The sequence below is a fragment of the Emydura macquarii genome, unplaced genomic scaffold (assembly GCF_026122565.2).
Source record: "Emydura macquarii macquarii isolate MOO-44397 ecotype Brisbane River unplaced genomic scaffold, CSIRO-AGI_Emac_v2 contig_1644, whole genome shotgun sequence".
NCBI classification, from domain to species: Eukaryota; Metazoa; Chordata; order Testudines; family Chelidae; genus Emydura; species Emydura macquarii.
Genome location: NW_027131781.1, coordinates 19,105,257 through 19,393,614, shown reverse-complemented (window position 1 = coordinate 19,393,614; position 288,358 = coordinate 19,105,257). Strand labels below are relative to the sequence as shown.

Here is a 288,358-nt window from a genome sequence, read left to right as displayed (position 1 = left end):
GTACTGATTTAATTGTTGTTTAGCACTTCTTTAATATGCGTGTGCCATTGGTTAAGTGAGTGACTGAGGCATACAATACAACTAGTGGCAAGGGAAGCTGAATCTGTGTATAATCAATCTATTTCTCCAGATAGGATAAGTAGTTTGTATTACCATCCATACTAGACTGGAATCAGGTAAATTAGCATCTGTTCAACCCATATGTAACAGGAGAAGATAGAGCTGTACTGGAAAACAAAAAGGGAATTTAGTATAAAAGGGAGACAGTACTTTCATCTTCTATCATAATAGACTGTTTAAAGAAATACCATTTAAAATAATAACTTGTGCTTCCAGACAATGGACTATTTTTGCTGGGGCAAATTATGCCCTTTTACACAGTGGGAATCAGGGGTAACTACGTTAATGTCAACTGAATCACTCCATTTATGCCAATGTAAGTGACAGCAGTATTTGTCCATATCTTCAAATCAGGTAAGCCAGAAGGCTGCATTTCCATTAGTCCCTCCCTACTTGTTGAACCCTATCTGCTCTGGGTTAGTGCTAACGCTGTATCTGGAAAAGGGTTTCGAACCAGAATAGAACCATCCACAGTTAGACCTACCAATAAAACAATTAGATAAAGAATAGACTAAAGCTTTCCTTCTATCTCTGGATTCTGATTCATTTTAAGCTTTTTGGGCCAGTGACTGTCATTCTATGCTGGCTGCTGTACATACATAACACGGTCTGGACCTCATTAATATCTAGCTACTACTGCAATATAAATGTTAAATAATTATTATTATTATGCCCATTAAGCTGAGTGGAGGAGGGGTTGTATCATTAGAGCCTATGGTTGAAAAGGATTTGTTTCACTGGCAATAAGTAATGCAGCAGGCAGGCAGAGTTGTAGGAAAAAGATCTTTATTGAGCATAAAGGACTGTGTTTGTCCGGTATCAGCCTGCATTCACTAGCCCCCGGTGGCATTGCAAACTAGATCCTACCTGATCCTCCTCCAGTTCCACTCGCACTATAGGAATGTGACTAGCTGTTTTGGCAGGGGATGGAGGACAAGTCCTACCTTCTATACCTAGTTGTTGCTGTCTTGCTTCTCAGCCTTGGGAAAGTCACTCACTATCTCTGTGCCCTCTCATCTCCATCTGTAAAGTAGTCACAATAATCCTTTTACTACTCGGATGTTGTGGGGCTGAATTCACTGTTTATAAAATGCCTTGAGAATCTTCAGTGAAAGCTGTAAAGAAAAGCAGAGCCTTATAATCATCACAGATTGTATTGCTTCCATACTTGGTTATCTTTATATTATGAAACAGCTTTAGAGAGGAGCATTTGTGTTGTCTGGAAGTGACGTTCTACCAACCTCAGTAGTGTCCAGCTAATGCACCAACTATTTTCCTTATTTGTATTATATCTGCAAAATTCTATTTCATGATGTAATAAAACATTCCTAGCCATACATTTCTAGGGAATTATTGCATCTCTCAGGTGTTAAAGTAATTTGGCTTCAGCTTCATATCTGCTGACAACATCCGAGGAGTACAATAATCTCTCCTTCACCACTGCCTGTTATGTCTTATTGCTTAAATACAGTGTGTGGATTTCGAAGAATTGAGAAAACAAGAACAGAATATGGTTTGGTCCAAACATGTAATGCAGTTTACTAGCTGATATCGATTCAGTGCACTCAGCTGATGGCACTTGAGAGGTAGCAGGAAGGAACTTGTATTGTTTTGACAGATTGTTGCATTTATTTGCTTTCCTATCAACTAACTCATGCTCTTATCTAAGCAAGCACTGACACGCACCAAGGTGTGTGGCTCAGGAGCAGTGAGGGGCCTAGTGGATTGAATCACCTGAGTTAAGTGCAGATATTCTTGTACCTGCACTAATACTTGAAGCATTTTATTGCATTTAAAGGGGATGTGGGGGGGAGTTTTTTAGGTGTTTCTTTAAGTGGCATTACATGCACTTTGAGTCACGAGTCCCGTTTTGAAAATAGTTCTCTATCTTTTGGGCTTTGTTAATATTTTTGGATGTGTACAAGGCAATGGGCTTCAGAGGCTTTGGGATTTGAAAATACATACTAGCTTCTGCAGGGCAAGCGCCTTGTACAAAAGCAGCTCTCTTTGGCAGCAGTGCCCAAGTCAAGAGTGGTTTGAGGTCATTAGGCCACCTGAGAACATCAAAACAGGGAACCTCACACCTACGGCTGTGTAGGAAATCTGAAGCTCCGGGCAGTTGCCAAGGTTCACAAATCTCTCTCCAAACCTGGGCTAAGCTTCAAGTGAACTTAAGCTCATTTAGGTTTCAGGTGGAACTAGAAACACTGCCAAGATCTGTGGTTAGGATTGAAACCTGGCTGACCTTGGCAGTTTCAAATGTGGTTTTGCAAAGTGTTTTTCTGTATCTGTTCAAAATTCAAAGCAAAGTCCATGGGTGCAGACTTACCCAGGCCAAAACCTACAAAATGGTTCTCATGCAACCCTGTGAATAGAAAGCACTGACTTTTCCACAGCTCTGACCATATGATCCTAAAGACTTTATCTACTTCAATGCCTGCTTCTTTGAGGGGACTTTGACAACTGGATGCAGAGATGGGGGTGGGCCAGTGATGATGTAGCGTCCACTGGATTACCATGTTTCAGGTGCCTGAAAAACGGATACTGTCAGGGAGGAGGGAGCTGGAAGGAAAAGATATAGGTGGAGAGGGGAAGGGGAGACCTGGGAGGTGCTGGACAGGTGGTATGTACTGAGACGGTACCTGGCAGAGTTGGGGGGGATAGCTGGGGTCTCACGTTTGAGGTGGGGAAGCAGTGTCACTCCCTGTCACTCCCGTCATGGTGGCAGGGCAGCTGGTGCAGACCCAGGACGCAGTGACAGCTGTCAGTCAGTGCCTCCCTGTGGGGTTCTCAGTTTGGGAGCTGGGGCCTGGGTGGGTGGGATCCAGCAGCTGCAAGGGACCAATCAAATGCCGATGCATGGAAGGGAGCAATCAGGAAGCGGACCAATCAGGGCTGTCTGAGTTATAATATCTGCTTTGCAAAAAATCCAGACATTGCCTCTTATTTGAAAAATCTGCCCGGACAGAGGGCAAAGGATCAAAAAAGAGGTAATGTCCAGGAAAACCTGGACCTATAGTAACCCTACTAGATGACAATAAGTGTAATGGCAGACTATCTTTCCTTCCTTTCCCTCCCCGCCCTCAACTGTCCCACAGTGTGTCTGTCCCTCCTGTGCAAATATGCAAAGAATCCATATCAGACTCGGGGAGGGAGACCAGCTGCTTTGCAATTTCAGCAATACAGACCCACAGTATCCATTTTGTGTTGACATTAGAAACAATGAGATGCAAAGGTGTGTAGACAGCCCAGTCTGGAACTGGAACTCAGGAGCTTGTTCCCTAAAGAGGAAGAAAGCCCTCAACGCAGCAAGATGGTTACCTAGGTATCACTCTCAACATCCTCCGGATGGTCAGGAGTAGAATTGAACGAGCTTTGCAAGTGGCTCGGTTCTGGCAAAGCCTTGCTCTAAGCAGTTCGTTAAGATATCACACAGAGGAAAAATACAGACTTGGTGTATCTTGGTGAACACGGAATGTTCTTCTTTTCACACCACAAGGTGTAAGAGTTTCAAATTAAAGGAACAAAAATGCCTGGGATGTGAAGGGATTAAACATTTTGGTGCTCTAAACATATTGATCAGTGAGGAGTTGTACATGTTTGAAGGTTGTTTTATTTTAACTGCAGTGGGATAAGAGTTTTAACAAACTGTGTATCTGTGTGAAATTTCTCTGATTTGGCATAATGCCCCAGAGCGTCTCTGCACCATGTGCTATAACACAAAAATGCATGTGAGCAGTAACTGGAAACATGTTGAGCTGCCTGCATCCCAAAAGTGAAGCATCCCAATTCACTTCTAAGTTACTAGTTCAAATCCAGCCCACCTTGATAGTAAGCAAACAGAGTTACCTTCTGATGGCTGTTCAGTGCCTACGTGAAATGAGTGGATGGTCTCAGGTCAGTTCCCAGGGGGCAGGGCCCCATTTTAGGGAAGAAAACACCACCACAGTTGGCACTGTTTGCCATCCTCAGCAGAGTGGTGAAATACCGAATTACCGATTGCAACTGAGCTCCCCACCCCTCCTGAGCTCGGAGTTAGGACACATTGGCAGTGTCACCCTGTACCTGTTGTGTAGGCCGTAGAATCACAGAAATGTGGGGCTGGAAATGTCCTGGTCTGGTCCGCTCATCTATCACCTTGTGCTGAATCAAGACCAAATATACCATATACCTAGACCATCTTTGATAGGTGTTCATCTAACCTGGTCTTTAAAACTTTCAGTGATGGGGATTCCACAGCTGCCCTCGATAACATAATTATCCTTTTGGTTAGAACCCCAAATCTCCCTTTCTGCAGACCAAGCCAATTTACTCCTTGTCCTACCTTCAGTGGGCATGGAGAACAACTGATCATTGTCCTCTTTAGAACATCTCTTAGCACATTTGAAGACTGTTATCAGGTCCCTCCTCAGTTGTCTGTTCTCAAAACGAAGCAAACAGAGCTATTTTAATCTTTCCTCGGAAGCCAGGTTTGCTCAATCTTTTATAACTTTTGTTGCTCTCCTCTCAGCTCTCTTCAGTGACTCCCCATCTTTCCTGGAGTGGCACCCAAAACTGGGCACAATACTCCTGCTTTATTTGGGACTGATGGAGGCCTCAGCTGAATAATTACTTCCCATCTCTACTTATGATGTTCCTGTTAATATATCCCAGAATGAAATTTGCCTTTTTTTACAGCTACATCACATTGTTGACTGATATTCAATTTGTGATTCATTATAAACCCCAGATCCTTTTCAGCAGTGCTATCACCTAGCGAGTTATTTCTCATTTTGTATTTGTGCATTTGATTTTTTTTTTCCTTCCTAAGTGTAAAATACTTCACTTATCTTTACTGAGTTTCATCTTGTTGATTTCAGAACAGTTCTCCGGTTTCTCAAGGTCCTTTTGAATTCTAATACTGTTTTCCAAAATGCTTGGAACCCCTCCCACCTTTGTGCCATTGCAAATTTTATAAGCATACTCTCCATTCCATTAGCCATGCTATTAATGAAAATATTGAATAGCACCAAACCCAGGACTGACCCCTGTGAGACCCCTACTAGGTATGACCTCCCAATTTAACAGTGAGCCATTGATCGCTACGGTATGAGTACAATCTTTCAACCAGTTGTGCGCCCACCTTATAGTAATTTCATTTAGACCACATTTCCTTAGTTTGCTTATGAGAATGTCATGTGAGATTGTGTCAAAAGCTGTACTAAGATCAAGATACATCATATATACTGTTTCCCTATCATATATACTGTTGATTTGGCATGATTTGTTCATGATAAATCCATGTTCGGTATTACTTATCACTCTTATTCTTTAGGTACTTACAAATTGATTGTTTAATAATTTGTTCCAGTATCTTTCCAAGTATCAAAATTAGACTGACTGGTCTATAATTTCCCGCATACTCTGTTCCCCTTTTTAAAGGTAAGTACTATGTTTGGTCATCTTCTTTTGTACTCATCTTTAGCAATTTGTCCATGTTTTCATCTTTTGGTGGGATTCCTTTTTGCTTTACAGGTATTAAAGAGCTCCTGGTGCAGCCATATGGGCCTCTTATTATTCTTCCTATTTATCCTTTGCATCAGGATAGTTTGCAGTTGTGCCATCAATATTGGGTCTTTGAGAAACTGCCTGCACATTGTTTCCTCAGAACAATGAAATCATCATTTCATGATCACTTTCACCTACCTTCAGATCCACGGTCAATTTCTCCCTGTTCAGAATCAAGTCTGAAAATGGCTGCACCCCTGGTTTCCGCTTCACCTTCCAAAACAAGTTGTTGTCCCCAATACATTGAAACAACTTACTGGACATTTTGTATGTTGCTGTATTTCTTTTCTAACAGATGTCTGGGTAGTTAAAGTCCCCTGTTACTACCAGGTCTTGTGATAGATATTTCTGTTGTTTGTTCTAGAAATGTTTCATCTACCACCTCCTCCTGATTTGGTGGACTTTAGTAAGCCCCTACCATGACCTTGCCCCTCTTTTATCTTCACACAGAGGCTTTCAACTGGTTTGCCCCTCACCTCCTTCTGGACCTCAGGACAAGTACATACATTCTTGATGTACAGTGCAACACCTCCCTTTTTACCCCGCTTGCCCTTCAAGAACAAGCTGTCTCTCTCTCTATCAATATTCCACTCACTGAGATTTATCCCACCAAGTCAGAATGATGCCAGTTACATCATAATTATGCTTTTATACCAAGGTTTCCAGCCCTCTGAATCTGCCAGTTAATTCCCCATACTCCTTATATATGTGTATAGACACAGAAGATGTTGAGCAGATTGCCCCACTTTTTTCCCTAGAGGAGTTCAGTCTCCAGAGCTTCCAGTCTGGTACTGTTTGCAAGCAGTACATTTGTACACAGGGTTCTATGCTCCTCTGCAGCGGAGCATCTTTCATGACAAAGGGGTTGGCTAGTAGTAATTCTGTGCCAGCTCAGTTTGGGTGTGAATTAGAGCAGCCTAAGGGCTGCTGTCACTTGCACTACTGAGGTAAGGTCCCTAAAGATCAGCATAGTGATGTTGGACCCTAATCCCACTGTCTCCCTTTCCTAGCAGACTCTGTGCACTGGAGGTGGGGAGATGATTGACTCAGGTGTCTACAGGCTTTACACCAGTGGAGAGTTCCATGGGCACTTCACTTGTGATCAAAATCCAGTCAGCACAAGGTCCATGCACCACAAAGATCCCACATACTCCCTCAAGAGATTGAGTGGGATTTGTGTGACGCATAGGGCTATGTTGGCCCTCAGCACAGGGTGAATTTCACCTTTCCCAAATACAACTCTTGCTCTTTTAGATTTACTTTTACTAGACTGTACATGCTACCTGATTGTAAAAGCAACTCTGTGTGTAATGACTGTTTGTTTGTTTTTCCTGAAACAAAGCATATGGCCCCAATAACCTGGTAGTATTAGCTTAAAAAGCAACAAGGAGTAAAATTTTGGTATATGAATAAATAATCTTTACAGAACCAAATATGGCCTGAAACAGAGACGTGTTACTGAACTGTTACATGTATTCTTTGAGAACGGTTATTTTGCTAATCTATACTGTACTTACTTAATCAAATTCAGCAGGCTGGGCAAAAGGTCAAGCACTGATCACACATTACTGATCACGACATCTGCTGATGTTTCCTGAGAATTTAATTCTGCGTACTAATAAAGCCCACTTGCTATTAACATGCTTGAGAGGATGTGAAAAAAGGTTCAGTGCAATCATGTTTGGAAAGCATAATAAAATGTCTTTTTTTGTCAGAAAGGCGCCCACTGTATAGCAGGCATTGGAGATTGCTACATTTGCTATTCTGTGTATATAATAAATAGCTGGTTAGGTATGTTACAGCTGAAATGTGAAATGTCAGTTTTTATTAATGAGAGTGCAGAAGGCTTGATTAAAACTGACTTGCTGTGTGTTCTGAACAGCTGGATGTGGCTAGGTATAGCACGTAAGGCTGGCTTGAAATTCTTCTCAGAGCAAGTATGATCCAATCTTGGGATGTGCACTGGTCCCATAATTCGTGCTTTGAGGAAAATTCAAGTTTAGGCTTTGTGTTAAGGGAAAAGGAAGAACATAAAAAAGCTACTGCAATGGCAACGAAGGGCCTGATTCAAGAAGTATGAGAGGTGGGGCACCCAAAACTAGAAGGCTTTGGAGTGAGCCAAAGTTCAGGAGGGACCCCAAGATCTGAGGCTGAGTCGCCAATTCTTCTCACTCTCAAGGTTATCATAAGTTGCAAAGAGTTAAACAAAAAAATGACAGGCTTGCATCAGCTCTGTGTGTGTGTGTGTGCGTGCGTGCGTGCGTACCAATAGTGCAACATGCAACATCACTCTTTCCTATAGACAAGCTCTAGATGAAAGCACACTAGCCCCACTTATGACTGCACATCTTGATGACACACCATTTGCTCATGAAATGGTTTGCTATGGAAACCTAGAGGCAATGTTTCCTTGTACTGCAGTGTTGCTTTTAAAATGCACATTTGGAATTTTTTAAAATGAAAAAGGTGTTATGATGGAAAACATGCAGCATTTCAAGTTCAAGTTCAGAGATGATAGCCATTGTTGATTTTATTTCTGTACTGGAAGTACTAATAGATTCCATGTCCCACAGTGTCATTACCAGGGTGTCATCCATATTGAAGTGTTTTGCCTCAAGTGATAGATGCTGTTGATCCTAAAGTCTCTCAAATGTCAAAGCTCAGGAAACTAAAACTCTGTGAGAAATGGCCTGTGCTGCAATTTTGTTTGTTACAAGCTAGATTGTTTCCCTTTTCCTGCTCCAGATAACTTTCTGTGGGCTGTCGGGTGTCTCTTACAGTTGCTGAACACACTAACATGTACATAAGTCTGGTAACAAGCAAGAAATTATGACCTCTGTTAGTAGCAATAAAATACATAATTTTGTCTAGACCTAAAATGGAGTGTGTGGGCCAAAACGCTTGGGAAAAATTCCACTGAAGACAAACAGGGCTTTATTAGTAAGGTGGCTACAGTAATACCTGCTGCCTTTGCAATTAGCAATTCAGAGCTCTTGAACCACACCCTAAAGTTCTCCTTTTGAAAGTTGTACTTCTGACAATGATCCTGCAATGGGAGAGAAATAGTGGTTTGCTGATCTAGAGGCAATGTTCCCACAAGACCCACTTTCCAGAGGCAGTAATCTGAGGAATGATATGATGGCATCCCAATATATCCATAGGTTTGCATACATCTGGTAGGTGAACAGCCAGGAGCAATGGAATACACCAGTTCTAATTAGGGATCCATAAAGCAACACAACACATTTAGATGACCTACAAAAAGTACTACACTTAAAAGTGTGACAGGCCATAGTGTGAGCCATGACTGTTGTACAGTATTTTGAATATTTTTGGTATAGTAAATAGAGGATAAATGATGTACATATATTTACTCATAGGGCAAATGGAGATTTTCTTCCAAATCAAATGAACAATAAAAGGACAAAAGCCAGTATTTCCTGTGGGGGTAAGGATCATGGGATTTCAATTCACTACTTCACTTTCAAAGACAAGGGGAAAATGAGTGAAACTGAAATCTTTTAAATTCTTTTGTGCAAATGCACCGTTGTTTAAAGGCCACGCTCTCGCCGAGTGTCCAACCCTGACAATACAGCTAATGAGGCTAAACAAAAGCAGCCCACCCATCCGAGCACCAAAAAGAGTTCAGTGATCACTTAATATAAAGTAAATAGCAAAGAAATTGAGTGTAGTGGCTTTCTTTTTTTGCGGTACAGTAGGCACAGAAATCCCATTATTTGCTAATCGGGTTTTGCACATACCACCCCCTCATCACTTTGAAATTGATTTGGACTGCCCACACAAGGTCCTCCTGGATTGTCATTGGTGGAGCATCCATCTGCCTTACTTCACACTTCAAAGTTAGTCAAGAGAACCAGGAAAAATCTCTCTTGGTATTTTCAGTAGGTAATGTGTTTTGTTCCTCCACCTGAAACGATATTTCTTCAAGGACAGAGTTCACAAATGAGGTTTTAGGTCCAAAAGTCTGAAGTGCAGCCACAGAGTTAAGAACAACATGGGTGCTCTGATGTATCTTAATACAGTACCCTCATATAATGCTATCATTGAAAGGTACATAGAAATGTGTGTTTTTTATACAGAGGGAGTCATATATATGTTAATTATTTGGACAGGTTCAGGTGAGATTTACTGTAGCTAAATGCAGTTTTCTTTATGTACGCTGTTTTCACCTCATAGCACATTGCCATGTGCTTCAAAGGGGCATTTAGGTATATCTACAAAACCAAGGATAAATCTATATGAATAGGCAAAATGATGAATACTTCTGACATTTTTCAACTCAGCTGACAGTATTCTATCCATAAGAATTTTTACAAATAGAGTCAGACACAAGAAGTTCCTGTTGGAAGTCTCACAGTATTTTTAGACCTTGGAAATCCCCGGTTTGCATCTCAGATTTCCCTTCAATTGACAAAACTAGTACAAATGCTTCCTGCTGCCCTCTCTGAAGACATATTCCTGTTCTGTAACCCTCATTTCCCTGGCAGACCCAGACAAGATGGCTCTGCTGCAAAGCTGTCAGGACATACTTTCTGACTTTTCTGAACCAAAATGCACCTACAATGCAACGTGTCTCTCCATTTTGTGGAGAAGGCTATTGTCAAATAAATAACTGGTGAGTGAGAAAGTCCTAGAATTTTTATTCCTATTTTTTTTTTATTTATTACTTTATCTAGTTGAACTACTTCTGGTTTTGAGTGCAAATCACAGCCCTTGTCCGTATGATGAATTTAGCTTCTCTTAGTTCTTTGGTACATTGGTGGCCACTCTTCTTTTTCCTTCTGCTTGCGATTGGATTGTTTTAATTCAGACCTGATATATTTGTGTGCTCCAATGCAGGGGCCCAATATAAGCTGATCAGGTCCCTTTCTAAAGTATCCTTGGTATCACCAAGGATCATTATGCTTCATTATAGATGACTTTTCCAGATCAGCGGTTGCCAGTACAAATATGAGATTGTCCCAAGTGGTTGTGGGTGCCACTCATCATGCTGGAAAAACTATGGACTTGAGATTTGGGTTGAGTGTGGTGTTTGGGAAGGTGACTATTACACAGTTGTCATGGATTGGTCATTGTCTCTCTTGGTTTGAGACAAGGTACACCTATCTTGGTTGGCCAAGGGATGTGTTTTGATGGGCTCCCTTCAAAGACTGATAAAAAGCATTAAGCTTCCAGGCAGCCTTGAAGTAAAATATTGTTAGACTGTTCTTTTGATGGTCTGGTAGAATTTTAAAATGATCTTTTGTCTTCTATTATTGTATATGGGGTCCTAGTCACCCTCAAAGTCCACTCTCTGTCACAGATGATCTATGACAGATGCAGTTAAAGGGAAGGCAGGTTGAGTCTGAGTGTAGTACACAGATATTTTAAAATTGTATTCCATGGTATTCCAGAGATGGGGGAGAGGTTTCTTTGGGTGAACTGATGGGAATTCTCCTAGTGATTTCAGTATTGCCATTAATTTCATCTTTTTGTTTTCATCACGGTGTTTGCAAAATCTTTCAGAGCAGCGCTGTTCTGGGAGGTCAATAGCATGAGTAATTCCAGCTCCTTCCCCTCAGTCAAATTTTCCTCACTGTTGGTAATTGCCATAGTTCTTTGCAGGTAAAATCACTCAGATGTGGACTAAATTGTCTACTCCTGTGAACCCTGAAAAAGTGCCTTGAAGGAACAAATGTATGGTCCTAAGTTTCTACCATTGCCTGCAAGGTTGGCTCTAGGGCTGCTACAGCCCATGGGAGTTGGACCAAAGTCCTTCCTGGCTGGTGAAGGCCAGTGGGGAGAAAATGGCTCCACTGTTCATGGAGATTGTCTTCTCTCTTTGCTGAAGAGCAGAGTGCCATCCACTCTTGAGCTGTCATCGTAAATCCTCTGCACCAAAACCTACTCTTCATGCTGTTGATTATCAACCCGTTTCTAATCCCGCTCTTTTGGAAAGACAGATTAAGGAGAATCTAATGAGGTGACTCCAGTATTTTATGGAGTCCTGTTGTAGGCTGGCCTCCTCCAAGGTGTCCTCTCTTGGCCTGAGGTCACTCCACTCTACTTATGCTCTCCCTCAGTTTCCCTCCTCAATATTTTTGCATGGGCCTGCAGCACTGGTGCACCTTGGTCCCTTCTATTCTCAGTCTGTGGCACAAAATAGTCTAGTCTCTTTTGGGTTTCATTTGCTTTGGTCTCATTTCCATTGTTCGGTTTATTGTGTGGATGCTGGGCAGCATTGGGGGCCTGTGATAGATATAGATATACACATACAGGTGGTCAGACTAGGAGATCTAGTGGTCCCTTCTGGCCTGAAACTCCATGACTCTGACTGTAATCTAGATTCTAGGTCAATCTGAGATTTCAGGTAGGCTTCCTTGCCAGGTTACAACTCTATCAGCCTCTTTCTCCTGGCAGCAGGAGTCCATAGTGCCCTCCCAGCACCAGGTTAAGATAAAAGCTCTTTCCTTCCTTGGATCAGGAATCCACAGCACTCCTCCTGGACAGGGTTAGAGTACAATCAATCTCTCTTACTTTCTCCTTGAATCAGGAATTTACAGCCCTCCTTTAGGGGCTGGGTCAAAGTATAAGCAGTCTCTGCTTCTCTGTGGCTCAGGAGTTTACAGCCTCCGCACAGGGCTGGGATGCAATTCCTGCCAGCTGCATGGCTCAGCCAGCTTCTGTCCAGCCAACCCCTATTTCATACTCAGCTGCTTTACCTAGGAACAGTCAGCACATAGGCTTCCTCCTCCTGCTAACCTCTGTTAGGAGGGAGAAGATAGCGTATATACTGCCCTCCTTCCCCGGGCTTGTCCTGGTTAGCCAGGAGAGAGGGCAGCCCTGTCCCACCCACACTACAGGACTCCTGGTCCTGAGACCTTAAAGAGACAGCAACCTAGATTTTCCACTAATCACTAAGCCCCAGGGATTGTTTCCTCTGCTCTGGTTTTGGGCATTTTCTAGGCCTTCATTCATTCCAGTATTCCTGGACTGGGGTCTTTTGACCCTCTCAGGGCTTAAAGGGCCAGTATACCCCATTACAAGGGGAGGGCTAGAAATGGAACTGTTTTTGATCATATGTCTGTGATTCTTATAAGTGTGCTGCAAATGCTTTATTTTTCCCCAGTCACTTGGGGGAGAAAGTGAATTGAAAGGATGGATGGATTGATTCATTGATTGGTGGCCACAGGAGGAGAAGTAGTTTTTTAAAATTGTTTGTCTTATTTGTATTTTGCAGCCTTTTATCATTTATATTATGAAAATGAAACTACGTACAAGCGCCCAGAGCATGAGAGAGATGCTTGTGTGTGCTTTATAAATCTAAATAATGAACAGTAAATACATTTACTTTGGTACTTGATCATGTTGTTTGGTAATATGCGAACTCTGATTCTGTAAAGGACTTTTTTCCCAGTTAAAGCAACTGGCAGAGAGAGAAGTATGGTAATCTGCCACCTTTTTTTATAAATGAGGAAACTGAGGCCGACAAATTAAATAATTACAGTAAATACAGTAGACATATTCAAATCTAGAAAAGAGAAGCCCACCTGTTTTTGCACAATCATTAGTTAGCTGACTTAATTCTGAGCTTTCATTTCCCCCAAATGTTTTTAACTGCTTTTTAAAAAATTATGCATGAACATTATCCTATTATCAATGTTTTATTTGTTGTGATAAATGCATCCTAAGCAATACCAAATAAAAGATATGTGATGTTGGGAAATACAAAGACCTTTCCCTCTAGCTTGCTAGTGACTTTTCTTAAACCCTCAATTATGCTGGGAAATTTTTTGAGCTTTTAGAAAACTCTCATTGTCAGAGGTTCAAAGGTTTGAAGCTTAAAGAAGAATCTAAATTCTCCCAGTTTCTTGGCAGCCAGTGTTCCCTAGCAGCAGTGATACAGTTCCCACACTACAATGTCACTAGCAAGGTGTCCTGTACTAGACTCTTTTACGAAAAGTAATGAGTTACTACACTTCTGAATGCCTCTTGGATGATTGGAAATAGGACACTGTATTTCCAGTGTTAGGTTTGTTACATTTCCTCTTGATAGCATCTTGTCATTTTTTCCAGCGCTGCATTCAAAATGTACCTGAGCAATGAATGAAATACTTGGGTCCAAAAATAAGGTTTTAGTTACTGATGGGCAGGATGCTGTAACTGTAAATTTAACACAATCAGTTGAATCATTTTGGGGATATTTTATTCAGAGATAGTATGTAATAGTGGGGAGATAATCCACTGTTTTATTGCAGTTAACAGGCATATATCCAGATCTTGTGGTCCCCATAGCTTTCTTTTAATACTCCTTTAAGGCCAGATACTCCAATGATGTAAATCAGCATACTCTTCATCAGCTTCATATGATCTATCGAGTGAATTTAGTGCACGGAATGATTTCTAATGGGAGCATTCCCCACCTGTCATTCCTCCATCAGAGTTTGTTGTCAGAGTGCTCACGCTCCCAGGCGGAGCCACACCTCTTCATTTAGATAATGTCATCATGAAAAGGTAGGTCAGATTCAAACCCAAACTCATCTCTTTTAGCAGTTTAATCCATATCCACTCTTCCTTTGGTTTTAACCCCTGTGATATGGAAATTGTCTTCTGTCAGCCAAAATGTTCCACATGAATACCTTCTGGGGAAAGGACAGGAGAATTCCCTGAGATGACTGTATTTAGTGTGTTGTAGGTGACCTGGATCTTGCATTGAATTTGGAAATGGATAGGCAGCCAATGTAGAACATGAAGCACTGCTGTGATGTGCTCTTGATGCTTTGTAATTCTTAGAAGGAAGACCACAGCATGTCTAAGTAAGAAATGAAGAGGCCTGGGTCACCATAGCTATTAAGCTTTCATCTATCAAAAAGTACAAAATTTCCTGGCCAGCCATAAATAGAAAAAGATCTTTTTTTCCCACTGCAGCTATCTCTAATTCAGGAGCAGAAACAAGTCCACCAGGTTTCTAAGGTTGCACATCCCTTTTGCATCAAGGGGCAGATATACTCAGTGTAGAATAGGGTCATAGACTCTGCCAGTCCATAGTGGACACCTTTAAGAAAGGCTTTCTCTGTCAGTTTCTTAATAATTGCCAGTGATCAAAATTTGGGCATAGACTGTCCAAGGATTAATTGTATTGTCAGATTATACCAACTAGAGCAAACACATTCTCACTTCCCTAAGAGATTTGCTCTGATTTACGTGCCTTATTAATTTTGTGATTTCTCTGACTTTACTCCATCTTTGTTCCATCTCCATAGTTCATACTATCTTTTGAATTAATTTGGGTAAAATCATGGCCCTACTGTAGTCAATGGGAGGTTTGCCATTGACTTCAACAGGGTCAGATTTCCACTCTTTGTATCCTTCCCTTTGTATCTGTGTCACACTCTCATATCTATGCTTCCCCCTCCAGATCTCCTTTCATGTTCAAACTCCCTATCATTCAACTTCATTTCCTCAAATCTCTCCTCTAAACACCCATCTTTGGTGAAGCCAATTATAGTATATCCACTATTCAAAAGAACTTGTACTTGTGTGGTGCCATCCACTTCAGGCAACCTGGTGCTTTGAGTCTGTATTGTTTGTCTGTGGGCCAAATCCTGGTCTGATTGAAGCTAATGGGATGTTTGCCAATGATTTAAATGGACTGCAAGCTCCTTGGAGCTGAGACCATGTTATTCCTCTTTTCTACATACAACAGTGGAGCCTTAATATTCCAATTATTCTTGAAGGAATTCGCTGCCTGGCAGGGTGAATTCCATTGAATAACACTGAGTTCTTGTATAAAGAGCCTCCCACTATGCAGAACAGGAGACAGTTGAAGGTGTCAGAGATGGGATGCTAAGCACACAGTCCACATACTACAAGTATTGTTTTTTGTGTCAGTGCTATAGGTTATGACTGAAGCACTATCTTCTGCAGTTGTTTCACCAAGTGCCTTTACTTGGCAATAAACCAATAAACATTTAAAAAATAAAAGCGAGATAGATGTTTTGGAATCTGTCAGAAAAAAAGATCTGCCTAGTAAAAGCCCACCTTTCTAAATAGATAAATGGCAGAACCAGGTCTAGTTTGCAAGTATATTTTATGGGAATGAAGAGAGTGTGGACAGGTTATATTGGAAAAGCAATAAAGGCCAAGTTTGCTATACATGACATCTAATTTTTGGATCAATTGATTCACTTGCTATTGATATACCCTGTACCCAAAAATGAAACCTTAGATACAGCAAACCATTCCTCATAGCTACACTGGAATTCAGCAATTGTCTCCACTGTCTTCTGATTATCTTGCTAAAAGGATAGTCCACAATGCATTTTTCCATATCTGGAAATTATTATTTGGAATATAATATTAGGATCATCTGACCCTAGCCACAGATCCTGAAAGCACAAGTTAGTAGCTTTATTTGGAGAAGTTATGAGCTGCTTGTACTGTAAGGTGAATGTTTCTATTTATCTATGCATTTTAAGTAGGATTTTCAAAAGCACTCAGTGTTTGGTCTAAATCAGCGCCCACTGAGGTCAATGGAAGTTGCTATTGACTTCAATGGGAGTAATTAGGCCAGCTCTAAGTACTTTTGAAAAATTCCATTCCTCACTTCTTACCTTTTGGGAAGGAAATTGGATGGCTTTAGGAGACACTGGTAGTTTTTCACTCCTACATCACTGTGATTCCTATGCTTAGAGCCCCAATGGGCCAGCTGTCAGAAGAGATCATGGTTTCGATCCAGAATCTAGTGGACAGTAAAAATGTAAAAGAAACCCTGACAGGTACTGCTTGATTGGCTCTCTCCTTGGCAGTCTCAGCAAAGAAGCCAAGGGCTACAAAGGTGCTAATGAACATGAAGCCAGAATAATTTTCTGATTACTAGGTTATCCCTCAAGGTCAAGCTGAGGGGCTTTGGTGGGCAGCATGGGGGAATCTTGGATTGCTGCTGTACCGACTCTGTAGGTAAATGGAGGATCTCCAGCTCCAAGGCTGTGAAACTGAAACCATTCGTGAGCACAAAGATCACTTACTACTTTTGGAAAACCTGGAAGATATTAATTATTTACCTGTCCTCAGTTCAAATCGTACTGGAAGTAATAAATATCCCTCAGTTAAACAGTTGCATGCCCCTGGGCACAGAATGAGCGGAGGTAATGGCATTACTCTACCCAGGCTCTGTTCACAATTCCAGGGGAGTTGGATGCTTATGCTACATAATGGTCAGGAGTGAAATAGTTTAAAACATCGAAATTAAATGTCACACTGTTCCTTTGAAAATGTATGGGGGCATACTTCTTTGCTAACGTGGAAAACGTTTGTGAACCCAGTTCTATGGCTTACACCGGAAAATGAGGAATTTGGCTTGAAAGGCAAACAAGTGAAACAACAAGGAGACCAGTGGACAGACAGACTCCTGCTAGCTCAGCTCAAGCTAGTGCACTAAAAATGGTAGCATGGCTGTACAGCACTGGCAGCAGCTTGGACTAGCCACCAGAGTCCAAATCCGCCTGACCCAAGGGGGCCGAGCTCTGGCAGCATGCCTGAGCCACCATCCGCATTGCAACATCCAGGCTGCTATTTTTAGCCTGCTAGCTCGAGCTAAGCTAGCGCAAGTCTGTCTACCTGCGCTAGGGAGTGCACCTCCCAGCTGCAGTGTAGATGTCCTTTCTGCGCACAAAACATGGCCCCAAATACAACTAAGATGGCTGGCATAAAGCCCTGTTAGCAGTTGTGACAAAGAAAATATTTTTTATGCTTGCCTTCCTTTGCATTTACTAGGCAAAATGCCTTGTACTAAATGAACGGGACTATTTTCTACCAAAAAAAACAGCGAACAGAATTTATTGGTTGGGGCCAGAATAAATGAATGAATGAGTATAAGGTCAATCAAGGTCAAGTGAAGGGAGTGGTTAGAGAGAAGGACAGGGTTCCATGACTGAAGAAAAGAGCAAAAAATTTAAAAAGGCAAGAAGACAGGTTTTTTTAGGCTCTTGACAAGTCCAGTTCCACTGGAACCATTTGAACCCACCCTTCACACAGCTCTATTTGCATGCGCCCTCCATAGTGGGGTGAATTTCAACCCTAATGACTAATTTAAATATTTCTCCAAAAGTTGTTCCTTTCTTAAAAATGTAAATACTTTCAAAATCAATTTTGACAGTTTTAAAATAAAATTTGTTTCAAATTGCGGTGAAAGAAATGCCGTTCTTTCTTGCAATACCTGGGTTTACACACTGTTTTTGTACTGTTATAACAACTTTGATTAGGGGTGTGATTTATTTATTTTTTTTAACCAATATAGTGATACCAGTACAATCTCTAGTTTCTTACCGTTCATGCTCAGGAATAAGATATAACAGTATAAGCACCTTTTATACTGAAATACTTGAGTCCACACTGGGAGTTTATATAGCTTTAAAGCTATATAATCTTTAACTATGCCAGTATATGAAAGCAATATAGCTTTTGTGTGTAGACAAGATGTTAGTCTCTGTAATCTGTAGAATCAGCATCTGAGTGACACTCTTAATTGCCACAGCTGAAGGAACAAGGGGTTTTCATGTTGGTTTCAGAAAATGGTTAAAAAGGCAGTTTACATATTCTCTGGCTATCAACCTGCACACTCGCTTTGTGCTCTGCAGCATCTCATCAAATACTTTAGTTAATTACTTTCTAATTATGACATTGTTGAATGGCTATACTGTGGCAACCATATAATTATGGAGCATAAAGTACTGAGCAGTTATAAGCCTGAGCATATTGACTGGTTACAATAAATCCCTTGCTCATTATTATTTGTCACCTGGTTAACATTCCTAATCTGTTTGCATATCATAACCTCAAACTAAGAGCAACATATGAAGTGCTATTAGTGTTGTACAGTCATTTCAATTAAAAGTAGAGAATACTGGGAAGCGGTTTTGTGCTTGTGTTTTGAAGTTATGGTATCTTATATGAATGTACTTCGTACATCAAAATAAAAAAACCTGGAAGCGATCCCAAGCCCGCCCTCAACCCACCCAGAAAAGCCCTTTTCAATTGTCAGTGCATGGTTGTCTTCTAGCTAACACCAGTATAATATCATAGACTTCACTGGCATTAATCCCAGTTTACGCTGATGTAAGTAAAAGAAGAATCAGGCCCATTGTGTTACTGTGAGCTAAATCCCTAGTGCAGCTGGCAAAGGGTAGGGAAGGTATCTGTCTTTCTGAGCTCTGGGACCATCACAGGAATTGAAATGGCCTCTGTAACAATTCAGAGCAGCCTAAGAGCTGTTCTAAATTGTGCCATCTGAGAAAGTCTCATAGGAATGGTTCTGCCAGCCAAGGATTGGCTGGAGCACTGTGTTCTGGCCCTACCTCCAACAAGTTTCCTATATGTGCAAGAAAGGACAGCAGATGGTGTAGAGATGTCTATGCCACCTTTGCACCTCCAAAGCATTCCCCTGCATCAGTGGAATCCTCAGCTGCTGCTTTAGGGCAGCTTCCTGGCTGATTTTGTGTGCAGTAGCACAAAGTGAGGGGAACTGGGGCTAAGAATCTGGATCTGTGTGTTTTGTCCTGCTAAATAAGTAAGATGTGCCACCTTTGAACAAAATATTCTCTCCCTATCACCTCCAAAAAGCCCAGTCCTCACCACCTCAAATGTATTCATGTTCTGGAGCTGGGAAAACTTTGTACTTAGTTGTCATTCATATTATATGCGTTATCACCAAGATATTAGGATTCCTACAGCTGTTGAACAAACAAGATAATTCATTAAAACTCAGTGTAAATTTTGTACTCCTCTCTCGTTCTCACTATGAATAGTTCTCACTTTGTTCTCAAAATGGAATGTTAAAGCAGGAAATGTCTGATCAAAGGGTTTTCAAGATTCATTTTAGAAAAATGAGTCACTCCACATTTGTACTGTCTGGGTTCTCTATTCAGTAACAATGCCATCTGCAGCATAAATATGCACTTAGAGGAAAGCTTAATGACAGTCGTGTACAGAATATCTAAGCACCACATAGCTAACTTCTGATTTCCCAATACACTTAAAGATGTTCCCATAAAGACAGACCTTTGTTATAATGTACTAAAAGTTCCTTTCTGGTGAACTTTGTCTGACTGGCTACACTCTTTCTCTACAGCTGTCAAGAGCTTGGAGGTTGACAGGGAGCCTACCCTATCTGTGCGTGCTATTGTTACTATACAAGAACTGAAAATACAGTTCGAAGCTGCTGCCGTTATTATTGCTGTTCTATTGAAAGGGGGGGGGGGAGAATGTTTTACTAAGCTGTTTTAAAAATTAATGTCACATGACATGGCACAACTTGGTGGGTCTGGATTTGAAGTAACCTAAGTACCAGATAACGACTGGCACAACCATGCCCAGCCCCAGCCAGTGATGGATTTGACCTTTGGTCATTTTTGTGGCTGTACCCAGCAAATCCAGTAACAGAGTATTATCCCATCACAACTATCATCTACAGCCCAGGCCTGCTTTACTGACAGTAATGCTGCTGCCAACTGTACTTTTTTACTAATTGGCTTGTTCTGAAAATACCCATTTCCTCAGGCACCATATAACCCTCAGTATAACAATAGCGAGGGTCCAGAAAAGTGTCAGACTGCCACAGGAAGGCAAGAACCATTCTGCAATGCCTCTTCTGAGGCTCCCCAGGGGTACTGAGGTTATGATGCACTTCACCACCACTTGTCCTTAGTGTGAAGGAGTTTTGTCTGTGCTTGCTGTGGATCAGCTCCCTAAAACCTGGCAGCCTCTGGCAGCACAAGCACTACCTTCCTTCCGGGCCTCTGCAGGCCTCACTCTCTCTGCACAGGTAGTGACAGGCGCACACAAACCTCTGAATACTTGGAGTGCTCTTTCCAGTGTCCTGCCTCTTTTCCACTGAACACTCACAGAATTACCAGGCCTCCTATTCCCAAAGGAACAGTACACACCAGCTTGTAAGACTCAGCTCAGGACCAGCACTTTGCTTAACACCACAGCACTGAGATTTGCTTATAGTGAAAACAGGAATAAGTTTACTGCCAATGCCTAGAGATTTAGGAGATAGTGAGTAAGGATATTAGAAACAAATGATTACATGTAAAACAAAATCACAACATGCTTTCTAGAAACTAAACTTCTCTAGCAGGTTGGCCTCCTGTCTAAAGAAATGTATCTCACCCAAAGTCCTCTTCAGCCTTTTCAACCAAATCTGCTTGAGACCCCACTTTCATGTATGCAAATGTGCTGTCAATTTATTTCCTAGGTGTGGGATGATAGGATGTTGTCTTTGCCATCTAGAAATACCCCGAAAGTTCATTTACTGATAGACAGGATAAGCCCCTTCTCCCTGTAGTTTTATTCCTGTGTGTTCCTTTCCTGTTGATTTCACATCAGACTTCCTGTGTAAATAGGTATCCACTGTATTAGCATCCAATGCTTAATTTGCATCCTGACAGAGAGACCCATTTCTTACTGCCTGTCTGGAGGAACCAGGCTAAGGCCTATCACCTTTTGGTGACTTGTTTTTCACTGACAGGCTTAAGAACTTAATTTTGTGGTACAGATACGTAGCTCCATGCATAGTATTGCATATACATTTCACAATGATATTGATGACCAATGGGAGGTCTCAGCTAAAAGCCAGTGCCACATGTCATTCTTTGGAGAACCAGAATGTTCATATCAGAATCAGGAGATAGCTGTATCTCCCTGCATCTCCTTATCAGTTGACTTTAAAAGGTTCTCAGGCCACACCTTTTGGGAATAATGCAATAGACAAATTCTTCTATTGATGATGTATATTAAGTCTGTGGATATTTCCCAGTATATTCTGTACCCTTGCTGAAAATGAAATAATATAAAAGCTGACAGGAATGAGAGTGGAAAATATTTCCTTAAATTCTCCATTCTCTATCATTCCCTTGACCTCTTTGGTCTGCATTCTATAATGCATTTTGGATTGTAGTAAGTGGGCCAGATTCTGGTGTCCACAGCCAGGCCTCTTGCAGGCAAAATTCCCTGAGAGATTTGGCTGAGTAAGGATCCCAAGATTGGGCCCTGTATGCAGTCTGCTATAGAAAATAAGTATCCATTATACTGACTTGTGGTTTTTTATTTTTTCCTTATTACAGCCTACGTTTCTCACGTATTCCATGTCAATTCATCCTTGGTGTAAATCCTCTGAAGCCACTGGAGTTACCCAGGGATGAATTTGCTCCAGTCCATTTGCCTCTTCCCTGTCAATTAACACTACTGCTAGAAAACTATGGTCTGTTCCCTTGAAAACTCCATTTTCATTTGTGTGAAGATATGATGCCCCTTAATGCTTCCAAAGTGAGGGAAACTCACCAATAGAAATGAGTAAGAGTTCCATAGATTTAACTGGCCCATCCATGTTTTTGTAGATTCCAAACCTATTAGAGAAGACAAATATGAAACATAGCGCTCATTTTTTCCTTCCTCCATTCTTTTGGCATTTACAAAATCTCTCCTGTATGGGACTTGGCCTGCTTCCAAGATGTAGGCCACACAATCAGTATTATGGGCTCAGTCTTGTATCACTGTAGTAAATGGGAGCTTTGCAATTAATTCCACTGGATCAAACCAAGCATGAGAAGGAAGAAGAACAGACCTAATACAATTTCCAATTTTTGCTCCATGAAACTTTGATATAAAAAAATCATGAATTTTGGGAACTGTAAGTGTGACATTTACATATCCACAATTCAAAGAAGAAAAGTTGTGTTTGTAAAATAATGGGCCAGATTCTCAGCTTGTGGAAACTGGCATAGCTCCATTGACTTCAGCGGAGCCATGCAGGCTTACATCAGCTGAGGATCTGGCCTAATAATTGGAATGTGTATTGGTGTTCCTGAAGTAACACTGGGAAATAAGAGATTTAAAATGATTTTTCCTTAAAAAGCCTAAAACTACATGCATGCATAAATCCTGATTGTGTGTATGCAAGTCAGATACATAGCCGTATGTATCTGTGGTACAACGGGGACACTCATTTCCAAGTAGATTTGAAATTGGAAAGATATAAATTCCTAAATACTAAACTTAATGTCACCTGAACCCCCAAAATGTGCTATTCCAGAGAATGAGTGGAGAGTCAGTAGAGGAGCATGGCTCTCCATAGCCCACAAAGTAATTTCTGTCATTTGTAGAGACGCTTCCCTTATATCAATACCAAGAAACATTTGCTGATTTAAAACAGTATTTCTCTTTTTTGGAAGGCAGTAATGCGACACCTTCCACCTCCCCTATGCTGTGGCTATGGGGGCAAGTTCATCTACACTATCTGTAGCACTAGAGCAATGATGAATTGGACCCAATATATGAATTCAAATGTTGAGTTGATCTGTTGTGTGGCATGTACTGTATGCATGCCAGCCACGGGACTGCCTTAAATTGTGGCCCTTCGTTAATGGCATTTATGGGCCAGTGCTGGGGTGTAAAATGGCTGTGGTCTAAAGCAACATTGGCCACATCCTTCCATACCCAGTAATACCCCTCCCTCTTCCTTACTGCACCCACTCAAACCTTGCATTAGCCCACAACCATAGGTGTAGTTTGATTTCTATACGGGGGGAGGGCAGCTCCAGTAAGGCCAATGGTGCCATGTGTGGGGGGGATGGGGGGAGCACCAGGAGGGTGGGCAAATTCTCTGCCTGCCTGAAACCTGCAGTTTAGGTAAGCAATGCCCTTCATAGCCCCTCCCCAAACTATGCCTATGCCCACACTATGCACCCAGAACTGACACAGAGCAGGCAGAGCTAGTTCTTTGCCTGCATGAGGGACATTCTGTGCCAAAGGTATTCTCTAGTGAGACTTATGCTTGCCCCATGACGTTTCTGTGTGCTAGCTTATGATGAATTTGGCCCAGTATGTTAATTCAAGTCCTGAATTAATCCCCACTGTGTGCATTCCAGTTAAAAATACCAGCTTTATTGTATCCATCTACTCCTCTTTCAAATCCTTAGGCAAGGAGGGGTGGGAGAAATGTTTTCCCCAAAAGCTTTTTCAGTTTGGTACCCAGCAAAGATTGTTTGCTACTTTTATGATAAATACTTTGGATTTGCCTCTATCAGAGGGATTTAGGCTGCCAAAAGACTAAGTGAGACATGGAAGGAACCACCACTTTTCTATGCATTGTTTCCTTTTATTTTAGAAAATTGCGAGGTCTTGGAAGAGTATTTTTCACGTTTTTACCAGCAAAAACAATCTTAAACTTGTCAAGACGCAACATGTAAAGAGCAGACCCTTCTACCATAGGAACAAGGGGAAAAAACATAATAGATGACTGGTCTGTCTACTTTCATTGTTTGACCTTTAATTGAAAGATTGAAGATAAGTAGTTCCTGGGAGAAAGCAAAAGGCTGATTCACTTACCCTGTAGCTTCAAGTGAAAAAGCTTCCTGGAAACCTTACTATATATTATGAATCATCCTTTTGTCATTCCAAGAAGTTCATAGCCAAGTAAAATGCTAGAAATGGATTGATAGTACAGCCATGGGCAGTAGGGCCTAAGTGAGAGGTGAAAGGCCTCAAGATAATACATTCAAGCACCCTTAAGACATTTTGGTAAAGCTGATGTTTCTGATCTCAGGAATGGCTGTCTCTCTGTATCAAGATTTACTGCTCTCTTAAAATAATGCCATTTTGGAAAGTTCACTACTTTACATGAAGTTTTTACAATGTAGATACTCTGTTCCTGGTTCCTTTCAAGGAAAGCATATCAGGATCATAACAGCTTTATCTTTGTGGGATGTTAAAGCATGCCAGCTGCAGTGATGTTATCTGTGTTGAGCTCCAAACTGCACATTTCATCAGACTAAAGAAAAGCAGCTGCAGAACAGGTGTGTTTATAGCTAGTTGTGAAATGTCCAGTTAACAAATCCACGATATTGGGTGTCCACACCTCACAGGGGTGAATTTATTGTCTTGAACAGGAGTTTCAAAGTGAGGTTGTGTTGCCTTTCCAAGGAACTGGGATACAAGGGTAAAGGTGCTTACAACTGCAGAAGGTTTCAGAGGGCTTGTATACATCAGCACTTCGGTATAACTTGTGTGTCTATGGGGTGTGAATAAGCCACCCTCTGAGTGATGTAAGTTATACCGACCTAAGTGCCGGTATGGACAGTGCTATGTCGGCAGGAAAAGCTCTCCCACTGACATAGCTACTGCCTCTCGGAGAGTTAGAGTAATTATGCCGACGGGAGAGCTCTCTCCCCTCAGTACAGAGCATCTGCACCAGCAGCAGCACAGCTATATTGGTACTGCTTTGCCACTGCAGTGATTCTAGTGTAGACTAGCCCTCCATCGGTTTTCATTTACTTGGGGAACACAACCCCTTTTTCACTTTGTGATGTGAAATCAGTCTAGTTGCACAATTAGTGGCTGTTCCTGATTCTAGCTCATAGGGCCACCACAAAATTCTGGCTGGCACATGCTCTCACAATGTTATCGGTGGAGGAACTCCTGTAAGAACACCTCACTGATTCTGGCTCCTCCAGGAAACATTCTACTCTGCATCAGGAGCTGACTTCTTCCGTGGCTCCCCTAACAGGCACTCGTATGACAGGGGGGTTGACAGACAGGGGTTTATAGTATCTTTTCTTAAATATAACTAATGGCTGCACCTATTAAAATTAGTAGATTTCCTACTAATCCTACTAAGGATTCAATGAAGACTGTTAGAGCTGAGATCCCTGGCTCCCTGAGCAAGTTCTTGACTTAGCAAAACAAACAAACTCCCATACATTGAAGAGACTCCCTTACACTTACCAGATGCCATATATAGCGTGAGAAATGTCATGTTCACTAAGAGAATTCATTTTTAATGAATGTGGGGGGGAGTGAGCAATTTTATTGCTCTGCCATCATCTTCCCCAGCATTATACACACCTGATCACTTTGTCTGTTATATAAATATTTGATATTTTCCATATTGCCAACACCACCCTCCCTAAATCTCCCTTTTCTGGGGAGGGTGGTTGGCTGAGGAAGATTGTATGGCAGTGGAATTGTCTGCTTACACCAGTGCTGAATTTGGCCCAATGTTTTCTAAATACATTGGGCTTGATTCTCATCTTTGTTACCCTGGTACAACCAGTGATCTCATTCTTCATGTAACAAGAGCAGAATCAGAGCTTGTTTCCAGCTGAGAGTTCTTAGATTGTCTGAGCAGTATTACTAGGGGGTGACATTTAAATTATCACAGCTAGGACTTGAAGTGAACAATTCTCAGAGGCTAATAAGGTGCTGGGGAGTAAAGGCCTATTCCTTTTTTCTGATTCTATTGTTTAGCTGGAGACAGCTTTCTGCAAGACTGCATTACCAGGGCAAAAGTGCATTGATTTACATTCTGAAAGTTATCTTTCCAATGGAAGAAGGTAGAATGGGAGGGGGGTTAATTATTTTGTATGTTACTTTATTTTGTTTTTGAGGAAAGATTCTCTAGAAATGCTATTAAAATAACTGGTGTTGAGTAGCAATAACAGTGAGGGTTTCTCTAAGCAGTGGAATTTGATACTGGATGGGATACATTTTATATTTTGGTTGATTTCTCTTTTGTTTCCCCTTGTACACTGGCAAGCGCATTATCACCCTTGCTTTTTGCTTTATAGATAGACTCTTTGGCTCATGTTGTGTTGATAATGGATAGTCGACTGGAAGGTGTCCATCAGGAGATGACTAAGTATTTAACTTCTATTGACCCCAGCTCACAAGCCCTGCATATGTGGAAATTCAATTGATATGATTCATACAGTAAAAACCTAATACTATGCTACCCAAAGTGCTCCTATCTTAAAATAATTGGGGGGAGGGGAGGCGGGAGTATTGTTAATCCCTTTAAAGACTTACTTCTCCTCTCCTTACCCACAACAGTAATGAAATTAACTTTAGTAGAATTACTTGTGTAAGTGAAGAGAGCCGGGTTTGTCCCTTTATAAACAGGCACTCATATGACAGGGGGTCATAGCTACAGTACACAAGCATTTAGATATTGTTATTGGGCAGAGCAACTTCAATGTCTTATCCCTTGACTACATGGACATTGCTCGCTCTTGTTCACCTTGTGTCAACACCCCTCAGAATTTCAATTGAAGATGGAGGTAAAAGGCAACAGAGAAGGTACCTGTGATGGGGTGTTTACCCCACACTTGCCTGAAAAGAGTTAATGCAGAGTTAGAAGGGGGCTAATTAACCCAACAAGCCACAGCTGAGGGGAATCAGGTGATCAAGTAATCCTCTGAGTGAGGAAGCCCAGCTGAGGAGAAATGAGCTGGGCTGGGACTATAAAGGGTATGTCTACATTGCCAGCGGCACCATCAGCAGTGCTGGATCGATTTTGTGGATTCGAAAACTCACTCAGTTGAACCCGGAAGTCAACTCTGTTGTTCCACCCTGGCAAGAAGCATAGCACTAGGTCGACGGGAGGACATTTCCTGTTGGTGCAGCACAGTGGAGACACCGTGGTAAGTAGATGTTAGGAAGTCGACGGGAGATATGCAAGTTACTGTACATAGCTTGCGTATCTCCCGTTGACTGCCACTGAAATCCACGGCCAGTGTAGACCAGGCCAAAGACAGAAAATTGGAAGCAGAAGGGGTGGCTGGGAAAGTTTGCAGTCACTCCCTGGGAGAAGGGCTTGGAGGCTACAGGGTAAGGAGCCCACAGTTACTCCTTGAGGGGTGTGAGTTAGGAGGCTGGCAAACCCCAGAGAGGGGGGAGTGCCAGATGATGGTACAGGACTCCGGGAAAGACAGTAAGATCTAAAAGGGAAGAGACCTTGACTTTTGACTCGAGGGTCCCTGAGTCGGAATCTGGAGTAGACTGTGGGCCCAGGTTCCCCTGCCAGCCACTGAGGCAGTGAATGGGAAGACTGCCTTGGATTGCTGAAGGAAGACTTTGGTATCCCAGAAGGGGAAAACACATAGGGTGACCTGGCTGGACAGCCATGTCACAAAGAGGAGGCTGCAGCTCATGGAGCAAGAGAGGGGCCACAGACCCAGAGAGAAAAGCAGAGAGATGGTATGCAACTGTGGGAAGAATCATTGACCTCACAAACTATTCCCCAGAGTGACCAGGAGGAGGCACTATCCTAGCAGTGAGTGTAGCACCCCATCATAATACCAGACAGACTTACAATCGAAAGGGTGCTCACAAAACAAAATGGAGTTTGTGGTTTGCTATAGATACATACAGGCAAATATCAAATAGCAACCTATGGAAATTAGGCACTCACCTGCTAGCTATGCCTTTGAAAATCACTCCCATAATCTAACACTTTATGTAAATTAATGTGGTAAAAGAAACTGTGCTCTTGCTTTTATTCAATAATTTTTGCCAATGTTTACTACATGATATTAACTGATTCCTTGTATCTGTAATGAGCTCAAAGGACTGGAATTAACATTTTAGTAAATTAGATGTTATCTCCTTCCATTCATCATCATTTTGTTTTAAATTCCAATATGTGTAATGTTTTACTATTGAATCATGCAGGGGTTTCCATAAAGTGCAGAGATAAATGGAATGAGGATTTAGACTTGGATTATTCCAAGGAAGATTAGAATTCAATTTGTGAACAGGTTGGGTTGATTTTTATGAATCAAAACAAAACCAACAAAAAACCCACCCAACGCCTCTGTTAAATTTTCAACATGGAACTTGCTTATCACCTGCTAAGTGGCAGATATTTTTTTCTACTAGATCAAAAATATGCCATAAATGGAAGTAGGGGATTTCCTTCATAAGGTTTTGAACTGTTAGGGAATTAATGTGTTTTGGTTTAAAATAACTGTACTGGTTACAAGAGTTGCTAGAATTGCCAGGTTCATTTATTCCTTCTTTTAGTTTATTATGGTGAAAATCCTGCACTTCCCCAGAAAGTCCCCAAATGCAGAAGAACCAGGTGCAGTTCTACTACATAGGATTTGGGAAGACCACATCACCCCTGTGTACCACAGAGCAAAGCTTCATGGGGGCTTCCTGAACTGCAGTGTGGATGGGGCATTGGCAGGGCAAAAGAAAGGCAAGCCAGAGCTTGTGGATCCCCAATTGTGAATCCAGGCCATGGAGTGGCAGGCACAGCATAAAAGTAGATGCTGCTTCAGCCTTGAGACTGCCATAGGAGCCATTCAGAGGCTCTCCTGATGTTCCACAGAATTGGAAAGAGGAACTTTTTCTTGGAACTCACTAGTACAGAGCCTGTGTATGCAGTACCTGCTAACCTGATAAATATATTTTGTGTAGGAAATTATTCTAGGGCTGGGTGAGAGAATCCACCTCCAATCCATGGACAGAGTGTTGGGGTGACTCTACAGCTGCATTAAGGATAAGTATAATATTACCAATTTTGGAATGGCTGTGCTAATACTGGTTATGTCTCTGAGCATCCCCATTGTGAACAACAAAATTTTCAGAAACTTGACTAGTCTGTCTGAGCTGACTGATCATTTGGTTAATGCAAATGCATGCCTTCTCTCTACGTATCTGACTCCTGAGTGCTTACTAGACATTGTGGTCATTAGTCAAGCCCATGTGTTGGAATAGGTCCCATGTTTCAAACCCAATGGATCTGTGCCAGACCTACTGTCCATATTTTCTGTCCTCTGGCTCAACTCAATGTTCCCGACTCTCACTATACTGGGTTGCAGAGAGCCCAGTTCCACAAAATACAAAGGTTGCAGAGTTTCTCTGTGTGCCTGCTTCACTCACACATGCACTACAACCATGGGCTTTCATGACCTCTGTTATAATGGATGAAATTTTAGCTTGGAGAGCATTGGATATTGGTGGAGTTTCTGTATGCATCACACCTACTGATTATGTGATGGCCTCATTAGACATGCATAGGCAGAGTTCATGCAGCAGATATTTCCATTCCAATTTATTGAATACTAATTAGGGTGCTTTGTTCAATTTTACAACTGATTGAGGAAAAAAATATTAGTTAATTTATTCAGTTATTGAAGAAAAATATATTTAATCAGAGTTTTTAATGTTCACACTATTACTCTGTAATGCTATGTTTTACATTTTACTCCAGCTGTACATTTGCTCTGATACTTGTTTAAACAGGACATTTTAAAAAAATAGCTTTCACAGAAGAAGCAAATATCCAAGCAAATATTTGATTCATACAGAGTAACCACCAGGCAGAGTATTTCTCTACTGTAAACAGATGCAACTCCATTGACTTCAGTGGAGATATGCCAGTTTATACTGGGGCTGAATAAGCTTATAAGTATTTTTCATTGTAATATGAATTATTGTATATGTGCAGCAGCTACAAATCTGTTGTCACTAATACTCCATGAAATATAAAGTGTCCCAAGAGTTATATATGGTTCCATGGTTAATCATAACAATGGAAATTAAACCAGCAGAGGCTAGGAAAGAGTGATTGGGTATCTGACATCAGTTTACAAAACAAAGGTAATAAACTCCACTGTTAAGCCAATGTGTAAGGTGTCAGCCTAGCATAGTTCTCCAGAAAATAGATGAGCTGAAATGTTAAGCTCAACAAGATGTGCTTATGTACTGCTGCATATGTCCTCATGCCCAGATGCAGAAGTAAGGAGGGTACAAGGTGTCTCCACCATGTTGCAAAGCATAATCTCCATTTGTAAACTCTATAATTATAGACCAGTCAGCCTAACCTCAATACCTGGAAAGATCATTTAATAATTTATTTCAGTATCAGTTCAAAGCACCTAGCGAATAATAGGGTTAGAAGGAATAGTGAGCATGGATATGTGGAGAACAAATCAAAATAATTTCCTTCTGTGACAGTGTTTCTGGTCTAGTGGATGAGGGAGGAGGGGTGAAGCAGTAGATGTGATATATCTCAATTTTAATAAGACTTTTGCATAGTCTTATGTGACAGTCTCATAAGCAAACTCGGAAAACGTGATATAGATGAAATTATTATAAGTTGTGCTACATTGGGTGCACAACTGGTTGAAAAAACAAATTCAGAGAATTATCTCAGGTTCACTGTCAAACTGGGAGGACATATCTAGTGGTGTCCAACGCAGTTCAGTCCTGGATCCGTTACTAGTTTTTATTTTCATTAATGACTTAGATAATGAAGTGGAGAAAATGTTTATAAAATCTGCAGATGACCTCAGGCTGAGTGGGGTTGTAAGCACTTGGGAGGGAAGGATCAGAATTCAAATCAATCTTGACAATTTGTCAGAGCTCAAGATGAAATTCAATAAAGGAAAGTTAAAAAGTATTCACTTCGGAAGGAAAAATCAAATGCACAACTATACCATGGGAAATAATTGGCTAGGTGGTGATAGTGCTGAGAAGGATCTGGGGATTGTAGTGGGTCACAAATTGAATATGAGTTGTCAGTGTGATCCAGGTGCGAGAAGGGCTAATATAATTGTTGGGTGTATTAACCAGAGAGATGTATGTAAGACATGGGAGGTAATTGTCCCACTACTTGGATCTGGTCAGCTGGAGCACTGTCTGATTCTGGGCATCACACTGTAGGAAAGATTTGGACAAACTGGAGAGAGTTCAGAGGAGAGCAACAAAAATGATAAAGGGTTTAGAAAAGAAGACTGAGACGGAGCCTAGCCTTACATTTCTATTATTCCATATGCTGGAGAGTGACTTGGTAGCAAAAAGGCAGCATCGATCAGTAAGGGTAGTCTTTAGCAGGAGCAAATCTTTGCAACCAACAAATAAGAGGGAAGTAAAGTCAGAATTAACCCTCTTACTCACTAGGGGGCTGATACTGCATTCTGTGATACAGCTCTCGTGTTCTGGGTGCTCATGTCTTCACCCCAGCCTGTGGAGTGACTACACACAGGGTATGTCTACACCAGAGCCGGAAGGTGTAATTCCACGCTGGAGGAGAAATACTTGCTCTAGCTCTGATCAAGCTATTGCACTAAAAATAGAAGTGTAGCCATGGTGGCACAAACACCAGGAGGGGCCAGGCATCCAAATACGCACTTAGAGTTTTGTATGAGATTGTACCTGAGGCAGCTAGCTCCTCACACTGTCACAGTTACATTCTATTTGCCACACTAACTCTGATCCAGCTAACATGATGTGTGCTGTAAATTACACCTCTAGCTTCTCTGTAGATATCTCCACAGAGTGAAGCACTTGCTACACAACTAGGTTTTTATGATCCCTTGCATATAACACTGAGCAATATCAATGGGGCCAACTTAACCCTGGGAAAAATGTGCTCCCTAAAGTAGAAGGGCGGAGCAAATACTGGGGCAGAGGAACAAGCTATAAATATGCCAGTGCTGGAGGACACTTGGGAGATATTGGTAGTTACAGGAGAAGAGTGCTTCACTGAGGCTGATTTAATACTGGGAATATGTTGCCTCTCAGACACAGAAGGGGGATTGAGGCAACTTTATAAATGTTATGCAGACAGATAAATAACAAAGTGACTATGATTTCTATTATATTTAATATGCCATAACAGCATGCCTATCTGGATACATCTTTGCACAGGCAGACACATGTGCACACAGAGTCTTTTACAAGTTACGAACCTGGCACATCAGCTGTGCAGGGTATTAATAAAAGTCTGTAAGTTTCAGCATCATACTGTGTGGAATCCAATACGTTTCAAGATGTTAAGGCTTAGCAGTAATACATCTGTTAAAAATGTGAGGTGTCGGAAGGTGCAGCACCAGTGACTAATTAAAATAAATTGGAACTAATTTAAACATTTTTTTTCAGGGGCAACACTAAACTTTACAAAGAACTAATATGTCGTGGTAAACCAATTAGAAATATTTTTTTCTATAATGCTATTTTTATCTACCATGTTTGTCTAGTTATCTGACTAATGTTTATCAGACTATACTATGACTGGATGTTTGCTTTTTGGTTTGACTATAGTCTGAATCTGCATTTTGGAATCCGGAATTTCAGAGAAACACAAAAGCTTGTGTTTGAGATCTCTAGCATTGACTAATATCTGTAAATTCCTCTTGGTTCTCCAGGGTTAGATAAATTCATAAATCTGTCATATTTTACACACATGAGTAGCCCCAACAAAGTTGCCTGGGGTGGGATGGCTTACGTGGGAAAAGATTGTAGCCAATGGCTACAAATGTTGTAAAATACCATTGACCAAATAGCTGTTAAAAGTTAGATATTAGTACTGGGATTTTCAAAGGAGCCTTAGGGAGTTATATGCCTAAACCTCATTAAGTTCAATAGGTGAGCCTAACTCAGGTTCTATTGAAAATCCCAGCCTTTATCTCTCTGACAGCCTGATTTCTGAAGTGGGTTTACAAAGCATAGTCCTAATCATACAGACATGGTTATGAAGATGTGAGGATGATGTAAATGCTTCTATGAGGTGTCTTTATTTCAAAATAATGGTTTAAAGGGTTTTAGATGAAAATTAGTAAAGTGAAGCAATTTCCTCCTGAATGCCTAGCAACACAGCCTTCAGTCTGTATCAGGATTGTAAACATATGCATTAAACTTTGTAATGGAATTTATGAAATTTAATGAGCAAATTTTTATTGTGTTGCAATGCTACTGTGAAGCTTTTCTTCCTTCTTCTCTTTTCTTTGCCTGCAGCTACAAATTAAATTTGACACTCTGTATTATGTTATCCAAGTTCACTACAAATTTATCTTGTTACCTGAAACCAGAGCCTGTATTTGAAATTACTGGCGAAAGTGGTTACACAACATATCTTTCATTCAAATGAAAGAGGAATATCCAAAATATGCCTGATCACTTGTAAAATGACTTTATGGCAAATATGTTGTGTCCTATTTAACTATAATGTTGTTGTTACTGTGAGCCTTCAGCTGACTGGTGTAGCTGGCGGAATCTTCCCACTTCAAGGGTTTGCTGTGGTATTGTGAATAAATATAAATAGACTGCACTAGTTGTAACTATCACGTGTCTGCCATTTTTCAAAACTGTCTCTATAGGAACTATATGTAATGTGCAAAAATGTGTCCTCGATTACGCCTTTGCAACCCTACTGAAATTAATGATTGCATGAGTGTAACAGGCAGTAGAATTTGCTTTCTGATTGAAAAAACTGTGAACATAGATGGATAATAAGTCTGCTTTATTTACAAGGTGGCCAAATGTGGGTTGCACAGCTGTAATGGATGGTTTCATAGCTAAGGGTGCAGCACTCATCACATTCTAAACCCGAATTCAACCCTCTTAGTTTTGTGCCTCTTTACAAAACCCAAACTCAGGCCAGAGTTACCAAACACTTTACTGAGGGCTGGAGGAGCCTAGGCTGAGTTTTGATTGATCCATAGCAACCATGAAAACTATGTAAAATTCAGTCAAAATTCATCCAAGTTTCACTGTTTGTTTTTTTTTAAAGTTCATTTGAGCCTGAAACTTGAAGTGAAATTGAGGGTACAAACCCATTGTGACACAAACCAAAAGAGAGATTTCTACAAACCCCATGTGAACCCAAGCTGCCAAGTTTCACATGGTTTGAATTGTAACAAGCCTTTAAATTTGTAATTAACAGGGAATATCTTAGCAGTTTTAAAATGTAAAATTTCTGGGGTGGGAATAAGTCATTAATTCAGTGTCTGTTTCAGTTAATTTCCTTCCCAAAAATGAAATAACCCATGAAGTCCAAATCTTCCTGACCAATTGGAAGTTCTGACAATTTCTTAACTTTCCAGTTAAAAAATTGATTGAATTTTCTTAATGTTACTAATGAACTTAATTGGTAAGTATGGTGCCACTATACTTTAGTCTTATTGCCTGCCTCACATCATTGCTATTGTGAGTACTAAAATTAAACTATAAGTCAAATATGAGCATTTTCCTATGGAGATTCACCACAAAAGCTAGACCGATTTCTAACCAATGAACTGTGATGGTTAATAAACCATGCTCTGTTCTAACATTGGAATAGAACAGCTAATATTTCCAAAACAATGGTCCTTTTAGCTCAGATATTTCTTTAACCTTCAGAGTTATAACAAAGCTAATAACATGTGTAAAAGTTATAACATGTACAATGGCTAATAAAATATTTTTATTCTTGATAGAAATGGTAATGTAAGGTCAAAAGATGTAGACTGTAAGCTCTTTGGGGAGGGACCGGGTTTTTGTTCTGTGTTTGTACAGCACCTAGCACAATGGGAGTGCTAGGCTCTAGTGCAATACAGATAATAAATACTGCTAATAATCACAATACTCAGCAATGTTCTGCTTCACTGTTCTGTGCTGGGGTAGCTGGAGGATGATTCATCACTCACTAACTTAAAGAGAACATTGGGAAGAGATCTTTTAAAAACTAATCTTGTTTTATGTTTGGATGGTGAAATTCTGTTCTCTTCTATACCAATTTTATTCCAGAGTAATTCCATTGAAGTCAGTAGATTTACTCCAGATTTAGATTGGTGTAACTAAGAGAAGAATTTGACCCAGAAATTTCAAACATTCCCACTTGAGATTCCGTTTTGATGAAAGAATGATGTGTTCTGCCACTCAGAAGCTGTCACAAGGCCACAGAAGTCAATATTTTCCCTTCAGACTAAGGGTTCAGCTTGTTAACACTTAATACTGAGTAGCAAAGCTGGATGAAATTCTTTCTTTTTCCAAAATTTAGAGGAAAAAAAATTTAAAACATTTTTGTTTTTCTCCTGCATAGTTCTACCAATTTCAGAGCCGGTGTTGACATTTTTTAATTTCAAAACTTGAAAGAAGAAAGTAGGAGAACAATTTTCCATTATTTTACAAATCCCCCATTCCCTGTCTGTGTGGGGTTTTTTTTTTTTTTTAATCCTCCCCGAACTCTAAAATTTGAATTTGTGCTTGCTACCATTATTTAGTCTCATTGGCTTGGGCACAAGAATGCAAGGCTCAGTAGTAAGTGTTTGCAGACTACAATATAGGTTCTCCTGGTCTCAACAGCCACTTGCAGCTCTTTACTAAAGCAAATCTTTGGAATTCATTAAACATATTGAAATATACAGTGTGAAATCCTGTTTCCAATGAAGTCAACAGCAAAACTCCTATTGACAGGATTTCACCCCACTGTGTTTTTAGCATAGATATGCCCTACCATTATGTCTTTGTGGCTTTATTTTTTAATTGGGTTCTAATTTAATCTATCCATCCTCATGGTGTCTGTGTTAAAGAAACTATTGACAACGTTGTCAACCCTACTAATGTCGATGTGATGAACACTAGAAGTGGCAGAATCAGCTGATGACAGGAGGAGGAAAGCACTGGTTTTCAGAAGTAATTCTATCCACAAAAATGTAGAACAGTCTCCTCGTTCTTGCTTTTCAAGTGCAACAAAACCTTTTCTCTTAAAAACATGTAAAATGTCACTTGCAGAGACATCTTGCTGTGCCTTGTCATGCCCATTTATATGAGACTGATTGTGCAGTATTAATCCACAGTCTTTGAAACTGCTTCACTTTCTAAATCTTGTTGAAGGTTGAAAAGTGCTTGATAAATTCCTTGAGTGTCTTGTCTCAGAAGAATTCTTCTACAACTGCAACCAAGACAAACAGGCCTATGATGCAAGGCCTCCCACAAGGAAACTCTGCATGCTTTTGGCTCTGGCACTGCACCCTTGAATTTTTCCTACCATTGGCACCTGTTGCTTGGAAAAGTAAAGAGCTCAAAGTGTTTATAGCAGCATATCTTTAGCTCTCCCCTAATGAAGAACCTGTCCAAGTTTATAAAACCTTGCGCTTCACCGTTTTCTAACTTAGCAGAACAACTTGTTCTAGGCAACAACTTCTCAGATGGACTCTGATCCAAAGCCTCTTGAAGTCAATGAAAGTCTTTTTAATGAAATCTATAGTCTCTGAATTAGGCCCATAAAGTTATATCCCAGAATCCTATTTTGCTGTTTAAAATCCAGCACCTCCAAATAGAGGTTACTATTAAAGAGGTTATAGATGAGCAAAACCTCAGATGGCCAGTAGAAGTGATGGTTCTATGGACATTTGGGCTCCTTTCATATACATTTTTAAATGGGTGCTTTCAAAATGAAACTTCATAGGACATCTAGGGTCCCTACCCCTGGCACAAATAAATGGAGCTGAGCCTGCAAAGAGGTGTTACCCCTCACTCCTCATGCAAAGGGCAGTTACAGTCACAAGTCATTGTATTCAGGGTAGCATGGGGATTTCTTCATCTGGTAGCTGAGAGGTGTGTGGTACGGAGGGATAAGTGGACCATGTTCCTGCCACTCCCTCCGAACCAGCAAGCAGATGTGGCACAATGTGCTGTGGTAGTGTGCTGCACCATTTTGGGTGCTCCCCACTGCACAATGGTGAGCTCAGGGAGGGATTTTTCTCCCTGGGCCGCAATCCGTCCCAAGCTACCATAGTTCAGGCACAATGTCTAGCTCGGTGCTGTGTCTAACCATTCAGCTTTTTCCATTTTTTGAAATCTGCTAACTAAACAGTAAAAAGTCAATATATATTTTAAAAAATTAAAAATGACAAAAATCCTATCAGAGCTCTTGGGGAACCAGCAAGATGTCTCCTATGCTAAGTGACCTTGTAGGGCAAGAATCTCTCCACCGACCCACCACAGCCACCTGTGGACTATACATTGTCTGTTTGGATTGTAAACTTTCCAGGGCAGGACCTTATTGTGTGCAAAATACGTAGCCCAATGATGGGACTTTATGAACGACAAATACTTTGGCATGGTAACTTTTTACAGAACATGTTTAGCATACAGGAAAAGAATTGTTGACAGCTCTTCATGGTGAATTTTCATGATACAATAGAATGTAACGGCCCCTAAATTGCTATTAGTTTAATAGGTAAATAGCATAGAGTTTAAAAAACTGCCTGCATAGATAGATATTTGACAGGCTTTAAGAGGTACTGATAAGCCACTCAGATCTCTCAAGTGTAAATAATACACATGCTAAAAAACTGTAATTTGTGGCTGAATGATTTCTTTTTTTAATGGGGAGACACTGCAAATGTGTATCTTTATTTCTTCTGACACTTCATAGAAAAGACAACAGAAAATGCAGAAGTGCTTCTCTCTGGCAGATTTCCCAAATGTACTTAAAGTTACCAACCCCATATAACAGCTTCTCTGTACAGAATATGCAATGACTTTGTCACAATTATGAGCATCAAACAGAGGGTTTTCAGCCACAATCCTTCATCCTGCAGATGTTTCAGCTCAGTGTGCTGATCAGCACATCACCCCAGGGAATTGCCATGCTGATCAGAAAGGAACTGTGCACTCCTCTGGCACATACCTAGTGCACTCCTTTCATGACAATTGTTAGCTTACATTTTTTTTCGTATGGCTTGGATAGGTAGCAAGGGTTACAAATTGATATATAGGTTTGATAACTAGCACATTGCCACAGCAGTGAGCTGGCGAATGTCCTTCAGGCCCCAGGCAAAAGAACAAAGGGGACACTCATCTACAATGTGCTCCATCCTTTGTGATTGGTGACCACAATGGCATACCGATGTTTGCCTCATTTTCCATTTAAAGAGGGTTTGTTCACATCTCCCACGAGAAGTCCTGATGTCATTTAATCTGCACCAGTCTTTCCAACATAAATCAAAACCCGAAGGTTCCTTGGCAGGGTCCATGATGAGCTATTTGTTTTGAGTGGTCGAAACGTTCTGTGGCTCTCCATTGAGCCTCAGCTTCAAAGTTGGAACTGTATCAAGACCGTTACACTCATACAGGGTTGCAGGATTTTAATCTTGTCTTTGGCGGGTTCCGCAGGCCATTGTGCAATGGGATCCTTGTGTTTGCATTGACATGGTTAAGAAAGCGAGATGTCTGAGCAGTTCTTCTAATCTGTGGAGGCTGGGTGTGCAAAAGGACTGGGAGCCAGTCCGGCTTGAATGTATTGTCACTAATAAAAGCCAATAGATGGAATAGAAGAGCGGTTTCAAAATACAAGTGGTACACCTTTTCTCAAAAAAGAGACCATAATTATTCTATGTGGAGACCTCTTAATTACAGGTAAAGTTATACATTGAGGATGTCTCTAAGGATGCACCCCAGCTCCTCAGTATAACATCATCCCTGAATAAATATATGCATTTGGAAAATCAGGCATTTGGATGTTGGTGGTGTGTTTTGAATAGATCTCATTTAAAATATTGCCATATATAAATCCTGAGTATGGGGGCAACTTTATTGGTGCTGTGGGCTCAGGACAAAATTATTTGCTGGCATAGCTCCATTGACCTCAATGGGTGTAAGCCAGCAGAGAATTTAACCTGCAGTCTTTTCTCCATATTGTCTCCTTCACTAAAACAAAATGTGAGCATTAGTTTATGCATGTTTAGCTGTTTGTTTTTAAGCAGCAAGACCAACATTTTCCAAAACATTTGATGATATTGAGTGTCTTCATTTTTGGGTTCCCAACCTGAGCCGCCTTGCACCTGATCTTTAAAATGACTGAGTAGTGAGCACCAGCAGCTCCTGGTGATTTGGAATAGAGGTGGGAGTATTCAACACTTCTGAATATAGGGCCCACATTTGGCACACAAAAACGAAGGTACCAAAAATCAGTGGCCAACAGAATTTGTGCTTTAACATGTCCTTGAGGTGGTCAAACTGGTGGCCAGCCTCTGGTGTCCTGTATTATTCTAGTGGTATGGGGATTATATAATTGAGCAGTCAGTGCCAAACTCTGGCATAGAAAATTCATTCATGATAAAACAATTATGAGTGCAACATGCCCACCCAGGGGAATACACAAGCATAAGGCAACCCTTTGATCTTCTGGGCTTCCAGATCACAGGTTGGGGTGAGGAGAGCAGACATGGGTAGTGCCTTTATTCTCTTCTCTCCACCCAATATGGCTCCATCAAAACTAAGCAAGTGCAGAAGGGAAGTACTCAATCTAGGGGAATGAAGTAGCAGAGTATTTCTTCCCTTGAGCAAAAGGGGAAAACAGAGAACAGAATGGAACTCTGAAAGTCACAGATTGTGTCCTACTCTGTCCCTGTGTGGCCCCCTCATAATGTTACAATCCAGCCCTCATTCATTAGCTGAAGGGAGCATTTGCCATTTTCTTCAGCAGCTGGATGTGGTAAATCTTGCATGTTCTATAATGGAACAGAAGTGAACTTTATCTGAGAATATGCAAGGATAGTCTCCCCTACCCCCAATAAACCTTTAGGCTTTGTTAGTCAGTACGTCCTTCATTTACCATGATGCTAAACATTTGACAAGTAATCATCTCTGGAAGGAAAATAATTTACTGCTGCAATCTAGGATTGTCCTTTTAACAATAATAATGCTTGGCACTGATATATCCAGACAAAGCAGAATTTAGTTAATTGCCATCCAAGACAGAATTCCAAAAATCTAGCTGGTTGAGTATGGTCTTCCATGTGCTGCTGAGAAGGATTTTCCAGGAACCAAGCCTGCTGGGATCAAAAGGATATGGAAAAACATGAACAGAAACTTCATGCAAGCTTGTCATTAATTTTGAGCCATGTAACATAGTTATGAAAGGGTTTAATTTTTGAGGTAGGAGAAGGAGCAATATGATTCCCTGGGAGGCTAATATGAGGGGGAAAGGAACCCAAGAGAGCTGGCTGTATTTTAAGGAGACCTTATTGAGGGCACAAGAGCAAACCATCCCGATGTGCAGAAAGAATAGCAAATATGGTAGGCGTCCAGCTTGGCTTAACAAAGAAGTCTTTGGCGAACTTAAACGCAAAAAAGAAGCTTACAAGAAGTGGAAGCTTGGTCAGATGACTAGGGAGGATTATATAAACACTGCTCGAACGTGCAGGAATGAAATGAGGAAGGCCAAAGCACAATTGGAGTTGCAGCTAGCAAGGGACGTGAAGGGGAACAAAAAGGGTTTCTACAGGCATGTTGCCAACAAGAGGAAGATTCGGGAAAGTGTAGGCCCCTTAAAGAAAGAGGGAGGCGACCTAGTGACGGAGGATGTGGAGAAAGCTGAGGTACTCAATGCCTTTTTTGCCTCTGTCTTCACAGACAAGATCAGCTCCCAGACTGCTGTACTGGGTGGCACAGAATGGGAAGGAGGCAAACATCCCGCAGTGCTGAAGGAACAGGTTCAAGACTATTTAGAAGGATTGGACATTCACAAGTCCATGGGGCCGGATGCAATGCACCCGAGGGTGCTGAGGGAGTTGGCTGAGGTGATTTCAGAGCCATTGGCTATTATCTTTGAAAGCTCGTGGCAACAGGGGGAGGTCCCTGAGGACTGGAAAAAAGCAAATATAGTGCCCATCTTCAAAAAAGGGAGGAAAGAGGATCCGGGGAACTACAGACCGGTCAGCCTCACCTCAATCCCTGGAAAGATCATGGAGCAGGTCCTTAAGGAATCCATTTTAAGGCACTTGGAAGAGAGGAAGGTGATCAGGAACAGTCAACACGGATTCACCAAGGGAAAGTCATGCCTGACCAACCTGATTGCTTTCTATGATGAGGTGACTGGCTCTGTGGATGTGGGCAAGGCGGTGGATGTGATATACCTTGACTTTAGCAAAGCTTTTGATACGGTTTCTCACAGTATTCTTATCAGCAAGTTAAAGAAGTATGGGTTGGATGAATGGACTATAAAATGGATAGTGAACTGGCTAGAGCATAGGGCTCAACGAGTAGTGATCAATGGCTCCATGTCTAGCTGGCAACCGGTCACAAGCGGAGTTCCCCAGGGGTCGGTCCTGGGGCCGGTTTTGTTCAACATCTTTATTAATGATCTGGAGGATGGGGTAGATTGCACCCTCAGCAAGTTTGCGGATGACACTAAGCTGGGGGGAGTGGTAGATACCCTGCAAGGTAGGGATAGGATACAGAGTGACCTAAACAAACTGGAGGATTGGGCCAAAAGAAATCTAATGAGGTTCAACAAAGAAAAGTGCAGAGTCCTCCACTTAGGAAGAAAGAATCCCATGCACAGCTATAGACTGGGGACCGACGAGCTGGGCAGCAGCTCTGCAGAAAAGGACCTGGGGGTAACAGTGGATAAAAAGCTGGATATGAGTCAGCAGTGTGCCCTGGTTGGCAAGAAGGCCAATGGCATATTGGGCTGCATTAGGAGGGGCATTGCTAGCAGGTCACGGGAAGTGATTATTCCCCTCTATTCGGCATTGGTGAGGCCGCATTTAGAATATTGTGTCCAGTTTTGGGCCCCCCAATACAAAAAGGATGTGGACAAGTTGGAGAGAGTCCAGCGGAGGGCAACAAAAATGATTAGGGGGCTGGAGCACAGGACTTATGAGGAGAGGCTGAGGGAACTGGGCTTGTTTAGTCTGCAAAAGAGAAGAGTGAGGGGGATTTGATAGCGGCCTTTAACTACCTGAAAGAGGGTTCTAGGGAGGATGGGGCTAGGCTGTTCTCGGTGGTGGCAGATGACAGAACAAGGAGCAACGGTCTCAAGTTGCAGGGAGGGAGGTCTAGGTTGGACATTAGGAAAAAGTTTTTTACTAGGAGGGTGGTGAAGCACTGGAATGGGTTACCTAGGGAGGTGGTGGAATCTCCATCCTTAGAGGTTTTTAAGCTGCGGCTTGACAAAGCCCTGGTTGGGATGATATAGCAGAGGTTAGTCCTGCTTTGAGCAGGGGGTTGGACTAGATGACCTCCTGAGGTCCCTTCCAACTCTAATATTCTATGATTCTATGAGCATGATTCTTTCTAGGGCTGATGGAAAGTTTTTCCCATGGAAACTTTTTTCCAGTGAAACAAACATTTTCACAAAGTATTGACTTCTGTCAAAATAAATTTAAAAAAAAAAACAAAAAAAACCCAAAAACTGGAGAAAAAAATCAGTTTTTGTCTGAATGTTTTGGGTTTTGGTTCTCAAAAAAATTTCAGTTTGTAGTTTTCAGTTTTTCAATTAAAAACTGAAATTTTCTGAGGAGTAAAAAAAAAAAAGAAAACTTTCCATCCAGGTTTAGTTTTGTCATTACAAGTAATCCTTACTGTTTCTGTACCTAGTATAATGAGAATCAGTGGGGCTTCCTCTGTAACCCAGATACAAGAGTTTTGGATGCTGGTATGAACTGTCTGACTAGTAGCCCATATGCTTTACCATGGGAAAAGTGCAGCAAATCTTGAAGAGGAGAGCTACTCATTGAATGTGAATTGGTGCAGTGGTTTTGGTTTCTGTTTTGGGGGTGGTTGAGGTTTTTTTGAGTGATTGCTTAAATAGTGCAGCTGAGACTTGTGTGGTCTGGTGGGGGAACGTGATAGGTCTCACTGGTACAGCAACAGCCATGTGCCATTTGGATTACTTCATTCTGAAAGTGATCTCTAGCTGAAGTGTTCAAACTGCAGCCTAGTCCCCTCTGAAATCTGTGTTGTCAATCACACAATGGCCTCCAACAATTTATCTCCAACTTTTGATTAATTTCCTTACTCCTTTTTTGTCGTTCTTCCAGGTATGCCTAATCGGAATGGAAATACGATTTTTTTTTTGGTAATGCACTCGAATGGTTTTCATTTAGTGTATATACTGTATCTGAGCTTCCTTCTTTTCTTTTCTGTTGTAAACTTTGTTGTGTTTGATAGAATTTATTATATACACTCTCCCTGGTTTCACACCATTTACTTCATTAGTCATAAAAAAATCAGGCTGTCCCATCAGTCAATCTACTTTATTACCCTTTATTTTATTTTTTCACAATGAGTTCCTGAAAAATACACTTGCCTAAAATTAAAGAACCTCTAATGTCAGTAAAATCACTACATTCAGTGATAGCCACCTTGAGTGTAGAAAATCTTTGCACATGAGAATACAAAGAGATTTTTGCTGACCACATGGGTCTAGAAACAAAACCTTGCTCACTGAGAGCTGTCAGTATTATTATCTTGCCCTTTAAAAAAAATTTTTTTAAATCTTTTCTTTGAGAAAAATCTCAATGGGCACAGCCATAATGGTTTACTAGTATGCCACAGGCTGATTCAGGATGCTTATTCAATCAATCTGCTTCTAATGACACTATAAATACTGTAATGGATGGAACATTCCTGGCCTGACCTAAATTGGATTAGATGGTTTACTAATGTGATGTAGGCAAGCCAAATCAGTCTGTGATGCCATGAGGATTAATCTATGGGGAATATTTGATCTCTAATGTCTGTGTGTGTGCTGAAGTGCAGTCATACCTTTTGATTTAATAAACCATATTTTAGATTTCTCAGCAGTATGCACATTTGAGCAGAATGAGCTAATTAGTGGACTTACCCTTTTAAAAGGAAGTTTTATAACTTGTTGCTAAATTGAACACTAAGTACTTAAATCTTAGCAGATTTGGCTGTTGTTCACACAAATTCTCTTTGATAGTTTAAATGCTGAGGATGACACAAGAATTTGGTGCTCTTTAAGAGACCAAACTTAATTATGCCAGTGTCTCTCATTAAAAGCTTGTTGTTGTTGAACTGAGGAGCCATAAAAGGCATATACCCTTATAAGTCCTCATATATTACATTCATCAGAGTTTATTCCATTCATAACAGAACTTCATTAAAAATTAACCCTTATAACATGAGGCATTTGCAGCCAAATAAATGCTTGGGAAGGTGTGGGTATATGTAAGAGAGAGAAAGAGAGAGGTTGCACGATAGAGTGCTTTTTGTTGTTGTTTTGGGCTCTATAAAATAATTCTAATGTGTGCCAGGCACTTCACAGAAGACATAGAAAGACAAGTTGTCTGTCCCAAGGATATAAAATTATAGCTGAGAGACACAGTAAGTGAGAGTGGCAAAGAGATGGGAAGGTAAGAGATGAGGAAGGATGAGGGTTACAGAAATATAATATGAAATTACTTGGTTTAGGCATGTGCACATCTGGATACATCTCATAGTATAAATGTTTTATTGACATGCATATTGACTGGCATAGTCACTAAAGGATGGTGTTGCACGCACTGACGTCAGTGGCAGTTTTTTCATTGACTTGAATAGCAGCAGGAGAAGTCTCTTTATGAAGTTAGGATATCCATAATATAATTTTCCTTTTTTCTACAGCCATGATATGGAATAAACTGTGGTCTCATGGAGTAAACGGTTTATTCTGCACCTTTCGCCCTCTGAGCTGCACTATGCTTTCTAATCGCAGCTGGAACTACTGCAAATATTCCAAACTTCTGAACTGGTGAAATAGTTAGGAAACACAGCCTACCAAAACTTTTGTTTTCTTCCTTCCACAAGTATGGAATTTTCCCACCAAATTATACTGGTCTCAAATCCAAGATTGACACATTTTTTCAGTCCCAGAATTGTGACCATTTTTAGATCTAATATCCTGACTAACACCAGCAAAACAATGTGATTCTAACCTTAGCCATTCATAAAATATCATTATTTTATGATCTAATATTCTGATACATTGAAAAGCTGTTTTAGATCTTTTTCAGGGTTTTTTAAAATGTATTAACACTATGTCAATCACTCCAAAGCCTGTTCATATAACCAAGTATAGCTAGCTTTAGAGAAGAAAGGATATGAAAAACAGTAACAATAAAAAAGGCAAAACTCTTTAAAATGTACCCAATATCTTCTCTAAACTCTGGCATAACCAAAAAATCATTAAGGTGTTTGGTGATTTAGAGATGTTAATGACAATTATTTGAGATGATCTGTGGAACCGACTCATGGCTTTGCCAGCTTGATCATCCAAAATGTAATGTGAGTAAAACCATTATACCACCAAGCAGCATCATGTATTTAGGGCCTAATTTTTCTCCCACTAAATTCAATCAGTCTTTCCATTGATTTACTGGTAATTGGAGTAGGCTTTTAGGGTAGTTAGCTTCAAATTGCAACCTGTCAAACATATCAATCAAAACATAATTGCACATGTGTTTAGCTTCCTGCCTTTCTCAGGTGGTAAAATGTGTGATTCCCTGGCCACAAGACTGACATTTACCCTCCCCACCAAAGCCCCAAATATCCCTATAGTGGAAATTATATGGTGTTCTGTGTTACATCCAAAGAGTTGCATTTGCTGTAGTGTTGTTTTACACTTCAGTGGAATTCTCATCTTCAGCTGAGATTTTCAAAGGAGCTAAAGGAATATGGGCTCCAACTCCCATTGAAATGGAAGTTGGGTGCCTAACTCCCTGGATACTTTTGAAAGTCTTGTGTCATAATGTTATGTCTGTCTGTTTCTTGTTCTAGCTAGGCATTCATACCTTACACTTCACCATAATATTTGGCGGTTTGAGTCTATTGAGGAGACATTGTTTTAAGAAAATATACCCAGAATGTTTCATGGCTGAACAACTGTCTGAAGGACATTTTTCCCACTGGGAAAATGTTGATATTTGATAGACTGTAGCATCCTTCAAGTTAGGCCACTGGCTTTAGATCTTTCCCAGTAATGATAACTGACTTGTGATGTCTAAATCAGATCTGGAGGTCTCTGGAAGTCTAGCGCACATTGTTTCTTGCATTTCTGAATGTTGCTGTCGCTGAGGGTCAGCTTTTCAAATACATGTGCTTGAATTATACACACAAGTACACCAATGCATCTTCATAAATTGAGTATTGCATTTATGCAAAGCAATTGCATGTGTTTGTGTCTGTGAATGTATAAATGCCAACTTGTTTTTGTACCTTGTAATTATACGTTTGAGTTGCCTACATGTCTGGAAATTTGACTGAATAATACAAATCCTAGCATTTGGTTCTGCACATGAACTATTGCTTAAATCTGTAAATTTGACCTGTCATGTCACTAGTGAATTCAAAAGTTGGATGCAGATGGTAATAAGCCTCACAGGAGTCCACTCCTTTAATGTGAAATTCCTAACACTCGTACAAAGTTGGAGTAAGACATCTTGGAGTTAGGGGAATGGATTTACCACCCCAATTTTGGGACTGGGCAAACAGTAACATAACCCATGGGCTGTGTAGTGGCTACAGTCTACTGTCCCTATTGTAAATGGGGTTTGAGGCCAGTGGACTCAATCAATTAATGAATCCATTGGTATGTCCCCATCACTCTGCCAACTCATCCTGGACCACCTTGCCTGCCATGGAAGTAGTCCTCGGTGATATACAGAGAGTTTCAGAGCTTCCTGTTCTGTTGTCAGGGACAGACACTGCTGCAGCTGGAGAGTTTTTGGGGGAGGAGGGATAATTATTCTCATCCATAGGGAGAACAACTTTGCATATTAATTCTGCTCTGACTGTGAGTTTCTCCAAACTAAGAAGCTTGTTTGAGGCAGGGAATGGAGGATGTGCTTTTTTGTAACTTACCTGAATTTGATGTCAAATGGTAGGTGTCTGATTATTTTTCTGTATTTAAGAACTGCTGGATGAATATGTTGAGATTTATAGGTGATATCCATGTGGTAAATCCCTTTTTGCCACTATATAATAATAATAAATAATTAATACCTACGTGAGCTGTATTTACTTTGAACTTGTGACTTGATCCTTTGCATTCTGCCCACTAAGACTCCAAACCTCTCAGCTGCTTGGAAACAGTTTTAAAGAAGGTGCAACCAACATCTCCCTTTCTTTCCCTATACATGTGAGAGGTCGTGATAAATCAGACTTTGAAATCATGACTCACTGGTATAGGGAGATGCTATTTTAAATAATCTAGTATAACTTTCCTCTCTGTCCAAGACTTTTACCTGGTTTTGCAGAGGTAGGGGTATGATAAATAGTCCCAACAAAAATATTTCTTATAAATGGAATCTATCTGAGCAACATGAAATTCGTGTCAGTGAAGTATCATTGGTGTATTGTTAGTACACTGTTCTAATATCATCAGCAAACTATATGCAGTATTTCTCAGAATAGTACAATATATAGTATGAAGACCAGTTCTCATGCAGAGCATTGGAATAACTGTAGGGTGATGACCTGGAACAGCACAAGAATAATACTCTGATTTTGTATTCCACCTCTTTTGTACTCCTTGACTTTCAGAAGCAACTATTTCATAAAAGTCGTATTTGCTTTCCTTTGATTTACAATTATTGAAATTTTAATAAGGATTGTGCAGCGACTCCAGACATCACATACTGTCAGTGAGAAATTATAACTTTATTGCAGCACACACTGACAGCCAACTCATAAAAATGAATGACATTCTATATCATAACATCTCGTAGGCTGTTCAGCATGTTAATAGCTCACTTCGTCTTTCTTTAGCATAATGAGGCAGACAGTGTACCAATATTCAACGTGAAAATGAAGATTAAGAAAATTTGAACTGAAGCAAGAAAGTAACATTTAACAGAGGATCAGACAACATTCAGATAAAAAGTTTCAATTAAAGTTCTGTTAGCAAGCCTTTTATCACTGGAGCAAAGCTTTGTTACCAAAGACCAACAGTTATTACAAAAAATGCCTGTTTCCAGCTGCACTTGGCTTTTGAAACTACTTCTGATAGGGTCTGTAGTCTTTCTCTTACTGCTTCTGCTAAAATTTCCCTTCTAGGTTCAATTGGAGAACATAGTTAGATCATGCTGTAAAAATCAAATTAAAAAATGATGAAATGTTGAAATGAGAGGAATTAGTGTTTCAGCCACCATTCCAGTGTGCTCTTCACCAGTCTATTCAATGAACAGATGAAAATATTTTCTTGCTAATCTATAAAATGTTGTCATCTAGACCACTGATTAGAGTATTTGAAAATATCTGAAGGTATTGTATCAATGTATTTGAACCCCAAAACATGCAATTACAATGAGAACGGCATTGTATAGAAGCATTAACTTAGATATACTTGAATAAATGTAAACAACTGTTAAGTGATCTGTACTGCAGAATCCAAGTTTTCTACATCTTCCATTGGCAAACCACAAAATGCTGTCCTAGACATAACTGTTCATTATACCCAAAGTCTTATAATCCCGTTCAACAAATCTATCATTGTACAGAGCCCTTGTTAATAGAGAGAGAGCCTCATGAATTCACCATAGTAAGACATAGGCTTCTCCTGACTAAGGCCCTGATCCTGAAGTCCATCCCATTCAATTAAATGGAATTACTCACATAAGTAAAGTTATGCACCTGCATAAATCTTTGCAGGATCAGGACTGTAAATTGCAACTGGATTTACTTATGATATCCTGTTTTTGCTCCCACCACCTTTGCTAAGTGCTTTGAGATGAACAAATGAAAAGCAGTAACAATGTGCAAAGCATATTATTAGCCATAATTTAGATGTGGTAACTAATCAACCTGGGCTGAGAAGCCCTGTGGTTTATGAGAGTGTATTATCTGCTATGGAACCCAGCAATATGGGTTCTAGTTTTGGGTTCAACACTTCACCAAGAATTTCTAGCACAATTTTTCCAACATTTGGCATGAAGTTAGATGGTGCTGCGTATGGCTAACCTAGCAACGTAGAGAATAAGCATAACTTTTCTGGTGCTCTTGGAGTAGGCGGGCTTCTGCAGGAATCATTGCCAGGTTGGCCAGCATCCCTTAGCACTCTGTGACTCAACCTTTACCTACAGTGGTGCTACCACCCCACTGTAATAAACGGGTGATATGCCCCATCCTGTTTGGTTTTTTTTTTGTTTTTTTTAAATGCTGTCTTCATTTAGTTATGAAAAAGGGAAGGGGGCGGGGGGGAGAGTACAAAGAAAACCCTCTGGGGACTGCCAGAAACAAAAGGCCCATTCTTGCTAATCTGCAACTAATGAGTTTTTCAAACAGAGGGGTTTGGATTTGGAATAACTAACCAAAATAATTGAGAATTGCATTGCAATTAAATAAAGTAGCTGTCACAGTTCTCAGGCCAGATTAGCCTCTACTGATACAGGGAGGTGCACTGTGCCTGGGTTAAAAGGGTGTTCATCATCTAATCCCACTAAGACAGTAGGTGGGCTGTTTCCGCTGATTCCCTCCCCAGTGGGTTCCTCCAGAAGGATGACCACTTAGATCCCCCAGGAGGATAAGTAGGGGAAGATTTCATCTGTCCTAGTGATTGCCCAGAAATCACAGCTCCCTTTTGGGTCCACACTGAGTCAGTGGGTCTCTCAGTATAGGGGAAGTTATATGTGCTATGCAGTACTGCAGTCCCTCACAGTCACTAGACAGGACCCTCTGTCATGAGAAGATGGCACTAGAGCTGGTTGAAACTTGGAATTTCCATTGCATGAGAAATTCCAACATTTTGAAATTTGTTTTTGTTATGAATCAGAACAAAACCGGGTATTTTTTAAATTTCCTGAAAAATGTAATTCCAAAAAATGAAATAGGAAATTTCATTGAAATGTGATGCATTTTCATGGAAAAAAATCAGTTTCTGTCAACACCGCATTGATGATAATTTTCTGACCAGCTTTAACTGGCACAAACCCTGGATGAATCACTTGACTTTAAAATAAGGCCAAACCCAATGTAAGCAGAAACTATTTTGTCCATAGGCCTCTTTTTGACTATCACCTTTTACCCAGAAGACTATCACCTGAAAGTTTCCATCTTACCTAACATCTGTACAGTTGTCAGCGGGGGGAGGTGGGGAAGGGACACAAGACTAAATGGTCTAATAAGATAATGTCCAAACTTCAGTCAGCTCGCCCTTCTCCAAATATTAAATATGTTGCTAAATGTGTTCTAATTAAAGAATCACTATTAGTGATCTGTGCCATTTGTGGAAACTTATGTGTAAGTATTTAGTTCTTTTTCTTTTATCTGATCTACCTGCTTCTGGCCGGTGCTTTTCATATAATATGTCTTTAAATGATCATTAGCTTTGCTTATTGTTTACTTGGTACAATTTTGGGTCTCTATCACCAACCAAACATTCTTTCTGATCTAACTAATTGTGTAAGCTTGCTCCTGGTTTGATTCTTCACTCACTTGGGCTTTTTATTATGGGTGATTCTGAAATTTATGCTGATGCTTCAGAATATCCACTTTTGACAAATCATTAAATCCTTTGTAAATCTCCTTAGTTTATCACATTATATTAATTTTCTTTCTTGTAAAATGGTCTATATATTAGATTTGGGTATGTTACTTAATCTTCATCCCAGCAATATACCACTCTTTAGCCTTCTCATTCATTTTCCTATTATGGACTGACTAAAGGTTTCTCTCCCTTTCCTTTCTTATCCTGTGATATTTGCTAGCCATTCTGGGCTCAATCCTGCTCAGGGACCAGCTGAGTGATTCCTTATGCCCATTCAGAGTCTTGTTGAAGTCACATAGGCAGAGCTCTTTACAGGGCCAGAGCCTACAATGTTTTCACCCCTTGCATTTTATGGAGCTTATGTGACTTCTTCTTTTTTCTTCCTCTTTATCTGCATAACTGATGAACCATTCTAGCTTATCCTGTGCCAGTTTAACTGCTGGCATTGCCATTGGAGAACCAACAAGTGATACCTGTCACTCATTGTTGAGTGTTACTTATCTCAGATGATTAGGACTGCCCATAAGGAAAACAAGGGAAGAATATTGATTTGCTTGATGGAGCACAGGGCAAGGATCTAAGACTTCTGTGTTATATTCTCAGCTCTGCTATTGATTCGCTGCTTAGCCTTGGGTGAGTCGCAGATAAAATAAGTACAGTACTTGCCTATGTCGTATGGCAGGATAACTTTATTTGGGTGGGATTCTCATTTTCAGATCTGAATCAGGGTGTGTGAATTTATGGGGATCCCTCAAGGCCCCACTTCTTAGAGTTTCTGTTTTTATCACTGGCAGCAGCCATGATGAGCACTGGTCAGGTCAGCACAGGCTGCCTGAGGAGAGGACACCACGTGGATCTGGCTGCTTATGGCAGGAGTTTCCCCAGCATGCCCTCCTCAAGGAATCTGACAGCCAGAGAAAAGTCCCCTCCTAGAAATCTGGTAGCCAGTGGCTACCAGGGGGAAGGGCCCACTTCTGATAAGTAGAAAGCTGGCCTGGGAAGGAAAGGGAAGTATGACTGACTATCCCTGGTCTCTTCTAGTGGGGGATTCAGCATTCACACCCAAGCCCACCACATCCAAAAAACCAGAGGCTGGGGTGGAAAATACTCGTAGGTAGATTTACAGCTGATGAGAGCTCAAAGGCCCAACAAAAAAAAGGCAGAGGTGGCAGGAGGGATCTCACCTGTCTTCTGACAGCACCCTATTCCGACAGAATGTCTTTTGGTAAGAAAATGCTGTTTTGCCAAATTAAAATTTCTGTAGGAACATGTCAGTTGCCATGAGATTTAATTTAGAAACTCTCTCTACCCCGACCCCCAAAAATCCCAGCATTATAAATTGTAATGTAATATAAAATAAATGTCAAAATGATAACCAAAAATGATCAACTCAAATCTGCATTTTTTGGCCAAAAAAAAAGTGTTGTGTGAGAAATTTCACCCAGCTTTACCGGTGGGAAGTTACCAGCCTCTAAATACACACCTCTAATAATGTATCTATACACCTCAACACCCTTATCCTCTTCCTTCCTCTCCTACGACGACGAATCCCTCTCCTTCTCCTCCTGCTATTCCTTTTATCTTACTCTTTTCCTTTCATCCACCATCCTTCCTCTATACTAGCTTTCCCCTCCCCTCTTATGTACCGCTCCCCCACCCTCCTCTCCTTTCAGCTGCTTATCTTCTATCTCTGATCTGTCCTCTCCCCTAACTTTCTCATTCCTGGATATAATTCACTTCCCATAATTCACCTGGTTCAAGACACGTCCTAGTTCCTAGCAGCTATGTTGATGAGAATCCCACTTTCACAAAACTCTGGGTTTACTCTTCAGCATTTTGTGAAGAAAATAAGTAAGATCAGACAAACTTCCTGTCACCAGGTAGCACTGGCCTTTTAAGGGTACTTCTACACAGCCCAAGCCTCTGAGCCCAGGTCGACAGAACAGCTGCATAGACATTGAGGTTCAGGCAGGAGCTTGGGCTCTGAAGCTAAGGAGTGGGGTTGTACGTACCACAACTGAAAAGTTCTGTCTACACACAGTGGCTCACTGCCGCTGGCTATATAGATTACTGGAAGAGGCTTGTCCACCTGTGGCTGGTTATTTGCTCCCCAATTAGGCTTGAGAGGTCACCTGAGCCCTAGAATGAAACAGACCTGGCGAGACAGAGCCTTGGAGAGTCAGGACAGGCAGATGAGAGCTGCCTGAAGCAAAGAGCTGAAGAACAGCAGTGGCTCTGAGATGCCAGTGAGAAGCTGGGAGGAAGCTGTTGGTGAGCACTGATTAAAGATGGGGACACCTGATAAGTTGGAGGCTCTGGCAGTGACCCCTAGGAAAAGGAGAAGATCCTGCTTGGTCAAGGAAACTAAGCTTAGAAGCAAGAGGGTTGTTGCAGGAGGGTCGGTCCCCAGATCAGAGGTAGGACTGCCAGGCAGGGAAGCCTGGAGGAGTGGAACACTGAGGGGTGGGGTGCACCCAGAGCAAAGACTGGAGTGAAGTGTTGTGGGAAGACAGGTCACTCTCAGGCAGGGAGGTCTGGAGGGTGGGGCTTATATCAGGGGCAATAAAGGAACTGGAAACACAGTGCTGCTATTGACTTTTTGGTGGGTGACTTGGAAGTGATGTCCCCATAGAGGGCAATGGGAAACCCCCTGGTATCTTTATATCTTTACTGTGGGAATTGGAGAGTGGCTTTACTACAAGATTTCTGGGGAACTATGAATAAATCATGGCCCGAGGTGGGCTTTGTATCTGACACAGACTGTGTTCCTTTCCTGGGCAGACAAAGGGAAAATGAGGCAGATACAGCCTGCCACAGGTCACCCCAGCTAGGGGTTGCCCTATGACACTCACCCTCCATTTGTAGTTTTCACAGTATTTTTATGTTTGTTTTTGCTTTGTTGTAATTATCAACTTGTTTCCTAACTTTAACCATTTAATTAATGATGAAACTAAATGTATTATTCAGAAAAATACCTCAAACCAGCTAATTCCTTGATCCTTGGTTGCCTTGCTTTAAATAGGCCATATCCATTCCTAGGGCTTTTCACCAGTCTAGTTAATATTCCTGCTTACTCAAGGTCATCTTCCACCTCATTAGAATATAGCTGCAATTACTGTTGTAATTGAAAAGCTCAATTAATCTGACTAGATTCAGTTGGTTAGAGACTGGATGAAAACTTTCTATATATTTCAAGTGGCAGGTACGACGGTGGTAGTGAAATAGCTTTTGCAGCAGCTGCATATATTTGATTGTATCATTAAGTCTTAGTTCCCAGATCTGATCTTATATTGGGGAAACTCAGGAGTAACTCCAAAGAAGTTGTGGGCCCAATTTATCCCTGTGTCATAGGTGAGTTCAGTGCAGGGCTTGAAGCCCTGGTGCAGATAAGCACCACTCTAACTTTTATGTGGCTGCTGCTAGAAACTGTTGCAGCAGCCAGGAATAGCCAGCATGCAACAGCAATTCTGTCAGGCCTCCTGCATCAGGGTCTTCTGTGGAGGAAAGCACAGATCCAGCTAAACGGCTCTGCTCCAGGCGGGGAGGTCCCATGTGTCGGTGGAAAGAGCCAACTTGACGGCTCCACTATATCACCAGGGCCAGCACAAATCAATTGGGCCCAGCAGATTTATACTGATGTAAAACCAGTGTTATTGGGCAGGCTTAGTCATAGCCTTACATACCCAGGTGTAAATTGTGGGTAATTCTATTGAAGTCATAGGTGTTCTATGGTGTAAACCTGTTATGGGAGGTGAATTAGGCCTTCAGTCTGGTTTTGCACCAGCTTGTAGAGTTAGATGGGTGGTTTCTGAGTTATTACAGAGAATTCTTTCTGCATGTCTGGCTGGTGAGTCTTCCCCACATGCTCACGGTTTAGCTGATCACCATATTTTGGGTTGGGAAGAATTTTTCCTCCAGGGTAGATTGGCATAGGTCCTGGGTTTTTTTCGCCTTCTTCCCCAGCATGGGGCATGGGTCACTTGCTGGTAGAGTCTTTGTACCTTGAAGTCTTTAAATCATTATTTGAGGACTTCAATAACTCAGTCTTAGGTTAGGGGTCTATTACAGGGATGGGTGGGTGAAGTTCTGTCATCTGTGTTGTGCAAGAGGTCAGAGAAGATGGTCATAATGGTCCCTTCTGATCTTTTAGTCTATGAAACTTCTCAGTTCGAAGCATGCAGAAATGCCCTTCCTGCATCTAGTTACTACAGAGTATGATGCCATTTACCTGTTCATGAACTTTTTTTGGTTCTGATGCTACTAACCACGGTCCTTTCCGTTTTCATTTGGGATTTTGGACTAGTTCATCAAGCTTCATTTATCTGTTTTCCATTGCTGTTTGTCTCATGCCATTTATCTGGGGAATTATTATTGCAAACTGACTGACTGACATTTGAGATCCCTCTTTATTTATCATTTATAGTCTTCCCTTGGGTAAAATTATTCAGTCTCATTGTTTGTGGTGCCATTGGTATGCAGAAAATACTCAAATATACTTTCTAGTCCCTATAGATCTTGTGAAGCAGTTGATGTTTTGCATAATTTTCTGCATGATATTCAATCATAGATGTCTTCAAATTCCCTTAAACCTAGTAGGTAAAATATAATCAAGCTCTTACTGAATGCCTGGGTTTCTATTAAACAATTTCTAGTGTTGCACCTGAGGAGCACACCAACCAGGAAAGAAACAGCAGCTTTTTGCTTCTTTGTTGTTAAAGATTTTGCTGGAGTTTTAGCACTGTGGTTCTCTTTGGTTTATTTAGGCTTTTCAGCCTTGTATTGGACTGTGCAATTTATAGTCTGATCCTTTTACAAAAAAAGTTTATGGTTTTAATCTTCTTCAACAAGGAAAAGGACCTTCTTGCATGATCAGTGGAGTCTCTTCAGTACCACCTAGGTTTAGCTCTGTACAGTTTGCAGGGTTATGTGCAATTTGTCTCAAAAACATCTGTTAATGCATGATTCTCCTGCCACTTGCACTGCTTTTATACCATGATTCCACTGCCTTATTCAAGTTACTCCTGAGTTATACTTGTGTAAGAGGGGAATCTATAGCAGTGTTCTTCACTGCAAGACCCTATGTGCGGTTCCCTGACATTGTTTGTTTGTATTCCAATTTATTTTATTTTTAACATTAGAATATGTACCGAGCCTATCCAAGTCCACCTTCTTTACACGTCACATTGACCATATGGTACAATGTGCGCCAGTAAGTACATCTAAGTATATCCGTTGTATAATAGCCATAATATTACCAGAGCAACCAACGTAGAACTCGGAGTGTTCAACTGTTTGTGTCGTGTATTATTTTTTGGCCCCAGTGAGTTACTGGAAAGAAAGAATAGATTCTTAATTCTGTTGAAGAGAAAATCGGAAAGTGAAACAGGAGAAAAAGCAGGTAAGAACGTAACTGAATATTAATTAAATGAACAAAGAAAAGTTTAGTTACACGAGTCTCTCTGTAACATTACATCATTAAGGAGTAGCAAGCAATGTGTTAATTTAGTAGTTGATGTGGCTCTCACACTGAAGGTTTTTTGCCAAAGTGGCCCCCTCTTGAAAAATAGTGAAGATCAATGATCTATAGGTACCTGCTGCCATGTATCTTGTAAAATCTGCCTTTGCGCATGTGAGCTCATAGATTGTAAAAGGTTTTTCAGGCCATGCAGGGAGGCATGTGGGAGTATTGCAAATTAGCCAAGCCCTTACATTTTAATTATTTTTAGAAAGCTGCTAGATAATTGCATTCATGGTTAAAGTATGTGTAAGGACAGTGAATGATTTACATTAGTCAGAGTAATAGCACTGAAACATTAGCAAGGATAATGTATGATGCCATAGTTCATTTACTTCTTATTTTAAATCTTTTTTAAAGAAAATTTTCTGTGTATCTCACCAACTCCTCTCCATCTTGTTTGTTTCCCTCCCTCCCCAGCTGTTTGATGCTACACCCGAGCTCTTATTTTATATATTTCATTTAATATTCATAGTGTTATTAAAAATCTTGTGTAACAACCCCTATTGTTAACCTTATCACCATTCTGTCTGCTGCTTGCTCCTGTTCTGAGAGCTTGCAGTTGTTCATGTGATATCAGAAAGGAGCAATCTCTGTTTTGATCAAGTACTGAACAGTTTCTTCATTTTACAAAATGATTTTTCCTATAAATTGTCATCTCAGAGTTGGAATTGGGCAGCTGGGATGGATGGAGTTAAAATGGCATGGGCTTAAGCTTCAGTAAAATACATCAAATGAGACACAGAAGGGAGAACAAAATAAACTTACATAAGAAAACAGAGATATGGGCCCGAACCAAATTTATTATCTTAGCATACCACTGCCTCGTACTCCTGATTTTAAAAATACTGAGACACAAATGGGAGTGAGGAGACCTGGATTTTATTTCTAAATAAATACATTTGGGCAAGACATAGGGATTTTTTATAGGCCTTGGTTTCCTTATCTGTGAAATGGGGATAACAACATTTCCCTTCCTATCAGGGTATTGCAAGTCTTAATGAATATGCTTTGATGGCCTCAAATCAAAAGTGCTATATGAACCAAATTTTGCTTTGTTCCACTAATGTAAATCCAGAGGCAGAGACTTTGTGTAAAGGCGAGCAGGCAATATACATACTAAGTATTATTATTATCCATAATAATCATAAATCAGTTTAATGTAAGGGTCTTAATTTGCAAAAATTGAGATTTAGGTGAGATAGTTTTGGAGGGCATGAAACTACTTTGGTGCAAATATGTAGGGAGTGCAGAAATGTAAGACTGCACAGTCACTGCACCACTGTCAACTTCAAAGTGGGAAACTTTCTCAGTAAAGAAAAAGCATTTGAATGGTTTAGAAACATTAGATGATAAACTTCAGAACATTTGTCAGTTAGGAAAATGCTTTGTGGAATAAAGCTATGGAGTCTTATGCTTGCATTTATAAGATAAACAAACAAATCTATAAGGACCATGAATTTACTGGTCTTAAGTCTGCAGTTTGGAGTGTAGCTATGAATCTATTACGGTAAACTGTGTTTTTTGGATTCATGACATATATCCAGTCTTTTTTTTTTTTTTTTGCGGGGTGGGGGGGTGGGTGAGGGGGCGGAGAGGGGGACGGGGACGGACTATTTCACTAATTTGGCCTAAATTGCTATTATTTGACTGAAATATGTCCTATTAACCAGAACACATTGGATATTAAATATTGACTTTTCTCTTGGAAAGACCGATTCATTATTTAGCAGGAATTACACTATAATAAATGTCCACAACAAAACAAAATCTTTAGTGCTGTATAATTCCTGTTGAAAACTCTGGTTTACAATAGCAGTTATGCCTTTCAGACCTTGCCTTCTGTTAACTCTGATACCTTCAATTACCAGGTGTTAGATGCTCTCTTCTGAGGCATTATTGTTTAAATAATGTCTATAATCGAATTTAAACTAGCTGTGAGTGGTAAACTGCTTGAACAATCACTGCTACTGGTTTTCTAAAAGTGGCATCACATTTTCTAATTTTCTGATACCAAGTGCAGCCATCAAACAAGTGCTAGAAATTGGTCTTAGAAAGTTTGTGTAGGGGTTTTTTTTTTTTTGTTTGTTTGTTTGTTTGGTTTTTTTGAGCTCTAACAAAAATATACGGAATTGCACAACTTCAGGAATGATAGTATTGCAGTCTTTTACTTAATCTACTATATACAGCTTTTTCTTTAATCTAAACTCATGGAACTGGATCCTCAGCTGAGCTGGGTTCACAGTTGGTATGATGGTGCAGGATAGGAAGATGGTTCTAAGTCATTGGTATGCTTCCCCCTTCTTCCCCCAGATTCTGGGCTTCCTGGGGTCTGAATTAGCCCTTGGCATAAAATAGAGCAGCTCTGTGTCCATTCCAATTTATGGCAACAGAAATAGTCCAGTAGATCAGACTGGTGGAGGGCAGGGCTCTCTGGCCCTTGCCAAACTGAGTGTTCCCAGAACACCTCTAAGCAAAGAGCAGAGGGATCAGGTGATATAAAATAAGCTAAAAGCCACCAGGTGATTTCCTTACATCTGAGCAATTGCTTGTGGTGAAGTGCAAAGGAGATTTAACAAGGGCCAAGAATCTGGCCCATTACGTCTGTGTATGTGTGTATTTATATATATTACATAATACATTATACATTATCGCATGAGAAGAATAAAACAAATGTCTAGTTTTGGACACAAATTAAAAGAAACAAGATGGCTATAAAACCAACCAGATTATAGGGAGGCAATTTTGCATACAACCTGTAAAGCTCAAAATGGTCCAAGACCAATCTATCAGAATTCTGAACCACATCCAGGAAAAAACAGGAAGATAATACAATGATATTTATATCAACTTGTTGCACTTTACAGTTGGGCAGTCACCACATTCAACACTACTTGTAGCCTCAGAAAGATCTTCAGGGGCATCTCTATGTACACTGGATGGTTAATTATGGTACAGTCCAGTTCAGCAAAGAGTTGTCACAATCTCCAAGCAGCTGAAGATGAAGATGGTAAAACATGACTTAAGCTTCATCAGTTACCTAGGAATTCAGGAGCAGGGGAGACAGACAAGCATCCTTAACATCAAGAGTAATTACTACCCTGCTAATCCCTCAAAGTTTTCCTCTCCTTAAAAACATTATTTCCATTTTATCTTGACTGAGCCAAAGAGCCCTTTCATGCAGAACTCTTTCTCAGTCAGAGTCTGAGAGAAAATGGAGGCTGCATGATCCAGGTTTGATTAAAAAATGAAGAACTGAGTCACTCCAGGAAATTGATAACATCTTGGAGCTACTCCTTGTGGCATTGTATAAACACTGAACAAGATGGGTGACAAGATGGAGAGCCCTTGGGGAGGATGAGCTTTTCACTTAAATGAACCAGCACTACATTTCTGATACCTCTGACAAATACCGCTTAGCGGAGCAGAAAGTTGTTTTATTTTAGGAGATTTCCACTCTACCTACCTACTTGTTCGGTCCTAGAATCAAAGGAAGAGCAAGATTAGCCTTTTCACATCATACTGGGCCTTGGCCTGTCCCACTTTGTAAAGCAGAAATAGTCACTTCAAGATACCCACATAGTGGGGTAGTGAAATGTTGCCTCGGCAGCTCCTTAGGCAACACCTTTCCCCCTCCAAAACCCAAGCTTCCCTACAACCTGGTGATCCCTGGGCTGTCAGCACAACCTTTTACAGCTATGAGCAGCTGGTATAATTTAGAGCATCGTTCAGGTATCTCTAAATTGGACCTCAGTACTAGGGCTGCTCAAAATTAAAGGGGACTGAAAATTTTCTGACAGAACCCAGTTTTCTATTGGAAAATGCTGATTCAGTGAAACATTTTTGCAGGAACATCTTGATTTTTTTATGACATTTTTGACAAAAAATATAAAAAAATTAATTTTGATAAGGTCAAAGCGCTTTGTTTTGACTTCTATATATATTTTTAAATGTATTGCATAATACAAAACAAAACAAAGCGCTTTGACCCTATCAAAATGAAACATTTCAATAAGCTGGTTTCATTATTTCCAAAACAAAAATTTTTGGAATTTTTATTTTGTGGGAAATGTCAAAAATTTTACTGTTCCTTACAATTCAGATTAAAGGAAATTTCAAAATGTCCAGGAATTAGAATTCTGAGTTTTGACCAGCTGTAGTAAAAATGTTTTGAATTTTGATGACAACTTTGGATGAAATTTCAAATATTGACACATGGAAAAGTAGGGAAAATTTTCAACAAAATATGTGGGCTCTGTCAGCTCTGTTCTGGACCTACCAGCCTTAGTAATGGGTGAGGAAAGCCCAGGAAAAAGTGGTTTAAAGCATCAGTATATGTTTCAGCAGTAAAGTAAATGAGGGGATTCTACTGGTGGCATTGAAACATATTTGGCATTAAATGTTTTTTGCAGTTTGTTAACCATCAAAGAGAGAGGGAAAGATTTGGTGAACCACAAAAAATACTTATTCAGTTTTCCTCCACTTAAATTAATATTATCCCTCTTATATGAAAGGATTTAAAAAAATGCTACAACAAACCAAAAATTGTGAATTGGCGTACCAACCTTTTTTTGAAATCACAGTGGTATTGATCAACATTTCAATAGCATTCTTCTTGAGCGTGGGTCTCAATCAGCTGACTTTATGGAAGATGATAGAGGCTTTTCCCACATACAAAATCCTTGTCACATGATGCATCTAAAGACAATGCAGCATCCAGAGGTTTAAAATTTGAGAATGGGTAATCATTTTATAAAGAAACATGAATGAAGATCCAACTAATATTACTAAGAGTTATCTTAAAATTCCATTTAATCCAGGTCTCATGGAAACAGGTCAATCTTAGCTGTAACGATGCAATTTTAGATAGAAGGAAGCATGAAATCTGTGTATTACCCATATAAACTTGAAATCCCAAATCACACGACCAAATAGCAGACCCATACAGCAGCTTGCACTTCAAAGTATATGCCAAAGATCAAAGGCCAAAACTTTCAATTGTGATTAGAAATTTTGGATGCCTTTTTTTGTGTGTTCAACTTAACACATTGAAGATACCTGAATTTTAGAGGCTAGGTCTTCAGCACTTAAAAAGGTTTGGGTGTGGTTTTTTTAAGGTGTTTAGAGTGGGGCACCAAAGAATCACTACTTACTCTTGGCCAAGGTTCCTAATATTAAAACTTATGGTACACTCTAAGGTAAATCAAATGAATCAGAGGTAAAGGCCTCTAATGATGCCACTATTGATCACTAAGAAGTGAGCCTGTCATTATTCCAGACAGTACCATAATAAGAAGTAAACTAAAATAACATTGTAATCAGCAGTATCAAGTGCTGCCAAAAGGTCTAAAAGGAATATCATGTCAGGTGCAACTCAAAAGAAATCCTTATAAACTTTAAAATAGTCAAACTTTTAAAGAGACCTTCTCTTTCCCTACAGCATTTGGGCCCAAAATGTTATGTTCTGAACTGGAAAAATCATCCAGATTCTAACGTTCTTAAAAATGTATATCCACCTGCTTGTCATCAAGAAATTAAAACAAAATGTTTGACACTCACAAATTTGACTTCCTTTTTAGAGAATCACAACAATCATTGCTTGAAGAGCTGGTTGGAAAATGTTTTGTTGGTTTTTGGTGTGTTTGTTCCTCTGCAAACCTTCAACAAAAACAAAAGTATCATTTTTATTCATGGTTTTTCTTCAGAAGTTAAGGTTTTTGTCATAAAATTGAAACCCCCCAACAGAAAATGTTTTGGTTATTGGCTACTGAAAACAGTAGTAAAAAAAAAAAAAAAAAAAAAAAAAAAAAAATTTTTTGGGGGGGGGGGGGGGGGGGCATTTTCAGTTTTTTTGACAATTCCTGAAAAAAAAATTGTTGACATTGGACACTTCCTGCAGAAATTTCCATTCTGACAAAAGGTTGTCATTTTTTCATTTAAAAAAAAATCAAATTTTACTGGTTGCTTTTATATTGTTGTGCTCTCTCTCTCTCTCTGCTGATTCTGCAACATCACTTAACTAGTTAGCAATAACCTCTGGCTTGGGTTTACATCAATAATCCTGGTGCACCAGAAAAGGTGAAAACAAAAAATAGCCATTTTAATATCTACTCCCTTTGAAACACAGGAACAAAATCAGGTTCCGTTCTGCAACTAGCCTACAGTAGATGGTTTGCAACATTTGTTTGACCATGTTTCTTCATGCACACGCTCATATTAATACATGAGAGTCAAATAGTTGTATGCCTCACTACCTAATTTATGCAAGCAAATGTGAGCTCTGCAGAATATACACAAAGGTCACTTGAAAATGTGATTAGTTGATGAAAATGCATTTCCCTTCCAACTATGCTTTCTATTTCAAAAATTCTGAAAGGCAATAAAACTTTGTATTTTAAAAAAATAGAGAATTTATATATATTCTTCACTTCATCTTGACATGACTGCTTCCAGTTTTTTATTTGTAAGTATTTCAGCAACTTCCCGTGAATGTTGCTTTTAAGTACAGAATTCATCAGATGCTGAAAATAGCTTGCCAGACTAGGAGAGTTTTTCCATTGTATTAACCCTATTTGAAAAGAGCCTAATTGGCCTACTGTAATAATACATTAGACTTTAAAGTCCTGATACCAACTTACAAGGCTTTGCATTTCTTGGTTCTGTCTTTTGGAGACTTAATCAAGGGGCTTTGTTCAGCTTCTAAATAGCTTTTATCTGTTCTATTTGTACAGACAGAATCTAATGGATCATATCCATTTACTCACTGTATTCCACAGCAACGAAATGTGATTCCTTTATGTTTTACAACTCCAAAATGCTGTCTATTTTTAGGTTGAAATGAAAAATCCATTTGTCGTATTTAGCTTTTTAAATATTTATTTTTTTGTATTTTACAATCTTTGTGCATATGCCCTAGAGCATTTGTACAAAACGTGCTGTTGAAATGTGCATATGATTGATTTGATTTTAAGGCTGACACAACAAGACTCAGGTTTCACTCTCTGTAAAACTAAAGGAAAATGATCTGGTCATAGTAGAGAAAAGGGAATATTGCATTTACAGTGCAGGAAGAATTAGCATGCCATGAAAAAGGAGAACATGATGAAACATTTTAAAAATGGACCAGATTCTCAGCTGGAGCCATGCCAGTTTATGCCAGATGAGAATCTGGCCCTGTATTTTTACTGCAGTCTGTAACAGGGGAGTGAACAATATAAAGACAAACCAGCAACGATTTATTTTGTATACATCTGAATGATAAAATTAATTATTACTATAACTGAGATGCAGCAATAGAAACTCCACATTTGAAGCATTCTTAAGACATCCGCTCCGTAGTTAGTACTCGTAACTAGTAGTAAACTAACCTATCCATATTAGGGGTGGAAAATTTTGTCTCCAGGACAAATGCTATTTGAACAAGAGTGGATTCGGCAGTTCTTATTCAGGTGGAATAGTACTTACTTAAATAAGTAGTCCCACTGATGCCTTTATAACCTTTATATTCCTTTGTAATGGCCCAGATCTTAAAGTTATGACTCAGATTTTACTCAGTCAAAATTCCCAAATTCACTGTAACCTACCTTGTCTCTCTCATACTCTGGAACCAACACAGCTAAACAACACTGCAAACATTGCAATCAAGGGAGTTTTGCTTGAGTAAGGATTTAGTGAAAACCGAGGGCTGCAGGATTTGAGCCAGTGACAGCAGCTTTGGAGAAGGCTATGCTTCCTGCCCTCTCAGCTAGAAGTTGGGTATTGTGTGGGAGCCAGTTATTCCAAGAAAGTTGGCAAGCAAGCATGACAAAAATAATAGAATTAGAAGAGGGAAAGGACTTTTTGCAATCAAAATTGCAAGTACTGGCATTTCTAGTATGTGGCAGAGATCCGGCACATTTTACTCCTGAGTAACAAAGAAAAGAGCTGTGTGTGTCACCATGGAAATGTGAATGGAGCTGCTTTTACAAACAGAAATGTATGCCATCCCTTTCTACTCAGACTGTTTGTAGTGGGATAGAAGAGTAGCATGTTTGTTATAGAAAAGATATGAAAATGTTATTATATTACTTTGATGCCATAATATTTTATTATGTTATACATTAATAGTCAGTTTGTGTAATACAGGACACAAATTCTAATGTGTGCACCTTTTTAAACTCTTCAGGAAAGAATACAGAATTAGTAACTAGCAATATAAAATAGCAGTAATCTAAGTTGTAGCAAGAAGCATAGAATGAAACACAAAAAAGTCAAAGGTGTTATATCAGTAGGGTGTTTTTTCCCCTTTTGCACAAAAACTGCGTTTCAGATTTCCAAAAGCCTTTCTTTTTGTATTCTCTCCTATATTTTGCCATATTTTAAAGGATTTAATTAACTACTCTAAGTATAGAAATGTAATATTTATACACTGCACCATTACAGTTGGAAAGTAGATAAATAACAATTCATAAATGCAGCTCCCATACATTATCAGCCATTTTATAATAGTGGTCCTAAGGAAATGGAATAACTACAGTACTTTTCCTCTGTCTTCTCCATGGAAGAAGAGGAAAGGTTATTTATTTGTTTCTGGTGTGTCTAGTGTCTCTGGAGAGTGCAAAGAAGGGACGGGGAGAATATCCTGTTCTTTCTTTATAGCAGTTCTGTGATGTCATTGAAGAAATTGACTAGCTAGGAAGCTGCCAAGTCAGTGAAATTCTTGTGTAGTTGGAATTACAAGGTATTCAAGTGGGGAAATGGGCCCAGAAGGAGAGTGGGTATTTTGAGGAGTGGGGAAAAGACTGCTAGTGAAGCATATTTTATCCTGCCCTCCTGTCCCCACCCTCTGGGAATCAGACAAGATTTTAAAAAGCATGACACAGTGTTGGGGTAGAGAACCTGCCAAAAGGAGCAGATTCTGATTTCATTACTTACTTAAATATCTAAATTCTGGTGAAATGTTATGGTGTTTTGCCGTGTTAAGGTAACTTCATAGGACTATAGACTAGGTTGATCAGACAGCAAGTGTGAAAAATCAGGGCACGGGGTGGGGCGTAATAGACCTCTATATAAGACAAAGCCCCGACTATTGGGACTGTCCCTATAAAATTGGGACATCTGGTCACCCAACTGTAGACTGTTGTTATCAGATTTAGTGGACATCATGGATTTATAGACCTAGGCACTGACCTTGGACAGACTGTAAGGAAAATGCAAGATTGGTAAGCAAACTTGTGTACAGTATATAGGCAAAGAAACTTTGAAACTTTTCACTGTCTCCCTGAACTGGCTTATCTCTTTACTTGAAAGAAAGCAAAATCTTCATTGTGGTGGTGTCTGGTTCTTTCCAGAGAAGGTAACAAACAGCAACATTAGTCATAAGCTCCAAGACTCTTATCTAACTATTCTAAATGTGTGAAATTAGCTATGTCTCGTAGTCCTCCTTTCTGGACTGCAGAGCCAGATGGGTATCATAAAATATTTTCCACGAGTAGTTTCTTGAATTTAAAAATGAATTCACATTGGTTATTCTTGCACAAATGATGTGGGAAGTACATTTCTAACTCATATGCTTCACTATTTGAATCAGAAATAGAATATTTTATTGTAGATGAACAAAAGGAATGGGGTTTGCAAAACTCTTTGCCAGACTCATAGTAGAGAGCCAATTAAACCAGACAAGGATCTGACCCCAAACTTCACAACTATGACCACATTTACACACTGTTAAATTTTGTGACTGTGATAAGAGAAAATTAAGTTTAAATTCTATCCCAAGCCAATAAATCTTACAGTAGTCCATATTTTTTTCTAGGAATGAGGTTTAGGGTAAGTATTCTGTAGCTCAGAATGGAAAAAGTTTTGATATTCCCTAATCCTTCTTATCTTCTACCTTTCCCCAACACATAAAGAGGCCAGTAGCTTCTTCTGGGCATACTAGTGATTTATTTTCATGCACTCAGAGAACGGAAACAGTACAAGGTGATTTAAAGATCAATAATACCTAACCCCCCATAGCTCAAATTTCCAATATGAAGTTTAAAACATTCTCAGGGAACAGTTTGTGATCAATGCATAGTGTAAATTATTCTAAAAGTTGCAAAAACAATTGAGTAATTTTGATTAACAAAGAAATTAATAGAAATCGTGAACTTCTTGAGGAATTTCCACTATCAGAAAAAAAATCACTAAATGAGTAATTACCTCTCAAGGATAACTATTAAGATTGCCTAGTCTTATTGTCTTATTAAAACTTGTTCAGGAGTGACCATTACCATATTCATTATGCATGTTCATAAGTCCCAAATTTTTGGTTTGGGCAAAATTCAGATTAGGAAGGATTAGGAAAAAAACCAGAGCACTAAAAGATAATGAGAATCATTTATATTTATATAGTTCTTTTTGCCACAAAGGCGACACGGTAATGTTCTATGTTTTAACCCATTATTGAAGTGCAGCCAGCTTTGAAATGAAACCGGGCAACTGTTCAATACCATGTCACATCACTACACAATAATATAGGACAGGAAGCATTTACTTTATCCAGTTGAAAATATAGGATCATTTTAGGTAGGCAGAATGCTGGAATTTGGCCAGGACAGAACTACTCTTATGAAAAGTTCCATGGGAGCTTTAGTGATCACTTTGTCCAAGACATCTATTTTTTACATCTCTGCTAAAAGTTTGCACGTAAAGCATAGTAATGACCCTTTAGCATCATCATAGGCTATTTGTTCAATCAGTACCTACTCAGAGTATAGTACTACCTCGTGCTATGCTTGGAACACTATACTTCCTACAGAACCTAGATTTTCATTGACTTCTATCTAAATAATAAGATGAGATTGTTATAAGTAAGTACATGAACATCAATTATTGTCTTCAATTAATACAGCTGGGTCAAAATAGTGAACTATAGCAACTTCACAGTGAATAATATTGTGCCCAATATCTTTGTGTGACACCAAAAATCTAGAAAACAAAAAAGAATCTTGTATGAAGTATTATTTTGACTGTGAATTTCCAAAATAGGATGTGCCATAAAAGCTGATGGCTGTTATCCATACGTAAAGGACTGATAGGCAGTTGATGCACAAGTAATTTTCCAATGAATCTGTTCTCTTTATGGGAGTTACCCACATAAACCTTTTGCTCATCATTCGGAGGATAGACTACATACGGCACATGGATTATTTCTTAAACTTATTATTCTCTTCTAGGGTAATAAATGTTATTGGTGGAAGTGCAGGTGTGGACACATCTGTGAATGGCAACTGCAGGTACTTTGGCAAGGCTAAAAATCTCTCAATGAACTATACAACTAGAGAGTTTGTCACCAGAATAATTGTATCAAGAGGTTCCAACTCATTGAATCTTTTCTCTCCATATGCTTGAGCATCTGGAATATGAAGCAGCTCTATATATGTGTACATATGTTGACAGGAAAAACAGTTGTACTGACTTCCACCTACTAGAAAGTAGTATCCCATTTACTTACCATTTTCTTTGTTTAAATGACCACAGGATACATTACAGCCAAAAAACTGACAAATCAGTGGTCTACAAAGATTTATGGCGCAAACTAAAGTGCAGTCTTGAAAATAATGTAAGAAAGAGCATGAAGTTTTCATAAGGACAGATTTTTCAACAGTTCAGTTGTTCAGATGAAGTGATGTTGAAAGATATTGAATATTCATATTTGTAACATTTCTTTCAGCCATAGAGTGACAATCATTGATTATGTATGTCTGAAGTAAGTCTATAGCAGTCAGTGGAATTACTCCAGATTTATATTGGTATAACTGAGATGAGAATCTGCCACACTTATCAAAATGAAAGTCACAAACTGTGCTTACCTCCATTTAGTTTTTTTTTGTTTGTTTTGTTTTTTAAATATTTTCAGGATTTTTGTAATAGTATTCACAAATAAAGAAGCTAAGCTCCCTACTCATTCACACAGCTCATTTCTGATTTAAATCGACAGATTAGCACAGTGATTTATAGTAAATTATTAAAAAAAATAGTGTCATTGTTCCACATTGTCAGAAAAGTCTCATTCATTTTGTAGGCACAAGAAATGCTCACAGTACACTTCACAAGAAGGTATTCTCATCTTATGAGATATTACATAACAAAATTCATTCATAAAGTGAACATGAAACAGTCCCCTTACATCTCTTCTTCTTTCTCTAAGGTGAATGGCGACAGCACTAAGAAAAGGCAAGTAGACTGAAGCAGGCTTTGTAGCATAATGGTGGGAGATCTCAGACACATTTAGCTTATAGGAAAAACCACTGTAGCATCTACCATATCATGTCACCTGAGAAAAATCCATCTCCAGTTCTCTAGCGCATTTCAAATGTGATTACTCTAAGTACAAATAGGGAAGATTCCTATTAGCTGCAAATCAAGTCTTCAAAGCTATTTTTTCTCTCCCTCTGTTTTATTTATTTTTGGCTGTATTTCCTGCATCACTTTTAAGATACAATTCTTGATTTCTATATTGAGGTAATTATTGAAATTGAAGCTACACGTATATGTGGCAGATGCTGCACCAAAGGCTGGCTATGCATGGGGAGGAGAAGGTGCAGAGAGCTTCCCTTTGCTATGCACAGGATCCAGACCTAATCTCATTTCTTCCATGGAAAAATCAAGACGCTGTAGTGCCAGCCATATTCCTGCAAGGACAGGAACAAAGTTCTGCCTTATCTCTGCACTGGTTAGTGGACCTGGCCTAGTGTGGAGGTGGAAAAGAACATCTTATAGTTTCTAAATGCAGTAGCAGAATGATGTATGTGGAGTTGCCCTGTAATAATTTATGAATAATGTATGTAGGCCTAGTTATTGAGATGTTTATGTTATGAATATGTATATTCAATAGCTGCCTGGAATGCATTTAGGAAGGAAAAAAATACTCAGGATAGTCAGCTCTCTGCAAACACTTAAAATCTGTTAAGGGATAATGCCAGAACCATTAGCTTTGATGTTGCCTCTGTCTCCAGCCAACCTAGGAAGCGGTTTTGTCCAGTAAAGGAAAAGGCACATCAACACAGTACAATGAAGAATTATGGCAGGGTTTAGATTGGCAGTAGATGTTGAAGGGAACGAGACTGAGACACAGGATGCTGCTGAGGGAGTCTGAAGAAGTTAGGCCTGCTTAATTACCATCAGGTTAGGGGAAGAATTTAGGTAAGATAGATATGTGTGTAGACCATTGTTTTAAAATCCTTTTTCTCTTATGCTTTATTCCTGCTGCTAAATGAACAAACATTTTGGTTTAAGAAGCTATCTGATTGGTGTATACCACTGGTCACAGACTCCAAAGGGGAGAACAGCAGGTGCCAGAATTCAGACTAGCTGAGTAACCAAAGTGGATACACAAGGTATTATAGCCCAGGGGCCTCTCTCAGCATTGGAGAATTGTGAAATTCCATCTAGAGATAGGTAAAGCATGTGATTTGACACCTGAGGAAATGCGTTCAGTGAGATTAGAAAGGGGGCTGAGATGCAGTTAGCCCTGTAACCATGACACAGATATCTGTACTGTGTGAGCTCTCCCTGGGGCCCCTCCATGTATTCCATCATGAAGCCCCTCCCACCCAAAGTGGACAGTAGTGTAACATGTTAAATTCCACTTCACTCTTAAGATTAAAGACATATTCTTCCCATCCATTTTCTGGGAAGCAATAACTCTAGAAGCATTGAATCCATGCATGTGAGGTGCTGTGTGCTCTCTGTCGCCATTCACTAATGGAAGTGCAGGGTGCTCATCGTCTCATGGAATTAAGTCCAGTATCACCACCTTATAGCAAAGATATGATGTAGATAAAGTGCTCCAGAAAGTGTAGAGATGCCACACTTTCTGTAGAATCTAGAGACAGTCTTTGGTAGCCTGTGATACTTCCTGTTGGAGCCAAAACAAAGAAGCCAGGGCAGGGCCATCACCAGCTGTAGCTACACAAAGTAGTAGGAAGTTTAGCTACCTCATTTCTGTACATAGTTTCTGTTCATAATAAAGGGTTTATCCTGACAGTGGTCATCAGTAAGACACTATATGATACCAGGGTGGGAGGCACAGTGCTCCAAAAGACCCAGTGGAAGAGGTAACATCAGAATAGCTGCTACTGACCCTGTGTTACTGCGAGTAACTCTCCCACCAGCCTTGAGGATTAGGGGAAATGCTGATTATGCCTGGCATCTGTTCAGACAGCAATTTGAACTGCATCTAAAAGCCACTATGGCTGGATATGAACCCTAAGGAGCTGAACAAGAACAGAAAAAGAGAACGCTCCCACTTGCCCATAAGATGTGAACTGTTGCCTGAGATGGCAGGAGCAAAATTCTTGCGCAAATTAGATGCATCAGCAGGATTTTGGCAGATACCCTTGGCCACTGAGCACTCCAAGATCAGCACCTTCAACACACTGTTTGGCAGATGCTGCTTTCTTAGACTGCATTTAGGAATATGTTTGTTTGGCTCCAGAAGTATTTCATTGTACAATGAGCTGGAGGCTAGCAGGTTGAGCAGGCATGACAGTGTACATTGATGGCATAATTTGAGGCAGCACTGTTGTTGAACATCAGGAACAATAACCTTAATAACCTTAAACTGAATAAGGCCAAACGTCCATTTCAATCAACGGAAATAACACATTTGGGAGGCTGACCTCAAAAGGTATCTTGCCTGATGAATCAAAGATTCAGGTAACACTGATTATTAGGGGGTAGGAGAAACCCACAACTGGGCATCTTTATTCTTGAAAAAAGAAGATTGGGGGGGGAGGGCGACAAGTCTTCCAATATATTGAGGGATCTTCTAAAGAGGATTATGATTGATTGATTGGTCTCCATGTCCACTGAAGGTACAGCAAAAAGTAATTGGCTTAATCTGCAGCAAGGGAGATTTAGGTTAGATATTAGGAAAACCTTTCAAATTATAAGGGTAATTAAACACTGGGATAGGCTTCCAAAGGAGGTTGTAGCATCCCTGTCACTGGAGGTTTTTAACAACAGGTTAGACAAACATTTGTCTGATAAGGTTTAGGTGCACTTGGTCCTGCCTCAGTGCAGAGGGATCAACTCGACAACCTTTTGAGGTACCTTCCAGCTCTACATTTCTATGATTCTATGACCACGCCAAGACCTGATGATAAAAAGGGAATTCAAAGGCTGCTAGGCAAGTTGAATTATATCAGCAAATTCATACTTAACTATACTGCTCATGCACCTCAGCTAAGACATCTCCAGAAGGTCACCAAATGGGCATGGAAACCAAAGCATAAAAGGGAGTTCATTGATTTAAAGCACATTCTGACATCTGCTCCAGTGCTGCAATTTTCTGACCTTATTAAAAACACCAAACTCTCCACAGACATCTCGAAAGGAGGGCTGGGAGTATTACTATTACATGTAGCTGATTGGTTGCCAGTCTCGTATGAATCTAGGGATATAACAGCCGCAGAGAAGATGTAAGGACAAATAGAATAAGAGACATTACATCTGGTGTACAGATGTACAGTATTTCATGACTTTCTATATGGTCATAGTTTCAAAACAGAAACAGATTACAAACCAGTGGCTGCAGGACACAAGGGATACAGTACCCAAGAATACAGCAACTACTTTTAAAAATATAGAATTATGTTGTGACCTTCAAGTTCCAATCTGGACACCACTTTGCAATGACAGACACACACTCAAGAGCATATGCTCCATCTGATAGTATTTAGTCTAGAGAAGTGGAACAAGCAGTAAACATACATGTGAACATGATAAAAGTGTCACATGCTGTATTTCCAGATATATGGGATAAATTGGAAGCCGAAACAGTTAAAGATGAAATTTTCAAGCAGTGATACAAGCAATGAGAAAAGGAGGAAAAAATAACATTTCCCACCTTCTTATTCCCACAATAAAAATGAGCTGTCAATGATCTCAGGAGCACTTTTCAAGGAGACACAGATTGTGGTTTCCGAAGTGATGAGAGGAAATATTGGAAAGAATACACAAAGGGCACCTGAGAATGACCAAATCAAAAAGAAGTTGTATTTTGGCCACAGGTGAAAGATGACATCAAAGAAATGGTGAGAACACGTCAGAAGTACAGTGACTTCCAGCAGAAAGAACCAATGATACTACACAGTTCCATGGGACAGAATTGGGTATTGCATTTTTAACCTGGAAAGACATCATCACCTGGTTATAATGGACTACTTTACCCCTATCCCAGAAACAGTCACACTTGAAGATACCACGGCAGCAACAGTTGTCAGGTACATTAAATCTGTATTGCATGTCATAGAATTCCAAGAACGGTAATAACTGACAAGGGGCCATATTTCAAGAATAAGGAATTCCTGGACTTTTCTAAAATCTATGACTTTTACCATGAGACATCCAGTCTCAAATAATCTCAAGCCAATGGATTAGCTGAATGTGGAGTATGCATGGTGAAAAATTTGCTCAAAAAAGCATGGATAAAAGAGAAGATCCATATTTAGCATTACTCAACTATAGAGCTATACTGCTGCAATGTCTGACCTGCTGAATTGCTCTACAAGAAATACTATAAATACTTGGTTATCAGACATGGGACAACAACAAAGGATGGCTAAGTCTATTATAGTGACAAAAAGTCTGGGAAACCAAGTCAATCAAAATAGCAAGGAAGGATCAAGACCTCTTCCACAGTTTACAAAAAAATACTCCGTAAGAATATGGCAGAATGGGCACTGCGCAGGGAAAGCTAGAGTGTTCAGAGAAGAGTCCCCTCGCTCCTACTCAGTGTTCACAGATGAAGGCAAAATCTTACAAAGGAATAGTGAGCATCTGCTCAAGATATCTGACCAATTGGCTAAGACAAATGAAATGAGAGTAGACACACAAGGTGAAACGATTCACAATCTGACCCTGTTATTGATCATGAGACTGTGAACGGTCTGTTGCAGACAAGGACATGCCTCAAGGGTTTGCAATACAGCAGATCAGGAAGATTGCTGAATAGGCTGATGGAGATATGTTGTGTTTAAAGCAGCCTGAAGGGCTGCTAAGTCCATTATTGTATTTGGTATAGTTTGTTTAATTTAATAGTGTTTTAGTTTAGTAAAGGGATCTAAAAAAGGGAAGATGTGCTATAGGGTAAGTCACCCAGGCAGAGTTGCCAAATTTCCTGTACCCTTTTTTTATGTAGTCTTTGGTAGCCTGTATGACACTTTCTACTAGGACAGAAATGAAGAAGCTCACAGCAGATCAGTTGCAGGCTGCAGCAACAAGAAGTTTTGATACCTCATTTCTGTACATAAATCCTTCATTATTAATAGGAACTATCTTGACACTGGTCTGCTCATCAGTAAGATACTACAGATGATGTCTTTTGAAACCAAACTATCCTGGCTTATGGTTTTAGGTTTGCAAATCAGAGTATTATTTACACCTGAAGGACCTAGCACCCTAGCGATCTGTTTCAAAGCCCCGTGTCCCTAATATGGATCCTGGCCCCTTACACCTCACTCGCTTTTGCATTGATTGAAAACAGTGGAAGAGCAGAGCTGTGGTTCTGCTGCATGGGGAAAGAGAAACTGCAGTGAGGCCATGCAGAGAATGTATACCCTCTGCAGGCTGCTGGCTTTCTTCAGAGCAGTTCAGCCACTTTGCAGGGGGCTGGTGCGAGAGTCGGAGCATGATGATAGTTTGCAGGTCTGTGAACTGTGTGTAGTAGAAGCCACAGAGCAACTATGTGGTTGTTTTCTTCTGGTCGCAGGTTGGAAGGAGAGGGCAGGACACAGGTTCTATACAAAGCCTGGTTACTCGTGTTTTGCATGAAAGATTTGTGGTCTATATGTACAGATATCCTTGAAGTTCATCCTAATAATTTTTATTTTCATCGGTATATGTGAGATTTATCTTAAACTGTAGGCACATTACACGCAAACCCTATAAGAGAATTTCCACTAGCCATAAATCTTTTAAAAATGTTTTCCTTGTGATAATCAACAAAATCTCATATATGGCCTCTCTCATACTTATTATTTCCCTCACTCTCTCTCCAGGATAAGGTTGGTAAAACTAGTGAACAGAGCTGGCTGAAGAATGACAATTCCATTCTTGCAACTACTTTTGAGGGTTGGAAATTGGTTTTAATTTGGCATTGGAACAAAGCCAGAACCTTTAAAACATTTTTTTGTGAAATGAAATTGTATCAAAACATCCATTTTTTGATCCAAAAGGTCATGTTTTTAATTCTATTCATGTGGCCAGAGTGTCTTGGACATCAGAAAACATCCCCCAAAATTTTGGTCAGAGCAGTATCATTCTGTGAAATGTTTTTGGCTTCCACAAAACAGTATATTTCAATAAAAACATATTTTTGCTAAAAATGTTCCAATCAACTTTATTAGTGAGTCCCAGAGTAAAATTTTCAAAAGCATTTAAGTGACAACAGCAATTAAGTCCCATTTTCAAAAGTGATTTAAATATTTAGGAGCAGCAAGTCCCATTGACTTTCAGTGGGATATCGGGACCTAAGCATTCTTGAAAATCCTATGAAGCACCTTTCTGGATCTTTAGGGCCCTAAATACCTTTTAAAAATCTGGCCCTAAGTGACCGAAGATCCTTCTTTCCATTCTCAAAAGTTCATTTTTTAAAAGTTGTTTTTCAGTCCTTTTCTTTGGTTGTACTTTTAATTTCATAAAACCCAACCAAAATTTTTTTCTTACTATGAAAATGCATGGAAATAGCTCATTGTGTTAATTTTGCTCATCAAAATTGTCTATATAATCTGTTATTGTAGGGACAAATCCTGAAGCCCTTACTCAGTCAAAACTCTCACTGAAGTCGTTAGGAGTTTACCTGTGTATGAAATCAGTAATACCTTTGTTATTTGGCCCCATTGTGTGGTCTGCATTCTGAGAGGCATATGACACTGCAATGGAGAAGTCCTGCCAAATATAATCACTGTTCAAGTGACATCACTGTTGCATCATTATGTACGTGAGTGGCCTTAAACTCCTCTCTTACATCGTCTTCGGAAATATCTTCTTGCCATCTCTTATATGCTAAGTTGTTTTGATGTGTTTGCTAAGTGATGAGTGTCTTTCTGTTCCTATCATCCATGTATGCTGGATTACCAGGAAGGAATGCTTTGGGCCTTTATGTGCATGTGCTCCACAGAATTCAGAGCTTCCCATATGCTGCTGTAGGGCCACTCCTGGAATGTCCTCTAGATCTGCCTCTGCAGATATCAGTGGAATCATTTGTACTGCAGTTGAAGGCTTGTGGATAACTTTTCAGACCTGGAGTGTTCATTCTTCCCATTCCCAGTGGGGCACAAAATGTCAAAGAAGAAACTTGGCTCCCGCTTCCCCTCAACAAAATGTTACAAACACTTTGTGCAATGTTTCAAGGAATGATTTATGGTTGTGAAAGCAGCCTGAAGATATGTAAGTGAACTGTGCTGCAGACACCATTTTTACTGCTCTGATTCTTCCTCATGTGAGGTGTCAAGATAAATGCATTCTCAGTGATGCTCCATTAAGTTGAATAGAACAACAACAGTGATGGATTTAGCCCCAACTATGTTTTTCTAAAAAAACCTACAACCAAACAATATATAATAATCAAACAAAAATCATAAGTCGCTCTAAAAAGTCAAGGGACATAGGCTACATTAGTTGGCAAAGAACAAGTACAAGAATAAATTTCAGAGTCTGTGCCGTGGGAGCCTTAAGTAAGAAATCTGATGGACTTGTGAATGCTGGACAGAGGGAGCTGCAGCACTACATCCCCAAATGTTCTAAAGTCAGCTTTGAATGTAGAGTTGGGCAGATACTCTGGATGGTCAAATTATCACAGGACCATTGAAGTCAACGGAGCTATGACAATTTACTCCAGCTGAGACTCTGCCCCAGGATCTTTAGCAATCTAGGTCTATATACTTTAACAAATCTATTATGCTCAATGCAGAGGAAGATCAGTTAAGATTGCATAGTGCTAAAATATTTATTTTAGTTCATTACAATGCCATTTACCAATTTCAGACCTTCTCCACATCAGTTTTAGATGATGGCTTTTGCCTTTCGATCTTTCAGGGCTTCATCAGGTGCATTATGTTGCCCAGGATAGTGTCATTTATGATAATAAAATGCACAGTCATGAATTTGCCTTAAGGAGGTTTTAAATAAACCCTTGCACATTTATAAATTCAGATGAATATATTGGTCTTAACATCCTGTATGGCTACATGTTAAATAATTGTCATTTTAATCCGGTCACTTTAATTTCAACAAGAAAAAACTTGTTTTTAAAATAACGGAAAGAATATTAAAGGCACTGTAAAACAGAGGTGACTTTCTTTTTAAACAAAAAAACTTTATTGGATGTGGAATATACTTTTTACATTCTGTAGGCAGCAGTTCTTCATGGAAAATTTAAGGTTAGAGTAAATTATCATTATATAGCGTATGGAGCACAATTATATCTCTGCTGAGGGAATGGCATCCTGAATGTGGACTAGGTGTACTGACCAAACAGCACTGACTGGAGGAATATACTGGATAGCAAGAATTTTTTATTTATTTTTTTGTACAGCTGTACAAAAGGGGTAGGCACAATCCCCCAAAAGCAGTCCAGCTTGGATTCAGAGGGTATAAAGCTATGGATTGCCCAGGAAAACCTCAGTAGTTTCTAGTACTGCCAACAGTGCAAGGGTGAGTTGGGGAAATGGGGAGAGCCAGCTGCACCCTCTCTCACCTAGGGCCTGATACTGCAAGGTACTGAGCATCTCCTGAGCAGTGCTGACTGCCTTCAGCTTCTATTGCCTTCCATATAAACTAAGGTACTCAACACCTTCCAGGTCTAAACCCTTAGGACCACTTGCACTGGAATGTCCGTAAATTGGCCCACAATAGTATATTACAGAAAAAATGGGAGGAAGGAGATTATTCCAAATCACTTTTTTATGTTTAATGACTAGGGATTAAATGTATTAATTATTATTAGCTAAGTACTGACTGTAGGCCTTATCCAAACCCCATGGGAGTCTTTCCATTGATTGTAATTAGGGCCCTACCAAATTCATGGGCCATTTTGATCAATTTCACAGTCATAGGATTTTAAAAATCGTAAGTTTCATGGTTTCAGATATTTTAAATCTGAAATTTCATGTTGTTGTAACCTTGGGGGTCTCAGTCCAAAAGGGGATTGTGGGGGGGTGGTTGCAAGGCTATTGTGGGGGGCTCGTGGTATTGCTGCCCTTACTTCTGCGCTGCTGCCTTCAGAGCGGGGCGGCACATACCATACAACCCTGCCGCACTTCTGCGCTGCTGCTGCTGGTGGCGCTGCCTTCTGAGCCAGGCTCTTGGCCAGCAGCCACCACTCTATGGCTGCCCAGCTCTGTGAATCTGGTGTCCCCTACAATAGCTAGATTTCATGGGGGAGACCAGCTTTCACATTTTTCACAACCATGAATTTGGTACGGCCCTAATTGTAATGGACTTTGGATGAAGCCCTGGGTGACTGCTAGAACTGGTTGAGGGGGAGGGGAGGAATTTCCACAGGAAATTTCTTTTTCAACAAAAGTAAAATATTTAAAAATTTTGACCAAAACCCGCCAAACATTTAAATATTCTCAGATTTAAAACTGCAATGGAAAGTTTCATTTTTTTATTTCATTTTTTATTTTTTTGTGTGGTATTTTTCCAACAAAAAAATTAAATTCTAAGAGAACTGATACCTTTTGCAAACATTTTCATCTGGTCAAACACAATTTTCTGTTGAAAAAACTAAATTAAAAAAAAATGTAACAAGACCTATTGACTGTATGTAATATAACTAGTCCAGTGATGTTTATTTCAAGTTTTAAGGTGTTAGGAAGCTATGATTGGGTGGATGAAAACCACTGAGTCTAATGGCTAGCTTTCAAGGGAGAAATAAGGACAGCTTGCTTGCTTAGGCAATTTTCTCCTGTTTTCATCAATCTTTACCTCCTCCTGTTCAAATAACTTGTGGTTTTTCAGTCTGAGCCTCAGCGACCCAATTCTCTGAAGATTCAGCCATTTCCTTTGAGATGCCAAGTGCTTTCAGTACCCCTGGGAATGAATGATTTATGCAGCGGTAGCACCTATGGGCCCCAACTGAAAATCAGGCCCTAGTTGCTAGGCACAGAAAATCCTTGTCCCAAAGAGCTTACAGTCGAAATAAACAAACCAAATGAAGTGTGGGAGGGAAACTGAGGCACAGAGCAGTGACGTGACTGGCCTACGGTCACACAGTAGGTTAGCAGCAGAGCCCACACAAGAAACCCAATTTCCTGAGTCTCAGTTCAGTATCCTAACCACAAAACTATACCATCTCCATTCTAGAAGTATGTATCAGTGGGAACTGATAAGGATCTTGATGCCCCAGTTCCCCAACAAGAGGATCCACGTGGATGATAAATTCAGCAGCTCTCTTTCAAATTACCAGGAACATTATACAATGTATACTAAGATATGCTAAGTATTGTATCTGAGAAGAAGTAAAATCTTAATATCATCTGATATGCAACTCCCCTAAAGTAATTCCAATAGGGTAACCGGTTAATTATGTATTTCTAACTAAATACTCATGCAATTTTAAAGGTGCAGTTTTCCCTAGGTGGACATAAATTGGAATGATAGATTGCATTAGGCAATTACCATTTTGAAGAATAGATGTTGTCACCATTCAGAGTGGGTACTTAGGACATATAATAGCAGTGTCACATTTGTCACAGCATCTAAGAGACAGAATGCTTAAATGCAGTGGAAAGGCTATTAATGCAGAAAGGTTTTAAAACTGCCATCAGATCTCTTATAGTCAATATGAGTACTTTACATAAAAATTGCCTGCACTGATGATAAGGTAAGTTGTCTGAGCTCAAATCATTGAAGAACAATCAGATATGATAAATGATTGCCAGCTGCTACCACTTTCAAAGCAGACACAAATTTATAATGATGGAGGCAAAACAAATCAGACAGAAACTTTAAGCTGGGAGACCCCTTGAAGTATTGTGCGATTCCTGGTAATTAGGCAATGTTAAAGAGAACCTGGTCTTTAGGGATAATACTGGGTATGTTCTCAGCTGTAGGTCTGAACAGTATAGTCAAAAACCTGTCTACCTACAGTGGATGCAATCTACACACAAAAGCAACACAATTCACCTACTTTCTCTCTGCTTGTTGTTTGAATATACTGTATGTCTTTACTGAGGTTCACCAAACATTATCAGATCATGTTAGAAGATATTCAGAGATGTTGAGCACCTCCATGGTGTATCTAAAAATCAGGCCTAAATGGAGCCCAAATTTGACATGTCAGCATGTTGAGCGAGACTTAAGCTTTAGAACATAAAATTGTTATAAAAACTCTATCCTCATTTGTGCGTTATGCTTAGCAGAATTCTTTAGGATCTCATACTTAAATGTGGGCTGAATATGTATCTAATTTGGGGAAGAGAGTGAGGGAAGGGAGAGAAAAGAAAACACCTGTTTTGGACCAATTATGAACTGCATAGAACTATTAGTCCTAATTACAAAATAGCTACAGGACTCTCATTTAAGCAAAATCAACTATATTTGAAAACTAAACTTAGAATGTAAATGATGCAATCATTCTGAATTCATTCTGCTACAGTGGAGCCCTATTCAAAGCTGAACCAGTGGTAGGATTTGCATTTTTTTTCAATTTCTGAGTGTGCTTTTACACAACTTACACTAGATTTCAAAAGGTGCTGAGGAGAAAACTAACTTTTATGGGCACTATTTCTTATCCATATTTTGAAAACTGATCTTAATCTTTTGATCATTCTCATATCTCTGATGTTCTTCAAAAAGAAAAGGGTATTTCTAAATTCTCACTCAGAAAGGAAGTATCATAAATTGTCTTTCTTTGAGGAAAAAAGATCAATTTTTGCTGCTTACACAATTATAGCTGTTCATTAGGAATTTCTGTTGTACTACTATTTGCATGACAGATGTCTACTTGTAACTGATAAGTCAGGTCTTAAATCCTGCAGTAGATATTATCTACTATCCATATATTAGTAGTATCAATGATCCAAGAATAATTTCTCATGCAAAATAACTGAGGGCAAGACCTCAAGATCTGAAATGCAGCTACAGCTCTTTTGGGAAAAGCAAAAGACTCTTACCTGCGAATCAAGGATTAATTCTCTCAGCCTATTTACAGCCTAGAACTACTGTACCAATTGGTTGCCCTAACTCATGCTGGGTTGATTGCTATTATCCTTACCAATGGCAACTCGTTATAGCAACTGGATATTAATTTGTTAAACTTCATTTTTATGTCATTACTTTAAGTACACACACACACACACACACACACAAATCCTGTTGCTAGTACAATAAATTCCAAAGCAAGTAACTAGTCTATGCCCTGTAGTGATAGTCACTTATCCATTGCAAAGTTCAGTTTGGAGTTAAGCAGCTTTATCCATACGGCATTTCTGTGCACCATTACAAAAAACTAAGTAAGCCATTGTTAATCCTATGAACAGCTGCAAAAAGAATTTACAATGAACAACTTATTCAGCAAATTTAGGCCCTATTTTCTGTTTGCAAATTGGTCGAACAGATTGTGAGATCCATTTATTTGTTTGCTATTAGCATTTGTTCACTAAATATTTTGGTGAACAAATTTCAGCCTATTGAATGATCACAAATTGTTTGCTGCTACTGTAACTATTCCTTTAAATAATCCATATTCTCATTCAGTATTCAAGAAGTGTGGATTGGTCACTGTGACAGATTGTACTACTACCTCTTCAAGGGACAGGCTGAAGCCTGCAAATAAATAAGTCCCTGGCCTGGCCTGGCCTGGAGTTGAGCTCTTTAAACAGGAACAGAAAACTGAACATAGAGCTCCAGTATGGATACCATAGAGGGGAATACAGTAAATGAGGTGCTAGAAAATCATTATACAGCTTCTGGAGCTATCCTTTAAAGTGAATACAATAGACAAAGGGTACATCTACACTGCAGCTGGAAGCGTGCCTCCCAGCTTGGGTAGATAGATACATGCCTGCTCTGTTCAAGCTGGCATGCTAAAAATAGCAGTATAGTCAGAGACAGAATGGGCAGCAGTTCAGGCTAGCCACCTGAAGAGAAACCCACCTGGACCCCCGGCTGCCGCCTGTGCTACCCGCAGCTACACTGTGATTTTTGGCACACTAGCTCAAACAGAATAGGTGTGTCTGTCTACCCAGGCAAGGAAGCTTCCAGCTGCAGTGTAAACATACACAAAGCAAGAAGGATGGATGGTTTATTTTGTCCAGTGGAACTATTGCAGAGCTGTATCCTTAAATGGGCTACACATAACACTATAGTACATAGAATTAACTAAAACTTACTACTTTTAACATCTCAAGAATAAAAATAACCTATCTAATAGGATAAATCACTTATTGTCATCCATTAATGTGTTAGTGAACCCTACAGTGACTACCATGTACATGCAAAGTTTTGCAATGTGTTGCTGGTGTTTGTCATAAAAACTCTGTATTCTGTGGATGTCAGTTACTTCCATTTAAGATCTGAGTACAGTTTAAAGCAAAAAGTTCAATTATAAAGTCCTATAGGGTCTGGGTCCTGATTTTTAGGCACTGCATTTATCTTCTTGCTCTACCCCAGAAGCTAAGATCACATGGTCCCTATATTAGTACCTGTAGGAATGGAGATAGGGTGTTGAGAGTAGAAGAGAGGAGGTCTTTTGACTCTGAGATTTACTTACATAGCTGGTCTGACAGACCCAACGTTGCTAACCTTAAGGCCATGTTTCAAGACCTATTTATTCACTCAAGGCTAAGGCTAAGGTCAGTTGGTGTTTGGGATGAGTTGAATTTCTGTGATGGTTTGGGAAGCTTTTTGAGTTTTTTGACATTGGGTCATTCTAGGTAAAATTAAAGTATGCATATTTATATTTTTATATGCACAGAGAGGTGCAGAAATTGACACTTTGTTTTTTTTTAATTTCACATCTTGAAAATCTGCAAATGATTTGAATTCTGCTGTTAATCAATTTATATTTCAATGGGAAAGAAAGGTGAGAAAATAATAGAAAGTCCTAACATTGTTTCAGAGTTTGAAAACATAGACTTACAGTCAAGCCAACATAAATGTCTAGAGGTGATGGAGTATTATTATATACAATAATTCATGTAACCAAAGTGAAAACCCTACTGCCCACTTAGTGGGGTTAAAGGTGTGAAGTGGGAATATAAAGCATGCTAAGCAATATAACTCTTGACATAATTGCATTTACTATTGTGGATCTCATTCTTAAAAGCAAAAGGCACATAATGACTATGTATTTTAAGTGTGAGATTTACTTTAAATCAATCTTCTTTCTACTCATATATTAGAAAATGTAAAAAGGAAACAAACTTCCACTACTCAATATGTTTAACCATTTATGAATTATTTATTAATATTTTATTAACTAACACTTAAGAGAACAGGAAAAATACTCCTCACCAACTTAAAGGAAGCAAATGATCATTAGCTTAATGATTTAACATAAGTATTACAAAATGTACCAGTTGCTATTTTCTACAGACATTTTTTTTTACCAGGGTGGAGAACTAGCACACATTCAAATCTCCTGCAAGTAGTTACTGCTGTTCATGGGGATGCATGCTTTTTTACCCAAACCTTATTTTCCATCTTTATTCTTACTTAGCATACACATCCTTTTTGTTTGAAATCAGAATGTGCCATCTTGATCAACTTTGCCCCCTTTTTGAAAGTGCACATCTTCATGATGCACATATTAAAAGTAGTTCGAGCATATACTGTAGCCAAACTTAAGTTCTGAAAGATTCTGTCAGTTTAAAAGATGTATCCTATACTTGAAATGGGATATATTGCTCTTACTGGTTATAGCTCTCAGAACAGAAACAACTTTATAAGTGTAAACACTGTAAACAAAAGGAGCTGGGTTCAAATTGGGGTGGTATGTTCTAATAGGTCACACAGTACCTCCCCCACAGTGCTATCTTGTGCTCCAGATTCTAAATTTTTCATTTTTTTTTTAAAGTCAGTTTCTCATTGTTGTGACTGTGAAGAAAATTCTGTAAATGTAAAGCAAGTGTAACTGATGTAGTGGTGTTAGCCTGAGTTTGCAGAGAGCCTGAAATAGTAACTCTGAGAGGAATGAATTGAGCCATTCATCTAAGAGAGGTGAATACTCACATGCTCAATGATACTTTAAATGTCAATATTACTAACTACCTCACTGCTGATCAAAGCATGTAAGAAAGAAGAGGGAGCATCATATTATGAACATCTATATAATCTATTTCATCTCTCATAAACCAGTCTCTTATAATTGACCTGACCAGGTGAGTACCCAGCTTTGATTTACTATGGCACTCAGGAGCCCTTCTGAAAATATTTCAAACAGGCCAGGATGTATTTGCCTTCACAACTAGGGCCAACCAGAGGATCCCACAAGTGGCTGTGGCCAAAGACAGACGATGTCACACATACCTGACAACTGCCCTCTCACCAGATTTGATGTTGGTCTGAAGGCTCTGCACTTTGCTGTTGAGGCTGTCGCAAATTGGGTTGGCAAGTTCCGCATCTGATAAAAAGAAGAATCTATTGCATGTGGGTCTCATTTGTTGCTTCAAGTGTCTGGAGGTTGGATGAGTATCAATTAGAGCTGAATGGGAATTTTTTGATGAAACAGGGTTTTAGTTGGGAAATGCAAATCCAAATTTTTTTAAACATATCCAGTCCAATGAACTTTGGATGAACCACAGGCAGGGTTCCAACAGAAGCCTTCTTGCCAGGTAAGTTTCCGCCCAGTTTCCTGCCAGCTCCTCTGGTGGGCTGCTGTGGACACTAGGCTTCCAAGGTCCATAGTATCAGGGCAGTGCCTCCTCATCCCCCAGACTAGGGATCCCAGGGCTTCCAGACTCCCAGGCAGCCTAGCTCCCTGGGTTGCCAGACTCTTGCAGCCTGGTGAGCCAGCTGCCTTGAAAGTCAGGCAGCACAGGGAGCCAGCTGGCCCGGGAGTGTGGAAGCCCTGGGACAGTCCACATGGTGGATGTGCCCCTTAGCTCTAGATGCTGGAGTGCCATCAGCTGCTGCCTGAAACTGACATGATTCTTATCAGTTTCATGGCTGCCAACTACTGAATGGCCTTGGTGAAACAGTTTCACCACTGCTAGCCAGTGGTGGAGAGCAGTGAAACTGACAAGAATCATGTCAATTACAGGCAGCACCTGCCAGGTCCTGGGGAGCATATTTTATTTCAGAAACATCATGTGTCAGTGCTTCTGAAATGAAAACTCTTCAGGATTTCTGGTTTCAGGTGCCTGTATTAAAAAGAGTAGGGTTCACAGACGTATGGCAGCTCTTTTGGGACTGGGAGACAAAGGACACAAGAGAGTGGGGCTGCATGGCTCCCACCAAAATTAACTTTGTCCTAAATCTGCATCTTTCATATTAACCCAAAGACTTTCAGATACTATATTCTAGGTGACTAACAATTTTTTGTCTGTTATGAAAAGGCTGCCTGGTGTCATTGCAGATACTTAATGAGAGCATTGAGCCCTGACACGGGGGGAGGGAAGGTCTAGCTCAGCTGGAGTTACTACAAGAGACAGGGATTGCTGCAGCCTGAAGGCCCAGTTTTGCAGTTGTGCAGGCCATGGGCCTAGAACAGTGAGAATCTTGGGGTACAACACACTAGATGAGTATTCCCAAGAGACTGGTTAAAGGCTGGGGTATAGACTAGATCCTGTGAATCCATGACACAAACATTTTTTGGGTAACTGAGTCAGAATCTCAATGAAAAATATGGAAGATTTTTAAATGACCTATTTAAATTTTATATATTCAATGGGCTTAAATTTTATTTAGCCTGCCACTTCTCCCATGCATGTAGGACTCCCTACCAATTCCTCCAAAACATTTCTAAAGCTTTCTTTAGCTGTCTTATTCTTGCCTCGATCTCTTTCTTTTCCCCAATTACTCTACATTCTCTCTAAGGCTCTATTCAGACTTCAAATGTTGTTTTGTTAAATATATAATTGCAGCATTGTGAATCCCAATCATTCAGAAATTGTGAATCATACATCCGGAATCATGAGACTGGCTTAAAAAAAATCATGATTTCAAAAATATAATATGGGGGCTCTTTTAATTTGTTTTCTGGTTTTTGAAAATGCAGTGTTCATGTTATCAAGCTCTTTTCAAATGTGGGTTAAAGGACAGCTGAGATCCTCCATAATCACAACTCAAGGAGCTGGAGCTTTAACACCATATATCATGAGACTTATGATAAAGTCATAAGAGTTAGCAACACTTTAGTTGCTCACATCCTTCTCATACATGGAAATGTAATATATATCATTTCCATCTTCAGAAATCTTCTGTAGCTTTCTGCCCATTTCAGAATTTAGTACAAAATTATCCCTCTAAGTATTCTAGATTCTCTGTGTATCCCTTTCTCTGTGTCCTTATATTTGTTAGACATATAAATCTTTACTGTTATGGCACTCAGCCTGGACAGAGGGGCTCTGAATAGAGTAACTTGTAGGATTGTGGCCTAAATAATTTGTTATGATTTCTGAACATTATGTCCCAATCTCTGAAATTCTGGGTCATGGGCAGTGGATAGAAGCCACCAGATGTCTGCGCCATGGTGGTCCTGCCTCTTTTTCCACTCCTTCCCCGAGACCCCCACACCATCCACCTTGTTGCTCTTTTTGGTCCCTGGGATTTGGGGCTGCTCCGGGCACTGGTGAGGGGGATGGAGTGGAGGGGGGGGGGCAGGAATTCAGGCTGAAGGGGAGGGGCAGAGGGCTAGCCTCCCCCAAGGGGCAGGTGCACAAGCCTCTCATGCTCTGGGTAATATTATTCTTTAAGATATATATTGAGAGTATAATAACTAAAGGCATAATTTAAAATTTTAACAATCCAATGGTGCATTGAGTCACTAATTTAGAGCTTGATTCATCTAACTTTACTTGTCAAAATATCGGTCCTGCATCTAATATTGAGAATATCTTTGCTTCTGAGATCATAGCTGACACTTCTTTAATGGTTTTCATCAGAGAATGTTAATGTTTTATGGCTTTATATAAATCACATGGATCAATGGCATATCCATACTTTATTTGGCTTTTCACTTACAACCCTAGAACTAAAACATTCTGTAAGCTATTCTATCTTTTAAATATATCCCAGCTTTCCAAATTATCAAATTCATTTTTTACTTTATCTGTTAAGGAAAATTGAATTTTTCTTGGTGTCTGGTTCACTAGAGTTACTGATTTGCCTAAATTATTGTAGTATTCTCTTTTCAGACATCCTAAGCTTTGGAAAACATCTGAGAATTCTCCCTTTATGTCTGTGCTCTTTGTGCTAATGGTGGCATTTACAGCAAATATCTTTTTAAACTAACTTCATGTGTAGGCAATTTTTTAATCTTAAAACAAGTGGTACTTTACTATTTGGAAAGTTATCAAGCGATATTGAATTTTAAAATAAGATATAATAGTTCCTTGCCTTTTACTGGTATTTTTTTGTCCTGAATATGAAGCAAGTTCTGTTTTATATCTCTGTACTCTTTCCTTATCTGAAATCTTATATGTTCTTGGAATAACATATCATTTTGTGCCATTATTCATTTTAAAGGATACAGTTTTGCTGCTGATTTTTAGCTGTATTTACCAATCTAAAGCAATTTGCTCTGCAGTCACTGGACCTGATTCTCAGGCACCTTGCACCTTATCTAAGCATTTACTCCATGCTAAGTGTATGTAAACATTACCAAAGCAGAATAATAGCATTTTACATCTAATTTGCACAGGGGTAAATGAGAGTACAAGAGGAAAGTCAGAAAAGAATCAGTCTTATTGTATGTACAGTTTTCTTTATAAGGAATTTTTAAAGCTTTTTGCAATCTCAGCTGGGCATCATTTTACAATTTCCTCACATATTTAAGGTTATCTTTGCAACCATCAGAACTTGAAACTTGATTTTTTAAAAAAAAAAATATTAATGTTGAGATTCTGCAGTGTGATTCTTCAATGATGGGTGAATTCTGCAGCACATTCCAGAACTGCAGAATACATGGGTTTCCCAGTGAAATGGTGCTCACTCTGAACTGAGACACTTAGGTCACAGATTCTACAAATGGCTATGTCTCAGCCTGAAGATAAATCAGCTTTTCACAGTGGTCTGTGCCCCTCTTGTTATTCTGTATTCCACAAAGGAGATTTTTTGTTTGTTTTTTCAATGGAGTCACATCATTCCCTAAATTGTGTTTTAGCTCTAGTCTTTATTTGAATCGCATAATCATCACCTGGTTCATCATAAGTACCATTTTATGGGGTTACAGTACCTAACAAATATATCTATAATTCCTGCCAAATTTTCATTGTTTTCTTTCTTCTCCCATGTCAAAACCACAAGTACCCGTAACACCGCTAGACCTGATTTGTGTGTGGGGGGGGGGGGGGGAACCTATCTGCTCAATTAGGTGCTGTCTGTGCCTCATCAATGGCATTTAGAAAAATACCAAACTATTGTTTAAGCTAGTGCCATTGTTCTACTAACTTCCTTTGCAAACTCAGTGAATTTCAAGGAAGTAAATTGGTCCATTATTGTTTGAGATAACTTAAGATTTGATGTAAAGAGCTGCACAGCAGAAATCATTTGCAGTGCACAACACATTTTTATTGATGTAGCCTAGAGGATAGAGCACTGGACATGAATTCACATTGTATTCCTGGCCCTGCCTACTTGGTGACCTTGAGCAAGTTACTTAGCTTCTTTGTGCTTCAGTTTCCCCATCTGCAAAACAAGGATAAATGATACATCCCTTTGTAAATCGCTTTGAGATCTATTGATAAAAAGTGCTGTCTAAGAGCTAGATATAAAAGCCAGGAATTATATTACATATTTTAGAGTGCCATCCTCTGGTACTTATCTGTATATAGATGTACAGACATAGAACACTATTATAACAGTAACTCCTGAAAAATTTAATGAGTATTCAGGAGGCAGGTTGATTAAAAAGAAGGACCTTTATTAATTGAACCAGCAACCAGCTCAGACTGAAATTGCACATGCTTCTGGAAAACATTTAGTTGATGCTGGACACGCTCAGTGTCTTAACATGTATTAGCAAAATCATTCTAAGATTAGCATTACTTCTCCTTAGCATAATCACTCCCATTTTTGTAATAAAAAAAACCTGGGCATGTTTAGTCTTGAGACTGAAGTGAAGTGGGAACTGATGATGGTCTGAACATATCAGAAGGGCTGTTACAAAGAAGATGGTGATCAATTGTTCTCCATGTCCACTGGAGGTAGGATAAGAAATAATGGATTAAATCTGCAGCAAGGGAGGGTAGTTAAACACTGGAATAGGCTTCCATGGGAAGTAGTGGAATCCCCATCATTAGAGGTTTCTAAGTATACGCTGAACAAACACCAGTCAGGGATGGTCTAGATTTACTTAGTCCTTCCTCAGCACAGAAGGCTGGATTTTAACTTCTCAAGGTTCCTTCCAGCCCTAAATTTCTATTGTACCTATCCTTAAAGAAGCATTCTGTGACTTTTGTTTAAAGGGAAATTATAAATGATGCTATACAAAATAATTTGTATTGTAATATACTTCTGCCTCCATTTATTTACAAAAGCAATTGATCTGAGCTCAAATACATACCATACATATAAATACCTTTCTAAAATATTCTTTTCAGAAATAACATTAAAACAAAGAAATTCAGACCAGACATTAATTACAGAGCAACTGCAGCCATGTAAGTACATTTTGATACCTTTTAATTCTTTTTTAAAATGTACCAAGAATGAGCTCATCTTTTACATTGCTTTAGCTAATTATCCTATCTCTGAAATATAATTAGGTTATTTACTGTGCAAAACAGTCACTACAAAACTGGTAATGATGCAAAACTATCCTGAATTTCTCTCTTGCTACAAATTCAAAACTCAGCTTATGTTTCTGAACCCAAGATGATTTATGTGCGTGGGTGAAAACCCTGAGAAAATACATTTTCAATGCAACCACGTGACACGCAGCAGTTTGCTCAAACCCTGATCTATTGCATGGATAGAAAAGAAAGAAAACATCCACACAAACTGAAATAATTTATTTGGGCCCAAATCTAGTGTTCTTTACTGTTTAGGATAAACTAAGAGAGGCAATTTGTGTTTAAATTTAACAGGAAACTTCACCAGGAAGTAAAGTGAGAAAAGTAAAACAATACATTGTGAAAAGAAAAATCTGTTTGATATCTTTCCCTACAGCTAAACTAACTCAGTGCTTTATTGATTACTGAAGAGCATTTGTGTGTCAGCTGGGAATGGGGGTGGGGAGCTGGTTGGTTCAGTCAGGCTGTTGAATTCCCTGAGATGTAGGCAATACAGCAAGTCAATGCACCCTCATTATGGATGGTGTCCCTAACCCTCAGATGAATTTAAAAAAAAAAAAAAGCCCAGTGAATTGGATTGCATTACAGGGAGAGCAGAAGAGACGCAGGGGACTAAAAGAGACAGAGGAAGGGGAAGAGACTCATGGGAACTGCAGCGGAAAAAAAAATGAGAAAAGGGCACAGAAAACAAAGAACTTGCAGGGGAGAGGCAGTGTAAAGGGAGAGGCCAAAATCAAGAAAGACTGGCAGACAGGAAGGAGAAGTAGGAGAAGAGGGTGGAAGATGGAAGGATAAGCCTTGAGACAAAAGCAGATTGAGAAAAGTGGAAGGGAAGAGGCCCCTCATGTACAGAAAAAGCAAGAACCGAGAAAGAGGTGAAACTGAGGGGACAGCCTGCTACTGTGGCACACAGTGAAGAGTGAACAGGTGCAAACAGAGCTGGGAGAGGCGGGTGGTGGAGGCACTGCTCCAAGATAGCCACTGAGATGTATGGGAGGCAAAACCTCCTGGCTGTGTGAGGCAAAACACAGGCATGGGATTCTACATGGTTGAAGGAGACATTTGCTCTGAGAAGCTGGGTATGTGTGAGACTGGAGGCTACTTTGGGGACAATGGAGAAGATGTATAAGTGATGCATGGCTAATAGAGATGCCGGTGGGGGAATTAGGCTGTGAGGTGGTCTCCACAGGAGACGGAAATACTGGGATGAAGGGGAGAAGGGTGCAGGGGAGAAAGAGATATTGATGCAACCAGTGAAGAGAGGAGGATGGAATGAAGCACAGGCAGTGGGGTGGGAGCGGGTCGGCAGAGGCAGAGGTACTGGGGTGGAGGGCCTGGGTGGATCTGGGTTGGAGGAGACAGGGGGTCTGGGGTAGTGTTTGGGGAGGCAGGGGTAGGGCTGAACTGGAGCCGGAGCCAAGTGCTGTGGGGGAGGAGGGTGGGGCTGGATCAGCAGAGGCAGGGGCTCTGGGGGGGGGGCGGATGGGGTAGGGCTGGGTTGGAGGGGAGCCAGGTGCTGTGGGGGGTGAGGGGGCTCGGTCAGAGGAGGCAGGGGCTCTGGGGTGGGGCTGGGTCGGAGGAGGTACAGGCTGGGGAGGGAGGATCGGGTGGGGCAGGGTTGGAGGGGAGGCAGGTGCTCTGGGGGAGGAGGGGGCTGGCTCAGAGGAGGCAGGGGCGTGGGGTGGGGCTGGGTCGGAGGAGGATGGGGTTGGGCAGGGACGGGCTCTGGGGTGGGAGAAGGGGGCGCGGGGCGGGCGAAGGAAGGAGCGGAGGGGGGCACGAGACAGTGGGGTTCACTTAAGGCGGGAGGCGTCGGCGGGGAGGTCGTTAGAAAGCCGCGCGTGGGGCGCTGTGGCAATGGCCGCGGAGGGCGTTAGGCACGGGGAGTGGCGGGAGGCGGGGGCTGGGCGGGGGGTTTGAAGTGGAGTCACCCGGGGCTGGGAGGGAGCCAGAGCGGGAGTTTGCCGTGGTGGGAGCTGAGCCAGCACCGCCTCGCCTGCCTGTGGTCGCTGTCAGAGCCCTGCCGAGCCCGGAGCGGGAGCTCTGCTGAGGGAGCCGCAGCCCCAAGTAAGTCCGACCTCCTGGCTAGCGACTGCCGTGCCAGGGACAGGGCTGCCTGCCTCCCGGGGCGCCCTGACCCAGCCGGGGGAAGCAGGAGCACGTCCCAGCGGGGGGCTGCTGGCTGCATCCCAGGCGCGGCACCTGCTGGAGCCCCTGGGTGGGTGGCTGGGGTGCGCGTCGCTCCCGTGCGGAGCTGCTTCGCCTCCGGATTTGGGGGAGAGGGAAGGAAAGCCACAGAGTTGGCCCGTGTCTTATTTTTTGCGTGTTACCTTGAAATCTCTATTTCCAAGGCACAGCTGTCTGTAGAGTGCAAGGAGGTAAGACACCCCTACACACACACACACACACACACACACCCCGCTTCTGGGGTTACATAGGTGCTGGATCATCATGTCAGTGAGTAGAAAGATTTGCTCCATTTAAAAAAAAAAGGGGGGGGGGGAATCGGTGAAAGGAGAAAGTCCTGTATATGTGCGAGAGACAGGTAGAAGGAGCGCGTGTGTTTCGGGGTGTCTTTCTTTCTCTGGGTTTGGTCGGTTTTGTTGCATTTCTCAGGGTGGGTCTCTCTCCTCCTGGCTCATTATTTTGCAGTGTTGTTTTCATCGGTGCCACTGGCCGAGAGACAGGGACGCTGCTGAGGGTCTGTAAGTGTGAGGAGATGGCAGGGGTCTGTACTTTGCCGAGAAGGATGGGTCTGGTGTAAAACTGACTTCCTCACAACAATCTCAGGGTAGATGAGGAATTATGATGATAGGTGTCTGAATAAAGCAGACAGCTACTGGCTCTGAGCGTGAAACTTAGAGCCTGTCCCCGCTGTACAAAGGAAGAGCACATGCTTGAAGATGAATGAAAACCTCTCTGTAAAGCCAGTGAAAGCATTTTAGGGTTAGGCAGTTTAATAATGGATTTTTTAAATTTTAAAATATTGCTATAAGAGACTCAGAGTATATAGTCTCAGCACAAATATGTACAGTGCAGTATGTGCTTTTCTTCCTATGCACTGTGTATGTGTTTGCACCTATATACCTTCTGTGGTTTCTCTCTTTGGTTTAATTCTTTCAGGATGTTTCCACTTTCCAATTATTCTCTCAGCTGGAGTGCTCAGCAATTTCAACTTGATGGGCTGGGGAATTCTAATTTTTTTAATGATGTTATCCACTTCTCAGATCTTATCATATATCACTGACATGCTCTTAAGGGGTCTACTCTCCACACAGTGTCCATGTGAACTCCTTCTAACACTAATGCATGTGCACCCAGAGCAGAATAGATCAATACAATATTGATGCACATATATACCCCTTTCAAATAGTGTGTGTAAGTATATATACACATACAGTTTCCTCTTCCTGTTTATAATTCCATCTCCTGACCACTTTGTTTACATCCCCACAAAGGGGGTTTGATTTAGCTGAACAAGATGCTAATGATACAAAAAATGTCATTTGGTAACAACTCTCAACATTAAACTGTTCATGTGCATCAAGTGATGCTGGGTGTAAATCCCAATGGACCCTAACATATCTAATGCCCTCAATGTATTTTGGTTTGACAGTTTTTGATGGACTTGCTAAGTGCTCCAGTCTGCTGAAGCTTAGTTTCTAGCCCCCAGGAGAAACACGTTAGTTATATGAAAACCTCTGTCTAACTCAGAGCTTGATTTCAAAGGGAAAATCTATGACATAGAACTGGTGTTATGATTATGGAAAGTGATGTGTAATTTATTTGAAGAAAGAGGAAATTCAGAAGTGATTTATAAAATGAAATATAAGTATTTTACAGGAACCAGATGTCTGTTTTATCTATCATCAATATACCCATTTATTATTTCTCTTCTTTAGAAGCAATCTGTCTTCATTTTTCAATTTTATTGCCCTTTTCACATTGATTTTTATTGATTAAATTGTTTTGCTTGCCTGTCATCAGAGCTGTCTGTCCCTAGCTTTAACAGTATTTCTAACTACTGATCAGTTTGTCCCCATCTTTAAAAAAAAGGAAAAACATCTATCATATCTGCAGTGTCCTTTCATTTTAGAGCGCTGCATTTATATTATTGTACTCAGCATTGATCTTTCTATTGTACATCCGTAGTTTGTTGATCCTTTCAAATGTTAGAATAACATGGACCATTTCAAGCAGATTTTGATTAAGAGATAAAGTGAAATATAAATTTGACTCCCATTAATGGCCCTTTTAGCTCCTTGCATTCTCTGTTCCCCAGACTCCAAATTATAATGCAACATGAATGATAAATCAGTACATCTATCTTTTTAATTAATTTATTTATTAATTGTCTTGATCATACTTTTTGTCAATAAAAATGTGTCTAGCAATCAGCAGATTCATGTTTAGCCAAATTCATATTTGATTAAATGTGGCATTAAAACATGTAGAACTGCACTTGTATGAATGATTTAAAAATAATGTAGATGTTCAGAAGTAAATAAGAAACTAGACTGTTGGAGAACCAGGGTTTTCTTTCTTTTGCAAAAGAGCCTTTACCAATGTTTATAGAATTTGCTTGTCTGCATGAAGAAAAGAACTGTTGTTTTGTTATGTAGCAGCTGTAGGAAGATTGACAGCTACAAACTGCAAATCTATGAAGGATCTGTCCATAAAAATTTTGAGTTCATTTAGATGTCCTACACATCTTATCATTTGCAAAATTATATAAACAAAGATACATTTGTGGAGAAAATATAATATGTAGATAATGTATTATAAAGATTCTGAAGCTTATTAGGATAATTAGCAGTGTGGACTTGTCTGGGATATGACATTCATACAGTTACATTAAATCTTATTAAAACATGAATACACAATTTAAAATAAGAATTTATACAATAAATACTTATTTTAAACATGCTGCCTTAACTGAAAGTATATTAAGTGTAATAGCCTATTTGTTGAGATAAAGAGAACATCATTGATGTCATGGCGTGCTTTGCATTTCTAAACAGAATCTAATGAATTACAAACATTCATTACACTACAAGCCATTGCTGAAACTTCTCAGGACACCAAAATAGAGAGTTATTTGTATACTGATGCTCAAATGTTTTCTAATTTTTGAATTCACTGTAAAAACAGAAATAAATAAAAAAGCCATTGTTTTGAAATGAATTCTCTGCTAGCTCTAAATCTTTTGTTGTTCTACTCCTGTCTCATAAATTTATGTGTAAATACCTCCAGCGTCTTCAGGTTATAGAACTTTCTGTTGAGAAGTGTGGGAAAGCTGCATGGAGGGAGCAGCCTTTATTACATTTTGTAAGAGTCGAGGACATATAATACACTAGGGAAGGTCAGGTTTTACTAAATGTCTGAGAATTGAATGAAGATTGTTCCTTTGACCTTTCTAAATTCAAGCTATGTGCTAATTTTAAAGGGCATCTTATATAAATATTGGTAATCCATTGCCTAGCTGTACATATCAAGATACAAAAGAGAGATTAGGTCAGTATTTCTTGGATTTATATGTAAACGTTTATTTTACTTTAACAATTCACTTCTACTTAAGCATGAGTATTATTAAAACAGCTACTGTCATTTTGTTCTGTATGGGCTTGATTGAAAGCCCACTGTAGTCAATAGAGTGGACCATATTTTTAAGTCAGGATTTTCAGAAATGACTTGATTTTGGGGTGCCTCAATTTGTAGATACTAAGGGGTCTGATGAAGAATTGTCTCCAGAGTGAGTTAGTGCATGGCAAGTCAGGGTGTGAATCTGCAGCACACTAGGTTGCCAAGCACTAATTTGTGTAGAAAAATGTCCGAAGTATGGATTGTCAATACTTCTTAAAAATCAGGCGCCCTTGATAAGTCTAAAGTTTGGTATCCAAAAATGGAGGTGCCCAAAATCATAAGTCACTTTTGAAAATCTTGGCCTGCAGAAGTTAGAAGAGAGAGTAAGTAGGATAAGGAGAACCTGTTAGAATTGTCTAATCTAAGAATTGTTTTATTGTAACAGTAAAGATTTTGTAATGTCAATGCTGATTTTGGCCAGCAACAGTATATTCCTACTTTTGTGTATATATATGAGAGACTGTATGATGGTGTTCTGTGGTATAAGGTTTTATTGGCATCAATTAGGATGACCACGTTAATCACAAGTAGTAAGTCGTGTGATGTTTGCAGGTCATCCCTAACAAGTGTCAATAAAAACCTCATATCATACTGTCATCCAAAGTATACTGCATATGCCTTGTATTTTAAAGAAAATCTATTTTCAAAATGTGTTAGATTTACACAAATGTCTATTTTACATATCCTTCCTCTTGTAAAGCCGGACCAACTTCATTGCCACTAGTTCACTGCACAGGGCTCAGAAGGAAAAGAAAATTAAGTTATAATTAAGGCCCTACTTGAATTGTGAGTTGATTGTCAAAAAAACTTTGATTAAATTGCGGACAAGCCATGGAAAATTGTGGAAACGTAATAATGGACTTATTATTTGCAGTGATAAAGTCCATTATTACTTTTTTGTGATTTTCCGCTGTCGGTCACATAGCAGGGCTCCTGCTGTCACAATTGCGATGGAAGCCTAATATTGTGGAATCCACAATTTCTGCAATATCACAAGTTAAATAGGACCTTAGTTATAACTAATATCTGTCCTCTGGATACGTGTCCTTCCGGCATGATAAAGGCTAGAGGGGAAGTATGAGGTTCATTGCTGTGGGGATTGTCAGCATTTCCCTTCAGGAGAGCAGTGTGCTGGTGGTCTTCTAAGGAAGCAACTGTGCAACATTTGCTCCACAAACCAACCCTTGATGCTAGCATCTGGTTAATTATTGGCCTGTATGACATCTTTTATTATGGGTTAAGATCAGAGAGAAGCTTGTGGTGGTGAGACAACTATTTAAGTAATTAGATTCCTCAGACCACCTTGATGTTTTGGGTACAGATCTGGGTATGGGGTAGAAATTGTGCTGGTGGTGGTATTAGTTAATAATCTCCTGGGAATGAACAAAGACTGGATGTCTATGCTGATATTGTCAGGTGAACCAACAACCATTGACGTTGATGACCATAGGTGATATTGACTTGTTTGCAGAATTCAGTAGAAGTAGATGGAGCTGCTCTTGAGTGAATCCATTATTTTTGTAAGTGTCCCAGAAGGTGGGACAGTTGTTCTTCCTCCCTAGGGTGCTATGGTGTGGAGTTCCACCAAGTTCCATCTTGTTTCTTATCTTGTTCAATCTGAATAAGGGTCTGATAGAAGAATTAGCACCACAGCCTATAGTTACTCACTTCCACTATGCTGATGACACTTCAGCTTAATAATACTGTCTCACTTGACTTCACTATAAATGTGGAATGACTGTCTGAGTGTTTGGAAGTGGCTGGGGCTCGAATGAGAGCTGGCTAAAGCTCAGTCCAGATAAAACCAAAGTGATGTTTCCTGTAGGAAACAGCCAGATGCTATGATGGAGATGATATATACCCCCTCCTATTGAATGAGTGCACTGGCCATTTGTTACTCAAGTTTGCAGTCTGCGAGTACTTGCAACCATTTGTTTTGGGTGTGGATCTGACTGCAGTGATTTATATCTTTGTTTCTTGAGGATAGATTCTTGCAGTGGGGCTACACTTCAAGTTAACTTGGAAACTTGAGTTGGTTCAAAATATAGCAGCCCATTTAGTAAATGATATACTTTAATGAGGGCACAGAACACTAGTATGTTGGTTTCTGGGTGGATTTTAAGATGTTGGCTGTAATCTATGAAGCCCCAACTGGCTTGGAGCCTTCCGACTTGAATGACTGATGCCGTATTGCAGTTGCTGTGATCAGCAGAGACACAGGAGCTGGATTCTTTTTCATTTGACATAGATGGGATTGATGACAGAGCTCCCTTCATGAGGAGCCCTCAGTTGTGGTAGAAGCTCTGTCCTTGGTCTGAAGTAGTCTGGGGTTCTTGATCTCCAGGGTACAGTGCAAAGCCCATCCGTTGCCCTCCTGTCTGATGAGGGTGAGGTTGTTAGCAGAAATTGGCTGATGGGTGGTAGGGCTTTCCCACTAAAACTCAATCAGTTTTGCTGGAGTTTTTGCTGCTGTTTTGGCTTTGGTTTATTGTTCAAATAATGTAAACAGCCCTTATAGAAGCAGATGGGATGAGAACCTTTTTATGTCATTATAAATCAAAATAAAGAGATAGGGGAGGGAAGAAAGATGTCATAACTTTGAAATCTGATATCTTGGGATATTTCAAAGTTTACACGTTAATATTGTTCCACTGGAAAGCTAGGGTTCTCCCCTTTCTGATGGTATAAAGCTCCTGTTTGTTACCTTGTAGGGTGGGAATGTACTAGACTTCAAACATAGCCTTTAGTTGCTAAGAACAAGCTTCTCTTGACAGGGAGACAGTTATTGCTTTCTCATTATGTTGTATTCCACTCTAGTGGCTGGTCAACATAAAGGACAAGTGCCTACTAAGGCTATCAACTAATGGAGTTACTCCTTTAGCTCAAGTAGCACAAGAATCTGTCTTGAAGCTGAAGATTCTGAATTTTATCCTCAAAGATGACTTGGCATGGAGGTTGTTACATCAGTTTTGTGGTGCCAGTTAATAATCTGCTTCAATTTTATGCCCTGTCCTCTAGCTCATTAATTCTCTCTTTACTTCCAGTCTGTTGAATTTGCATCCACATTCAATCAATTAAATTTTCATTGTCACTCTCCCTACTCCATTATATTCTCAGTTCTTTCCCCAATTCATCAAATCAGTTCTAGCCTCTCAAATCTCAGTTCCATTCTCAGCCACTTCCCCATAACTTATTCAGTTCTCAGACTCATTCCAAATTTATCAGTTCTCAGCCTCACCAGCTAATAAATCCTTTCCCCATCCCCAGTGCATCCAATATAATTCTAATACCCTTTTCCCCTCATTTAACAGTTTGTCTACATGCTGTCCCCAAGTTCCTCCTATCTACTGTTCCTTCTCCCTGCTCACTCACTGACCCCAAAGAGTTAATGTTACTGTGAGAACACTAATGTTTTCTTTTCCCAGCTTTACAACATTTACGTTCTTTAATATTCTACAAAAACAAGATTTTGTATTTTAAATTCCATGGGCCAGATTGTGCCATCTGGATCTACATGTGGAGGGGTGTCTGCAGGCACAGATCTCACTCCTCTTACACAGAATATTTGGGGAAGGGGGTCAGGTACCTCTGCGGCACTATGCTCAAAACCCAAAAGAGGGTGCACCAAGGGGTTGGGTTCTGCGTAAGGGAGAGGATGGAGATCGGGCCCACCAACCACAGAGATTATCTGGGAAATGTAATACAATCCCAGGTTTTTAGGTTTTTGGAGTTTACTTATGAACTTTATTCATGGAGTTTGTTAGTTCCTTGAACTGAAATTATTGGTTTGCTCAAGGTGACCATCTCTACTCCTCTGCTAGCAGATTGTCTGCATCTAACAATTCTCTCTTGTAATGATAATAAATTCTGCAGAAGAAAGTTTCTCTTTTTGTAGAGTTTGAGCTCTGCAGGAGCGTAAGTACTTAGCTACAGAATCCTCCTGCTTTCTAATTTTCCTACAAGAGAAAGAGTCTTGTGTTGAAAACTTGCAACCATGGTTGTTAACTACAGTGCTAACTCAGCACTGCAGATATTATTGTAGTTCCCAACATTAGCTAAAATTACTACCATGCATGCACAAAACCAATTTTTAAAAATTTTTTATATCTGTTGTTTGTGTGTGCTTTTTTTCCCCTTTGCAAGTAATGAAAGTGCCCAGTAGTGAGTTAGAGCTAGCCAACCTGAAAATGTCAAATTGTAAAGATCAGCCATTTTTTAATTGTGTATGTTTAAAAAAAATCAGTTAACATTTACTTGAAATGGGAAAAGTATACTTTTTTTTTTCACCTTTCCATAATTCAAAAACAGATGAATGGATTTCTCTCAAACTTGGGGAAGGGGGAAAAGAAAAATCCATCTCTGGGTGAGAGGAAATCAAGTATGGAACAAAGCAAAAGATTGATAGCATGGAACATCTCATCTGGAAATGAGAAACAATTAAAAAATTAGAAGCATTTTAATACAATGAAACTCCTAACTAGCTTTTGTTATTGTAGTATATACTACGTACAAAAACCGTTAAAAGAACATTAAGGTTGCAAATCAAGCACCCTGAAATTAGGAAATGCTTGAATGATGGTTTCCTGTGCAACCTTAAGTTGGCCCCTTGTGCATATGCTTCATGACACAGTCTTATATTACATGATCACATACTGTTCTTTCCCCTGCCTTATTCAGTGCACAGGAAGGATGGCGCTCACTTAATGAACAGCGATTCAATGTTTTGTTTTATCCCCTTTGTTCAGTGTGTTGCCCCATGGCCTTTTTTTTTTTTTTTTGCACACTGTTCTGCTCTGCTCTGAAGACAGAATTATTTATTTCCTCATGGGCTTCTCTCTGGTGCTCATCACTATAATATCTGAGGGCTTCACAAATATTAATTATATTATTTTCATAACATTCCAGTGAAATGGGTGCCCAATTTGAAATGCCAAGAACCTGATTTTTAGAGCACTTAACATTATATGTTCAAGTCAGGGTTCCCATTGACTTCACTTGTAGCTGCAAGTGCTCTGCAGTTCTGCAGATTTTAGGGTCTCAGGTTGGTCCTCAAAAATGAGGAACATACAAATAGTGACCAGTTGTGAAAAAATTGGTTTGTCTCATGCCTGGCATCACATAGGAACTCTGTGGCAGTGGCAGGGATAATATCCAGTTCTCTAAGGCAGCAGTCAACTTCCTTGAGCATCCTTTCTCTTTCTATAATCATCTGCCTTTTTCACTACTCACCTTCCAGCTTCTGCACCAAATGAAGCACAGATGCTATAACAACAACCTCTTTCATTACTCAACTCTGATTCATCCCCAGGGCATTGTCTGTCCTATGCACTGAATGAGACAAGGATCCTGTAGGGAAAAAACAGTATGCGATCATGTAATTAAAATCTATATTATAATGCATAATTCCACCTCTTGAGTTCTTTTTAGCATTCTTTTAATATTGATTTTTATGTGTAATTTCCTATGGTTTTAGAAAAGCAAAGTAAAAAACAAATACAAATTCCACCACATGGGTCATCAGCAGGTTTGGAATCTTTAGATCGGCTTCATAGACCTCTGCCACTTGAGCTAATGGTATGACTGTTAACAGTAGAAGATGGTTATCCACTATGTGCACCAGCACTAGAGGGGAAAGAGACATACACTTTGTCAATGGGTTTCACAGATATTTGTTGACAGCAGAGGAATGGTCAAACTTGGAAATCTTGTGTTCCATTTGGGCTTTAGAAGGGCATGTTCTCTATACAGCAACCACCTTTTCAAAAGGCAAGAATAGGACACATGCAGGAGCCCTGCTCCCTTCTATGGCCCTGGTGAGGCTGGAAGCCAGAGCTGGGCCATGGTAAGAGTTGCCCAGGGAGCCTGGGCCACTGTGGGGATCCTCACTTTCCCTGAGTGGAGGAGCTGGGTGTTCGAGAATGGTGCCTGGACTGTGTCCTCTCCCACCAGGGTGTGATGCTTAGGGTTCAGGGTTCAGGGCTCCACACAGTGTCTCAGGTTCCATCTTGGGATCTCAGGGAGAGTAGAAGCGGGGGGGCTCAGAGCATGAGGCAGGCCTAAGGCCCCCTCAACTCCCCGGTCCCTCAGTGGGAAGAGGTTGGCACCACCCATGAGTCTTGGGCAGGCACAGAGCAGAGCTGCAGGGAATCTGGGACAAATGCTGTCCTGGAGTCATTCAGCCTGGGACCTGGTCTTGAACTCTGCATTTTGGGACTATCCAGCCCCATTTGGGATAGGTGGCTCACCTATTTCTCTATTGAGCATGGACCCTTCTGTCCCGTCCTTGCACACTGCTCTCCCTGGTTTCTCATCCCAGTCTTCTTCCCACATCTTGGCACCCAGTCTCAGCCTCTCTCCCCCGGCTCCTCCTCCCAGATCCAGTCTCATTTCCCAGACAATCCCAATGTTTCTACTTCTTCGTACCCCCACCACCAGTTCGAGTTCTTCCCTGCCTTCTTGTCTGAGTTTCGTCTCCCTGACTGTGCTGGCTACCAGTACCAGTCTTCTTTTCTTCCAACCCCACTGCCCAGTGCCTGGTCCTTTTCTACTCCCTTTGCTGACACACCTCCCCCCTTCCAGTTTCAGCTTCTTTCCTTTTTGTATGAGAGTCAGACTGCCTCCTCCTCCATGTTGCCTGGGCCTAGAAGGGGGACATTAAGGGTATGTCTACACTGCAGTTAGAGACCCGCAGCAGGCCCATGCCAGCTTATTCAGGCTCGTGGGATTCAGGCTAGGGAGCTGCTTAATTTCACTGTAGCTGCAACTCAGGCTCTAGGACAGTGGTTCTCAAAGTGAGATGGATCATGGGGGGGGGCGCAGAGCAGAGGACAGAGCTGGTCCAGCTCCATGCTCTCCAAAGACGGAAGCAGCCGCTGCTGCCTGCAGCAGCCCCCTGCTCCCCACACTGCTGCTGCCCCTGCTTCCTGCACTGCCGCCGGTACTCGCTGCTTCCTGCATTGCTGCTGCTGTGCTCCCCACTTCCCATGCTGTAGGCCCTGTTTTTTTCCTGAAAGGGGGGAGGGTTTAGGAGAAGGGGGGTGTGATTGTTAGGACCTACAGCATGGGAAGCGCCCCCCTGTTCTTGTCTGAAAGGGCCCCCCCCCTCAGAAGGGGGAAAAGGGAGTGCAATTCGGGGCGGAGGGGGGGGGGGGGCACGATTGTTAGACAAAAGTCCACAGGGGGCTCCATTTAAAAAGTTTGAGAACCACTGCTGTAGGACCCTGCAAGGTCAGAGGGTCCCAGAGCTCGGTCTGTAGCCTGAGGCCAAACATCTACACCGCAGTTAAACAGCCCCTTAGCCCAAGGCCCCATGAGCCTGAGTCAGCAGGCACATGCTTGCCATGGGTGTCTAACTGCAGTGTGGACATACCATAAGAGTACAGGAGAGAGTCTCCCTGCTCTTTGTTCTGGTGCCTGGTGACATAGTGGCTCCAGTAGCTGGTAGCAACAACTGCAGAAGAGTCCTCAGCCATTGCAAACCTGGGATGGAACATGCTCCACGCAGACCCATTCTCTTAAGATTCTATCTGCAAAACACTAACAAGTCTCTACTAAGCATGCACATGTGGCGATTAAAACTTTATAATTTAGGCAAATGTAGCTAAATTCATAGGAACTGCAAAAGGCACATCTACAACACCAGCGTGACACCCTCCCTGGACTAAATGTGAAGGCCGTTCTGCTAGCATGTGAGTGCTAGAGCTTCTCAGTGAAACGGTTGTAAGAATTTTTTAATATAAGTATAACTGTGTATTTTTCCCTAATCTTGTTTCTCCAAAATGTCTAAACTGTTTTTTGTTGAAACTTTCCAAAAAAGATTCAGTCTGAGAAAGATGCCCAGCATAGGAAATTTCATACTGAACAGTTAAAGTTTGGCAAAGCTGTAAGCAACTGAAAACAGGATCTTTATTATGAGAAGTATCAGGCAACTTAAACTATAGGCATCACTACCAGTTCTGCCTATAATATCTCAGTACAATGCTGCATGCTACTCTGTGCCTGCAGACCCCTTCTCTCATCCCGTATCTTGGAGGTTTGGTGTAATACATTGAAAAGCAATTTTTTGTGTGTACATTTGTGTGTGTATATATATAGATATAGACAGTGTGAGAATATAAGATAGGTTGGGTGGCATAACGGTTTCAGCAGCAATCCAACAAGTTTGAGTCGACTGCATTACTTGCTATTGGTAGAGGTATACATGTTTGATAGATATGGGAAGAGAAAGATTTGTTTATATGTAGCTATTCAGATACTTGAGAGAGAGACAGAATGAGGATAAAATGCAGTTGAATCCTATAAGCCAGTATGGTTTGGAAAGTAACCTAGTATTTACCACATGTAATCAATTTACCACATGTAACTTCACATACATGGTTTATCGTATTGTCCATTAAATATGGCATTTCTGAAGATTCCTAATTTGATAATGAACTTCATTTACCTCATTGGTGTTCAGAATTTTAAAAATTTCTTTCCAATTAGACTCTTTAGTGTTGTATGTGACAAGAGAAAGTACACATTTCATGTGTTTTGTTTTATTTTAATTGAAATGATGGATTTCTTTTTATCCTGTGTATTACTTTAACATGCTGCAAGTCTTTAACAGATGTGTATTCGCTGGGAGATTACTAAATGTGTTGTCACTGCTTTACAGGTTGGCAGACGGTTCAACTTTCTAAGCCTGTTTCTGTCAAATGAATTTTCTTGATGGCCTGTGCATGTGCAAAGCTTCAAAATGTCATAATTACCTCTCTAAAGGGAAAAAAATGAAAGAAAGGAAAGAAAGGAAATCAAGACAAAAATTCAGCCTCCTTTTCTCACTTATGTACAAAGAACAGTATGGTTTAAAGAAAGCACAGAAGTCAGAGCAGAAACTTTATAACATGGGCAATTAAGATTTTGAAAATGCTGGATAAGAGTTATCTACAAAAAATCAAACTGCAATTTAAGACTTTTTGAATAAGTACAAATAAATGTAAGAAAAACTAACCTTAAGCATTCACACAAACTTCCTATCAATTTTCAAAGCCATCTGAATGTTTGGGTGACCAGTTTTACAGGAGCTTTGGACATAGCATTCTCATTAAAGTCAATGGGCATCCCTCTGCTCATGGGGCATCTGCAGGATCAGGTCAACAGTCAGTTAGTATTAGAAATAGTTAATTTCATTTCAACATTGTTTTATGTTTCTAAATAGTATTCCTAATCCATTCACTTAATCTACCAGAAAAGTTTGTTTTGTTTACCAGAGTTTATACTAACTCATTACTTTGTATAAAGTAGGGGGGGAAGAAGGAGAAGCCTTCGATATATCTTGTGCCTGCTGAGACATATTCAGTTTTACAGTATTGTTGTCTCTGTGAATTGCTATTGTAATTTAATCCCTCCAAAAAACTTCCCAGCTCTATTAGTCAGGAATCCATAGAGGGCATAGATGTAAGATTTTAGTAAATGGACCATATTTCATAGAACACTGTGGAAAAACACTTTGCAAGATTCATGGCACAAATTAAGATGCTAGTTGATTAAATTTTTCAGCTATCTTTTCAAACACCAAAGGAAGGCAAATCCTTGGTAAAATAAATCTAGAGACCTTAAAGAATAACACTGGAATATCTTAAACTCAACCCATGAGATTCTGAAGTGCCCCATATTAATTATAAATCAGAACTTTCTTCCTGGTATTCAAGACAATGTGCCTTTGATGCTAAGGTTGGGGACTTCATAGTTGCCTTTTTGCCAAAAAAGCATGAATACCCTGCAAAGAAAGTTCTCTAGCACAAGCTGCAAAAGATCTTCAATCTCTTACCAGGCGGTGTCACTGCAGTTCAATGTGAACTATTGAAGTCCATCTCTAGGGACAAAAGAGATTCAAGGTCTCATCAGATATGACTGCTCATGTATTCAGATGCAGTGATGTGCTGTCAGTTTTTTTTTGTTTTTTTTTTTAAAAGGGGTTCCTTAATTTCCTCGTGTGCCCCTTTTGAACCTTTGTACTACATGCTTGCAGAAGGGAGAGTGAGTAACTATGGGATCTATTAGTTTGTTTTCCCCATTTAAACAAAAATGCTTTCTCCTAACCAAGGAAAAAGGCAACATCACTTGGTGAAGAAATGTATGTAAAGTATACTTGCTAGATTGACACTTTTTTCCTTAAAAATATACTTAGTGTATTGATAGTATAACTCAACTTTTGAGATAATATGAATAGTGTGTGTGAAGACCTTGTAGAGGTAGTGGGACATCTTGGTGCATCCTCTCCTGGGGATTTTTTAAAATACCTGACACTTGATGCAATCTGGTCCATTCACTTGGTTCTATTCATTCTTTCAGAATGGTGACAGATTTTAACACAGGGCTCCGATGAATCCCTGAAGCAATTCCCGAAGGTTATGTTAAGAGTTACTTTATAGGAAATTCATTGGACATGGGAATTTCACCCAAGATCTACAAAGGAGATGGAGCCAGAGCCAAGTTCTGGCATCATGCCCTTAAATACTACTGATTCATCTTGTTTCTCAGAACAGTTCTCACAATCAGTTTTACTCAGAGTATAATGTGTATTTTATACAGCCTGCTAATGAGGTGAAGAGTGGTTAATTATACTAGTCTGTGGAGTTATGTTTATGTCTCTAATTTTTCTTTACAACCAAACCTTTTTTTTAACTGCATATTTGCTGACAGAAAATATGCAGTGCAGGCTGCTGCTATGAACTTGCATGCTGTAGCTTCATTACTGTCAGTATTAGGATTCTGGAGGTCTGAAGAGTCAATCTGAAAGATATGAGGGATGATTCTGGCAACAAAAACATAATATTCAAAAGTCATTTTTTTATTGCAAGGAACAGCAGCTGAAAATTTTATATTCTTCTGAAATAAAAATTAATTAATAAAGAACTGTAAAATCTTGGATGGTTCATTTCTTTTTTGGCTGTTTGGTCTGTAAGGCATTATATTTTCCTGATCTAGCATTGTTTGACTTTCTTGGCTTCAAAAGGAAAACAAAGGTAATTCATGTTAAATTGCCATAGGATTTTCAATTATTGCATTACAAATATTATTAAAAAAATGGAATCTCAGTAAATACATTTAAAAAATAGTAGAGAAGCTAACAGTCTTTTTGTATTGTCAGTGTATAAAAATGGACCAACTAAACCATCAGCTATTTCTTTCTTCTGGTAACTTCAGTAAATTATAAAGGTATGCTCTATGATGTAAGATTGTACCAGATTGCTTATTATACAACATTTTATAGGCTTAAACTTAATATCCAGAGTAAAATTGCATAAACAAAAGACAACCTTCAAGTATGTTGTGTATTTTTCTTTTACTAATGAATGCTAAAAATTTAGAATACTAAATATTAATCCCTAGCCCAGTGCATGTGAGAGATTGGGGCATCGATGATGTTCAGTCCAGATAAAACTCAGGTAATGCTGGTAGATTTAGGGGAAACAACTGGAAGATTTATCAAGGCTGATATATCCTTCCTTATGTGAAGGTGTTTGCCCACCATTTTCACTTATATAAGCAATCAGGTGATGAGTTTGGATGTTGTATACTTTATAAAGATCATATTACAGTTGTCCCCAGGAATGCACTTAAGCATCTGTGCCTGACCAGGAGATTGTGACTGTTTTTTTTCTGGCTGCTGACCTTGTTACCATGATCTCCATGCCCTTGTCACCTCAAGATTGGCTTACTACAATGTACTCTATGTGAAACTGCACCTTAAATCTATTCAGAAACTTAAGTTGATACAACCTGTTTGTTAAGCAATACATCTCAATGGCAGATATGTTGTCAGTTCTCTGTGATTTGCACTAGCTGTTCATTGGTTTCTGACTGAAGTTTAAAATGTTGGTTTTGATCTATAAAGCCCTAAATGGCTTTGGGAACTGATTATTTCAGAGGTTACCTTTCTCTCTGTGTCATGTAGCCAACATTGGGATCAACAGTAGCCTTTGGTTTGTTTTTACAATGAGACCATACTCTTTAAGCGCCCTCTTACTTTAGAATGCTGTGTCCAACCCCTAAGTTTAAAATAACCTGAAATTGTTGACTTCCTAGGCTGGTGCATAGCCCACGTGTTTGAGCAGGCATTGTTGGGGTCCTGAGGCAGATGAATGGGATTTCTGTCTAGTGGGAAAAGTATGAAGGGTTTTTTAAAGTTGTGTTGGTCACATGACTAGTGAGTAGAATGGGTTGACATTTTTAAAAGTCTTTTTTTTTCAACAGAATATTGGGTTTTTGACTAAATGAAATTTTGCATAAAAAGTGTTTTCCATGGAAAATTTTAATTTTCATTAAAATATTTTGGCGGAAAATTCAAAAACTTCCATAGAAGACTTTGACAAAATGAAAGTTGTTTAGTTTGTTGAAATTTTTAACAAGGGAAAAGGAATTCTCACACCACCAATACAAGAGAGCAAACAATGTGTTAAGAGGGGAGGAAGAGGTACTGTTGCTTTGGTTGATTTTTACCTTAGATCTTACACATAAATTTAGATGTATTTTTTTATGTCAGTGGGGTTTAGAGCTTTGGATGGAATGCCCTTTGGTGAAGAGGCTGAATGGAGACTAAAATTTAACTAAATAAATGAAAACTGACAGACTGAGAGCATAGGAGACTGAGGGCTAAATCCTCTGTGTGAATCGACATTGCTCCATCAAAGTCAGTGGAGGTATACTGAATGACACCACTTAAGGATCTGACCCCAAAGTCCTCTGTTCACAGGACAGGCAGTGCATGTGGCTGTCTGTAATGGATAGACCTCTATCTTTTATTTATATGGCATTTACCATGATGAGTAAAAAATTTTAACAAAACTCATGCCAATACATAAAGAAAAAACTTTTTCTCCCTCCTCATAAGAGTTCGAAAAGGTGTAACACAGTCTGCATGTTCATTCAGTCATTGCCTTCTCTGCAAAGACCATCCAGAAGGGTGCCAATGGTTCCAGTTGTGATGCTGACACCAACTTGTTTCAAGTAGCTATTAGGAAGAAACAACATTTTCAGATTATCAGCTTTTAGGGACTCAGGTATATTTCAATTGGTTTTGAGTGCTACCGTGATGTAGACAAATAGAATCAGATCAGTTCCCTGCCTGCCATTGCAGGAGCCTCAGATATTGGTGCACCTTGGTCCCTCCTATTCTCTTTTTGTGGCACACAATAGTTTAGTCTTCTTTGTAGCTGTAATATTTTAGTCTAATTTGATTATTGGGCTAAGTACTGGGGCAAGTGAGTGGGATTTAGTGGCCTGCGATATGCAGGAAGTTAGATTAGATGATCTGGTGGTCCCTTCTGGGCTTAAACTCCGTGTATGCAGAAGTTAATAATCTGCTGGGTTCAAGTAGGTGATCTACAGATAAAAGGCAACGTTTTCTTTTTGTCAGTTGAATATGTGTAATTATACAAACAATAGTTATGGAAATAGTTGAGAGACATTTAAATCCCATGTTCCAGATAACTAGGTTTGGGTTTTTGTTTTTTTTTAACCTAATTGTTTCATAAAGGACTGACTCCTCTCTGTATGAGTCAGCGCACAGGGAGACTATAAACGGCCAAGTGAGCTGCCACTTGACAGCCGACTCTGGAAAAGGGAGAGAAGAATGGCCTATTGTGGGAAAGGAGAGGATAAGCAAGTTTCCTGTTATCTTCCTAACACACCTTAGATAACTCTAATTTGTAACAAAATATACCTGGGATTCCCTGGATAAAAGATTCTCTCCTCTCCTGTGGCTGCTCCACAGGGTTTGCTTCTGCCCGACGGCTGCACTAACAATCCTGGGAGAGAGGGGGTGCTCAAGATTTATGGATGACTATTTGGGAGGAGGGCTTAATTTGTACGAAATCCTTGTCCAACCACCTCCACACAGCTCTGTGCTTGTGCAGTGGAGGAGGGTTAGCATGTATCTGTGCCTCTTCTTCACAAAGTCTTATTGTCCTTACAGCTAGTCAAGTTAGTGCAGAATTAGTGGGAAGTAGGGGCTAATTAGCCCCAAACATCTGTGCAGCTCAACCTGATGATTTGGACCAAAGTAAATGGAATTGCTGGACCCATGAGAATTGCACCTGTGAAACAGAGTAGAGTTTGTCTTTCATGTTAATTACATGACAGATTTCAGCTTGTTTCTTGGAAACAAATTACTTGTATTCAAAGGCTATTTGTAGAACTGAATGTATATGTGAAGGGTCTCAGGAGATTCCTGGAGCAATATATAGAATATTCTCATAGGTGTTAATCTGAAAACTACTATAAAACTGACAAACAAAATTGAAAAGTAAAATTATGTAAGTACTCTTGAGATTCAAGAGGTTTCAATTGACAATTGTTTTTGTGATCAATATTTCATTACACTACTGAACTAGTCTGCAATATTTTTGGAAACAATTAGTATTAATTGTTCATAAAGAACTTTCATTAATTAACTGATAATAGTGATTTACTGACTTCATGAAAATTCATGTGACAGGAATTGTCAAGCATATTCAGCAATTGTTTTTATTATAAGTATTAAAATACTCTTTTTTACAGTGTTACTTTGGTTGTTTGCAAGTACAAATATAAAACAGTGTGATAGAATCAGTCTCTTCAGCAGGTATCCTTAATAAAATCATATATATGGCTAACCAGGAATTTCTTAAAATTAAATTTTTTTTTTTAAAGTTTAGACCCAGCTTAGAAAATGACATACATGATCCTTGACCTACAAATCCATGTGCACAAGAGCCACTGCATTAAATATATTCTTGCTAGAATTAGCCATCTTTGTGTGTTGCATGAGAAACTGGTGTACCTATTAAACCAATGTACAATCTGTACTCTCAAGATGGAGTCCACCGGTGTATAGCTAAAAGATTTCCTGTCTTGCCCATCTGTTTGATGGAAATGTTACATGATTTTCATTTCTTGAATGCTCATTTGTTCTAATTTATGTCTAGACAGTTTGTTTCTACATTGTTTTTTTTTTTATTTTGTTTAGACGAATATTTCAAGAACCAGAATTAAAAACAAGTACACTCTATAAAGTAAATTTCAAAGGAAGACGCATTAAGGAGGCATGACATGCATTGTATAAATCTCTCCTATATGCCTGAAGTGTGTGTGTTGCAGTGAGGTTGTTTATTTTGTTCCTACAGGCTAATTTTGTCTAGTAAAAATGGTTTGCCAGACTGGCATTTGCCAGGCTGGGGGAAAAATAATCAGAATGAGAATGTACATCCAGGGCCAGTATGTTTGCAGACTTCGCTATGACCTTGGTTTCAGTGTTCCTCATGGATTATCCAGACAAAGGTGTTATCCAGGAGTTATATCACATAGACAACCAATATTTAAGAAACACAGGAGAAATTTCCTTTGTTTTTTATGCTGTGCCACAAATAGGCTGCAAGCAGAATGAACAGGAGAACAATTCTTTTAGACTCATAGAAACTGTGAGGAAGAAGGGGGTCATTTCCCCCCTGTTGCACCCAAAGGAAGAGATGCTTCTGCAGCCAAGATGTTTACCTATGTAGGGGACCTGAATAAACTGTTCATAGTTGCAGTGGGTTTAACTGATATTAACTTTTGCCCAGTATGCTATACACTTTGACAGAGATTGATCTGTTGGAGGTAAAGTGGAGATGGTGGGAATATGGTGTAGGCAATGTGCACTGCCACTGCTTCTGTAGTGCCTGTGTTGGAGATAAAGGAAGATTTCAGGGCCTAAGTCTCCTCTCACTTAGACCTTCTCTGCACACAGAAGCACTGATTTAACTAAACACATTTTTAAAAACAATTAAATTAAACTGGTGCATATCCCTCTGCATTCTCTTTATATGGGTTTGAAACTTGTTGTATTAGTTTAGTTTTTACCATTAAATTTACTGGTAAAGCCGTGTTTAACCCAGTAACAGTGCTCAAACATGATTTTGTACCAGTTTAAATACATCAGTTTAGAAATGCACATTTTTCACAAAGTTTTACTAGTTTATTGGTTTAACTAGAGGTGCTTTTGTGTGTGTGTGTGTGTGTGTGTGTGTGTGTGTGTGTGTTTCATTTGTTTGTTACAGGTGCAAGACCTTGTGGTCACTCATATTGGATTAAAACCTGGTTTATATTGGTTTATATAGCACCAGTAAATTTACAGGTGCAAGCTAAACTGATGTAGCTTCTTTCAACCCAATACAAATGGGTCCACACAGGTTACCAGTTTTACACGTTTAATTAAATTAGTTTTAAATGATTTTGGTTAAACCAGTGCTACTTCTATGTGTAAACAAGCTCTTAGTTTATACCGATGCCACTTTGTATATAGACAAAGACTTACGTGATTTTACACCAGACTAACTCCATTGAACACAATGGGATTATTTCTGCTTTACAATGGAAGGACCTTCATATGCTTGTGCTATCAATCTCTCAACTTTCACAATCACTCAGTTTACTTCTCTCCTGCCCCTCAAAATATGCATTTGCAATTCCTGCAGGAGAACTATTGCTGCATTTTTTCCTTACACAGATCCTTTGCCTCTCATCTGCCATCTCAAAGGCTGTGCCCTGGAAATACCACAAGTTTAGGACTGCTGCTGGAGTTTATTATTTTGAGTCCTTCAGTAGTCAGACAATAAAGATATTTAAACAGGTTTTAATAAATGCTAAATAAGAGTGTTTCAGAAGTAGTAGTTACCCATGGTTACCATGATCAGAAAAAAAATGTTGGCACTTTAATATCATTATGTATTTATGTTCTCTTAACCAATGCATATTTAAACAATAAGGCATGACAGGGAGTCTGTTTCAGAGGCCTGAATGTACACCTCAGGCATATTGTCATGAATGTGGCTGAAGGGAAAGCTTCTTTAACTACCTGAGTAGTGCAGTAATCTTGTTATAAATGCATTACCTGATGTCTTATTGCTATTATAAAAAGGTAATTTAAAAAAAAATCCTAAAAGAGCTACACTCTTGGATTTACTTGGGATTTTGATATGTTTGGCATCAATGGTGCTAGCTTGTAAGAAAAGCTACATTTACATGCTGCATTCTACAGCTATTTGCTTCATTCATATTGACACTAGCATGTAGTGAGGTCATAGCTAACAGAACCATCAAACCTTAAAATGCATATACCATTGTAGTGAGATAGTCCCAGTGCATTTTTCCTATATACAGTATCCATAAATGATTTGCTGTCTTGGCTTTGCTCAGAGTAAATTATATGTTTGAAGTAGAAAGCGGCAGAAACCATAGTGTACTGCAAGCCCAGTTTGTTTTTAGCATGACTAAAAAAAGCGGCACTAACAATGTACAAAGAATTTTTTTTAATGTACCTGATTTTTTTCTGTATGAAACATCACAATAAATAATACATTAATAGGATCTTTAGGGAAAGTTTTGGATATACAAAAAGTGCAGGATCAGACTGATCCCACCTGGAAAAAAAAAATAACCATGCTTTACAGGAGAGTGTTTTTGAACTAAAAAACCCCAAACCATCTATAATCAGGGGTTTTAACACCTGTTCTTCTCCAATTGTTTTCTTACAGGTTACTCTAAAACAGTGTTTCTCAATTAAATTTGGCCACGGAACCCTTTTGAACTCCATAAATAATTGCGGAACCCCCCAAACTCTTAACAGTCTTCAAATGTTGAAATAAGCAAAAGTCATCATTTCTTACTTAAATTACCCTTACACTGGATACTCTCCGCCGGAAAATCCAAGACATCTTCCCTTTTTCGGCGGCGCGGAGAACAGCTGCTCTCGGCGGCGCAGAGAACAGCTGCTCTCGCGGAACCCCAGGGTTCCGCGGAACACCAATTGAGAAACACTGCTCTAAAATATTACAGAAAAAATCAAAGGCTTATTAAAATTCTAGTAAGAAAGTTTTTTTTTTTTCAGGAAACACAAAATGCTGCCTTTAAAGAAATGTTAGCAAATTACATTCAAAGGAAAGACATAATAGCTTATAATATAAGGTTTGTCATAAAGGAAACCTGCTTTAGTTTGAGTCTTCTCAACTTTCTTTGGATAAAGTCTAATCTCCCTCTGGAAAATAGACAAATGGGAAAGAACAGTGAGCATTAGTCACACTGTTTTTTTGTGAGAGAGAAGTTTGTTTACTTTGTTCTTTCTTTGGTGCCAAACATGGGGGGCAGAAAACCTTGACAATGTAGAAGGGTTAATGACTGTGCTATATGTGCAAAATTGGTGGCTACTCTATGTAAACAATTCTCAGTTACTCATGCAAGCCTACTTGAGCTCTTTAACAAACTGGTACAGTATTAATAGAAACAAATTAATGTATCTGTGGTCATACAAATTGCTGTAGATCAGACTAGTATCCAGTCTCTGACAGCAGCCATTACCAGAGGTTTCTGGGTAAGTTTCAGGGAACCCCATAATGGACAATTATAAAATAATCTGTTCTAAGGAAAAGTTTCATCCTAACCCCTATCAGTTAGTGGTTAGTTCAGGTCCTGGAACATGAGGGAATAGATACCTTAATATAATTAATTAATAACTAAATATTACTAATAATTAAGTAAATAATAATTTATAATGCTTATTCAACTCTGCCTCCTCATTAATATTCTGAGTCTTTTAAATACTTCTTTTCATGCCTCTGATCACTTTTATCACCTATCTCTAGAATTCTTTTGTTTCTACTTTTTTATGTTGTCGATTTGTGTAATGACATAATATGCTAACTATTGTTTTTATTTCATTCCTTTTACATCCTAACATTTTATTTGCTTTAAAAAAAAAAACCAACCAAACAAACAAAAAAATTCTCCCTAAACATTGACTGAAGGTTTTAATTGAGCTGTCCACGATGATGCTCAGAAGTTTTTTTCCCCCCTGTCTGGCCATAATTCAGTTAGAACACAGGAAATAAGTAAAAGTCATCCATATTATTCCTTCTATATTACCTTGTATTTGTCTACCCTGAAATATTTATTTTCTATACTATCTTGTGCTCCGATTCCATTGTATCTTCTAATCCTAATCTAAACCAGGACTGGGTCAGCAATTGGATAGGAGATCTCTGAAGAACATCTAAATGCTGCAAAAGTGGTACAGAGATTCAAGATATGATTCACTCTTCACTGCCTCTGTTGAACAAATGCCTCAGCATAATTTTAAAGACACTGTGCTGCCAAAGGTGCGCTGTAAAATAAGGTCCCGGTCACCTGAAGCCATTAAAGATCATGTGGCACCCTTAGCAAGTACGTGGATGTTAGGATAAGTGACCTGGCCAAATATTAGTTTGGGTTATCTGCCTACATTTCCTTACAGTTTCAGTTGGCTCCAGTATTCTTCATCCCTTTTCCAAACAGCTGTATAATGTCTGTGTCTCCTGCCTCCTTTATGTAGTTTAGGGCCTTTCATCTTCTCTCTGTGCTGCATAAGCACAGGGGACTATATAGTTTTGTGTTTGTAACTATGTGTCAGGATCTTTGGGAACAAAAGATAGCATATAAATGGAGGAATATTATTATATACTCTATCTGAGACCCGATTAAAGCCAGCAGAAATCTGTGGCTGCAGAAACTGCCTTTCAAAGAGGGTTAAACAATCAAATCAGCTCCATATGAATCCTAGAAAACTATATTTTGGTAAAATATATTAAATCAAAATGTTTTTTTGTACTCTATGTGACGTCTGAGCCAAATTTAATTACTAAAAATGAGGCCACTGTAGGAAATGTACAGCTGAATATAAAATTAATTCTTTAAACTAGTTGAGGACTATTAAAATTGTTCTACAATTTTAAAATCAGATATTTCTTTTGGGAAAAAGAATCATAAAGAGTTGAAATTTTTCAAATGTAATTAGCTCTAGCCTGGAGTGTTGGTTATTTGCTTTTCTTCAGCCAGCTCTAATTCATTTACTGAACACCTGACGATATTACAGTTGCTGAAGATTATGAGGAACTCGCATATTGCTAAGCGCTTGAGTGCTAAAAGATTTTTGGAGCATTTAAAATAAAGGGAATGGGCACAGGCATAATCCATCTTTAAATGTTTCTAAATTGTACTTTTAACTGTAGAATGAATATTTTGGCATTTTTCCCAAAGGCCATTAGCTTATCTGTAAGAGGTAATTCTTCTTATGGCATGATGCTGCCCCTTCTAAAATTAGTTATAATGCTTTAGATACTATACACCTTTATTATTATTATTATTATAAATTTAAAATAATTTGTCTGTCTATACATAGATACATAATTAATTGTTACAGTCTCTCTCATATATACATACACACACACAGACACATGGTTATATATAAAAGAAAGAGACAACCTTTGGTGATAATTCTTAATGTAGAATAATAGATTCCAAAGCCAGAAGAGACCATTGTGATCATCTAGTCTGACCACCTAAATAATACAGGCCGTAGAACTTTCCCAAAATAATTTCTAAATTGTATCTTTTAGAAAACATCCAATTTTGATGTAAAAATTGTCAATCATGGAGAATCCACCACCCTTCTTGGTAAATTGTCCCAGTGGTTAATTACCCTCACTGTTAAAATGTTATGCCTTATTTCCAGTCTATATTTATAGGTTTTCTCAAGTATAAGTCATTGTAAAGTCTAAGCAGAGGATATACAATCAACAACTGAAAGCATTTGTGTAGCTTTGAATTTTCCAGATTTTAGACGTATCCCCCAAACCATGTGGATAGTTGGGGTTTACTTTGTGTGTGCATCCTGTAGGCATACATGTGTATCTGAGATTGAAGGAACCTGAGCTATTTCTTTCACTTTGCTGGAGCTGCACTTGTGCAAGTAAATCCACCCCTTGAGAACAATAACTCCCACAAAGTTGGGGGGGGGGGGGGGAATTGAGGCACATAGGGGGCTGCTGAGCAAAAAAGGAGCAGGCATCTGTTGTGTAGGGAGAAGTTCCTTTTCCTCTGCATCTGCACATTTATCCAATCTTCCTTGAGATTGGTCAGCCCAGTGCACAATCAATTTATGTGGTGGTCTGGGGCTTACGTGACCATACTGTGTGGTAACCTGGGGTCAGGATTGGCACCCTGGATTGTTTAGCAATAAAAGAGTAATTTTTGTATGTGTGTGTCTCTTTAATTTTGATAAGGTTGCCACAGTATTTATTGATCTATAAAAGAACTAATAAGAATTTAGATCCCAGACTAAAATATTGAAATTATAGTCATACACTTTACATGGAATCAGTTTAATCAATTTAACATTTTGTCCACTGCTGAGAGCCAGCGAGCAAAACAGCAGAGTTATAACTACTCTGCTTAGAGATTTTGATATGAGCTAGTGAGGAAGTGCATTTATAGAAGAAGGGAGATAAATATAAAGAGGTTACACTTGCTGTTAAAAGGCCAGTAATTATCTGTGCAAGGCATTACATCTCAGTCAGTATATAACATACTTCATATCTTAGTAGGAAGGAAATTTATACAGTAAACATTTTAATTCCCAAAGGAAGAGGGTCAGATTCATCATTGACATAAGCAGGTGCAACTCCATTGACAGGAGTCAGTGGAGGTGCACATGCTGACACCAGTGCTTACTATGGCTTAGTGTTATCTGTAAAAGGAATTTATTATTATTATTATTTATTTAGAGCTGGATTGTGACATTGTGATCTACTCAGTGTAAAAGGTAGGATTTTGGTGCATTGCTGTGGGAGGGAGATTGTGATTTGGGGGATTGCAGTCTCCCAGCGACTCCAGAGAGGGGGTAAAGTGCTCTGGGTCTATACCAGCACAGCATATGCATATATTGCCTGAAATGCTTATGCAGTTATGCATTGAGGGAGGCAGAATAAAGGCTCCATCAACTCCCATCTCTTTCCACCCACCTGCTGTAAGTTGGAAATGTAACAATTCTCTTCTTCCTCTCCCACACTGTGACATGAGTTGCCAGTGTAAGGAGGGACATAAGGAATTGCTAGCTGGACTGCAATTCAGCCTCTAATATGTTGCTTTAATTTGGCTTTACAATACAATAATGTGGTTCTGAGTGAAAGAAACATGAATTCAACTCATTGATAAATGAGAAAAAAGTCTCAATTGTACCTTGTAAAACGTCTACAGCTAAAAAAAAAAAAAAAAAAAAGCTCTTATCTTAATACAGATTATGTGACCCAATTTTTTCATGTAATATGGATTATCCACGTAATCCAAAAAATGAAACTGACTAAAGGATACTATTTTGGTGTTTCAATGAGCAAGTCTTCAGCCTAAATGGTCAATTTTTGACCTGGTAAAAGATTTACAACAGGCTGCTTCAAGTTTTTATTCTAGGGTATGTCTACACAGCAATTTGAAGGAGTAATTTGCAGTTTGGGTAGATATATGTGCAAGATCTGCTTGAGCTAACCCCTAAATATAGCCGTGTGACTGTGGTGGCATGGGCATTGCCTCAGGCTAGCCAGCCTAGTACAATCCCATCCAATCCCCTGGATACATACTTGGGCAGCTAGCCTGAGCTACTGCCTTTGCTTCCACAGCCTCACTGTTATGGTTAGGTGGTAGTTGGAATAGAATTAGTAGGTATATGTCCACCTGCGCTGGATATTATACCTCCCGAAGTCTCTGTAAACGTACCTGTAGGAGTAATGGCATTGCTATAAAAAACTGGTGGTGAATAGTAGAGTGGCAAAACTTGCAGATATACAAAATAAGTTAGTCAAGCCTGGAAAAGACTGTGAAGAACTCTAGAGGGACCTAACAAACCTATGTAAATGGGGAGCATGATGACACATGAAATTAATTGTTGACAAATACATAGTAATGCACTCTGAAAGGAGCTATTTGAAATTCTCCTCCTTATTGCCTATTTCTCTGCAGCCACCCATGGAGCAAAGTCTTGACCCTCAGAAATCTTCCAGAGAGCAAATCGTTTTTGGGCTTCACTTAGCTGAAATAGCACCTTGCTCTACAAGAAATTCTTTTGAAGTCAGTAGAGGAAGGTGTTTGTAAAGGGTATCAAAATTTGTCCATAATAAACCAGAGTTATTTCTTTCCATAACAAGAAAGAGCATCTCTTACTGTAAGGAATCCTCTTTGTCCCAGAAGATCACCGCATCTGAGGCAAATCTCTGAATCCCAGAAAAAATAAACAAACCCACATCTGGAAATACAGTGCCCCAGTTGCAAGAATTTGGCCCCTTTACACAATAAGTAATGATGGATACTCTCAAGGATATTACCTGTGAGTTTGATCCTTGATCTTCGTTGTTGTGAAAGTGAGTAGGGAACAATATCTAGGACTTTGACTAACAAAGACTGTTAGATTTCATTCATCAAAAGAAGTACTATCTAGCGACATGCAACCAGTTCTAAAGAAGTCATCACTAAATATGAGTTTCCTGCAATTCATAATTATTTACAAAAACAACATGCCATAACATTCAATAACTTAGCCAAAAGTGGCTTGTCTGGACATCATAACAACAATGCTGCTGACACCAAGTAAAAGGCTCCAAACATTTGCCCATATTTGGATGGGTTAACAGACATGATGTTTGCATTATTTTATGCAATCTATAACTTTAGATACTCTGAAGGACATAATAAGCACAAGGAGTTGCAAATATTCTCTTGTGCTTTTCAGGATACAAATTTACTCTCTCTCTCTCTCTCTCTCTCTCTCAATATTCTTGAAGCAGCTTTACCTGAAATAAATTGACAACTATATTGCTGGCTTGCTGGTAGCCAATTGCCATAACGAAATGGTGCAAAGGTGCTTTGAGAACTGGCATCAAAATTTGGCCTAGACCTGAAAAAGAGCTCTGTGTAACTCATAAACTTTTCTCTATCATCAACAGAAATTGGTCCAATAAAAGATATTGCCTCACCCACTTTGTCTTACCAAAATGGAGATGAATTTAACAAACTGTGAAAAAGCAAAACAAATGGAAAGTGGTGTTGGCTTAGAATATTTAGTACTCTGCATTGTCAAGGAACAGTATCCATAATATTTTGTAAACTATTATAGACTTCACTATTTCATCCATTTATGGATGCTTTATTCACACAACTAAATGACAGATATATAGCTTACAGTAAAATTTCCTCTAGCTCTGTTGCTTTGCTGCCTATATTTTCCAGCAAATACAACTACAGTGAACTTACACAATCTGTTCAATACTATTTTCCAAATTTACCTGATGTTAAGCATTAGGTGTGAGATCCTGGCTCCATCCACGTGAATGGCAAAACTCTGACATCAGTGGGGTCGGTACTTCATCCCACGTCTCTATTGATCATAAGGGATGATGGACAATACTGGCAAGGAAAGAATCCAGTACTGAATACCATTACTGAAACTCTGACTGAACATGATCTGGTAGTCTTTTTGCTATTGTTTAAGGTATTTGATATATTTTCTGTTACTAAATCTACTCGATAATCTGGGTTTTTCCCCCACTTCTGCTCACTTTTAGAACTATTGATGGACTGCTGAAATTGTGTAACTTTGATGCTTGTTTATTGAAACCAAGTCACTAAAAATCTGAGAGAAAATACAATTTATCAATTTACAACAGCCAACATTTTGAAGATTATTACTTGTATAGGGCATTGGTGGCATACATTTTACTTTTCTTTCATCAAAATGTGGCTAACACTTTTTTTTTTTTTTTTTTTTTTTTTTTTTTTTTTTTTTTGCAGTGTCATTTATCTGCATACTTGCTCCACCCACCCTCAGTTGCATGATCCTAGATCGGCTTCTGATAAAGCAGAGTATTGTATTTATAGGGCAAAACGAACCAGTTAATATTGTCAAAACATTTATCAACCTTTCACATATTAGTCAAGGGCAAATTAGCAGAAATGTTTTTACTAACCACAGCTGCTATCAGGAACTGAATTAATAAGAAGAGATAATTTAACAGTACAATTGTGTGAGTTACAACAGCTCTTTCAAACAGTCCATGCTCATGATTTTGACTGAGCCATCCTATTAGTTCTTTACACATTTCCACTCTTATACATAATCAAAATAATGAAATAAGCCTTTGTAATATAGAGGGAAATTCCTATATGTTTGCTTATGATCATTGCATATATATGCTGGTCTATTAAAACTCAAACCTCCCTTGCTATATGGCATATCTTGCATAGTTTTGTAGCTCAAAAAAATACCTATAATGGTTGTACATAGTATGGGAAGTCATGTACAAAGCTCCCATTAATGATGACGTGTGTTGTGTGAGTTACTCCATGTGCATCATACTGAAAATGTGGTTTCACAAATCAGTGTAAGTAATTTAAAATGAAGCAACAACAAGGCACGGGCTGCCTCCTTTCTGATGTTCAATGAAGAGAGGAAATGCAGAAAGAGAAAGTTTAGTACTTTAGTACAGTTTTTCTTCTCTTCTGGTTGATAAAACTATTTCTGCATGCCTTTAAATGAGCAAATATAATATTTGAAGGAGTGACTATAGCAGATATGCACATAGATGCTGCTGTAGTATGTTCAGAAATATTTGTGTAAAAGCCTATATAAATAAGTACTGTATTTATCCAGTAGACCAGAAGAGTTCTGAATCATTCACATTATTTAAAAATAAAGAAACTGCCTAAATCCTTGAGGCTAGAGGGAAAAGGTGGCTACTGGGAGTCAGTTGTACAGCTGCCCTATCTTCACTGCCCATCTGCGTGATAGGCATTATGGAGCTCTGCTCTGCCACTTCCTCTTGCCCCCACCACACCCTATTACAATGGTGGTTGGGGAAGCATCTGACACAGGAGGTGACTATGCCATTTCTGTCCTTTATAGCAGCAAAGAGTTCATCAATGACCTTTCTCAGCAAGAATATGGCTGTTCTGTGTTGCTATACTACCAAAGAATCCAGTTCTCCAGTTCTTTTTGGAAGTTCCCTTAATGTTCAGTGGACATGAATAAATTTGGGCTGACAGACAAATATGAGGCAAGAAAATGTAGGATGATGGGAATGGACCACGTTGAGAGGAGAAGTGAAGAAAGTGAGAGAAGAATAAGGAGGAAAAGAAGTGAAAAGGTTAAGGAGGGGAAAGAAGGTTGTGGGATGGGGAAGGATATGAAGACAGGAAAGGAGGAGATGTAAAGGGAAGACTTTGAAGTGAAACCTGTGAGAAAGAGAACAACAAAGAGTAAAAGAAGAAATTGAAGGGGAATGGTTATTTCAATCTCTTGAATTAATAATTCCTGATCATTGTTTTTTCCTTGAAAGCTTCGTTAAGTCAAGGAAATTAAACTGAAAATGTATCCAAAAGATTTAGCATTATGAAAACAGCCCATAAAAATCAGGAAATTCAGAGTTAACGCTGACACTATCATCTTTACATATGCCATTGTTGATGGTGGTTTGCATTCTTTCCCTTATCAGTGTAACACAGTTTGTGTTTCATATCAAAAATAGGACATGGTTCTCAAATTGATACAGCAATTACTTCCTTTATCACTCCCTGTGTTAGGCTTTGCTTCAGGTACTTTTTAATGAGAATTCCTGAAATCTTGAAATTAAACCACTGGTTATTAGACATGATATTTCAAATCTCACACCGGGAGCAACTCCTTTTCATATTGCATTTATGATAGGCAGTTCCTTGCATGAATAATAGAATGGCCCTGAATGAATTCATAGAGGCTTTTGCCTCAGGAAAAACACTAGGTTAGGTAGATGACTCTGAGTATGATCCTTTGTCTGTTGACATTACTTTTAAACTTTTCTTCCACAATCTGTGGCAATGGGTATTAAATAAATGATAAACACTATTTCTCACACAGAGCCAGCTAACCATTTGAACCACAAAGGACACTTTGCAGGTAGTTTAGAGTTTAATATCGATGAATGAATCATTTATTTGTTCTCAGTGATGATTTTTCCTCCTTTTCTCCCCTTCCCCATTTTCTCCAGTGAGTGGTACTCTGCAGAGGAAATAAATAAAATCCAGCATCTTCTTTAATTCAAACATATAAAAAATACTACACTGACTAATTACTTTGTGTCTAAACCATTCAGTCATTGGCTCAATCCAAGAGTGGGAGAAACTGTCATTTTAAAAATTAGTGTAGTGCTATCCCTTTAAGTTCAAACATAGCGACTTCTAAAGATATTTGCAATGGAAAAAGTAAAAATACCTGTTGTTTCTTGGATATAAATAAAATGTATTAACTGATCTAACTCAGTGAGAGTCTTGCAAAGTACCATAACACTTTGCTGACTGTTCACTTTTGATAAGCCTATAAAGGAATTTATAGGAACAAAAACGCCTGTAACAAATGACCGCTTCTTAAAAAACCATTTCTTTCTTCATCTTACATTCAATATATGTTAATATATTATATCTTTTCATTGAGGATGTGACTTTTCACAAGTGAAACATTCATTACTATGAAACAGTGATAGCAGCACTGTCATTATTTTGGGGTTGATCCTTTAACTTGAAACTCTGAGAGACAAGCAATCAGAAAGTTCACTTGAAGAAAGTATGTGTATTGACCTTTCTATGCTGATGTCAGTGAGAGTTTTGCACATGTAGAAAGAGCAGAATATCAGAACGGAGATCACACATCTGGATGTAAGAAGACAATATTATCTACAGATTGTTGCTGCTGTTTTTGACATTTTCCATGTTAAATATTTTTATTTTCTGTTTCTAAAGCTGTTGTTTACTAGAACACAATGAAGCAAAAAGGGTTTACAGTGAGTAAACATTTTGTGCCCCATGCAATGTAGTTAGGTCAATGTAACCACCCACTAAAATACAGCTACATCAATGGAATAATTATTCATTGACCTAGCTAAAATGTTTGAGAGGTGGATTACCTACAACAATGGAGAAACCCCTTCTGTCGATTTTCGAAGCTTCTACACTATTGCACTACAGTGGAGCTAGCTGTAGTGGCACATTAGTGGTAGCTTAGCCTCCATAGTGTAGATGTACCCTAACACACAATCATAAGAGAGATAAGATAGCTCCAAAAGGCAGATGAAATGAATGGACAAGGCGCTGATTTCCTTGCTAACATTCTTGCAGATTGTAAATAGGATGAATGCAAAATTTAAAGGTGAGGTGACTAACACAGGACTCTAGAAAAATACTGCGGGTATTAGTTATTTATCTTCTGTGTAATAATAGTGGCAAATTTCCTAGATAGGTAGCTGGGCCACGTATCTGGCATTTGTAGTACTTTAAAACTGAAATTCTATCACTGAAACAATAGATTTATTTTTTATTGGTTTAGTGTATCTAGTGTTTGAGAGGTGCCGGTAACGGCCAGCCCTCTGTTTATTCACAAAATACATACAGCAGAGAAGCAACAGGACTGATCTCCTCCACACAATGCCCCACTACACTACTTCAGCAGTGACTAACAGCTGTGTGTAAAGAATTGTTCCCTCCTCTCTCCCTTGGGGGCAACTATGACCTAAAGCAGGATAGGAGAGATTTGAGGTATTTTCTTCCATGTGTACTGGTGAGAGGCACTGGCCAGATGCAAGAGGTGTTGTAGCAGGTACGCAGCTTCTGAACAGGGGTTGTCTACACAGTTTTTGTTTTTATTTTTCTGAGCCAGTTAACTTGAAGCGTTTAACAGAGCTTGTTGCAAACTAGAAACATTTGCAGTTTGCCCTAGGGATCAAACATTTGTAGCCTGGAATGAATGTATGGGGAGTGTCCAAACTAGCCTTTACAAAGGCATTAACAACCTTGAGTTAATTGGCAATCAGCTATAAACGGTAAAGTAGTCAAACCCTTAGGGCATGTCTATATTGCAATAAAAAAGCGGTGGCATCAATTCTCAGAACCTGGGTCAATTGTTTCAGGCTCGCAGGCCTCAGATGGCAGGATGAAAAAATTGGAGTGTAGACTTTTTGGCTCAGGCTGGAGACTGGGCTCTGAGATGCTCCCCTTCGCGGGGTTTCAGAGCTGGGGCTCCAGCCCAAGCCCAAATGTGTGCACTGCCATTTATAGCCTTGCAGCCCGAGCCTCACAAGTCTGAGTCAGCTGACCCGGGCCAGCCACGGCCATGCCATGGGTCTTTTATTGCATTGTAAACATGTCCATAGAAACCATTCTATGTGCATCCCTCTGTCTCTGAAAATCCAGCAGTTCTTTCTTGCTAGTCAGGGAATCATCAGCCTCTCCATGTTATACCTAAGTATACGTGTTCATACCTGTTCTGGTGTTAACTAAACTAAGATTCAGTCTGCATCTGTGCTTTTGTGACAGAATAGTGAACTCCCCCAATCATTTCAATGGGGTCTTAACTTAGAAGACTCTCTTTGAAGAGCAGTTTAAATGTTAACATTAGCAGCAACAATTAAGATATTTTTTCACCAATGCAAGGAGCCTGGGTAACAAAATGGAGGAACTAGAACTACTGGTGCCGGAAGTGAAACCAGATATTATAGGGATAACAGAAACATGGTGGAATAGTGGTCATGATGAGTACAGGTATTGAAGGGAATATGCTGTTCAGGAAAGACAGAAATAAAGGCAAAGGTGGTGGAGTAGCATTGTATATTAATGATGAGGTAGACTGTAAAGAAACTAGAAGTGATGGAATGGATAAGAGTCTGTTTGGACCAAAATCACTTTGGGGAAAAAAGCTACTAGAGGACAACTGAGGAGCCTGATCCCTGAGCCACAGATTTATTGACAGATGTTGCAGGTGATGTTGGAAGGCAGGATAGGGCCACAACTATTTCATGACAGTTGTTTATCCTTTTTCTGTTGTTCTTCTGTGACCAGGGCAAGGTGATTTTCCTCAAAAGAAGCTGTTCTTTCTCTGACAAGTTTTCACCAGTTAGCCTTGTCTTGGGCTGTTGTCTCCCAGTGTGTGGTGTCGATACCACATCTCTTGATGTTTATCTTGAGGGTGTCTTTGAAGCATTTCTTTTGGCCAACCTGTTTCCTTTCTCCTTTTGTGAGTTGGGTGTAGAGCAGTTGTTCCGGTAAGCATGCATCAGACATGCACACTCAGTGCCCGCTCTACCTCAACTGGTGGCCTTGGGAGAAAACTGCAGAGAGGAGAAGCCAAAGACTCTAGCCAGTAGGAGCAGAAACAGCCAAAGCTGGGACCTCTGGACCATTAGAGAATTTTGACTGGACTTTCTCTGCCCTGTGCTGACTGGCTGTTTGATCCAACCCTCTCCTTTTCCTCTCTCCCTCCCTCTACCTCAGTCTCTTCACTTCAAATTCCTTCCACACCTTTCCCTCTTCTGCCCTGCCTAGTCCCACTCACCCCCTTCCCTTCTCTTTTTTTCCCATTGTTTATTTCCCCAAAGTAACCCCCCTCACTCCCTAAAAAACTGTGGAATTAATATGGTGATTGCCACTATCACATTGTTCGCTCTGATTGTGTCTTAGAGCCCTTCCCCCCACCCAGTGTTTGTCTGGTCTATTTAAATTGTAAGCTCTTCAGAGCAGTGACCATCTACTCTATGTTTGTACAGTGCCTAGCACAATGAGACCCAATTCTTGTTTGCCCATTAGACACTATTGTAATAATTAGAGACTATTATAAAAATAAGATGATGATGATGATAGTAAAAGATGGATGGAAGATGGCTTGGCAGGGGAAAATTAGGGGTTCCATTTTGGCCGTGTTGAGCTTAAACTGATAGCTGGACATACACTATATGTAATGTTGTTGTAACCATGTCGTTCCCAGGATATTAGAGAGACAAGATGAGTGAGAAAATATCTTTTCCACTGGTGAGAGAGCTTGTTGAAAGCTTGTCTCTCTTACCAATGGAAGTTGGTCTAGTAAAAGATATTACCCCACCCACCTTGTCACTCTGTCAGAGGCATGTGCAGATTTTAATTTGGATAGGAGGAGATGGGCCTAGAGTAGAGAAGTGGATCTGTGTGACTCATGAGCATAGAAATGATTTATGTTTGTGGTTACCTAAAGACAAGATGTAGAGGGAGAAGAGATTCATGACCACAAACAGAGAGAGCCCTGTGGAACCCCCACAGAATATTGGAAGGAGAATGAGGGGGAGCCTCTGAATGACATGCTGAAGGTGTGATTATGTGCTGAGAGAGAGGAAGAGAGTCAGGAGAAGACAGTGTCATGGAAGCCGAAAGACACTAGTAGGAGAGGCAAGTGGGATAAATGGTAGAGGGAGGATTTCATGTGCGAGACTAAAGCATGTCTGTATTGTGAGGAAAAGCACAAGAGGAGAGTAAGAAGTTAAGGGCAAGACTAAAGGGGGGATAAGAGTGGGCATGAGGGAGGTCAAGAGATGGGATGGGGTCACTGGAGCAAGAGGAGAAGAGCAGATGCGAAAATTCTGTGTTCATAACATGAAAGAAAGAGGAGAGAGTTGTAGCAGAGAAGAGAAGATTATATTTTGCCAATTTTCGCTTTGAAGAAATCATTGATATCCTTACAGAGAGAGAAGTGGAGGCAAGAAGGGGGGGAGGTTTTGAGGAGGGAGTCAAAGGTAGGAAAAAAGTCAGGTGGGGACTGCAGAAATGTGATTCAATTAGAGTAGAGAGTTGCTTAGCTAGGAAGATGGCAAAACTGAAGGAGGAAAGAACAAATTTAAAGTGGAAGAAGTCAGCCTGCTCATGGGATTTCCACCATGAATGCTTCACGGTGCAAGAGCAGGAGAGGAAGAAGCAGGGCTTGGGGATTGGCAGGGTGGCCTTTGAAAAAGGACAGGGGCAAAAGTGTCAAGGGTGGAAGAAAGTGAAGCATGGAGAGAATAAACACTCATGTCAGTGGAAGAAAGAGAAAACAAAGCAGGAAGGAGAGGGCTGAGTGTAAAAAAAATTCAGTGCTGACAGACTGGAAGTCACAGAAAAGCTGAGTGAGGATGTGATAGAGGGGACAGAAGGATGATGCTGAAAGAAACCAGATGATGATAATCAGACAGGTGGAATTCCACAACAGAGAAACCAGAGACCTCCTAACTAAGGGATACGTTGCACATTAACAGAGAACATATCTACTTTCTAACAGGAGAAAGTGAAATGTGAGATTATTGGAGTCCACTTCTATGGGACCAACAATATAAATGTAGGTGAAGTAGGAGTATATTTATTTTATACCTAGTGGCTATATAAAATTTCTTTTAGGACCCTTTTTATGATTCTTTCTGAAACAAAGACTTATTAAATTTATTTGGCAGCTGAAAGGCAAGGTGAAAAAAAAAGCTGTGCTTGTTTTTCTTAAAGCAGCCTTTAGCAGCTCTCCATCTTTTATTTTAAGCTGATGAGACTCAGAAACAATGTTTACATTTACCCTCTTTGGAAACTTTTAAACCTTATTTTTAGATACCATTTATTTTAATGAGAAATATTGTGAAGTCCAGTTTGTGACCTGATACAATGTGGGTTTAGTGAATTAAGTCTGCAGGAAAAGTACAATGAAAGTGAACAACCAACCTTCTGCTGATGAGCCTGGCAAACTATAATAAATAAATAATTGTGCTAAATAATGATTGGTACGTTTAGTCTACACCATTTGGGCCTCCTGTACAAATATTTCAGTGGTGGGTATCGCCATTTAAATGGTGAAAAAATTTATCAGCAGTGTTTTTTATTGAAAGGGTTTTTCTGAGCTTTCAGGGTGTCCAATCTAAATATATTTTTTTTGTTCATTTCAAGTTACTTTTACTTTGCAGCCTCTGTTTCCTTTACTCAAAGTAGCTAGCAAGACCATAAAGCATGGTTTATGCACAGAGCTTCCAATAATATTTTTTTCTTAATGAAGAAATGTATTTCCTTTCATTTGTTTCAGAGGTTACTGACAAAAGAATGTAACAGACTAATTCATTGAAAATGTCTTTGCTCCATCTCAGCTGGCTCTGTTCATGATTTTGCGGATGGCTGGCTTATTGAGATGAACTTCTGCATCATATCCATGTCTGCAGTCATAGATGCAGAGCAATCATAGATGGCAGAGCAAGCAAAAACAGGTGAAGATACTTCCTTTGACAGCATACGTGGCACTGCTGTCACACAGATACAACCAGTCTCTTACAGTAACTGTTAAAACTTTGTCCTCTTTTGCTCTTCCTTTGCTGCTTCCCTTTTCTTTTTTCCTGCAGGGAACTCTGATACAGGCTAACTCTTTCCACTCATCAGGAGTCCTTATATTAAGAGTTTATTTGAACTCATATAATTTCTCCCCTTTATACACTATTGTCCATCTATTCTATTTATGATAGATTAGATAGAGTACAATCTATATACCAATGTATATGTTTTCTCCTGTAATACCTGACATTAGAGTAGAAGCAATGGAGGGTTATTTGCAGTGGGAGTGCTAGGTACCGGTGCCTTTCCCACTCAGCTGCACTCAGCCCAATTTCCATTCTGGCAGAAATCAGGGTGGAGCACATGTCATCTCTGCATCAAAGGTAAACTGGGAGTTGAAAAGCAATCCTTTGTTGCCATGAGCTCTGTGAGTTTGAGTCTCTGAATATGTGCTAGCATAGAGGATGCTATAAAGTTCTGGCTTATGTGAATTTCTAGGAAAATCCAGAGTAAGCATTGTTTGCAGGGACACAACAGTTGGTGGAAATTCCTTCTGATGTTTCCCCTTCTGTCTCCAAGCTATTGGAGATTGCCCTTCATTTTTCTCCGTATCTAACTCTATATAATTTTATATTTTCCTTCTTACCTATTGTTAAGGGTCTGTATATTGATCATAACTCTGCTCTATGGTTTCATTATTCCACTTTCAATCCCTCTTCAGTAATTCTTCAGTTATTATAATAAGGTTGGGTTTATTCACAAATTTGTTATTCTTGCCTTCTATAATTATCAAAATTTACTGCTCCATCATGAAAATCTATTCATCTGCCTTTTACCATGATAATGAAAAAACTAACAATATGTTACTACACTGTCAAAATGTACTTCATTTGAGTAGCCCTACTGATTTCATGGGAGTAAAGTTACTCATGTGCATATTTGATGGTAGGAGCCAGGCCCTTAAACATTATAAAACTTTACAGAAATTATCATGCAGGTATCAGTAGCTCATAGTTGCTAAAAGTGTTTATCTAAAACTTTTAGTTCTCTAGTCATTAAAGCATAACATGTGAGGCATGATCTGACTTAGCTGGTGAGAAAATATGTGTTAATTCAGTGTCTTGTGTTTTCTGAGAATTCATCTCTTCCATTTATGACTGAGTGCCACCCACAGTGAAAACAATGTAATCAGTCAACCAGGTACCCGAAGCTTTGTAGTCTGAATTCTCTCTCTCCACAAATTTGTCTGTTTTTTGCATGTCAGGATGGACACAAGGCCCAAATATACAGGCTAGTCCCCTGAATAATGATCTCCAGATCCTGGAGGAAATAATTTTGAAGGTTAACTAACTTGAAACATGGGACTTTTAGAACAACAAGATGGAGTAAAAGAACTCTCATACTAACAGTACTGAATCAAGCATTGATACCTTTGAAGATCTATAGATGGGAAAAGAATATACATATCACAAAAAAGATGCAGAAAGAAGGGTGACAAAGTACTTAATGACAACTGAAATGTTCAGGAATAAAGCCATATCTGTAGTTTATGATGATAACATCTCTATATGTACGTAGTATTCATACCATATATTATAGATGACCCATTAAAAATGAAAGGGCATATAGAGTCCCAAGCAGAAATCCATCTGGAAATTAAGGCAGTGTAGAAACTATCTTCTGTAAATTTCCTGTTGTTAGAGAGAGAAATATTTTTTCAAAGAAGTGAATACTTTTTCTGAACTGGACCGATTATTGTGATTAATTCTTGCCTTTTTGCCTGCATAAAGAACAATTTGCAAGCGCGCATGCACACGCTGTATGGTTCCAGAGAGAGAGAGCTGCACAAGCCACCTTATTATAGCCAATCAAATTATGGGATGACAGCCAACAGAAGTCTTATTGTGCTAGGACTGTGAATATGGAAATTGATTATTAGACACTATTATTAAAGATGTGGAAAAGAAAATTGAAAATGTAAAAAATACATTTGACTTTACTGGCATCCCAATCATTCTTTAAAAGAATTAATTGTAAATAGATAGCACCATATTAGTAGCATGAAGGTCTGAAGTTTTGTAATGCAAGGCTGTGTTAGCTGAGTGACTGAATACATCTTTCTGTTATGTTATAATTAAATACAAAGAGCTATATTAATGGGGCACTACAGTTGCCGGTCTGCTCTGAAAGGTGACTGAAAAGAGCACCTTTTTACTCTGCAGATCTGCTCCCGGCCTATATTCAGAGACCTACCTGCTTACTTTGAAGGATGGGGGTTAGTATGATTTTCACTACCATTAGGCCAGATAAGCCCTGGGTGAGAAAACTGAAATAACTTCTGTCTCGTGTAACTGGGCTGCGTTTTCAGGATTACCTTCGCAGCCCTTTCTCTTCAATGTATGCCCTCAATGACAGTGACGGCAACAAGATGGTAGTTATGTCATTGAGAACAGATTTTAAAGCTGATGTGGTTGTCTGGGTGTAAATGAGGGCAGTTGTAGCTCTGCAGAATCTATTATTGGGGGTGATGCATGAGCCAGAAATAACCTAGTTTGACTTTCAGATCCCAGGCTTACTCTGCAGGCTTGGCAATTAGAAAAAACATTGTTTCCTTGTAAGCTAATTAGATCTGGAAATATATTGTCAGGGAGTAATCATGGAATCACGCCAGGCAGTTTTTACAAAGGCATTCTTCAAAATACAACTGCATGTTAAAGTTTCATAGTAAAATTCCCGTTAAAAAATGCGGAAGTTGAGATTCCAACAGGAGTAGGCAATACAATATATAGCAATGTGGCCAAGTTAGCATTGTGGCTGGAACTGGCATCTTGTAACTTTTTGTTGCTTTAAATGTTCAGCCTTATCATTGTATTAGCATTGTTTCTCTACATTTAATCTACTTGTTTTAAAAAGGATAAGAAAAAGAAATTTCCTTTGCATAATATTAGTATTTAAATTGTCTCAATATAATGGAAACTATTTGCAAATTTAAATATAGCACGTGTTACCAAACTCCAACTATGCTTTCCCAAGGGTTAGAACAGGGGTGTCAAACATCCAGCCCGCAGGCTGGATACAGCCCACCAACCTTTTTGGTCCGGCCCCTGGTGGCAGCATGTGCTGCAGCAACATCTCATGGCGTTGTACTCTTTGGTGGTGTTGCGCGCTGCCACCAGATCTAGCAGCATCACACGCTGCCGCCAGAGAATACAACGCCATGAGATGTTGCGGCGTCACGTGCTGCCACGAAATCTGTGTACTCTGGCGGCAGCATGTGGAGTGCTGGGTGCACAAGACACAATGCTTCAAAAGGGGTGAGAGGGACAGTGTGGTCTTGGGGCATCGCGCAGCACTATAATTCTTAATCATTGATCGATTCTTTTAATCGTAAAATAGTAGTAGTTGTAGAAGTGAATTTACTGCAGTTTTTATATCGCTGATATCTAGCAAATAAAATATAATACTACATAAAAATGGTTGTGCCTAGTATTTCGATTTATGGTATGTATGGCCCACTTGAAGTACATTTGATTCAAATCTGGCCCGCCATAGCAAATGAGTTTGACACCCCTGGGTTAGAAGGTATCATTAGTTGATATCAACGGATATTTCTAGTTAAGAAATAATGGTTTTATTTTGTTGCATATAATTATATCGTTAACTAACATGTTTTATATGCTCAACCTCCCACCACATCCCCAGAAACAAATAGTAACAATTGTCTTTTTTTTCCCCTTCTCTAAGAAAGCTATTCATTCAGGGCCGAAGCATACATTCTTTTGCTCACTCCCACTCATGAAACTCCCACTCACATCAGTGGACGTTTGGGGTGCATGTAGTATAAGGGGGATCAGGCTCTGTTTTTTGTAACTCTCAAAACAAAAATATGGATTACAGTATTAATAGCCTTCCAATCAATTGTTACAGAAAATGTGGTTGAATGTATAATACGTCAGAAGTATTGCTTCAGTTTTTTAATATTACTTAATTAAAAAATTGAATCATACTCACACATCCTTTGACTTTGTTGTTGAACTTTGAAAAATATACAGAAGAAATCCAGATTCTGATCTCACTTATACCTCTGTAAATCAGGTATGACTCCTAGACCTGCTGTCAGATCAGAATGGGGTCCCCACTTTTAAAATGAAGCATTTTCTGGCCAGTATTCTAAAATGTGGGTGCTTTTAGGCAGGCATCTCAACAGTTAAACTTGGGCCTGAGAAAATGTTGCCCTTCATACTGCAGAACGACCTGTAGTCATATAAGCAGTTGGTATTTACGCAAATTCTTTTCAATTGAAGCTTGAGTAGATGAAACAGAAAATAAACTGGGAGAAAATGTTAATTGAAAAACAATTGATGTGCTCTTACATAGTTTACAACAATGTAAAAGCTACAGAACTGCATATAATATTTTAATGAGTATGTTCTTTTAGAAAGCTGTAATAGATGACTGCAGTAGTATTTTATCAAAATGCAGGACTTGTAACAGGAAATACTCCCTTTTTGTTTAACAGATGAGTAAATAGTCCAATAAATATCTATACAAATTGTCAGCAGCTGTAATTTATAAACATGATTTTTTAACACCTGCATTTTGTTTTCATGTTAACACAATTGGGTATGGTAGATTACAAAGAAGTGGTGGTTGAGGTGAGAGCTCAGAAGTAGAAGGAGAAGATTAATAATGCCAAATAACTATATTTTCTCTGTGTCCTTTTTGTAGAATACTGCATGGAAAACCAAACAAATAGTAAGAAATGATGATATGGAGAGACACTAAACTCTCCATAATTTAGCTTCATAACTCGTGAGCAATGCAATCACCCTAAACTCATACTGATTAAGACCTTTATTCTACAACATACTTCAAAAGTGGCATAGTGCAATCACTCTAAAGTTCTCTTAATATGTTAGGGCTAGATTGTATTTTGGACTACATGCCTGTGCAGGGGATGTAGTAGGGAAAGTAAGACCCTCCCTCCCTCCCTGATACTTACATGTGGGTTACTCAGATTTTGGGACTGTGCAGACAGATGTAAGTATGTGTAGGTAGATACAAAAAGGTGAAGAACACTGTACTGGGGGAATTTCCCTGCAGGCTGCTCCATTCACTCTACTGTTCCTATATGTCACAGATCAGAATCTGGCTCATGGAGTGCCCAGGGTTGACAGTAGGTTGGGGAAAGGAGCTGACTTATGATCTTTCAGATGATCCATACCTAAACATTTCCATACTTTATTTTTAGGTGAAGAGGTAAGTTTGAATTTAGTTTTGCCTGGAAACTTGTACTAGTAATAACAATTCACATTCTGACCATTGTATCGGGGGCAAAGTGGGTATATCCATTCTACCTTAAGGCGCTCATTCAAAATAACCATCATAAACGCTATGGGAATTATTTCAGCAACCAACCTGAGCTACCAATTGTAAAACTAGAGCCAATACCTTGAACTGAGAGGTGAAACGGAGTGAAAGTGGTCCCTCTGGCTCTTAGCTCATGAGCGGAATTTCAGCACTGGCCTCAAGGTATCTTTGGTTTTTCAACATAATTATTTTATTTTTCTTCCAGAGCACACATTTCTAAATACAGCTGAATTTAGACAAAATTATTTTTTCCTAGCTATGGAAGCAGAGCTATATTTTGATCTCCAAGAAAGGAAAAAAACACTGGCATTGTGGAAACTTAAATCATACTTTTATAAAGCTGACTACCACTAACAGATGAGTATGTGACCTTTGAAGGCTTCATTTACCCAAATTAAAGAGCAAATGATGCACATCCAGATTTTCATGCAATGTAATTTTGGAATGCTCTGGGATATTTAACTTTGGCAATAAAACTAAAGTTGATCAGCACAGCCAAGAAACAACAGTTCTTTCAGTTTTATCAGCAGGAGTGCTTTGTTGTGGACAGATAATTTAACAAAATATCTGGGAAGATGGGATTAATCTGGGGAGATAAAACCAGGTAAGGTGACATTTGTGAGACTCTAGTAGATCAAGGAGAGAAAATTATTTGATTCTTGTAGTACAGTATATTTTTCCTGTTGTAATACACAAATTAGATACGAATGTATTGTCATTGCCCTAGGTTTGAAGAACCTGAGTTCTCTAAAAAGATCTATTTTCATATTATGAGGTATTATTTAACATAAGCAATCATGTCAAAAAATAGAATATGTTAATGCTAGCCAGATAACTCTCCATTGTGTGCAGCTGTACTGGAAGCTAATATCAAGTTAATGTTTAGATTTATCAGAGATATTTTCCATTAGCTCTCTAGTTAACAAATGATCAGCAATTGTGTATAATAGCCAATCTCCTCAAATCTTAATGATCGTGGATAGACACAGTAAGAGATTAACATAAAATTAGCACTGATGCAGCAATTTAAGAACCTCAAAAGAATTTGATATTCGTAATCAAGTAGGTTCAGCATGTATTAGAGCCTGGTCAAAACCACCAAGCTGGTTGGGCTCACACTTTCCTCATAGTGCACATCAATCTTTGTCCCTTCTCTCCCCCTTTTTCTACTACTTTGTACTAATCTTCCAACTCCACAAAATAATTTATAAAGTGGTAGGGGGCATGCTCCCTGCTGAAATCTCTTGCACTGTCTTTGGGGCTTGTATCCTGCAAGGTGCTGAGTCCTTCCTGGGAAGTGCTGATCATTTTTGTATCCCGTTGACTTTCCTAGGTGGTGCTTAGCACCATCACAGGATTGGGGTCTTTATTTCTTTTAAAGCCTGGGCATCTTAAAAAGACATGCAAATTTTGCTATTATAATTTGTGAGGCCTTTCACCCTATTGGTCTGATACTGCTCTACATTACTTGGTGCTTATTATGTTTGGATCTCTTTTAATGACAAAAATTAATTAAACATTTTGTGACTGTTTCACGATTCTATTGCTTTATCTTGCCGTTCTCTTGTCACAGCAATGTGCTAAATCATAACACTATTCTAAATCCTTCACTCTGGCTTTATTGTTGACAATCCCTCCAACTCTGCTAAAGTCTCAACTATTTTGAGACCCTGAACAGAACTACCCAGGACCTCAGTAAAGAAAGGGAGGAAAGCATCAGCAACACTGTGGGGATAGGTGTCAGCAAAACATTACCACGCTGATGCAAACCCTTCAAATGGTCCTGAATCAATTCTGAATGTTTTCAGAACCAGAGTTTGAGCTGTTATGTTTTCTCTCAGTCTACTCCTCTCCCCTTTAAAGTGGCTTATCTATCCCTACTGGGTAAAACTTATTGCTACTTGCAAAGCAGCAATTATCCTAATTACACTTCACCATTTAAAACCATCTTCTGGAAGATGATTTACAAGAATTACATAAAAGAGATCTATATACAATGACATACTTGCTTGTTTGGCCTGAAGCATTTTATGTTTTCTAGCTTAATCGGAATTCTTATGAAGAGTAGAGACGTTCTAATGAGTTTCTACATGACTCTTGTGCCTGAAGATGTATTCAGAATTGTGCTTGGCTATTTTTTTTTTCACTCCAGTACAGCTGAGAGGGTCAAACAATCCTCTATTACTCTGACATACTATGAGGCATTTTATTGTGGTATTCATGAGATCACAATTGCTACCAGTGTGTCTGTTCATTTCCAGAAGCTGAGAAAGTTAAAATGGGCAAATACTTAACCCAGTCTAAAATATCATCAGGAGGAGCAGACACTCCGATGTCCCAGTGTGTACCAATGTTTGAATGTTCTTCCCATAGTAGAATTGGCAAAATTAGGGAAATGAAAGTGCTGGTATTTTCACCACTTCTTTGTTAACACAATTGAATTCTACTTTCTTTTTAAAGGGTGTGGAAGTTTGAAGATTGGGGACCAAATAAAAACAGCTGTTCAACTCTAGTGTTGAAGCCACCAATATTGACTTTGGGCAACAATTGTATCTGTTCATCAGAACAGTTGCTATTGCATGATGGGCAAGATATGGCAGTAATTTGATTTATGCAGCTTTAGAGTTTTGTAATAATTCTAAGGTCTCAGATTTGTCCTCTGTGCATATTTTGGAAAGATGGCTGCTGATACATGATGCACAGTAAACTAATATTCCAAAATAGCCATGAGAGCCATGAATCAGAGGGCAGAATCAAGATCAAAAAGTCCATATAAGAGTGACAATATACCAGAATATTTAGGTTAGAAACCCAGTTTGAAAGATTAGAGTGTTTTTACTGTGAAATAATCTTGACTGTGAGTTTCCTGAAGCAATTTACTATAAAGCTCCCAAAGTGTAATTGTCACTAATATATTTCTGCAGTACTGTACTTGCTTTAGTGAGACACAGCAAAAGAGCTAACCTTCAATGATTAATACTAACAACAGAAATCTGATATGAAATAATTTAATATATAATTCTCCCTACTGCACCAGTTTTGTTTCCAATTTTCTTATTATCATAGGCCATTAGTGTAGCATGTTAATGTTGTTAGTGTATTTGCTGATTGTACAGTGTACTTAACACTGATTATAGAACCATTCAGGAGCAGCTACAAGAATGACTGTAATGGGGTTCAGAATACTTAAGAACATAGAAACTACTGCAGCTTATGTATTGACCATTATAACAGAAAGCTTTGTAATGAAAGAGAAGAATAATTGAATAATCTACCATAATATTTTCTGCTTTCAAAATGTTGAGGATATGATGATATGCAATTTAGTTTTATAAAACAGTTGAACACTTTTTTTCTTAAATATGTAAATGGATATACCAAGCTGTTCTGTTAGGCAAAACACCCTCCTCAAAGGCATATTGCTAGCACTGGGGAATAACAAAAAATAAAAGAATGGCTGATGCTTTCTTAAAATACAATTTTATTTCAAGCATATACTGTCCCAGTTTTTCCTTTTTATCTTTTAATAGTCAAAAGGTATTGCACTTAGTTCTTCACATGGTGCTTATCAAATTGTTAACATGTCCATTCAGAAACCTGCCCAGTAAGAAATTTAAATAAATATATGTACTATACTAGAAATGGAAAGAAATATTCTAGCTGCTGATACTGCATATGGAACCTTTCACCTAGAGGTCACTGATTCAAATCCAGTTCAGACTGACAATGACCTAAAGTTATTGTCTAAAGGCTCTTCGCTGGCCTACATCCAATGTAGTTGTGGTCTCACTCCACTGGTGTGTAGCTGTCCTCATCACCGAAGCAACCATTACAGTTCAGACTATGTGGTGTCTGATAGTAATCACTACAGAGAAGAAAAGGTTTGAAAGGACCTGCAGAATAGAAATGGTCTCTTCAGGTTAGGTTTGGAAAGCTGTTGGCAGGGCAAATTGTAGACAAGGTTGTTATTTAGGTAAACAGAGGACATCAGTCTCCAGGACAGTCAGTGCTACGACTATCATGAACACTAAACAGTTTACAAAAAATCTATGGACTAAATCCTGCAAAGTCTTATTCATGAATAGTCTCATTGTTCTTATTGGGACTATTTGCTTAAGGGCTGTTCATGTAACGGAGTGCAGGATTGGTACCTAAATTATTAATATTCAGTGTTGTTCAAATCAAAGCTTGCTCTTAGAGACCTAACAATCAACTTGTTTTCCAATTTCATTCTGTTTTGATCCTCAAACATAACTTCTGACTAGCAATGATGGAACTTATCTGTGCTCAACAGGGTTCCACACGTTTCCATGTTCTGGAAAAATGGGTGAACACTGAGTTGATGAAATTTGCAGATGACCCAGATTTATTTAGTAAAGTCAAAACTAAAGAAACCTGTGGGGAATTTCAGCTAGGTGAATGGATAGCACAATGGCAGATGAAATGCAATGTAGCTAATGAAAAGTAATACATATTTGGAAGGAATTGTTTAAACAACCCATTACATGCTTCTAAACTTCTAATGACTAAGAAAAATGGTCTGGATGTCTTTACAGAAAGTTCAGTGTAAACAACTTCTAATTGGGCAGTGGTGTTCAAAAGGTTAAAATGAGATCAGTATAACAAACAGGATTTTTTTTAAAGTCCTAAAAAATGTGTCAGTAACAAAAAAAGGGATAAACCGGATGCCCAAGGTAACTATAGGCCTGTGAGCTTGACATTGATCCTAGGCAAAATAATGGAATAGCTGATAAAGTTGATTAATCAAGAATTAAAGGAGGCTAATATAATTAATGCCAATCAACCTGTGTTATCGAAAATAGATCTTGTTACACTGATTAGATATTTTTGATGAGATACAAGTTTGGTTATAGAGGTAATATACTTCAACTTGTGTAAAGCGTTTGACTTGGTACCACACAGCTTTTGATTCAGAAAATGGAACAATACAGAATCAATATGCCTATCACATTAAATGGATTAAAACCGGGCCTAAACTCTGCCCCTGAAAGGGACTGAAGTGTTTAAATCTGGTTGGCGAAAGACACCTCCCTCCACTCAGGTTTCATAGCCATGACCCTCTCCTGGAATTAGGTGCCTAAGCTCTTTTTGACAAAAAACAAAGACGAGGTGGTTGTGATGGTTCCCCCATTATAACTTTTAGTCCAGTGGTTAATGCATTTACCCAAGAAGTGGAAAACTTGGGTTCCCCTTCTGTCTGATGTGGAGCAGGGACTTGAACTTGGGTACACCTCTCCCAGAAGTGGAGTATATTTGAGTATTCCTCTCCTCACCACTGGACAATGGGGTATTCTGACGTAGGTCTCTCAGTCTCTCCTTTTGTTTTTGCTCCACTGTGTATAAACGGTGGAATATTGAGTAGTAATACAGATGTTCTATTACTTCTGTGTTTGGCTACTGAAATACTGTGTCCAGGTCTTATTTCCACACATCAAGAAGGAGTTTGAAAAAATGAAGTGGGTTCAGATGAGTACCATGAGAAAAATTAAAGGATTGGAAAACATGCCTTTTAATGAAAGATTCAAAAATCTCAGTCCTTTAGCTCACTAAAGAGAAGGCAAAAGGGTTACTTAATTACAATCTATAGTGCTATAGTTCAGGCACAGCTTTTGAACATAAAGCAGGAATTAATACAAAGGTGTCCTAAGTTTGTGTTATACTGGAGGTCAGACTAAATGATCATAATAGTTCCTGCTGGTCTTAAAAGTCTATTAATTATAATGCCATTATTCAAAAATCAATGGTATGCCCTCACCTGGAATGCTGTGTTCAGCTCTGATCACCCCTTCTGAAAAGGTATAGCAGAATAACAAGGACTGCCGAGAGGAAGTTCACTGCCAAAAGTTACCATCATGGCAAAAAGCTTAGTGGGATTCAAAATTGGATTAGATATTTCTTTGTAAAATGAAAGCACCAATGGTTACAATAAATAGGATAAAACATTTTTTATAAGAAATATAAATTCTATAGCGTTAGGGCATAAACCAACTACTAACTGAAGGTGGTTAGCAAGAAACTTCTCTATAGGCCAGTTATTCCATTATGGGGTTCTTTCACCATCTCTGTGGTTTCTGGAACTCGCCACTGAAGGTATTAGTGTAACAAAGATGAAACACTGGTCTCAATTGCTGTTTGTAACACCCTCCTTCCAGTCTACAGGAGACATATTGGTGCTTTAGTGTTTACTCTGATGAAAAACACATTCTGTTTGGTGCACGTATTAATTATAAGGTTACTCTTTTAGAAACAAAAGTTCTGAAAAAGAAGTCAAATCTAAGCCTGTAGGATTCAATTCAATGTAGGAATTATCAACACAACCAAAGGTACACCTAAGACAGCCCACATTTCCCACTGGATTGTGAGATCTCTTGCTGTGGGGTTTAGTGTTTCTGTTACTGATCATTGTAGAGACACTGTAGCAAAAATAACTTCATTTGCAAAGAAAATACTTTCAGTGCGAAGTCAAAGAAGCCATGTAGTCTGGATCTTACAAAGGAGAAAATTCCCTGCCACAATTGTTCTGAAAAAAATCAACAGTAAAACATTCAACTTGTTCCTGCACTTTGCCATCCAATTATATATATTCAAAATATTTTTGAAAAAACAGCAAATCTCTTGGGAGACAAACGTGGACTGTAGAACACTGTTTAAACTTCTAACTTTAGAAATATTTATGCATCAAACTATCTTTACCTAACAAGCCATGGGAAAAACTTTTAAAGCTTTGCTGTATTTTTTCCCCAAAAACTAATCCCCAGTTTTCAGAACAGCCAGTCACAGTGAATAAGCTTGGTTAGTGTTTAGAATACATATATTCTCTGCTGGTCTGGCTCCTTTACCCAGCCTGAGCAGTAGAAAGGGACTGGAATCTGACTGCTGCTGTGAAGTTATGAATTCCCCTGGCCAAGAGGAATTTTCAGCTGGCTCCTATACCAACCACTTCCCCGTATTCCCCCATCCTTGCATATGAGGTATGTCTGGAGAGAGAGGGCACGTGATAGAGATGAGAAGGGATGGGGCCATAGGTCCCTGCCGCCAGTTCACAGCTAACATTGGGTCTCTGATGCACCATAGCCGGATGTCTTATTCAGAGTAGCCATGTGGGCCAGAGTCACTTCAGAATCAAAGAGCAGTAACTGGCAGCCTGACAGGCTCCCACTGCCCTGTGCCTTTTCAATCTTGGTGCAGGAAGAATTCTAGTCTAATAGCTGTAACGTAGTGGGTTTCCACCTCCCAGCTAGCTTTTCTTCCCTCTTAAAGAATAGGGAATTTCGTACATCATCAAGCGGTGGGCAGATGCAGAGACAGCAGCAACAGCAAACAGGTTTGTCTACCAACAGCCATGGGCTGTGGGAACTAGTTAATAAATGTCCATACCTTCAAGAAAACAATCTTTAAACTACTTCACTCTACCTCCATCCTTTCTGGAGTCCGCGTCTCAGTTTTCATACCTGTAGCTTGTCACAGATTTCATTTCTCAGTACTGCATGTTGGTAGAAGTTCAATACCTAACTTCCTTAAAACAACCATTTAGAGCATATTTATCATAGTCACTACTAGTTTGCCAGAACCTGCCCTGCTGAATTAGCAGTCCTGAAAGCAATACCTCCTGTCAATCAATTGACAGGATGTATTGCTTCCAGGAGTGCTGATTAAGCAACACAGGGAACTCACAGTCTATAGAAAGCTGAAGAAAACTGCAGTAGAAGAACTTTTTTTAAAAAGTACAGGGTTTTTTCTCCTTAAATGAGGGACAGGTGGACAGAAGAGCATCAAAAAGGATGAAAACGTACAAGACACAAGGAAAGCGAGAGAGAAAAGGAGAAGATTTGATCTATTTTTTTTCTTTCCCTTTTTTCTTCTTCTGGTGCTGCCCTTGTTTTAGAGGCAGCATCTTCTCCTTTTCCCCAGAACCGTGTCATTAATTAGTATTGTTGCCTCTTCTTCCACACTAGTGTCAGTCTTCTGCCATGTGGTAGCAGAATTCGGAGGCCTTGTAACTTGGTTTCCCAGAGAAAAAGAAATCAGCAATGTGGAATCTAGGTATATTTATTTACACACGCACACACCAGTCCTGGAAGAGAGCAAGTCATAATCATCCCACAAACACTCCTTTCTTTCAGAAATCTCAGTCCACAAACCAATGCCTGGTTCCCAGAAAGCTACTCTGTCTCTAAATTTGCCTGAAAAATGTAGAGAATAAGGCAGAGAACAAACTGCTCTCTGCCACAGCTTCTCTCAGAGGACCACTACATCACAAAGCTAACAACAACATGGCATTTATTCAAAGACTAAAAACTTGCTTGTGTAATAAGAGCATTTGTAAGTCTCTGTGTAACAGCACCATATGGTAACTCTTGCCATAACAGTATTATTTATTTTTATTTCTTGAATGCTGACAGTGTTCTTAGTGCTATACAAAACATAGACAAAAATACAGACCCTTTGCTAAGGAAATTGAAATTGAAATCACTCAGTATTAGGGTGGAACCACCACTCCCAATCTGTATAGCTTCACACAGGTAGCTATGTAATTTGTGCATTAATGGACTGATCCCCTCAAAAGTGCTCTGCTCCATGCAAAGTGCTGAGCACCACAGCGCCAGGCCTGACAACTCATCCACATTGTTTAATGCCATCCGCAAATTATGCTCCTCATCCCTGAACTTATAGAAAGAATTTTATAACTCACCTTTGGCTGCAAGCCATAGGTTCTCAAAGACTTTGAAGTACTGGGAAGTGTTGGCACTGGCCTGCAACCAAGAAAGCCCTCAGAGAGAGGCGAGGAGAGCAGGACAGGAATTCCCAGTCAGGGAGGGAGGTGGGGCTGTGCAGGCCTGCACTCTGAAGGAATGTTGCTGCTTAACTCCAAGTGAGTCAGAAAGGCAAACAAACCAGAATTCTCATCAGGAAAAGACAGGGGGCTGCAGCAACTAGGAGAACAAGCCTGTTTTCAGCCCCCTGTTTAAACCCTTATGAGCCAGACAGTGAGAAGTGGTGGGGGGCAAGTTCTGCAGTACAGTGGGGTGGGTAGGCTGAGGTGTGACCATAATTTGGCCCTAGTTATTTCTGTGGGGTGCGTGGGGTAAGAGACTTGCAGACATTGCTTGCAGTCCAGTTGAGTTCAAGATGGGGGTACATGGGATTGGAAACTTATATTTGTCTTTGGGACAATGTTAAGGTAGGACAGTGTTTCTCAATTAAATTTGGCCACAGAACTCTTTTGAACTCGATAAATAATTGCGGAACCCCCAAGCTCTTAACAGTATTTTTACATATGGGGCCAAAAAAAATGTTGAAATAAGCAAATTATATACCAGCGTTTCTCAATTATTCTCTTAAGATACCCTCTGCCGAAAAATCCGGGACATCTTCCCTTTTTCGGCGCCGCGGAGAACAGCTGCTCTCGGCGGCACGTCACTTTCTCACGGAACCCTAACAGTGAGTCCCAATTGAGAAACACTGAGGTAGGAGAAGGGCTATTGTGCAGGAAAAGGGAAAGATGATCAGCTCTGTCTTGATTGATTTTTGAAGGTCTAACAAGGACATCCAACACTTCTGTTAAGTGGAGAGTTTGAATAGCCAAGAGCTTCAGTTCTTTGGAGTTTCTAAACTCTGTGGGGCTCAAGCCTGAAAGTAAACTGCAGAGCTGCAGTGGAGCGCCAATCCTGCTGAGTTTAGAAGATCCCGTTCTGCAGAGATTAGTAGCTCTACAAGACTGAAGTGGTGAAGCTCCTGTCTAGCAGGACATCAGTCAGTGTGAACTCAAGGGCTATAACGGCCACCTTTAGTTCAGTTAATGTGAGTTTGGAAAACCAGAGTTGTCGTGTGCTTTAAAATGAGGGTGATAGGCAGCATGAGTGAATGAGGAATGCCTCCTTCCTGAATGAAGGCTGGAAATATTTCAGATTGTCTTATTGCCATTTTTATTAAGGTAACACCATTTCCAGATTTATATTTGCAATGCCAGATAACCTGGACCCAGAGTGGCAAAAAAGTATATATTTCACTCCTCTAACAATTAAAAGTGACCCCTTTTTGCATGACATTCTGTACTATTACTATTGTATTTTTCCATGGCACAGAGTTTGCTTATTCTTGTAAGTTATGGGGAACTATATAACTATATAAATATATGTTCAGATATAAGTCCCTAAATAGTATTGCTGCATAAAAATATCAGAGATGTTCCTCAGACTTTGGATAAGAAAGAAGTAGTACCAATTTTCTGGTTCCTACCCTTTAAGGACAATATGTGTCATCCTTACTTTCCACCTGGAAGGTGGGATTCTCTGGAACAGAGCCCCAACCCAGGTGGTCATATTGAATGATAGATGGATCAGTGTGAAAACCTAAGGCCTCCTTATTCTTTCCCTGCACTATGTCAGCTACAGGGGAAACATTAATTTTCATTAAATGTATTGCTGCAAATCTGACCTTAATACAATTCTCAAATGTTACAGTAAAGCCCTTTGTCTTTCAGGTGTCTCCCATAATCCCATATTACTGATGAGTTTAGACAGTGACAAACAGCTAACTATATCTGATTGCCATTTTCTCCCTCTCTTTCTCTATCTCCTCTTCCTCCCTCTCCCTCACTGATATTAACAATACAGCATTCCCTGGTTAAGTATCCTGTACAAATTGTGTTTCCCTTTCAAATAAAAAGGAGAGGTGACAATTGGTCTGATTTGGTTTATATCATGCAGCGGATGCATCTTGGCTACTGATGTTCCAAAACTGAAACATATCATTTCAACCCAGAAACCTGAATTTTGGTGATCCTGATGAAGTGGAACATGGGTCTGAAAAACCCTTATTTTTGGCTTTATGACATGAAAAAACAACCCACATCATTTTGTAAAACCAAGCCTTTGCTTCACACAGCCTAGGCTGGGCTATTTGATCTGTTTTCCATCTATTCTGCCTACTCATGTTGAATATCTTTAATAAATGTGCCATTTTTCCCAACAACCATTACTTCTGGGAGAACCAATCTAACACCCCCTTCTCCATTTCTTGTTCCCCTGTCCACATGCTGTACCAATATCTGTACCAATGGTGATGTCTTACTGCTTCTCGGTCCACTTAGAGTTTTTCCCTAGTAACCCCTGTTACTGAAATATTAGTAATAACCCAGGTGTATTACATAGCCTCCTGTAGTTCCAAGTTTTCCCTGTTGCTGCAGAGCTGACACCTTTTACCTTCCCTTGTGCAGATGTTCCCTTCCCCACTTTGCCTCTCTTTTGTTCAGCCTTTTCAGTACATGAATGGCAAAGGAGCAGGACTGCATTGAGAAATTTCAATTTGCAGTTGTTCTTGTGTTTTTCTGCTTCCCTGCTGGAGAAAAATGCTTGAAAGTGACGTGGATTTGTTGCTCTAAGCAGTGTCCCAGGTACCAAGAAAACACTTACATAGTCACTGATTAGTTCCTACTAAGGTAATTCAATTTGAATTTGTAGGAAATTTAGAAGGCTTTCAAAAATGGTAGTTGGTATTAAATTACTTTGAACATTAGGACTCCAAACTAGTGCAGCTGTCCATTCTTCATTATGAAAAACCTCCATAAGCAGTACAGCATCTGAGAGGAGCTATTTTGTGAAAAACCATTAGAGGAAACTGATTTTCTAATGCAATTTTCACTAATTTCTTAGCTGCTGGGCAGAAGAATAACTGAAACCAAATTTGTGTACAAACACACTAAGAATCTGAAGTCTGCAGTTACTGCAAGCAAGTAGTGTCAGAGCATTTATTAATAAATGCTATTTTATTTTTCACCCAACAAAATAAACGCTTTGACTTAACAAAGCGAGGGGTTCAGTTCTACTGATTGTGGGTGTGAGAGAGAGAGATATTGTTTAGTTTGAAACAAAGAATTATTGGCCTGTGAATGCTCAATGGATTCCTTTAATTATTAAAATGGTTCTACTGTTGTTTGGTAATATTCCCAGGGTCTTTTTTATGTGCAGGTCAGGCTGTCTGATACTTGATTCCTTTTCCCAATCTTTTATGCTTTCAGCCATAGTGGGGAGGATTAGGTAAATATGCAAAAGTACACAAGAAATAGAGATTGTAATAATACCCCTCTTTCTTTGCTATAAAGTGCATGTGTACACATTCTGTCCACCTCTTCAGTTTGTGATCTACCCTATTTACATGAAGGGAGAAGTGGAGACATGGAAAGTATATACAAAAATGGGCCAAATCCTTTATTCTATTTCACAGTACAGAGGAGATAATTGTGTGTGACTCATGTGAAATTTGTCCAGGAAGTGATAGCCACGTTGTCCTACCTCTACCTGAGTCAAAAGCTTCCGTGTGATAATGTGCATTTGGGGCTCTCTGCGAATTTGGGCGCATGACCAACAGTATTAAGGGACCTGGCAGACAGAGGGAACAAATGCTAGTAGGCAGAATGTTCTCCTGGGAATACAGCACAGCTTGGGCTGCAGCATCCTGCATAAGTTAATACTGGTCTTTGCAGTGTAAATTTCTGTTGTACTTTCTCTCTCGTGAACAAGTATCTAGTGAACCAGACACAAGGAACCAAGAGCAGTCTGGCCACCGAAGCAGCTGTGCTGACAGAAAAGAGGAGGGAACCTAAGACAGTACACCAAGGGCCAGTCCAAGCTCTCCAGGGCCAAGAGCGGGATTCATGCCTTCTGTGAATGTCAATATTTTTTTTTAATTTTTCCTCTTCCACACACCTTTTGGGCAGAATGGCATTCGGCTCTTCAGTTTTGCTAAGATAACTTTGGAAATGGATTTGAAAGGAATTGTGGGAAATGTTAAGCACAAGTCAAGGAGCAATGTAAAATGGTTCATCACTAGGATTGCAGTGAAGACTGCAATTTAAAAAAAAAATAGGTGAAGAAAATGAAACAGATAATCAAATCTGGAGTAAGGAAAGGGTAATTCCCACACAACATGTTAGCAGGGGTCTTGGGGGAATCCTGTGTCATTGAGTAAGATCATATGATAGAAAAAGATGAGGTAATTTCTTGTGATTGTAAGGGAGATCTATTTGTTCTCCTCTAGGATTGCAACTGTTTTTTGTATTTGTCCACAAGGACAACATCCTGCCCTCTAATGTCAAAACATTTATGTCTTGTCCCTGTGCAAGCTTTTCATAACAGAGCATCATGAGATTGCATCACAATGTAATTGTGTTGCGTCAAAATGTCATCACATTGCATTGATTTTAATGGAACCACTTGCAGAAGAAAGAGCTAGTCAGTGTGAACAAGAGTAGCAGAATCATGCCTATAGATTAAACAAAGTTACTTGTTTGAAGCATGTTAGAACTTAATTATCGTGATATTGCCACGCAGGTTAGTATCTTAAGGTAAATTTTCAAAGCATTGCAAAGGGTTCAACTACACATCATTTAAGCCAGAGCTTAAACCCTATGTAATGCTTTGAAAATGTATCTCTCTGGTGTTAATTTTATCATCTAAAATATATAGGATAATGGAAGGTTTCTGCGTGAATATGAAGTTTTAAGTCCCTCTAGAGACTCTGCCAATAGCATAAACTATGAGAGTATATATCAAGTTGTTTATGAACAGAACCTGAATCCCAAATGTTATATACTGCTATAAATTCACTCCAGTCTATGGCTATCTCTTGTTATTTGTAATAGAGAAAGAGAGAGAGCAGTTTTCACTTAATACTACCTCCTTGAAGAGCTTTAACTGAAGAGCTTCATATGAAAATCAGTGCTGATAGATTAAGGGCTTTGGTGGAAGAAGGATTCCATTTTCTAGCCATGTGACGATATTAGGAGTTTGTGTGTAATTTTAAAAAGAATATGCATTTTATTTACTCCTTAGACCTATTATCTGCTAAAGTTATTCCAGTGCATTAAGGAAACGAGTGTTTTTCAAACATACTATTGGTGCAATAAACCATAATGGCCTATCTTACACATTGTATTCAAGATCATATTGTTTTGTAGTGTAGGTAGAAGACTAAAGAACTTCATGAAGATTTGGTGTATTTCATAATTATAACATGCTTCTCTTACAAGTGAAACTTCTCTGCTCCACTGATCTCCACCCACACATGCAAAGGCATAACATAAATATCATACTTCTTAAAAAAATATTTGGGGAGGAAGAACTGAGACTCTGAAGACCTTTTACAGCAAGTTTTAGAATGAGATTTTTATGAACATAGAAATGTATACACTTAAGAACATAAAAACCAATATAGAATAGTGAATGCTAATTGAGCTGTAAGTATTGCAGCCTAAATAGCAAAACATTGTTACTTTCATTATGTTATACATGCTTGTGAATGTGTACAGATACTGAATATATTCACTGTATGATAATAACCGCATGTCCGCACACACAACTGTGTGTGCTAAAACTCGTAACAGTTGGTTGTCAGCTAAAGTAGCTGTGGCTAGTTTGTGTACAGAAAGCTACAATATGAGTGGGAGTGTAGTATGGAAAAATAGCCTAGAAGTGTGAGTGAACTAAGCAGTCAGCTGTACGAGACATTTGGTTAATAAGACAAGGAGTCTTAGCAAGACAAGCTTATAGTGCTCATGAGTATCTTGAGTCTCTTAGAGATATAAATGAAACATTTTGTGTGTTGTTTCAGTAGGAAGAAGTCCCTGATCTTCGATCTCATCTTACAGTGGTTTTGGCTGCTCCCTGATTGAATTTACCACTACTAGAGTGTTTTCTCTGCAATAGATGCCAGTCTCTATTTATGCTATAACTCTTGTGATCCACATTAAATGTATGAGTTTTATGAAATTGCCAGTTGTCTAAACAAACCTGTATTGTTTGTGTGAAGCTGGAGGGTAGGAAGCAGTTGGTAAACACTGTACTTACTCCATCTTAGCTGTAGACGTAGCTTGACTGCCAGTTCTGAAAACTGACTGGAAAGGACTCCATGATGCCAGGTATCCCTGCTGTTTCTTTAAGAAAGTGTTATTTTGCCAAAATAAGCACTCAGGACTAAAATCAATCTTTTTCATACCTTGTGTTGGACAACTGAGTTATTTTGATGGATTGATGCTTTCTTAAAGAGGCTTTGGTGATAGCAGCATAGTGGAGTTTTATGGTATAGGAAGGAACATTTTTAAATGAATATTTTTGTGTGCATAGCAGTGCTTTTCTTTCTAGTAAGTACAGAGAAAAGAAAAAGTACAAAGACATAAATTATAACAGGCATGTTGGGATAACACACTGCAACCAAAAAATTACATATAACCAAGTCTCAAGTACATCAAGACATTAAAATCATACAAAATTGGTAAGGTGACAAACTTAATATTTTCCTTTAGTCTGTGTAGAGTAGTATTCTGCAAATTCAAATCACAAGTGATAAAGGGACAGGCATAGGAGTTGGTGTGTCAGCTTTGACATGAATAAGACATCCTACATTTTTATGATGCATTTATTCAAGAATGGAGGGTTGGATCATAGCCACATGAGCAGCAGCAGCAGAAGCAATAATAAAGTATGCGTTCTACCCAGGGTCCCTTAAAGTCAATTGGAGGTCTTTTATTGACTTCAGTGCATGCTGGATTGGACCTTATGGCATTTGGCTTCTTGTCTTTATCAAACCCCAGGCAAATATACAAAGGTGATAACTGCTGCCCCCTCTTCCAGAACATTTTGACAATCACACAATCATCAAATATACACTAAATATTTTTTAAAATATACAATATTTTTGAGGAACTACATATAGTTTAACCTTTTATGCTACACCTTGATACACTTTACACATGCCAAATTTTGTACTATACAGTGCAGTGGTAGCTGTGTTGGTCCCAGGATATTAGAGAGACAAGGTGGGTGAGGTAATACCTTTTATTGGAGAAACTTCTGTTGGTGAGAGAGACAAACTTTCAAGCTTGCACAGAACTCTTCTTCAGATCTGAGAAATGTACTTATGCTAAACAAAACCTCATTCAGAAATATTTAGGCTAGTTTACCATGTTATAAAAATGAATTTTTCATCTGCCTCCACCAGTAAAGTCAGGCTCCTTTAACATCATGAAACTATGGCTATGTCTTCACTGAGGGTGGCAAATTTGCCGCCATCAAATCGACTTATCTGTATCAACTGAGCTGTCAGTGAAGACCCGCTCAGTCGATCCAGAAATCGACATGTTAAGACCACCTCCTCAAGTGACACAGTGCAGTGAAGAGGAAGCACAGAACAGAAGTCGACGGGAGTTACGCACGTTTTTTTAGTAGTTTGCGTAACTCTGGTCGACTTTCTCCGAATCTCTGAGGTAAATGTAGTCGAGCCCTATCTGTCCAAATCCCAGAAAGAGAGAGAAATAACTAATACATCTTTAGAAAATAGTTTTTCTATACATAACAATATTATGACTTTAAGGCCCAGTGACTCAAGAACTTCAAGGTGGGAAAAAATATTATCTCCACTTTCTAGCCATGCAGGACAATAGGTTATAGTTGTGTGTGCATGTATATATGCTATTGTGTGTTTACACTATAAGAATATGTGTTAAATAAGCTTTTAACAGTATAAGATTGAGGATATTATCCTTAAGAAAAAGATTTACACTGATATAGCACACATTATACTGCTCAAATCTATATTAGAACTTTTGGGCTACAAGATGGTTCTAGAGATTCAAGGGTCTCTTTCAATTAACATAAATACATACCTTAAAATATCGTTTCTACACTGATTTCCATAGCCGCCATGTCTCTATTCCTTCATCTGCCTTATTTAATATCTTCATTAATGACCTTGAAAAAGGAGCAAACAGCATATTAAATCTGCAGATGATAAAGATTATGAGGAGTTGTGAATGTCTGTTAGAGAAATAAAATAAAGTGGAGATTATGAATGTGGATAGTAAATAACAAGAATTCAGCTTTATAAAATGTCAGGTGATTGCATCTTTGGAAAAATGTAACCCTTTGTCATTGTTTGTGTATATGTAGATAAGTGTCCGTATATTTATTTGATCAAGGTTTAAAGATTGCCCCCCTGTGCTACCAGACACTGACCTGTCTGTGGTGATTATTGCAACCCATTATATCTAGGTACAAAACAACATGCCCTGAAAAAGCTCCAACTAGTACAAAACGCAGCAGCACTTCTGCTTAGCAGCACAGGTCACTTTTAGCTTTTCAGCCTGCTGCTCTGCTATCTGGACTGGTGCCCCCTTGAAAACAGAGTCCAGTCCAAAGCTTCTACCTGGATAGTCAAACCTTCAGTGGGATCAGTCCTAGCTACCAGGGAGATTCTCTTCCTCTGTGTTTGTGACCTCCTGTAGCAGCTGCATTCCACCAGAATAATGCCGCATTTGACCAATAATGAGAAACTCACAGTGCAGGAGACCAAACTTTTGTGAGACCTAGACATGGATCTGCAGGAGACAGAATTTTCATGGAAGCTTTCCTGCAAAAGAGAAGTATGATCAGGGAGCTCATCACTTTTAGAACTGAATGCAAAACTCTTCTCTTCGTTTTAGCTTTTCCTTGATAACGTCTCTCTTGCACACACAGACCACACATAAACATAAACAGCAAAGAAATTAAAAATCTTTAAAAATGGAAACAACCATCCACTCTTTCTTCTTAGTCTGTTAGAGAAATAGCTTGAATAGTTTAAATACTTGAGAGGTGTTTAGATTCTCCAGTGATAATGGTCAAATGTGTACCTAGATAGATCTGTATGTGTTCATAGTTATTAACTGTTTTGAATATTCTTAAGTAAAATAATTGTAAAAAATGTATTTTAAACATTAGTATGGTTTAGTTACCGTATTAATGTAGGAAAATACGTGTATGCAAGAACGTAGTTGATGTTTTTATATCTGACAGTAAGTTCATTATTATTTACTGGAAGTTTAGTTTTAATTCTAACCAGATTCTCATGTGATTTACATTGGTATAAGTTAGAGGAGAATATGGCTGTAGGAAGTTGATAACAGTCAAGCTAGAGATCAGTGTAGGAAAAAGGTGATGGACTATTTTTAATGATGCAGTGTTAGTCAGGTCAAGTAAAATATGGGAAAGCAATATGGAAACAAGATGATCAGAGCTTTAAATTATCTTCTCATTTTCTTCCAGTTCAGTAAGGACCAGATTCTGCAATTCTTACACATGATGAGTAGCTCTCACATGAGTAGACCCCATAAAAATCCATGCTACTCTGTATGAGAAAGGGTTGCAGAATTTGTTTGTTTTTTTTAATTTATGGTAACAATGAAAATTTTGCATTTCTCCTTAGGAGAAATGCTAGTTCTCAGCATCTTCTGGAAAACAAATGTGTCTGAGCTCAGCTGCTATGAGATCTTGCTAACTCTGAGAACTGAGCAAAGCAAATAAATTGGATCCTAGGGTAACTGAATATAAGTCCCATGAAGCCAAAGCTGTGCAACTCATGTGTGACATTGTGAGAGTTCATCTCTAGACTATTGCATTCAGATTTACTCCTCTTAATTTAGGCTATTAGCATAGTGAGAAAGGTTAAGCTGACTATTATGAATAGCCGAACTCAAGAACATGTGCTCCAAAGGGCTGGTTGAAAGTCTACAAAATGTGGATTAAAAGAGCCAATTCATAAAATATTATTTGGTCTGTTTCCATGGGATTCTTGAAGTATTTCCCACTGATAACTGTTCTTTGTTTACAGTTTCTAAGACAGTTTTCACTGTCTTGGAGTTCTTCCACAACTCCTTTGTGCTCTTATTTTTAAATAAGCCTTTTACAGGGAAAACTTCTTTAGAAAATCTGAGAGGGAAAGGACTTTAAAATGTTTGCATCTCACTGCATACAGTGTTACAATCACTTCCAATCTTAACAAAAGCTTGTTTGTTTGCTGTGATTATTTTTAATTATATTTTTCCAAACTATGCTGGATATTGATGATGATTTCTTTTTTCTTTTCTTTTTTTTTTTTTTTCCAAAACAGTTTACAGTTGAGTTTGTTAATGAAAGCCTCCAGTAATGTTTGATATAGTAACAGTACATTGATTAGTGTGAAGCAAGAAATGAGATTGTACAGCAGAACTAAAAAGTGGCAAGGCATTTGCCAATATCCAATCTTGTAGCTCATCGAACTTAGAAAAAATATAGTTCAGCTCCATTACTCCCTTCTGTTACCTCCTTCAAGGTTTTAGTTTAGTCTAAATCACTTTTCATGCTTCTTTGTTTTGCTTTGAACAAGACATAGTGGAGTACACCATCAATAAAGCTAGAATCTAGTTGGCTGCAAAAACAAAATTAAATGGACAGCAGGATGTTTGAGAAGTGAAGCTAAATGACATTATGGAAACTCACTTTGGGAACAGGCCATGATCTTGTAAATAACTGAAAAGAAAAATGATGATTAAGAAAATTATGGGTTTTGCCCAACAATATGTAAATAACGAGATTCAGAGCACTCTGATCTGCACCATATGATTTCATCTTGATTTATACTGATTTTGTTGGATTTAATACAAAGTATTTCATGTACAATTATACTTTTAAATTCTTTTAATTTGGTAATTTTTTGGTGAAAAGACACAAACAGGTTTACCCCAAATATGTTGTTTCCTGCTTAAGTATTTAGCCATTAAAACTTGACATCATTTGCAGGGAAAACTAGTTGTATGGTTGTCATCAGAGATAAAAGCAGATAGTAGTTATGGTTAGAAATGGCTGCTTGCCATTCTGTTTAAAAGCAAAACTTGTGTGGTTTTCAAAAGGGCTTAAAATCCACATTGTGCCCCTATTGCTGGCAGCATTAGTATAGAAAAGAGAGATGAAGTGGGTTTATTTAACAGTTTAATCTGCCTAAAATGTGTGTGTCCAGTTGTCCAAACCCATGGAATAAAAATGCACAGAGAACAGGTTCTGAATTCATTCTAAGTTTATCGTCAGAGGTTTTGAACATCCCTTAAAACCTATTTAGCAAAGAAATAACGGGCAGGAAAGCAAAGTTTGAATATCTGATTAAAGATGGCAAAGGTTTAGATTTTCCCATGAAAAGACCAAATCATCATCTGACTTGCCAACTAAGGTGTCGTGTTCTCATCTTTTCTTCTGAGATGATCTTACATCTAGCATGCTGGAGAGGTGATAATGAGTAAGTAAAGTCTATAGGGTAGCAGAGAAGAGAATGAAGATTAGAGTCTAATTCTAATAGTGTTTATGCAAAACTAAATCTCTGCTTGGAATTTCTATCAGTTTTAAGATTTGCTGCAACACTTATCCTGTTTTGTTGCTCCTAAAGCACAAAGAAGAGCATCATATTGGTTTGTTTGATGTCTTCACTGTCTTTATCTGTGAGTAGTCCCATCAAAACCAGAAGCTAACCCTAAAATAAATGTGGTGAAAACAAGCCTGTCATACTCTAGGTTTATATATTTTAAGAGCATGTAAAGTGTGCCTATTATCAGTGTGTATGGGCAACAAAATTGCAATCTCATTTGCAAATAAGAGAGAAAGAGGTCATCACTTTAAAAATGTTCTCACCTCTTTAGCCACTTTTCAGGCTGTATCAGTGCTTGTAGTAGAGCTGGGTGCATACTGAAAATATATTCTCATAAATGAGTTTTAATTCATAAATGCCATTGTAGTGCCTAATCGATGTTATAAATTAGTTGCCTCATGCCCCGCTCTTTATGGCCAGACTACATCTCCCATGATGCACCATGGGCTTCCCTCTTCCAGTGTATTTGAAGTGAATCGGGAGCCCCCTGGGCATGGTGTACCATGGGAAATGCAGACTGACTGGGAACCCAGTCCATAAAAGAGAATGGGGGCATGAAGCACTGCAGCAACATTTCCAAATGGAAAGTTTTTTGTTTTTGTGTGTTGGTTTTTATGGAAAAAAATCAATTTTCTGCAAAAAGTGGACATTTTTCTCCAAAGTTTGTTTTTGTTTAAAAAAAAAAAATCTGTGTAAAAACAGTTTTGATGGAAAATTTTTGACCAGCCCTGCTACCTACATCCATAAACCAATATTAAGATGTCCAAATGCCATTATTTACGAGCACAATTATTTACACTGGCAAAATTGCACCCATGATTAATAGCTGGTGCAAAAGTGAAAGTTCTGTAGAATTTTCTTTTTAAAAATCTCTTAGGTGGTCACCTGCACAAATAGTCGTAAACTTAACAGTACCATTGCTATCAGAATAGCAGTGTTGCATTGTTTCCCATTACACACCAATGTATGTCAGTAATGTAAATGTAATATAATTGTAATGTAATGTAAATGTAAATCTTGAAGGTCATTGAATACCATGACACAAACTTTCAGCAGACCTCAGCACATACACCTAAAATGCATTTCCATTATTTGCTAATAGTATACCTACGCACAAACATGAAAATATGATTGTGATAGACGTGCAACTTACATGAAAATATGATTGTGATGGACTTGTATATGACACATTTAGATATTTCGGAGTAGACCAATATTTATTAAAAATCTTAGGATGAAATTCTGCCCCAGTGAAGTCAATGGGAGTTTTGCCATTGATTTCAGTGGGGCCAAGATTAAAGCTGAGCAAATAATTGATTTTTTTGGTTTGCTAGCAATTCTGAAAAATTCAAGAACATTTATTTTCAGGACAAATTCATAACAGTCATGCCAGGGAACTAGAGTGAGAATAACTCTATAATCTGGTGGTTAGGGCATTCACCCAGATTCACCTTCCTGTTCCATTGCCTTTTTAATTATTTATATGCAGTGGAACATCTTCAACAGAAAAAACTGAGACCCCACACCAGAATATCCCTTCTCCATGGCAGACAGAGGGGATAGTTGAACCTGGATTTCCCTCTGTGAAAAAAATTTGCTCAGTTCTAGTCAGGATTTCACCCTTAGGTGATGTAAACGAGTAAGCTCTTACACCTTCAAGAAGGTAAAGGCAGAAATTGAGACTTTTCAGTTTGCCCACTCAACTGGGGTGAGACTTTGTTGCAACATCAGTGGTAATGCATTCCCCAACATGGTAAAGTGAAGAGAAGTCTAGAAGGTCTGTAGACAAATTAGGATCTCCTGATTGATTAGAAATCCACTTTTTTTTCTCTCTAGAGACTGACAGCTCTACCAACCTGTATTTTGTGAAAATTTTTAAATTTGTTTATAAAACATTTGGAGTGCAACCTCAAGTATATTAAATAAAAGATGAATTAAAATGATTTTTAATAAGAAGTGCCAGCTGTTTGATATGACATAGGGCAGCAGTTAAAATGTGACCTGCTTAGCAGTATGGTCATGCTATGTGTTCTTATACAGTTCAAGATATTTTTAAATTGCCCACTGCTGTTTTACTTTTCACAGACAACACAAGATTTATTTTAATACCTGCATAACCTAGCTACCCTAAGTCTACTTTTATATAGAATTTCCACTGTAATGAATTATAAAAAAATAATATAATTTGTAATTCTTATAGTGTATTCAGATGAGGACCACAAACTACTTTACAAACATCACTTAATTAAACCTCATAACACCAGTGTTGCCCACTCTTGCAATATTTGATGGTCTTTTGAAAGCCCCATGTCCTCAGATCTAGTGATTACATGAGAACCTCAGCTTTCATTTAAAAAGAATAGTAAGTTTCTAGCTCTTGTGGTTGTGCATAAAAACTTGAAAACATGACTGAAGTGTGATCTACAGACTCAGGAATCAGAAGGCAAAAAAGCCACCCAAGCCCAAAATGTATTATTATTTTTAGGCAATCTTGTTATTTTTAAGCAAATCTCATGGTACTGTGGGTCCTGACTCATGAATTTTGAGTACTTGGGGTTGGCAACACCCATGTGATGATGTGTTTTATCCCCATTTTCCCAGGCAGGTGAATGGAGGTAGAAAAATTATTCAGAGACTTGTCTTAATTTGCGCAGTGAATCAGTGGGACGGCCAGAATTAAATTTATTAAGATAATGGTTAAAAAAGAGATTAATTTCTTTTTTTAAGTAAATAAATAGGGCTTTTCATTAATTTGTTCAATGTGTATGTGAAAATAAATTCTTTATGTGGTCCCAATTAATTTAAATCAAATCAAATTTATCAGCAAGGCATGACAGTACAGTACAGTTCCTATTATTTTATGGTGTTAATTATTTATATTACAGTAACTCCTAGAGCCCGGAGAGAGATCTGAGCCCTGCTATGTACAAACACATAGCATGAGACACTCCCCCCCCCAAAGAGTTTACAATCTGTTTAAGACGAAACATAACAGATGGGTATAACAAATGAAATGGGAGTGGAAGGAAGGACAGCATAATAATAATACAACCAGTCTATGCAAAAAATATGTTTCCACAGACAATTCGTGGGTATCCATATTCTTATTGTTGGGGGGAAAGGTAGGATTATGTAAATCATCAGTAGTAGAAGGCCAAAGTTGCCATGGTCATAATTCTCTAAGCATTCTGGTAGAACACTTGAAGAGGGATTTGAAGGAACATCTGTGTTTCCAAATCCAGGCATTCATAAAACAACAAGTTTGGGTTTTTTTTAAGATTTTTTTTTCTGGTTTGTTTTTTGCTTTCTGGTGTTTGAACCTTTAGGGTGCACTCAGGCTATGTTTACAAGCTTTTCTCCACAACCATGAGAGCTAGAAACTTACTTTTGTTTGTTTGTTTCCATAAAAGCTGAGGTTCCCATGTAATCACTTAATTGCAGGACCTGGGGCTTTCAAAAGATCACCAAATATCACGAGGCTTGTAATAAAATGGTATGAGTTAGCAACACTGAGGAAGATGAGTTAGTACACACTTATTGGGCAGTCACGAAGAAGGATGAGGAGAGAAAAGTTTTTAACAAAGTTATAACATCTTTAATGAAAAAGTCTTGGGGAAGAAAGTAGGGTTCACAGAGTAGACTAACCTCTGGGTAAATGTAATGTTCGTGAGTTGCAGTAAAACTACAGCTAAACCGGAACTGCACATTACATAAGAATGGCCAATGGTCCATCAACTCCATCCTCTCTCTCACAGTGGCCAGTGCCGGATGCTTCAGAGGGAATGAAGAGAACAGGTTAACTTTGAGACATCATCCCATATTGTCCCAGCTTCTGACAGTTAGATTTAGAGACACCCAGAGCCTGGAGCTGCATCCTGACCATCTTTGCCAATATCCTATCCTCCATGAACTTATCTAAGTCTTTTTTGAAACTAGTTATACATTTGGCCTTCACAACGCCTTCTGGCAATGAGTTCCACAGGTTGACTGTGTGTTGTGTGAAGAAGCTCTTCCTTTTGTTTGTTTTAAACCTATTGTCTATTAGTTTCATTGGGTGACTTCTGCATCTTATTTTATGTGAAGGGGTAAATAACACTTCCTTATTCACTTCCCCACACTATTCATGATTTTATTGACTTCTATCATATTTCCCCTTAGTCATCTCTTTTTTAAGATGAACAGTTCCAATCTTGTCTTTCTCCTCATATGGAAGCTATTCCATATGCCTAATCATACTATTGCCTTTCTCAGCACCTCTTCCAATTCTAATGCATCTTTTTTGAGATGAGGCAACCAGAACTGCACGTGGTATTCAAGGTGTGGGCATACCATGGATTAATATAACTGCATTATTGTATTTTGTTTTATTATCTTCTCTTTTCCTAATGGTTCCTAACATTCAGCGAGGCTTTGACTGCCACGGCACATTTAGCAGATGTTTTCAGAGAACTGTTCACGATGACTCGAAGATCTCTCTTTCTTAAGATCAGCAGTTAATTTAGACCCCTTCATTTTGTATATAATTGGGATTATGTTTTCCAATGTGCATTACTTCACACTTATCAGCACTGAATTCCATCTTCGATGATCTACTCAGTTTACAGTGTACCTCTTATCCACTCTTTTAAATGGCTGATTTTTGCAACTAATGCAGCTGTATAAAATTCAATTTGCCCAGTCAGCTGGGGCAAGTAATTTTTTTTATGGGTGAGTGAAATATCATTAGTTTTTCATTATCAGTCACGATCATGGTAAGAGTAGGTGAGATTTTATGCTGGGGTTGGTAATGTTTCATGACCATATTGCATGACTGTGCTGAGTGGAATCTCACATGCACATTAAGAGGGAAATTATCCCTAAGAGGTATAAATAGTTTTACTAGGATTGACTGATCGTGAACATTTTGCCCAACATGTTGGATGCAAACATGGAGCTCAGTTCAATCTCTCTCCACAAGTAGAGATCAACCAGGGATGCAATGACGAGTTAGGATATACCCTGGTCTCTTGCACTCCCCACCGAGCTGAACATGTCTGGGGCAGTACTGGGTAGCCATGCCCCCCACTTTGCTAGGGAGGAAAGTTTACAAACAGAAGCTAGTATTATGTGGGGCTGAATCTAGCCAATGGATTTAATCATTTTCAGCCATGCATGAACTCTAACCTATTTTTGTCATGCTCAAATCTTTTTTTTTAAACAAATAAGGACTCACTTTCCACTTGTGTATGAGATCCCTTGTTTCTTGCTCAACCTATACCAAAGTGGGAAGATTTTGTTCAAAACCCATGTCTTTCTTTAAGACTTTGAAACCCTAATGACATATAGCAGTTTTTAATGTTTAATTGCACTAGTAGTTCAGCCTTGAGGGTAGAGCCCTGTGCGAGACTACTTTTTAAATTCCACTCCTGTCCCACCCTGCAATTCCCACTCCTACTCCTCTCCTTCCCCCCCACCCCGGTTCCCACGTTGTTTCTTGCATTTTTACCCTGCTCCCACCTTAGATCCACAAATCACACAAGAGAGACCGATTCCCCCATGCTACTAAAAGGTAGGGTTAATATAATATTAATTCAGACACAATTTTTATCACTAAAAGAATAAAACAAATCTTGCTTAAACCATGTAAAAAAGTACTTTAACTCCTATTATAATAGACATCAAATTTCTCTCTATCCCTCACTTAAATTTAAGTATTAAAACCTTTTTTCTTTTAAAGAACAACTTGCTTTACATTGCTGAAATTCTATTTATGACAAACTGACAAGAGTTTAGTGTTTTCCTGAGAATTACTGCAGTCTGTTTTTTTGGTTTTTGGGGGGGAAGGAAGGGGTTATGGTTTTTTGTTTTGTTTTTGCCCATCTGATCCTGTCTGCATTTTACCCACTCTTGCTATTACGGCAGTGTGTCCTGTGGGACCCACAAGATCTCAGTATTGCTGCAGGATTTTACTTGAGGGTCTTCCTATTGATTTTCCTCTGGGGAAATTTAACCCTATCATTCAAGAGTAAATAGTGGCACCAGCAGCTATAATGTGAAGGAGGAACATTTAGATTATTGTAAGTGACTCTGCATTCTAACTGGCCTTCTGCTACAAATCTGACCTATTTCTACTTTCCACAACCTGAAGGAGGCTGTTTCTTGAGTGAGGGATTAAAAATAGTGTATAGTCCACAGTGATATGTGCAGTTATGACACAGTATGTGGTCATATGAAAAGTGTTTCTTTCTGCTCTCATTTGAGATTCGTACTCAAGTGAGTCACTGATCCAATTCACTGCTGTATAGTTTTTTATTTTTGTGATGACTAGTATACAGTGAATTCAATTCCCCGGTCATGTAGAGAATTCAACTTACCAATGAATGTACTGCATAAAGGCTTTCATTCTCTGCTGTACGTGAGACCTGAGGTCTATTCCCAGTCCCAGTGCTTTGCTCACTTGGTTGCCAGGGATTGAGAATGCTGCAGAAAGGAATTTTTGTCATTCAGCAGTGACCTCTCCTGCTGCTTAGAACGTGGCATTGATCAGCTCTGAAGGAAGTCCTGTCCAGTCCTTCTCAATCAGAAGGATGATAGTCACATTGAGGACCTTAGTAATACAGAAGTAGAAAATGATAGGGAAATACATGTCTCTTCAGCGCTGTAATATAAACATGGAGAATCCACCAAACATAACAAAATGAATACACTGATAACTAGAATCCTAAGGGTAGGATTTTCAAAAGCATTCAGCATTGGCCAACTCTGCTTCCACTTCATTGACTTCACTAGGATCACATTTGGACCAGGGCTGAGCAATTCTGAAAAATATTGCCTTAAATATAATATCCTGATACATCAGTATGTTTACAGATTGCTATGATGATGAATTGCTGCATCATTATATCTTATCAGTTGAGAAGACCTAATGCATAGCAAATCTACTAGCATATTCTGTGTATATAGGGCAGCTCTGGAGTAATACATTGATACTGGTAAGTACCCAAAATAATAAATATATACTGAATTCTTTACTTAATTTACAAAATTCCTATTGAAGTCAGTAGGAGTTATAAGTGCTCAACACCTCTGTAAATCAGGCCACTCTTCTTTTTTAGGTGCCTATTTTTAGGCACCCTGGCTTGAAATATTTGTCTTTTATTTATATCTTTTGCTGCATGCTTTTGCTTTTAACAGATTTAATTTGTTTTCCATACCAGGGCACTATAAATCTGTGCCCTGTTCTTTTGATTTAAAAAATATTTTATTTACATATGAGTGATACTAGCAAGTTAATTTTTGTTTTAGCAAAAGCATATTTCCCCTGTGCCTTAAACTCTTATCCGTTTTTTCAGTCTGAATATTCTTATCATTCAAGACATCATGGAACAGACATTACCTGGGATTTGTGCCGTTTGGATTGTGTAAAAATAGGATTAACAGAACATCTGGCGGCACAGTAGGAATATTTCACTCTAAAGTACAAAAATAAAACCACAAAAGATCAAGAGAAAAAAGCATAGCAGGCAATAAATACCCTTTCTTTATGTCCCCATTGTCCATCAAATACTAGCATCTTAGAGATAGAAAGCAAGGAGATAATAAAAGAAAAACAGGGAGAGAATTATCACTTATTGCAGCTTTGATAGCCTTAAGTAGCACTCAGAGATGCTGCCATTTGGAAGTTTAGGATAGGAAGTCAGTAGGAATTAGGGTGACCAGATGTCCTGATTTTATAGGGACAGTCCCCATATTCAGGGCTTTTTCTTATATAGGCGCCTATTACCCCTCACCTTCTGTCTCGATTTTTCACACTTGCTATCTGGTCATCCTAGTGGGAATGCAGCAAATTGTCTGTTGCTGTCAAGAACAAGCCCTCAGTGAGAAGCAAATTTCCAGAAAATGGGCATCTTACACTTCCGTGGAGACTGGTAAAATGAAATGAGAGATTAGGCTGTTCAAAATTTGATTGGAAAATAACCCGAAAAGGTCATATTTCTCACAAACCATGGACAGCCCCAAATCACAAATACTCTGAGTGCTGATTATTTTAAAAAAACATCATTTGCAAGGTTCAGCTTACTGCAGAATTCACTTGTTGACATCTTCAGTCTATTTTTTTCTTTACATGGTTAAATGTAAATGAGAGAATCTTTATCAGCTTGTATCTTTCAGTTTTGCTGAGGATATCTCAAAGACTTATAACTCTGTATTTTCACTTACAACTTGTCAACTGAAGACTAAACTGGCACTGACAGTCATCAAGGAAGTAAAATAGTAGCTAATGTCTTATACCTAGATATTGATTGCATGGCCATGGAGCAAAGAATCTCATTACATGTCACAGTCATTTTAAATACTAGAATGAAAGGCATGAGAGGGTGAAGCACTTTACAAACATTAATTAAGTTTCACAATACCCGTCTGAGTTAAGTAGGTGATATTATCCCCACTTTACAAATGAGGAAATTGGGCAAATCATGTAATCTCTCTTGGGCCTCAAAGTCACATAGAAAGTGACTCGGGAATGGCAAAGGGTAGCTGAAAAGATCACACGCAATAGACACACCTGTTCAATACAGCGGAATTCTACCACATAACTCAAAATATGTGCAATGTATCCAATATGCAATAGAAAGATATATGTAGGGTGTGATCTGTGGAAAGTGGGAAGAGGGCTGAGTAAATGAGATGTTGGATTTATGCAAGTTTTCATCGGAGTATAAAGTCTGACAATGGCATTGCCTTTCATGGCACATATTTGCAAACAAGCAGTGGTGCGTGTCAGCCATGCAGTTGACCAATGCTGCAGTAGCTTGGGAGTAATTTAGGAGCTTTCTGTCTTGTGTGTATTTGTTTGCAGATATCAGAACTTTGTCTGTTGTGATAACATTCACCATCTTCAGCAGATACATGCATTAAACTTGTCATGTTCCATAACTTTACCTGAGAGCAGTCCATCGGTTATTTTAAGTCTGTTTTTTCTCAGTGTTTTTTGTGCTGCATCCACTGTACATTTTGAATATGTAGCTAAAAGAATGATATGCCATAATTTAGTATGACAGTTCATTGAGGCACTTTTCCTTAATTTCCACATTAAGATTTGCAAAAGAGCAGCAGCATATGTCCCTTTGATCTAACGAGTTTTCTATTGTTCCAGAGACTGAGATCATTATTACTTCTATACTAAAACAAACATCTTGGATGCAGATTCTATCAATGTTTTTATGCCCATGCATTTCTAGCTAATCTTAATGAGTCATATTTTACTTTGAATGGATGGAGATTAGAGCCTGTCACTGGACACATCGATGCTCTTTTTTCTTAGCATCTGGAGAATTTTCAGTTGGAAATGTTTCAAGACTGTAGACTGGAAGCTGTACCTACTAATCCAGGAGTCTATCATGATCCCTGTGTTATTTAATATGCCTGCTACTTTAGGCAAGTAATGGTGCATTTTCCTGTGTTTATGATGACAACATTGACATCTATTTAACATTTCAATTAAATAATATTGGAGGAGTCTCTGTGTTTATCTCTTTAATGGCTGACCACAAGGCTTGGCTCACAGTCAACAGCTTCCAGTTTAGCTTTGACAAGATGAGACCCACTTCTTCAGAGAGCAAGTGTCTCCTGTAGCTTAATGCTCAGTTTTTTCCCTTAGAAAGTTGCCCTGCCATATATTTTCCATGTTATTTCACCCACTATACTGGGTTTCACTGGAGGAGCTGAATCCAAATCTGCTGTTGTGGCTTTAAATACTTCAATTGAAATCACAAAGGTATAATTCTTCTTTTCTATACTAAAATATACCAATTATGTTGAAATGAGGATCATTCTGAACCTTGCTGATCATTATGATAATCACTGTATTTTAGTAGAAACATACCTTTTGGATTTTAAATCTCTGCTAAAGCACATTTTATAAATATCAGGAGAAAGGGAATCACTCACTCATAATGTTGTCCCAGAGAAAGAGGAGCCCCATCAGACTTCATCTCCACAATTTCTAATATTCCTAATCTGTATTCTGATACCATTAGTTGAGATTCTGATATATGTTGTTGTGTCAAAATCCTGTGCTGCTTATTCTGACATTTACAGGCCATCTAGTGACATCTCCAAGTTTCTCTTAAGGCATGAAGAGAAAATCAAATTTAGTGAAAAGCAATGCCAAAAGTGAGAGCACAAGGAACATCCGTGCAGTGAAAGAAACTAGATGATGGCCAGCCCTTGAACTTGAGCTCACTCTCCACTCAAGGAGAAAGAAAAAGAAGCAGTAGTCACTCCATCCATATAAGGCAAAGGTACAGAAGTGGAGTCTAGGTCTTGATTCTGAGCTGCATACAAAGAACATTCAGCACAGCTCAAAGAGGGACTAGAAATGTGACAGACCCTGGGCTGATCTGCATTGGGCCACTCCCCAGCACAAGTTGGGAGCAGCATGAGTTGCTTTAACTTGCACCAGCTGCCAATGCCCCCACAGGCTTGTTACTGCTGCTAGGGATTGCTAGGGCATATACATGCTCCTGCCATGCCTCCTTTCCCCTTCTCTCTACCACACACAGGTAGAGACATGGGGAAGGAAACTCTGCGATGGCTCTATGCCACCCAAAAAACTATTGGTAATTTCCTTCTTTGGTTAGTTATGTCAGCTTTCAGGCAGCTTTGCCTCACAGAGCTGTGTTCACCTGTGTGGAGCAGGTTAGGCACATGATAGTAAAAATGCTGCAACCTTGTTAATGCCAGTACTTCTGTTGTTGCTAGCACAAATGGAGCTACACTAGTGATAGATAAATGAAGCAAAATATCCTATTGCTGACACAGCCTGAGTTGACAGGAGAGTTCAGTATGATGCCAATTTATTGTAGCCACTGATATTTATCATTTTAGACTCTTATTACTCACAATAACATTTAAAAATAATAAAAGTTCTGAGAATATGCATATGCACAGACAGGGCCCAAAGATGAACAAAACTAAGTTGCAAGCCAACTATTTGTAAATAGGCTGTTTAGAGATGCAGTGATCCCTTGACAATGTTTGTGTGTACGAAACAGTACAGGATGAATCTGGATGAAATAACTATAAAGTGTATCCGAGATAAAGAATTGATATGGTCCGTAATGGGTATCTAGTATTGTTTTCCAAAAGTGTAGATAGCATTTGCTTCAAACTGAAAACAAAAGATACTATCTTTTTAAAAGTAACCTGAAGCAAATACTCACCAGCAACCATACACCCTACAAAAAATCCTACCCAGGAACCTATCCCTGCAACAAACCGCGTTGTCGGCTCTGCCCACACATCGTTTCTAATGACATCATCACTGGTCCTAACCACATCAATCACACCATAAGGGGCTCATTCACCTGCATATCCACTAATGTTATATATGCCAGCATGTGCCAGCAATGCCCCCTGCCATGTACATTGGCCAAACTGGACTATCACTACGCACAAGGTTAAATGGACACAAATCAGACATAAAAAATAATAACATCCATAAACCAGTGGGAGAACACTTTAATTCCACAGGGCATTCTGTCTCTGGCCTGAAAGTTGCTGTACTTCTCCAAAAACAGACTTCAAAGAGAAACTGCTGAGTTAGAAATGATCTGCAAACTTGACACATCCAAACTGACTTGGAGTGGCTGTCTCACTACGGAAGGTAAATTACTTTGCTCACCCATTCTCACCTCCTACTCAATGGTCATCATTAGGTCTTAAGTACTGGACTCCACCTCCCCCATTGTTCTCAATGCACCTGGATATCTATAAGATGCCTCTGTGTTACCTATTTTCTGTATTACTGCATCTAAAGAAGAGAGCTGAAGTCTCTCGAAAGCTTATGCCTGCAAATATTAAATTTGTTAGTCTTTAAAGTGCCACAGAACTCTCGTTGTTTTTAAAAGTAACTGTGTGTTTAACACCTGGTCAATTCATTATACTACTAAGAATTAATGGTAGACATTCCAGAACATTGAATGGAGTCGTGGTTGGCTAACCCATGCTTTTTTTGCTGTGGTTTTCTCATTCAGATATTCATTTTGCATTGACACATCTTTAATTATCATTTGTGGCTCCTTTGTTCATTGCTACCTGTATTTCAATATCACTAATTCAGTTTAATGCTGAATGTAGTAGGAAGCAAACGGCTGTAATCTCTGTTACAAATTGATTTGTCCTTTTAAAAAAAAAAAAAAAAAGGTCAAACTTGTTTTCAACGGAAATGATGAACATAAGAGTTGGCTCCAACACAGTGTCCACCCAGTGGTTATCTGAATGTTTATAGTTTGTGCTTAGCTTTCCAGCCAATTCCTTGTGACTCCTGAAATTACTACTATAGGAAACAAAAATGTTAATCTGCAAAACCAAACTCTTCATTTGAATTATATACAGTTTTTATTCTACTTTATGCATAGTAGGCTAAAGGACAATAAACAAATGTGCCTAGATAATGCAGAAATAAGGAACTCTTACTCAGAGTCAGGAGCAAATTCAGCAGTGACTCAAATAGTAATGTCACTAACAGACTGGGGTTGATTCTCTATTGCCTTGGATCTTGTGTAGTCATTTACAGCAATATAAAGTGTGTGTAAAGTATAACCAAACCATAATGGCAACGTTTTACCCATGCGTCTCATAAGTAAATTATTTCTCAAGGTGCAAGATGGTGGAGATTCAGGCCCATTTGGTATAAGTTGGCTGGAAAATGCATGGATTAATGGCTTGTTTACACTTGAAATACTACAGCGGACAGCTGTAGTACTTCAGTGTAGACACTACTCACACTGACAGGAGGGGTTCTCCCATTGGCATAGGTAATCCACCTCCCCAAGAGGCAATAGCTAGGTTGACAGAAGAATTCTTCCATCGACACAGCATTGTCTACACTGGGGGTTAGGTCAGCTTCACTATGTCGCTCAGGGGTCTGGATTTTTTCACACCCCAGAGTAATGTAGCTAGGTTGACCTAACTTTTTAGTGTAGGCCAGGCCTAAGTAATGTAACTTGCTCTGAATAAGCATGTGAAAAGTTATCTGGGGTTTATAGTGGATCACAAATTAAATATGAGTCAACAAAGTAATGCAGTTGAGAAAAAGGCTAATATTCTGGGCTACATTAACAGGAATGTCATAAGACACAAGATAATTGTTCTGCAGTACTCAGTGCTGGTGAGGCCTCAGCTGAAGTACTGTGTCCAGCTCTGGGTGCAACATTTTAGAAAAGATGTGGACGAATTGGAAAGAGTCCAGAACAAAACAACAAAAATGATAAAGGGTTTAGAAAACCTAACTTATGAGGAAAGGTTAAAAGAACTGGATATGCTTAGTTCTGAGAAAAAAGACTGAGGGACACCTGATAAGTCTTTAATAATTTAATTTTAAGGGCTGTTATAAAGAGGACAGGGATCAGTTGTTCTCCATGTCCACTGAAGGGTAGGACAAGAAGTAATGGGCTTAACCTGCAGTAAGGGAGATTTAGGTTAGATATTAAGAAACGCTTACTAACTATAAGGACTAAAACTATAAGCTCTGGAATAGGCTTCCAAGGGAGGTTGTGGAATCCCCATCATTGGAGGTTTTTAAGAACAGGTTGGACAAATGCCTATGTTCAGGTCTAGGTTCTGCCTATGTGTGTGGGCGGAGCGGGGTGCTGGACTTGATGACCTCTCAAGGTCCCTTTCTGTCATACGTTTCTATGATTCTATGTGGTGGAAATGCAAAATGGATGTAATTTACGTGTGAAAGAGGGGTGTATTTATACAGAGGAGGCCTGTTTTAATTAATACCCTGCTATTATTATGCCTGTTCCACATCAGTGTGTGAGTTACAGTCTTCTTGCATACTTACTGAATGCCTAATGCAAGCTACATACCCTAATTTGGATGAACCGCGTACAAATTTCAGGATTGAGCCTGATGAGTTTCCACATTTGACATCATTAATAGTCAGTTGTGCCTAATAGGCACTAGTCTGTATCAAGAGCAGCTTGGAACAACGCTTCCCCAGGGAGAGCTTTGAGGGGATTCTATGCTGCAGGTCATGGGTGCAAAATGCTCCTTTGCAGCTAACTTCAGAGGTGCAGCATATTACCCAGCTTGCCTGTGCAGCTGGAGTGGCTGCACAAAGTCATGATACCACCTGCTTCCTTTCCCAGTTGGGTGACAAAAGCTGACTCTATAATGGTGCCTGATGACACGCACAATCATTGTGGATTGCTTGGTAACCTGGGCCCATTCAAACAAAATGCATTTTAAATACACCTGGATGCAAAGTTCTGCATCCTGGAATGAGAAATAGAGGCCATATCTGCTGAATGGGGGACAGTAGCCTGGAAAGCGGTGACTCTGAAAAGAATTTAGGGTCATAATGAACAAGTATTCAACATGAGCAATCAGTGCTATGCTATGGCAAAAAGGGCTAATGCAATCCTTGGATGTATAACAATATATATAAACAAGGGAGTGGTGAGTAGGAGGACAATGATTTTACCTCTATATACAGCATTGTTGAGACCAATACTGGAATATTGTGTATAGTTCTGGGATTCCCATTTTAAAAAGGATGTTGAAAAAATTGGAGAGCATGCAGAAAAAAGCCACAAAAATGATTTTGAGGACTGGAGGAAATGCCTACTGTTAAACTAAACAGATTAAACTCTTTAAATCTTTTTCAAAAAGAAGATTGAGGTGATTTTCATGGGAGAAAATACTGGATGCTAAAGGTCTGTCTTTCTCTCTTTCTTTCTTTCTTTCGTATGGCTTGTATAGAGCAGCAGCTACAGTTTCACCTGAAGTTGATTGAGCCAGATGGCTACATCAGGAGTGGCAGAATTTATTGCAGTGATGTATAAACATGCAGTCATATTTATAAATTGGCCAGTAGGTGGTAATAGGTGTGATGGTCTATTGTGGAAAGCCACACTTGCACATTGGGGAGACCTTGATTTTCCATTTGTGCATTAAATGTCCACATCTACCATGGTTGGTTTGGATTCGGCTCAGAGTTGACCAAGATGTCCAGGGGAGGTCAAACCCAGGAACCTGCTGCATGGGATCTGGCACAAGGTGCTTATTTTTTAGTGTTTTGGTTAGCCCAATCTGCTTTCCAAGCCTCCTCCTGATCATAGCCTGATTGCATGAGGCGAAGTGAATATTCCCAGAAAGGCTTGCAGGACTTAAGGTGTTGAAGATCAGCATTGTTGAGGTCTTGGTGGATAGAAAGATATCTGTTTCCTGGATTCACAGAGCTTTGCAGAATGTCGCAGCAGTTCAGTGTATCGGCAGGGCCCCCACATGGGGGGGAAAAGGATACACTTTACCAGGGCCCGGCGGCCCGGCTCAGGCTGCAACCCCCATGGGTATGTGTGTGGGAGAGGGTCTGTGTTACAAGTTTGTAGTGGGCCCGAAAAATTATTCTTGGGCTCTGCGTATCGGTGGGGGAGTGATGTTAGAACAGGTAGCCATAGTATTGGAGTTGACTTAAGTATTCCACTGATGCACTGCATCACTGTATTCAGCTGGGTATCAGCAAGTCACGTGTGGCTACATCTGCTCCATACCGGAGCACAATATTTAGCTACTGAATATACAAGTGCTATTGCAGATGTTCACAACACTGATGCCAATGCACCCCAGGTCGTACCTGCTAGTTTGTGAATTATGTTCGCTCTCATTTTTGTCTTTACAGCTACCTTCTCAAGGTCATCAGGGAAGGTGAGACTGTGGTCGAGTTTCACTCCAAGGTATGATGGGGTGTATGTCGCACATTTTTACCACAGAAAGCTACTTTCAGGGTCTTTAATCTAGTGGAGAAAGACATGACAAGAACCAATGGCTGGAAGCTAAAGCCTGACAAATTCAAATTAGAATTTAGACACACATTTTTAATAGCGAGGGTGATTAGCCATTGGAAGAAACTACCAAACAAGGTGCCTTTGATCCTCTTTCTCTTGATGTCTTCACATCATGACTGCATGCCTTTCTGGAAGATATGCTTTAGCCAAACACAAGTTGTTGGATACAATATAGGGGAAACTTGGTTAAATGTAATGGCCTGTGATATACAGGAGGTCAAACTAGATAATCTACTGGTCCATTTTGACCTCAAACTCTTTTGAATCTATCTTGCATGAGCACGGAGGAGGTTGTGAGATGGTAGCACAAAACCATTCATACAGCTGCTGAGCTCGGTGCTTTGTTATTCACTAATGAGGGGAGGTAACCTGAGGAGAGCTGGCTCAGTGAGGACACTCTGCTCACTGTAAGTCATGAGGCACTAAGCAGCTGGCTGTGTGAGATAATGTTTAATGGAAACCTTTGGAAGCATTTCTGTCAGTGGCTGTCCCTCATGGCTCCTCAGACTCCCACCTTCTGAGCCTAGCTCTTTAGCATGCTTGAATGAGCTATTGCTTTTACTGAAAGTAGGGGTAACTGTAAATCCTAAAAAACAAAGACTGTTGGGCACATCATTTGCACTCTCTAGACATTTAAGCAACTGTTCCCTGGCCACAGCCACTGAGTTGCCACTGCCTCATATCTTGTGCATTCACTTACACATGTGCAAAGTGTGTGTGAAGCATTACTGTTCTGATCTGGCAGCATTTTATACTCATTTTGTACACATGCAAATAACTACATCATGGGCAAGGCAGTGGAGATTTAGTCCCCTAAAACTCCTAATCTTAATTGTTATCATACTTACTTCACCCCACTATTCATCAGTGTTCAGCACACTGCTGGTGGAGAGATTGCCTTACAGTGCTGAGCACTGTGCACGTTTCTCTGGTTTACATGGAAGACTACAGATCAGTTTGTTGATGCCACTGTGGTCATGCAATGCAGCTGAAAAGCCAGCTCAACTGCCTAAATGGACATTCTTCTTCAGTGTTCTCTAATTTATGCTATGGGACTGGTTTCCTTCCTCTCACCTATCCTGTGCCAAGCACGGCTTACCCAAACAAGAGGATCTGGCCGTCTCTCCGTCAGTGCTAAGAAAACATTGAATCCTGAACACTAACATGTTTCATTCCTTTAGCAGCCCGTAATGTCCAACACTGTTGTGTCTTAGCTCTTTACACAAATTAAATATATGAGGAAACCATACAGACACGGTTGGGTTCCAAATAAGCCTGTTTACTGACTATGTATAAACATACAATGCTAAGCTACATATATACACTGCAGCTGTTTTATGTTCTGATGGCCTCTGCAATGGAAGACTGAGAAGCACACTAAAGTGGGAGGCCCCAAACTATTTAAAGGGCTATTACCCAATTCTTGTATACCACAAATAATAAGAGCCTAATTTTCTTGGGAAAATGACCAAAAAAAATCATGAAACCTTACAGCTGTGTAGGTATTTGCCCATGAGAAGCAAGAGTGGGGTGGAGGGGAGTATGCTATTGAGGATGCTGTGCTCTCTAAAGCAACTGATCCTTCTCTATCAGAATATAAAAGGGTTATTTAATAAAGGCAAAGAAACGAGGAATATTTAAAAGAATGGATAGTAGGATGGATGATGGACAAACAGATATACCAAAAATAATAATACTAAAATCCAATCTTGGGGAGGCAGAAAAACAATTTATAACATTGGGATAACAAATAAATGAACCTGAAATCTTGGCTAGTGAAGTTACGTCAGAAGTAATATTTTTTTCAGAAAAAGTAAGAGGTTTTTATGAATCATTCCAAGCTCAATGTTAATCCTTTGGGGCAGCTGGAGGGTACCAAAAGTTATTAAAGTTGAAGATTTTTATTGAAAAGAGGATGAATTTTTTTAACCTCCAACAGAATTTCTGTATTCTTTTACTTTAATGGAATAGTCAGTCCCTGCCATCACAATACGCAGCCCAGGAGGGGTACCTCTGCATGTTAAATTTTTAGTATGGTAATGATCTAGTCTGAGATACCAATTTATATTTAGCATGTGCTAATTCTGATTTAATTTGCAGCTCAGCTAGAATATAATTATTTTCCAGTTATATTTTAGGTGTATATACTAGAAGGAAAGGTGATTTTTGAAGTTAAGGGGAAGTTAAGAAATCCATAAGTTTAAATAGTCAATGCTTATCTTCAGCACACTTGAATATGAAGGGGAAGACTAAAATTTCTTTTAATGCAGAACAGCCAATGAGTTTTGCTGAGTGTTACTTAGCCCAGAATAAGAATAAATCAGCAGTGCATCTATAGCTCAAGATTACTAAAGGTTAGCAGGGGTTTTTTTATTCTACATTTTATGAGACCTAATTAATAATGAATGCACAGTAGACTTTTGCTAATTTGCATCAGTGACTGGGAGACCCTTTGCAAATAAATGAATATTGCAAATTAGCTAGTAAGTAAGCAAACAAAATTAGTAAAAAGTAAGGCTATGCATCACAACATGTATTTTATTCATTAATTTTGACGACTACTGTTTAGGTTTTGATTATCTGTTATAATGTTTCATAACGTACTTGTAAATATACTGCAGTCTGTTATGAGGAAAATAATGAAAACTTAATATTATGAGACTTCACTGTAGCTCTCTGCTTTTAAATCTTTGCTGAGAAACGAGGAAGAAAGATGCCCAGTTTTTTGCATGACTCAAAAAAATGCAGGTTCCTGAAATTCCACTGTACATAGGGTGATCAAATGAAGCAATTGACTCTGATATTTCTTTTAGTATTTCTTTTTAAAACTTTTTGAGTTGAGAATTGGTCACAATGAGGTATCCTTTGTTTTGCCAGTGGTGTTATGGGGATGTTGTTTGTGAATGAATTTGCTTCATTCAAAGCAGCCGGGAGGTGGATGATTATGACAGGAAAAACCTTCAATTGCAATTTACAATCCAGAGTCATTTAAACTAGGAATACGAGGTTGATGTTGTGCCCCAGACATCACGTGCAGAGATCATCCTTGCCTTGCTAAATAGAAAGGGGTTCAAACACTTCCACAGCTGCATTGCCCTCAATCCCATAGAGTGCTCTTCCTGGGTCCAGGGATCTGTGCAGAGAGGTAGAGGGAAACAGGGCAGATCAGTGCTTATGTGATGCACATCATTCCTCTCAGCCAGTCCAGCAGAGATCAGATTAGACATGAGATACAGCCTCAGGATTTACTATTTTTCTGCAGTCTCCTTTCTGCGTGTGGCGAGGAACCTCTTGGTGGGTTTCATAAGAGCAGCTGCTGACTAGGTAAAGCTGATAATGCAACTCCAGAGAAATCAGACTACCAAGGAACCAGGGGACTGGAGATACATAGCTGGCATCATATAGCCACTGTGCAGATTCCTGCTCTCCTAAGGCATCCAAATCCACTTGGTTTGGGTGCACAGCCTCTCCTGTACAAGGACAAGCCCCATGGAATGCCCGTGAAGGGGCATCAGCAGGTTGAAGAGGAGGAGAGTCAAGCTGGAGAGCCAGCACTTTCTCTTTCTGGGGCCAGCTGGGTTCAATGGGTTCTGCAACCTGCCACTCATGGAAGCGGAGGGTAGCATTGGGCTGGAAGGATGAAATTCACATCGGTGTAGGGCATGAGTGGACCATAAGGCCTTCTGAGGTCCCCCTGCACTGAGATGAGTTCCACCCTAAATGAATAACAACTTCATAGATAATACCAATCTCAATTTATCTCTTTATTTTCTGAATAGAAAATTTTCTCAATAGAAAATTAAATTAAAACAGTGAAACAAAATAGTTACAATCTGGGGAATAGAAACAGTTAACTATTGGCATGGTTATTACATAAATAAGTATTGAATAGAATTACTGTATACACAAGATCCAACTTCCTGATGGCTCAATGACATATAATTTCAAACTTACTTAATAAATGATTTAAAGAGTATTACAGTATTTTTTATCCCTTACAGGCCTGTCTTAACTCTCGAGATATAGAAGAGTTAATTGAATAAGCAAATCTTCCTCAACTAGACCTTTTAGTATTGGAAAGATTTCTGTGATGCACATATTAAATATGCAGTCCAATTCTTGCAGGGATAGAATCCCCAGCCCATTTGTGCTTCCAGTTGATTAGTGTAAAAAAAATGCAGGGATTGGAGGAGTAGCTCTTGTAGAGAGAAGGTTTTTTTAATTATTAACAGAAGCTTCCAGAATCTCTAAATTTCTCTTTTCTGAGTATAACTTTAAAATTGGAACCAAGGACTTTGTGAATTATGTAAACCAAGTGCTTTATTAAGAACCATAAGCAAATGTTTTAGCAAGATTAATTGCAGTGGGTATTAAAATGTTAATACTTTAATTGATCAAGACCAGTCTGACAATATGCTGGGTAAACCTGACAATTTATGAGAATTAATTATCTTTAACTTCCAAAAAAAGAGGGAGTGAGAGGAAGGGGGCAGAAGGGAAAGAATAGATGCTATTAGAATTTTGCAATAAAAGTAAAGAAACCAAACTTTTGATTCAGTTGATTTGGCTTTTTCTGTTCAAGTATTTAAAAATGGCTGGATTTAGATTAAATTACTACATAATATCCACAAAGGATATTTAAACTAATCAGGAAATATTTGAGAGAGGTTTCCCAGAGGAACAGGCTGAATGTCCCAAAATAGCCAGAGCTTCTAGAAGCAGTAATGAGAAAAGATCATGGAAATTTGAGCATTAAGGTCAAAACCTGAAAAAAGAGGTGAAGGACCTAACACAAGAGTCCATTAAGAAACAGTTCCTAGATCATTCTTTTTTTTTCCTTTTAAAAAAAATAATAAAAAAATGCAGCACTCACAAAAATGTCTGCTAAGTGTAAGGAAGTCTCATTTAGTTGTGAGAAAATTAGGACCAAATCCAGAACCCTGGAACATCCACAGCACAGAGCCATAACCGTTTGATAGTATTTAAGGTCAGATGGAATTGACATGGTTACATTCCACCCAGTATTGAGCCCAATAACTTGTGCTTCATAACTAAAGCCTACCTTCCAGAAAGGCATTCAGTCTTGATTTGAAGACATCAAGAGATGAAGAATATACCACTTCCCTTGATAGTTTTGTTCCAATGGTTAATCACCTTCACTGTTAAAAGTGTATGTCTGATTTCTCATTTGAATTTGTCTGGCTTCAGCTTCAAGCCATCAGTTTTGGTTATGCTTTTCTTTTGTTAAATTAAAAAGAAGATCCCTGCACACTGTAATCAAGTCACCTCTGTCTTCTTTCTGATGAGCTAAATATTGAGTTCTTTAAGTTTTTGAGTCTCATGCTGTAATGTATTTTCTCCAGCTCTCAAATTGTTTTTGTGGTTCTTTTCTGCACTCTGACGTGTGTTAAGGCTCTGCCACTGTGGAGGTTTCTTCTCCTCTTGCAGCGGACCCCCCACTCTGAGGTAGCTGAATTCAGTTTGTGCTTATCAAACTCCTCCCAGTCTCTGTCAGGGTCCAGTCGCAGAATGCACTCAACTTGATGGCCACATATAGCAACTGGACACAAGGCAATTATAAATGTGCACTTAGACTACCTGGTGCCCATGTTGTGTGTTTGATTGTGGTTGTTCTGCTTTTCTTTTATGAGATATTTTTAGAACTATATTACATTAAAAAAACAACAAACAAATGCTACAGCAAAATAACTTTATGGTTGCAAAGTCAAGAAGACCAAAATTACAAAATGCCAGAATTTAGGTTGCCCTAACCCACTTGGCTTCTGCCCCTCTTCTCCCCATTGCTCCTTTTTGTCCCCTCCCAGCTCCTGCCCTATATGCCCTGCTTTTGCCCCTCTTACACTCTTCCCCCCACCAATTTGGTCCTATTTTCCCCTGTCTTCTGCCTCTTCCTTCTCTGTGCTGCTTGGGCAGCAGTAATGGGAGCACTGAATACACAGGAGAGACAGTCTCCCTATTCTCTGTTCCAGTGCCATAGCAGTCCCAGGCAGCTGTGGGGATCACTTTCAGGGAAGATCCTTCTCCATTCCAGGGATGTTGCTCTGTGCAGCCAGATTCTTCAGAGAATTTAGCTGCCAAACTCTAATAAGTCTCCACTGAGCATGTCTCAGCTGAGATTTTTCAGAGACTTCTAACGTATCCAGATGTGGATGGATTTTCACACAGACAGCAAAAAGTACATCCTTGATACCAAGGCAATGCCCCTGCAAATTTAAGTCCCTGCTCCAAAGCATGGAGGTGCTAGGCTTCTCAGCAAAACAGCTGTGAGAATGTTTTGCCCATCTTAAAAAAATAACATACTTCTCTCTAACTGTATTCTGAGATCAAACTGAACCCTTTTATCTGAAACTTTCCAAAATAGTTCAGCCTTAGGCAGATGCCCCGGGATGGAAAATGGGTTAAGTTTGGCAAAATTACAAGCAACTGAAAACAATGTCTTATAGAATGTCTTATGGAAGATGTTGGGCAACTTTAACTATAGACAACATTATGTACACCATTTATAATACTGATGTAGATGTATTGATACCTTTATAGTGAGAGCCTAATTTGTATAGGTGCTGATCACCTACAGCACCCTTGAGCAGCTGGAACTGTGGGCATTCAGTAGCTTGAAAATCAGACCCCAAGAGAGTAAGGGATTGACACGGGGAGCTCTCATTGTTAGCTCTCATTGAGGTGAATGGCAGTTGAAGACACCAAGCATTTTGAAGAAGTTCTCAGCACCTCACAGAATCAGCCTTTTAAGTAAATCCTAACTATGTGGATGTTCAAAGCTTTTACAAATCACTCATTCATTCATTCACTGCTGCTTATAGGACTGCGTAAGGATATTCTTCAAAAGGAAACAGTTGAAGTCCAACATGAAATGCATAATTAAAATGCTGGTAATATATACACTGTTGCTCTTTCCCTGTTTATCTACTTCAGAATTATGATTGATTAGTAAAATTATTTTCATTTTTAAATGTTTCCTGCAGTCCGTGGAATTTGTTCTCTGTTTCTTTCTTGTGTATTTCTGGAACACTTCAAGACTGATTATAGTAAGAGATATCACATAGCATTTTTAAGCTATAAAGGTGGTCAGTCAATTTTGGTAGCTGAACAATTACATTCAGAGAAGCAGATTACAATATTTTACCTCCATATTCATGAGGCCAATGTCCAGACGCATATACAGTAGGTTTTTTTTTTTAAGTCATGCAAATATTTCACTAAGCTTTTAGATAGATGTCTATTTTTCTATATTCCCATTAATATAATTTGCACTACAAACAGAGCTTTAAATAAAGAATTTAAAATTTAGTAAGAGGAAATAAGTCACAAGTCATTCCATTAGTGTAGTTTCCAGTAAGGAATTCCCCTAATCGACTTTCTATTTGCTTATTTCAGAGAAATATGACACATAGTCAATGGTCTCAAGTTGCAGTGGGGAAGGGCTAGGTTGGATATTAGGAAAAACTTTTTCACTAGGAGGGTGATGAAGCACTGGAATGGGTTACCTAGGGAAGTGGTGGAATCTCCATCCTTAGAGGTTTTTAAGGCTCAGCTTGACAAAGGCCTGGCTGGGATGATATAGTTGGGGTTGGACTAGATGATGTCCTGAGGTCCCTTCCAACCCTAATATTCTATGATGTGCTAGTCACATTTAGTGTGCTGTTGATGATGATAACTGAGTATTCCTTTTTTAGAAGGGAGTTGGAGAAGAGGGGTCTCTGGGATCAGATCCCCTATTTATTCACTATGCCATGATCAAAAAGCCTTTAGGCCTAATTCTCCATTGCCCTGCACCTTATGTAGTCTTTTACATCAATTTAAGAGAGTGTAAATACTACTTAATCAGAATAGTAGCATTGTACACCCACTTTGTATTTCCTTTACACTGGTGTAAATGATTACACCAGGTGCAGGGCAGCAGAGACTCAGGCCCTTCATGGCCAGCAGGCACTTCCCATTGGCTGCTACTTCCTCTGGACTCTTGAACTTCTGAGTATTCAGAGAGCATCTCTTCAGAGCAATGCAAGGACTTTAACCGAAGGTACTGAGTGTACTGGCTTTGCACAACTCCCATCCCATGCCATTCAGAACTTAACTTCCTATCCCCCATTGGCCAGTTTAGCTAGATATTTTCCACAGCACTTTTAAAAACTGAATTAATCTAGACTTGGGATAGAAGCAGTGATCCTGCATTGACTTTCCAAATCTCTTTATCATTCCAAAATGGTGTTTTCAAATTATGTTTATCTAAAACTCATTTCCCTATGAGGTTCAGAGGAGTTGCTACAGGATTCCTGTCTATTTGCCATCATGTACACAGACTCTTTAGCCTTATAAATATTTTTCCTTTAATCCAAACAATAAGGTATTTTATCAGTGAAAATAAGTCATGGAAGGCAGTGTTGTTGTAACAAACACTCTTTCATAACACCTAATCCATGTTAGTGAAAATTTCATTTGTCATACTAGCTGACTTGTACATAATATAAAATGTGTGCAATATTTTTGTTGCACCCATCCCCTATCCATTTTTAACAGGGTTGCAAAATGCCATGTAGCATTTGTATGTTATGACCACTTAATCAGACATTTTGGGCCAGAAGAAATGGAAATGGTGCATTTCCAGTTTGCAGAACACACCCGTTGCATTTGCAGCCCTCTGTATACAGCAGCCAGGTGAACTATAGAAATGGTAGAAATGAGGGTATTGGAGGTATGGGGGAAAACCATGCATGCTGTGTACTACTGCTCCACATTGGAAAGCCCATTTACTCACGCTTTGCTGCCTGGTCCAGGATGTGACCCTGTATTTGGGCTATCTTGAAAACATTTTTTGGATCTATTTCTGTGTGCAGTTCCCAAGATATACATAAGCAAATACAGGCAACATTTTGAAAATTCACAATAATCTAGGTGTATATTGAATATTGGTGGGCTAAAATCTGCTCTGAATTTCCCTGGTTTAAATACAGAGTTAATCCACTGAAATCAATGGCTTTACACTGAAATAACTTGGAGAGAATTTGGCCCATTATTATATGTAAAGATTGGCTACTTTACTTCTTGTACAGTGTTAATGTATAGTATTCATCTTGAATTTATACTGCAAATAAAACCCACAGGATTTTTAGTAAAAAATAAAACCTTGAAAATACACAAAGGTCAAGTGAGGTGAAAGTTTTTACTTTTGGCAAAAAATTAGTTTCAATGGGCTTTTTTAAAATCTCTGCATTTTCACTTGTAATTTTTCTTAAGGTTGACCTCTGTACAGTTGCCACTGGAACTGTGTTTTCTTTTGATAAGTGGCTAAGCTTAAGCTATTACTGCAGTCATAGAAATGGGATGAAATTTAATAGTGCAAAGTCATTCACTTAGGGACTAATGACAAGAATTTTTTCTATAAACTGGGGACATATCAGTTGGAAACGATAGAGGTGGAGAAAAACCTGGGTATATTGGTTGATCACAGGATAACTATGAGCTGCCAGTGTGATGTGCTCATGAAAAAGTCTAAAGCAATTTTCGGATGCATCAGGTGAGATATTTCCAGTAGAGCTAGGAAAGTGTTATTGTACAAGGGCACTGGGAAACCTCATCTGGAATACTGTGTGCAAGTCTGGTCTCCCATGTTTAAGAAAGATGAATTCAAAATGGAACAGATGCAGAGAAGAGCTATTAGGATGATCAGAGGAATGGAAAACCTACCTTACAAGAGAAGACTCAAGGAGTTAGGCTTGTTTAGTCTAACAAGCAAAGGCTGAGGGGAGATATGATTTGCTCTCTATAAATACATCAGAGGGATAAATATCAGAGAGGGAGAGGAATTATTTAAGTTAAGGGCCAATGTGAACACAAGAACAAATGGCTATAAACTGGCCAGCAACACGTTTAGGCTTGAAATTAGATGAAGGTTTCTAACCGTCAGAGAAGTGAAGTTCTGGAATAGTCTTCGAAGTGGAGCAGTGGGAGAAAAAATTTAACTGGCTTCAAAACTGAGCTTGATGGGTTTATGGAGGGGATGGTATGATGACATTGCCTACAATGGCATGTGGCCCATATGCGACTGCTAGTAGCAAAAATCCCCAATAGCCAGAGATGGGACACTAGATGGGAAGGGCTCTGAGTTACTAAGGAGAATTCTTTCCCAGGTATCTGGCTGGTGGGTGTTTCCAACATGCTTAGGGTTCAATTAATCACCGTATTTGAGATCGAGAAGGAATTTTCCTGTGGATCAGGTTCACAGAAACCCTGTGGAGGTTTTGCCTTCCTCTGCAGCATGAGGCATGGGTCACTTGCTGATTTAAACTAAAGTAAATGGTGGATTCTCTGTAGCTTGAAGTCTATACATCATTATTTGAGGACGTCAGTACCTCAGCTCAGGAAATAATTCCCATCCCTCCCTGTCCCGACATGAAGGCTAGGCGTATTAAATCCTGTTTATAATACGTCAGATCTTATGGCCTGCCTCATCTTTTTACCCAAACTTACTCAGGGAATCTCTTGTTAAAGTCAACAGGAGAAATCTTGAAGTCCTTATGCAGCTAGTTTCTGAGGCAAAACTTTCACTGAAATCTACTTAAGTCAAAGGATGAAAATCAGAATAAGAAGGTCAAGATTTAGTCCAATGGGAGTTTGCCTGAGCAAGAAGAGTGTAAAAATTCTCTCAGCATTGGCATTACTATCTCATTACTGGAGCTTACCAGACAATTACTGTATTTTTAAAAATCATGCTTACTACCAAAAATAAGTGGCAGTAATTGAAGTGGCAGGTACATATATTTGAAATTTGGTTAATACTTAAAATGTGTTATATTGCAGCTACATTATGGCATAGTGTTCAGCCAACTTTTTGTTATGTGTTTGTCTAGTGCCTAGCACAATGGGACCCTGATCCATGATGGTGACCCCTCAAGTGCTACAGCAAATACAAATAAATAATAATAATATACATCATTTAGAATGGAGGTTTTATATTTCTAACAACATAATACTCAGAATCTTTTCCTTCACTGATGCACAGGGAGGTCTTGCATGGGGCTATGACATTGGGCTACGATGTTCTTTGGATGAGAATGGATGAGGTGCACAGTTCACCAGGAGTATGTCTATAGTTAAACCACTACATCAGCACCACTGCAGCTGTCTCACTGTAGCACTTCAATGTAGACATTGCCTCTGCTGACAGGAGGGTTCTCCCATCAGTGTAGGTAATCCACCTCCCCAAGAGGCAGTAGCTAGGTCGACAGAAGAATTCTTCCCTCGATCTAGCACTGACTACACTGGGGGTCAGGTCAACATACCTATTTCTCTCAGGGGCAAGCATTTTTCACACTATGCCAATGTAAGTCCCCAACATAGATCAGCCCTAGGATACATGTGTACACATTGGATATTAAAGGCTTGGAGGGCATCCTCTGTGTGCATCCACTCTTCCCACATGGGGAGGGGGATTAACCAACTCCTTACATGTGCCCACCCCACACTCCACTCCAAAACTCAAGGCCCTGCAAAAAGACAGGAAAAAGTTAATGCATCCTGTGGCTGTTCTAACTTCTCTCTTTGGAAGGGGTTGCAAAGGGGAGCAGTGTGTGCGGGGAGCCATGACAAGTTTGTCCAGAGAGTTGGGGGGAAGAGCACTGCCATGACATACCCAGACCTGCTTCAGGTGGTGATCCAAGTCAATCAAATCCCTCCTGAAAGCCCGTTTCACCTGGAACCCCTAAAAGTAAATATAACAGTATGGTTGTATTTGAGATTGCCTGTGCATTTGTGTGTGTCTATTTAAAATATATAAAATGCCACTAAAGTTTTCTGGTATTGGGCCATGGCCATTGCCATTCCCATTCCACCACCTGTCTGCTGTTCTTGTCTTTTGCCCTCTTTCCCCCTTCTCTCTGTCTGTCTGTTACTTTATTTTGTCCTTTTTGGGTGTGAACTTTTGCAGATGGGAATTATGCCTTCTTTAGTGTTCAAAAAGCACCCATCACACTGGGCACTACTAGAAACAATAATGAATTATACGTATAATAACCACCACCTGCGCTGTGACTGACATGCTAATAAATGTTGAGTCTGTAGATTTTCTGTTTCTCCAAAGTTATCTTTAATCTTTAAATAAAAGAGGTGAATTGAAAAGAACTTTATGACTGAGGTTTTCTAAACTGCAAAAGGGATTTGGATGCCCATTTCCTATTAAAATTAATGGGAATTGAGCATCCAAATCCCTTTGGTGGCTTGGAAAATCTGAGACACTGTTTTCGAGTTTGTTTTACCTTGGCTCTATTATGCTCACACTTGGGGCCATTTTACTAGTATTCCTACATCAGAAGGTGAGCAGGACTAGGTCTGTACTATTATTTTACTAATAATTCCTGTTTTGTGTTACCTTCTAAGTTATATATACCCTTTCACTTAATTCAGTGTGTCGAGAGAGATATCTCTGAAAAATTTGGAATGGTATCAAAGAAATAAATACATTGTGAGTTCAGCCTTTAGCTTTATGTGAAAAACATTGGATTAAACACAGTAGGTATTGTAGGTCAACTATATTCACTAATCGCTACCGTAACAAAAGAGATGGACTTTGTTGCTGGCTGACTTCAATGAGAATAGTAAATCACTTCATAGACGCTCTGCTTATTCAGTTCTCAGCATGATCACCTTTCCTTTGAAATACAGTAGCACTTTCCATTGGTCCCGTTATATGAAAATCGCACTCAGAATCTAGTTATTTGTTTTAAATGAGCTGACAAATACAGCCTGTGCCCACCAATCCCAAAATAAAACAGACTTCCTAACCTAATGATGTTGATAATTGTGATATTAAATTATTGTGGAGCAGTGGCTACATGCAATGTTTAGCTTGAAGTAAGAAAAAATCTATACTGTATGTTTTATGGCTGTGCATGACAGATTATTGTTCCTGCTTTGTGAGTTAGAGTTCTCTATAAGTTATCAATGAATATGAAGTCTGTTGTAATGTAACTTTGCAGGTAGAACTGTGGACAGGAATCCTGTGAAGAAAGAGCTCCCTGGGGTGGAGATTGCATTACCATGCTAAACAAAAGTGCTGTAACAAAAATGTTTCTCCAAACATCCACAGAGAGAGGCAGAAGTTTTCCAAGTGCATATTTTAATTATTCTACACTGGAGGAAAGCTCTTTTGAAATAAAATATGCAGAGGGAAGTTGAAAGACTGAGTATTTGTGGAGATTTGATGTTACTTTAGAAATTTAAATTTAAAACTTAGTTTTATTTTTATTAAGAATGAAGTGATGTCCTAGAAACTTCTGAAAACTTTGATGTCTCTCTGCCAAAAGCAAAGAAAGCCCCTCTGTATAAACATCTCCATAGATTCAGATTATACAAGATGGATCTGGGGTGTTAATCGACAGGACTGGCACACTGCCACAATGGACCTGGGATTTGAAAACTGGCAGCTTCTGCTATGGGGGCCTAAGGGCCCAATTCTACTCCGATTAAAATAAATGTCAAAATTTCCATTGATTTCATTGGTGCAGGTTCATGCTCTAGGAAAGAAGAAAACTCCTTCAAGCGTGTTAGCTACCAAGTTTAAAGGTTTGCAGCTATAAAGCTACATTTTATAGTCTGCTAATGCAACTTTTTGTAGCCCATGACTAGATGAAATTAAGTTTAAATGTTTTACTTTGGTTTTATGTGTTCTTCCCTAGTTATTAACTAAACAGCATTTTTGAAGTGTTGCTATAATAAGTATTGCTGTCAACATGTGGGTACATGGGCTGACTGAGCAGTCTAGGGATGCACATCTGCTTTGGGGAAAGAAGAGAAAATGAATATGGTTGACTGATCTCAAGGTATTCAAGTTCATAAAAGGGATCTCGGGAGGTGCTGGTTTTTCTGCCCACATAGATATTTCAGATGGTATAAATGGTACATGCCATTAATAGAGTGACAGTTATGCTGCCATTTTAAATAACAGAATCAGGATAAGCCATTGTAAATTGGTAGTGACAAAAACATCCCAATGACAGAATACAGAAATATGCCATCAATTTATGCCCAGTCTCCAAGACTATGAGGATGTGTACAGTCACACAATTGCATATTAAAGATGTGCATGTGGTCTCTGTAACTGAGCACACGAATTATGTGCATACACTTTTACACACACCCAATGCTGAAAATTTGGTCTTTATTGCTTTTAGGCTGTGTTCTTAAAACAGAGAAAAATTTAAGATGTTAAGGGTATTTTGATATGAAGATGATAAAAGAAAAGATGCTCATTTAGCTATCATTTTAAAATATAAATTATGACATATTGCACAGAGCTCTGCCAATGTAAGCAAATAATGGCTTCATAAAAGTGTAAAGGATCATATGGATTTCCATCCTTTTTTGTTAATCAGCATTCCCTTTATGATTAACTCTGCATAGACTGTGCCTCTATGTATGTAAGCTCACTTCTTCCAAATGCAGGCCCACTAATTTTGATGAAGACAGATTATTGTGAGTTCCTCTTCACAACAATGTTCCCCCTTCATGTCTCCAAGGTACGGTCAGGATTATGAGTAAATGGCCACTAGCACATTAGTTGCATTAATTTTCAAGTGTTAGTTACAGGCAGAAGAACTCACCAGTGCAACTCTGTTGGGATAGAATGCTAGAGGGAAAAGCTAAATGAGCTACTTCATATGGGAAAGGGTTAATTCCTGAGGTATGGGCAAGTTGTGGAATAAACCACTGGATATGGAAGGAACACCAGGAAAAGTTTGGTACCAGGTGAATTAATTCAGTTTAGCTGCCCATCAGAAATATCCCTGAAATGTGTTTAAAAAAAATAAATCATTGACATTTGAGTTAATTTGACAGAAGAATCTGATTGAAGAAACTGGAGACTCAGGAAATTTAATAAAGACAAGTGCAAAGTGCTTCCCTTAGGAAGGAAAAATCAAATGCCCAATTTACAAAATGGGGAATAACTTGTTCGGTGGTAGTACTGCTCGAAAGAATCTGGGGATTATAGTGAATCACAAATTGAATATGGGTCAACAATGTGATACAGGTGTGAAAAAGGTTAATATTCTGAGGTGTATTAACAGAGGTATCATATGTAAGACACAGGAGGTAATTGTCCCTCTACTTGCCACTAATGAGCCCCCAGCTAGGGTACTCTGTCCCGTTCTGGGTATCACACTTTAGGAAGATTGTGGACAAATTGGAGAGAGTCCAGAGAACAGCAGCAAAAATGATAAAAGGTTTAGAAAACCTGACCTGTGAGGAAAAATTTAAAAAACTGGGCATGTTTAGACTTGAAAAATGAAAACTCAGGGGTGGACCTGATGAGTCTTCAAATATGTTAAGCTGTTATAAAGAGAAAAGTGATCAATATTTCTCCATGTCCACTGAAGGTAGGACAAGAAGTAATGGGTTTAACCTGCAGCAAGGGAGATTTAGGTTAGATATTAGGGAAAGTTTACTAACTTTAAGGGTAGTTAAGTTCTGGAATAACCTTCAAAGGGAGAATCCCTATCATTGAAGGTTTTTAAAAACAGGTTGGACAGATACCTGTCAGGGACGGTCTAAGTTTACTTGGGCCTGCCACAGCACAGGGAGCTGGACTTGATCTCTTAAGAGCCTGTTCAACCCTATGGTTCCTATGTTAAAATTCAAAATTGTGTTCTCCTCTTTCCCATGTTCCCTCACTTGTATAAGTTCCAAACAGTCAGAGCTTGGTTTAATAAATTTATATTTGAAAAAGCAAGCCTCATTCAAAATGCTACCTTCCCAGACCAAGGACAGTTTTAAAACTGAAGGTTTATTAAACTTGGTTTAAAAAAACCAAATAAATACAGCTTGTGAAAGCCCCTTGCTGCTCAGTCCTCTTAGAACACACACGTCTACCAATGCAACCAGAGCTATCCCCTTTGACCCCCATCAACTGACCTTTAATCCTTAAAGGGACAGGACACAGGTAAATCTACCCCTGATATTCACTTATGAGTGCTACAAAAACACATTCCTTACTGGCCTCTTCCCTATGTTTCTATAACTTTCCCAATCTGGCATGGCAGAGATGTCTAAGATAGCACAGGAAGAAAAAGATCATACATTGCATATTGGGCCTTTCAGATGGGGACATAGATGAGTGAGTTTCCAGGGAGGTCCAGATATGCATGACCCAGCTCCAGTTGTGCCAACCACTCTTTTTTCCCTAGAATTTGATAGTCTTAAATACTGAATACCAATTTTGTCCTACGGAGGGATTTTCTTCTATATTGGGTTGGAGACAAAATAATCTGTGAAATGTTTCCATGGTGGTGGTCTCTTATAACTGTGCCAAGCCTTAGTGATATGCCAACTGGCTAATACCTATTCCATGCTTTTACTCATTCATTTCTTAAACTGATGTTCATTGAAAGTGTTCACTATCCCATCATTCTCAGTACAGATATACACACCATATTTATTCTTATTACAGGTTGAGCATATTTTTATATTACTTCAGGGTTTCAATTAACCTTGCTTCCATGTATTTTACAGCATTAACAGTAGTTCAGTGTTAAACATAATTCATTTTTCCCCACATAAAACTTCAAAATGTAACATTTCCTTGATGTATGCTACTTTGCAATATTCTTGTCATATCATTGAAATCCTTTCAATATAAGATTTCCATTATTTCTAGGGAGTTACACCAACAACAGCTTCCTGCAGTGTTTTACATTACTGTTGGTTATATTGGTAGTGGCCTATGCTGAACTGCATTGCTGAGCTATAATTAAGTTGTGGCATCCATTTTTTTATATGGATAGATGCACCTTTTTAGCATATATGTATATAAATATAAATAAATACCTTGGGACATTATACAGTATTTTCAAAGTATTTAGTGTAGTGAAAGGAAAATGAAATACAAATGCATGAAAGAGAACAAAGATAGGTATAGCTCTCACTCCAAATGATCCATTATGTTTTGAACTGCTGGATTTTCACTCCTATTATGCGGCATAAGTGAACTGGGGAATAGTCTACATCAAATTAACTCTTGTAAGTGTGAACCAATGAATTATAAACTATGCATAGTGGCTGACTAAGATAGGATGTATTACAATTAAGAATTATTATGAATCTTCACTTTCTTAGCAAAAATTTTGGGGAGGGAGGGGGTAGTGCCCTTTCTCATCTGTTCAACCACTCCCTGCTGTTTCTAATCTGGATTTGCCACTTCCAGATTTCTGAAAATGCCCTTTAACATATGACCAATAATATTCTCTTTTTTTAAAACCTCACCTCTCCTCTCCCTCCTTGTACTTGGTACTATAGACCATGACACAAAACTGTCACCAGGTGACTGCCCCTTTAAGGGATGATGGGTCTAGATCCACCTGTGACACAATTAGCTCACCCCCCAGGTTGAGAAAATAAGCAAAGTGACATGACCCATGACCGGCAAGTCATGCATCTAAAATCATCACCCTATGGTGAAGATAAGAACAGAAGCCTCCGGAGAGATAAAGGAACAGAAGGAGGAAGGCTCTGTGAAGCAGGGCTGGAACCCAACTACTAGAAAATTGTGGAAGCTAGCTTGAGCCATTGCACAGCCCCATGAAAGAGGGCTGTCGAATCCCTTAACCCAGGGGACACGGTTTGGGCTGTGAATAAGTTATTTGGGAGCAGCAAGAGGAAACTGAGGGTGGCATGCCTGCCTGGCCATGCTGTGCCTTGAGGACATGTGCTCTGGGACAGCACTCTGCCACAACAACTTAACCAGCTAAAGTCACAGATACTTTACAGTCCTGGATTTGCTTTAATTTATCCAGCTGCTCCTTATTTTGGGTGTGTGATTTGGAAACCCCAGCTAATGCCTTCCTCTAGTAAGGGCCCCTCAGGATTCCATGCTTGGGCCTCTTCACTCTTTTAGTTACCTTATTCTCTTTAGCCACTTCCTTTCTGACTTCATATTTGGATGTCAGTTGTGGAAAGATGATACTTACATTTCTGTTACCTTCATAATTTTGGTCACTTTTTTACTCTCTGTTTCAGTGTCATCAGTCCCTGGCTCTACTAAAAACTGTGTTAAACTCCATTACACTCTCATTAATAAGCATATCTTCATTTTCTCCATTTCTTACCTTACTTTACCTTCACCCCTACTTTCAGGAACATAAGTCTTCAAATTCTCTCCAAACTCTCTTTTTATTTCATATTTTCCAAGTCTCTGAATCTGCCTTCTGTCAGTTCCATTTCACCCACATTAGGCACTATATCAGCCACTCTTCTGTCAAAGCTTTTAGCATTTCTTCTTCACTCCTCCTCTTGTCAAGTGTAGTCCTCCTCCTTGTGGTCTCTCTGAGGTCTCCCTGTGTTATAAATTATCTAAAATTTGATGGTTCATCTTTTCAGCAGTATTTGGAATGGTGTCATCTCCATTCCATTTTCCAGTGGAGTAAATTTCCCAAATCTTCAAGAGCCTTCATCGGCTTCAAATTCCCTTTTATTCTGTGCCCATCTCTACTGAAACTTTATTCTCTGCCACTTGGTCATTGCACACTTTTTGATACTTGTCCTACCACATCTACAAATTTCCTGTCTTTGATACATTGTAACCTCCTGTACATAGTGTATCGATGCAAAGTTTATGTCTGGCCACAAAGTGTTCTATAATACTTTTGCATGAGTAATGCAAAAATTAATTGATTGCATTTGAAAGGAAAAGTCTTCTAGGCCTATTATACTTATGCAGTGACAGTATTAAAACACCAACCTTTCTTAATTTCCAGAATCAGCTAAAAAATGTATTTGGAACTGTCAGAAGCAACAATGAAATTTGGAGTAAAGCAACTTAAAAATAAGATAAATTTAGCATGAGAAGTTCCATTGATTTACTCTCCATTAGCTGTCTCAAGGAACTATTGCCAACAAAGGTACAGCATCTGCACAGTGGCTCTCCGAGATCTGGGAAATGGGATGAGTTTTCCTTTGATGGCTGAAGATGGAAACTTAGGCCACATCAACCCTCCCACTTACCAGCTGTGAACACTGATGTATTTCGGGAAATAGGATGTGAGCCAAATATTCCATTCAGGATTATTAGGGAAGGCCCAAATATCTGACCACTCACTCTTAATCAATATTGCCTACATTAACTCCTTACCCCAACCCTTAGATGACTGCACTTTTCTCCCTCATAGGGTCCCTCCACTTCCCTTGGCACATCAGCCCTATCTGACAAAGGATAGGTTGCCTTGGCAAGGAAACATTTTAATAAGTGGTGCGGTGCTTCTGTACCCCTTGCATCCATCTTGACCATTCTGTGGATTTGGATTCTAAAGAGAGAGAGAGGAATGAAAATAAACGTACATTTAAGGTTTCATGCAGCCTGACTTTCGAGTACGTTGGCTTTGAGTACCTTTTTATGTATCAAGTCATGCTCTACATTCTGCAATATAGATACCAATCTTCCCTCAGCTCCAATACCAAGTACTTTATTCTAAACTGAAACATGTACATCTGTTCCCCTAAAACAGTGTTTCTCAATTGGTGTTCCATGGAACCCTGGGGTTCCGCGGGAACCCTGTTGGGGTTCCGCGAGCAGCTGTTCCCCGCACCGCTGTTCTCCACGCCGCCGAAAAAGGGAAGATGTCCCGGATTTTTCGGCGGAGGGTATGGAGTGTAAGTGTAATTTAACTGAGAAACGACCTAGTTGTTTGTGTTAAGAGTTTGGGGGGTTCCACAATTATTCATAGAGTTCAAAAGGGTTCTGTGGCCAAATTTAATTGAGAAACACTGCCCTAAAACCAATATAACCTGTGTGTTTGTGCAGCAAGTTGCAGGTTCTGTTCAAAACTGTATTAAACACACTGGAATCCCCTTGTGCCCCCCTAAGTACAGTGGGATTGCTGATACATCCAGGCCTGAATATCCCTAAATTTAGGCATGGTCGTTAAAAAAGTGGAAGATTTCAACACAGTGAACCAGTTGTTCATGTACTTCCACCTAAGTATGGCTATGATCACATTTCATGATCTGAGGATATTTCGAGAAACTCATAGGAGCCTCCTAAAATGAGAAGTAAACAGGGTGTACTCTGCCTGCTTGTAATTTTACCCATCTTTTAGCCAGCTCAAAGATCTAAATGTACAATCCAGCACTGAGAGACATGGTGTGGATTTCTAATAGTTTCTGGAGGACTGTAATTCCATGGCTGGTTTAAATTAATCCAGTCACCTTGTTCTTTTAATCTGTGTCCAATATAAAGATACGTCTTCATTTAGGATCATGCTGTGTTTCGCATTAATGTAGATGTGTATGTCTGGGAGATGTACAAGGGGTTTCCCTTTCTTCCTCCCTTGGACCCCTTGCATAAAGGCCATACATAACTGCAGTTCCTGAATTCAAAGAGAGCAGGGACTGCTCCCTCAGTCCCAAAGGGATGAGGAGGGACTGGGAGAGAGTGGGGCCATCGTTAAATCCCTGGAGAATGGGCCTGGTGCATTGAGGGTTATGTTGTATCATTGTAAGTGCTGCACAGAAGGAATGTGTTGGTCGTCAAAGAGCTCAGTGAATGACTGTTCCTTCCTGATTCACAATCCATCCCAGTGACTCCAGGGGCACTACAAACCCTGTTGTCCCCAGTGCAGGTCTGTGTGCAGTTTGCACAATCTCATCCTTTATACGTCATCCAAGTAGAATTCAGTTCAAGTGACTAACAGGAGTTCAAAATGTTCTTCATTTTAGTAAACTTTTTCATAGTGGTTTGTGCAAGAGAACATAGCTGGGTAGAAATTGCTTCTGACAATGTGCAAGGAGAATGCAGCATGTGTGTGTGCATGTGTGAGAGAGAGAGAATTGTGGCAGCCTCTCAGTACAGAAGCACGTATCACACTTTTAGTTTGTATACCTTAGATGTGCCGTGATCTAGAACTGGGTATAAATATAACTATATATAACAGCTCGTGTGCTATGCCTTTAACATCCAAGTACTGATTTAACAATTAGTATATTTCACAGAAACACATACACACATATATATACAGACACCATAACCACAGCCAGATGTGCACACAGAATACTGCCAAAACAAAGAACAGGATACACTGTAAGAGATGCTTTCCCCTCATAGAATGTGCAGAGATATTGCTCTTTTTCTACCTTGGGAAATGTGTAGGGATTAATCAACTTTTGCTGGGATCTGAAACTATGGTTCTAGGGTCACTGCGGTATTCCAGAATTGATGCTTAAATTACTAAACCATCACTTTCAGCACCCTTCTGCTAGAATATCTTCCAAAGGTATTAAAAGTCCAAAAACCTTGTACAGATTAAAGTTGATCTAATTTACAAAGAGTTCTCTGGGTATTAAAAGCTGGGAACATTTTAGTGGTAATTTAAAAAAATGTGTTAACTATACTGTAAACTATCTGAATAAACCTTTGATCAAAGACTACTATATGAAAATTTAAAGATTAAAGAGTATAGATTAATTTGAAGGGCATTGGGAAATGGTTTGATACATAAAGAACTAGCTAACTCATTAATGGTGGGATTTTTAAAAACACATAAGGGAATTAATCACCCAGTTCTCTAAGGTACCTTTGAAAATCTCATCCTAAAGGCCTTATTACAAAGTTAAAAGTGATAATGTTCTCATAGGGAGTCTGAACGATAGAGAAAGGAAGAACTGTGGAGATCCGCTATTCAAGTCTAAAGATCAATTATAGCTCTTTGCAGTTTTTAATTTTATATATATTATATATATATATTTATATATATATATATATATTTGAGTCCTTTCCTGATTGCCTGTTGTTATATATTGGAATTTGATGTCTGCTATGAAAATAAATAATTATCATATGACATGAGAATAGATAAGGGTCAGATGATCCAACAGTCTATGTGTTTCTTGCCAAGTCCATTTCTTCTTTGCTTTCAATTTAAGTAAGAAATTCAGCATCCTAAACAGAAGCTATTTGAATAACTTGACAAAATAGTTATGTAAAATATATTTCACAATAGATCTTCTTGCCAGAGTTTTTAGTTTTCTTTTTATGCAGAAACTTCAATAGTATTATAAAAAAATTTCGGCATATGGTAAAAATTATAAGTTTGCTTGCTCCTAAAGTGCTTATGTACAAGTAAGCTGTTAAATGCCACCTCTGAATATTATTTTTCTGATGTCAAGAGAGATAATCCCATATTAGAATTACTAGGAGGCACATTTCCATGAACTTCAAAGCATCTTAGATCTGGTATTAAGAACTGTGTTTGATAGTACACTTCATTAATCTTAGATTGGCCACTGTTTTTTTTCTTTTCTTTTCCTTTTCCCCCCCATTGACCGTCTTTCTAATACAGTTTATTAAAACTAACCATGCAGTGCACTGTTATTCTTCCTGGTAGGATTGTTTTGTTGCATTCATGAAAGGACAGTTTCTCTATAGAAAATGTCCCTGGGGAATCAGTATTCAGGCTCACAGTTTCTGAAAAAGTCAACATGTTGGTGTGTTGCATTCAGATCTGTCTTAATGGTCTTATCATTAAACCTGCAGTAGGCATATATAAATCAAGCTTTCTGTGGATACCAGGAAAGCATGATTAAAATAAATCATCTGTCTGATGAATATTTTCCTCTCACTTTTGGCAGGATCACCCACCTGAGCTCATGCCAGCCTGTATGGGAACATTGATGCCAGCAGCTTAAAGATCTTCAAATTTGTTCTCAGTGGTAAGGTCTAAAGCTAAAGCACTAAACAGCATTAAAACATTACTGTCAGATTGCACTAAAAGTGAACTCATAAAAGATGCATATTTCTCCTTGACCATCAACAGGAGATAATGCAGCTTATTACTGGATAGGACGACAGTTGATAAAGTTTGAGCAACAGAAGTTCTGAGCAATTCTCATCATAGTAATAATTAACAATTGATCATTTACAAGGGAAGATTGGAATTCTTTATTTATGCACAGGGCAGAATCAGGCCATTTTCATTGTCCAATATATCATAGTAGTTGCTCTGAAAGGCACTGCTATTAAAATGGAATGGTGTGCGTTTTGGAGAGTATATCCATTTTCCACAAGCATGGTGATCACCTTCAATGAGAATGTGTGACTTTGGGATGAAACAACCTCGAGCATGTCTCCCCTGAGAAACAAAAAGGGACTATGAGGGGACAGAGTGGAGTTCCACACATCTACAGCAATTCTAAGCTGTCATATTACGTCTTAGAGACCGTAGCTAGGTCTCATAAATTGGCCACCCCTGCGAGTAGTGTGTGTATCTTGGTAAAGGGGATGCCTGGTCTATAGATTATAATATTGGGCTTGATGACATTTAGATGGGGATGTTTATTGCTATTATGCCATCAGTCTGCATTTCACATATCCATTGACGTTACTGGATGTTCTGTATGTATAATGACTGCAGAACCAGACCTAGTATTTATTATATTTTTTTCTAAATATCTAGTATAGGTATCGCATTTGATAGTATCTCACATGTACTTACTGTACGTTTGACAAATGCAACCAATACCTGTTACCAGTATGTGTGTATACCCAGAACAACAGAGAGAGAGTTAGGAGTAGCTATAAAATAAAACTAATATGCATGGCATAACATTTTTATGAAAAAATATTTAAAATATGTGGCACTGTTGTTCTTCCTTTATTAGTTAAGTTTTACATCATTCTTAACCTAAATAAAACCAAGAAATAGCAACATTTAGCCTAGTACTGAAAATCACTAACAACATTCTTTTAATTTGTTTGTATTGGGCCCAGTTCTGTGAGATACTGAGTCTTAACCCCCTAAAATGTGCCAGTTTTCTCCTGGCGTGCAGTGTGTATTTGCGATGATGCACAGAACTAGGGTACAGCCTTGGTTCTGCTAGTCCTTGTGCTGTTGGGAGCAGGGAGTGCAAGATTGTGCTCTGGTGCAAATTTGAGCAGAGTCTAGGTGACCACACAAAGTCTCACAAAAAGGCAAAATTAGTTTTGAGCATGTCTGCTGCTTTACTCTCAAGAGCAGCTGCAATGAAAGGGAGGACTGGGTAGATGACAAATGGAGACCCATAATCCTTAATGTGCAAATAAGACCGTTGGCAAAGTACTTCCCAATTTGGCCTGACTCCTGCTACTAGACAGGATTAACTTGGTGGCTGTGTAGCAGCACTCTCCTTAATGAAGGGGAGTGATTGACCTGCTCTGCACTTTTTACCTGGTGCAGCACACTATACCTGTGCTGTGCAGGTACAGCTCAATGAAGTCTTCTAGTTTGGAATTGCAATTGTTTTTCAGAATTTCCTTTTCACAGTTTCCTGTCATTCCAACTTAATTAAAAGACTAATCAAAGCTTAAACAAAACTACCGATTATTAAGAAGAGTTATCCAACAATAATCATGTCTGCCACATTCCCATCAATCAAATAGTTTTCTATATAATAAAGTAAACATGATATCATCTTATATTATGAAGTCTCACATCAGATGAAATTTCATTATTGTTGAGTGACTTTGTAAAATTAGAACATGTTGAGAGTCCCTAGTGATGGACAATTTCTACATCAGGGCACAGGCTACCAGTATTCTTCTTTATTAGAAACAAAAGAATACAGTTTTAATGGTCCTTAACTCATCAAATAGTCATGAAAAAAATCTAATTAAGTGCTGAACAGCAAATTGTAAAGACTATTGTGCTGGCAAACATTATGATCCTAGTTAACAATTTTAGAAGTTTCCCAAACTGTTCTGTATCACTCTTTGATTTCTGGGTGTACTGTAACCTGGGGACCTGCCAGTCAGTGCTACTGCTGAGAGGTGAAGAACCTGTGAGAACCAAAGTCCAGGTTATGCTGAACTACAAGACCTTTTACCCATGGAAAAACAGAGCACTAATGATTCAGTAAAAGAGAGCAAAAGAGCCTCATTTGTTATTTCTGAAGTAAAGCAAATGAAAATCCATCACAGGGCATGTAAGGCCCAGTCCTGTGGTAAAACTCCCATTGACTTCAGTGGAAATAAGCCAAGTACCACTTAAGGACAAGAAAACAAGCATTTTAAACACTTACAGATGTAACTGCTATTCGGTAAAGTTAGAGATGGAATCTCTAGGTGAAATCCACCCTCAGATTTGCTTGTGCAACTCCCATTGCTATTAGATAAAGTTCAATACACCTGTGTGTACATGGTATAAGACTCTAAAAGTACTTACAAAATTCCCATGCTTACATAATCAATATATGCACCATGGATAGCAAGAGCTATAAGAATAATGACTTTCAGAACATCTCGGGTTACCAGTTTAATTCCTTTATTATTACTAATTAAAAAAAAAGATAATCTCTGCTGTTAAAAGTCTGTCTGTCTATCTGTGTCTGTGTGTGTATATGTATGTAAAGGGGGAGAGAGATTTCCTTGTTTATTGAATTTCTTTATTTGACCCTCCTTTGACACTTCATTACAGCCTTTATACAGCTTTTGTATTCAAACTCTATTATATTTTCTTGAGGCAAGAAAGGATTTCAATGAGAATGTGATGAATGTCCATATTAAATTGGATCCTCTTTTTAATTAAGTTCATCTAAATTTAATTTTGTAATTTTACTTCAGTAAACCCATCTGACTCCAGATGTTGAATGTGCTTTTCCTATTGCTGTTCTCACATAATTGTACCTGTAAAAGATTTATGATTTAGAGAAGCATTACTAAACCCTTTAGAGTGTTTTCAGCATATGCTTCATGGATGGCTAGTAACATGAGCAATTAGCATCCTAAAATGCTGTTCTGCTTCCAGGATTTCTTTTAATAGGGTAAGTTACTTTTATTAGCTTGAAATTTACACAATTAGTAAGTTTAAAAGAAACATTGTTATCAAAGGATCTCAGTTGAAACTGTGAGATTACCCCCTAAAGAAACTTTAACAGTGCAAGTTAAGACCTCACAAACTAAAAGGTACTATAACAAAAAAATATAATATAGAAGAGGAATAGCTCTTAGAATAAAAAGACTGCTAATTTAAAGCGAATTGCATAGCCTTCCTTTCAATCAAATGCTGAGGGATAAAAGTATTTGTTGCTATGTGCAACAGGGATGTTTCTTGTTACTTTGTAACATGTGGTATTATATTTCCATGAATGTCTCGATTCTTGTATGTTTCAAAATGTTCTAGCTAACTTTGGTAATAGTTAGCGCTGACATTGAGAATTAATTAACATCATTTTCCTTATCCCATTCTGTCATGACTTCTTGACCACAAAAATTGCTGGCAAATTGCCTGTCTTAGTACAAGAATTATTTGGAATCCTATAATTATTCTCGTTCTGCCTCTTTGCTTCTTTAGTCAAAGCATATCTAATATAATACTCGATAGCACATATAGGATCTTGTATAATGAAGTCCCTGGTCCTCATAAAAGAAACTTATACCACAGTTAAACCCTTAGACTGTATTATAAAGAGAAAAAGGCAACTCCAAACTGAAAAGATAACTGAATCTTTTTTCTTGAGTGAAAATCAAATTTCTTGGGGGTTTTTATGCTTTTATAATTTGTCTTGATGTGTTAGTCTGAAATATTCTCCAGTGCAGTGAACAAATCAGTTTATGGATTTTTCCCAGAATTTAAGGTTCCCAATACTAATCACACTTTGGGACAGATTCACCATGGCATTACTCCAGCTTTATGTTGGTATTTCTCCATTGAAATCAGGGCTTACAACACTGTTAAAATTTAGTAGTGGTGTTTCAGGTGGGAATCAGGTTCTATGTTTTTATTCTTCTAGATTCTCAATAATAATACTTGACATTTACTATTTAATTCTGCGAGATATCCTTATTCCCACCGTGCACATGTAGGGAAGTAAAGCATAGAAATTATCAGCTCCTGCAACTTCTACTTTAAGTAGTCTTAAATTGACACATATGAGTGAAGGCTACAGGGTAGTGTTTTAAGCAACTTTCTCTAAGCCACAGAAAATCACCTTCTGAGCCAATATATGAACCCAGGAATCCTGGCTCACTGTGTTCTGCTCAGACCAGCAGGTCACACCTTTCTAGTGACACTTATATGCAATACTAGACAGAACCTCTTTCTCACGATCATTTTTTTCTTTTTCTTTATTCCCATTTATTTTTGGCTCTTAAAAGGACGTTTTTTAGTATGGCAATAGAGAAAGTGTTGTTCTTTCCCAGACTTCTGAACAATGCTGGATTAAATTAACAGTAATACATAAGGTTGAGCAAGTATACACTTATAAAAGTTTCAGCAAAGAAACTCAAGTAGCTCATTTAATTTCCAACAAAAAAAGAAGAAACATAGCAATCATCAGGCTGATGAAATGTTTCTGAGCTTTAAAGACATTATGTGGGAGTCTGGATGAGACCCAAAGGAGGAAACACTTCAAAATTACAAAATGACACAGTTATGTTTTTTGTGAAATTGTCAAGATTCACTATTTATTCACTGAGAAGGTAACCATGCAAGCGTTTTTAAAAGATACTAACTAGAGGAGGGTATGTTAAACCTCCAAAGTCTTGAGAATGCCTAATGACTGCCTGCCAGTACTGCTGAATCCTGCTGGGTTATGGGGGAATGCCTAACATGTAAATATAAAGGGGGTTATTTAGGAGACCCAGTGAGCTGTGAATTATTGCCTAGGTTGTCACAAAAAAAAAAAGGGGGAAAATGAGTTGTGAAAAGGAAGAAACGTGCACTGCATTCTGAATAGCTTTCTGAGACTTTTTTGTAATAGATGGAAAACTTATATATTCTCTCTGCAAAAAGAAATATTTCTTTTGTCAGATTGTGAATCTACCAACCCACCTAGATTGCTTTGAAAAAAATCCATCATGGAAACAAAAGTAGGCTATTTTTATACCTGATATAATGCAGATATCAGAGGAAAATAAGTTGGAAGCCCCACTGAATTATCTAACTTTTCAACATTTGCCCAGTAGTTGAAGTTAACAACTGTATTGATCCAGCTCCCACTGAAGTCAATGGGAGCTAGATTGGACTCTTAGGGAGATAAAGAGTTAATAGCAGCATTGAAATGGGAGATTGTAGGCAACAGAAGCTTCTAAAAACCCGTTTTACTGTGCATTGTTAGTACAAACCAGTTGAAATGGGGAGAATTTTAAAATGATAACTTGGAAACACTCCAAAATGATTTTCTGCTGCTTGCCAGAGTTCATAAACTGAGTCCCAAAAGAATGGAGTGAAAATCTACAGTTTTTACTTCAACAGAGTATGTCTGCTAATGAGGTTTTTTGTTTGTTTGTTTGTTTGTTTAAGTTTTCATATAAATTACAAAGCTCATTTTTTTCACTTGTTTCACAAATGTAATTAATTTCCAAGTAAAATCTACCAAAGGGACACTTTTGGGTATTTCTTGAGTTAGAACATCCTTAAAACTGCTTTGTTTTATTACTCTTGATAATCCATGCTAACTCCACACTCTTTCTATCATAATAAATTAATACAATATATGTATTGCTGTTGAACCTGTTAGGTCATTACAGAAATGTGGTATGAAATCTGGGAGGCCTTAAGTGAATGCTTGGAAAATATAAATGTACTTAGTCATAATTTACAGAATACATGTATTTTACTAATCTTGTAGTTCCATAATATATATATATTATCACTGAAATGCCAAGAAATATGTTAGGAACCTCATTAAATTAGTGAAGAAACAATCCCTGACTCAAAGAGCATAGAAACTAAATTTAGTATGACAAACAGGTTAGGGTCCTAAATGGATAGGATAGAGGGAAGGGGAGAAGGACAAGAATGACAATAATAAGATGCCATTGTTACTCAGTTAGACATTACTTATAAACATGGTTTATTTCTTGTTAAGTAACCAATAAATAATAACTGTTCTGGCTCCCTGGTTGGCTTTTCGCAGGAGGAGTAGTTAAATATGGCCCCTAGATTATGGGATCTGATCTCCAAGAGGAGGAGGATGTTGTCAGCTGTGATGGAGAACAGAGATCATGGAGGGGATGGGGGGAAAGATGTTGAGCTGTTTTGTTCATATAGAGCTTGAGATGATAGTGAGCCATCCAATATGAGATGTCAGAGAGACAGTGAGACATCTGAGACTGGACCACAAAAGATTGCTCTCACTGGCTTTTATACATTCTAGTTGGCTTTGAACTATAAACTACTTTTCATAGTGAAAGCATATGTTGGATAAAATATCAAAAAAACTATTTGGGAGAAACTGAAATGTAGAGATATAGCATTAAGAAATCTCAAGGTATGTTTCAGTATTTCATTAATATACACCACTAATGGTGTGGAGGACTCTCTGACTGTGGCTTTATTCCTCACCAAGGCATATCTTAATGGATCACTGGAACACTCACAACTGAATGCGTCAATAAAAATAGGATACTTCTGTGTCTTGAGAAATACCTGCAAATTCACTAGTACTAATGATGTATACTGCAGTACACCAGTTAACAGACTTATTGTTATATTACTATTTTTTATTCTTAATTTTTTGTTTCTCCTAGTAAATGTTCATAGCCAGTCAAAATGTAAATAATAAATAGTTAAAAAGAAGAGTAACAGCCCTTCATGTGTATCTGTCATGTTGTTGCAGAGAATTCCTAATGAGGCCATATTTGTGTATAAATAAATCTTTTATCCCCTTCATAACTCCTCTGTGTTCGTACTATGAAGTCATCCACCCGGACCTCCTTGTAATGAGTTGAAAGCCTCAATAGGCCCTTTTATTTATAATAAATATTGCATGCTAATGTTACCAATGTCATTGTGTGATGTCTCAATGGAGGATTATGACTTCATGTAATAAGTTAGCTTCTGATAATGGAGTAAATTATTTTCCTTATGAAGAAGAGACTCATTTATTCCCACATCTTTTAATGAATATTCTGTGCAAAAACTATGTTAATTTAATATTAAGGCTGCACAGTTATGCCCAAAGTTAGGAAATATAGAGTTAAAGTAATGTGTAACATTAGTACTGTTCTTATGTGTGGATGCACTAAAGCAGTGGTTCCCAAACTTTCACCTCTGTTAACATGACCTCCCCAGTACAATTCAGATATTTCTTGTGACAGCAAATGTTTCAGCCCTGCTCCTCACCCCTACCCCATCCACAGCTAGCCCTGCTCCCCTCACCCCCCAGAGTCCCCAGGAGGAAGTTGCCATTGCAGCTTAGAGCAGGCAGGAGGGCATGAACAGGGCACTGGTGCCCCAGCAATGGGAGCAGCCCAGGTTCCCCCTCCCCTCACCCTTCCTCTCACTCTGCACTACAGCTCCCTGCCAGGCTGGGGGGCTCATTTCAGCACCAACTGCCCTTGCATTCTGCTATTGGCAGCAGGGACCAGCCTCTGCAGCTAACTCCATGTGCCTCTAGTCCCCGCCCTGGGACCGGACCATGAAAAGCCTTCCTGCCTTCTCCTGCCCTACCTAAATGGTGCCCCAACCCCTACTTCCCGTCCTTCTCCCCTCCCCTCCTCCCCCCCCCCCCACTCCTTACTGCTCCCTGCTGGCTCAAGGTTTCCTGCAGCATCAAAGGGAGCCACTGCAGTTTTTGGCAGGAGGGCCTGGCAGGTAGAATGGGACCTGGGTGCTCGCCATGTTCCCTCCAGAGGCTCTGCCTCCTCCATTCTGCTCCTTACCCCTCCTAGCTGCTGGCTCGATGTCTCACAACCTCAGTAGTATTCTTTCATGACCATCTTTGAGGATCTTGACCACAGTTTGGGAAACACAGCACTAAAGTATGTATTATAATTACACAATGCATAATATTTCCCAAATAACATGATCAGAATTATGATTAATTCATTTTCGTGTAGAATGTTAGATACGCTATGTGACATGTTACTAAAATGTGTGTGCATGAAAGAATAATATAAGGTCTTAGCACATATATATCGTGTAAGTAGAAGATACACTGTGTTTATATTAATAAGCAGACCGGAAAACAGACTTCCACTATGTGCTAGAGATGAACTATATGATATAGGACCCCAATTCAGAAAAGCTCTTAAACATGTGCTTAACTTTGAGCATTGACTTCAATGGGACTTGGGAACAAACTTAAATTTAAACACTAGAAGAAGACTAACAGGTTAGCATAAGGGTTAATATTTATATAACAATGCAAAAATTAAGAAAACTATAATGTAATCATTTGTGATCTATTAATGTAAATATCTGGTAGTACAACTAAATACTTACTTCTTGGACACATAAAGAATTTCTCTGAAAGCTTATGAGAAAAGTTCAGCTTTAGATGAAAAGCAAAATTATATTTCATTTTAATAGTGTATAACAAGTACTTCACATAACATAGTTATTTAAAGACAAGTGTAAAATACAAGGTTTTAACATAACTGAAGAGTCAAATATCCCCTTATGTGAAAGTAATATTTAAAAGTTTTTATTAATGCGGTTTGCAACCTCGATGAAAAAAAGAAATTAAATAGCTATGTAAGAGAGGAGTTTTGATAAAAGAAAACTGAAATGGAAAATATAAATTGTTAATAAAACAGCATAGAAGGACTCCTGTAAGAAGTGGTTTCCAAATTAATATGCAAGGCTATCCTATTCATACAGATGAGGGAAAAAAAAGTGTAGCACTGAATATGTGCAAGACTAACATAGGTATTTAAATATACAAAGTGACCTATTATGGGGAAGAGAATGTCTGATATATCAGAAAAAATCCTCTATCACTTACCAGTGTAACTGTAGCCCTCATGGCAAAGATGGAGTCCACTCTACAGTCATATCCGACCAAGAAAAGGTGCGAACGGGAACTTCCTTCGATCCCAGGGGCACCTGTTCCACACCAACTGAGGTAAACACATACACCAGAATAGTACAGTGAATATAGAAAAAGAAAATATTTATTAACAGAAGAATGAATGGAGAAAAATAACAGAGGGGAGGATAGAGCGAGTAGTAAAACAGGGTTACATCCAACACAAGGCCCCACAGGTCCAGTGGTACACAATACGAACAGGCAGATGCTGAGCAATGCAGGGTTCAGGAATCCTGGGCAGAGTTCCAGGACAGCAGTGAGTGTTGGGTACTCCTGATTATGTTTGGCACCAGTAAACGTCCCCCAACAAACTCCTCAGATGCCCTCTTCTGCTGCTGTCTGCAAACCCACACAGAGCAACAACCTCCGCACTTAGCTAGCTACAACCTCCCTCCTTATTCCCAGTGCAAGGTCACAAGCCCCAGTACTCATGGTCCCATACAGCTCTAGGTGACAGTGATAATGGTTTGTTCTTCTCAGGTGATTGCTCCCTGGCACAGTGCTCCTCCTGGCTCCTGTCCTGAGACATCCTTGGTCCGCTGCTCTCTCCCTCCCAGGCTTTGGGCTGGTTCTCATCTGCTTCACTACATGAGGTAGGTCCTCTTGTCTGGAGCTACAGACGCATACACCCTATCACTCTCCCTCTTTCCACTCCCCTCAAACAACTAACACTTCCTAGAACAATCAGCCCATCCTCTGGCTCAGGACAAGGTTTTAAGGGGCCATGCTCTCTAAACCCCAGGGGGTTACACAAGTATAGCCAAATGTATATCCTGTCAATATGAAAATAGTGTAACTATTGAACATCTGAATATAAGGACCAAGTAACAACAGTGGAAATTCCATGTCTGGGGTGGCTGAAGGATACTGATATATGTATGTAATGCAGAAACTATGTATCATTCAAGAAGCGTTATGTGATCCTGTAATTAAAGACTCTGAGCCAGATTCTGCTCTAAATTATACATATCAGTCTAAATCCAAAGAAATAATGTCCAGAGAGTTATTCCAGATTTACACCAGCATAAATGTATGACATTGAAAAGTTAAGGTTGACCATTTGCCCTTAACTGCACTTCCTGACTCTTGAATAATTTTTTAATTTAATTGTATAACACTAACATTTTGATAGTATTGTTTTGCATAGAATTTCTTTTATTTAACAAATAGCAACAATTTTAAAAAGTGGCATCTGTATGTTGGAATGGAGAAATCTGTGTGCTCTGTGTACACGATGTCCTCTGACTGAAAAAGCATGTGGATATATTAATGTTAGTGCAATTATAACTGAGCAAAAATGTCCTGTGGCATAGCTGCATAGGATGCTATTAAATATGGAATCTATCCTCGGGTTTGCTTATGCAATGCCCATTGAGTGTGATGTGAATTGCATTAGTAGTACCGGTATATCTGAGGGCAGAATTGTGCCTTCTGTGTTTGCAATGTGTGGCATGTTTGTGTGGATGCATCTGCAGAATTGTGTTTTACTGGGTGTCTGAGGGCATATAGAGTGGATATACTTTAGCATGGGGAGAGAGGTGCATATAAAAAATGCCATATTCTACTCAGGCTTAAACCCTGTGTGACCTCAGTGTTGAATATTGTGCTCTTCCGTATGCTAGTGTAAATCCAAAGTAACTCTGTTTATCTCAGTGTAACACAGAGCAAAATTCACAGCCTAAGGTTTAGTCAGATCTCATGGAGGTGTAGATTTGAATAGAAATTGGAATAGTAACTTCTATGTGCTTTTGTGGGTGTGCAAGGATCTAAAGTGTGTGTGAATGTAAACAGGTGAGAGGAGACTCTGGATACATGCTTGCAGTTGGCAAGGTAAGTGTATGCAAGTACTGTATCATTTGAGCATCAGTAATGGATATTGGATGCCTGGGGGCACTCATTGTACACATATGTACATGTGGACTTTATGGTAACCACATGACTAAAAATTTAGGCTTTGTCTACACTAGCACATATGATGGCAAAACTTTTGTCGCTCAGGGATGTAAAAAAACACACCCATGAGTGACATAAGCTTTGCCGGCATAAGCACTTGTGCGGACAGCTCTATGTTGGCGAAAGATGCTCTCCTACTGACATAGCTACTGCCAATCGTTTAGGTGGTTTTATTATGTCAGCGGGAGAGCTCTTTCCTGTAGACATATCATAGCTACACAAACGCTTATGCTATACTTGTCTCTCAAGATGTGTTTTTTTCACACCCCTGAGCGACAAAAGTTTTTCCAGCATAAGTGCCAGTGTAGACAAGGCCTTAGTCTTCCATTTTCCAAAGATCCTCATGTGGGCAGGCCCCCTGAGCTTGTGCAGAGCTCACTACAGGATTTGGGGGTCTTAGAAATTTTATAGTGCATATGAATAAAAGCAAATTTTCCTTCATCTCTAACTTAATTAATTTTGCTTTGCTTACTTCAGTGGCACATGCTCACAATTCAGCATCTTATAAGTGTTGGCAGGATCAGAGTATTAGATTGTAGCTCTTTGGGGCGTTGTGCGAGGTCTAGCACAATAGGCCACAATAGTAGGTTGGAGCTTTGAGGTGCCATTTCAATATAAATAATAGTAATGTGAATTTATAAAGTTCAGCCATTTTTAGTTATTCATGCCCAACAACACAAACATATTTTTAAAGCAGAAAAAAAAAAGATTATTTTGATCCCATCTTGATAAAGCAAAAATGTCTAAAGGGATTTTTCTTCAAACTTAAAAAAAAATCAGCCAGTGTCATGAAACAGTTCAGTGCAAAAGTTGAATCTTGTGGAAAGTTACAAATGAATTAATACAGGAGTGTCAAATGGAACATGAGTTTCCAGTTTATGGGCCAGGTTCTCTAATCAGATCTGGCCTGTGTGAACCAGTCACTGGACAAAAGGGCTGGAAACTGAGCAAAAATTGTCAACTAAAAATTCCCCTATCATTGTGGAATTCATTGCAAGTATGCCACTGCCCTTCCCAAATCTGCCATCCCTACCATCTCAACAGAGGGGGCGTGTCAGGGAGTGCTAATGTCTGGGAAGGGAACATACTATAACTATCCTTTATTGGTGTATGTTCCATTAAGGATCCTAAACCATTGATGGAATTTAGAATTCTCTGGAAGCATCTTTAACTAGCCTCAGTGCCAGGGCTGTGCCCAATAATCAGAGAATACGCCCTTTTAGCATTTGCTGCTGTGAAAGTTCTATAATAAAAGAGACATAAATTATATAGTCAAAAAATAGACTAAACTCAATTTTCATTTAAAATAATTAAAAAATTCAAATGTCTTAGCTTTGGTCATCACATGTATTAGTAAGATGCTCCAAGAAATCCTGACTTGAATAAACAAGCCTCCATGGAGACAAATGAATAAGGAAGCCATACTTGGATTCTGGTTAAGTTCTGGAGAAAATTAGGTTTCCTCTGATTTTTCTGATTAATTTAATATGTGCTATTAGAATAAAATCAGTGAAAAAGTTAAAGTACCTTGATTTTTATATGAGAAAAAAAAAAAGCTGAAAGAGACAGAAAGGGTTGCAAAATATCTTACATGGCTAGACCTGAGATAAGAGAAAAAGCTACCAAATAAATATGAGATGTGAAAAATAATCTTTTGTTTTGAACCCTGAAAGAAAAAGTGTTCAGCAGATCAGTTTCACGATTTGTGAAATATTATATCAATGTATTCTATAGTTTAGCAATGTAACAAAGAATCTTATCATAAAAGTTTTACTGCAAACAATGAATGATAGCTCAGCATGCAGAACAAGGTACAGGGATCTAAACTGCTTTCACCTTGACAAAAAAAACTGCACAACATTTCTGTAGCTAATGGTAAATTTTGATTATGCCACAATAAAGGAACATTAGAGTTTGGACTTTGAAAAAACTGGTCTATGGGCTAGGAAATGTGCCTTTCAACTGCATTTCATGTGTCCTTCAGTTCATGTTCCCAAACATTTTTATGCCAAGTATTGCTATTAAATCTTTTATGTTTCAGAGATTTTTGTCAACACACACACACACACACACAGGGATTGAGTTTTAAGTGGAGTTAATAATTGAACTTGGAAAAGAGAAACACTGGTGGTGTACTTGACTTAAACAAACAAACCACCATGCAAGCTTCAGCCATTTCTATAATTATTACCCTGTTTCCAAGGTATGGCAGGTTAAGCATAAAATCTGGTTCACCATACCATATCTATTCATTTTTAAGTCTTATAGAACAGATGAAAAGAAGCAGATAATTAAGATGGTGAGAGAGAGATATTTGCCAGCAGCCACCTTGTGTCACATTAAAATGGAACCTTTTGAAGTCAGCTTTAAGCAATTATATCTGAGTGCTTTTTTTGGAAGCCTTAAGAAATAATACAGAACTTTCTAAAGTATCATTGTTTTCCAAACCTTTTTTTTTTCAGCATTATTTATCACATTTAATGATAGATTAAAAATTAATTCATTCTGCCTGTAAAAACAGACCTTGAAATAAAATAGCATCCCTAAAAAAAAAAAAAGTATCCCTGGAAAAAAGTAGCGTCGTTGGTTTATTTTCCCCGGCTCTAGCAAAAAGTGTTCATAAAAATAAATTTCTTGGTTTTTTTTTTTTTAAAAAACAAGCATATTTTGTGCAATGCATTTAGTATCTAAAAATGTATAACAAATTGTTCACTTAATGGTTAAGCACATTTTCTGCACTAAAGGGTAAACATATATTTAGAAGGTGTGGTTAAATGTTCTTGCTATTACTGTGTGCCCAGTTGTATGCAATCAATAAATATAAATTAGCTCTGTAATGGGAGCTGCTAATAATTTTAGTCATTTAGAATGCAGTCATCTCAGTACCACAGAGTATTGCCAAGGGCATGCCCAAATTAGGACAATACAGAGTGAAGTTTGGCAAAACTAAGCTGCATTTTTATTAAATAACACAATAAATCCACCCTTCTGCACTCATCCAGAGTAGCCAGTAGGGAGAATCGTTGGCAATCCACAAGTGTGAGAAGATATCCTCTCTATAGGTTATAAACTGGCAACAGGGCTGCTATTTCTGTCTGTTGTTGCAATGGTCCCTATCATGCTTGCATTCCCACTCTGTAAGGGACAATGGCTTGTGGATCTATGTAACCCTGGCCTGCTTTCTCCCAACCTACTGAGCCCAGATTTTATCCATAGTAAGGGAGAGACATTCACAGAATTTTGAGAAGAGTGGGGGATGACAGCCATAGATCTAGCCTCTCACCCTTTCCCACCCTAGATTCTTCAGTTAAACAGCATAATTTTCCCCAATGTATCTTCTTATCCATAATAATCACCACTCCACTCATGTGTCCTACAGCACCTGATAGTGAAAGTGACACCCTCTGTAATGAACAGTTTGGAGTGGCAGCAGATTACATGGCAACCATGTTAGAGTATCATTCCTGATCAATTTGCAGCACTCAGTCCCAGATGGAACTAAAAGTGGTGGCACAGAACAGAAGGTCAATGCACTCAGAGATAGCACATCAGTATGTTCAACCAGCAGGCTGGCTGCTCTCTGTATTTTGTACCAAACAGAGGTCAAAATGAGTGCCCTTTGTTAACATCTCCATCAGTGCAGAAGCAACAACGATGTTAGGAGAAACATGTTGGAATCCAGGGATATTGTTTGGGAGGCAACCGTTACAGACAACAGACGGTACCACCTCACTTTTGTTATGCCACACGAAAATGGTCATTCCTATTAATATTTGGATAATGAAGTGGTTGATACAGATGGCAGATGTTAAGATGGATGGCTCAGCAGTAACATGCAGAAAATCTGTGTTGTTCCAAACTCAATCTTTATTAGCAGGCTGGCTGGTTCTGTTCTGTTATAGAAGCAGAGCAATCAACCCAGGCAGCAGTATTATTTTTCATTATTCTTGTTATTTATTTGCTGTTGCACCCACTGTGTCAGGTGCTTTCCAAGAAGGACAAACCCTGCTCTAAAGAGCTCACTAGCACAGACAGTAAACAGAGGTCAGAGGAAGGGGAATGACAATAGGAAATTTATACAGAAATCTCTTGTGTCACTCTGGTAATGTCCAATCAATCCTAGGGGGCGCAGGGCTGACCCAGTCTGGTGGAGCTGCACCCATTATTCCTTTGCTGTACCATAAGACTTGTAAGGGAGGGGAGTTAAAAGGGTGTTATGTCTTTATCCGTTGAGCGGGTTAAAAAAAACTTCCAACAAAAGATGGCCATCAGAAGATGTAGTTTTGTCAAAAATCAATCTTCCCTGCAGGAATATGCCCATTTCAACAAAATAAATATTTTCTAAAAGTGACATTTCAAAATAGAGCAAAACATTTTGTTTCAGCATAACAAAAATTTTGTTTTGTGAATATTTTGCATAATTTGACTTTTTGCCAAGATTTGGGATGAAAACAAATGTCGAGATATTGGAATTTCTCACAAAGTGGAAATTCCATTTTCTGACCAGGTCTATTTATATGTTAATAGTTAATAGATGATGGTCAAGAATATGCAACATTGCATATAGGACCAATAAAATGTGTTCTTGTATACTGCAAGTGGTGTCCTTTGTGCAGCTCTTGCATCACCTTTTAACACGGGGAAAGTTAGAAGCAGGGATAATTCTCTTAACTTTGAGAGGCTCTTGGAAGGAGACCTCTGGAGAAAAAAATGATATTTATCATGCAGAATAAGGCTAGAATAAGCCGTCAGGCTTAGCCCAGTGTAAGGAAAAGTGTGTAACTGCTCCTTCCCAGCAGCAACCCCAGCAAGGAAGTGTCATTCAGAATTTCCTTTGCTCCCCTCTTGCTCCAGAGGGAAGTACATTAGTGTAGATCCAGGCAGAATACCGGGTGTATATATTCCTCCCCATCTATATAATCAGCTACTCTGGCCAGCAAGTGGGGGCTGCCTCTTCACCACCCCTCTTTGACCCCACTTGCTCACACAGAGACCAGGAGCAATTCTGTGCACTAGACTGGGATTCAAGGTCAGGGAGGGCCAGACAATAGCAGGGGAAGGGTGTGCCTTATTCTCCATCACTCCTTTGTTAAACGAGGGCACAGTGTAGCCCTAAGACAGACTACATTTCAAACTGGCAGTGTTCCGTTATTTGCATTTTTGTTCTTTAAAAAAAGAAAAAAAATCCCATCTAGTTCTCTAGCAGGTACAGCAGAAACTGCCCTGGCAGATATTTCTCAATAAAGAATGTTTTTCTAGAAGGAGGGGAAATAATCTCATAGCAATAGCTCTATGTTGTCTTGATCAAGAGCCATAGAAATTGCACTGTGTCCACTGCCTCTAAACTGCAGAGCTTCCCTCCTTTATCTTTTGTGTACATCATAAGGTACTACCCACAAAAAACTTCAGTGAAAAGGAGGAAAGATGCTTTTTGCTACATTTGCCTGGAGCCTGATATTTTTCTACATTGAGTAGCAGCTGTGATAATGCCCTGCTTAATGCAGGGAACATCTGGGCTACATGCAGTGATGGCAAGAGAAGTGGCAGAAGTGTCATAGACATCCTTGAGCAAGGAGGGATCTTTACTTTTATAACACAGAAGTGTCAAAAACAGTATTATTGAACATCAGGTGCCAATTTGGCAGGAAAGATATAACTCTGAATAGATGTGGCAGTTAAATTCCCTCTTAGGATTCTGCCACCTAATATTATTTTTTCACGGTTTTAAGTTAACACTGCTGGAGGCGAAGGGGTGGGGGACCAAAACAGGGGTAGCTAGATAGCTGAATTGATGAAAGGCATGATCTCTCATATTGTGGTTCTTACTTCCCAACCTCACTCACTGTCCACTTAGTGAAATGAGATTGATTAATTCACTGTCATCTTCAGTAGAACACACTGCATTGATCCAGCCTGAATCACAAAACCAGCACATATGATTCAACTAATTTGGCATAATTGAAAGTTCTGACCCTGGAAGGTCATTGAACTGAGCTCTGAGAGACCAGATATCCTTTTCTCCAAAAAGGGTCATTCTTCCAAGTCAAATATGATGGCTTTTGCTGTCACATTGTTAGTTGACCTTTCTGTGCTTAGTCTGAGAGTAAACTGAGACCTCTATTATTATGAGGGGAAGAAAAAGGGGATACTTTAGCCACCTTTTTTTCTCTTGCAAGCAATGGTGTAGACCCCAAAATGTTACTCTGAACTTTCAGTATTAAGGCAAGCAAAATTCCAAGAGAAATCAATGGGAATATTGCCAGATAAGGGACCAGAGGCCCACATACATACGTATATGTTTAATTATTAAAAATAATACAGGTACCAGTTAAAAAATTCATATCTGTTGGAAGGGTGATTTTGAAAAGAGCATTGCCCCTCTCTTTCTCTCTCTCTTTCCTTTCATCTCTTCTTCCTCTCCTACCTTTTCCTCCATCTTGACTCTCCCTTTCTTCTTTTCACCTGCTACTGTTTTCCCATGACTACCTCATTTTTGAGTTGTGAGACTGACATAAGAGATGGGTCAAGCTTAAAGAGCAGGCTATATAGTGTTAACATTGTGACATCAAAGGCAAGTGGGTGATGTTACAAGGGGGCAGAGGAGTCACAGACAGACATACACGAACACAGCTAAAATTGTCACCAAGGTTTTTAAAGTGAGTAGTGATTTGGGGTATTTTCAGTTAAGGTCCAGCTTAAAGGGGTCTGATTTTCTGAAGAAAGATAATTGATACTTGTTGAAAATCAGGCTCCTTTAAGGTGTCTCCAGCTGGGTACCCAAAAGTCACTTTTGAAAATCTTGGTCTATAGAAATAACAGTATATAATTTGCATAGGTATAAACTGTGTGTTACAAATGGACACATACAAACCACTCTAGTTTACTCTGACGGTTTATATTGGTACCAGAAACTAATCACAAATCTTGTCTGAGTCTATACAGTGCAGCGTGGAGCAAGCTAAGAGGTGTATAGGCTTTGTGCTAGACCACTGCACAGGGGTGAATTTCACACTGTATCTTTATCTCCATTTCTGTGGTTGGCATTAAAAAGTCAACAGTTACCAGCAGTTACCCCACAGACACATTTCCATTGTATACCATTCTAAGTATAGGGCAATAAAGATATTGCAGAATGCTGACTTCTTAACAGTAATGGCTGTGTATAATTTATCCCATAAAAAGCAGATTACAATATCTCTGTAATATTTTTTGGATCGGCTTTGTTATTCAATTAACTTGTTTTTCTAGGGAGTGTTCCCTCCATCAGCTACCCAGATAAAGCAGGCAAAAACAAAAAAAGGTAAAATGTTATTTACAAGAATATTAAGATAAAGGACAGCTGTTGAACTCTTGTGGGACAATAACTTGACGTCTCTTTTTTAAAATAGATTGATTCAGACATTGGGGCATGTTAATCAAAAAGTCATTTGTGGGGAAGGATTTTCAGAAAGTTAGCAGTACGCAACCAGAAGTTTAACCCTGAAATAAAGCTTCCTGAAAATGAAAAAATGTGCAGTGAGCTAAATCTGTTGGTTTATTAGAAGAGTGTATATTGTATACTAGACTTTTTGAATCAATGACACTTGGAAAACTGTATATACCAGCAGGCAATTTATTTATTTATTTTTTTAATTTTTTTTTATTTTTACAAAAAAACAGGAAAGTAAATGAGATACAATATTATATCATTCAGCAAAGTGTAATAGTCTAAGTTATTAAAATCAGTTTCTCAATAAAATCCTGTCAAAAGAGGGAGGTTCAATAACAAATGAGTTGGTCTATTTTTCAAGGGAGAAAACTTCTAAAGAGATTAGGATCAATGTATAAGACTTGATTCATTAACAGAAGTTGTCTAATTCCATGACATAATTGCTATGGTGGCATATAGGTGAGGTTGTGTTAAAACTGCAGATATATAAGAAAATGTATTAGAGTTCAGGAAAAGTTAGATGGCAACTCATGGGTAAGGCTGGGCTGCTGTCATGTGTGCCCTGGATTCCATGAGCTCCATGTTAGTTTATTGTTTTTAAATTCATGAATTTGCACAATTGCTTATGTTGGAAGTGAATATGATGGTGATATTTTTTTCCTACAGTGGGGCCAAACCCTGGCCCCTGACTTTTAGAAATCACAGATTCAGCCACTGCTTCATGGCTCTGTATGGCTCATGGATAACTGTGTGGTGCTTACATGGCCACCAAATCCTGCCCCCTCCTCCAGGGTTCATCTGCAGTTACTTTTCTGGAGAAGGCACAAGGGAAATGGATTTAAAGTAACAAACATGAAAAACTTAGGCTCAAGGACACCCATGACAGCTGTGGCAGAAGTCCAGGCCATATATATAATATTTATATTACACACATTGGTACGTATGGCTATATGCACACTATATCGCATGACACCCAAGTGGCTACTGAAAATCCTGATTGATGTTTGCCAGCCCTACATGCTAGAACACTGGATGTGTTGTTTTACACTAACCTGGTCAATGCACTAGCTTTCTGACCATGGCCATCTGAATGACCACCATAAACAGTGTCCCAGTCAACTTGCTTGTCATGCTTTCATTACATTTAAAAGGAGTTCTTGAAAATATCCAACTTTTCCTTTTGCTGATTAAAGTACATCCCAGGCATTTGAGTTTCCAACTCCCATTTATTTCTTCTTTAAGGCTTAATTATAAAAAGAATAAAAATGCTGCAAAATGGATATCTGCCCTTTTATAATCTAATAAGTAGATTTCTTGGTATAGTCCATGAGTTTAAAAAAAAAGTGTAGATTCATTTTTAATTTATAGTTTAATGTCATATGTTAATACCAGATTAAAACAAATGTTTGATATTTAAAGCTTAGCCCATTACTTAATAATGAAGTAAGATGATTATCTTATGGAGTCTAATATAAGTTTTCAAAAGCAATTTAGATGTTTGGAGGATGCTATAATGGTCTCATAGTTAATGATATCCTGCATAAATCGGGAATAACTCCACTGAAATAAGTGTAGCTACATCAGTGTAAAACCAGCATAAGGGGGAAGAGGTAGAAATTGCCTCTTTTTTGTTTACTTAGAATTTTTTAGAAGTAAATTCAAAACAAAAACACCATCGATCCTGATTTTCCTCACACTTACTCTGATCTGTTAAACCTGTCCTGCTGTGCTGGGCATATTAAAAACTTCTGCCCCTCTAATGGAGGATGACTATACAAAGATCTGTAGCCTTTTTTGATAGCAAGGGAAGCAGTCCCCATCCAAAAAGTGGGGAAACAGAGACTTCCTTACAGAACCCCCACTCCACATCTCCTGTGTCCATGGAGACAATTAGGCTTATTCTACAGCCACAATTCTGGTGAATGGGGAGTTGCATAGGGTGAGTTTGGCGCAAGATCTCAGGAATCCTGCCCTTGCTAGTTATCTGAGGGAAAGATAGGAGGCCTTTCCAAATTCTCTGGTGATCAGAAGCAGTACAGTCTGTAGAACTCACCTGGCTGCAGGAAACCCAGACTGGAACTTCCCAAGACATATTTCTCATTGGATCATTTGACTCTGAACACGGTCCACACACAACAAACATGGTCCACACACAACAAAACCAAGCAGAACTGCATAATGAACAGGCTGGAGAGTGAAGGTTTCATACCATGGACAGGGTCCTGTACTTGTAGCTGAGTTCAGAAAGCAAGCTCTTCATCAAATGGCAGGGCCCAAATGAGGTGATGAGGAGGGTAGACAAGATCCATTATACCATATATACCAATTATATCATAGGGCCAGAAGGGAACTGTGGGAATATTACTTTCTCCCACCCCAATCCTTGCAGGTGGGTGGGGACTGAGCAGGTAGAAGTTGGAGATCTGAGCTAGCACAGATGGGGAGGTAATCTGTGGCCATTACAATGTAGACTATTCTGCAGTATAGACTGTCTCACTTCTAACATGAGGAAACCAGAGAGTGAATTATTACTCTGGGAGTCCCAGTCCACTCTTTGTTGTCCTCTGTAGGTGGCACAGCTGCAAGCTGCCCCTTACTCCAAGACAGAGTGTAAACTTTCAAAGGTAGGATAATGAAAGTGACTATAGACTATATAATGAAAGTGTTCAAGACTTCTACAGTAAGGGTTATTATTATAGAACTTGCAGTAGTCCCATTTAAAAGGAAGTAGTTGATGTTAAATACAAAATATACAAGATAATTTTATCTCTATTCAGAACACAGGAAAAAATAATCAATGTTTGCTTAATAGAAAAAAACAATCAGCAGGGAGAAAATTATATTTCCAAGCTTCTAAGACAGTATTACAAGGAACTGAGAGTAAAAAAATAGTAGTAGTAAATAAATAAGTAAATAAAATCTATAAAAAATTAATTCACAATGTGCTTTCTTGAAATCTGTTACATTTCAACAAACACTCTAATAGAATTCTAAATGCAAGTGAAAATGGGGGAAGGCTTTTTCCATTTCAGGACTCTGTATTTTCATCTATAGATTTAAGCAAAATGTTAACAGAGAAAAAAGGTATATTTCTTTCCTTTTTGCTCGGGTTCAGGAATTTTTCAGTCCAAATCAATAGTTAAAATGCTTATTAGTTATTCTAGTGAACACATATATTACATGAATAAAACTATATATTGAGCATAAGTGAAATATTTATGTCCAGAATTTGTTTTGGGTCATAAGCAGCACTTCTGGGAAGAGACAGTATTTAACATATTTGGTGGATACTATGTTCACTTGTTGACAATTTGGCACATTTTCAGTCTGTTAGAAGACAGAAAGTAATAGTCTGCCTCGTCAAGAAGCAGAATCAAACAGGATTTATTTTAAAAGAAGTGTTATAGCAAGCATGGGTTTTGATGTAAAACCTTCTAAAAGATCACAGAAGAAATATACCAACTGATTATAGAAACTAGAACTCCTGATGTATCCAGAATTTCAAACACTGTCCTGAATGAAAAATGTTGGTTTAATTAAAATACACTTACAATATCTCCTTGAGATTTCATATATAAATCACACAGCCATACAGATACAGTCAGATGATATAGATATCTGGGGGAAACTGTGTGGGATGACGTAGAGGACTTAATGTTAAAAAACATTTTTTTGCAGATGATGTCTTTATATTTTGCTCCCATTTGGCAGGACCTTTAGAATATCCCAAACTGTCCCACTTACGGACTGGTCTTGTTCACTGTTAGTTATCACTGTTAAATTGTGTTTTAGAAGGCTCATGTGTAAGTGGATAGGATGGAGTGTATATGCCAATATCTAATGTATCTTGTGCTAGAGATGCAGAGATTTGACACACCAGCACTTCTACAGTATGTTGGCACTGCTTGGTTAGAATGTTTTCCTTGCCAAGGGATGAAGATATATTTCTTGCTTCTTAGGCACCTGGGATTGTAGCACTGAAAATAATTAAGATAAGGTGGAGGAGTTATTGTTTTCAAAATCCCCTTAACAATTACAAAATGTCCATTACTCTCCTTAGATTAACTAAATGCAATTTCCTCTCATTGCTCCTCTCCAGCTCCCAAGTGGAAGGAGAGCTCAAACCTGCCCATCTAGCTGACAAGCTGCTAATAAGGAATGCCACCTCTGCAGCACCCTTCCTCTTTTCTTACATTCTGTGGAAGTCCCTCAGTGAGCGAAGACAACCAAAACTCTGCTGGATTCTTCCCAGCACCCCTCGAATCTAAACCATGAGGCAAAGCAATTCAACGTGTTGTTTCCCCCTTGTCCCTTTCATTACACCAATGATTCCAGCCTGGAATGCCTTACTTCCATAAACAGGTGTGCTTTCCCTTCCCCGCACACAGATGGCTCTTATCTGTGGAATGTTTTCCTTTAATGAATCTGTAAAGCTGCCACACTCCTCTTCCAAATCCCTCTTCAAAGCCAGCTTCTCTTGCAACACTTATAAGAAATAATCTGTGGCTAGGTTGTATGGCAGCTAGGATAAACTAAGCTAATTTTAATTTGTTTAAATCTGGTTCAGGTGCTTTGGAATCATCAATCTGTGAAATAGTTACATATGTAACCACTTGATTTTATACCCATAACATTTGTTCTCCTTTCCTGCCATCAGACCTATTTGTTGCATCTTGTTTCGAATAGAATTGTAAGTTCAGGGGCAGGGAACACGTCTACTTGTGTATAGCACCTAGAATAGTATAACTATGGGCCACTATCACCATACTAAATAAGAACCTACCCCTTCAGAAAAAAACTTGGTAAGCAGATGTGTTCAGAGCATACTGAAAAACACATTCTATTTATAGGTATAAAACATATTGTAATGCAATGTATTTCTTAGCAATGATATTTTCTGGGCTGTGGTAAAATAGTTTTTATTCTAAGAAAGGTCACATCATCGTATGGGACAAATTAATTCAACTGAGTTTTAAATGGAAACTAATTGTTTGGATTTAAACAATCTCTCTTCTTTTTGCAAGAGAAGAGAAAATGTAGTCTGATAGCAAATTCATGACTACAAAACCTCTGTAATAAACAGTGACTAGCAGATTTTGAAAAAGATGGCCATAATTTGCAATAATCTGTGCCATATTCTGCTCTTGTACCCCAGAGACAATCCATTAAAGCTATAGTGGATTGACCCCAGTGTAACTGAGAGCAGGATCTAGCCCTTCGACATAGCAGCTAACTCTCTCTAAGTTCGTTGATTAATGAGAAGATCCTTTCTCCTGGCTTCATGAAAGGTTTGGGGATTGAAAGGCTGCTGTACTTGAGAGTAAAAAAACAAGCATAGTGAAGGACATGCTCTTTTTCTGTAGGAAAGGCGCTATTAGCTCGAAGTGTAGCATCCCTAATTGGCTTCTAGTTAGATCTTTGGAAGCCTCAGGAAGAACAGTGTCCCAGGGTTCCATGCATCTCTGTGGTATTTGAGAGCATCTTTTAAAAATTTGTCAATGACTGTATTTCACGTCTCTTTGCTTCCATTTTCCCATCTGTAAAATGAGGATGAGAATGAAACTGAAAATGGAAAGCTTTTGAGATTCTTGGATCACAGGCTCTCGATAAGAACTAGTTTATTGTTATTTTCTGGTTACTGTAAATAATTGTTTTTAAAAAGACTCCCAAATTGAAAATCCAGGATCTATCAAAGGACCAATCCCAGGCAGTAGGGACATCAGTCAGGTGTGGAAGTCAATCACCAGATGGGCACCATTTTAGACTATTGTGCTTTTCTTTAGCAGAGCCTTGCATCTCGCAGTACTGAGATGGATTTAGACATTTTACAGTGAAGTGAAACACAGTCAAATTTGATTATGCCAACGGAGTCACGAATGTAATGTACATGGAAATACAAAGACTCGAATACCACCGAAACCTTTGCAAAAATAAATAATGAACAATTTTAATGATATCGAGAGAGTGGCTGATGAAACAATGATGTAGAAAGATTTTGACTCCTTCCTCTAGCAACTGGAGAGAACTGAAGGGTCTTGGAATGGCAGCTGCTTACATTACAGCTGCAGCAGCACAGGAGCCAGCAAACAGAGCTGAAAACAGGGGAGTTGGAGTGGGCCTTATGGGCAGGGGTGAGTTTTGTGAAGTTGTGTCTTTGTTTTTGTTCTTTTTGTTTTGTTTCGGTTGGGGTTTTTATTGGGGTTTTTTTTTTTTTGGTTTTTGTTTTGGTTTTTTTCCCTTCAGTTTGCAGGAGCTGGTACTGGGTGGTGTACTGAGATCAGCTGACCCTAATTAGGGGGCAGAGCTTACCTAACTAGGGGGCCTAAAAAGACAGCCACTCAATCAGGCAGTGGCATAGCTGCAGTGATACAGGAGCCAGCAAACAGAGCTGAAAACAGGGGAGTTGGAGTGGGAGTGTGTTGTGTTCTGTTCTGTTCTGTTCTGTTCTGGTATTGTTGGGGTGCTTGTTCTGGGGTTGTTTTGGTGGGGTTTTTTGTTTTTGTGTCTCACACACAGGAAATAGGGGGAAAAGGCTATGGCAAATACAGAGGCAGTAATGGTAGTCACTCAAGCAGTGGAAGAGACATTGAAGATGACTGGATGTGGAAGCTGGAGGGAAACTGGAGGAAGTACCTCAAAAGAGCTTCATATATATGAAGTGCCGCCTCATAGAGCTGATAAAGAGAAGATTCGAGGGTCGGAGATGCAGGTGGAAACTCTGGTTGAGTTTAGAAGGGGGTTCCAGCAGATGACGGAGCAAGGGAATGTGGAGGCTGAATGAAAAAACCCACACCGGCAGATGGAAGCAGGACCAACGAACTCTGAGGGGAGAATTCTGGGTGAGGAGACTGGCCAATGGAAGCATGTAACTGCGAGAACCCGGCAGAGGAAAAGACAGGATAGTGAAGGAGAAATAGAGCTCAGAAACAGGTTTGTGGAGTTGGAAAATGAAGAAGGGGCACAGCAGGTGGATACTGAAGGTGGGAGGGCAAGGAAGAAGAGAAGAGCAGCTAGTCCTATACAAAGAGTGGATGAGCCAATGGAGATACCACCAAATAAGAGCCCCAGGAGGATAAAGGAATGGTTGCTGAGGATTGCAAAGGAGAATAGTAGACAAGATGACTTGCAGCCAGAAAGAACAGGGGATAGGCTGGAGAATCGCACTGTCACCAGGAAAAGGTCTACATGATTGGTGGCTCCCTCTTGAGAAGAACAGACAGGCCTGTAACCAGAGCTGATCTGGAGAACAGAATGGTGTGCTGTCTGCCGGGTGCTAGGATACAGGATGTGGACCTGAGGCTGAAGAGGATCCTAACAGGAGCGGGCAAGAATCCACTGGTTCTCCTTCCTGTGGATACAAATGATACAGCTAGATTCTCGCTGGAACATATCAAAGGAGACTATGCCAGGCTCGAAAAGACTCTTAAGGAAATCGAGGCTCAGGTGATCTTCAGTGGGATTCCGCCTGTCCCTAGAGGAGGACAACAAAGATGTGACAAGATTCTGATGATCCAACATATGGCTCAGGCAGTAGTGCTACAATGAGGGCTTTTGGATGTGTGGTCATTGGGAGGCATTCATGGACAGAGGACTGTTCTCTTGGGAAGGACTTCACCTGAATAGGGAGGGAAATGCACTTCTAGGATTGAGGCTGGCACAACTGATTAAGAGAGCTTTAAACTAGAGAGTTGGGGGAGATGCCCAAGTAATCTCCATGCCTCATTTTAGCATTGAGAGGGAGGAAAATGAAGTAAGAAAGGGCACAGCAGTGGAGAGCAGAATGGACATTAAGAGGAAAGGTGGTGAAGATACCAGTCTAATAGGCAATACTGGCAGTAGAATGTCTGTGCCAATCAGGTAAGAAACGTGAGCGAAGCCAAACAGCAAAAATTAAGATGTTTGTATATCAATGCGAGGAGCCTGGGTAAAAAAATGGAGGAACTAGAGCTACTGGTAGAGGAATATTAAACCAGATATTATAGGGATAACAGAAACTTGGTGGAATAGTAGTCACGACTGGTGTACAAATATTGAAGGGTATGTGCTGTTTAGGAAAGACAAATATAAAGGCAAAGGTGGTGGAGTAGCATTGTATATCAATGATGAGGTAGACTGTAAAGAAATTAGAAGTCATGGAATTGATAAGACTGAGTCTGTGTGGGTAAAAATCACATTGGGGAAGAGAACTACTAGAGTTTCCCCTGAGATAGTGCTTGGGGTGTGCTACAGACCACCAGGATCTGATTTGGACATGGATAGAGACCTCTTTAAGGCTTTTAATGAAGTAAATACTACTGGGAACTGTGTGAATATGGGAGACTTTAACTTCCCAGATATAGACTGGAGGACAAGTGCTAGTAGTAATAATAGGGCCCAGATTTACTTGGATGTGGTAGCTGATGGATTCCTTCACCAAATAGTTACTGAACCAACAAGAGGGGATGCCATTTTAGATTTGGTATTGGTGAGTACTGAGGACCTCAAAGAAGAACGGTTTGTAGGGGACAACCTTGGTTCGAGCAACCATGAGCTAAATCAGTTCAAACTAAATGGAGGGATAAACAAAAATAGATCTGTAACTAGAGTCTTTGACTTGAAAAGGGCTAACTTAAAAAAATTAAGGTAATTAGTTGGGAAGTGGACTGGACTGAAGAACTCATGGACTTAAAAGTGGAGGAGGCTTGGAATTACTTCAAGTCAAAGTTGCAAGAACTGTCTGAAACCTACATCCCAAGGAAGGGGAAAAAATTCATAGGCAAGAGTTGTACACCAAGCATCTCAGACAGGTGATTAATAGAAAGCAGAAAGCCTACTAGGAGTGGAAGATGGGAGGGATCAGCAAGGAAAGCTATCTTTTGGAGGTCAGAACATGTAGAGATAAAATGAGAAAGACCAAACGCCATGTAGAGCTGGACCTTGCAAAGGGAATTAAAACCAATAGTAAAAGATTCTATAACCATACAAATAGGAAGAAAACCAAGAAAGAAGAAGTGAGACCACAAAGCACTGAGGATGGGGTGGAGATTAAGGATAATCTAAGTATGGCCGATTATCTAAACAAATACTTTGCCTCCGTTTTTAATGAGGCTAATGATGATCTTGGGTATAGTGGTAGGGTGGCTAATGGGAATGAGGATATGAAAGTAGAAATTACCACATCCGAGGTAGAAGCCAAACTCGAACAGCTTAATGGGACTAAATCGGGGGGTGGATAATCTCCATCCAAGAATATTAAAGGAACTAGCACATGAAATTGCAAGCCCATTAGCAAGGATTTTAATGAATCTGTAAACTCGGGGGCTATTCCATATGACAGGAGAATTGCTAACATAGTTCCTATTTTTAAGAAAGGGGAAAAAGGTGATCCAGGTAACTACAAGCCTGTTAGTTTGACCTCAGTAGTACGCAAGGTCTTGAAAAAATTTTTTAAAGAGAAAGTAGTTAAGGACATCGAGGTTAACAGTAATTGGGATAAAATACAACATGGTTTTACAAAAGGTAGATTGTACCAGACCAACCTGATCTCCTTTTTTGAGAAGATAACATATTTTTTAGAAAAAGGGAATGCGGTGGATCTAATTTAACTAGATTTCAGTAAGGCATTTGATATGGTTCCACATGGTGAATTATTAGTTAAATTGGAAAAGATGGGGATTTATATGGAAATTGAAAGATGGATAAAGAACTGGTTAAAGGGGAGACTACAACGAGTCATACTGAAAGGTGAACTGTCAGGTTGGAGAGAGGTTACTAAAGGAGTTCCTCAAGGATCGGTCTTGGGACCAATCGTATTTAACCTTTTTATTACTGACCTTGGCACAAAAAGTTGGGCGGTATTGCCAATACAGAGGAGGATCGGGATATCATACAGGAAGATCTGGATGACCTTGTAAACTGCAGTAATAGAAATAGAATGAAATTCAGTAGTGGGAAATGCAAGGTCATGCATTTAGAGGCTAACAACAAGCATTTCAGCTATAAGCTGGGAAAGCATCAATTGGAACTGACAGAGGAGGAGAAGGATCTGGGTGTATTGATTGATCACAGAATGATTATGAGCTGCCATTGTGATGTGGCCATGAAAAAAGGCTAATGTGATCCTTCAATGCATCAGACAAGGGGAGACATTATTGCTCTCTCTAAATACATCAGAGGGATAAATTCCAGGGAGGGAGAGGAGTTATTTAAGTTTCATGCCAATGTGGACACAAGAACTAATGGATATAAGCTGGCCATCGGGAAGTTTAGACTTGAAAATAGACACAGGTTTCTAACCATCAGAGGAGTGAAGTTCTGGAACACCAGAAGTTCCGGGGCAAAAAACCTTGCTGGTTTCAAAACTGAGCTTGAAAGCCCAGGAGCAAACAGGGGGGAATCTTCTTTTGGCCTTTACCAGCAGCAGATTACTACCCGCTGCACTGCTTGAAGTGTGACGCTGAGCTCTGTTTCCCACTTCTCCCTGGCTAGACCTGCAGCCCATATGGCTTGCTTCCCTACACTATGTCTGGTTTCAAAGTCTGGGTAGGCCACACAGAATGGGGGCTTGGGGGGCACAGGGTAGTCTTACTCTGCCTTGTGTCCCTGCACAGCCATATAGGGCCAGGTTATAATTGCCCCTCACTTTCTCTAGTAAAGTTGTGTATTATAAATGGATCGACCAGCTGGTCCTGGAACCATGGACCTTGGGGAAATTTTCAGCAAACCTGGTTTAAGTTTCAAGTAGCCATGAAATATGAAAGTAGGTGGGTTTTATGGGTTGTCAGGTTTTGCTGAAAATCTTTCACAAAGCTCGACTCAGTAGCTATTGCTTTTTGCATTGCTCTGTAAAAATGGTTAGAAAAATTGAGAATTCAGAAAAGGAAGGGGCCCCCATCTTTTCTTGTTTTCTTCCTGCATTTAGTTCCTCTCCTCATGGTGTTTTCCTGAATATTTTCTTATGGAGATATCTGAGCCATTTAACGAACTTGGACAGTAGAATTACAGACCCATTCTTCACTGGCTTAGGCAAATGGAAAAGAAGTTCTGCAGACTCTGGCAAGTAGACAAGAAACCTGGAGAGGTGGTCCAATTCCCAACTGACCAGTGGTGTTAGAAGTCTGAAAAGGCAGTCTACACAGTGACTGGCAAGTGAGATGGGAGGGCCCAGGAGATGGTTAAGTTCCAAGCTGGCAAGAGGAATGGGAGGCCTGGAGAAGTGGGCTGCTTTGCGTTTGGCTTGATAGGTTGAACAAGAGGCCAAGAAATGAGGTTCAGTTCCCATTAGCCTGTCTGGTTCTTGATTTGCTTCTTTATTTAAAAGATGCATAGAATACTGATGTTGTTCTGCCAGGCACAGGATTGAAACTGAGCAGCATGGAAGAATACAGACTTAAATAAGCACAGCTCACTGTCTCCACTTGCTTTTGTCAGTTGTTCAGCAACCCCCGCTGCCAGCAACCTTATTTACTAAAAGGGGCGGGTGGCTGGGGGAAAACTGGGGTCATGGGGAGGTTGTGTGTGCCGTTCTGTATTTGGTTTTTAGCTTTTTTGTTTGTTTATTACAGAACAGTTTATAATATGACTAACCATTTGTTAGACCCTCCAGTGTGCCGATTATCTGAATATTTAGGATCAAATTAATATTTACTGAGACCTTTTAAGGTGTATTCTAAACTTTATGTTATAGTCTGCCTGTTACAAATAATTGGATGCATGAAAGGTATTTTACCAACTAGATACCAATGGCTTTATCAGCTGTGTGAGGTATATTTTATAATGTGTGTGTGTGTGTATATATATATTTTAAAGGTATATTACTTACTGCAAGACTAAATGGCACTATGTAGTTGACTCCTTTTTAAAAACTGGCTTTTTGCTTTCATTGACTGTAATTGTTCTCTTGGAACTTGTTGGCCTATTGTTTAAATAATTCTTAATTTCTATACCAGCCTTGTCAGTGTTGTGATAGTATATTGTAGTTGAGGCAATAGGACACCCTTATAACGTTCACAAAAAAATTCCTTTGGACTTAAATTCTCATCATTGAAGGCTTTAGTCTGAAGATGATTTTTTTAATACATATACAGACTTTGAGTAAAATTTTCAAAGGCGCCCAAGTGATTTAGGAGACTAAGTCCAAATTTCAAACAAGATTTAGGCACTTCAGAGACTAAGTTACAATGAAAGTCAATGGGACTTAGATTTCTAAATTCTTTTGAAAACTTTGCCCGTAATCACTAACTTTTTAGCAGATAACTCTGAAATGGTTTGGTTACAGCATCACCTTTTTTATCTACCCTTGTGCACACTCACACCCCTCCTCATGGCTGCAGAAGGCCCCTTGCAGTGAGACATGGTAAGAGGTTTCTAAAGGAACTGGGTGTGCCCATATGGTACATGTCAAAGCCTTTAATGAAGTTCAGATAGATTAGATCTAGAGTTCCCAGAATTATTCTACCTGAGACATACACAAATCCTCGAGTTCAGAGGCAGCAGGGCCACTTCTACACCCCTTTGAAAGGGGACAGCGAGTATTTCCAGCTGTGTGAGGCTAGCTTTGCTGGCAGTTGAGCAGGAGAACTCATGGACCTATCATGGACCTTCACTATCTGGAGATGATAGTGCCACTACAGCCACTAGGGTTGGAGAAGTTCTTGTGTGCAAGGAAATGCACTTACCAGGCTCTTGTGTCACACCCACAGACCAACTCCATTGCAGCTTCACAACTTTGGGAGTAGGATCCCTTTCCCTGGAACTCAGCACATTCTCAGAGCACAGCCCAGCTACTCAGGCTGTGGAAGAACATGGCTTTGATCCTGCACTTACCTGCTACAAAATCCTATAGAGATTTTTGTTGACGTTTCTGAGCATCTTCCATAATCGCACTTTAAATTTCAATATACCTGTAATTCCACCCTTTTTTTACTTTCTTGTTTAAATACCAGCTGATTGCTAAGTTCCTGTTGCTGAGTTACTGAAGCGGCAGTGCATTAAACCAGCAAACTGGGGTTTTTACACTCATAAAAGCTTAAAATAGAAAACGAATTTCTTTCTTAAAAAGTGGTTAAAAAATCCCCTCTGTCTGAGACATTGTATACCACCTTTCATCCTGGAGTGTTTCTTTACAGCTGGGTTTTGTAGGAGAAGTGCTGACACAGCCTTAATTATAGAATCTGGAATGGCAAAATGCAATAAAAGATCAAGCTTGTAATGCTGGAATATGGAGAAAGAAACATGGTATGCAAAAAAGGAAAATGTTCACAGAAGTACTGAACCACAGTCCATTTAACCAAGACCCTATATTTTCTTTTGCTGAGTAAGGTTTTTTCAGGTTGATGGAATTTTAGCTTTTTTTACCTATTGATCACAAAGGTAGATCAGGCAGGAAAAGGGTAACAGTGCTGGAAACAGAAAAATTGGTTTCAGGCAAATTCTTAAACCAATTCTTGGAACTCTGTACATTCGGATTTCAAATCAAAAGGGGCTGGCTGCCCAAGAGGAACTGAGTTGTTTGTATAAGAATTGAACACCAGGTCCACTAAACTTCCACTGAAGCTTAACTCACTGTAGCAGGTTACTATCATTCACATTTGGTATGCTGCAAAGGAAAAGCTCAGCTAAGAGAGTTGGTGAACAGTAGTCCATTTGCAGTGCACTGTGCAAGCAAAAATAAAATATGGTCCTGACATGAATGTGCTTGTGTGAGGACCATTTAGCCAGACAAATCCATTGTGAGACATCCCAGCAGTGTAGGATAGCCACTGTCAGTCCAGCTTTTTGACAGCAGCAAAGGCATCCTCCAGGTCCAGGGTAGGTGCTTTGTGTTAAAGCTGAATTATCATGCAAGGAGGGTTCGTAAGAGTACTCATGGGATTCTGCTTTCCCAATAATTTTATTTTTACTGCTTGCACTCCTCAGATTAAAGGATGGTTTGTATTAGCAGAGATCATGAGGAAAATCACCAGTCCAATAGAAGAAAGAGAGGACAGCTATTGTGCATTATAACTGGAAAGGCTGGGGAGCCTCTTGTGGAAGCAGTCTGAGTATGTCACTTCCTTTGTTGTTGCTGAGCTTGGATGTACCTATAATGTAGTGTACCTCATGAAACTGAAAATCAATTTGCTTTTTCAATTCAAATCTAGCTCTCAAATTAAGCTTTCTAAAACATTTCCAATGGAACAAAGAAATTTGGCTGAGATAATATTTCATCTTCTGAAATAAGAATTCTTCAGAGCCAATCACATTACACTGGGCAGAGGAGGACACTGCTCACTTGAGAGTCTATTGAGAATCTATGAGTGCTCATAAGTTCATGTCCACCTACTGCAGACTTCATGAACTACTAGCTTGACAGTAATCTTGGTATAATCTTTTATCTTTCAGTCACAAATGGCTGTCAAAAAGCAAATAGCAAGAATTACTATAAACAGCAATGAGTCAGTTTCAATGTCTATGACTTTCGATAGTCTAACAATGTAATCTCATACTCTACCCTTAAATTGAATATAGCATATGAAGTCCGTCAACCAGGCAGAAAGGGAAAATGTATATTGTTGAGTCCTTTGCTGTCTGGAAAACAGCTGATGAAGAGTCACAAAAGGAGCTTTAAATGCCCTAGAAGAAATTCTAGGTAGCATTAAAGTCACAAATAGCAAACTTGACAACTCCCCCTGGACTAAGAAACCTCCTTCAAAAGTTTTTTTTATTAGCTTCATGCATCATTGTTATAATTTATTAATATACAGGTTGAGGTATTTTCACTCTCTCTGACTGGGGAAGGGTTATTATAGCTTCTTTTTCATGATAAACAGCTGTTGAAAAATTTGCCAATATTCTCTCCTCTTATAATTCAAAAATGCCTGCAGTGCTTTTCATATTTCTACTTTCCCCAAAAGCATAATAAGATATTATATTTACAATTTAATCAATGGAACCTAGTCTCTATAGATATTATTACATTGTTTAGATTGCTAACATCTATATTTTCACCTAATCTCTTAAAAAATAAGATCTCAGAATTGTAATGTTGCATCCACTGGTTGAAAGTTAGCTTCAGCACTTTGCCTTTTTCAGTAGTCAGTAATTCTGTGGCCATTACAAATTTTCTTAGATTACACTCTCAGAAACTAAAAAGAGAAAGTCAAAATGTTTAGATATTAAAAATACAGATTTCTGAAGAGGTCGTCTACCACTGGGATTAAAAGTTTGATTCCACCTGCTCATTATAAAGAATATAACAAACAGGAAATGGCATAACTTTATTCTCCCAGCAATGGTTGTTATAGGGATAGGAAATGTTATACATAATTCTTACTGCAGTCCTGACACACTAAACCTGTAGCCCTCCTTGGGTGCTATAAATTATACCAACCTCAGATACTTGTGCTGCTGTTAAAGAGGAAATTTCAGACTCTCCCAGCTCCTGGGGCTGTTGTAGTTTACAATGCAAATCTATTCTCTATGCATCATGAAAACCAAAAAAAGAACAGTGTTGTGCGAGTTGTGCATTGTGATTTGTTTGAATTTAGAAATCCAGAACTAATTTTAATCATAAACTTACATAATAAATCCTTATAAACATGAAGTATTTACCAGGTGTCCTTCATTAAGTATTAAAACATCATTCAGTTTGATACATGTTAAAGACCCAACTAATGTGCTTTAAAGGGTTAATCAAATTTAATGAGCTTGTTAAAGTAATCAATATTTGTTTTATAGACACATTTTTCATTTGGTCCCAAACATGCCAACTCTCAAAGGAGGCCAAATCAAGGCTCAAGTGAGATGGGAGGGAAATGAATCACTAAGGAATAACCTGCAGTTTTCCATTAATGCCACTGTTGGCTTTCCAACTGATATATTCATATTTCTTGCTGCAGAATCTAAGTAACATAAGTCTCAGAACTACTATTGAAGTCAGTGGCAAAATTCCCATTATTATTATAGCTTCTGTGCCTCATAATTAGAATGAAGTACAATATATTTGTTCCAGAAATGGTATGCTAAACCTGACAACAAAAGATCCATAGTACAGTATTATTCAGATACTGTGATATGGTGAAAGCAGTAGAAGAGTGCTGGATGGGAGATATGTGAGCCCCAGAATGCTCCGGGCTTTGTTCCCTGCTGACTAACTCAGAGCCACTGGGGGCAATTAGGAGCAGCTGAGGCTGATTAGTTAGTGATCAGCCAGGTGCTCCATAAAAGGGCTCCGCCCCCAAACACACAGTGCACAAGTTGGAGGAAGCAGAGGTGTTGTGCTGAGCGGAGCGAAGTAGCAGCAGATTGGAGAAGCGAAGTGGGGGAGAGCAGAAGAACCCCAAAGGAGGTACTGAGCCCAGGAAGGGGCCACAAGGACATAGGGCCGGAGAGGCCGGAAAGACTGAGGGGGGGAAAGTAGCCCAGGGGAAGAGGCTGCAGCTCAAACAATACAGAGCCAGCAGTATACCGCTGTGGTTCATAGGGCCCCTGGGCTGGGACCCGGAGGAGCGGGTGGGCCCGGGTCCCTACCCCTCTCCCCCAGGGAAGATGGGGTGATGGGCAACTTCCTGGCCCACTACAAGCAGGAAGGTGCGAGACCCACTGAGGGAAGCCAGCCATCAGCCACAATACCTACATGAAAATATAACAATATTCTGCTTTTCTGCATCACCACAGATACTTCCCACATTCTCTTTTGCCTCCCTCTGGGAAGATTCCTATTGCCGCTTAGCCCTCTCCCATACAGGACAGTAGTTGTACATAAAGTCTGTTGCGACCTTAAATAAGGAGCAAATAAAGCTAGATGGAGTAGCTGTTGAAGAAGGAGACCCCAGAAGATGAATACAGGACAAAGTCAGACAATGGAAGGAATGGGAATGTGGAATAATGGATGATAACTAATATTTTCACCAGATATGTGCATATACCTACATAACCACCACATGGCAGAAATTTTAAAAGGGCGGGGGAGTAATACAATCGCCACTCCATTGGTTTGATACTAACTCATTGTCTATCACAACAGTTAATTTAACATTCTATTCCACAGGCTGTTCCAGCACACATCACTGCAATGATACGACGGCACAAAGAGAGAAAGTAATTTTGGCTTCTGCTCCACTACAAATGAAACAAACCAAAATGTTTCACAAGTGTTTGCACAGTGTTTTAGATCAACATCGTAACAGCAACTATCTTAATAATTACCCAGGGATTTATAAAGTAATGGTACTAGCAAATGTTTGTTGTGCATGCATTTAGGCAATGGATCTAGTAAGATAAAGTATGATAAAGCAATATTACATTCTGCATGTCTGGCGCCAGAATGGCCACAGTAATCTTTGCACTTTCTTCCCACCCCCACCCCCTTCCTTAGCTCAGCTGCACCAAACAGTCTTCAGCAGTCCAGGATCTGACCCTTGATCTGTCAGTTCTCCCTATTTTACACAGAAAGCCAGGTCAATGATGGTAACAGTAGTTAATCACTTATACCTAGGGCCAAATTTTTCTCCCCTTTACTCCGCTGCAAAGCCAAAATAACTCCATTGATTTCACTGGAACTGCTCTGCATTTATATCAGTATAACAGGCGTTATAGTCCCTGAAGTTTAACTTTAGACCAAGGATTATGCCACTGTTGAAAAAGGCCCGGAGACTTACATGGATACAGAATCCACTTAAACTACATCTGAATTTTGCCCTCCTTGTTTTGATTTCGTTAAAGAAATTAAAATGTCTTAAGATGAATGAGTGGGTGGAGGAGGGCATCATTTCAATTTCATTATTGCTTGCTTCAGCCAGCTTCTTAATGGAAAGTACTTCCAAATCTCAACATGTTGGTGTCAGACTAGAGATCAGAAAAGGTTTTAATCATGTCTTCAGCAAACATCTTACGCAGAAATGCAATACCTTTGACAACATTTGAACAATATTTAAACCTTTAACAATATTTAAAAACAAATACTTTAGTTTTCTTGAGGATAGAGTTAAACCATAGAGAAGAGGATGTAGACAATGCAAATTAATTTGGACGGGTTCGTATTTTGTTTTCCATATGTGCTGGCTATTTATTGTCTTGGACTTCATCTCCTTTCTTTCTAGCACATGTTATAACTTCAGCTTGAGAGGCAGGAAGTGCACAGTTTGCTTTGATATGAGCATATTCAGTCTTTATTTCCCCACTCGGAAATTGCTGTATCATTACTTGATATAAAATAAATGAAGACCATAATCTGCTCTCAATTACTCCTAAGTAAACCTGTAGAAGTGGTTGCATGGATATAAAGGAAGGAAGAATTTGACCATATGGGAATAAGGCAAGTGTCAGGGAGGTTCAGGCCTCTCAGATTTATTGGAGCCTATATTTTAGGGATGAGAGAGATCCACAACCTCGTAAGGCCTATTTCTGCAGCAAACACGACTGTATGTTGTGGCAGGATGGGTGTAAATGCTGCAGATTGTGTTTCAGAGCTGGTATGGAGGTAGCCTGTGGCCTGCTTACTCCTCATCCCCATTCCAGGTGATAAATGCCCTTAGTACAGGGGCTGCAGTTGTGCCTGACCCTTATGCAGAATGTATAATGTGCAAGGGAGGAGTTTTGTTCCTCTCCATACATTTTTATTCCAGCAGGCCACATATGGGCAATTATGATTAGTAGGATGATATTCCCAGAGATAATTGGTATCGATAGTATCCTTGGTTGTATCAGTGCAAGAGCTTTATGACTGCTGTTAGTATGACATAAGAATCATCTAATTCAACTATAAAGCAGTCCTTTCAAGTCAGGCTTTAGGCATTTCTGTAGCTGTATATCATTCTGCAGCAAACTAGTCTTTAAAAGAAAAGGGAGCATCGACTGAAATGTCAGCATTAGTCATTTACAGACTAAAATATATTTATTTGTTCAGTTTCCAGTTTGGTCTCAATCTGTATTATTCTCTGAAGGTGTCTGCTGTACACAATTGAAATGTTGTTTTCTGTGGGTCTGAGTCACTGCTGGGACTAACAACTTGTTAGAATTGGGCCTGTAAGCAATACCATAGGCCTCAGCCATGCCTAGGGAGGAGTATTTATCACAAGCAATACAATAGCTAAAACCTTTAACAACCTTTTCTCGACTCACCATGAATAATGCCCAGATTTATATTACTTATTATTATTTCCAGTTGTTTTACACAAAGCTTGTTGTATTTAAGGCCCAAATATGTGCAGCATATGTTAGGCTATTTATAGCTTTACAATTACCTCAACAGCCAGAGTAAGGCAGATGGGAAACATTACTACTAGGCATAAGTACATTTAGAATTAGACATTTAAATAAATTCAGGTCTGTCTCAAGCTTATTTAAGGGATTTTATCTCTTAAGCCATATTAGGTGTCTGGTTCTGCTGAGATTCTGTATTGCATGCAAACATGGACTATATGTCCTTTGGTCTATAGATAGTTGTAGAAGGCAGATGACATTAGTTCCTATTCTTTGAATCTGGTTCCTGCAATTAAGCTAATAAGACTAATTAATTTGAAAATAAAGAGATTAAAACTTTTAGATTGAAAATGACAACAGCTAACTCCTTTCACGCAACTGAAAGAATATACATGCTTCAGGGAACATCAATTGGTCTCTCTTAAATGTCAGAGGACTTCATACAGAAATTAGAAAACTGACAAAGGTACATGCCAGAGGGACAAAACATAATCTCCCTAATTTCAAAACTTCAGGCTATGGTGGCTTTTCACAAGACTCTCACAGAGCAGCAAAAATAAAGGTTAGAACTACATCTGAGGATTGGGTGAGCCATTTAGCTGAAATGTGTTTACAGATTTCTAGGATTGCTTAAAAAAAGTTTGGATTCTTCAGAGTTATTACTAGATGATTTCAGAATGAAAATAGAGTTAAATTGTGTTGCAGAGTGAAACTAAACAAAGTCATTTGACACTGGTATTTTGGATTGACATTTGGATTTTGACATTGGAATTACCTTGATTTTTTTTTAAACTGTTAGGTTGTATTTATTGTATATCTTTAGACTTCTTTATCCAATACACATAAAAACCTCTAAACCTGTTTTTCTTTAGATAGTAGGGAAAGGATGCTCTGATCCAAATTCTGCTCTGTTACAATGGTGTAAATCTCGAGTAAATCCACTGAAGTTGATTGTGTACCATGTAGCTGAGAACAGAATTTAGCCCTGTGTCTTCCAGACACAGGGGGCGCAATGGTCTCATGAAGCACAAAGCAGAGCAGAAAATGAAAATGTGCATATAAATATACTAGCTTAGAGAAGTGCAGCATGTACTCTATCATGTTCCCTACAATCTATATCCTGGCCCTTGCACAGAGGCTGCAATGTATGTATTCACATTCCCCATGTCTGAAATGCTGTGAAATCCTCACCTGTACACGTCTTACGACAACAGGAGGCAAGGTCTTTCAAGGTTGGTGATGGGGTTGCCGAAGTTATTGGGTAAAATGCCCGCTGACTGGAGGCAAAAGGAACAGCCCTGACACCATGCTATTGGCGATACATCACAGAATAGTGCAATGTGAGCTAACACAGTGTGACTGACAGACCTCTCTCTACATCATCAGGGTTGGGAATGTGGGAGCTATTGTGCATTGTCTTGAATTCTTTGGCAGGGCCATGAATCAGCATCTAATATGTCTGTGTTTCCTACTACATGTTGTTGTATTCCTTTTGCCTTGAATGGCCTATTTCCCTCCTTGGAGATGGGGATGTGCCCACCTTACCGTTGCTGGAGGCAAACATGTTCAAACCTCTCAGCCAACTGGGGCACATACCATTATGGATATTCTTCATTGCTCTCCTTGACTGTTGAGTACAGTTGTAAGGACAAATTAAACAACTATTATATTCTGCTCCTGAGGTGGCTGCATTTCAGTAGCAATTCCTATAAAAGAGTTTTGTGAGGCTTCATTAGTTATTGTTTGAGAGGCACTATATATTTATATTCAGAATTACTGTGTATTTGCCGAGAAGAAAAAAATACTTGCCTCTAATTTAAATTGGCTATGTTCATGGTCCTATGTATAATGTGATTATGCAGGCATGTGAATTGCCACATAATCACCATTCTTTTTCAATTTTCCATGTAATTGTATTCCAGAATCTAAACTTTCATTAAAAAAAATTAAGTCCCTAGCCCTTACAACTGAGAAGAAAGCCTTCAACATATTGAAAACCTACTAGAATCTGCAGAAAATAATAACTGAGAAAAGTGTGAATTGTCCTTATTACCCTAAGCAGATGGTTAGCACTGAACCCTAATGATTTTTTTAAACAGCAGCATTGTCACCTACTTCACTTCTGATCCATTTCAGGAGAAACATCCTATTGTTCTCCATCCTTATTGAATGTGGTGGCAGACAGTGCAAGGGGATGTAGTGGATGAATTAGTTGTTGGTTAGCTTTGTTGGAGTGGGGAATGGCAAAATCAGCCCCCAACCCCTTTCTGCCCATATTTAATTTTTGTTCCTGTCCCAGAGGGGGAGAAAATAGGAGATACCCCCCCCTACACCAATATCAAAACCCTCTACCTGACCCCAAAAAAATGGGGGCAGCCAAAAAGGAACAAAATTGAATATCAAATAACAAAGGACATTGTACTGGGATTGGTTGGGGAAGGGCACTAAAAAGGAGAGGACATGCAGGCAGTGCTGCATAATTCTAAGGTTTCTGCCACATAATCAGGTTGCATATGCTGCTTAGCACACAGGGTCATACATATAGCCCCTGTGGATTTGTATATGAGACAGCGGTGACTATACACATCTATATCTTCAAATTATGAGATAGCAAACAAAACATCTTTATTTGTTCCATGTGTATATTAAATCCTAGACTTACCGGGAGGGGGAAGAGAGAAGCAAGGGATAAATATCCATTGTCCAGCATTGAATAGTATATATAATGAAATCTATTGCTAAAAATACAAACTGGAGTTGGTGTGTAGTTCACTAACATATTTGTACACTGCATTTTGCAATTGACAAGGATTCTGCAAAGAGCATGCAGCACTATTTGTATATATGGCATTATCTGAAGGTTTCAAATCATTTTATTCCATACTGAATTAACATGCTAAACCTAATCCCTGCTGCCCAGGGAGACGAAGAATGAACATAAGTCTCTTATTGCAGGTGGCTCAATCCCACATTTCTAGTTGCCTGAATTAACTCCACTCTTGTATGGGGCTGCATATTGAAACATCTTCTCCTTGCATTGCCTTTGTCATAACTGAAGCCATATCAGGGGAAAAAATAATGTTTCTTCTACAGATTAAAAAATATATAATAATAGGCTTACCTTCAAAATGTTGCCTGACAGCAGGGATAAATCATGGACAAACAGAAAATCTGGTGTAGTTTGACTAATTATAAATGGCTTAATATAGCATATAGTCATCCCCTAAATATTTAGTGTTGTGATCATTGTGAAATGTAATTACTTCTTCTGTGGTTTAGTATATCAATATGATCACTATGCTAATGTTCTGTGGGTTTTATAGGGTTGGAGTTTATGCAGCTATGGTTAGTGATGTCCAAATTATTTGAGATAAGAATGTTTGCTGTTCTTTGTGGTTGGTAAGTGAGACCCTGCTAAAAAAAATATGCCATCAGTTGCATTTCAACATAAAATCTAATAAATTTAATTCTGAAAGGTCCTGTTGACTATGTGTACTGTAATTTCAAGAAGTTGTTAATATAATTAGTATGTGTAGGCCAGTCATTTAGGTTCCTGATATTGTATGCTTGGCCTGTTTCATAAAGGTTTCCTTATTTTGCCTTTATGAAGTTGAGTAGATTATTTTGATCTGTGTTCTGTTCCATATCTCTAGATTCTAATGAGTTACAACTTTAGTGCTAAAAATGATACAGAAATAAAGCATTGTATCGGAGTTCTTATAAATCAGTGAGGGAACAGAGAAAGCAAACTGTCTGAAGAGAACTAATTTTAGTTTTCCTACTAGGAATCTTGAGGAGAAAAAAGCTGGGAGTGGGGAGGAAGTTTTAACTGTTATCTAACCAGCTGTGACTGTCTTGTCTTGAGCCCTCTTTGAGTATGAACCCTGAAGAGTGCAGATGGGAACTATCTATTCATAGGTTTACAAGAAAACCTGAGAAATGTAGAAAAATACAAAGTGATGAATTTTAAGAGTAATTTTACAAAATGGATACTGGAAATACTAGAAGTACTGTGATAACTGATCTATTTTCGGTACACTATAATCAGAATTTTCAGAAGGGCTCAGCACCTTACAACCATTTTCAGAACAGTTAAGTTCCTACACAGGCCGCTAAATGAGTGGATCTTTTGAAAATCTAGTCAAAAGTGCACTGTGGGAGCTTCAGGGTACCAAACTCCTGAAACTCTGCCCCTAATGTAGGTGCAAAATGGGAACTGAGCTCTTATGAAAACTTGGCCCCAATTTATATGTGTACTAAAAATTTGAAAACCTGGGCCCCAAGCACTTTTGAAAATTTAACCTTGTAACAATTTGTGTAAGTTTGTTGCATATCCAGTTGCTGTGGTGGGGATGGGAAATCTCTCCCAAGATTCTGGTTTAAAAACTAGTAGTATTGAAAAAAAGATGCATTTCTCCTCTATTTCTCCAGTGGGACAAACACTAAAATTGGACTGTTGGATTGGGTACAGTATTAAAATGCTGGGGAATCATTTTAAATCACTGTACACTGGTTTCTGAACATCATGATAACCTCCTTTTTTCCACCATTCCACTGGCTCCCTGCAGGGCATAAAAAATAATTCAGAAAAGATTTTGCACATTTCACTTGTCAGCCATAGACATGTGCAAGATCAATTTACAGAAATTCTGGAATGTGGAGTCTGCAAGGATACTTCTCCCCTCCAGCAAAAGTATTTGATATTTGATGAAAATTGGTGCAAAGCGATAAAGAGACAAAAGAGCTACTGGCTGTTTGTTCACATTGTATCAACCACAGCAGGTAGAAAAATTCCCCATAGATTTCAAAAGATATTGCATGTCTGTGCACTAATGCATAGCTTTTTTTGTTGCTGTTGAAAGCTGTGGCTCTCCCTAATATTTAACCAAGAAAAGTTGTTATACAGTCCAAATTAATAACTGCTCCCCTATTCACCAAAGGTAAAATTACTTGAAATTGGCAGCAGGAAGCGGGTGCTTTGCCATATAAGTGCCTCCAAATATTAATGCACTCAGATTGCATTGTATGGATGTGATGACATACCACATGTGCTCTGTTAAAAAACCTAACATAGTATATACATCAGTTTTCAGCAAGAAAAGCCTGATATAATTTCTTTCTCAGCTCCAATAACTCATTGTGCAGGTGCAAACTAAAAGTTCTCATTGATAAGCAATCTAACCCAGAGTTTGCAGTATTGAATGATAATTTGAACAGTAACAGACAAGCCTATCTCCAAAATATATTTATATTTATCTTGATGTTTAGTCCATGATATCAAACCCATTGAAATAGGAAAATAGTCACTCTGCTGCAAGGAAAAATATGTGACAGGAATAGTTTTGAAAATTGAGAGAGTTATTTTGTAGTTGAAAAAAGTTTGGCACAGCTCCCAATGGCATGACTACCTTTGAGCTGCCTGTGGACTCCAAGGATACTGCTTTTGTTTCTCAGCAAGTTGCACACACAACAAATCCAGCCACAGGATGGGGGACTGTGTTAATTGGGATTGGCAGGCACATCAGGGCTATCATTACAATCACATTAAAATGATTCATACTGACTTGACCAAGAATTTTTTTTTTTTTTAAACAACCCCCTGGTGACATCCTCATTTTTAAGGCTGTCCAAGGGGACACAGGCAAATGTATTCACATTTCCATCATGAATACTAAATAAGCTAATTAGAGATATCAGAAATAGGCTCCTTTATAATTAGTTAACAGTTAAATAATTACTTTAATACAACAAGCTGTTATAATGTAAAATGTATCCAGTTAACAGATACTTCACAAAAACTTTAACTACAGTATAATATAATTAAATTTGATACCGATAGCTGATTAGTTGATATAATTAAAATTGACATAAAAAAAGACAGTGAACTGTGCTGGAATGGATTTTGGATGTGCAGTATGGAATGGGAGAAGTGTGCTACTTTTCCAAAGTTCAGAATAAAAGCAAAGTAGAAATCCAGGCTTCATACTAATATGTCATGGTAGGAAAACTATGTCTGGCAGATTTAAGAATGCTTAAAGTAACAATAAATTATCTGAAATGTGATGTAAAAACAGAATTTTTGCAATGACTCTCAGTGTCAATGGAAAATATTATTCCATTGATCAGGTTAAGGTTGTATACCAAAAAACTATACTAGAGGACTTCGGATTTATTAGAAAAAGGTAATTTTATCATAAATTAACTTGCAAAAAATTACAGAAGTACAATATTAAGGTTAAGATTTGATGCATGCAAGAAATTCGGAAATTCAGTTAAAGTTTCCAAAGTAATACTAAATTTTGTCTTCTTGTGAATTTGTATTACAATAGCCTTTTTAATTCATGACCATACAGCTGTGGGCAATATGACATATTAAGCAAACAATACAAGTTACTTAATGGAAGGGCTCTGCACTTTCTATAATAATCACAGACATTTTATATGGCTACGTATGCAGAATTGTAATATTACTTCTGCAGTAAGACCGTGCAGGTAAATTGACTGGATTTATGTTGAAACAGCACTTTTTCCTGAAACCTTATTAGATGTATAGCTGCTTAATTTTATATTTCTGCATCTGTATTGTAATCTTATAATGAAAGATCTTTTGTACTGCATGTATATAAGAAGCAGAATCAAGGCTGTTATGAGAACCTTGAAGCAGAATTTCTTAATTTTGTGCAGTCTAAATCTCAAACTTTGTTACATTCATGAATTTTTTACTTATCCTTTTACCTTATATTATTATTTCATTTTTATGGAATTCCAGTGCTTTGAAAAGACAAAAACATGATCCCAATGTCAGAGTGCTTAAAAACCAAAACAAAGATAATGTATAGGATGACATTCAGACTGGGAGTCAAGGGGACAATGTCTACAGCTGGTCAGAGATGTTTTGATGGTACCGCATTCTGTTGGAATATGCAGTTCCAATGAAATTGAAATGCTGCACAAAATCTTATTGATTTTGTCAGAATTCTGTTTTGAAAGAAAACTGGAGAAAGAGAGTTCCAACAATGTCACATGACTGTGGTGCGTCCTGGTACTCTACTGAGGCCAGGGAGCTCAGCCAATAGGGAAAAATGAGGACATGTGGCACCTGAACTACAATTCCCATGAAGCAGCATGGCACCTTAGGCAGATTCATTTTGATGACAAATTGACTCAAAACCAAATGTTTTGTCATTTCTGAATTTAAAATTTCTCTAACTTTTCATTCCACAAAAATGTCAATATTTCAGTGTTTATCCTGATTTGTGATGAAAACAAGTGTAAACTGTTGGAATTTCTTACAGGCCAGAAATTCCAGTTTTCACTCCGCTCTAATTTTCAAGCATATTCAGCTGCTGTTTCTTCAGTTTACAATTTACTATGACCCCAATCCGGCAACAAGCTCTACATAGGTGGGCCCCTGCGTTCTCTTAGAGCCCCCCTGGAAACAACAGGGCTCTGTGTGGGTTCTGGGATTCTGCAATTAGCAAAGAGCTCTCAGCATGCCCAAGAGACCAAATTTTTAAAGGTATTTAGGTGCCTAACTCCCACTGAAGACAGTCTGGCTTAAACATCTGGCTTTCTGACTCTTTATTGTCCCAACATGAATTTCATATCAGGATGGACTTAGACTTCTGTAACATAATATGAATGTGCTATGGTTAGTTTTAAACTTGTGATTAAGCCACAGAATACATAACAAATTGAGAAATTTAGTCTCAATCCAGCAAAGTAGTTAAGCACATGCCTAACTTTAAGTACACAAGTAATTCCATTAAGGCTTAAGTGCTTTGGTGAATCAGGGGTTTTGCAGAGAAAGGATGTTTTCGTTTTCTCAGATGTTAAACTGACCCCTCACCTTTATTACTGTAAAATCAACTAGATTCACTGATGGCAAAGAGAATATAGCACTTTATTTAGTTTATTTCAAGTAACGAAAGCAATGTAATATGCACACACTCAGAACATGATATTTAGGTAGCAAAATGGTTATTTCAATGGCTGAAAAACATCACCTTTCCAGACAACTTAAAAATGGCTGAAAGATTTTCTCTCAACTTTCCATAACAATGCATTCTGAGTCTAAGGGTACCATGAGACGCTTTAGCACTGAAGGCTTTTTGGAGGTTTTTTAGAACATTGGAAGTCATGAAAATGAGAGAGAAGAATGGAAACATTATCTCAGCCTTAACTCTAGAGCCACTGACTATATAAATCCTGGATTATGTTTTAATTTCTGTTAACTTCAAATTGTCAGTTTTGGAGTTAGGTTGGACATACATAATTAGATCTTATATCAACAGCCTATCTGAGCTGATGATAGTTGCCATAGCAACTTCACAGTTTTGCTCCCTATCATTATTCGCCACCTTTGGTCACACAGTTTTTAAAGCTTTGGTTGCCGCAATAGCACAGTACAGATGTAAATTTATTCACATCATTCTGTTTTTAAAGGGCATTGGCTACTTATTTCTGTCCCTTTGTGGAATCTCTTAATAGCAATATTATCAGGAACTAAAATATAACTGGTTGATATTTACTCTGCCAGTCTAAAAGCATCATAGAAGGATGTTCTTGTGGTTAAGATATTGAACTGGGACTAAGAAGAACTGGGTTTAGTTCCTGGCTCTGCTGTGGGCTGCTGTGTGACCTATAGAAGTCTTCCATTGACTTCAGTTGACATTAGATTAGGTCTTTAGTCACTTTCTTTCTCAGTTTTCCATCTGTACAAATGTGGATTACAGTATTTTCTTTCTCCTACTGTCATGGGATGTACAAAGCCCTTGCTCTGCTAGCCACAAAAGGGTTAACAGAGAGACAAAATGCCTTCTCATCTGTGTCTGATTGGTGGCCCTGCAACAGCTGCAGAGATAAAAAGGCTGCAAGTCAGAAGGGAGAGGTAAGTGTCAGACAGGCTGAGGAACTCCTGAGAGCAGGGACCTTCAACAAGAGGTTTGTGAGAAGCTGCTCTAGTAGCTGGTCCTCCAGAGGAAGAGGATCACAGAACATGAGCGTAGGAAACAGAAAGGAATAGGGAGAAACTGATTCCAGCTGCTTCATACTGGGTCACTAGATTGGAACCCAGGGGAGTGGGCAGGCCTGGATAATGCTAGGGAAGACATCTGAATCTCCAGGAGGCTGTACACTCTGGAACCTTTGCTAGGGTTACTTGCCTCCTGACTCACTAGACTCTTTATTGCCACAAGAGGAGAGACTATTAATGACCTAGTTGGAGGGCTGGAGTCATAATGAGAAAATGTCAGATGGGCTAAACAGTGACTGGCTGAACAAAGGGGAAAGTGAGGCGGAGTCTTCATAACACCCACTCAGCCATGTGGGGGAGAGGAGTCAGACACCCAGCCTGTCTTGTCTATTTAGACTGTAAATTCTTCAGGGCAGCAACTATCTTTAAGTATCTATACAACACCAAGCACAATGGGGTCTCAATTTCAGCAGGTACTTCTAGGAGCGACTCTATTACAAATGATTGTGATAATATGTAAATTATAGAGGGGAGATACCTACCAAATCATCCTCTGTATCTCCCTGCCAATGCAGGATTGTCGTTTGTTTGTTTGTCCAGTCTAGTTTTTTAAAAGCCTTAAGCAATGGGGCTTCTACTACTTTCCTATTCCACATCTCTCAGTAATCTGAATCCTGGGTATATATGACACCATTTTTCTCTTTGTGTGGTATCATGGCAGTTGAGATCAGCTGTGACACTCAAGATAATAACTCCCCTGGGCTAAGTGAGAGGAGTGGGGTTTGATGGCAAAGTATTTTCTAAATACATTTTTAATTATTATAACTGAGCTGCTTGTCCAGAGGTTGCTGCTTTTCTTGGTCTGACAGACCCTCATGGTGTGTAGCAAGGCTTATCAGTTCTCCCATGATTTTTGAGAAAGGAGTGAGATAGGAGGGTAGATATGGGTTTTGTGGGGATTAAAGCTGATGGGAAATTTTCCAAAGTGCTGATTATAAAACCCAAGATTTCTCACCAAAATAAGTTGGATTCCAAACTTTCACTGAAAGGACCCCAGGAATCCAAAGCTTCTAGGTTCTATGGCTCCAGCGTGTGGACTGCCCACAGGGATTGTAGGGCCCACAGCTTCAGGGTAGCTCCACCATGCAGTCTGTCCCAGGACCAGGAGCCCAGAGTTTACAGAATCCTGGAGCAGGACTAAGCTTAGCAGCTTTTGAAGCCCTGGAAACCACAGCTCTGGCCATGGCTGTCAGGGTCTAGACTCCCAGCTCGCCAACAGAGCACCTGGAAGCCCTGGGAGGTGGGGCTCTCAGGATCTAGGCTCCTGACATCATAGCAGGACCTAAGAGCCCTAACTGGAGCTGCAGAGCCTGAAAGTTATGGCTTCAGTTTAGACCCTCAGGCTCTCCGCCACAGAACCAGACGACCTGGCCAGCTGGCTCACGAGGCTGCCTGACTCTCGGGGCAGCTGGTTTACCAGGCTGCAGGAGCTGGGCAACCTGGGGGCCAGTTGACCCAGGATCCCCTGACAGTTGATAATTTCTGGTTAATTTGTGAGATGTATAATTTCATTGGAGACATACCTCAGGTTAATAGGTGGATACATATGAAGCATCTGAATATATAAACTAAAATAGACATTCTGCCCTGGAAGCTTTTACTGATATTGCACCTAAAATGTTTCTTTCCTAGTTACACTCTTACCTGTATTATACTAAATAATTAGTCTTTCTCCTTGGTCTTTGTACCCTTTAAATACTTGTACATTTAGTGTTGCCTTTAAGAGTTTACATAGCAAAGTTCTATACATTTAGCACTTTCAGTATTTCCTCTCAAATCCATCCCAATTTATCTGCCTTTACCATGTGGCCTTTTCCCTGTATCCTGCATTCTTTCAATGACCACAACCTCCCATTTATGCAACTTCTTTCATAAATATCTTTGTGCTTCATTGCTGCCCCTCACACACTGTATGACCTCTCTGCACTGATCCATCAGGCCCCAAAATCCTGCTCTTCCATGATGCTGACAAGAATTGGCCAGCTAACAACAGATAGTTAACGGGGCAGTGAGGTATAGCTGATGAGTGTTTATCAGAAAAAAACTATTATAGGCAGCTCAAGTAGCAATGCCTATAGATCAGGATGCCCAATTCTTTCAATTATAAGACCCTATTTTCAGTTGCTTGTAACTTTGCCAAACTTAAACTATTGTTCCATGCCAGGTGTCTGCCTAAGCTGAATAAGTCAGGGGACTGCAGGAATAGAAAGGACAGTCTCCTAGTTAAGTCAGTTGAATGCTGTCCTAGAGTTTATCCCTGCCTCTTCAACAGAATTCCTCTGTGACATTGGGCAAGTCATGTAAGCCAGAATTTCCACAGGTGGCCGCTGTATGGTCCTTGTTTTCTGATTACCCAACTTGAGATACTTGGAGTCTGAACTGCACAAGTGCTGGGCACTCATAACTGCAGCTAAGATCAATGGGAGCCGTGTATTGAACATATAAAGTGCTATTTAACATTAAGTTCTCTGAAAAATCAAATCCTAGGCATCTGAGATTGGACACCCAAAATTAGTGCCTCAGTTCCACATTTGGAAAACAGGGAAAATAATATCACCTCATCTCACAGAGGTGTTGTGAAAATAAATTCATCAATATTTATGAAGCACTCAAATACCAGAGTGATAGGCTTGTCTGTCGTACTCATGAGGAAATAAATAATTCTGTCTTCAGAGTGGGGATTGGATAACATGCAGCATATAAGGCCTGGACCCTCCACGCACTGACTGATGAGGATAAAAAGAAATTTTGAATAGCTGCTCTTTCCATGCACAGCACCCGTCCTGTGCACTTAATGAGGGAGGGATGGAAAAAACAGTATGTGGTCATGTAATTAAAGACTGCATCATAATGCATACACACAAGGGGACTGAATTAAGATTGCATGGGCAGCCTCAATTCTGGCATTTCCTAACTTTGGAGTGCTTGATTTTGCAACCTTAATGTTTTAAACATTTTTTACATAATGATGTATAAAGTGTATAAATATGTATACACCCATATATAAATATCGTGCATATTTTCACTGTATCCCTCTCCCTGTCCATTTCTATGGAGCTTGTCTTGTATTGGGAGCTCTTCAGGGCAGGGACTGTAGCTTCATGTGTGTTGGATAGTGACTTGCCCCTAAGACACAGAACTAAATAATTTTAAATCAACCAGTACTAAGGCATTCTGAAGACTTATTCAGACCAAGATCACCTTGTTTAATATTTTTACAGCTTTTACAATAGCAAAAAAACCACCAAAGTAAAATGTCTGAACGATACTTCTTAAGAACACTTGAAGGCAACTCATATGCCCTGTATTAAATACTGTACCTGCTACTACAGGGTGGAGTTAACCCTCCTTGCTTAGCTATCTTTTATTGGTCTCCCACAGATGTATTAGAAAAAACAGAATAATGAGTCCCCACATTACCAGGACTTGAGAGAGCACTGAGGTGTTACATTTTAGAGAGGGAGGGTGCTGAAGGGGAAAAAAGTAGAATGACCTTGAACTGTGTTCTCCATACATCACTGATTCTATTGCCTCCACTGGCAGAATTCCATTGTAGCAACATTGCAGTCCACCAGTGGATGCTGCTATGGACACCAGTAGGAAAGAGCCAAATGTGAGGCAAAGAAAAGGCAAGGAAAACAAAAAGGGGAAAACACTCAACTAAAAAAAAGACAAAAATGTGATGGGTACTAATAGAACAGCTCTACAATTCCAGCTTAGGCCCTGGCACAAACAAGATTTTTCTACTATTCCAAGAGTGGTGACAAACAAAAAATCTGTCTTTAAATAGCTAAATCGTACATCTGCAGCTCATCTGTGGTAATAATCCAACTGTATTTTAAAGAGAACCTGTATTATTCTGATATATTTCAAGTGCTGGGTTTTTTAAACTGTTTTATGCTACAGCTGTATATAGTTAACCCTCCAAGAGAGCTGCCAACAGTAAAATGAGAAGATTTAACTTATGGTTGTTTTTCATATATACTGTACAGTGCTATTCTGATTAGGGACACAGTAGTGTCTGAATATTTTAACAGATCTGATCTCTTTCCTGAATATCTTCACTTTTGGAGCTGCTTTCCCTTTAAAACCCCATATAGGAAATACTTTTCATATCCCTTGAAATCTATCTCTCTCTCTACACATAGGCATGCATGCACACACACTCTTTAAGATATTTATTTATTAGAAGACTAAGGAATATTTACTTTTGGTGCTAAAATACAGTGAAAGATGAGATTGTGGATGGCTCCCCCAAGTATTCACCACAGAACAATGCCATTCATATTTGATGACATTTTTAAAGCTGTTTTCAAAGAATAAATCCTACAGAGACATATATCAGCCCGTAATTACATGCCTAAAATAGCTTTGACAAGAATGTTTGACTTAGATCAGGTGGCCCATACTGCACAGGATGATGGCAGCAACGGGTTCCACTCTATGCTATTCACCCTTTCCTACATAACAATACACTGAAGAGGATAACTTAGAAGGAAAGAAGGTAACCACTTAGACCTTATGAGCAATGGAAGTGTGGAATGAGCAGGGGCCACAGCCATATAAACTACTCTTCAGTAGAGATCCCTGGGAACCACTACACACTCCCTGCAGATTTCACTAGGCTCATATGGAACCACTGTCTCTGTTCTGCTGCTCCCAGCCCTCCCCTCTCTCTGTCAGCACAGCTGGAATGGTTGCCAGCATATCTGGCAACTCTACGGCTCATTTTAAGGGACACTAGTCATTTCAGTTCGAAGTTAACCTCCTTGCATGCCAATCTGATGTCCCATTACTTTTACTGTTGAAATTGACCAGAAATATGAATTGTGACTCAAAGGTTGTAGACAGTTATTTACATTAAATACACTATGGCATCTTAAATTTTCCTCAGTCATAATTTTTTATGGCCCCTACGTCTATCACACATTGCGTTCCGCATTCAGGCCTGAGCAGGCTGAGAGAGATGGCTGCCATTGATTCCCAAGCACATAATGAAGATGCTGCTGCTCAAAACAGCAGTAACTTGCAAGTGGTGATTTTTTCCCCCAATTCCACCTTTCAGAGAGTTGCTGTCACCCAACACCTCCTACCTGCATCCAGGCCATGACCTTGTGACATAATGACTCTGAAATGTTAAATTTGCATGAGGGGTGACCACAAAATCCATAGGGAACAAACTGGAGAGAGGAACATAGGAGGGTTTGCATAAAGGGGTTAAAGCAATCATTCTTGGGTTTTTTGTTCTTCCAAATGGCATAAGTCTCATTCAGACCTTCCTTGGCTGTGCTAGGGAAAAATTCTCTGGCAATCAATTTCTTTGGGAGATAAACAAGAGAAAACTGAAACTCTTTTTCGTCCAGATTCTCCCCTGCATGCAGCCTGCTTTATAGTAGCATACTCAGTCACAGGACTATCACGCTGGGCTAAAGGCACTGAGTTAGTCTGGTGGCTCCTGTGATGCCCTCTCTTCCTGGAAGCTTGCATTCTGTACCCCTGCGATCCCTAGTTGTCATAACAGCTTCCTAGGGACCATTGACAGTTCGTGTAAATTACAGCTGCCTTCCTGCTTCTGTAACTTATGCCAGGGAACTAACCCAGCATGCAGAGAGCCCAGAATAGGAGGAGCACAAAAGTGGCATAAAGCAAGTTTTGCGCATGCACACTCCCCTATTGAGGAGCTGTGCTATATGTTCCTTGGTTGCCATGGAGTTTCTAGGCCTCTATCTGAACATTCCAAAGGGATGAGTGCTGCCAAGAGTCAGTGCATGGGAGATGGTGGTGGCCATTCGGATTGTGCATCAGTCTACTTTGATCTAAAATTTATTAGCACTTTTTCAAAAATGCGTAGCACACTGATTTGCTAATTAAGGAAAATCCAGCCTGCCGACTACATTATCCATCACTTTGGGAATAAAGTGGGCACTTATTGATTTACACTGTGTTTACCAATAGCTATGCACAGCTGGTGCAGTGTTCAGAAGTCCAGAAGTGATTCGGCAGTGGGCGTCCTGTTGCTGAGGACACATATTCTCCTTTAGTTTTTCATATCTTGATATGGTGCTGATTTGTCTAGTGTCACATCTGTCCATTGTCCATCCATTCGTGTGCCAATGCAAGGTCAGGGAAATAATGTTACTTAGTGGTAGAAACTGGAAGGCAAATATACCTAGCTTTGAATGAAATATCAGCTCAGACAGTGGACAGCTGATCCCAGTTTAAGGCAGATGGATAGGATTCTGTTATCTTCTAAAAGAGGGTAATTTTGTTAAGCCTTGAACCATACACATAAACTAGAACATCTGTTCCATATCTCTTTAGTAGGCACACTGTGAATATGACCACGTTTTTGGGCGTTTTTTTATTATAAAAGATAAAGGAAAAGATAGCTACTGTGTAACAAATAATTCAAACTCCTGACCCCAACTTCAGAAAAGACGTGAATATGTAGACAACACTGCTCTGGCAAAGTAAAGACTCTTGGTGTAAATGAGAATCTGTGTTAATAACAGAGCAGGAAATTGGCCACAATAGTTATAAATATATGCTGAAGATAGAAAATACAGTTTGCAATGATGTTTTTAGGCCTTATTCAGGAGTAGTCTACGAAAGTAAAGATCATTCCGGAAGATTGCTAACTTTTTTCCTGCCATCCGTGCATGTTAGTCCCACTCTCCCACCCCCCAAGCTTGCTGTAGTTAGAAATAATTGAAATAATTTTAACAAGCCTGATAGGATTTGTTGGCAGTAGGTGGTCATTGCCATACCTTTTTCCCTAAAAATAAATACTCTTTTTTTTTTTCTTGAAGGACTTTCCACGTAGATTAGGTGAACTCCAAGAAATTTTTTGTTCCAGAAAACATCTAGAAGTTTTTGAGAAACTCTAAAAGCTTCACAGAACAGTTTTTCATCCTTCTGGGGAAAAAAACATGTTTAAACACACACGCTTTGTGTGTGTGTTTAAACAAAATTACTTTTTTCCCAAGAGAATGAAAAACTGTTATGTATGTGCACGCCTCCTTGATACTATACTGAACAAATCCCCATGGGAAGAATAAGTTGAGGGTGGAAGAAAAACACAAGATCATCTCTGTTTTTAATGACTCTTAGAAACCAGCTCTCCCATTTGGCATTGTACTGCTCAGATAAGGTAACGTAGAAGAGTTCGGGGAGACAGAGCAAATGAGAATGAAAGGATGCTGGAATCTAGCAAAAATACTCTTACTCCTTCTTCATCATTCTGAAGCTGCTGTGCGCTGTACTTCATAGGAACAATATAGACAGGGAACATAGGTTTGATGGTCACCTATGTTCTCTCCACCCGTCCTTGCTACCTGACATTTTTTTCCCCTTTGAACTGAAAGTAAACCTTAAAGGTCAATTCTGTGGATGAATATTAGCCCCCAGTCCATAAAAAAAATCTAAGATGCACTCCTATATAAATGGAGATTAATTTGTAAAAGGGAAATGTGAACAGGAAGAAGACTTCTTTCAGAGGCATTCTGACATTAGAAATATCCCCCAAAAAGCATTTCCAAAGATCCAAAAAGGAACAAAGATAAGTACAGCAAACACCCTCAGAATATCCCGTAAATCAAAAATAAATAAATAAACAAAGATTACAGAAGATAACATCTCATAGGCACTTAAACAAAATTACTTCCAAGGTCCAAAAAAAACCAGGCGGGTCAGTAGTCAACAACAAAATGACATTTCAGCTTCAAAGATCCTTAATCATACCGTGATCCTGAATCACTCGAGAAATGATAAGGGCCCATTTCAGACAGTGTTGTTTCTTCGTGGGTTTTGGGTTTGGTTTTTTTTCTTTTTTTTTTGGTACCTTGTTTAAGTGCCTCTTAGCTGTGACTCTTCTGTAGTATTTTTCGAGTTATCAGTGGAAGTTGCCCGATAACTTTGCCTTTTTGCTGAATTGTGAACCCACAATGTCCCAATGGATTTGAATTGTAATGAAAAGAATCCTCCCATCCATGCTCAACTTTTGCATTAATCTATATTATTTCATAGTATCTTATTATGATGTTACAATAGCAGACCAAATATGGAAATATCTGCAATCATTAGATGCAATAATTATAAAACCAATAGCAGGAAAGAAGAAATGTAATAGATATGCTCAAGATAACACATACTGGGACATTTTGATTTTACTGGCAACATCAACAGAAAACACTTTCTAAAGGAAATAAAATGTAAATATAGATTAACACAACATTACAGTTGAGACTTTACACACACGTTTTTCAAAATTGTGATTCCAACAGCAACTGTAACTTGCCCTTTGGTGGTGTTACAGACAAGCATTAGAATTAACACGATGCTGTGTATAGTAACACTATGAAGTATTGTAGCAGGTCATATGATAGTTGGTGTAACAGGGCTTTAGACCTGGACTCAGAAAAACACTTCAGCCAGTGATTAATTGTAGGCATTAATACTGAAGTCAATGGGACTTAAACATGTACTTAAGACCCCTGTTCATCAAGGCACTTAAACACATATGTAACTTTAAGCATGCGTGCTCTCTGACTTCAGTGGGACTACTCTGCTTAAAATTACATGCATGCCTAAATACCTTGCAGAAACAAAGCTATAGTTCAGACTGCATACTCTTCTTCATTCAGAGTCTTTGGTCAGTTGCTCAACATCTTCAGTGTTGAGGCCCTGATTATCCAGCACCAGCTGAGGTGGAGCAGGCATTATGTGCACATGCCTCATGCATGCCTACCAAAATAATTGCTGTACGCCCAACTCATCAAAGGAGAAAGGAAATGGGGAGGCCAAAAGAAACACTTCAAAGACACCTTCAAGACAAACATCAAGAGATGTGGCATCGACATCACACACTGGAAAACAGCAGCCCAAGTCAGAACTAATTGGCAAAAACTTGTCAAAGAAAGAATGACCACTTTTGAGGGAAATCGTCTCATCTTGGCCGTAGAAGAACACCAGAAAAGATAGGACAGACAACTGTCATACAGCAGTCATGGCCAACCCTGCCTTCCAATACCACCTGCAAGGTCTGCCAACGAGTCTGTGGCTCAAGGATTGGGGCTCTTTAGTCACCAAAGGACCCATATAAAATAAACACCAGTGAAAGAGATCATTCGCATCTATCGAGGGATCGATGACAGTTAGTTGCTCATATCTTTCTGAACATTTCACTTTTTAGGTTAAAATTTTCCATGCTTGGTCTCTGCCTGCAGGTGACTGTTTGTTTTTAATAAAAAGTTAGCAAAAATGGTTCATCGTTTTTAAGAATGAGAAAAGTGAATAGAGTGCACATTTCCCATTATGCAAATTGCATGTGGCTATCATTGAATGACTCTAAACCCACAGTGGATGAGGGTAGGAAACTGAATTTTGGAAGGATAGGTATTTGAGGAAAGAGATGTGCCTTTTTATGTTCCAGTGAAAATTGATTTTGATTTGCTGAGCGAGAGCTTGAAAATCATCATTCACTCACATTTGGTAGTCTTTTAACAATAGCACTTTTTTATCCACCAACATTCTAAAGGGAAAATAGTCACAATGCAAATTTATATAAAATAGTCACAGTGCAAATGCAAACTTAGTTGATTAACTACTTAGGGGGAAATGTGGTGAACTTGTGCACTGAACGAAGAGGTTTATTTTTACAGAGCTAGCTGGTGCTCAGATGAGGGGGCTGCTGGCTTCTGTAACTTTTATTATCATAAAATACTCACTACAAATAAACAGCTCTGGGTGGACTAACTTAATCACTTTTTGGCCTCCGCATCTTTGAACCACATGGATACACCAGGGAACGTGCACATAGCAGTCAAGAAAGACTCTGCAGGTGAAGAACACTAGGCTATTCATCACATTTTCAGATGTTACTGCTATTGAGTGACTCATGTAAAGTCAGTGTAAAAGATTCATAGATTCATATTAAATACTGTAAAGCTTCTTCCATTTTGGTTAGCCTGGCCCTTTAAGTCACAGCCTAGCAGAAAGTGGCAGTGCAGAAGCACATAGCTCCCAGTGTCATAGTGTCCAAGTCAGGCTCCGTGGTTCTGGAGCAGCACAGCTTCTGCTATATCCTTTATAAGGGGACAGTATGTGATTCTAATCACACATGGAGCTAATTCTGCTGTCTGGGGATCAGGAGTGACATAGTTTCAGCCCTAAGCCCCTGGGGAGCTTACTATCTCCATAGGCTCCAGTCTCCAATGATCCTTGAACTCTGAGTGCAAGGACTGGGGTTGTTTGGTCCCCATAGAGAGGCACAAGGCAGAGAGGACTCCTTGCACCCTCCCTGCATCCCATACTTGCATGTGGCCAGCACAAACTGTCTCTTAATGATCAACAGGAAACAAATAATTGAATGTTTCTTGATGTGTTGTTTGGTAAATTAGACAGAACATTTAATATTAAAATAGCAAAGTGAAGCATTAAAAGTGTTTCCTAGACAGTTTTCAATTAGATTTCTTTGCAAAGTTAAGGAGGGTTGAATAAATGGTCAGCGCAATATTGCTGTTCCCCCCAGTGAACCTACAGTTGCTGGGCTTTTGGAATAGATTAATATAAGTAGGGAATTTCCTAAGTGTGTTTTAGAATTCTTGAAATTACAAGAAAATGTGAACTTCATTTTCAGTAAAAAATGTGCCAGTACATTGCTGGATGGATATAATAAATCCACAAGAGGAGACAATGCAGCTGTTTCAGGAAAGGCTGAAGGCAGGGTTTTTAAGGGTAACTGGGGAGCTCAGGGAATTGGTAGTTTGACTATAGAAGCTTTTGTATCAAGGTTCTTGGAGACCATACTGATGACAGTAGTGATGAGCAGTATAGGGTGGAATGGATGCAAATCTGAATCCACCCAAGGTTGGCAAGGAACAAAAGTTATTTTCATCAGGTGGCTGTTCAGTGTCCCATGAGAAATGAGGAGTTGACTTTAGGCCCTAATCAGCAGGCGTCAACATCACTCGAACATTTGTTAGACTACGTATTTAAAGGATATGAAGATTCCCATCCCTAGACTTGTTCCTTTCAGGGCAGGTCTGAAGCTTATGGGTGGATGGACCGGTTTTGGGGAGTGTCCAGCAATCAGATGCTGCACAGATAGAATCAGTGACAAAACAGGACTTCAGAATTCACTCACCTTCCACAAGGACAAAAACTAGATTATTCTTTAATAGTCAATTTTTCTAACTGCTCTAAAATTCACTTGCATACTTGGACTGTCTGAAAATTGTTGTGTCTCAGGGGAGTCCGAGGCAGGATTAGTAGTCCCAGTCTGAGGTGGTTTGAGCAAGGTACTTGAGATACAGCCCAATTTAAAAATTTTTAAAAAGCACATGACATCAAAATGTTACGGTTCTTAAGTATTTTTGCACACACCTGGGGCTCAGTTTGTGGTTCTTATCCTCTGCAAATTGATATTGCCAGGTCAGGATGAATCAGTGTCTAGAACCCACTGGCCCTTTAATGAAACAATACTTTAACATTATTCAAGTTAAAGTTGGATCTACAGTGTGTCACAAGCCAGATAATGTCATTTGCAAATGTGCAGCAGGATGAGGGCTCTGTTGCAAGTCAGGGTTTGCAAGCACACTGATGTTAAAGTAACGGTGTGGTTCAAGGTGGTATGCAATGGCCATTAAATCTGAGCTGCACCTGTGGCTGTGATTTTGAGTCCTCCTTTTGGCAGCTGTATGAGAATAGGCCTGGTGCATGTTAGTTGTTTTCTTTTTGCAGGCACTCCTTTTGGAAGGTTTTCCTGAGAGCAAAGTTTCTGGTTTCAGTCAATATTTATTTCAAATTGCTCTAAAATCCACATGCATACTCAGAGGGTTTTGAAAATTGCTATTCCTCATCAGGGACAGAGGTAGAATTAGTGGAACAAGTAGGGGGTCACTTGGTCCAAGAGTTCCTCAGGTACAGACTCCCAAAAAGCTGAACTCTTCCGTACGATATGATTTCAAATATTGTTTTATGGAGCATCTGTACTCAAAGTCCTCTTCAAAACACCGTTTGTGTTTAAACTATTTCTGTATTGCAGACTACTCTACTCTTCGTCACTTAGTATTAGCTCAATTGGCAAAGAACTGCCCACAAACAGCCCTCACAAGCTGTCACAATAATCAGAATTTAGAGGGAAAATGATGAGAGTAATGAATGGAACATAAATTTAGGAAAATATGTGATCACAGAACACTCTTGGTTGCTAAACATTTTCAAAAGGACATTGTCAGTGTTAACTGCCTAAAACTTTGTTAATGCAGCATTCATGTTACCCAGTGGTGGTGCCTCACACCCTTCCAGAATGTGGAGATCAGCTACGCTTAAACCTCAGAAAATCAGGGAATACTAAGAAACACGCTGTGTCCACAACACAACCTTAGCTCTTCCCCCCCTGGAACTGACAGTAGCGAATAAGAGTGGTGCCATAATAATTCATAGAAACTACACACAACGAATGAAATGAGTGTTCCATTGTTTGTGTTAACTTGTATTCCACAGATCTGAGTTCCAGGGTTTATCAGCATGCAGTGCTGCATTCACTGTGTTCGGTGCAGCTGGACTAAATGATGGAGGGATTGACTGAAGAAGGTTGGAACTGCTGTGACTGTGATATGAAGAAAGAAGCAAGTGTACCTTAAAAGATCAAGCATGTCTCGTTTCAGTGCTGAATTCTATAGAATTGAACCAGGATATCTTCTTGCCATGGAGATTGTCAACAGTCTGGTGGCATACATGGCATTGGTGAGGGATAGGTTGAAAGCATTGTCTCTGCAAGACTCTTCAGGGTAAGGGTGGTGCATGTGGAAAAAGTTTCATGATTGAATGTAAGCAGCTCCTGCTTGTTACACCTGATCTAAACTCGAGTTTTGCCTTAACAAAGGGAAGGTGTGAGACTGTCCTTCAGCAGTGCTCATGTGCTCCATTCAAATGTTCAGTAATATCTGTAAGGGTAGGGTTCTAATATGTGTGTTAGCATGTTGAGGCATTGCTCAAAGAGGGCAGAATTAAAGTTGCATTGCAGGGATGTTAACTTAAACCTCTGGAAACTAGGCAATACATAGTTAAGTCTATGTTACCTTAACTCTCCATTTCCTGGTTTTTGGAGGTTTAAGTATCGAAGCACTTGACATTCTAAAAGGGCATAAGGCACTATTGGCCCACCTTATCTCTGCGTTAATGGAGCTTTGAGGCAGTGAATATAAGAGAAAGATTTCAAATGTGTAAATCATGCTTGATTTTATTCATATATCTAATGCTTCAGATGTTGTAAGTGAAAATATTTATAGATTTATCATGCTTCGGATGGTACTTGTGGAGCTTTCATTTATGCTTTTAAGGATGCAAATATTTGTTTTGCTATAGCATCTCATTGCTGATAACTACCACTTAATTTGTTTGACTCTCTGCTTGTAAAAATATATTCTAAAGTAATAATAGCTCAGTGGGACCATATGAACTATCAGAGTGTTTGGTACAAGGCCACATCTAGTTTCCTTTCATTATTATTTTGTGTATTATGACCTCGCCCCCCCCCCCCAGTGATATATTTATAGACCTATAGTTTTGTCAAAAAATTCCCAGTTTATCTGCCTGATTTAAAGCAGGAACTTGAACCTGCGTCTCTTACATCATAGGTGAGAGCCCCAACCACTGGACTGTTGGCTGGGGACTCGCTTGCTATGGATTTTCACCAGAAAATGTTAAAAGGTCTTGGTTTTGTCCCATTACAAATGGCAACCTTTTTTGAAATCTCAGAAAATTTTCATGAGACAGAAAAAAATGTTTCTGACACAGCTGTAGATACTTATACTAACTGAAAAGGGGGCAGGGGAGAAGAGAGAGAGAGAGAGATTATTAAACTACTGGAACCCTAAATTGCTGAATATCACACTTGAAAATCAGTATTAAAGGGAATGTGGACAGTACATATAGCTTTTCTATAAATCAATTTTAAGTTGCAATGAGGAAAGGTCTTGCTTCAATCAACACATTCAACAATTAATGTGTATCAATTTTAAAATATTTTAAAAGTGTCATCATTGGAATAAGATGCTAATTTTTCCTAGTCTGCACTATTACCACAAATGATTTCATGAAGATACCATACTAAAAACCGGATGACCTACTAAGTTTTATCATGAAAATAAATTTAAATATATTGTCATGTGGCAGCCACTTCACCAGTATTCTTGTTGAGCAGAAGAGAATAAATAGTTGAATAAATATCAGTTTATATACCAATAAATAAATAAAAAAATGTAAAAGTACAATTTGGGGAGTCGTTTGGGTAAAACAGAGAATGCAGTTTGGGTTGGATACTGACCTTGATAAGCACGTACATCTTCCATCAAAGTCCTAGTTCATCCTTGCTCTGACCTCCTATTCTTAGTTCTGTGGGTGCAAAACACCACCATTCTGATTGGGTAACCTTTTATGTTGCCTTTGCACTGGTATAAAAAACTGCACACTGTGTAGGATATGATGAATTAGGCCCCAAAGTAATCAGTGATGGATGGGAGCAGGATAAAATCATTATTATTAATTAGCTCCAAAGACTATTTTATCTATTTTACCAGAATATTATTTTACTTTATAATGTTTCTAGACAAAATCTATTTCTTAATAGATTAATTAGTGTTAGTTTCCTCCACTCTAGCCAGTGAACCCCTGTATGTGTTTAAAGGGGGAAAAAGGCCAGCATATAAAGTATATGCAAAAGCACTGCTGAAGTGAAGACTCAAGATGTATAGAACCATTGTTTTGTGTAACATTTCAAGAAATTGTTTTACAAGAGCCTGTTTTCCAGTTGGCAGCCAAATTTTCTAGCAAAGCATCATTCCATGTATTGAAGGTTGCAATATTTTAAGACATTAGAATGAAAGCAAACAGTCTGAGGAGCTGCTATCTAGGTTACAAAATCAGGTCTAGACATGCAGATCCATTTTTTACTGAAAAATGAAGGCATGCATGTTGCCTTCTTCATTCAGTAAAGCTAGTATAAGCGCAGCATTAACTGACTAATGCACCGCAGAACACCAAATATTGTCAAGTCACAGAGATTCCAATGTACAGACTAAAGGAACTGGTGCCTTGATGTCATCCTCAGACTGTGCTGATGTTGTTAAAGTTTATTTACTCCTCACTCCTTATATTATAGTCTGAGCTGGGGCACTTTCCTCTTGATTTGTGAAGGGATCTGATATGCTTCAAATTTACTTTCCAGTTTTAAATCTGCTTCCATATTTTGTATATATCTATATATAGGGAGCACTAGATAAGACAAGAAATGTTGACACCCTTCTGAGACTTTCTTTGTGCTCACGTGTACTGTTACTGCACAGCCAAATCTGTCATCTTAAAGTCTGTTTTGTTTTGGGGTTTTTTTTACGTGGAACGTTATGTTTGCATTACCTTGAGCTGTTGTCAAGCTGGCTCTGTTTTTATTGCCCTTTTGAGCTATTGCTCAATAACGTATTTAGTGAGTTCTGTATGCAAATTCATACAAGTTCAGCTTTACCTTTTATTGAAAAGGTCAGGAGTTCATTTCCCAGTGAGAATGACTTTCCCACCTACTCCAGTGTTTCCATTTTTAGCTGCACTATGTTCATTCCTCTGTACAGAAAAACATCTTGGAAAAGCACTTAAAAATAAAACAATGAATATGATTTTATCATACTCTCCTGGGTAAGTGCTTACCTGGAATCTTTGAAAATGGTCCCTGCAGCCATAGACACTGAGAGGGAGCACCAAATACCTCCTGATGGATCATAATGGGTGAGTTTTCCAGTAGGATACTAATTGATTATTCAATTTTCAAGCTCAAATATTTTCATCTAAGCCCTAGTGTTCTGCCCTTTACAACAAGAAATTTGTCAGCCATACGGTATTATTTCTTTCAGTTTTAGTCAGAAAATGCCATAAGCAGGTGGGGTGGGGGTAGGATTTTTTTAAAGTATGTACCATTTCAGCCTAAGATATTCCATTTTTATAACCTGATGATGTGGAATTAGTTATAGGGAACAGATGTGGGTCCAGTTGTGTTCCTCTACACATGCAAATGCCCGCTTTGATGACATCACGGTTCAGGGAATAGGGTACATGATAGGCAGGAGTTTTTACCATTGACTTCAGTGAGACCAGTATTAGACCCTGAGTATTCTGTCATTGCTGGGAGTAGTATAAGCCTATTGTATTAATTATTCCTATTTCTACTACTGCCACACGGTTTAAATTTAGGCAATCACTTCACCCCGTGTGCCTCGATTTTCCCATTTGTAGATTGGGCTTAAACATACATACCCACCATTGTACACAGTGTTGAGATTGATAGGTGAGTGCTTTAACTTGTCATTAGTCACGTGAGCAAGGTGATCAGGATTTGATGCATTACTTGGAATAAAGTTACAGAGAATACTGTATTATTTGAATAGCTGTTTCTTAGTGGCTATGATGTATATGCAGTTCCTAGCCAGGATATAATGAGCAGAAGCTGCAGATTACACACAAGCAGCATCAGAGCCACAATTATCCAAATTAAATATGCCTATTTCTTTCAGAATGCCTTTTGGGGGTTTTTACTTTCTCCAAAAACCCAAGTTCATTTTTAATGCCATGGAAACAGGCACAAATATGGCAAAGGCCTGTAAAGCTAGAGTCTGCTGTCTAGAGCAGGTTTCCATAGCGTGGAAGATGAGCATATTGCTTGTTAAACTGGGCCCTAAAAATGACATAATTGTCACTAAAATATCTTATGAAATTTGTAATTATTTCAGCATCATGCCAGAGTTTGGAATCAATCAGTGGTGTTTCGTTTTAAAAAAGAGTCCCGTTATACATTAAAAGATTTGCTTTCAAGAGGTAACTTATCAAACAGTTCTTTATAAAACTCTGGTAGGGGGAAAAACAATGTTTTGAGTATATAATTTTAAATATAACTGAGTGCAAAAAGAAAGGGCCAGGTTCTGTGGCCCCTCTCTGCTTCCTCTGCACTGTTCTTGTGGCACAAAGAGAACAGAAAATCCCTGTTTCCCTTTTTAGGGGTGTCATCAATGGGCGTAGAGACAGCCCTCCTTAGCCCCTAGCATAAGGAACCTCTCAGGGGGGTGGCTGTAGCACATGGTTGACACATGGTTTGTTGGTGACTGTAACCAGCTGGCACAGCTTATAGCAACCACTTAGCTGTTCTAACCTTCTCTAGGGCCATGGCTGGTGCAGGTTGGCCCAGAGAATCAAGGAGCTGTAACTAGCTCTCAGATGGCCATCCTACCTGCAGATTTTGGACCAGATGCTCTCCATAGGCAATATATTATATAGTCATGGTGAGATTCACATAAAATCAAACACTAGATTGGTTAACTGAGTATATCTTCCGTGCACCAGACTAAAATATTTACAGTGCAGTACCTCATGATGAATACACGATAGATTATAACACCTGAACAACAAGCCACATGGTAACTCTTTGAATCCATGTTGCTAAATGTTCTGAGCTTTGTGGTTTTTGCATCTGTCTGTCAGGTCTGATCCTTTTCCAGTGCCCAAATGAAATCTAATCTGATCTGACACAATGCTGTGCTCAAGTCATCTTCCAACATATTTTGAAAGGGGCCCTGATTTTTTTTAATGGGTTATAGGGGGAAATTATTAATTACAGTGTTTAGCGGTTGTATTATTTTGCTGCTGTTCATGGCTAATAAGGAAAGCATCTGAAATTTTACTGCTGGCACATCTCACCCTTAAATACATACTTTCTATTAATACTTCCACATTATTATTTTAATCCGTAAATCAGATTTGTCAGGGGCAGTTCATTAAAAAGTGGCTCCTGTGCCTAATATAATTCCTGGTAGCCCCAGTTTTGGTGGATAAGTGTTGATTTTAAAAGGACTGTTATACCCTGAGCTCATCAAACTCCTACTTGCCTCAGAACAACCATGCTATGGAATATCAAGGGGGAAAAAGCGTGTCTGTTAGTAAAATGTTTAGTCTCCTCAGGCACTGAAACACAGATGGATTTTCAATCCAGCCATTCCCCAGAACATAGACTGTTTTTCAACAGATGACTGTTGAAACAGGGATGAGTGGTGTGAGTAGACAGGTAATTCTCTATTGTCCTGTGAGACTTCCAAAAGCAACTATGGGCACCAGAATGCCTCTGCCACAACTTCCTTCTATTTTGTATTAAAACTCAAATTCTAGCACAGAACTGAGATATGTCTGCAGAAGCAAGGGGTTAATGAACAACAAACTATGTACTTTATGTGACACACAAAAACATAATTTGTTTTAACAAATAGCTGTGAGCAGTAGCTGAGAGAAGTGTAGCAAATAGGATGTTATTTTTCACTCATTCTAGTTTGTGCAGTGCCCTGTACAATAATACGTACAGCACTCTTATCCTAAAAAGGCAGTGCCCAGTGCAAGAAAAAATACACGAGCATTTGAAGTGAGCCGGGGGGAGAGGAGGAGAGGGAATCATACCTATGGCCACATTTTGTGAGTAATTTCCTCCAGCAGAGCTCCTGACTGGGGCTGTCTTCCTCCTGAAGGAAGTGTGGTTACAGTATTGCTGCTTGTCCTCCTCTAGTATGCATCCTCACATCTTGTGCCCCATTTACACAAAAGCATCCACTGGTGAAGCAGCAGTAATGGTGCATTACATGTCTAGTGTAGACAAGGCTCAAGTCATAAAGAATCTAAAATTAGTGTAACATCCGCTGAATGGCTAGAAGAGAGAAGTGTAGGAAGAAAAGCAATTAGCAGGAGGGTGCAAGATGTGTAAGTGATAGTAGGTCACTTATACTTTAACTTCTTACGCCTTCTGTTGGCTTCCCAGGAGCATATTGTGCCCACTTACACTACCATAACCTAGGCCCTAGGACTTCTTTACCAATGTGTAATCAATACCACCTTACACATCACCTCTGTTTGCTCTGGGTAACTGTTGTCTTTATACATGCCTGTCTGAGGGCTAGCATGCCTGATTTGCATTTACACTAAGCCCTTGCACTCTGCTTTGGCAGTATAAAAGGGCCTCCCTGTGAGTGACAATCAGACGCCAATCTGGAAGGGGGCTAGGAGATGTATTTGTGCTCCTGAGAGTCAGGCAGCTTTACTGGGGGCTCATTCAACAGCAATTTCACTGACCTCTGCTGCCAGAGCCCAGACTATCCAATTTGGAGTTCCTCTGTTGCACTTCTGTTGTGAAGTGTTTCTACATTTTACCTTTTTATATACGAAAAGGTAAGAAATGAACAGTAAAAGAGGCTGATGCCCCTTGTGCTAAGGGAAGTTGGGTTAAGAATACCTGCTTCTACAGATCTGGCTGATCTTTTCCTTCTAGGGCACCAATGAGTCAGTGACTCCATGGCACTTTTTATTCTCTTCCTCTGGCCTGTTACCCAGTCCTTGCTTTCTGTCCTGTCACTGAATGGAGGTATTTGGAGTAGCAGTTTTGCCATTCTGGCTTTGTGTTTTGTATGTTGTTTTTTAAACTTCCACTAGCACCATTTATCTGAGGAGGTCAAAGCATTTTATAGATATTAGATGTAAGCCTCACAACACCTCTTGAGATGAATAAGTTTTGCAAAGGGGGAAACTGAGACGCAAAGATTAATGTGATTTGCCCATAATTACCCGGTGTCAGAGCTGAGCTGTAGGCAGCCAGCTGTAGTGATCACAACTGCAGTTAGAGTGGGAATCAGGTCAAGGATCAGGAGCAGGTTAGGAAACCATGGTCCAATGCATCAGCCAGGTATAAGTCAGTTGTGCAGACAACTTCCTGTGCCTCTCTTTGGGTTTAAATAGGAAGCTCTGATTCATCAGAGTTCAGGATGTACCTCCAGTCAGGTCCAGGGAAGCCCTCCCTGATGTAACTTCAGGTTTTCCTGCTCTTCCTGATCTTTCCTGCTGAGCTGGTTAGTAGCCAGCTGCGAGGTAGGACCAGGGTAGCAACAGTCACCTAGGAGCCCTGCAGACCCAAGCTTAAGACTTGTGGGGTCATGACACCCCGTCAGGCTGTTGCTTTAACTACCAGGCCAACCTTCCTCTCAATATGAAGAGCTTCACTTCCTTTTTAAAAAGAAAAAGAAAGATGCTTTGTGGTTGCTGCTTATTGCTGGATCTTTCTCTACTCAGTGTATCAGGTGACCATTTGTTTGGGGGTTGAAGCCAGGATTAATCATTGTTCAAGATGAAGGCCCTTTCTTCAACCGACTTGAAGCACGAATCAACAGGCATTGATTCTGATCTCTCTGACATAGTCATAAGTCAGGAGTAACTCCAATGAAGTCAACTAATGCTGTTGTAAGTGTGCTGGAATGAGATCAGAATCATGCCTTCCCACTTCCAACAGTAATAAGTTAGAACTGGTAGGCATGGAAAGCTCTTCCTTTCTGCCAGCTTCATTGGCTATGCTCCAATTTAAATTTAAATTTCCTAAACCAGACAGAGATTTATTCTTAGTACCCACTTTTTATAACATTTCAGCAGCATCCTGAGACAAATAAAGGCACAGCTCAACATAGATGACACCTGCAACTTAGGATGTCCATTTTCTAAGAAGCAGATGAAATATATTTTCCAGCAAGAGAAATGATGTATGTCTCAAAGTAGAAGACAGCCTGTTATCTCTGTAAAACTTATGGCAAACAATGGAAATCGGCATAGCCACAGTAGCCTGCATATTAAAAAGTTTCTGACAGTAACATGTAAAGATAATAAAATCAGATTGTCCTCCTGGGCACCCAGCTCTTGAATTATCTTATGATGCCACGCTCTCTTCTGATGCCAACATTTCTCTACCTAGAAATCTTTCTACTCTGTAAAGAGTACATAGAAGCTCCAAGAAATGTGGCGCTCACCTTGGTAGATCTACCAGCAGCTCTGTCTGAACAGAGATTCCCTCCTAGATCCTGATTGTCTGAGTCACAAACCTCCAGGTCTGTTATGTGGCACAGACTTGATTTTCCACTATCCATTTTAAAACTGTATATTTCCCTGTCTCTGTTAGTGGAGGATATATCTGGCCTTAGTATTTAGATATTAATCACTGCACAGGACTCATCCTTTTTTATCCAATGCATGAGTATACATTCTGTAAAAGAAGGGATAATTCTATGAAAACATACATAGATTTTTGTCTGTCAGGTACCTCAGCAAAACATATCATACACTGGATGTTTTATGTTTTGTATATACCTATAGATGCAGGATACTGCCTCCTGTGCTGGCTATAAGGGGCCTGATTCTCCTTCCACTTACACCAGTTTTACACTGGTGCAATGCCATTGACTTCAGTGATGTTATTCCTGGTTTATATTGGTGTAAGTGAGAGGGAAATCAGATGGACATTATGTAAAAATCTTGCATTCCATTATTACTGAGTGTAGCCATATGGCATGTCACAATTTTTTGTGCTTTAACAAAATAGCATTAGCTGTAGCAATAAATTTTGTCCGGACAGTTTTGTGACAAGTTATGATGATGAGTACTAATCTCCCAGGACATATCCATGTAATGAATAATTAAAATTTGGACTCTTCATCTTACAGCTCCTGGAAAGATTCATGTGTCCTTCTGATTACACCACTCTAGCTCTTGGGTAGGTAGCCTGGTAGATGGATTGGTTCTTTGTACGGTCTGGATTCAAAGTATATCAAATTATCTGTGTTCCAGGACTGTGCAGGCAAAATTTAATCTAATAATCCTATAAGAAAAGAATTTTACTTGTGCCTTTCAGTTTTGATTTTTAAAAAGAGAGACTTTTCAAATGTTCAGTCTGAAAGTATCAAAGGTATTGGGGGTTAGAACACTTTCTCATACATACATAAAAGTTAAACTATAAAGGTAATGCAGCCTCGGTGCAGATATTGCCAGAGGGAATTGTCCTCATTGAATACAAGGTTAATTCTGAAAGCTATCGGCTGAAAATTGAGAGAAGATTACTTTAAAGTTCAAACTACAAAAAGAAACATTTTTTCCCATTTCTGGCACATGTTGCTGCTTTATTAAGAGACAACACTAGTTCATTAGTATTCATGGAAATTCCCCTAATTTGCACAAACAAGTTGATCTATATGTACGTTACGATAAAAGATTTGGTCACTTTAATGTCTTGATTATATTTAATGTATGAAAGACATTGAAAGCTTTGTGTTTCAGTAGCAGAACATGAAATACAAAGCACAGAGCTAATAAAAACAGGGTAATTCTGTGTAACGTAAAACTCATTCTTTATTTTTAAATAAAAGGATTTTAACACACGTCCATGTTTTTCCTTTTTCAGTTTTTGAGGTAAATTATCCTGTGAATGCTAATATATATTGAATTAGAAACAATAATATGCATCACAATTGCCTTGTAAGAAAAGGTATTCTGAATAAAATTTATCAACACATTATGACTTTAAAAAAATTGTTTGGACTCCAAACTATTTTAATGCTTTCTGGTATATCCAATGTTAAAATAGTTTTGACTGCAACATTTTTTTATGTCACAGTATGTTGTTTTCTATAAAGAAATATTGTTTTAATTGTGTGAAAGCATTTCTTCTTTGGATAAAGAAAGCAGGAAAGTCTTCAAGCCAAAAACAGGATCTCAGGAAAATGTGTGCACATTTTGACAGTAATTAAAGCTCCTGCAACATTGATAATCTCAGTGTTATTTTTAAACTAAATGTTTCTGTACAAACTCTGAAACTATAGTAAGAATGTCTATATATACATTTAATTGCATCAAAATAGCGTATCCATCTGTGTGCTTTGTTCTAAGCTTGCTGAGTGAGTTGAAAATAAGGAATGTGCTCTGCAAACTAAGCAAGTTACTACCAGCAAGGTTTTTTTGGTGTTTTTTGAACAAATATTGTAAAAAGTAGCTGAGGAAAACTACCCAGAGAATTAGTTGGAAAATTTTAGCAGATTAATTCAGTTGTAAGTAAGGTAATAGTTTCATGGCCAAGTCACCACAAATGTATTTCCACAACAAATACAATTATGTGAATTGACCTGTTTCTCTCTTTTGTTTTTCCCCACTAGTTTTATTTCTGAAGAGACAGCCCCCTGAGAAAGGTAAGCATTGCTTTAATATTCATTGCCTTGGATCAGTGTGGTCAAAATACTTTTATCAGGCTTGTGTGTATTTCTGCCGTGACAAATAAGATCTTTTCTCAGTGTATTAGCGTGAGTGTTCTGGAGCTCCCAAAAGTTACTTTTTGCTGTTTGTGTTTGTGAACTGGGAAGCCAAACATAAAATGGAATGTAGTGGCTGAATACTCAGATCTTTTGCAGGAGAGAGAGAGTTTTTGTCTTTGGTTTTCCAGTCTGATTAATCCTTTAATGGAACTGAGAGTTGTTAATTTGTGTAGCTAGGTCACATGACAAGTTCTTTCTTGTTTTTTTTTAACGTCTCTGTAGTACAGCCGTGCACTTTTGGGAAAGTCTATTCTCGAGGCTTTTTAAATTAAAAAAAAAAAGGTTACCTCCACATACTGCTGTAATATCGTATTTTAATTATGGTTTGCAATGCACTTTAGACACTGCTCCAGCAGGGCTGTCTAATTAACAAGGTTGTTCAGCTTTCACATAGTATCAAACAAATAGTTGCTGAAAATGTCTTCATCTCACTTTCTGAGACTGAAGTTTGAACAAAGGACACTTTGCTCCATTGTTACTAAAAGGTTGTCCAAAATGGGTAGCATCTGGTTTTCAAATATAATATTAAAATCTCTAGAAATGTCTGAGGCTTCAGTCTAGCAAAGCAGTAAGCACATGCGTAACTTTAAACATGTGTTCCATTGACCTCAATAGGAATTCTCACATGAGTAAAATTAAGCATATACTTAAGTAATTCCCTTGATCACTGCCTGAGAGGCCTCATTTTCAAATGTAAAACTGAGCTTTTTACCCTGAGGAAAAGTACTACATATTGTAGCAATTAGTACTTGCACTAGATTTTTAATATCTTGAAAATCAAGGCATGCATTTCAGATAAGATTCAATAACAATATCATAGAGAAGAAAATCATTTGGAGCCTTGAAATAAGATAGGCCTCCAAAATCTCTGAGGTTATTTTTAGACTGTTGGAAAGAAAAGGCGATATATGTACAGTAAGTGAGAAGGAAAGAAAGAAAACAAGTATAACTGGAAACCATTCTAAAATTTAACAAAACAAAAATGTCAGTTTTAATATCAATTTAAAACTTAATCAAAGACAAATTATGGTGAGAATTGTTATCATAAATCTTGATAGTATTGTAAATGGATTCGGGCTCAATCAAATTAAGGTTCCAGTGAGGTACAGTTATCTTCACTTCCTAATTTGCTATTTTCTGTAGAAGTCCATTGACTAGAAAGATTCATTAAAATGGAAAAGAAATAGCCCAAAGATGAGGGGAAATATCTAAGTTGTGGATCTATCACTAGTCTGGAGTAAGGGGCAGTGCATAGTTGCAGTGCTCCAGCAGTGGACCAGAGACCAAATTGTTATGTAAGGATCAAAATTCAGTCCCTGAGTTCCTCCTTGCTCCAGTTGGGAAGCAATGTGCACCAGTCCATTATGTGGCACAGAGTACCTTTCTCTCCACTCTGGACACATTTAGAGTCTCCCCTTCCCTTCTCCCCTTCCTACTCTTCCTTCTGCCTACTCCTCTTCCTTTCCCACTACTCCCCATCTTCTGTGCAGGAAGAGAGGTAGCAGTCCTGCAAAGTTTGCTCTCCCTCCCCACATGATGCAAGTAGTCTTACACACCATACTTCCTTGTGAAGGTTTAAAGGGCAAGACCCAATTTTGCATTTACTGTGATGAATGTGATATCTGTATGGAAACAAAATTGAGGCTTTAAAAATTAAAGAGAGGAACTTTCCTCATAAGAGAGAAATTCACCCTCTGCAGAGGTCTATGCACCACTTAAATCCCACTTTGGTTTTATTGTGATGGCATTCATGAGACTTAAATGGTGCATGGGGTATATTTCTCTTACAAAGTCATACATTACTTTCATTGGGGCTGTTTAGTCTTTGATATATCAAAAAATAGATTAACATTTTGGGTCAAAAAAAGATATTTCCCCCCTCTCTTTTTTCCCCCCAACAAGATTAATTCATTTTTCTCAATCAGTAAACTGAAAAACAAGCAATAATTCTGCATGTGCCAAGCCTTGAAGAAAGAGCACATGCAATATCCTTACTGGAACCTAAATACATTGAGATATATGTAGGGGTGGGCTGAACTCAGCAATAGAAATTTAAAAATTAATCCTAGAAATATATAATTCTTGCTCCTCAGAAAAGCCCACAGATACTTGTTACTGATTGTAGACTATTTCAATTTTTCTGGGAAGTAATGCTGTATATCATCTTCACCAGTTGCAGTAGTTCTGATAACAAATGTTTAAGCCATCCAGTTGCACACGAGCATTCGTCACTAAAGCTTTTGAAATGCACTCTTTATACTTTAACTTGTATCAACTGTTGATGTCTTGCAAACTTAAAGCAAATGCCAAACCCTAATGCTTTTCATATTCCTTTTGCTTGTTCTTTGAGCAGGTTTCACACAGGTAGCAAAAGCTTTAATATGATGGACCTAAAAAAAAGAAAGTCAGTCAAATGATTCCTATATTTTGTGTGTGTTTTTGAAAGGAGATCTTCTTTATTTTATAAATACTGATATTTTATAGTGCTATGTCCAAGAATATCAGAGCAAACACAAATAGCTAGCAACAATTTAGGTGAAAAACTTTAGCTCCTCTATACTGTGGTTATCTTGAGAAACCACGTAGCAGTACAGCTTTGTGGGTTAATTCCTTTGAATCAGCAAAACTGCTTCAGATTAACAATTCTTTTAGCTGCTGCCATATATTTTTATTCTATACAATAACAAACATGATTATCACAGAAATACCATGCTCTTCTTAACCTGTTTCTAATTGGGAGAATCTACAGTATCTATTCTACAGTCCAGCTGACACCGAAGATTGAAGTGTAATTACAGCACAAGCAATCTCATCTCTGGTAATTACAGCTGTCACCATCGATCCAATTAACCAGGATAACTAACTCCACTGAGCCAGACTTGACAAAGCTTTCTTGCTAAATCCAGATTGCTTTATAAGGGGTTTTGTTGGATTTTTGAGACTTTTCAATTGCCAAAATACTGTTGCTTAAAGAAAAAGATAAATGTGGATTTCAGATTAGGGGCTAGAAGGGAAATCTCATTTCATTACATTTTAATAAGTGAAACTTTTAAATGTGCTTGCAAATCAAGTTTTGGAAATGAGAAATAGTCTCTTGGGAAAATAAAATGGGGGGGGGGGGAAGAGGGAGAGACCAAAAAGGCTGCATGATGTGCAAGTTAGGGCAGAATTTGGCCCAGTGCTTCTAGTGAATGCTCAACACAGCACCTAACAGCCAGCCAGCTCCTGTCTCTTTCTGTCCTAGCTCTGCACACTGAAGTTCCTCAAGATTTACACTGGTGTAACTGAGAGCAGAATCTACCCCAACTGATTGACATTTCCTCACTCCCCCTCACCAGCCTCCCCACACCCAATACCTGGAAATGGTTTTAGATATACCCACGTGAAATATACTGTCTGTAATGACATCTAGAAGTGGAGGTGTGATTCATTGTGTACATAATACTTGAGCCCAGATTTGAAATACAAGCAGAAAGAATTCCTGATTCCATAAATAAAAAAAAAAAAGGAACTCTGTGCACCTCAACACACAATGAATATTTTACAGAAGATTCAGCACAAAGATACAACTTCTTTCAGACATACTGCACTGTAACTTGTTGGCATTGTAGTGTAGGACAAGGGCAGGAGAAGTTCGTTATCCACAACCTGCTCATGTTACAGCTGCAACTTCTGATGCATTAGAAACTGTTCCTTTCCATCCTTTTGGTTGCAGACACTGTCTGTATTTAGGACCAGATCATGATACCTTATTCTCATTAAGTACGCTTGATGACTTCATTGGAACTACTCAAGGTGTACGTTACTATTCTGTGTAGGTAAGAGTGTCACAATCTCTCTTATAGGGAATAGAGAGGGCTCTCAATATCTTCATATATCAGTCAAATTCCATAATGCAATCTGCAATAGTTCTAAGGCACTTGAGTCTTGAAGACATGAGTGGGACTATAAAATCAGATCCTAGCTCCTTTTGGAAGACCTCAAAGTGTCTATAGGTACAGCTGGGTTAGTTGTGTCACTGGTGTAATTTCATGCTGTTGCCTTCGCTGGAGTTAATTCCGGTCCACTACATCAAGTACTACATTAGAACTTTTAGAAAATGTTGAAATTTTGTTGAAGAATGGAAAGAATTTGTTATTTACCCTCTTCTCCCAGTTTTCTATCAAACACTGTATTGTCTAGATTTTATCTGAGCTCATCAAAACTACAAAAAATGAAATATGCCCATAGTGACAATGTTAGTAAAGCTATGTAAGATATGAAATTGCAAAGTCCAGCTGGTCTGCATGCATGCAAGAGATATAGGGAGACCTTTCTTTTTAACATACCACAACTTAACTTTGATGGAAGTATGCAGAAAGGAAGGCAGAGGAAAGTTGCCACTCCCTTTACAATTCCTCCAAATTGCAACTCAGATCATAATTGTAGCAGAGTGAAAAAGTCTGTAGATTCCTTCAATAACCAGATGGTTCACAAAGCTACCATATGGGAAACTCTGTCTATGGAGAAATTTACCTATCTGAAGAAAGACAAACACAATGAACTATTTCAAAATATAACCTCCCTTTGTTCAACATGCTATAAAAAAGAATTAATCGAGACAACCAAAATCTGTGGCATTCTTCACTCCTTACTAAAATGACATAGTTACTTTATGTGCAGTATTTTGCTTCTAGCTGTATTTATGGCACCACTGAAAGGGAAAGAACACTGGATGTACTCCCTGTGGGACCATATGTACAGCTGCATCTGACTAGTGTATAAAAATAATCCAGAAGAAGCAGTGAATGACTGTGCCCTGGGCATCATTCTCACTATAATGTCATGACATATATTATATAGTCAATATATAATATATATTATATACAATTGTGAATCTATGCACCATCAATAGATGAGATATTATAGGGACATAAAAGGAGAGTAAGATTTTTTTTTTTTTGCATTAGGCATGTGAATGTGTATGTTTAAGAAAAAGTATAGGTGTAACAAAATAAAAATTCATGTTTGATGTTATGGTTGAATCAATATTTGAGGAAGGGTTTAGAGAAATATCCCAGCCTTAGCATGAACAGAAGAATTGTTAGCTAGGCTTAATCAACTGGAATTTCATCACCTTTTAAAACTATTACATTTGTTTCCTTAACACATTTGTGAATAATAATATTTTTAATAAAAGGGTAAATTTAGAGGATTGCACCATACCGACTCACTATTTTAACAGTGAGAGTAATTAAGCACTGGAACAATTTACCAAGGGTCATGGTGGATGCTTTATCACTGACAATTTTTAAATCAAGTTGGTTTTTTTTCTAACATTTTTGTTCTAGGAATTATTTTGGGGAAGTTCTACAGCTGGGTTGTGCAGGAGGCTAATCTAGGTGATTACAGTGGTCTTTTCTGCCCTTTGAATCTATGACTATGAACTGATGCATCTTTTGCTATATGGTTGCAGCGCCAATCAGTAGTGTTACTAAAGTGTCTAGCCTAGTGCATCTTGGGAAATCTCAATAGAGCAGGAAGATGGCAATTGCTGAGGTCTAAGAGCTATGTAACTAGGAGTCATTAAAAAAAATAAGACAATGGGAATACAGTACAGTTTTTAATGAGGCATTGGGCCTTAGAGAGAATACCTTTTAATTAAAAATATATGCAGCTAGTTAATTTATGTACCAGGTAGGTCCTGTTAAGATCAGTGAACCATTGCATTTTCTGCCCCATAAGTTTGCCTACTTTGTAACATATGCGTTATGAATCTGCGTTAATTGTTCAGGACCAATACTCCACCCTTCTCTATTATTTTTTTCCTGCTTTGGCGTTGTGCATTCTGCCACAAGGCTATCCCATTGCATAATTATCTGTGCTCACCATATCAGTGTTGTGCAAGCTAGATGACAGATTTGCCTGTGTGAGTAATCCCTCTAATCAGTAGCTTTTAGGGCAGGTTCTCTCCAGCACTAGAGAACTACTAGGTTCTGCCTGTTTCTGAGGGTCCGCGCTGGCCCCAATACAACTCAGAGCTGCTGCTGCGTAGTTCTAAGTGCACTTCTGCTATAGGATCCTTAATAATAAAGTGGCAAACATATACCCCCTAGAAAGCACACACACATCATTGATTCATTATAATCCAGTACGTTTGTAGCCCTCTGTGATAGAAGATGTGGTCCTATAAATCCTCCCTATATAGTATTATTTAGTGTTTGTATTACAACAGTTCCTGCATTGGAGATCTGGACCCCATTGTGCTAGCTGCTGTATATTCACTTAGTAAAAGACAGTCCCTGCCCCAAAGAGCTTGCTGTCTAAGGGTAGAACTTTCAAAAGTGTTCAGAACTCCCCTAACTCTGTTCCCATTGAAGTCAATGGTAAAACGCCTACTGACTTCAATGGAAGCAAAAGTAAACAAATGCAGAGTGCTTTTGAAAATCCCCTTCTAACTAAACAGACACACACGAACAAGTATTGGTGCCCGCTTTGTACAAATGGGGATCTGAGGCACAAAGAGATGGGATAACTAGGCTACAATCAGCATGTGGCAGAACAGGGAAATGAACCCAGCACTCCTGAGTGCCAGACTAGTGCCTTAACCATCATCTCCTATTGATTTCAACAGCAGTTCTGTAGGTGTTGGGATTGCAGGAACAGGCCCAGGATTTCTTCCTTTTCATGTCCCCTTTAGGCCAGATCTGTTCAATGACTTGTCTTTGTCATATGTGTTTTCAGGAGTGGGTGCATATGTTTTGTATTTTATTGTCTAACATTGTCCATTATTGAGTGCACTGACTCATATAACAGTGTAAACAGAACACAAGCAATAGATGGAATTACTTGCACAAGTCCATGTCCTGCTATGGCTCTGAATGACATCCTTTCTGATTGCATAGTTTAGTTGCATGTTTTATTAATGTACAATATCAGATCTTGAAATATCTTAACAAACGCTTAAAAAACCATGATTCAAAATGTCTTTGTTCATATTTTCTCTAGAGAAAAATTCTGATTTTTTTCTTTCCAAAATGTAGATCTACAACTTCTCTGAAGCAATGCAATCTTTCCCACTTCTACACAGCATTAGCACTTGTCTCCATACACTTATTGCTGATGCCATTTGTTTCCTCTGATATCATATTATGCAAATGTCATGCATAGCCTTGCAGTAAAAATAAGGAGCCTTTCGCAACAGTCATTTCTTTTTCACAAGCTCTACAAAGTGCATTTCACAAACCTAATTGTTTTAACGATTGAATTGGACAATGAATAAAACAAGATGCAAGAGAGGAAATTCCCCAAACTGCTCATCTTAAAGGTCACAGACTAAAGTAGTTTAACTTCATAAAATGGAACCCTGCGTCCTGTAGGCTGGCTAGGAGAACCTCAGAACATCTTGATCTGAGGAGAGGTGAAAATCTTTGCATGTCTAATGGTCGATTTGTGGCTCAGAGAAGGTCTGTGGTTGTTTTTGTAATCCCAAACACAGCTGTTCGGTTAATTGAAAAGACCTTTTAATAAGGCTGAATGGTGGATGCTTTTCAAGTAACACAATTCAGCAACTGAAGCCTTGCCTCGGAGCTAAAGCAGCAACACTGTTCTGTCCTAACATCATATTCGTTTTGGAAACAAATGTTCAGCTTTATACTTTTTACTGGGGATGTCAAGTTGCATGTACTGGTAAAAATTACATTCATTTTAATATCACTGTCAATAAACTTGTTTTTAAATGACGTCTCAAGCAGTTTTATGCTAAAGTGGAGCCTAGCAGCATCTCCCAAAAGGCCCACCCAGTTGAGGATTGCTGAGGCAGTCATTAGAATGCCTTGTCTACAAAAGTGCAGGGTCAAACTTAGGTCAGAATAGCTTTCTTTCATAGTGCATGTGCCAGCTCGCTCTATGACTGTAATCCTGTTATCTCTATCCAAAGTTTTGTTTTCACTCATATCCAGACACATCTAGAGTACAACCCTGCAAACACTTGCTCACACAAGTAGTAACTTCTATTGATATGAGAAATTCTTTTGAAAGCAATAGGACTACTTCCACTACACCCAGCAGTGTGGGATCTGTTCTGCGTTCTATACACAAACTCTCGTACATTCAGTCACTTTATTTGTATATTTATTTTATTTTCCAACGTTAAAAATGTTGTGGCAAAAAAGCTTTTTCCCCCACAAAGACAGTCAGCCTTAATATGAGCTAAGCAACTAGAACAAAATCATCATGAAGTCTAATGTATTTGAACATACAGCCCTAAGACCTGTTCCTACTATATCAGTGAGATAAAGGACTATGAGAGAAGCACTACAGCATAGAAAAAGAAATATTAACCCAGCAAAAGGACCCTTTTTTCTTTTAAAGAAATACACTGTACATGTATTGAGTTTTCCAACATGTTCAGGATAGTTTTTCAGAAAATGTTAAAGATAATTTTAAACTAAAATATTATTATTGTTAAAACTGTATTTTAATGTCATTGAAAGCTTTTTCACATTGTAAATCTAACTCTAGAGGAAAGAACCTGTTTTTACAGGAATGCTCTGTAACTTGGGCTGTTAAGGTTAAGTGAGCTAACAATGAGTAGAGATGTGTGAATTGGCACAGTTTCAATTTACGGAGAGTTGGTGTACTTTTTTTTTTTTAATTTGGTGCAGCTCATGTAGGTTACAATCTCCCAAATTTTGTTGTGAATCTTGTACATACCCAAAAACTCAAAGCAAAAGGTAGTTGAGGCCATCAAGTTTTTGCATGGTGACAAAGCCATGCGAAAGAAATCAGTTGCCTGTATTTCCATCTGGAACCAAAAATTAAGCCAGGTTTGCTCAGAACTCAACTTTATTTCTGGTATACAGGCAGAGAAGACCATTCTGCAGTCTAGATCATCTTAGCCCAATTAATGTGGCATCTCTTACTGATGAATTTTAGAACCTATACTATCCACACAAATTTTGGAAACAGGACAAAAGTCTTTGTAAACTTATACGTGATTTGATAGCAACAGTACAATTTGTGGTCAGCCCTAGATGCTATTAGAATGAGAATTACCCAAGTTAGTGAGTTGGGTTTCATTTATATAGATGGCTTGTGAAAAGTACGGATGTTTAGTGGTGTCTTGTTCACTGTTATTGGCTTGCTCCAAAGTATACTGCAGCATGTAGATTGTGATCATTTAAAAATTCTGCTTAAATGATAATGGAAATTTTCCAGAACTCTATTTTAAGGCCTCATCTACACGACAAACTTATGTCGATGGAAGCTGCTTTACATCAACCTAATAATGTATGTGTCTACACTACCAGGTCCCTTCCACCAACCTAACTCACCTGTAACATCAACTTAATTACTCCACCTCCACAAAAGGCATAGAGCTTAAATCGATGTTAATGGGTTGACGGAGAGGCAGTGTAGACTCAGCATTGTGTAAGTCGACTGAATTGGCCCCCAGGAAGTGTCCCACAATGTTTGGCTGTGATTGCTCTGGAGATAGTTTTCAACTCTGCTGCACAGCAGTCAGGTGCACAGGAAAGAGCCCCTCCCCTGTTAAAGCCTTGGGAAATTTTGAATTCCCATTTCATGTTTCATCAGAGAGCTCACCAGACCAGTTGATTATGGTGACTCTGCACCCCAAATGTGCTCCAGCCTGGAGTACATAGGAGGTGGTAGATATTATCAGTCTCTGGGGAGAAGAGTCTGTGCAAGTACAGCTCCAATCCAGCTTAAGAAACGTAGACATCTATGAAAAGATTGCATGGGGCATGGTGGAGAAGGGCTACAGTAGGGACATGCAGCAGAGCCGCATGAAAATTCAAGAACTTTGGCAGACGTACCAGAAGACAAGTGAGGCGAACAGTCGTTCTGTTCTGCACCACAGACATGCTGCTTCTACAATGACCTGCATAAGATTCTCGGCAGCGCGCCCCACCATTATCCCCAAACGCAGCATGGATACCTCCTAGGAGTCTGAGTGCAGGGCCTCCTCAGACAACCACGAGGAGAACATTCTGGAGGAGGAGAATGGGAGACAGGCAAGCAGGGGATCTATCCTCTTTGAGAGCCAGGAGCTATTTCTAACCCCAGAGCAGTCCAACCAGTCAAAGGACAGCATGGTGGCTGAGCGTGATGCCTGGGAAGGTGCTTCTGGTGAGTATGCAATTCCAATCAAAATGTAAGGGTTATATGCGCTTATATTTTATGTGTAATGTGAAGAAAAAGTGAGATGCAGTGGATATCTACTTCCACAGTGGCTGCTCCAGCTACGCAGAGGGTGCCCACCAGAAAAGACTGTTTGTAGGCACAGGGATGGCCTGAGAATCCTCTATGGAAATCTCCAGGAAAATTTCCTGGAAGTACTCTGCAATTCTTTGCAGAAGGTTTCTGGGGAAAGCTGCCTTATTTCTTCCACCACAGTAGGACACTTTCCCATGCCACTCCAGTATTAACTCTGCTGACACCATTGCGATACATAGCATAGTGGCAAAAGGACCAGGTCTGTATCCAGAAGCTTGCAGCATCTGCTCCCTTGCTGCCTCTGTTACCCTCAGGAGACTAATATCACATAGGTTCACCTAGAGGGAGATGATGGAATGGAATGGATGGTCCAATGGAGAGGAAGGTCTGGGAAGGCACAACACAGATAAGCGGCGCACATTACTGTAGCTCATTACTGAAAAGGGTATTCAAAGCCTCCCAGAGATGCAGAGCTCCTTGCTGGGCTCGTCTTATTGCCCTGGTGTCTGGCCTCTCAAAATTAGCTACCAACCTATCCACCTCCACGCCCTATCCCTGCAGAAACTTCTCTCTCTTTGCCTCACAAATATTATGGAACACATCGCATGCAACGATAACAATAGGGATATTGTTTTCGCTGAGGTCTAATGAGGTCTAGTAAGCAAACTGCGCCAGCGACCTTTAAACGTCCAAAGGCACATTCCACCACCATTCTGCACTTGCTCAACCTATTGTTGAACTGCTCCTTGCTGCCGTCCAGGTACCTGGTGTATGGCTTCGTAAGCCATGGGAGCAAGGCGTAGGCTGGGTCTCCCAGGATCACTATTGGCATTTCAACATCATTAATGGTTATTTTATGATCTGGAAAGAAAGTCCCTGTTTGCAGCTTTCTGAACAGACCTGTATTCCTAAAGATGCATGCATCATGCCCCTTTCCTGATCATTTCACATTTATGTCAGTGAAACACCCCCTGTGATCCACCAGCACTTGCAACACCATTGAAAAGTATCTTTTTTGGTTTATGTACTCTTTGGCAATGTGACCTGGTGCCAAGATAGGAATATGCGTGCCATCAGTTAGGAACCCCATAGTGGCAAAACCATGCACTGTGGTGACCCAAGTCACTACCCTTCTTAGCAGAAGTTGATCAATGGCCCTGCATACTTGGATCACAACAGCGCCCACAGTGGATTTACCAATTCCAAATTGATGCCCCACTGACTGGTAGCAGTCTGGCATTGCAAGCTTCCACAGAGAGATCACCACTCGCTTCTCCACAGTCAGAGCAGCCATCATTTAGTGTTGCTGCATTGCAGGGATGGGGAAAGCTCTGCACAAAGTTCCTGGAAAATGATCTTCCACATTCGAAAGTTCTGTAGCCACTTCTTGTCCTCCCATAGCTGCATAATGATGCAATCCCACTAATGAGTGCTTGTTTCCTGGGACCAGAAACGGCACTCCATCACGTTCAGCTGCTGTGCAACTGCCAGCAGCAACCAGGAATTGTTTCGTTCTATGGCCTGCAGCAGGACTGATTGAAAGACATCACAATGTTCTGCATGGCAACTCCTGTCTCAGCTCTGGAAATACTGCAGGATAAGGCGCAAGGTGTTTGTAATTCTCACAACAAGGATGCACAGCTGAGTGGGGTCCATGCTCCTTGAGCTATGGCATATGCGTGGCTAAACCAGGCTTTCAAAAAAAGGCACGAAAAATTATGGGTTGCTTGCCATTGATATCAGGGTAGACAGGGAGGAAACTGCATAATGGGAGGCCAAAGCCATATTCCCATCCCCCTCTGTGACAATGTTTTGGTTCAATTAGGCTTTGCAAGCCCTTCCCAAAACATCCTGCGACTAATTGCACTGTGGGATAGCTACCCATGGTGCATTGCTCTACGCATCACTGCAAGCGTAGCTAGTGAGGACTCACTCCACCGACACGATAAGTGTGGCATTAATACACCCGACCAACTTAATGACTGTGGCAGCTGGCTAGCAACTTAAATTAAGTCGACTTAACTTTGTAGTGTAGACATGCCTTGAGACTTTATTCCTCTTTCTGCTACTTTTACAGCTGCATTTACATAGTAAAAATGCAGAGAATTTTTTTAATGATTTAATTGCCTTCAATCAGTTTTTTTAAAACTGAATTTGCTTTGACTGTTTCCAAGCCTCTTTTGTGTTAATTTTCCACAGATATCCAAGCAATTGGGTATATTTGAGGTGGGTAAGGTGAGCACTGGGTGAAATTCACACCTGTGCAGAAGATCATCAAAAGGCCTACACACTACTTAAATCCCACGTACATCCTCAGAATACACCTAAATAGTGTTTAAATGAGATGTGAGTGGTACACAGGCTTTGAGCTGGCACTTTGCATGTGGTAAATTTCACCCAAGGTGAGGTATGGGAACCAGCTTGGTATTCTTTATTTGCTTATAAATATTGAGGGTGAGATTCTCATCCCCTCTCTGGCACTTTCACACAAGATAAAAGGGCTAGAAAAGCATAAAGGAGTTCTAAAAGCCCCTGGTCCAGCTGAGATAGACAGATGAAGGCTGTCTTCCAAGGACCCTTTTGTAAGCTTTGGTTTAGGGGGCCCCAGGAGTGGGAGGGGAGTGTCATGGACAAGAGGCGCTAGGTGGCAGTACATAGTACTACAGAGATGGTGGACAACACTTTTGCTATAACTTAAGCAGCTCTGTAGTACTGTTTGAGTTACTCCAGGGGTTGCTTCATCCCAGAATCAGTAGGATGCAGAGATTGCTTAACCTTTGTTCCCCTTCTCCTGGGCTGTTCTTGTGCTGTGCCTCTTAAAAGCTCTCACCCTGAGTGACTACTTGGATAGTGTAGTAGAGATGCATGGGACAGGGAACACAAGTCCCTCTCTGTGTGGGAGGGGCCTGAAATATGCACTCTATCCCTTAAAGAGAGAGCATAATGGTGAAAGACAGATATTTAAGAGACTTGTACCTCCAAGGAAAATGTTGAGTGTGCATATTAATAATTTCTCAGGGAAAGGGAATACTTAAGAGGCCAGTTGTTATATTGTGTAGTCCAGAGAGGGACAGCAAAGTATGAGAACATAAGAGTTGCCATGCTGTGTCAGACCCTGGTCAATCTTGCCCAGTATGCTGTCTCCAACATTGGCCCATACCAGAGGTGGTACAGAACAGGGCAGTTATGGAGATCGACCCCTGTTTTCCATTCCCAGCTTCTGGTAGTCAGAGGTTTAGGGTCACCCTGAGCATGGGGATGTGTCTCTGACCATCTTGACTAATAGCTACAATCTATCCTCCATGAATTTATCTAGTCTTTTTTTAACTTTTGACAATTCCAATTGCATAGTGAGTTGTGTGAAAAAATATTTCCATGGCAATGAGCTGCATAGTGAGTTGTGTGAAAAAATATTTCCTCTTGTTTGTATTAAACCTGCTATTAATTTCATCTGGTGACCCCTGGTTTTGTATTGTGTGAAAGAATAAATAACACTTTTTCCCACACCATTCATGATTTTATAGACCTCTATTATATCCCCTTTAGTCATCTTTCTTCTAAGCTGAACAGCTCTAATCTTTTTAGCCTCTCCTCATATGAAAGCTGTTCCATATTCTTGATCACCTTTGTTGCCCTTCTCTGAACATTTTGCAGATTCACTATATCCTTTTTGAGGTGGAGCAACCAAAACTGCACACACGTGAGCAAGGGCCTGTACCTGGCCCCCTGTCCTGAAGCCTGTCCCTTTTGTGGTGTGAGGGAGACCCTGGCGCACATCTGCCTGGAGTGTGCCAGGTTGCAGCCCCTATTCCGGCTCCTCCTGAGGTTCTGGCTGCACTTCTCCCCACACCTTCTGATCCTTGCATGCCCCATCTGTGGCCCCACAAAGTCACGGGACCTCCTTGTCAACCTCCTCGCCTTGGCCAAGGTGGCCATCTACAATACCTGGGAGAGGAGGTTGGCCGAGGAGGTGCTCTGCAACTGTGTGGCCTCCTTCTGTTCCTCTGTCTGCTCGCATCTCTGAGCAGAGTTCCTCTGGGCCACATCCGCTGACTTCTTGGCTATCTTCGAGGAGCAGTGGGTGCTGTCTGGGGTCCTCTGCTCAGTGTCCCCATCAGGTTCCCTCTGTTTCGCCCTTTGACCGTCACGCCTATCCCTGTTTTTTCATTCTTTGTCCCCCATAATTAACTGAGTCCAGGTCCAATACTGCTTGTAGGCAATAAAGGTTAAACATCAAGTCACTTGAATACTTCCACCAGTGCTGCCTGAAAACAAGGCTGAAGATGAAATGGCAGGATCATATGTCAAACACTAAGGTCCATGAAATGACCTATATTACTGAAAATGAAGCTGTTAAGTCAGTTCAGATGATAGGTCATGTCATGGGATGCCCAAGATTACTATCTGGTCAAATGAGTACAGAAAACTACAGGCATGGAATGCTTTAAACTTTTAAAGAGTCTCTTAATACCCTTAAAGCATGCACCATTTCTACATATACTGCAGAGCAGATTGCAGATAACACAATAGAAGGCAGCAGTGGAAAACAGCAGTGTGCAAGTCAAACATCAGTGTACTCTGCATACCAATGATAAACCTGTATGGGGAAAACAAAACCTAACAAGACCACAGATCTGAGCCAACTCTGAATAGACCATCTGAGAGCAACCCTGTAATAAAAGAACATGCAAGCAGTGGAGAAACTTAGGAAATGTCAGTGTAGATTCCACTGTAGATTCTTCCCCATCCTCAGCCTTAAATAAATCTTCTGCTAAAATATCTCTCACTAAAGTCATCAAGAAAAGCAGGAACCTGAGATCAATATTCCTCAACCGTGCAGCATTGTGCTAGATCACAAGAACCACAAAGTGAAAAAGACTCTACTTTTCATTGTCCAAGCTGAAAGCAATGCAGAACAGTATCTAAAATTCTTAAGTGTTAATAATCAAAGATATTCATAACACAGAAATAGAGGCCAGATCCTCACCTGGTATACATTGCCTTAGCTTCATTGGTTTCAGTGGAACTATGCAGATGTACACCAGCTGAGGAACTACCCATTTATTAATGTTTTCTTAAAAATGCATTATTTTTAGTCCGAGAGCGTCTCTGTAACTAATTTAAAATAAATTAGGTTAATTCTTAAAACACAATCTAATGTCCTCTATGAAAATGGCCCTTTGTCTAAAAATCTGCTTCATTTTTAGAGTTAAACAATTTATTATGAGTCAGCCAAGAATAATCTACTGCTAGAATCAGAGTTCTTGGCAATGGATATTTTCCAAATGTAGATTATATGCACTTCAAGCGTATGAGCTTAGAAAACTAAGTTAAAATAACTATCTTGTGAACTATGGCCAAAACAGAACAGTACTAGCTGGTGCAAATTATGAAACTTGAGTGAGACAGAGGCTCATTGGAAAGGTTTAATTCTGAAATGGTAAGTGTATGTAAGGGACACATGAAGACAGAATTATTACCATGTCCAAGCTTTTCATGCCCTGTAGAAGCAGAGAGTAATTTGTATCCATTTTCATTTACCAGTCATGCATTCTGAGGTGATGGAGTTTGGCAAGAATATGACTTGTTTAACAATTACTAAATGAGCCTCACTGTAAAATAATAAAATAAAACCCACTTTGAAATAAACTCACTTATCTCTCTGATTATATGAGACTAAAGGATGCCTTGAGACCAATGGAGAACTGTCATTTACAATATTAACATTTATTGAATGAGCAAAGATTATGCTGACCTGAAAAACAATATACAAAAAACCCTAGGTGATTATACAGATAAATGTGCCAGCCTTTGATTTGGAGAGCTGTAATCTGACTGATCTGACATGTCGTGGCAATCCACAATTGCCACCCAAATGTTCTTTTAGAGATATTTACTGGACCTCCAACTGTAATTGCTGAAATTGAAATTTTAAGGCTTCATGAAATGTAATTTGAAATCGGTATAATAATCCCAGTGCTTCATTTTAAAGATGAAGCTTTACACATTTTAAAGAGAACTTCACTCACTCTGCAGATTTTGCACAAGTAATAGAGTCTCGATTTTTATTTTCATTGGATGGCAACATGTTAGCATCAGTATTTGCCAACCCATATGTTTCAAAACCCTATGAATGATAAAAGAAAATGATGTTTGTTAAATATATGTACTGATATTTTACCTTGTGCTGCTAATTAAGGCAATCCAAATACCAAAAAATCTCCTTAGCCTTCAAGTGTGGCAGCTGTTCTTTAAAAAAAAAAAAAAAAAAAAAACTCTTCCCCATATATTTAGATTGTTGTCTACATGTAACACTGTACAGAAGTATTCTGCATTTGAGGTTGCTAAAACAAAAAGTATATTGAGCAGCATACTGAAGTCAGCACATTAAAAAAATCATCTTTACAATATAAAAAGTGTGAATCCTTTTTGCTGTCAAATGATGTTGGACAATAATCATATGATAATGACATATATAATTAATAATAAAAATGCCAGCATCTGTTAGCCTGTTAATACTGGCTGATTTTGAGTGTATTATTTGAAATGTGTTGTCATTAACTTAATTTATATTAAAATCCCTCAAATACAATATGCTTTCATTAGTTGCTAATTTAGGCTGGCACATGGCATACAGAGAAGGTTTTATTTTTTTTTCTTTGTCTATAAATTTCACAAACATTTTTTAACCTGCTAAAATAACCCAAATGTCCTATCAGCAGATGGATCAGATTTGCCGGCTGGGTTGCTCTAAGCTGTGATTGATTGGCCATCAAAGCCTAAGCTGGTATCTCTCATTCATTGGAACAGTGCCTCTCTCCCTGGGCACTTTCTGTGTCCTGATGCCCTTCCATGCACTAACCTGTTTATTTGCTCTGTTTACTTTCTTGTTACCAAAGTACAATGCATTCAGAGGCCTGTGCGGTTCACAGCTGCAGCACAAATTTCCTTGAAATTTACAGGGCTAATTTACACAGTCATACAATGGATATTCATAAACCTCCATAGACATAGTTCTGCTCCTCGGTAAGGGGAAATGCACAGTCCAGGTCTTAAAGTCAGATTTCCATAAAGGTTTGACCAGTAACCAGATGTCTTCACAATATGAAAAACTTTTTTTAACATTTAACAAGAAAAAAATATTGGACACCAGGGATAGTTTGTTGTGTGGCAAACAAATAAAGGCTGTAGCAGAGGAGAAATTCCCATGCACATGCTATCATACCATCTGTAGGGAAAATCCTACATATGGGGCTAACTATGAGGAATTGCAGGAAAAAAACCTAAAAAGCAAGTCTGCCTGTCTTTTAACATGCAAATTAAAGGCATTCTGGAGTAGTCCGAAAACTCTCCAGGGATTTGCAGCGGCCATCTGAAAGCTGCTTAGCTTCACAATAACATGACCCGGTGAAAACATCTGGTTTTGGATGAAGATCTCACAGAAATATCCCATTCTCTCAGCCTGAGCTGAATTGGGAAGCATTTTGTCACTTTTGTGTTTGGAGTCTGTTGGTGGCGTGTGTATCTATAGTCCTTCACTGAAAAGCCATTCAGTTCTATTGAAAACAGTGGGATCAGCAACTCAGCACACAGATCCACCCTGTTAAGTGTTCTGAAATCCAATATTTAAACATTCAAGATAAATGCTAATTGTTTATTTTTAAATAATTCATAAATTGTGGATCTTGAACTGTTTTTAAACAGTGTATACAACATAGATGCTTTCTTTTTTGCCATCTATTAAAGCTGTCCACCAAAAGGGCCTGATACTCCACTGATTCTATTGGTGGAGCTCGAGCTATCGTAAAAGCTGCAGGATGAATCCTGACAATCCTCCACCTCTTTTGTCTTTTCTTTACATTTTATTTAAATACATGAAATATGCACAGCTACAATGCCAAGCAGGTCTGTTTCAGTGAATGCAATGGGGAACAGCTAATGGTGTCTCTTTGTTGGTTAATATGTAATTCACAAGTCAGAACTAACAGGTTATAAAAATATACTAATTACTTGAAGAAATAAAGGAAATCCAAGATTAATGTTAACCATAGCAATAAGCCATCTTTCTACAATGACATTGGTATATAAATGAAAAACAACCGATCTTTCTCTGCATTTAATTAAAAGCAAACGGCATTTAAAACACAATAGTATATCATCAGTCATATCATCTGAGCTTAGTATTTACAATGTTTTCTTTTTTGTATTGGCTTCCCCGTTTGAACATAGCTCAGTCATACTGTGCAGTTGGCTAAAAGGGAATAATAACGTCTATTGACCTCAATGGGAATTATATGCACATAGGCAAGAGAAGACCGTGACCCAATAAGGCTATAAAGGCTTTTGTAAACTAAAACCCCAGAAAGTGATGCAATAAACAGGCCCTTCAAAAGCTTTGTTTTACATGAACTGCTTCTTTGTTGCATAATTTGTCTGTGGTAATAGCTTGGATAACTTTTTCAGGCAGGCTGAATTATATTATTAGCAGGTAGGGTAGAGCTTCAGAGTTGGGTGCAATTCTAAAATGGTCTAAATGTATTATTGTTTTATTTTATTTTTTAAACCAGTAATTCAGTGCTGGGTACAAATACTTAATGGCCTGATCCAATGGCCACTGAAATCATTGGAAAGGCTGCAAGTGACTGCAGTGAGCTTTAGAACAAGGCCTATATCAAGCAAATATGAAGCAAAAATCTAATTTTTCAACTCTCAAAACTAAGTGGATAGACACTGGGCATGATGCTGGGACTATATCATGCTCACTGTATCAAAGCTTGTTATTTTGTGTTCCCTCGCCCTCCATTTGTTAAATTGTGAGCTCCTTGGGGCACTGACTGTCTTTTTTATTATAAGTGCATACAGTGTCTAGCACATTGGAGCCCTGATCCCTGGTTGGGGTGTCTTAGTACTACCCCAATACAAATAATTAATTAATTAGTAAGTGTGAGGGGCCAGAGCAGACTCTGTAAGCATGACAAGCTCAACCCCCTAAAAATGTAACCTTCTATAATGATTGCTTAGCCATACAACTTCACAGTTATAATGGGGACAGTACATAGGATTTTCTGCTCCCAAAGCAGAGGCCCCTATCACAATCTCCCTTAGCAGCAGAAGTATGGATTATACCAGCTTTAGGTCAGCGCCCAGGGGATGATGGAGATGCATATGCTTTAGCGGATCTCACACTGTGTGCTGTAGAAAGAAGTAGTACACGTCCACACAAAGAATTGCCAAACGTATGCATTAGCCTATAGGTGGAGCATGGTCAATACTTTATCTGGGCCATATCTTAAATCCATTGAAATTGCTGGCAAAAGACCTGTTTGCTTTAATAGGGAAAAGGATTTGGCTCTTTGAAAGCAGAAATAGGGACAGTAAAATTCTTCAGATATTCTTCAGAGACTGAACTTTATGAACAATATTACATAATATACATATGTAATATTTCTATCAGGACTGTATCAAATTCTAAGACGAATGGAATACTGTAGCACAAATACAATATTCTCATTGGTCCATGAGTGTGCATTAGCTCCCATAGGTAAGAACTGCTCATATTTAAAAATATATTATTTTTCTGGAATGAGAGTAAGCTCTTACCTATTTCCCCATAGCAAATGGAAGCTATGGCTGCCCAATGTCTGGCTTACTTCTTTTGACTGGTGAAGAATCTGTCCATTATATTTCTGATATCAAGTTACATCATTGCACACTGGGTCCCAAGAATTAAAGAAAAAACAAACCAAAGTGTTTGTTCTGAATTTTATTTTTCATTTGATAGCTATGCTGCAAACCCTCCTCTACCATCCCCTCCTATCAGTCCTAAGGAGACTGATATAGTGAATATTATTCTTTAATCAGTGATTGAAATGTGCATGTAGCACATTAGCACATTTTTCTCTGTGCTGTTAATTTTTATAATGATGTAGCTTTGAGGGATGTAATTGCACCTTTGTTGAGAGTTTTAGCGCTGTGAATCCCTATGAATAGTATCCATGAAGAAGATGAAGCATAGCCCTTTGAGGACGTATCTTAAAACATCCAGGGACTTTTAAACACAATGGAAACTATTTCACTAAAGCTATTTTTTCATCAGCTGAACACCCATCATGTGAGAGGGTGCAATGAATATATCACACACCATTTGTGGTTATTTTTCAAGCCAAGTCAAACCTTTAGATTTTAGCGTCCTGGCTGTTACAATGTTCATGTGATTACCTTGTTGCATCTTTCCACTCCTCTCTGCTGATTTAATATTTGCTATTCTCAGCTCATATCTGCTTCTGACAAAAGAAAATAAAAGGTAAATGTTTTAAAGGAATCAACTGAAAACTTACATTCACTAAATACAGCTTCCACCATCTAAGGTTTTGCTAAGGAAACAGGTGCTCAGGTGAGCTGTGCAAAGTAAAGAAGCTGCCCTCCTGGTAAAAAATCTGCGTGACCTATCAGACATCATTAGTTAACTGATTTGAACATGCAAAGCTACTTTTGAACTGAATAGTTCTTGATTTGCATATGGAAATTCCAGACCAGTTAAATGGGATAAAAGGTTATTATCAGTCGACAATCTGATACTAAGAATCTAATTATGTGGATAACTTTGCCCTCACAACTTTCATGTGGTTTTTCAAACTCAGGTGATCCTGTTTCTCCTGTTAAACGCTGTACTACATTCAAATAATGGAAAGCCAATGCTTCCCCACCTCTAGCATAACACAGAGCATCATGCCACATCATCCCCTCTTCCATGCACTCATCCCTAGAGTGTGGCTTAAGTGCTGAATGTATTTAACTGAATAAGCTCAAAGAGCACATCATTGCCATCAGCTCTGCCTCTGAAGGGAACCAGATCACAGGCTTATGTGCCAAGGATTCAGCTATCTTGAGACATGGCACCAAGTCCAACAGACAGATAAATGCAAGTAGGGCAAAGAGCAGGTATGTCAATAAACCAGACTCTGTACTGGGCATAATTCCCACATGGAAATAGTTATCTGTCTGTTCCTAATGAGCTGTTATAGAGATAAATTGACTTTTAATTTAAATTTAAAAAGTCTTCTGTGGTCACATTTTGGAAAGCACAATAAAATGGAAGCACCATTATATTTGTGTGAAGGGGAGAGGGTGGGGAGACATTAAAATAACATTTCCGTTTTTTTAAACTGTTTCATAATGGGCAACAAACGGAAAGAAGCACATCAAACTTGTATAGCTGCAAACATTTAAAACGTCAGAAGAAAAGCTCTAGGCATAAAAAGGCCATAAAGACTAGTAAGATGAGATCCCAATGGGCTTATTTCACTTTGGACTTCAAGGGCTGTCATGAGTTGCAGGAAGCTGGTCAATCTTCATAAGCAGGCACATAAGAAGAATATTTTGTGCATGTATGAGTTACAATGGCAGCTGGGAGCTGAAAGTTGAGGCAGACACTAATAGCAAAGATTGCCTGCATTCATCATTGTGGATTTACTTACTGTGTTGCAAGTCAAACAGGCACCCTTCAAATAAATACGGCATTAGCTGGAGTAAGTATTCATCATCTGCTTTGTTTGACATAAGATATGGATATGGCAAAAAAAATGCTTAATGACAATTATTTTTGTGGACAAAAAAAATGTTTGGTTTAGTTTTTATCAAGGCTGCAGTTATGGCCACAAATAGCTAAGCAGAATACCATTTAATTGGGGAGTAACTGACACCACATTGCATTTTCCTAAACTCTGAGTCACTAGCTTGTCTAGTCACTGCTGATTCAGTTACAACCATATATCTAGCTTATCTTTGGCTATGCAAAAAACAGATAAAGCGGGTTTGCTTTACTATATTTTTATTAGTCTAAACTTCATAATTATAATTTTCCTAAGAGAGTAATATTTTGTATAGAAAGTGTTCTTCACAGTGTATTGGATTTTTAACTACAAAGATATACACCTTCATAAGTAGAGGCTATTAAAACAATTTAATAGTGTGTCAAGAAGCACCAATATGTACATAAAAACAGAATCACTGGGTTTGTTTTAATGCATGGAGCCAATCCAGCTATGTACTGTCAAGTGCTATTGAGAATCCCTTTCCACTAACAGGATTACATGACTGGAATGGTTTTCAGTTTAGGTCTTAATTCTCTCAAATGATACACAGTTTAACTGAATGACTGACATTTTGTGAACACATGAAGCAAGCAACTGTGAACTGCCACAAACTGAAGGTTGAAAATTTTCTTCCATTATGTATGGTATACAGAAGGACTATATAAGGGTTCATTAAAGTAGGTGGAGGAGTGGAACTGAGTGAATAATTAACAATGAAGCATTTATCAGAAAAATTTAGCCTCTTCTGCTTGTAGAAAACACATGAGCAGAGCACAACGGTTCTCAAATGTAATTGTTATTCAGAACTATTTTTGGATTGTTTTTTCAGTTTCCAAAATCATAGATTGATTGCAGATGGTTTCCGAAAGCATAAGATATTTGTTATTCATGCTGTGTTAGTTAGTTGTGATTGGTCAGGTAAGTCACATGGCATTGTTTTTGTCCCCTGGTTGGGGAAGCTTCCAAGCACTTCCTATGCAAATATTAGTAGTGCATGTGCAAATTTAAAATTTTCTTTCCATCAATATGCTCACATATGAGACTGTGAAATTAACTTTCCATGAATGTGGCTGCAACTAACACTAGATTGCATGAATATATGTGAAAATTAAACATAAAAAGGTGTGGCTGAAACAATCCATTTGAAAATATAACTGAATATTTGTAGAACATTTTTTCAGTATTCATGTTTCTCGAGTAGGTGAGCTAGATGAATAGGTAAGTTCAATAGAAAGTAGTCAGTCAATGGTAACTATCCTTATACTGCTGCACATATGTGCAAGATGTGCAGCACATATCCATCATCTGCATTACACTACCCAATGCATTGATGCAGAAAGGACACTTCAGATACAGAAGCTCTGAGGATATCTTTAATAATATCACTCCTGTGGACAAGAGGTGAAATCCTGATCCCACTGAAATCCATGGGAGTGTTGCCATTGACTTCAATGGAGCCAGGATTTCACCCAGCCATGGCTGTTCTCTGTGAAGCTGGTAGTGGCTCAATGTACAGAGCTCTGCAGCTTTCTTCCTTTAAGAGTTAGGATCCTTTGTACCATAGATTTTGCTTTCCTCCCCAGTACTCAGTGCCACTATCTGCTTTGAGATCTGTGGATTAAAAGCTTTATAGAAGTGCTAAGAATTATCATTATTATTTTAAATATCACCATATTCAGAAATATTTCCCAGGAAAGCAGAAATTCTAGGAATCAAGATCATAGAGTTAGACAATATTGCGTGGCTGACAGTGTAATGTCAATAGAACTATTTTAGATGGAAAGGTGGCTGTCCCCCATTCATTTTGATAAATCACAAGTAAGGAGGCGATTTGGAGGACGCCTGTGGGTAGAGCTCCATCTCTAGTCAGGAGGGAACAGTCAAAAAGTCAATAAAGTCAAATTCCCTTTGAGAGCTGTTAGAAGAAAAGATTCACTTCTGTACTATTCAGACACTGAATCCCATTAGCAAAACCAATAGGCAATTGATACTTAAAAACATATAAAAGATTTCTCTGGATGCTGTTTTAGAACTCTCATGTGTTGCCAAAGGTTACGCCTCACATCTTTTTCTTTTTATGTGACAAACATGCCTGTACACCTGGAAAGCAGCAAGCTGTGGTGTTAGGCACAGAGGGTGGATTAGGTTACAGGAGGAGGGAAGGATGATGGGGAATTCTCATGAGGCATGTCTGAATTATTTTGAAGAAGAAAGGTTTCAAATGGCACTGTAACCTGATGCTTTCTTAAATGCGTAAGCATGTTTAAAGAGCAGCACTATTTGGTTTCTCTCTACTTAAGAGAAATTTAAATCCTCAGTAAATAACTCCTCCTCTTCAAGTGCTATACAAACTAAAACCACATGATCAAAATGCAGACAAGCTCCTACTCTTGGTGCACCTCCCAAATCGTTCAAGGAATGGGAGGGATGGGGAACTGTTCTTACTTCCTAAAACAAAGCAGGTTCAGCCTCTCACAACAGAGATTACAAAGGACCAAATTCTGCCCTTGGGTCACGAGCACAGCCATCATGCAGGCAACAGAATTATTTGAGGGCAGATTCAGAAGTCTGTGGAGGAGGATGGCATCCAAAGGAAGTGCCTCTCTAGTTTATTACTCACTTTGCTGGCATTAGCTTCAGAATAAGAGTCCTTCTCACCTTGAAACAAACACACAGGCACACCCGCAAATTGGGCAATAATATATGAGATGTAGAGAGAAGGCAATGGGGAAAATAAAGAGCCAGTGAAGATTTTAAAACGTAACTAATAAATTAGGAAATTCCTCACACTTTCCTCTAAAGGTCTTAGTCGCAGATGCTAATGCGAATACACTCCCTCAAAGCTAAGCCTGCAGGAACAAGGGAGAAAGTAAAAAAACAGATGATCAAGATGATGAAGCACCCTTTCAAAAGGTCACTGCTGCCACTGGCTGGGCAATGTGATTGTACTAGTTTGCTTGAGAATAATCAGTGGTCAGTGAGCGACCCTGTTCAACTCCCTTCTCCCCCTTGGAGGAAGGCCTTCAACCAGGGATCTGCTGCATCTGAGCTGAGTACTTGGTCCCTTACCACTGGGCTAAAGGTTGAGAGGGAGGTGGTCCTTCTCCCTGGCCTCTTGCACAAATGGCATTGGCACTTAAAGACAAGAGAGGGTTTTCAGCTGAGAATCCCAAGTAGAGATAGTTGTCTCCCTGCAGCCTGGATTTAGGTAGCTATTTCCTTGAGGGAGAGGGGTGAGGCTGAGGATGCACCCCTTGCATTGGCATCTCCCATTGGCTAGCTTAGATGAGAAGCCGCCCCGCTGGTTGGCTTTTGTGAATCCCATTGTGAGGCACCTATTTCTCCCCCTTCAGGTATAGAGAGCCCAGGTGCCTCACCCAGCCTTTGTGAATCCCAATAATTTTCTAGGGGGCCAAAAGCTAAGAGTGGTGACACTCAGTCACCATACTTAAGTTTCTTTGTGAATCTAGCTCTCAGTTCTCTGCAACTGCTTGCTGCTTCAAGAGGGACTCGGGGAATATTGAGAGGTATCCCTAGAGCAAGGGGCTGTTGGCATATTCCTTGCATTTCTCCCAGAGATAATTCACAAGGAATAAAGAGCAGCAAAGGGCATGCAGAACCCTGCTTGTATGTGCCGTAAGGTAAAATAATAACAAGCTGATGGAAATGCCTCAGCAACAATGAGCACTGAATCAGAAAAGCAGAGTTTGTTGCCCAATAACATAGATGATTTATAATGAATCTAAACAGCTGTACTGCTGACCAAACTCCAGATACACTTTCATCGTCAGAACATACTGAATGCAGTTCCTTGGCACTGCTCTTCTACATATTTGCTGTGCGCTAAGAACATTCACAGAATAAGATTCAACCCAGCAGCTATGATAATGGAACATTTTGGCTGAGATTTAAACCTACAAAGGTCAAAAATTCAGAGGGAAGGCTTCCTTACTCCTTGTTCCCATCCCTCTCTTCCTTGACATGCAAGCCTAATTTCTGCCCTTCATATGCAGACATTACAGTCAGAGCTAGGTGAAATGGTTCTTATAAACCATCCTGAACCTTCTCCAGCTCTTTTATCCAAAATGCAATTGGGTTGTCCTTTTGTGTGCCGGGTTTAAAATTGAGACATGCGAGAGAAGAAGGAAAGAACAGAGGAGCAGAGGATCACCTCTCAGCCTCCTCAGCCATTCTGATGTGCCTTGTGGTTTGTCCTCTCTCCCCTCTTTCCATCACTACCAGCTGCAGATCTTGCCAACTTGTCTCAGCTTCCCACAACATGCACTGTAAATCAAAGATAAGATAGGTGGCAGTTTGAGTTTGTTACAAATCTTTATCCAATAGCAAAAACTTGGGAACTTGTGGCTCCAAAGTTGAGAATGTTTTAAATCCTCTTTGAAGGAAGCAGAATGACCAGACACCCATATTTTAAAGAAAAACCCTGCCATATACACCTGAATTGTTAAAATACGATGTTGGGAAATGTATTACAATGTTAACACTAGCAATCTGAAAGAAAAGACCCATAAATCATTTTTTCAGTGGGTCATGAACTTAAAACTGTGCATTCATGTCAGCAGTTTCATTAGAGCAGAATAACCTTATTTTCTTACAGAGAAAATCCTAGTACATCTTGAAGTAACAAATCATTCTTTTGTTTCAGTGCTAGTTTGCAATATCACTGACATCACTGAAAAAAGCCATACTTGTCAAATGTTGCCTAGAAGCGGGTAAGTTGAGGAATGATGGAGATGTTGCCTCACTTATTGAGACGTTCCAGTTGGCATCAAAGGAATGTGTTATGCAAGTTGAAGATGAGTTATGCCAATGATTAATGGACTCAAAAACAAACTACAATAGAACCTCAGAGTTATAAACACCTAAGAAATGGAGGTTGTTAGTAACTGAAATGTTCGTAACTCTGAGCAAGATGTTATGGTTGTTCTTTCAAAAGTTTACAACTGAACATTGACTTAATACAGCTTTGAAACTTTACTATGCAGAAGAAAAA

General features: G+C 39.2%; 1 long non-coding RNA gene across 1 annotated transcript; it reads left to right on the top strand.

The window, feature by feature from the left end:
- The first annotated feature begins 90,884 nt into the window (after positions 1–90,884).
- LOC137158353 (uncharacterized) lies at positions 90,885–269,225 on the top strand. The gene is made up of 7 exons (XR_010921382.1): positions 90,885–90,997; positions 168,798–168,852; positions 191,608–191,688; positions 201,244–201,356; positions 259,898–259,947; positions 261,380–261,412; positions 268,558–269,225. It is a non-coding gene; the product is annotated as an uncharacterized lncRNA (long non-coding RNA).
- The last annotated feature ends 19,133 nt before the right edge of the window (positions 269,226–288,358 follow it).